Source organism: Panthera uncia, assembly GCF_023721935.1.
Source record: "Panthera uncia isolate 11264 chromosome B3 unlocalized genomic scaffold, Puncia_PCG_1.0 HiC_scaffold_1, whole genome shotgun sequence".
In the NCBI taxonomy this organism is placed as follows: Eukaryota; Metazoa; Chordata; class Mammalia; order Carnivora; family Felidae; genus Panthera; species Panthera uncia.
In genome coordinates, this window is record NW_026057582.1 from 30,817,380 (window position 1) to 31,105,737 (window position 288,358).

At 47.2% G+C, this 288,358-nt stretch overlaps 4 protein-coding genes and 2 long non-coding RNA genes across 9 annotated transcripts in view; 4 read left to right on the top strand and 2 right to left on the bottom strand.

Annotated features, from left to right (window-relative positions):
- Positions 1-16,467: 16,467 nt before the first annotated feature.
- SMOC1 (SPARC related modular calcium binding 1) lies at positions 16,468-170,711 on the bottom strand. Of its 2 annotated transcripts, none has more exons than XM_049612560.1 (12): positions 170,328-170,711; positions 97,669-97,834; positions 96,392-96,504; positions 67,241-67,340; positions 65,043-65,090; positions 50,716-50,772; positions 48,650-48,730; positions 33,067-33,259; positions 32,416-32,498; positions 32,133-32,238; positions 22,807-23,051; positions 16,468-16,812 (listed from the first exon to the last, which is right to left on the bottom strand). In XM_049612560.1, exons 1-12 carry the CDS (start codon positions 170,424-170,426, stop codon positions 16,799-16,801), a joined length of 1,305 nt encoding a protein of 434 aa, XP_049468517.1. In that variant the 5' UTR covers positions 170,427-170,711; the 3' UTR covers positions 16,468-16,798. The 2 variants fall into 2 exon arrangements, with proteins under 2 accessions (XP_049468517.1, XP_049468516.1); XM_049612559.1 differs by having other exon boundaries at positions 16,468-16,815.
- A 58,229-nt stretch (positions 170,712-228,940) lies between these two features.
- Positions 228,941-248,463, top strand: SLC10A1 (solute carrier family 10 member 1). Its single transcript, XM_049612568.1, has 5 exons — positions 228,941-229,296; positions 238,035-238,245; positions 244,087-244,265; positions 245,826-246,022; positions 247,957-248,463. The coding sequence occupies exons 1-5, from the start codon at positions 228,941-228,943 to the stop codon at positions 248,061-248,063; spliced, it is 1,050 nt and encodes a 349-aa protein (XP_049468525.1). The 3' UTR covers positions 248,064-248,463.
- A 2,695-nt stretch (positions 248,464-251,158) lies between these two features.
- On the bottom strand, positions 251,159-256,134 carry SRSF5 (serine and arginine rich splicing factor 5). Of its 2 annotated transcripts, XM_049612566.1 has the most exons (8): positions 255,161-256,134; positions 254,917-255,061; positions 254,543-254,613; positions 254,318-254,416; positions 253,945-254,014; positions 252,630-252,703; positions 252,066-252,176; positions 251,159-251,978 (listed from the first exon to the last, which is right to left on the bottom strand). In XM_049612566.1, the coding sequence occupies exons 2-8, from the start codon at positions 255,040-255,042 to the stop codon at positions 251,711-251,713; spliced, it is 819 nt and encodes a 272-aa protein (XP_049468523.1). In that variant the 5' UTR covers positions 255,043-255,061; positions 255,161-256,134; the 3' UTR covers positions 251,159-251,710. The 2 variants fall into 2 exon arrangements, with proteins under 2 accessions (XP_049468523.1, XP_049468524.1); XM_049612567.1 differs by having other exon boundaries at positions 251,159-251,975; positions 254,917-256,134.
- On the top strand, positions 255,627-278,671 carry LOC125909398 (uncharacterized). 2 transcript variants are annotated; one of them, XR_007453678.1, is made up of 4 exons: positions 255,627-255,712; positions 259,352-259,416; positions 265,877-265,929; positions 278,481-278,671. It is a non-coding gene; the product is annotated as an uncharacterized LOC125909398 (long non-coding RNA). The 2 variants fall into 2 exon arrangements; XR_007453679.1 differs by lacking the exon at positions 278,481-278,671 and adding an exon at positions 273,624-275,492.
- Positions 278,672-280,013: 1,342 nt separating this feature from the next.
- Positions 280,014-280,999, top strand: LOC125909399 (uncharacterized). The gene is made up of 2 exons (XR_007453680.1): positions 280,014-280,222; positions 280,761-280,999. It is a non-coding gene; the product is annotated as an uncharacterized LOC125909399 (long non-coding RNA).
- A 4,897-nt stretch (positions 281,000-285,896) lies between these two features.
- Positions 285,897-288,358, top strand: part of LOC125910297 (60S ribosomal protein L31-like) — a 5,051-nt gene continuing 2,589 nt past the window's right edge. The window contains exon 1 of the mRNA XM_049614081.1: positions 285,897-286,345. Within this exon, the coding sequence (XP_049470038.1) occupies positions 285,919-286,345 (427 nt within the window). The 5' untranslated portion in view covers positions 285,897-285,918. The remainder of the gene's footprint in view (positions 286,346-288,358) is intronic.

Below are 288,358 nucleotides of genomic sequence, written 5' to 3' on the forward strand. Positions count from 1 at the left end.
GCCAGGGTGGAGCCCAACATGGGGCTTGAACTCATTACCCTGGGATCAAGACCTGAGCTGAGATCGAGAGTCAGATACTTAACCAACAGAGCCATCCAGGCATAGTATCAACGGCCAAAAGCAATCTGACCAATGTGTATGTGAAGTTTCATGGTTTACAAAAAGTATCTTATATACATGTGTTTCAGCTGGATAAGAACCACAGAGGTAGATATTATTCTCATTTTATCAATGAAGTTCTGAGTGGCTGATTGCCAGGAGTACATAGATCATCGAAGCAGGACACAAACACAAGTCTTCTGATTCCAAATCTAAGCTCTTCCCAGAATATCATGGCCTTTGATGACGAACACCAGAACAGAGAACAAGACCCCCAGGAGGCTGATCTAGCCAGGGAGGTAGTCCCTTGGAAGCAGCCAGGGTCTGGAGGGAAGGCAAAAGAAATCAGCCAGCAACTGGCCCTCTTATTCTCCTTCAGTTCCCTTCTCCTCCCTTTTGTCTCCATCCTTGCTGATCAAGGACCTTCCTCTAGAGGCAGCTGAATGGACTGATGTTCCAGTAGGAGCCAAACTGGTAGAAATTTCCAAAGGGGAAATTACACCATGGTAAAGTGATTTGGATCGAGGAGTCTAATTACAATTAATGATGGAGAGTTACCAGGCCCCAGAGAAGGGGTGACTCAAAAAACATCTTGGGAAAGAGTACCCCAAAGAGATTCCTGGAAAACTGCCCTAGTAGGTAAATCATGTGATACTTAATGACATTTTCAGAAGACTACAAGGGAATCAAACTGTCTTATAAGAAATGAGATTAGCTTTTACTCATAAACTCAAAGGGAATTCATCATTCTTTCTTTTTTTTTTTTTTTAAGTTTACTTATTTATTTTGAGTGAGACAGAGAGAAAGAGTGGGGGAAAGGCAGGGAGAGAATCCCAAGCACTGTCAGTGCAGAGCCTGATGTGGAGCTTGAACCCATGAACCGTGGGATTATGACCTGAGCCGAAGTCAAGAGTCAGACACGTAACCGACTGAGCCACCCAGGTGCCCCTCATCATTCTTTCTTAAATATCTGGAAAGGAGGTGACCCAAGGGAAACTATTCTGGTGCCTCAAAATCCTCAGATTCTGATTTCTAGTCTTAGTCCTTTTTGCTGTATCTCAGGTTCATCCTGATATCCACATCAGTGGAGCTGGTTGTCACTCTGTTTCTCCCCAGTCCCCTTTATTAGAATTGCATATTACATGAATGGCGTTGCTTCTCTACATTGTGTGATAACTATTCACTCTTCTGCTATGATCAACACCTCTGGCTTGGATCCTCATTCAATCAAATTTTTCTTTCCATGACCATAGGATAGCAGCTAAAACCTGGTAGCCAGGAAGCTTGACACGTTTGGTCAACAAAGCGGGGTATTTTTTGGGAATAATTATTAATGTTTTGAAATTAAAACGTTTTGTGTAAAAACGCGGACTTTGGCTTCTTTGGCCATACTACATGGGCATTATGGGTGACTGAGCCTGGGTGGCTCAGTCAGTTAAGCCTCTGACTTTGGCTCAGGTCATGATCTTGTGGTTCGTGAGTTCAAGCTCTGTGAGACAGCTCAGAGCCAGGAGCCTGCTTTGGATTCTGTGTCTCCCTCTCTCTCTGCCCCTTCCTTGCTCGTGCTCTCACTTTCTCTCTCAAAAATAAATAAACATTAAAAATTTTTAAAAAAAATACTACATGGGCATTATCATGTGGAAATCCAATGGAACTGATAAGCGGCCACCCCATGTAGACAGGGTTTGTGCTGTCAGATCACTAGAGACCCTCCCAGCCAACCTCTATCATTCACATGACCCACCTGGCCCCTGTAAGTATTTGTACATGTGACACCTGCTATGGGGTCAAGGCTTGAGGTGTCTGCCTTTTGGCTTTTCACATGTTGGTGCTACAGGTTCTACCATTTTTACACTTGTGGGATTTTAAACAAGTGACTTTAACCTCCTTGTGCCTCAGTTTCCTCAATACAAATGTACAATTGTTGCAAAGGTTAAATGAACCATTGTTTTTAAGGCAAATACCATAGTGCCTAGTACCTGGCAGGCACCCTGGCGATGTTCCTTTCACTTTATTTGTGGTAAAATACTTTATAATTTGTGTCAAGTTCTGAAATGTTTGAGAGGTCTGGCAGTGCTCCAGGGAGGTAGGTGGATGGCCTCAGACCAAGGCCACCATGCCATCCCTCCATGTGTCGGGCCAGGCCGGCTCCATGGAGATGGAGAAAAACTCCATAGTCTTGCTTCTGTGGAAGGAGCAAGCCTGTATGGGACACAGAAGTTAAGATTTGGAGGGACGACCAATGGGCACCAGGACCCCCAAGTCAGGGATGCCCCTTGGCACGGTGGAAAAGTGAGACCCCTATGTTTGATATCAAAGAAAGAGTGATACGTAATAAATAAGGTGGATAATGGTGGACAGAAATACCGTTGGGCTTACAGAAGGAGGTGAAGCCTTGAGAGAATCTAAATAGTCTCTCCAAGGTCATCCCACAAGTAGCAGAGTTGGATTTAACGTCTAGGTCTACCAGATTCCAAAGTAGCCACTCATTATCTTCACATGCACCTGTTGGGTATGTAAGACAAGCATTATTTATTTCATGGTATTTATTAATGCAGAAAGTGAAAAGCATAAATAGGATGACTTATTCTCATTTTCCAAGGACTTTCCTGGGTTCTTTCACTGACATTCCCGTGTCCTAGGAAACCCTGAGTCCTGGGAAACTGGAATGGTCGGTCACCCTAAAATATTACAACCATCTTACATGGTGAGAGTACGGTACCATGGCTATCGGTGAGTGGTAGTCTCTATGCATACACCTCCTACTGTGTAACGCTGTCATCTTTTACCAGCCATTCCATGGGACCCCAGCCAGCACCTCAGCTGTCAGGGTGGCTCCAACCTTCATTCCCACAAAATCTGAATTCTTGGTACGTTGCTCCCGTTTTTTATTGACCAGGTCTTTCAGGCAAGGGACATCCCTAGTGAACCCCCAGGTTCCAAACATAGTCCTTCTTTTTCTCATTGTGTAGCAGGAATACAGTTTCTTCCAAGTAATTAGGATAATCCCCCCACCCAATTCAGTGATCTTCTTCTCTGCTTATTGGTTTATTGGCATAAAGTGCCTTGAATGATTAGGAGACAGATTCAGCTTTTAAGTCGTGAGAACCGTAAGTGTTCCCTGGTGGAAGCATTTCTCCCTTGGGCATTAGGGCCTCCAAACCTACTGAGCCCAAGGTTGTAGGAACAAAAAGCAGAACTCTTCAAGGGCTTAATTAGTCATAATCATGAAAAGGATCACCCCGTCTCTACCCCTTGGTCTCCAGACCTATGCATCCTGTCTAAGGGGCAGTCAGCACTATATGCTGATCTCTCAAGTATAAGTGCATTCAGTAGGAGAGCAACTCAACAAGGTATTATCTCTTAGCTGGTACTGTATTTGAGCATCAATCAGGCCATTCCAGTATTATGTCAAGCTAGCTGCCTTTGAGTAATGGGTAATGTGCCAAGACTAGTGCCTCTGATCAGAGGTGATATTGTGAAAGATCTCTTGCAATGGATAAGGCATTCTGAAGTCCATGAATGGCGATGTTAGCAGGAACTCTATGGGCAACCCCACACCCAGAATTTGTGTCCATCGCCTGTGAAAACTAACTACTACCTCCTCTATGATGGGAATGATCCAATGTAATCAACCTCATACCAAGTAACTAGTTGATTGGGGAGATAGTACCATATCAAGGGCTTATCAGTTGCTATTAGCAGGTCTAATTCATCCATGGATGCGCCAGATGAAACTCAGTGAGGGGACCCATGTAACTGAACTCAAGCATAGCTTCCATCCCTATTGCCAAGGCCATTTTATATTTTTTTTAATTTTTTTAAATTTTTTTAACGTTTATTTTATTTTTGAGACAGAGAGAGACAGAGCATGAACGGGGGAGGGTCAGAGAGAGGGAGACACAGAATCTGAAACAGGCTCCAGGCTCTGAGCTGTCAGCACAGAGCCCGACGCGGGGCTTGAACTCACGGACCGCGAGATCATGACCTGAGCCGAAGTCGGCAGCTCAACCGACTGAGCCACCCAGGCGCCCCAGCCAAGGCCATTTTATACACGGGTCCACTGAACAAGCATCAGAGTGACTAGGAAAAAGGCCAACTAAGATCCACAGCATGAGTCAGCTTGTCCACTTGATTATATGGAGCCTCCACTACCCTGATTGTTCTCAGGATGGCATTCATGCAGAACACCGGTATCTTCACACTATGGGTCTCATTTAAGAGGTCCATACATACATACCTTCCCCGAACTTTCTTATCACCAGTTAATTTTCTTCCAAAGTGTCAGTATCCAGTCACCCATTCTCCATTGCATATGAGTCAGTGTAGATCCACAGTTCAGGCCAAAGTGGAAAATCACATATACTGCCTGATGTTCTGTCCCCTGGGAGGATTTCCATTGACTAGAGTCTTTGAAGGCTGCCCAAGTGGGGCTAGAGCATGGCGCTGTTCACTTCTGGCTTGTGCTGGCACACTGTGCAGATCCACTCCCAAACTGGTTGTGTGCTTTTTCCGTGTTAACTGGTGGTGGGGACTTCTCTATGAAACTATAGTGTGGTTGAAGCATAGGCACCACGGCTGCAGGTACAGGTGCCACAGGAGTCTAAGTCATCTGTTTTTGCAGCTTACTGGTGCCTTCTTGACCTGACTGGCCTGGGTTCAAGATTTGTACCTTCCATTTTATAATGGAATTCTGCCTTGCAAGTCTAATTTTATAGTTTTTGGGGTAAGGCACCGGTTCTTCCTGAGTAATGTAAGCCACGTGTCGCTTGGTTTCTTCCCCATTCATGTCCTTAAGAGAACTAATGATATTGAGCACATACTTGACACAGTGACTTGGGCTTGGTCTGTATCTCTGTCCTTCCAGTGCCTACAGGAGAGAAGGGACTGGTTTAGAGTTTTCTGGGTGTACTTCTACTTGCCCTTGTGCACATTCACAGCTTTTAATTTGTCTTTTCCCCCTATGTATGATGTGTAAGGTCATACAAAGAATCAGGTGACTCCACGCCTTTTATAATCACTGTTGTTACCCTGGTGACTAGGTGTTAGAACCACTTGATCTCCCAACACTTTGCCCTCCATCTTATGCCATGCTGCCTTCAGTGATATTTCGTTATCACGATGCCACCATCTACCATGAACTACTCGTGTCCCATTTGCCCTCATCAGGGAAGTTTTCCTTGGGCTGCTCACACATGACCAACCCAAACCAGAGTCCCATTGTATGAGTTTGCTTCCTGGGACCACTTCTTCTGTCAATTCTGTATCAGTCAGAATCCAATAGAAGCAAATGGAACATTGAAATTGGGGTAGTCCAACGGTGGACAGGGTTGGAAATCCAGGGCCAACAGCAGTGGAGATGTCACCATCGCTTGGTACAAGTTTCAGAGGTGAAGAGGTTTTGGGACCTGAGAAGGAGAGTCATGTAGACACGCCTCTGAGAGGGGAGCAGTTTCAGTTGAAAAACACAACCAGCCCAAGGCAGCCTCACTGGAAGAGCCAGGAGAATAATTGCCCTGTCCTCCTTCCCCTCCCACTTCCCAGCCGTTTCCTGCTGGACTCCTGGCATCCAGAGGGCACAGGAGCTCCATTGACACAGTTCATACAAGCCAGCCTCCCGTGGCAGAGCAGACAGCAGGTAGAGAAAGGGAAAGAATGGACCTGGAGAGTCAGGCAGGCGATTTCTGGCACACCATATGGAGTTGTTGCAATGATTTTATGAGAGAACAAACCTAGCAAAGTGCCTGACATATAGTAAGCACTCACAAGTGCAAACATTGAGGAGGCCCAGACAGGTGATGCTAACTGCTCAAGGACACACGACTAGGTCATAGCAAGGCAAGGTGGAGACTCCATACTTGATGCTGTCTTCGCTGCCCCTTCCCGCCCTGATAGTCCATGTGGCTCTGCTACTGACATTAAGTTGTCCCTTCACCCTTAGTTTCTCCTCAAGGAGTTATCTCCCTATAATACAGCTTTTCGCAATGGGATGCACATTTCATCACGCTATTTCTACCTTATTTCATTGCCTCGGCGAATATATCTCATTAACCTCCTTCCTGAACATCTCGGGTTTTAGATACCGACATGATGCACCGCTCAACATCGTAGTAGACATTCTCCTTTTGCCACGGTTAATGGATTTTTCTGTTCATAGATGTCATACCCCTCTTTCGATACCAAAGTAAGTGCTATCAAGAATACTAAATTAAGCGTCACAAGAAATGGGTTATAATTCTGGCTCTGCCACAAGCTAGGTGCCTGATCTGGAGAAGGCCCCTTCACTTACGGGGGGTCTTGCATTTTTCATGTATAAGCCATAAAGCAGGTGACTTCCTAGGTTCCTCCCAGCACCAAAGTTCACTGATGATGCAGAGGAAGAGGGGGAGGAGGATGGCTCACAGAATGAGCCCCGGCTTTGTACCAGGCACTGGGCGCAGTACTTTACCCTCATTGTCTCACTGAGCCAGCGTGACCACCAGGTGAGAAAGGACCATTATCCTCATTTTTACAAATGAGGAAACTGAGACTCAGGGCAGACTAGTGATGTACCCAGAGTCACCCAAATACCTTTTAGCAGCACCAGAATGTGTACTGGAATCCATCTGATACTAGAAGCCAAACCCTAAACCAATGGTTCTCAAAGTACAGCTCCAGATAAGCAACAAAAGCATCACCTGGGAATTTATTATAAATGCAAATTCTCAGGCTCCACCTTAACTCCAGACTACTGGGGATGGGTCCCAGCAAACTGTGGTGGTTAACAAGCCTTCCATGAGTCGGATGCATGTTCAAAGGTGGAGTCCACTGTTCCAGTCATTATGTCTACTGTTCCCCCGCCATCAATCTCATCATATGCATCTCATTACATGCTCAAATATGCAGCTAGCAATATTGCTCTGTAAATACAGCCTCAGTGTCTTTCTATTCATGTATCCAATTTTACCACTAAATGTGCCAATTGCATAATTCTTCCTACATAAAGATCTCAGTATCTCTCATACTCCCTTTATTTTTCTTAAGTTTATTTACCTTGAGAAAGAGAGAGAGGGTGGAAGGGCTACAGAGAAGGAGAGAGAATCCCAAGCAGGCTTCACACAAATGAGCACAGAGCCCGACATGGGGCTCGATGTGGGGCTTGATGCGGGCAGGACTCACTGCAGGGCTCCAACTGACAAACCGTGAGATCATGACCCGAGCCCAATTTGATGCTTAACCAACTGAGCCACTCCGGTGCTCCTTTCATACACCCTTTAAATGCTTTCCTACAACTGCCGTCATCCAGGTTTGGAAGATATTCTAAGCCTCAAGTTGGTGGCTCCTGTCTAGCAGAAGGAGCAGACATGAGAATTGATTATTTCCTGATAGGGATATGTGCTAGGATGGATATAGGAAGCAGCAGCATTAGATTCTAAAGCAGTATGTTACGAACAAAGAAGTTGGGGATTTTTTCCAAACAGAAGTGATGCTTGGATAGAGTTTCAAACATTAGCAAGAAGAATAGTTACTGTTATTGAGGAGATATTTTTGGTTTAATCTTGGTTCATTTCAAAAAAATCAAACAAAAGAGAAAATCATTTCACCAACTCAAAGATTTTAGCTAGCTGCCCCCTGCCATGATAACTGAGAAAGGACCTTAAAACAGAGACTCCAGTTTTAACTATCTTCCCCCTGAAAGCTCAAGATTATAGCTGAGGTTAGAACAGGGTGGTTTGGGGTCATTCAGGAAAAGCACCGAGATTCAGATGGGGCGGACCAAGTTTTGAAGGACCAGGCATCGTTAACCATAAAGACAGATGAGGGCATTCATTCCAGGCAGGTTAATAATGCTGTAGGGAGACGCGATTGAGAGCAGAGAGTGGTTTATTATTTGTGAAGATCTGCTCTCATATTATGGCAGGGTGACCTTGACTGTGTCACCTAAGGTACTTAAGACTTGTATTTTTCACTTGGTTACATGCTTAAGATACTGTTCTTTAGAGTTTGGGAGGGACTAAAATACATAACTGCTCTAATTTATGCATCACCCTGCATCGTAGATTCACGATTATTATGTTGTTGACATTGCAGTTGTTTAGAAGAAATGGGAAAGCGTTGAGTAGTAGGTGGCCCAGAGCACTGTCACTTACATGACTTACAGAGTGTGTGGATGTGCACCGGAGCTGCATGTCAATATCACAGTAATGAGATTGTATATTTTGCAGGAAAAGTGTGCGTGGGAGGAGTGGCTGAAGAAGAGGACCAGACCGAAGAGTTTAGTTTCTTGGGCTAAACTGAGGCAACTGGATTTATCCCAGAAGCTATTTGTTAGTCTGCTCTGGTGACCATAACTCAATACCACAGGCAGGTGGCTTAAACAACAGAAACTTATTTTCTCACAGTTCTGGAAGCTAGATGTTCATGGTCAAGGTACCATCAGGGTTGGTTTCTGGTTTGGCCTCTTCCTGGCTTGCAAATGGCCACTTTCTCACTTTGTCTAAGTGGCTTTTTCTCTACACAGAGACATTCTCTGGGGTCTCCTCCTCCTCCTCCTCCTCCTCCTTCTTAATTGAGAGAGCACATGCCCACAAGCAGAGGGGAATGGGGGAGGGCAAAGGGGGAGAGACGGAGAGAATCTCAAGCAGGCTTCATGCTCAGCATGGAACCCGACACGGGGCTCAATTTCACAACTGTGAGATCATGACCTGAGCCCGAAATCAAGAGTTGGATGCTTGGGGCGCCTGGGTGGCTCAGTCGGTTAAGCGTCCGACTTCAGTTCAGGTCGTGATCTCATGGCCAGTGAGTTCGAGCCCCACATCCGGCACTATGCTGACAGCTCAGACCCTGGGGCCTGGAGGCTGCTTCGAATTCTGTGTCTCCCTCTCTCTCTGCCCCTTCCCCGCTCATGCTCTGTCTCTGTCTCTCAAAAATGAATAAAGGTTAAAAAAAAAAAAGAGTTGGATGCTTAACCAATTGAGCCACCCAGGTGCCCCTCTTCCTCTTCTTACAAGGACACCAGTCCTATTGGATCAGAGTCGCACCTTTCTGACCTCATTTACCTTAATTACCTCCTTTAAGGGCCCATCTTCAAATACAGTCACATTGGAAGTTAAGGCTTCAATACTTGAATGTTTGGGGACACGATTTGGTGTCTACCCCCCCCCCCCCCACTGAGGGACTCTAAAAAGGTGAGTAACATGATCTGATTTGCCTTTCACTTAACTCAGTCCCAGAGGTGGGGAGTGGCTAGAGTCCAGAGGCCACTCACAGCTATGGACTCCTGCAGGAAGCAGATGGAATGGTGGCAGTGTGGGAAGGAGGGCACAGAGACTTAGTGGGGGGACGATTTACAGGACATGGTGACTGAAGAGACAGGGAAAGAAGGGCAGTGAAAGGAGGAGGCACAGAGGGCTCTAGGGTTCCAGGCTTAGGGAGGGACTGTGTCCAGCACCAGTGAGAGGTGGGTAGGGATGATGTGTCCAGTTTTAGGCATATTGAGTTTTGGGGGGCTGTGGGGCACCCAAGGGGAGGTGTCCAGGAGCCTGGACTCTGCAGACACCCGGGCCGGAGTCTGAGACAGGGGCAATCTCAGTAGCAGATTTCAAGCGCAGTCACAACTCTCCTGAGCATCTATTCCGGACTGAAAATAGCCCACACACGGCCCTGCAAGCCTTCTAGTCACAAATGTGAAAACCTCAAACACCAACAGCCTAGCGGGGGCAACACCTTAGCCTATTTCTAGTTTGTTTTTCCAGTTGGAAGTGCCTCGTTCCTCCCACCCCTCTTCCTCCACCCCCACCCTGCCTTTCATCCCCCCTCCCAGGCTTTTCTCCTGGGGCCAGCCTGCCAGCCTCTCTCGGCCCCTCCTCTGACTACTCCCTGCCTTTCTTCTGTACATCTTTACCTCTTGTTCTGTCTGCATCTTATCTCCTCCCTAAGCATGCACATCTCCTGTCTTCATTTTCTTCTTCCTTCCCTGCTAACGGGCCCCTTAATGTGGATCCCCTCCAAGGGAACCTACTCAAAGCCACCCCAGTTGTTGAGGGGCACCAACCCCTCTTGTCTCTGTCGGCCCTCAGCCTGTCTGGACCCCTCCCCTCTCGGTGGGTGCCTCCCCCGCCCCTGAAACACATGAGCCTTGGATGCAAGACCAGCTTACTTGTGCAATGGAGCACGGAGCCCGGCCAGAAGGAATCCAGGTCTGTGAAGGTGAAGGGAGCTACCCAAAGCCAAAGGTGGGGGGTGCAGTGGCTAAAGCAGATGAGAAGCTGATCTTCTGACTCTCAGCCCAGAACTCATCCTGAGGCGCCTGGGAATTAACACCACAGGTGTCTAGGACCGCGCAGACCCCTACTCTCTCACCTCAGTGGGGCATTCGCTGCTGCCCTGGGGCCCTCTTCATCATCTGCTGATGCCCCATCGCCGCCCCCTCCAGGATAATGCTGCAAAGCTTTCCCGCCCTCCTGCAGCCAGCCTGTAGTCCTGCTCTGCTCTCCGGCTGTGCGGCATCCTGGTCCCCACCGGGCCTGTCCCACGCCCAGTTGAGGGTTTTGAAGGGACTTGTGTTCTGGGAGGTCAGCTCAACCATCCTGGAGTCCACTCAGCCCAGCACTGCTCTACCTGGGTCTCCAGAAAGCAGAGTTCCTGTCTCTAACAGGAAGGAGGTCTGCCTAAAGGAAACAATCGCTGAACACTGGGCAGCGGGGAGCCTGGAAAAACTGAAAAGACTGGGGCTCCCTCTTGCAGTTACAGGTCACATCTCTAAAAGGACTCCCCTTAAAGAGATCCAACTGCTTCCACTGTGTCAGCATCGCAGGGGTCACTTGTGGGAATGTTGGCCATGTTTTTACACAGCCCAGAGGGCAGTGTGAGGAGTGAAGATGAGTGGGTCCCCAGGGGTCCTAGCTGGCCTCGGGGTGGACGCCCTAAAGGACTGTCTGGGACAGCAGGCCCACTAGTGGTCACTGATGATGGGAGCCCGGAGGTCCCTGGTCCTGGGGTTGGAGCTACTGGGGGATTCTCTCTGGGATCTTCTCTTGCATCTATCCCTCAACCCACAATAACAAGACTTTGATGAGGGACATCTCTATTTCCCCAGAATTACTGATTAGGGTCCAAACTAGGAAGAAAGATGCTAAGTATCCCATACCCTAAAGAGCGACAGCTGGGGCCTGACACCCTCCCCAAAGGGAGCATAACACTTGAAATAGCTCTGCACATGGCCACCATCCCCCATTCCAACCCATACAAGGTTGGGGAAGAGCAAGGAGGGAGCGGGCCAGGAATCACTACATTGCTTCTTCTCCTCTCCGTGAAGCTGAAGAAGCTGGGAGACTCAGAGAGAACTGCTTCCGGAGATTTAGGCCAGTGACACCTCATTTTGCAACTGGACGTCTGTGATGCAACAGAATTGCTGACCAGCCTCCCCAACCTGCTGCAGCCAGGCAGGGGGGAGGTGGGAGAGAGGCAGGGGAGAGGTGGGAGAGACGCAGGGGGGAGGTGGGAGAGAGGCAGAGCCAAGACGGGAGGCACTGAGGATGCCCCCCGCACCCGCGCAATGATGTGTGCGTTTCTCAAGGGTGAATGGACACCCCAGAAGGGAGCCAGGCACGCGCCGTATCACAGATACAAAACCAAAGGCAGGCTCCTTAGAACGAAGTGGGTGTGGGGAAGTACAGAAGAGGTCAAGTCTGGGCTGAATTTCCCACAGAAAGGCCCTACGTGGTGGGGAGGCCCCACTCTAGGAGCTGCCTTGGGCCCCTTACGAGAGCCAGCATTGGGGCACCTACCACATGGCCGTCCATGCTAATCTGTGAGGACTCCACAGTGAACAGAGGGGAACGTGACTGTTGTCATGGTTTCTGCTCCCTCCACGGCCCCATCACTCGGAAGAGCGGAGTCATGAGAAGGCAGAGGAGGGGTTGTCTCAGAGCCTGAGCGTAGCCCCCGATCTCCTCCCAGAAGTCAGGGTGCCCGCTCAAGAGTGTGCCAGGGCGGGGGCGGGGGGGGGGAGAAGGATCTAGATCAAGCCGGAGATTGAAGTTTGTAATGGGCAGAACTGGGCTTATAAAGAAGCGAAGTAACCAGGAGGTTCCCAGAAGGGAAGGCACATTCGTACTAAACCATAAATGTGATCTATCAGAGCAGGGGACACAAAATGCATAAAATGAGCCTGAGTGGCTCAGTCAGTTGAGCATCTGACTCTTGATTTCAGCTCAGGTCATGATCCCAGGGCCGTGGGATCGAGCCTCACGTTGGGCTCCCAGCTGAGCAGGGGGCCTGCTTGTGATTCTCTCTCTCTCTCCCTCTCTCTCTCTCTCTCTCTCCCTCTCTCCCTCTGTCCATCTCCCCCACTCCCACACTCGCTATCTCTCTAAAATTAAAAAAAAGAAAAAGTCCTTTTCTTCTTGGATAATGTAGGAATTGCAAATGTTTAATCAACATAGAAAAGAAAACACAAAGATAATCTACATTGTGAAACTCACCAGGTTGTTCACTAAATGTTTCTAATTCTACTCTGGGCACTTACCAGGAAGCACGGACATAGTGGCAGGCGTATAACCAAGGTCATGACCCTTCTCTGTATCAATTCATGGAAGTCACACAAAGGGGACCAGTGACCCAGGCCGTAGGGGTGAGGGCTTGATTTGGTGGCACTGCACGAAAAAGGTCAAGTTTCATGTCCCCGCCTGAACAATCGAAAAAGAGGCAAGTGCCACAGGGCAGACGATGGGAGTGCCCCAAAGGTCTTCAACCCCACTGGTGGCTTTATGTGGGTCATTCGGGAACTTGGGAGTAAAAGGCCAGATGATCAGTCTGGCTTTTTCTGGGTTTTTTTTGTATAAGGCGGTGTGTGCTGCCAGCTTCCCATCCCCCCCTGGACCCCCAGAGAACCAAGGGTGGGTACCCATCCAGAGGCCGAGCACAGGCCCACATCCCGACTGAAAATGTCCTCAACCCTTCCCTCCCTGTAGAGGCTAGGCATGGCTCAGGAGCCTCTTGGTGAAGGAAGAAACAGGATGGATCCGTCTTTTCCTTGACTGCTACTGGTGATGGCCCTCCTGTCCTCGGAGAGAACAGAGGAAGGCCGAATGGGGCTGCAGGCTGGCCCTGCACTCAGCTGTGAGCTCGGGCCCGTCCTCTCCCACGCCACGCTGGGCATCTCTGCTGGAGGCTAGGTCTGCCCCAGGTCTCCCACTGACGTCCTGCGTGGCCCAATGCCCCCCTTCTTTCTCTCCCCCCAATCCCTGAAGCATATGATAGGCCTCTGCAAACCAGTAGGCTTTTAACGTGACTCTAAACTGCTCAGAGAGGGGCGCCTGGGTGGCTTCGTCGGTTGCACATTCAACTTCGGCTCAGGTCGTGATCTTGAGGCTCGTGAGTTCAAGCCCCGCGTCGGGCTCTGTGCTGACAGCTCAGAGCCTGGAGCCTGCTTCAGATTCTGTGTCTCCCTCTCTCTCTGCCCCTCCCCTGCTCACTCTCTCTCTCTCTCCCCCTCAAAATTAAATAAACATTTAAAAAAATTTTTAAAAAGTTGTTTTTAACTGCTCAGAGAAAAACTGCACTCGTAGCTGAATGCAAGCACCTGGGGTCTGAGCTGGACGGGAGGGGAGAGAGGTGGCTATTCTAGCTCCTCGAGGAAGGGAGGCGGCAGTGGGCAGAAAAATCTGAGGGTGGGTGCCACCAGTAAGTCACTGGACTCCTGAGTCTGAATCCTGTGAAATGGGGAGAAAGACACACGCGTCACCGGGCTGTGGCATTAGGTATAGCAGGGCCTGTAGACACAGGGAGCTCTGGAGCCTGGAGCGAGCCTGGAGACACAGTGTCAGCACTAAACCTGTGTGACAACATTGAAGGGCTTAGACCCTTTCCCAGAACACTTAGCTGCAGAGAGGGTTAGGGGAGAATTTTCGAGAGGAATTGTCCTCTGTTCGCCTACGAAGGACAAAGGGATGGGGTGTGGCAAAAGAAACCTTGGGGAGTTTCTCAGAGGGTGGTGGGGAAACCATTTCTAGGCACAGCGGTGCACGGGGAGAGGGGGCGAAAGAGAGATACCAGTAACATCGGAGAAAATCTAAAGCCTCACCTTGGCCGCCAGTCCCCACCCTGAAGCCCTCCAGCAATGTGAACCAGACTAGCAGCCTCTGCCTGAATATGTACCCCCATCAGATTGGGGCAGAGACAGCATGAACCCCTTTGGGGGGGGCTGCACCCTGTCCACAGCTGCTTCCCACCTGGGGTCTTAAGATGGGGATTATGGCCGAGGTGCCCACCTCCACCAGCCTGAAGCCACAGGGCAGGTTTCCCCCCCGAGCCTTGCCCCCGAAGCACTGCCAGCAATGTTCACTATGTTCCAGTGAGGGTTTGTGGGGGCAGCTGCCTGAGGAGGTAAGAGGGAGCACCGCAGAGATCACAAAATGGTAGGCGAGGGCCAAAGGGACTGGTCAACGTCCTCACGGCAAAGCGTGGGGGCACCTCGTAGCCACTCGAGGGTTCCCTTCTAGTCTGACAACTCGGACTTCCTAGGATCAGAGCGAGGGCACCTGGACCAGGGAAAACACCAAACTTTTAAGAGAAAGCAATCTTCCCATCAGAATAAGCCCCCCAAAGAAAGAGGCAATGGCTACGAAGGTTTACTCATTTTTATTTTTTTATAAAACCAGCTACAAACAGTCTCCTTCCCTCCTCACAAACGAAAGCCACACAACACAGCCTACACGCGTGTGAGAGAGAAGATGGCAGGGTTGGGTGGGTGGGTTATGAATTTCCACAGGGAGGCACCCCCTCTGTGTTTTCATGCTTCCTCCGGGCCTGGGAAAGGGGCTGGGGCATTGAGGAAGGTCGATCTAGCTCCAGCACACCAAGTCATCTGGTCCAGGCCAAGGGGGATGGGGGGGGGGGTTCCCTTTCCTCCCTACCATGTTGGGATGGGGCCTCCAGTCACCCCTGAGATACCTTCTAGGATTTTCTCCATGATAGCAAGAACCTTCTCTAGCCCGAGGCCCCACCAGAGCATGTCTTGAGAAGGTGCACTCCCCGCTCTGGGCCCTCGCTGAGCACGGCCTCGAGTGGGCCAGTGCTTACGATGCCAATGCCTTCCAGACCCAAAATGGGGTACACAGTCCGCCGAGGTGGGCGCACTTATGGGAATGCTGGCTGGGATATGAGAGGGGCAATCCAACAGGGGCATCAGTCTTGGGCTACCTGCCTTCCTTCGAGGCCACCATGGCCGCTCATGGGAAGAGAGGCTAAATGTCAACTTGTTGCCCTCTGACAGCTGTCTGAATGGGCGCAGCCACCAGGCCAGAGGAAGGCTGGACAGCCCACAATGGAATCCCAGTAAAATGTCTGCAGAAAGCTAGGCCTCATTTCCTCCTAGCTGGGCTATTATCCCTGCACTTCTACAAGAGGCAGAGGCAGGAGGCCCGAGATTAGTTTTGCTCTGGAATTGGCCTTGAGCCTGGGAGCCCTTAGAAGAGCTTGAGAAACAGGAAGAACTTCAGTATTGGGTTAAAAACCAAATAAACCATTGAGTTTACCAACAAGGTGGCTCGCTGGGCTCCCCCCTCCAGCTTGTGGTAACCACTGAGGACAGGATGGCAGGGGAGATAGAGAATGGATGGGAAGCCCCAGTCTGACCTCGCTGCTGAGAGTCTGTCTTGGGAAGCCTCACTCGTGCATTTGCAGGAGGCTGGCACTGCACTCATCAGTGTGGGCCTTCTGTCCTCTTCCCTCCACTGCTTAAAATTGTCAATCGACTAAATAGAAGGCCCCACTGTGTGTCTTTTTCTTCTTTGCCTCCCCTCTCCTGCTTTACAGAGTAGATGCTGAACGTGGGTGAAAATGTTTCAAGTGGCTTCATGCAAATGGTCTGAGGGTCATTTGCTCGGTGGGTCATGAGGATACTGGTGTGCCCACGGATGGATTCTGGGCCACCCGACGGTCTGGAGAGCAGGAACATGTGACAGGGGGGAATTGACGCCAGTGCTGGCTACTGCCTGCCCTCCAGGGGCAACTCCCACCTGCCCCCCAGCCCAACCTCCCTTGAGAAGGCCAGCCTCCCAGTGACTTGCCAGATCTGACAGCTAAATCAAGGGGCAGTGCCCTCCTCCCACCAGAAAAGACCCCATGGAGTCTACAATATGATCACAGGGCTCCCATCTACATGCACACAGGGGTCGGTCTCCGGCGTGGCTGGGGATGCAGTTCTGGGTTCTAGAAAGCCGGGCCGTGTGTCCGGAGCCCCACAGCAAGAGCAGGGAAGGGGGTGGAATAAACAAACAGCAATGCCAACACCTGTACAAAAGAACTATACAATTTACATATATATTTATGTACAGTATATAAATCTCTTTCTTCTCAGTCCCAGCAACACCTTCCCCCCCCACCCCAAAAAAACCCCTCAAAGTTGTCAGTAGCAGATCCAAAAACGTACAATAAGAGAGAGAATAAACAGTCTTTTTCCCTTTCCTTTTCCCACTGTGGTATTAGATATTGGTATTTTAAAATGAAACCAAAAAGAAAACACGCAAATGGGGGTTGTCAAAAGTGCAAACACGGTGGGCACCACTTATGTTACATGGGATGTGGCTGGGCCGGGGCGGGCGGGGAAGGGGGAGGGGGGGCGTGGCGGAATCGGTGAAGGTTAGGTGGGTCGGATGGTCTGGATGGTCCGTCCTGACTCCCTGGTCTCTCCACCTGCCCATTGGTTTTCCACTCCTTAGACGAGGCGTCCTACTGGGAAAGGGAATAAGCAAGGAGTTAGAGGTAGGTTTACAAGGAACCCAACGACACGCATCAACTACTCCCAACCTGGGAGTGGCAGCGGTGGGCTTACAGGTGGGGACAGCAGGACCCTTGTAGTGCTAACCAATCCTTCTCTTCGTTCTTGGCACAAAAAAAAAAAAAAAAAAAAAAAAAAGAAGAAAGAAAATGGGAGCCAAAGTTACTTGGCCGATTCCTCTACTCCTGCCGTACTACAACGCTGCATTTAGGGGGTCCGTGGCGGGGACCCCAAAAAGAAGACAACTTCCTGAATCGGTTTGGACCTGCTCATTTTTCCTGGGGGAAGCTGCCAACACTACCACCTGCAACAAACAGGAACATACGACACTCAAGTGGCCTTGGCCCCGAGAACTGGTGGAGCTTCCTTTCTACCCGGGTGCCTGTCTCCTGCAACCCCCTGAATGAGGAATGGACTCGAGAAAGAGCCAGAGGTTGTGTGGCCATGCCTCCTGCTCTGGGGGTGTTGGTGGCCCTCTTCTGCCCGGGTGAACCCGCCGCTGGCCAGCACCTTTAAACAGAGTCCCTTTTCCAAAAGGCCAGGCCCTCGTTGGGGTATCTCTCTGAAATCCCCTCAACTATTAGCTAAGAGGGCTTTGGTGCTGAGGGACATCGGCATAAGCTTCTTGGGTCCTGGTTCTCCAGGTCACAGAACATCAGGGTGGAGAGAATCTTGGCCGTAACCATGTGGTCCAGCCTCATCATCTAGAAACTGAGGCTTGCAGCAACTGAGGGACTTAGCCAAGGCCCAAGCCTCCCCCTGCTAACGCCCACTCTGCCCCACTGGGGGCTTATGGATCTTGGAGGCTTCTGCAGGGCCCAGGGCTCCTCGAGGAGGAGTGGGAGCTGAGAGGCGGATGCACCAAGAACTGGGCCAGCTCTGCATGACCCCTGGAGGCCGCGTGACTTTGTGCATGTACCTCAACGCCACTGGGTCAGTCTACAGACTGGGAATCGGGGCCACAGCTGTGCTGTCTCCGCTCTGCCTCTGACAGGATCGCCTTGAGGGCTGACTGAATTCATGAAGTGGAGAAAGGGCTTTGAAGAGCATGAAGTGCTGAGGGGACCTGCGCCCACCCAGCCGGTCACGTGAACCCACAGCTCAATGCTCCCGCCCCCGGTTTTGCTAACATTCCTAAGCCCTGAGAAAGTGACACAACCCAGGGTGGGGTGGGGTAGATGCTGGTATGTCTGATTTGACAGGTGAGGAAACCAGCCTGGAGAGGGAGTGGCGGGCCCAGGGCAGGCAGGTGGGCAGTGACGGGATCCGGCCTGGCTCTGAATCCCATCGCTCATCCACTCTGCCCAGCAGTGGCCTCTCTCAGCGGTGAGCAGAAAGATTCCCACAGAGAAGGAGGGCCCTCTAATCATGCCGCCCACCGAGCTGAGAAGTGCAGGGCCCCTGGTGTCCAGGCCTGGCTTGTGGAGGCTCCCGGCACTAATGCTTTGCTTACATCACATGGCTTACTCCTTGGGGCAATTTTATACGATTGTTATAAAATGACCACGTTGTCTCCATCATTTGACGGCGGAGCTGTGGCTCGGAGACGACACAGCTTTTACGTGGTGAAGCAATCTCGGACCTGGCTACCTTCTCCCAGGGTCTTGCTTTGAACCACCGAGGAGGGCAGGGGACAGAAAAAGCCTGAACCCAGGGCAGGCGGCATCCTTGGGCAATTCCAAGGGAGGGCTGGGATTTTTTCACCAACGGAGGAACTAGTCTCCACGCTGCCTGTACTGACACAGGGCGGGGACGATAATCCTGATGAAGATGTTTTACAAACTGAGGAAATGTGGTCCCTCGGACCCAAAGCCACACTCATCCCTAAACTTCGTGCACTCCCCCAGCCCCCGGGAGCCCCCCACCTAGCCTGCAAGCCTCTCTCGGCCCACCAGAGGGCACCGCATGACATCAGATGACCAATGCAGGGGCTCATTCCCCACATGCCTTCGGCCCAAGCAACTTTTCTGGGGCTCTCCGGAGCAGAGCGACCCAGGGACGCTGCCTTCAGCCCCTGGGTGTGCTCCTCCAATACTAGCAATTTCTTTTGCACGTTCACTACAAACCAGGTCACTGGGCTAAGTTCCTCACGTGCACCATCTTGTTAAACCTTCGCACCCAAACTAGGAGGTAGATGCTATCATCTCCATTTTGCAGATGAGGACACTGAGGCTCAGAGGTTCCAGAGCTAGCAAGCGGCAGGGCTGGGATTAAAAGCTAGGTCAGGCTGCCCTCAGAGCCTCTGCTCTCACCCCCAGCTCCCGCCCCCACCTCCCTGATGCCTCTCACTAATGCTCCCTTCTCCTGCAGGCACTGTCTGCTTGGAAGCTACGGGTTCTCCCGCCCTGAGTTCGAAGGCGGTGCCCCGGGCCCAGCAGCCTCTACTCCTGCTCATGTCACCCCCAGCTGGGCCTGCTCCCCCGCTTTCCCGGACTCACCGCTGGTCTTGTCTCCCTTGGCCTTCCTCAGGCAAGCAAAACTGGCCTGCTCACACAAAGGACCACCTTCAAACACTCTGGGGTCCTTCTCATGGAGGGGACAGCATTCTGGCCTGGGAATCCTGAGGCTGGGTCCAAATGCCAGCAATGATGCCACCCCACATGGGCCCTCTGACCTCGAGCAAAGTGCTATTCCTCTCTAGGCTCGTCTAGACTCCTCGACTGCAAAATGGGTTGAGGACGCACACACACAGAGACCTGCTTACATTCGTACGCAGACACACACACACACACACACACACACAGAGGGACACATGTACGGACATGCATACATGCATGCACACGCACAGACCATGTACACACATAGGGAGACAGGCACACACTCAGACATGCACACAGACACCTGCACACACACACACACACACACACACACAGACATGCTCGCAGGGACACTCACGGACATGCCTATGCATGACACACGCAGAGACACGCACGCGGACACAGGCACCCCAGCCATACTTTCAACCAGGCAGTGATTCAGGGGTCAGCGGCGGCCACAGAGCTCTCGGGCCTCTCTGTCTCACTTCCGGGGTGGGGAGCTCAGGGGGAGGGTCGAAGGTGTTGGGTGAGGAAGGATGGCAGCTGCACTCTAGGGGCCTCCCTGGGCACAGCTGTGAAGGTAACTTGAAACTAAAGCCTGTTCTCAGCTGAGTCCGGCTTGAGGAGGAGCAGTGCTCCCTAAATACCACAATCCAGGTGACAGTTTTCCTGGGTGCTTCCCTCAGGTCCCGTGTATCGGCCGGGGATGGCAGACACCTGGGGCCTGGCAAGGCTTCAGAGAAAGGCTAGGAAGCCCCTCTCCGCTCTGTGGCCAAGAGGTCACCACACTCTGCCTCCCCTTGGCATCTGTGTGCTGGGTAGACCAGAGGGGACTGAGGGCAGAGTCATTACAGATCCCTGTGGGGCCATCCCTCCTCGATCCTTACATGCCCCTAGGTGGGCCTCGGGTCTACGCTAACGCTGGGTGGTCTCTTTCCAAGACTGGTCCTCTGCCTATGCTCCAAAAAATGGGCACAAACCCCACAGGTGTCAAAGCGTGATGTCACCACAGGGGGCAAGCCCCTCGTTCATTCATTCATTCATTCACTCGTCCGACAAGGATCTGATGGCACCGTGCACCGTGCTGGGGGTAGAACTGAGGTGACTCAACCCAGGGCTCCATGGGGGAATCAGAAAAGTCAGCTGCAACACAGTGTGAGAAGTGCTGCTGACCGAGGCAATAATCTTAAGAAGAACAGTAATGTGGAACTTCGATTCAGTTCCTTCATTGTCTCGGGCACCGTGATAAGTGTTTTCACTCACTGTCCCACTGAGTCAGCACAACAGTCCTTTGAGGTAGATACCGTGGTTGTTCCCATTTTACAGATGAAGAAACTAAACTCCAGAGTGGTGGAGTAATTTGTATTTGGTGAAGCAGCCAGTCTGTGGCAGAGGCGGGGTTTGAGCCAGGACATTGCACTGTGTCCTGGGGACCCAGAGTACTATGGGAACACAGAGAGGCGTCCTCAATCAGACAGGAGTGCCCAGAGCCATGAGCTCACTCACCCAGGGTCACACACCCCAGAATGTGGGCCAGAACCAGCTACGGAGGGGGCAGGTCCTGAGACAGGATGAATTACTTGGCAGTAATTCATCCACTTCCTGTGCTATCCTTTGGGTTCACCGAGGGTTATGAGCCAGAAGAAGCCCTTAAGTTTTCTCCCTGGGCAATCTCAGCTTTTTTCAAAGCTTCCATTTCAAGCAAATCGGTGTCACCCAGGTTGGCATCTTCAGCCCCGACCCTTCGCCTGCACTTAGAGAACCACTGGTCCTTGAGATGCATCCAACTTGACACGTTCAATCCATACCGGTTGTCTTCTCCATCCCCCTATGCCTGCTCTGTTTGTCCTTCCATGTTGCCCAACTCGGTGAACAGACCCGCCCTCCAGTTGCCCAAAGCAACCTCCATCCCTATATCCACTCGGTCACCAGAACTGCGGCTCTATGTTTCTCAAAACCACTCACTTCCCTTCACTCCCACTGTGCTTTCATTAACTCAAGCCTCTGTCGCCTCCTGCCACAGCTTCCTGGGGGGACCTTGCCTCGCTCGTGTGCTATCTTTTTTTCCCACACTGCAGCCAGAATGCATTTTTGAAGCAAAAACCCATCCTATCATTTCTTGGACTGAACCCCTTCCATGGTTCTCTGCTGCCCTTATGAAGTTGAGACTCTCCCCTTACCTCCTGTCACCCCCCAGCTCCTGCCACCTTTAAGTACGCATTTCAGTCCCACTAACATCTTTCAGTTCCTCTAGAACCGTTCCTCACCGCTACATCTTCACTCTAGGCTGTAGCTTAGAACACTTCTCCCTCTGCTGACCCCTTGCCTCGGCCATCTCCTACCCATTCCGCAGGTATCGGTTTAGATCAGGGGCTGGCAAACTCATCTGTAAAGAACTAGGTAGTAGATACTTTAGGCTCTGCAGGCCGTGTACAATCTATCATTTATTCCTCTTTTTTGAAAATGACGTCCCTTGAGAAATATAAAAACTATCCTTAGCTCACAAGCCATGCAAAAATAGGCCAGCGACTAGATTGAGCCTGTGGCCCATGGCTGGTTTAGACATCGCTTCCTTCACAAAGTTTTCCGAGGCTGTCTGCCCCTGAGCTAATTTAAGTGCCCCTACACATGTTCCTACAACATTCTGCACTTGTTCTATCATGACAGAGATGATTAGGTTTCCACCAGAAAACCTAATTCACGTTCTCCTCCTCTTCCGGGGCGCTCCCAGACTTCCCTACTATTGGGTGTGGTCTGGTGGCAGTTCCAGCCACTACGGGGTATGAGAGGTAACGTGTGTCACTTCCTGGACTGGAGCATAACCTCCCCACCCCCCCCATGAGCACTGTTCCATGCTTTACTCCATCTGGTTTACTGAGAATGGAAACAACCGCCATGGTGACCTTGGAAGCCACCTAATAAAGAAGGAAGAGTCATTCTTAGCCAAGATAGATCTCAGAGTGACTGCACAGTACAGTCTCCATTCCTGTTCCTCCCCTTGCACGCACAGGCACGCGCACACACACACACACACACGCATGCACACACCATGACCTGGAATCATGCTGAAGTATTACAAAGGCAAGATGAACAAATTTCTCCTGTGTTGGGCCACTACATGTGTGGGTCTGTCTGCTTGTCACTGCAGCCTGGCCTCTCCTAATACCCTCTCCTAGCGCTTACCACAATGCACATAAATGCTTTAAGATCTATGTCCTCGGTAGGCTGTGGAAGGACAGGGACCTTATCTGTCAACTGTACCAGGCATCCAGCATAAAGCGTAACACACTCTTCATAAGCAGTTGAATAAATGAGTACCTGGGATCTCGTCTATCGAAGGAGCCCGTGGTCCCTGTGCCTGGGTGGGGCACGTACTGGAAGGCCAGGAACACCCGAGTGAGCACTCACCTTCTTTGCTAACACCCAGGCAGCCCTTCAGCTCAGGCAGTGAGATGACCTTGTCCTTGTTCAGGTCACAGTAGTCAGTGAAACGCCGGGCACACTTCTTGGGCTTGGCTTTCTTCTTCACGTAACGCTTGAAGGGCTTCATCTCCCGCTTGTTAATGTCATTGCTGCTGTTGCTGTCCAACTGGCTGAAGTACCAGTGCACCACTCGCTCCTCCAGCGTGTGGCTGGGATCTGGTTCTGAAAACCTGGGCCACAGGCAGACACCCCCCACCCCCACCCCAGACAGCACCACTCAGGATCCTGCAGGAACCAATGGCCCCACTGCACGTCTCTCCCACGTGGGCAATGCCAGAGTGGTCGTGCTGAGCTGCCAGCAGTCAGGTAGCGAAGGCTCTTTCAAGCCAAAGACCTCCCAGCCCCACTCAGCCTGCAGCAGAATCAAGCCAGCCTCTCCAGCTAGACTCTCGAGACCGGATAATTTATTTCTCAGGGGTCCCCGAGTGGGTCACCCTTCTTACGTGAACCTTCCTCACCCTCTACCACAGGCAGGAATGTTCTTGCATAAGATGGGGGCTCAAGATATATTGAATGGATTTCATTCACCTGAGTAAACCACAGCTGGGATCCACGTTGTCCTCCTGGCCTAGGGTTCATCGCCAGACAAGCTGTGGTTCACATGTGAACGTGAACGTGTACGCTCACTCAATCAACGTGACTACGGGAAAGGGCGATCTGAGCACGCACACACGCCCAGCACCAGGCCAGGTCCCGGGAGGCATTGCCCCGGGCCTCAAACTGCTCAATGTCTTGGTAAGACTGAGCCAAATACGTGAGATCAGCCAGTGACAATTCAGCGTGAAGTTCCCAGGGCCCGTCACTGTCGGGCAACAAGTGCAGTAGGAATCGAGAGAAGAAGACAATTGTGATGGACACAAACAGAGCAAGTCTAAAACTGGCGAGTCCCAGACCTACTAGGGGTGAGTCTCTCCATGGAGAGGTTGTAAGTCTGGAGGTCTGGGATGGACCTAGGAAACCACATGTATGCTAGAACCCCGGGGGATTGTGCTTAAAAGTACCAGACTATAGCAACCAAGAAGGCTTCCTCGTGTCAAGGTGCACAGTAGTGACCACGTCTAACACAGCCCACGTATGCACAGTACTGCATCTGGCAAGAAGAAACTATATCTTGCAAGAAAAATATTCACGGCACTTGCCAACACCTTGGGGTTCTTCTCTGGGGTTTGCCAAGTTTTCCAGAAGGGAGGGGACCATCTCTGACCCCACCCCTATGAACGAGCCAGCAAACTCTTTCCCTTTCCCATCCCCAAGTGCCCTCGATGTTTAGGGAAAAAGAAGTTTCATTACCAAAAAAAAGCCAGCATCCCTGCTAAATGCCCATTCCTAATTAAGTGGATTGCAGTCTTGGGCAGCCCCCCTCCCTCCCCCCAGGCACCCTGGGCTGATTCCAAGGCAGTACAGTTGGTGGATCTGCCAGCAGGATGTCTTCTGGACAGGTTTAATGCAGGGAGTACCTGGGCAAGGTGTGAGGGACCATCAGCCCCTGGTTCTTTGGGAATCTGCCTGGTCTGTCATGGAAAGCAGGCTCAGAAGGTCCTTCAAACAGGAATGGAGTTATTTGTCGTAGAGCTCAGATTTTTGTTTCTGCCAGTACGTGGTATTTTGGCGTGTCAGAGCTCCCTCTATTTCACCCGTAACATTCACTCTCAAGCCTGCAGGGTATACCAGGTGAGCAGCAGAAAATTCTCTATCAAGATGCTTGTGGCACAGGAGGGAGGGTGGTCAGCTCCCTCTCTGAGCACCCTGCCTACCTGTGTTTCCCTGAACGCGAGGGAGGGCGTGGGCTGCAGAGGACAGCCAGGAAGAGCCCCAAGGGAGGTACTCCAGTGGGGACTCTCCCTTTGGACCCCTCCTGCCAGAGGCCATAAGAGCCCCATGGCGGCAAAGGCAGATCTTTCTCTAACCTTTAGGCTCAGCATAGCGTCATGTCTACCTAGAGGCTGGAATAATAAAGCCTCAGTCGCTGAGCTGGGAAGGGATGAGGTCATCCCGCCCAGCCGCCCTGCCAGCAGAGGCCCACTGCCTCCGACACGTGTTGCTGGGGCTCCAGCCTGTCCGGTTCTCAGCAGCTCCACCAATGGAGCTCCCGCACCGTCCTTTGGGCTGGTGTTCTTCTGACTTTACAACCTCTGGGAGTTTCTTCCCATGCAGAGAGACCATCACTTGGCTTTGCTCCCTTTTCCTTCCTTTCCTTCTGACTCTCCCTCCCTCCCCTGTCTCCTTTTGTCCGCTTGGTCCTGCCCTCCTCACTCCCAGCAGCGTCTCACAGCCATGACCACTGGCCTGACCTGGCCCTGGAGACTCCCAGGATACTTCCTTCTCCCGGGAGAAGTCTTCTGAGGCCCCTCCGAGTGGTGCTTCTTCTCTGCCGCACCCTCAGCCTGTCCAGGTCCTGCCTCTTCCCCCTTCCTCCCCCTTCCTCTGCCCTCCACGTAGGGCTCCCTGCTTCTGAACTCTGACTTCCAGAAACCCACCGTCCCACCTCCACTCCTGACAACAGAGCCCAGCTCTACCTGTGACGCTGGCAGCACTAGGGGCCTACTTTGGAACCCAATACTTAGCGCAGGCCAAGCTCTAAGTACATTTAAAGCAAGAATTTCTTAGCCTTGAGGGCTCATGGACCCTTCTGAGAACCTAAACAAAGCTATAGTCTTCTCTGGAAAAGCGCACAGGCACATAGCACTGTGCTGACTTCCAGGGTTTAATGGACTCCCTAAACCTCATCCAAGCTCATGGACTCAGGTAAAGAACGCTTGATCTACAGGGAAGGATCTCCAGCCCTGGCCCCAGAACACTGTTTAACCATGAGCCTTCTGGAAGAAGATGGGGTGAGAAAAAGGACGGTAGCTAGAGGGGTTTAGGGATAGTTTCCATGTTTCCAACAAAACATAATAAAAAACTGCAGAAGGCATTCAGCTTAAAACTCTGAAAATCAGGTTCTGAGTTTGCAACAATCTTAAGTCTCTGCCATACTTCATACAAGATCAAGTCAGGATTGAGCTGTGTCAGGAGTCCAGGTTTAGTCACACCAGCAGCAGGCACGCATGTGCAAAAGAGCCAAGAGGCCTCGGTTGGCTCAGGAGAAGCTGAGATTTTCCCAGGGGAGTGCCCGATGGGCGGGGCCAAAGGGCCTCCCGCAGAATTTCCAGGAATCTCTCAAGCAGTTTTATTAGAGCCCTTTCCATCACAGTGAGACTCCCCAAAACTTACCCCTGCCCTCAAAGCCATACCCCCCCTGATCCCTCCAGCTCCTGCGGCCTTCTAGAAGTATCCTTTAAAAACACTGGGAACTTGCCCTCCCAGCTCTAGGCTTCCTTCCGCTGGCATCAGACCTCCAACCTTTCTCTCACATGTGTACACACAACCCCTGCTGGAGACTGGGACTGTTGGGATTCAAATCTGCTCATCAGGCAAGGGCTGGGGACCCTACATCAGAGGGTGCAACGGTTCCTTAAATGACCTAACAGCGCTGGTCCATGCCATGGGCCTCCCTACAGGTGAGGTTCCACTCTACTAAAAGGGCTCACTGGGTGTGTAGAGTTATCCAAGTGTCCCTGGAGATGGTGTGGCAGGTCACACCCAAATGATAATGAATTCTAGATTTTGGAAAAACAAATCCAAAGACTGGTGTCCGCTCTGTCTCTGGGCTGTTTTGGTGGCTGTCCTGTTGACTTTGACCTCCAGGGATGACGAAACACACTAGAGCTGGGTGCCTCCCTGGCCACACTGACTGTTCTCCCAAATTCAGAGGTGACAGGTGCTGCCCTTCTCCTGCAACACTTTCAGTTTTGCTTCTGCATCCTCACTCTGCCAGGCCTTGGCTGCAATGCACAGCTGGAGAGCCAGCCCATTTGCCACAAGAAAACTTGCTTTGGCCAGGATCTTGGGCCTTGTTCTGCTGTCCCAAGCAGTTTTAAAGAAGGTGAGGCGGGACGGCCTGGAAGCACTGGCCAAGCCAAGCAGACGAACGGAGCCCCATCTGGAGTGGGGTCCGAGCCCTGCCAGCTGTGCAGGGGGGTGGGGCTGGGAAACGCCGAGTCAGCCATATTCCACACTTTGCCTTACAAGGCCATCAACAAGTAACCACGCGAGGCAGGAAGGAGGAAGCCACAGTACAGATGGTCTCTCCGTGGGGGACCGCATGAGGGGCCAGAAGGCTCACGCAGCCCATCCCACCTCCCCGGAAAGTTCACGTTCTCTGGGGCGAGATGGAAAAAGGAGAGGGCTCCCCTGCTTGAGAAGACTGCCAGCTGGGATCTCAGAACTTTTCCTTTGGGTCTGATGAATGCTAATGGGTGCCATGGGAGGGCTGGTCTCAGGAGGAGCTCACCTCCTAGAGCCCTGGAAGGAAGGAGCATGAGGATAATTCAATCATCCTGCAAACTTTCATTGAGAACTGCTGTCCTCAAATGATACTTACAGGCTGCCCCTCCCATGTACTAACCACGGATGTTTCTATGGACACCCTATTCTACTTTGCCTATTCTTAGATTTGGGCAGGACCGCTCCCCCCCCCGCCCCCCACAAAATGAGGCTGGAAGCCCAGAAAAGGAAGCAGACATCTCCCTCTATGCCATGTCCGATCACTAATAAGTCTTCAAATCTGATTACTTTCAATGCTAAAGCTTCAGAAAACCATCCCTTCCCTCATAGCTGTAGTGGGGCTCCCCCTCTCCTATCGCTCGGATGATGGCTAGAATGCTCCCAGCCCATCTTGCTCTCTTCCCATCCAGCTTCCCCATGGCCTTCGGGATGATTCTTCAAAAATGCTCATGGGGCACCTGGGTGGCTCAGTCGGTTAAGCGTCTGACTTTGGCTCAGGTCATAACCTCACCATTTGTGAGTTTGAGCCCCATGTCAGGCTCTGTGCTGACAGCTCAGAGCCTGGAGCCTGCTTCAGATTCTGCGTCTCCCTCTCTCTCTGCCCTTCCCCCACTTGTACTCTCTCTCTCTCTCAAAAATAAATAAACATTAAAAAAAAAAAAAAAGCTCACCTAATCATGGGTATCGTCCTGCACTTGGCGTGAATCACAAGGCCTGGCATGATCTGGTCTCTGCCCCAATCCACAGCCCCACCTTCTGCCTGCCTCCCAGGTTTAAGGCACATTTCTTACAACTCCTTGCACAGGCCCTGCCTCATTACGCCGAGGGCCTCTTTGCCCTGGTCCATCTAGGTTGGGGCATTACCCCTTTGTCCATGAAGATGTAACTCAGGTGAAGTATCTATCATCTCATATATAAAGCCTTCCCTCACGTGCCCTCCTGCCCCTGAAGCCCCCCAGCACTCTCTCTGCCTCTATTACCCCACTGACCTCATAGTGCAATCCTGTGATTCTATACCCCTTCTCTCAATCAGATCGGAAGCCCCTCCAGGCAGCGACCATGACTTCGTCCCCGGAACCCGACCCAGAGCTTATACCAGGGAAGGATAGAAATGTAAGAGTTGGTGCGAAGCCAGAATCTGTAGGCCTGACAGGTGTTAGGTTGCAGGGGGGGGAGACATGACTTCTTTGTCCCTTCTTCCCACTGGCCCCAGCTGATGTCCAGCTTTAATTGCCAGACCCTGAGAGGATGTAGGAGGGATCAGATGTGCCTTCCCTGACTTTAGTCTTCCGTGCCTACGATCCCAATTCTGCCCGAATTCAGAGCAGAGGCCAAAACCCAGCCTGGATTCCTGAATTCTCTTCAACAGCCCTACTCTAGCTGTGCTCCCCAGGCTCCAGCTGCCCCATGCCTTTGCTCTTTTATCATAGAAGAGTGCCTGGCCAGGGTCTCTCCACATGGGGTCCCAAGTCTCTTGGGCCCATCCAGGGTGCTGTAGGGACAAAGAAGGACCGGGGTGAATTTGATGGCTAGATTTGGCCTCTTGGTCTTTCAGTAGTTGGTGAGCCCTCTGATGTGCGGGGTAAGGATCAAGAGGCCTTATCAAGACATGTCTCTCTGTATCACATAGGGATCTATCCATCTATCTACCCATCCTTCTAGCTGTTTATTCATTCAGCAAATATTTATTGCACCTCTCCTATGTGCCAAGGATTATTTTGAGTTCTAGGAACACAGCAGGGAAGAAGACAGATAATGCTCCTTCTCCTTAGAACTTAAATTTTCATTAAGTAGGGTAAGCCAGACAATAAATAAACAAGCCAGCAAAATACCAGCTAGGGTAAGTGCCTGGCTGAGAAATTAAAAAGAGGTGTGGCAACAGAGGGTGACTGGCAGCCCCTTTAGATGGGTTGGTTGCTAAGAAGTTGACATTTAAATGGACAGTCGGGACCAATCACAGGAGGATGGGGCCTCATATTCCAGGCTGCAGCAGCAGCTGGCATGGAGGTCCTGGGGCAGGCAGGAACCTGGAGGGTTCTTCAAGGCCTGTTTGAGGGACTGAGAAGGACCAGCAGCTGGGACATGGCCAGTGAGACCCTCCTTGCAGGGCCAGTTCAGGTGGGAGCTACAGCTTAAAACCTGGAGAACCTGCTACCCCTGGCCGTGGCCTCCTCATGTAAATGCTGCTCTTTCTTCCTGCATTCCCCAATTCCTGCCAGACCCCCTGGCCCCCAACTCTCCTCCCGGATTTCTAAACTATGTCTTGGTTCATGTGGTGTGTCTTTTGATTACAAGTCCAGCCTCCAGGTAACACAGTTACCAAATGCATTTCAAACTTTTCATTCTCATCAACACCAAACCCAGTTTTGGCATAATATGAGCTTAACATGAAAAATGTGTTTAGGAAAGAATCCTTTTTTAATCTTCTCCCCACTCTAAATTACACCTAAAAAAGAGGGTTTTTAAAAAGAAAAAGAAAAATCTCTTCCCTAAGGATACGTTGGTATTAAAAACTGGTATTAAAAACATTGTAAACTTCTTAGTTTTTATTTTCTGTAAAGATCCCTGCAACCTGTGATTTGAAGGCAAGGCATCAGTCCTGATGTTGCCTGGCCAGGGGGACCTACCTGTGCTTTTGACCTCCATGGACCCCTCACCCACTGGCCCAGGACCCAGCCGGATCTGGTACTTTCCTGGCACCCTCAGTCTGCCTGGGGCCGAGGCAAGGCCATGCTCGGAAGCTGGGCTGGGCTCCCAAGGAAGCAAGTGGGACAAATTTGAAGTCTTGTCTTCTCAGGAGTGCGGAGAAAGCACCAGGCAGGCTCCCTAAGTGGCTGGTCAGAGCCAGCAGCCCCAGGTGGTTGTGGATGGGAAACACTCAGACCTGGAAGTTTTAAGCCCATGTCCCTCCTGTTTACTTTTTCCATTTTCTTCTTCTTCTTTTTTTTTTAATGTTTATTTGTTTTTGAGAGAGAGAGAAACAGAGCGTGAGCATGGGAGGGGCAGAGAGGGAGGGAGACACAGAATCTGAAGCAGGCTCCAGGCTCTGAGCTGTCAGCACAGAGCCTGACACGGGGCTCGAACTCACAAAGCACGAGATGATGACTTGAGCTGAAGTCGGACGCTTAACCGACTGAGCCACCCAGGTGCCTCTCCATTTTCTTCTAATAAATATCTCATCCCAATTTTTGCATGAAACGACAGGCATTTTTCATATTCTGAGCATGAGTAACAAAGGCAATAAATACTGAATATGCTTCCACAAACTCCCCTGCCCCCTCTTCTTGGAGAAATGGATACAGTCCTCTCTATTTTAAATGCCCAGTCGCTGAGCACCGTCGACTGCCTCCAAGCTGTTCCCATCTCCCAGCCTATCAGACCCTGTCTCCATCTTCTCAGACTCAGTGCTGTGACCTCCTGGGGAGGCCTGATGTCATCCACAGGGTGTGCAAACCCAGAAACCAGCCTGAGAGCTCACATGGGGCTGCTGAGAGGAAGTGCACCAGACCAGCACCTTCCAAGAGTGGCAACCAGGAGGCAACCTCTGCGTTCACTTGGACGTGACCTAAAACTGGGTCTTCCGGACAGCCACCCTCGCCTGCCACAGGATGCAGCACCCCTGAGCTTGCGGTCCTGTTTCCCTACGCTAGACACATACCCTGTGCTCCTGCGGATCGCCGGCAAGGCGGCTATGCAGGGGCCTCTCCCCAGGCCTGGAGCCTGGACCTGCCACCGTGGTGGCACTCCTTGCCTTGCTGATGACGGCTCTGTCTCTGGGAAGATGCGGAGGAACTGGGCCTCAGAGCTCAGAGACAGGTGCCCGTCCCTGCCAACATGGGTACTTCCTCCACTGCTGTAGGAGCCCGACGCCCCCCTCCCCAACACACACCCCTTCTGTGCCTCCCCTCTGGCTTCCTGGTCCCTGGCCGTCTCTTCTGTCTCATCTGTCGCTGCTGCTCTCCTCTCCTCCTCACCCCCTCCAGCCCAGCCCAGCCATACTGGACGATGGGTGTGCCCTTTCTTGGAGCCACAGTGTTCTTTCCCTTTTCCTGGGGTGGTTTTCCTTCTTTCACTGGCTAAGTCCTACTTGTCTTTCAAAACTCAGCTCAGCTATCACCTCCTCCAGGAAGCCTTTCTGATTCCTCCGGACTGAGTTAGCAGACCCTTTTCTGTTCTTCCACCTTATTCTGGCACTGACCACGCAATTTGCAAGTGTTTGCTACAGCCCAGTATCCCCACTAAGCTGCATACTTTGCGGACATGAACATGCCTCACATCCCTGGGTTCCTAGTCCTTAGACCAGCTTCAACAGGTGCTAAATGTGTGGATGGGTGGATGGATACATGCGTGCGTGTGTGCTCCCACCACTGACCTAATGGGCCCAACTAGTGAGGTCTGGGATGCTGGTCACTGGGGAGTGTGTGCATTTGAGCCTCATGTCAGGACTGCCTCAGCCAGCGTATCAGCTGCTGAATTAAGTTGGATTTGGATATGGCAATGTCCAATCCCACTGCCCAGAGCCCTTGGGGTTCTCAGGAAGCCAAAAAAGGCACATGATTCCTGCCTTCTTAGAAGAGAAGAAAAATCACCAAGTGCTGTGTACTCCCTCCCTGCCCTCACTGCCCGGTTACATGCCCCTCCCCCTTCCTGCTAGTCAGGACTCTCACCCCAGTGCATCCACTCCTGAGGCTAAGGCGCTGGAAGTCTCTAGACATCCCTAAACTTGCCTGTAATCAGGTAACTAAAAGGCAGAGAAAAGCAATTCCTAAAGAACAGGGAGGGGAGAGGGTGGGAAGACTTTTGGCAGAAGGCAGGACCAGTCCTTGCCCTACCCAACCCGTAGCCCCTCTCCCAGCCTCCTGAAGCATCCGGAAAGTCAGGCACCCACATCCCCGGCTGGGCCTGCATCCCGCTCACGTTCTCACCTCCCACCTCCAGTAGGCGCTGCTGAGTTAATGGCCTGCACCATGTCGGTGGTGAGGGCATCCAGGAGGCTGGTGATAAATTCCATTTTCTTCCCTTCTGGACACCCTGAAAGATAAAGTGAGATTTGAGGGCAGATCCCAGGGCCGCTGTGATGCCCCCCCCCCCCCCCCCGGCTCCATCCTACAGAAGGGGAAGCCAGAGGAGGGAGCTGCTTCTGCACCACGGGAGTTGGAAGAACAGAAAGAGGTGACGGGACCAGCAAGGGGCAGCCTCTCCTCCCACCTGGCAGCTCCCTGTCCTTGAAGGGATCGTCCACCTCTGCACTCTTGGCCCTGGCGTCGCTCTCACAGCTGGGCATCACGTAGCTGGGAGGAGAGAGACACGGGGGCGGGTAAGGAGGGGCTGGGAACTGGAGCCACTGCCAGCCGCAGCCACCCTGTTGTCACTAAGCCTAGAACTCCCAGGGCCAGCAGCAGAATGGCGCCTGTGCTGTCCAGCAGCCACCCGGCAATCCCAGTACCAATGTTTCCAGAGGCGTGTTCAGGCATGGCATGGCAACCACTCAAGCAGAGCGGCGCCTCAGTCACCTGAGGTCTGCACGCAGGATCTTTGGGATCTGCAGAACCTAGGGACTTGGGGCGATAACCTTCTCGCCGGTAAACTGGAGTTCGGAGAGGTTACCTCCTTTTTCGAGGTCACCCAGCGAAGAAGGGACAGAATTGTTACCAGAATCCGGGACCCAGGTCTTTCTACCAGGACCGAATCTGCCCAGGAGCAGAAATGTTCTCCTCGTGCCTTGATTCCCGCCGGGCCGGGCCGGTAAAGGAGGGAAACACAAGCCTAGCCTAACAGGGAGCTGGGTCTCCTACCCCAGGGTCTCCCTAGGGGCAGGATGGGCTTGGGGGCGGGGGGCGGGGGGCAGAGAGGGCTTACCGTGTGGAGGTCCCGGGCAGTGGGCGCCCTGTGTCGACTAACACACACCAGCAGTAGCCAGTGGACTGGTGGCACTGCACTGGCTTGTAGAGGCCCCCGGGGGCGCACTCAGGGATGACGATGCCCTCCCGGGGATTCTGCCTGGCCTCTTCCAGGGCACTCTGCCTCTCCTGGTCACACGAATGGACCTTCTCTGCAAGAGAAGATGCAGCCTTTGGGGGCTCTCCCTCCCGTGGCTTCTCACCACTGCTTTTGGGGTAAGGATCCAGCCCGGCCCCCAAGGAACTGATGGCTGGTGAATCACCACGGAGAGTTGTGGCTCCCACACCGGCCCACGGTGGCAGGGGCTGGCTGCAGCCTCTCCACAGCCAGGGCTCATCAGCATTCACACCCAGTAGGTTCTACCGCGGCGCAACCAGCCGGCCCTGGACGGCAGGGCTGTTCCTCATCCGAATGGCAGTTTGCCCCCCGGGGGTGGAATTTCCCCGACTGTTTTCAGAGTGGCTCCTGCTGATGCACTGTCTCCTGGCTCCTGGAGGTGCAGGAGCCTGGCCCCTGGGAGCTGACAAGCTGACGCAGGAACGCCTGTGTGTGCGGACGCTCTCCCGAGCCCAGACACAGCAGGACAGCGCCCCGGCCGCCAGCCTCGGAGAAGCGATGCTCAGTGCCCAAGAGGAGCAGAGACAGGGCCCATCCCCACTCCTTCCCAGGCTCCAACAGGAGGCCTGAGCCGATGACACAACACTGCCCCATCCAGCAGGAGAGAGAAACGCCCACAGGAAGCGTCTGCCCTCAGTAGCCTCGGGCAATGCTCGAAGGCGGCCTTACAGCCAAACCCGGAGTCCCAGAACCAGGCCCAGGCTGTGTGCAGTGCCCCTCGCCAGGCAAGGCCGGCTTGGGGGAGGCCTCAGCCCCACAAGGCCCCTGGCCTGAAAATCCCACCTAACGGTCTACCTGCCTGACTTCCCTTTCCTGTTGTGTTGTTGCTGCTGTGTTTTCTTTTGTCTTTTAATTATTAAAAATAAATAGCACTGGGTTTCCTTTCTTGGTATAAAGAAAATTTTGAAAAACCCATGATCCCACCAAAGGTAAACACTACCTTTCCTAGACCTTTTCTTTTGCACATACAACATGAAAATACATATGCACACACCTACTTCGTTGTTTGGGTTTTTTTTTTTTTTTTTTTTTACAATAAAAGAGATCACATCATAAACAAGTACTATTATTTCCTCTTGTCTATTTATTTACTTTATTATTTCTTTAACGAACACGAGTCTATAACTTTCCTCTTGAAGATGACAAGAATGGTCTTGAGCGACCCATGAAGTTTCACAGTGTATTATAAAAATACCATTCTTAGAGGGGCCATGGAGTGGCTCAGTCGCTTGGGTGACTCACTCTTGATATCTGCTCCGGTCATGATCTCATCGTTCTTGGGTTCAAGCCCTGCACCGGGCTCCACGCTGATGGCGTGGAGCCTGCTTGGGATTCTCTCCCTCTGCCCCTCCCTCACTCGTGCGCATGTGCTCTCTCTCTCTCTCTCTCTAAATAAATAAACATTTAAAAAAATTAAAAAAATACCATTCTTAGAGCCAGGAAGTAGGTACCAGCAACCTGGAGATTCATGCTGCTCAGTGAACAGCACAAATGGTCAAATTAACAGCAACTCAACTCTAAAGGAGTCAAACCTCTGAATTAATGGCTCTGTGAACAATCGACAAATGAGCAGTACAGATGCTTGAACGAAGCAGGTGGACACAGAGATGCGAAGCAGCCCAAAGCAGTCTTCGAGAAAAGTCACACAACAGGGAAAAGATTCTTTGTCTCACTCCTAGGAGAAACGCTGAAAAGCAATAGCCTACTGAGTCTCATTGCAGGGAGAGGGGGATGTTTCCTTAGGGGCATAAAAATATCTAAGGGTCAGGAGGCAGCTATGCTGAGCACATTCATTATTAAACTATAACTCTGATTTTGGAGAATGAAAAAGAATACTACTGTTTTCATAATGTAAACACACACACACACACACACACACACACACAACTAAACAGGATCTCCTCGGCTGGAGGAACAGAAGTTTAAAACAGTTGACAGACTTTAGACTAGGGATTCTAAACCTGATTAGAACTACCACCAGGACAGCCTCTAGAGGCAGCTTAAGTAAGAGACATAAACTGATTGGTTTATCATGGACATAAAACTGGCTTGAAGACCCAGATTTTTGGCTTTGGCCCTGGCTGGGATGGAGCCATGGCCCCTTTTAGGGATTACACAAGAGTTTCTCAATACCTCCCCCAACCCCAATTTGGTTACCTTATTTCCCGACCTCATATTTCATGCCACGGGAAAGGCGACAGAGAAGCAAAAACCAAAGAAAAACAGCTTTTTTACTGGCACCACGTTCGTGTAACAACCTCTGACAGAGGCTTTAAATTAAGGTCCTCCGAGCCAACATTCTAAAGCCATAAATCAGATGGAAAGGGAGAGGTGCAAAGAGAGTGGGGGGCAGAGCGAATGATAACCTGACTTCACACCGTCGGGGATCCTGGAACTGCAGAAATGTGGAGAGAAGCCATCTAAGAAGGTGGGACCCCGTGGTTTGGGGGCCGTCGGCAGACTTCTGGAAGCCCCTGAAGGCTGTTCTGAAGTGTTTCCAGCCGGTTCCCATAGAGGCTGCACTGAGTGGTATGGAGAATAGAAACCATACAAGTGATGAAGCTCGCTAATTTGGAAAAAACAGGGACGAGCGTGGAATTAGAGAGAAGGCCAAATGTAGGGTTTATTGCTTGTTTGCTTATTACTTTATGACAGGCCCTGAAAATTCCAGATGCTCCTCTAAGAAAAAGACAGGAGAGGTTTATAATAAATCACTAACCCTCTGTGAAGAGTACCCAGGGAATTTGTCTTCCAACAGAGAGAAAATCTCCCTTAAAACCATCTTTATGCTAACAGTCAAAGCAAATATTCATTGAGTATATGTGCCAGGTGACAAGACAGCTTGCTTAATCTCCTGTGTGAGGTGGGCACCATTATTTTATGCCCATTTTGTAGACAAAGATGCTGAGCTTTGGAGGGATTCATGAATTTTCCCAAGTGCGCTCAGCCAGAGGGAAGAGAGCTGGGACCCCAGTCAAGGGCTTCTGACAGTCAAGCCTGTGTCTTGCGAAATTTTATACAGAGGTTACTGCCTCTAATCGGTTACCCTGGGAGAAAAATGCATTTCTTTTTAGTGTGAACCTCTTCCGGGTCAGTCACTTTGCAGACTACCCCAAATCTGCTGCATTTAAAACCAAGTGTGTAAAATCACATCCTTGCACATGGACACAGCACAGCCTCTTCTGAACCTCTGATTGTTCTCGGCCTAAATACACTGCACATCTTGCACCCGAGGATTTTTGCCCACTTTGCTCTGGAACTGAAAACTTAAAGCCAAATTGGCCACTCGCCTGTCATCACAGAACAGCAAAATGAATACTAAGAGCTCGCACTCTATCTGAGTGTTCAGCATGTGCCAAGCTTGATACTGGGCACTTGACTTGTATTAACTCACTTCAAACTCATCACAAACCTGAAGACAGGGGTCACTATGACCCTCACCGAGCAGAAAAGGACCCAGGAACACAGGCGGACTGCATGGTTTCCTCAAGGTCATCCAACTGGAAAATGGCAGAGCTGGGGATCCAGCCCAGGGAGTCTGCCCCCGGGGCTATGCTGTCCACTCTTCTTCAATACCATCTCTCACTGCCACATGCTCATCTAATTTTTATTCTAACTCATATTTTTATTTTCCTTGGTGCGGCAGATGGTTAGAAAATGGTTCCAGTGAATCGCACCTCTCTGTATCTGTGCCCTCTTGCAGACCCCTCCACGCTGACTGATTTGCTTTGACGAATGGAAAGGGTAGGGGTGACAGTGTGTGACTTCCAGGCCTAGGCCTTAAGGGGCCTTGCAGTTTCAACTTTCACCTTCCTGGAAGCTGCCCTGAGGCTACCATGTAAGGAAGCCAGTCCAGCCCACCGGAGGATGAAAAGCATATGAAAGAAAACAGGACTGACGCAGTCCCCAGCCAGCACCAACTGCCAGATGTGTGACCTTGATCATCGAGGCCGCTCCCGCCCCATGGACCCTCCAGCTGGATGAGTCCAGGAGTGCGTTCAGACAGAGCCAGTCAAGGAACCACCCAGCCAATGCACAGAAACAATCCAGCATCTATTGCTGGAACACCCAGTGTAGAAGTACGTCACACCCTTCAGCCGATCGATCACTATTAGATCGATCAATTGATTATTCTTCCAGTCAGTGCTTTTCCAGCAGTCATGAAAATATGAATCAGTAGGTACCAAGGGACATAAACTCATTCTGTGTCTGAGGACCCAGAAACCAGCCCCATCCTTAGGGCCACTGGCACCCTCTGCCCTTTTGGGTTACCTCCCAAATGAACCTTAAAATTCATCACTCTCAGTCTTCCCAGGCACCAAGAAGTCACCTTGCAGTAATGTAAGGCAAAGGGTCTACTTCAAGGATCTCTTCTTGACCCTCGGTTCAGAGAGGGAGCTCCCCAGAAGGAAACGCCCCCTGCCCTAGAACATTCCGTCTCTGCTTAACGAAGTTCAGGGAAGGATGACAACATCACAAGTTCTGGCCTGATGGTGATGAGAAGGACCAGGTCCATCGGCAAACACTTGCAAGGCGTAATCAGCAGCACAGAGGAGCAGTCAGGGCTGTCCAGGGGACACGCGGATACATGACACATTGTCACACAGTCACGTGCCCCACCCCTACAATCCTACCCCAGGAGGGTACGGAGGAGAGATGAGAGCCAGGTCACTCCCCACCCGGAGATGGGTGCTCTGAGTCTCACAAACCTCTGACTGCCTGAGAGAAGAAATACAACAGAACGGTATCCCGTGGAAGAAATGAGGACACGGTCAGGCCCTTGTCACCAGAAAACACACAGCCCTCTCTGTCACCATGTATACTCGCACCACAGCAAAGCAGGCCTGAAGCAGGGAGGGAGAGGCAGGGAGGGGTAGAGGAGAGGGAAAGACTAGGCTGAACCAGACAAACCTAAACTCTGTCTGCAGGCCCAGGGCATGGGTTCTTTGTGTCCAGCCAAGACAGGATAAGCATGGAGAACCGCTCTGTCTGCTTCGGCTGGCCCCTGCCCCTGTGCTTCTCAATTACTCGTGGTAATGAGGAGCAAAGGAGAGTGTGGACAACCTAAATCCTCGGCTAATCCCCAGTCCTGATTTTAGCCCAGAGTTTATCCTTTTGTCCTGGGAACTTTTTCTCCCTTATCATTTTTTTTTTCTTTTTTTCTTCTTTACTTTTTTCCTTTTTAAACAAAAATGGCCAACAAACATAAACATTAGAAGATTCAAGTTTCAGGTCCTTGGGCTGGGCTTTCTCTCCGGTTGCTGCCTTCCAGAAGAGGAGCTGCTAAAGAAAGAGACAGACAGCAAAGCTAAGACACTGGGTAACCTGAGTCAGCAGGGATCCGTGAGCCAGTCACATCGTGGACTCTTTGGAGAAAGAGCAGGGGTGACGGAGGCAGTGGGAAGAAGGCAGTGATCGGGGCAGGTCAGTAGCATTCAGGGTTCTACAGAGTCACGGAACCAAGAACAGACCTACATCTACATCTGTATCTGTATCCGGATATCTAGATCTGTCTACATTTAGAGCCACCTATCTATATATGTGTGTATATTCATCCATATATAGATATAGATAGATGTAGATATAGAGAGAGAAAGCGGAAGAGGCAGAGAGATATTTATTTTAAAGCATTGGCTCACACGATCATGGGGACCTGGCAAGTGTGAAATCCGCAGGGCAGGCTAGAAATTCAAGTAGGAGTAATGGTACAATCTTGAGTCCAAAATCAATAGGTCAGGCCAGGAGGCTGGAAACTCAGGCAGGATGTCTATGCTACAGTCTGGAGGCAAAATCCTTTGTTCAGGAAATCTCAGTTTTTGCTTTTAAGACCTTCAACTGATTGGATGAGGCCCACCCATGTTATGGAGGGTCATCTGCTTTACTTAAAGTCAACTGATTGCAAATGTTCATCTCATCTAAAAAATAACTTTGCAGCAACATCCACACGAGTGTAGGAACTAGTCTACTAGTGTAGAAACTGGGCACTGCGGCCTAGTCACGTTCACCTACAAAATGAACCATCATGAGGTCCATATGAAAAATGAGAGTAAGAAAAAACCCCCAATCTTACAGCAAACCACACCGAGAAGGGCCATGGGCCATAGAAATGTGCACTGGGAAGGTGCCTTGATGAACGATGCAGTATTCGTGGAGAAAGAACCAGAAGCTCTCCTCCCAGGGGAGGTGCAGTTGCTAATTAAGGGCAGCTGCTCAGGCCATCCTGACGGAGGAAGCTGATGGAGTGGAGGGCAGTGTCCTGGGAGAGGACGGGGCTCCTGGAGTCTCAGACCTAACGTGGGATCCTGAGTGACCCACGAGATGAGGGCTCACAGAGAGGATGCAGAGGAGGTCAGGGGCCCCCGTGGACACAGTTTCTCCCAACGTCGTACTGGCTGTGTGCCGGCACCATGTCACGCTATGGAGAGGTCAGAAAAGTTCTGGAAGACATAGCAAGAAGGAAGAACCAGTCCTGAGATCTTAACCTATCCTTACCCCAGGCATTCCTCCATTCCTGGAACTTTCCCTGAGGGCCCCAAGCTTGAGCGCAGTCTCCCTGTGCTGAGTCTAGGACTGAGGATGCCTCCCGTAGCCCTTACCCTTGGGGCTGTGACTTGCCAGCTCTGTACGTTCCCGAGAGCGAGGCCTAATGGCAGCCTTTCTCCCCCCTTCCTCATCCCCACCCCCGGCCCCCAGCTCCTCCTTCGTAGCAGAGCCATGGAGTCTCCATTTAAAGGACACATAAAGAGGATTTCGTCCAGGAGCCCCCGTACTGCTGGAATCCCTGCAATGCACTCTCCAGCCGCGGAATTCTGCTCCAGCCTGACATTGCAGAGACGGGGCCACCCATTGTTGAGTAAATGCCAAACGGTGGGGATGAGACCACAGAGGCTGAGAAGAGAATGCCTGTCCCCTTGACTCATCCTGGAAAATGCTACACTCAACCCTCAGACTATCAAGCATTGGATTTTCTTGGGGGGGAGCAAATCAGCAAGAGGTTACCCGCCTGGAAAGTGAGAGGAACTTATTTATGCTTCGCTGCGAAAGGAACCGTCCCACCAGGCCAAGAACATTAAGGAAAACACTAGCGTGGTGTCGCCTGCAATTATCCTGAAACCCCTTCAAACACCGCACGCCCACCTAGCCTCTTATCAAAAATGAATGAAATGCTGAACGATAACCCAAAATAACAAACCGTGCTGTGAAAAACAACCTTTCCTCAATCACAACATGAAATTCCAGAGGCGGAAGAAATCGCGTGGCTCCTGCCTCGGGCTTCTCTGAGTCAGTGTGTGAGGGTGGGAGTCGCGTGCGCTGCCGAGGAGGGGACCGCAGACACGAGAGGAGGGGCAGGTGGGCCCAGGTCCGAAGGCACTGACCTTCCTGGTGTTGAAGGGCCAGAGATGTGGTCTCCGGGGAAGGAGATGCCGCTGGAGCCCATACTCCTCAGGAGAGATTTATGGAACGTCATGGAACAGGCCCTTTTTTGTTGACTCGGCCACACAGCGTTTTAGCACCTATGGTTTCAAGCCAACTATGTGAAGAAGTTATTTTTCTTACTTGTAGACTTCGCACTTTTTCACAGGAAGGGCCAAGCAGCCCCCGGGGGACCAGTCTTCCAAGCATCGTGTGCTGGGCTGGCTCCACCCTTCCACCGTGGACCCTTGCATCACACCCCACACTGACCTGCCATGTGGCCATCGCCAGTTCCCGAGTCTGAGTCATCCAGGGACCTAAGCACCCTCTGGAGGGGAGGGGGACGCGCAGAACTATCACCCAGGGCTCCCGTCAGAACAGAGGACAGACCAGAGGCCTAGAAAAGGCCTCTCCCAGAGGAGAGGCCCAGGCGAGAAGCAGCAGTCACTGACAAACAGAATTGAGTCAAACCCCTAAAACCGTGTTCAGGTGTGTATCAAGTAGAGGTGGGAGTGGGGAGAACAGAAACCAAATAGGCACAAATTTAAAATAGTCACCTCTTCCACTGGAATGGGTGCCCCCATCTCTTTAATCTAAAGGCCATTTTCCCCATGGAGTGGGCGGCCAAAGGAAGTAAAAATGATATCATCACCCAATCTTAACCTGCAGAGGGACTTTGGACCCCTTCTCTGGAGGAGGGCACCCCTTCTGAGGGACTCACTGGCCAAGAGATGCTCTTCAGCTCTGGCCCATTAGAAGTGACGGTGGCATTAATCCTCAGCGGGACAGCCGTTCCCAAATGCCAGAGGGAACACAGGGCAGTCAGAGGAGCCAGTGTGGGGACACCCGGGCTTCTTGGCAAGGCTGAAAATGAGAGCAAGGGCCTAGAACTCCCATCCTGCCCACGTCACCAGGGCCTGGCACGTAGAAGGCTCCGTCGCCATTTCATGGGAGTCAACAACGGCTGTAACAGATGCAGTGCAGCATGGTGGCCAAGGGCATGGGCTCTGGGGTCAGATGGACCAGCCTCTACCACGTGTTATCTCTGTGACCTTGGGCAGTTTCCTTCAGCTCTCTAAGTCCCAGCTTCCTTACCTGGGAAAATAGGGTAACGATAGCGATCTCACAGGGTCACTGTGAGGCTGTGATGAAATAGTGTATGTCAAGCATCTCACCTGGTCCCAGAGTCAGCTGATAAATGACCTAAGGTCTTAGCTGGTGTAAGGGAGCAGTGTCCTCAGACAATGTGGAGGGAACCTGGGCTTCCTGACCCATCCTCGTGAATAACTAGTCTCTGCAGTTAGCCTTCAGGGATGGATCAAGGGTGGGTAGTGGGCACAGTCTTCCCCAATGCAGGCAATAAAGGGGCACGCTGGCTGTAGGCAAACTAAAAAATATAATAATAGAACTAAGAATCAGTCTGCCTTTTATGATCGCCATCCCAGCAACTCAAAACAGTATCAGTGACGGAACATTTCCCTCCACTGGAGTGGAGGGCACCACTGCCCCCCTCCCTCTGGGACCCCATCGCTTGACAGTCGGCTCCTTCCTTAGACACCCCTTGTATTTCTTCCCCTTAGCACCAGGCAGAGGCCTTGGCACACAGCAGTTGTTGACGGGCCTGTGACCCTGAACAAGGCCCTCAACCAGCCTGAGCTCCTTTCTGTCATTTAAGATGAAGCGGGGGGTGGGGCGCCTGGGTGGCTCAGTCAGTGAAGTGGTTGACTTTGTCTCAGGTCATGATCTCACGGTTCATGAGTTCGAGCCCCACACTGGGCTCTGTGCTGACAGCTCAGAGCCTGGAGCCTGCTTTGGATTCTTTCTCTGTCCCTTCCCCATTCACATTCTGTCTCTCTCTCTCTCTCTCTCTCTCTCAAAAATAAATAAACATTAAAAAGTAATAATAAAAAGATATGCTCTCTTGGCCCACAATTTTATAATTAGGCAACATCGGGTGCAGGTCCCCACAGCTCAGCTGCCTGATCAACATTCAGTCTCCCATGTCCCAGTGAACCCAAGCACCAGGAAGGGGTTAAGTGAGAGGCACCCAGTGAACCCAAGCACCAGGAAGGGGTTAAGTGAGGAGCACTGTTGGGGCTTTCAGGTTCTCCTTTGCACCACTCAGCCCCCTCAGGGCCACGCTGCATTGCCTGACCTGCTGTGGCTCAGAGGCCCCATCTCCAGAACAAAAGCAACCGTGCCCGTCCCACATGCCTGACACTGGCTGAGGGCACCTACTCACGCGGGTGTTTGCAGTAGGCTCTGTAAATAGGGCGTGTTGCTGGGATGAAATGTCGTGGGTGAGGACGTGTAAGGGAAAATTATAAACCAGCCAGCCTGTCTAAATAATTTCTCTCTGTGGAACCCAAAATGGCCAGGCATGGCTCACCATTGTCGGAAGCAGTGACCTCTGCCTTCCCACGCAGAAGAAACTGAGGAGTGGAGGAAAACAAGATATAAATTCTATGGAAGATATTTCTTCGAGGATGGATTGTCCCAATATAGCATATAGGCACTTTTTTTTTTTTTTTTTAACTTTTCCCCCAAAGCATCACTGACTCATATCCCTTCAAATTTTAGAAAAGGCCCCATCTCTACTGCCTCATGCCATTCCGGGAGCTCATATGACCCTTCCACCAAAAAGAATGTGAAATGCTTCCCAGTGGTTTTGCAATGACATGTACTGAGAAGGGGCAAGCTGTCTTCTTTCTAGTTTTGCTCAGTAACATCATTGACCTTGATCTGACAAGCTCTGTCCTTTAAGGGCAAGAGCTAGCAAATCAAACTTCAGGCAAGACAGGAAGGAGGGAGCCCACGCCGGGGGGGGGGGGGGGGTTGGGGAGTGGTGATGGGAGAGATAGCTTTTGTCAAATAAAGTATCATAACTTCACCCTTCATCTCCCAAAACACTAATGCATGAGTGTGCTTATAAGATATGTACCCTGACTTCTTCCAAAGCCATTTTACAAATAAACACAGACTGAGGATCCTCAGACAGGGAAGAGATGGTATTTGACTTCTAGTAAACTGGAAGGAGCCAATTACAATACCTCAGCAGGACCTCTGGGTTCAGGTTTTCAGCAGCAGAGGCCAAAAGGAAAACGCTGGGGCGCATGGTTTTGCTATCAACACCAAAAAGCATACAGACTCACCTGCAGAAAAAACCTTTGCTGTTCGAGCAAGTCCCAGATAGATGCTGGTCATACTTCTGCCCAGCACCCCTCTGTCTGAAGCAGATGTGGGGGGTGAGGGAACAAGACAGGGAAAGCTAATTTGAAAACAGGGCAATAATATACTGTGGGGCTGGGCTCTCTAGGGCCTGCAAACGTGTTTATGGCTCCTCTCTGCAAAGGGAAAGCTTGAGAAAGGCCTTCGTTGCTATGGAGAGAGCCATAGGGATGACCACCCTTCCCTGTCCCCAGCTCCCTTCTACTGGCCGTGAGTGGCCAAGACACCTGCAGAAGATAGACGGGCAGACATCCAGGAGGCCAGTTATAGAAATAAACATCAAGGGTTTGTTTTTATATAGATACTTTAAATGCTCACAAGCCCAGACCCGTCCTCGGCTGCTAACGTTAGCGGATTACTCATTCTTCCTTCCAATCACGTCATGTGCAAGGTTCCAGGTGGCTGTGGGGTATTTGCTCACAACGGCTACCGCTGGTTTCCCTGAGAGCTGTTTGTTTTTCCAGGCCTCAGGTCATTACATCACCCCGCGGTTTCTGGGCAGGCCAAGAGTGCTGGTTTGGGGGGGTGGGGGATCCGGCCGGGAGGTGCAATTGCCTCAGTGACCCCACATCCCAGTCACAGCAGCTGTCCCGGCAGGAGCTTCCTGGCGAGGAAGGACCAATCCCAAATGCAGCCAAGGGAACCACAGCAGGCCCAGAGGAGCAACGCTCTGACACTGACACCGACAGGTAAGGGTCAGGGGGCTGCAAACCCCTTACCTGCGACATGGATGGTGAGTTAGGCAAACGCTCCCATGTAGGAGGAGACGGGGTTGTTTTCATGACAAAACTTACAAGAAACGCATTTCCACCCTGTGTCCCCGCTGACAGCTCTGTCTCCCGGAGACAGTTTCCACAAGCCACTGCCTTCGGGGACACCCGGAAGGAAGCTGTGCGGGACAAAGAGGCAAGGGAGGAAAAGCGAGTCCTTCTGGATTTCACCCACAGTGCCAGGTTCTAGGGCCTTCCTGAAATCCCAGATGAGATCGTGAAAGAAGTTAACTAGGAAAGGTGGCAATAAAGGAACGAAACAGACGGATAAGGAAGAAGGGAAGTCAAATGACTCCACCAGTGGCCCCGAGAGCGATCTAGCCACGTAGGGGCAGAGGGAAAGGGCCTGTGTGCCTTGAGGGCATTGCTATGCTGCTCCAAGAGAAGAGTTAAGGCTCACACGACCATACGTCCTGAGAGTATTTTCCCAGGCCAGAAAGCACAGAATTTTGTCATACTGGGGGGTGGGGGTGGGGGGTAGGGGGGGGTGGAAATCAAGAGGGAGAGAGACTTTTGTAAATCACAGCTGTACGACAGTGTCTGCACCCAGTAAAATTAGAAGCCGTGGGATATGGCGTATGGGACGGAGAATGAGACAGCCTAGTTTTCGTCATTTCGTTAATCTCTCCGCTCTCTCCTATAAAAATGCAGATGACTATAAAGACTTTTAAGTTCTAGTTATATCAAGAAATGCCTTAGTAGCTAGCCTCTGATACCAAAAACTCCGCAAGAGTTCATATTTTCTTACAAAAGCAGAACAGAGTCTCTGGCCAACACTCATAGGTGGGAAGACACCTGCTCTCAGGTTCTAGGGCGTCGGCTGGCCAGGTACGTCGTCCTCCTGAAAGTGGGAGAGCTCCTGGTGCAGCGGAGACAAGGATCCGAGAGAGAAGTCTGAAGAGGCAAACCCATCAACGCCGAGGCTGCCAAGTACTCAACAGGCGACACTGACCATGGTGAACACAAGACAAAGCCTTAAAAACAAGGATCGACACCTCCAGGAGGAGAGAAGGAGACAGGATAAGTCTGCAGGCGTATGTGTCATGTTATTGCAAAGCTTCAGCTGCCCCGTGGAACCTTTCCAACATCAACAGTCCCCAGGCCAGAAAACAAACCTGGCGTCACAGGGTCTGAGTGTGAAAGACGGATGTTTGGGGTGTAGAGGGAACTGGGATGGCCTTCTTGCCTCCGAGAGCGAGTGGGAAGAGCTCTCACCTAGACTGGCTTCTGAGGCCCACTTCACCCTCCCCAGAGGTGGGGGCTGAAGCTCACCTAACCCAGAATCTTCTGGCAAACTCTGACGGGAAACCTGCCTCGGGGGCTTGACCCAGAGGCTCCAGTCCATAGCAGAGCCAGCCCCCCAGACATGAGTTATCATTAAGGTAGATCTGACTTCTCATCAAACCAAATGGAATAGCATGACGGGTGGCTAGCAGAGAAGCCATTATTTTTTAAATCATTCATGACACACCTACTATGTGCTAGGCATTTCATATATTGTTGAATCCTCAGAAAAACCCTGCAAGGCGCTAATAACTTTGTTTCACGTACGAACTTTCTCGAGGTCACTTAGCTCTCACGGGAAGCTAGCACTGGAAGCCAGGTCTATGCTATCCCATTTATTTACATATTGTCTATGGCCGTTTTTGTGCTGTGACAGTAGAGTTGAATAGGTGACAGACTGTCTGGCCTGCAAAACCTAAAATGTTTACTATCTGGCTGACCCTTTACAGGAAGCAATTTGCTGGCCTTTGGCATATAGGAATGAAATAGAAGCATTTGGATGGGAATGTGTGCCTGGGGGTGTCTTTTTTGTGGTTTTTGGTCCCTCTCATAGACCAGGCAGAAGGAAGGGCCATGCCTCCTGAGATGTTTCCCAGCATGCCCAGGGAAGCCTGACTCAGCCCAGGAGCTCTGGGCAGCTTACGTAGCCCTGCCCAACCCCTACCCCCCCCAACACGAACCTTTGCCAAGCGTTAACATTCTGTTCTAGTGCACGCTCTCACAAATGAGAGGTCTGACTTTTGTGGGCAAGGGTAGGGGCTCATTTGTACGTAGAAGGTGGTAAACCTTGTAATGGCAACAGCACGGGCTTTGGTATCGGACAAACCTACAGACCTGGCCTGGGCTGAGTCAGGCTTCCCTGGGCACGCTGGGAAGCATCTCAGGAGGCATGGCCCTTCCTTCTGCCTGGTCTATGAGAGGGGCCAAAAACCACAAAAAAGACACCCCCAGGCACACATTCGCATCCAAATGCTTCTATTTCATTCCCATATGCCAAAGGCCAGCAAACTGCTTCCTGTCACTTCCAGTGAGGTACCACAGGCACCAAAACCACCTCTCTTTGACTTATATTTGCCTGACAGCAAGAGGGGAGGCGGGAAAAGGTTCTGCAAAGAAGCTTTTGCTTACAATGACAGTCACAAATTCTTTCCTGATTGAGATTCTCGCGGTAAGAGCAGTATCATTAATATTTCCATTGTTCCCTACCTACCATGATGATGAGAATAACAAAGATAGGTACTTACCGTTTATCCTGCACTTACTATCACTTAGCCAGGCACTGGTTAAGTTCCACACAGACAGTAACTCAGCTAACCTTTAACCACAGTCCCCTGAGGGAAAGATCATAATCCCAGATGAGAACTGAGGCTCAGGGGGGGATTATGTGCCTTGACTGGGTCACTCACTAAGTGTCGGAGCCAGGAAGCGAATGCAGGTTTTGCCGATTCCAACGTCTATGCTTTAACCATGGCACGATTGTGTCAAAGACTCTGGCCCACAGGATTCACAAGGTCTTCTTCCCACCCCACCATCCCATACCTCCATCTTTGATAAAAAAAGGGAACCAGAGGGGCGCCTGGGTGGCTCAGTAGGTTGAGCGTCCGACTTCGGCTCAGGTCATGACCTGTGCTTACAGCTCAGGGCCTGGAGCCTGCTTCGGATTCTGTATCTCCGTCTCTCTCTGCCCCTAACCCATTAGCATTCTGTCTCTGTCTCCCTCAAAAATAAATAAAACATTAAAAAAAATTAAAAAAAAAAAAGGGAACCAAACACATGCAGCCCAAGTCACAGAGAAAATCAACCAATGCTGTACGGATCTACCTCATGGGCTAACTCACTTCCTGCACTCAAGTTTCCCCACTCCCACCTTTAGGACAAAGCTGGCATACAGATAAACCTAAAGGGGGCCAATGAGAGCCCACTCATTAATTGATGGTCTTGTAAAACTCTGCCCATCAGTTCAAAGGGCTGTGTCTTTTGTTTATAGACCTTGATATCCATAAGGAAAAAATGATATGGCTGAAATGAAATTCACTAACCAGGCATAAATTATGCAGAGGGGCATTTCTCACAATGAGGTCTTAGGCTAAAAGAAGGATGATTTCCCCATGATAGAGATACAGATTGGGTTTGTTAATACATTTTCCTGTTGGTGGACTTCTGGTCTTTACTGATGGTAGATGAACTTTATTGCTTTTGTCTTCATTGATGATCAATGAACTCTACAAGTGAGTCCTACAAATCTAATCACCCTTCAAAAATTATCACCTTTCCACAAGGGGTTCAGCCAGCACCAAAACTTGACCACTCATAAGACCCTCAAAAGATCATATCAGAAAATACATGACTGTAAGCAGCCATTTTGAGCCTTAAAAAACGCACAGAAGCAAGTCTCTTATGGCTTGAAGTCCAACTTTTCCATGCCAGGCCATTTTTAAAAATTCTCTGCCTGGCATATAAAGAGCCACTTGAAAGTATTAAAACATGTAGTCAAAAGATTTTTTTGCTAAAAGGATCAAATACTCATGAAAGATGATCCCTGACATACTAACTGAAGAAAATTAAAGTTGGAGGGGATTAACTCATCTAATCTCATTTTATAGCTGTAGAAATTGAAGATAAGACAGGTTAAAGGACTTGCCGAAGCCCACACAACAGGTAGTTGTGGAGTAACCACAGGGCAACCACAGGCGAATCGGCATGTATACAATCCCAGGCAGATCATTTACCTGAATTTCTTACATTGGTGTTGTTCAGTTTGGAGTCCTTGATTACCAAGTGCTTAATCCATAGAGTGGGGGCCGTAATTTCTGAAAAAAAAAAAAAAAAAAAAAGAAGAAGAAGAAGAAGGGAGAAAATAAAGTCTGGGCAAAGGGAGTAGATAACTTGTAGTGCAGCCCCCAGACTTCAGGAGCTTTTTCTGAAGTCTGGGGCATCAAGGCTTGGAGCTTTCTCCCTCATTCCACATCCACTTTGTCCCAATGCCCTCTCCCTTCTCAGTAAGGAAGCTCCTCTACCCGCCAGCTCATAGGAGCCAACGAGGGCCTCCCATACTCAGAGGCAGAGTGGTCTAGGTCCAGAGGCGCTGAGCCGCTCCATCCAGGAATAAAAATATTATCCCAGGAGGTGAGGAGCATGGGCCCAGCCAAGTCTCTCTCAGCTGCTTCCCTGGAAGAAGATTTAAAGGGGATAAATCAACAAACGAATGCCAAACAAACCACAGAGACCATTTTGGAGGAAACGGCTGAGCCACAACAGATTTCAGCTTGCTGAGACTCTGTTCCACATGGGAAGGAAAGTGATGAGTCCAACGTGTGCATCAATACCTTTCCTAATGGATTCTCACTGAACAGAGGCTGAATCCCTCCATCCAGAGAGCTTGGGGAACCTCTAGGGCCTTCAGGGCTTGGGTTGCTCAGTGGACAAGTGGTATGGGAATCAGGAGAACCCTGATCAACTTTAGAGTCATGAAGTCTTCAGTGGGATTGTTGGGGCGATCTCCCAAGGTGACACCGTCTCCACCTCCCACCTGATCCCCCAGGATCCCAGACCTGCCAATAATCCAGGAGATTTGTGGATCACAGAAACATCTGAATTTCTAGGCATGAACACACGTATGTTCCACTAAATGACCAGTTGTAAAGGACAGCTCACATTCAATCCTATCTAGAGCTAAGCCTGTGCTAGAGACATCCCTAGCCACAGTACCAACCAATGGCATAATTTCTTTTTACTCCTGTCTCCCTGTCCAGTCTCGTGATTTAGGCCTGGATACACTCAGCCGAAAGCTGCTCAGAGGTCGCTGCATGTTGCACTCAGAGTCAAACCTCATTGTCAGACTTTCTAGAAATTGCACTCTGCCAAGCTTCCTGCTCTTCTTCATGGGAACTTGGAGTACACAGCAAAGCATCCTGAAGAATGCAGGCCAGGAACAACCCAAGCTCAAAGAGAGGCCAGCCTTCTGCACTCCATGCCCCACCTGTCATTCCTCATACCTCCAGGGACATCCAGCCTCTATCTTGCTACCAGCCACACTATTTCTCTTGCCCTAGAATTCTCCTCTTACAAATGTCTTGACTCAGCTCTCACGGTCCAACTTAGCTAAACCAGGTCCACTAACCAATCCCTTTCCCCCTACTTTCCTACAATACCCCATCCCCACCATATGCTCCCCTCCCCACTACCCCAACTACAATGCCCTGATTCTTCCCATCTCCTTTCAAGATCCAGTCCACGTTCCATCTCTTGACACAGTCTTTTCCCAGACCATGGTGATCTCTTTCTCCCTTAAATGTCCATTATAATAAAAACTGAGACCATGTAATTTAACACATAAAGTTCTCTGATAGTTGCCATTGTCTTGAGAGCAAAGGCTTCATCTCATCTAATCCTCCATTGTCCCCCACAGGCCTAGCACAACGCTGGGCACAGAGAAGGAACTTGTAAGTGTCGGTTCATCTACTGAAGGGACAGTGCTGGCCTGTCTTTCTCAGCCATGGCTCCTTGGTCTTGGCAGCTCAAAGGGTCCATCCAGGCTGTGTTATTGTTGGACATCAGCAGCCAGGCAGGAAGCCTGGCTAGAACAGAGGACCTTTCCAGAAGTAGAGAGTGTACCAGTTCCTGGGAGGATTTGCATTTTTTAAAAGGTTAAAACAACCCAGACTAAACTGGGAAAAATTGAAATTAAAAAAGAAAAAACTAATAATAAAGCTTACACAAACATCCAAAGAAAGGATGTTCCTCAAATCTAAACACGGGTGGGAGAATTAGAGTCGTAAGTAATAAAAGAGCTTACCATCTCCATCGAATACTGGCTGAGTCTCCATCGTGGGTGTCGGCTTAGACCCGTCATCTGAATTGAGGGTTAAAAAGAATCGAAAAGAGACTACCATTATTGAGGTAAATACTATCTACTCTCCAGCACTGTTGAATGGTTGGGGTTTGCACATGGCCCGGCCAAGTCCCAGTGAAGAGACCAAAGAGAAAGGAAAGATAGAAAGCAAGAACAGGAAGGAAAAAAGAACCACAGAGACACGCCAAGAGTAAGACAAACCCAGCTGTGTGTTCACCATTCCAGGGGAGGGACAAAAGGGAGCTCAACTGTCATGGCTTTGGAGGGCCCTCCCTCACTAACCTGCATGTACCAGCATGATGACTCTGTCAGCCCTGGTCCTCCCCGCAGGAAAACTGAGGTGGGGGGCAGGCATCTTCCCCAGCAGCCCTGGGTTTTGCCCAGGCAGGTTAGGATAAGGTTAGCATACTTGGTGGCATAAAATTCTGGTGTCCCGAGTTCCGTCCTGCCCTCTTATGAAAGGTACCAGCATAGTACTTAGTGGCCCTCGTTGAAGAGCTTCAGGAAAACACCAGACCGTGGTGCTACTCCCTCTTGAACACCTAGCTATTTCTCTAGCTTCACCTAAAAGGGAAGAGAAGGGCAGGAGGGCCCATCCTGTCTCCAGGATGCCAAAGTGAAAAGAATCAGGAACCCTTAGAACATTTTTTTAACTGTGAAACATCATGCTCTCCAATTCCCATTGAGGTGGGGGCAAACAAAATGGAAGGGGATGTGGGAAACTGCACCCTGGATTTGTTCTGAAATTTGTACCAGAGATGATGGGAGCAGGAGGTGCCCAGTAACAAACCCTAATCTACATCATTCCAGCAACATTGGCAGCTCCCTGAGGGGCAAGACCCTCTGCGGGTCAGGAGCGAGTGTAGACTTTACCCACCTTTCAGGACTCTTGAGTTTTTTTCATCAAGAACCCCAACCTTAGTGTCGGGCAGTGTCTCTCAACTTCTTTTCATTATTGCCCACCTAGACCTTCTCTCTCTCTTTTTTTTTTTTAATCATCTACCTAATGAACTATCAATAACATAGGTACACTGTGTTTCTGTTGATGTGGTGTATGTATAGCTGTGCTTTCTATGTAAAAAGAGCAAAGAGTTCTTTTTCCTCCTGCCGCCCCCAATCCATTTTCACCTGCTTGGTATCTCTGCCCCCATTGAGAATGCATAGATGAGAGATTTCTCTGTGTTCTCCCTGGGCGGGGGTGGGGGAAGAAGAACCCCAGGGTCTCAGGCAGTGTGACGATTACACCATCCCCCAGAAATCTTTTACAACCGAACACTCTATTCTCCAAGCATCGACTATTTTGTTGTCATTTTATTCAATCAGTCATTTATTTCTATTTGCTTGCTTGTTTTGCCAATGGCTCTTATTTTTAAGCTTTCGGTTTTGTTTGTTTATTTTAGCAGAAGAATAATTCACATGCAGTATTGTATTCGTTTCAAGCATACAGCCTACAGTAAGGCTAGTGACCATCTGTCACCACACCAAGTTGTTACACTATTATTGACTATATTCCCTATGCACATTACATCCCCGTATCTTATTTGTTTTATAACCAGAAGGTGGTACCTCTTAATCCCCTTCACCTATTTCATTAACTATGGAGAATGCAAGTTCTCAGATAGTCTCTGAGACGCCAGTCAGATCACCCATAATAACAACCCTCCACCATTTGGAGCTCCCGAGACCTTTGGCCGACTTCCCTGCATCTTATCAAGGAGGAAGGAAGAACACAGAGTTCTGATCCCTTTCTTGCACCAACACCCCACCCTTGGGATCTTAAGACTGGAGAGCTATAGAGACCCTAATCGTGGCTGGAGGCTGAGGCCAGCAATCCGACAGTTGTGTGACACCTGACCCTGCTATTATTCCCCTGTGCTGACACCAAGACCCCACTCCGACAGGGGCCAAGGCGATCCCCAACTATGTGACAATCATTCCAGGGAATGAGATATAGCAGAGGGAGAGGAGTTAACTAGCTGGACATCTTATTTGCCTCACACTGGAGTCCTGAACAGGCATCTTTTGATGCAAAACTGTGGAAGTTTGATCTGGAAGTCATTGAGGGAGAATAAACACAGAGCAGCACCACACAATGTCATTTTGTTTAATAGCATCACTTCCCCTGACTCTATTAACACCTCTTTCCATTGAATTCAATGAGCCACTGAATGAAGTCTTTTGGCAGCTGCAATGCACATTTGGTTGCTCCTGCCGGATGCAGAGTTCACAGTCTAAATAGCCTAGTGTGGTGTGCTCAGCCTCTCCACACCGGGTGGCTTCACTTTAGAAGTCTTAAGGGCAACAAAGGGAAAGTGAGAAATCAAACATTCCCAGGAGGACAACGGTGAGAACCCAAGTGAAAAGTGGTTCATGCAGCATTTTCATATTCAACTAAAATCCTCCCGTATTCCAAGAGCTGTAACTCTCTCTGGAGCAGGATAAGAGAAAACATTCTGCTTATTTCGCCCATCATCCAGATGAGAGTCTGGGACTGCCCATCTGGTGTAGCAATCAGCAGAGGTCTGTTGCTCAAGGAGAGGAAGAAGTGTTTCCAGTCTCCCGGGGGAAGTTCTGCACTTCTGCAGGCCAAGGACCTCCGCGATTACCCAGATGCAGGCCCAGAGCCCACATCGCATGAAGCCACGTGCAGGGAGTGGATCTTCCTGCAGCGTAGGGTCACCAAGGGTGAAGAGATACAGCTGTGCTGCCACAATGGAGGCCCTAGATGGAAATCTTTATGAAGTGAGAAAAGACAAAGTGCCCTGCTGCCAGGAGAGCCACCTGTGAAACTCAGCTGCCCAAAGGCTGAGAAGCCAAGCCAAAGCCAACAGGACCCTCTGACCATCATCTCCGGGCACCTGGGCACCTGGCTTCCAACCCAGCAAACAAACGCACCCTTCTACCAAACATAGGTCCAAGGCCTGGGTCCAAGGTCCACATCAGTGCTGCTTCCTGGCAAGCCTTGGGACAATACCAGGTCCCACACTGGGCCCCGGGGAGAGGGAAAAGCTTCCACTCAATTCCCCAGTCTCTAGTGGGGTCACACTCCAGATTCTGGCTTTACATCCCATAAACTGAAAACTGAACCCTGCACTTTTCTTCTCTGGGCAGGGATATCCTCTTCTAAAAATGAAGTATGCCTGCCTTCCCAGTCTCAGGATACTGTGCAGGAGTAAGGACTTTAAAGGCCTTCGGACACTAAGTATGAGCAAGGACTTTAAAGGTATAAATACCACGAGAATAAACCATTTTATCCAGCCACTTACTTTTAAAATCGGATTTACAAAATTAAAATCCTATCAAAGTTTTTAATTAAAAAAAATAAAGTAAACCTTACAACTCAGTTAGAAGATAACAGCCTAATTTTAAAGTGGACAAAATATTTTAATAACATTTCACCAAAGAAGATGCATGGACAGCTAATGGATACATGAAAAGATGCTCAACGTCACTAGTTGTCAGGAAAATGCAGATTAAGACCACAATGAGGTGCTACTATGAACCTGCTAGAATAGCTAAAATTTTAAAAAATAGGAAATACCAAGCGTTGGCAAGGATGCGGAGAAACTGAAACCTTTGTTCATTGCTGTGGAGTAGCCATGTCGGAGAACGGTTTGGCAATTTCTTTTTTTTTTTTTTTTAATTTTTTAAAAATGTTTAAAAAACATTAGACACAGAATCTGAAGCAGGCTCCAGGCTCTGAGCCATTAGCACAGAGCCCGATGCAGGGCTCGAACTCATGAACCATGAGATCATGACCTGAGCCAAAGTCAGACGCTTAACAGACTAAGCCACCCAGGTGCCCCTGTTTTTGCAATTTCTTTAAAATGTTAAACATAAACTTATCATTCACCAGACATTCCACTCTTGAGAAGCCAACCAAGAGAAAGAAAAACAGGTCCACTCAGAGGCATGTATGCCAATATCCATAGCAGCATTATGTGTATAGCCTCAAACTGGAAACAATCCAAATGTTTGTCGACTGGCGAACACATAAACAAATGGTGATATATCCAGATGATGGAATATTACTCAGCAATGAGAAAGAATGAATTACTAATACGTGTGACAATATAAACCTCAAAAGCATTATACTGAATGAAAGAAACCATAGCCATGTGCAAATACTACCTATTGTATGATTCCACTTCTATGAAATGCCTAGTAAAGATAAGCCCATAGAGATAGACAGCAGCTGTGTAGTTGCCTAGGACTGGAGGAGGCAGTGGGTTATAACTATAAATGGGTACAAGGTTTCTTTTTGGAACGATGGAAATGTTCACCAGTAACGGCTGCACAACGCTCTGTGCTAAATCCAGTGAACTGGACGTTTATGATGGGTAAATTTTATGGCATGTAATTATGCTTCAATAAAGCTGTTAAAACAAAAGAGGAGGTAGTGCTATTATTTCAGTGATTCTTAATCTGGGTGGAGACCCTCCCATGTACTTTAAAGAAAAACGTATCTGAAATCTCAGTTTACATATATGCACAGGACGATGTGATGCCTGATGCTCATTGTCGGTGGTTCTTTTGGACCTCAAATAGTAAGACTTTAGTTCTCTTTAATACCACAATACTCTTCAAAAAAAAGAAGAAAAAAACAAAGAAAAAAAAAAAAAAAAGCCAATTCAAAGATTATCACTTTTCTTCCAGGCAAAAAAAAAAAAAAAAAAAAAAAGTAAGTTTGGAAACACAAAAAAAGTAAAAAAATAGAACAATTAAAAAAAACAAGGCAAGCTTACACGAATGAATGAATGAATGAATGAATGAGGCAAACTTGACAGAACATCTCAAGGATAACGTCAAGATCAGCAATAATGGTACCACATTTTGCAACACTCGAGTTTTTGGCAGGTGGCTTTCCTCATCTGTTCTCACCACTGGCCAGCACAGAGGAAGCCACCAGGCAGATAAAAAGAGATCGAGTCTTGGGGATAGAAAGTGATGTGCTCAAGCCCCAAGGGAGTGAGCAGCAGTGGAAATGGCCCAGCCCCAGGGCCCTGGCAATTTCTTCAACCCCCAGCCATGCCTCGGCCTCGAGGTGTGGCCCCAGAGAGTTACAGCCCCACACGGGCTCTGCAAGACTGTCCAGACAGTGGGTTTGTGTGACAGCACGATTCCTTGCCCTGCGAGAAGGCCTGGCCCACGCACAGACAGCTGGAAGTCACTTCGACCCCCGATGACACCGTTCAAAGCCTCCTCTGTTTGGCTTTTTGATTCCTGATTGACACTCGCTGGCAAGTGGAGATAAATGCGGGCTGAGGACAATGTTGATCCGCTCTGACTATTCTCAGCGAAAGACTTTTCAGAATAACAAACAAAACAAAACAAAAACTCAAAAACATTGGTGTGCTTAAGGGATTGAATAGAGCCCAAGAGGTCCAAGGAAGCAGGGCCGTGCCTTTCAAGGCGCTGGCAAGTCCATTGAGGAGTTAATTGTTTGGGTGTACAATGAGTTTATTCTGACCACATACAAAGAGCTTTCTCTTCCAGGTCCTTCAAAAGCAAATGTGTCAAAGGGGCCAGAGGAGGAATCTGTATTAATGGCATCTCTTGGGGTCTCTGAGACTGAGGAGCCTTGGAGAATGAAGAAAAAAGAAATCACCACCCCCCTCCTGAGATTCGGAAGGTCTCTCAGTGATCCCAAGTCCCCCTTGGATTCTTGGGCTCTGCCCAAACCATGTCCATCACGGGTCACGCTCCCTCTTGAATTCTTTTTAGGCTGCCATTGGTCATCTTTTCCAAAGACACAGAGATAAACTTCAGCCTGCTGGAAGTACTGGAAGGTTCGCGCTTTTGAAGGGACCACATTTACACCAGAGCCACCAACCCCTTCAGTGTGTGACTCAGAGACCTTGTGTAGAAGTTGAAATGATGTAATCTGGGCATCACAGGGAGACAACAGTGCCTGTTTGCGAAAGTCCTGTAAGGCACTGGCCCAAATCATACCAGGAGGAGGATGGAATTTTAGTCAACCTCAACATTTCCTAAGAGGCAGGTCCCATGACCACAAGGCTCAGAAATGTACTGTGAGCTTTCCTAATCCTGACCTTTGAGAACAGAGGTTATCTGGGCCCTTCAGGTCCTTTCCAGAGCAAGAGATCAATGTTTTGCATTCCATCTACCCACCTGCACACTCCCTCCCAAAAGAAGTAAAAATAAGCTTAAAGTGGTCTTTTTGCAAACAATTCCCTAAGTCCTCAAGCTCCACATTCCCATGAATAAGAGTAAAAACATGATGCTGGTGGAAAAAATAGACCAGACATGGAAGAAGAAGAGGAGAAAAAGGAAGAGGGAGTGGAGCAGGGAGACGGGGGAGAAGGAACCACCAGTGGCAAAGTCAGTTCAGAGCTGGGTGCACAAAGAGAACTGTGCTGATTTTTTTAACTCTTTATTTTGAAATGATGATGGGTTCCCAGGAAACTGCAGAAATAATACAGTACACTTCACCCAGTTTCCCCAGGGGTAACATATTTATAGTTAACATAAATATATAGGTAACCTGAAATTATATAGGTAACCTCATTATTGTACAATATCAGAGTCAGGGCATTGATACTGGTGAAATCCACAGAGCTTATTCACACTCCACCAGTTTTACACGTACTCATTTGTGTATATGTGTGTGTGTGTGGGGGGGGGTGTAATTCTATGCAATTTTATCCATGTGCAGATTCGTGTAACCACCATCAATAAAATACAGAACGAGTTCATCACCACCAAGATCTCCCTTTATAATCACACTTCCCTTCGTGCACCCCATCTCTCAACTCCTGGCAACCACTAATCCTTTCTCTGTCTCTATAATTTTGTCCTTTCTAGAATGTTCTCCAAATGGAATCATGCAGTATATGACCTTTGGAAATCAGCTTCTCTCACTTCGCATAATGCCCTTGAGATCCATCCAAGCCATAGTTGTGCATACCGACGGTTTATTTCCTCCTATGGCTGAGTCGTATTTCCTCCTATGGCTGAGTCGTACAGGCGCCATTGTGTTTCACCCACTGAAGGATGCCTGCGTTGTTTCCCTCTTTGATTACTACAGGTAAAGCTGCCGTGATCGCCCCCGCACAGGTTTTTGTGTACGCGCAAGTTCTCTTTTCTCTGGAATAAATGCTCACGAGTGCAATTGCCAGACTATATGGTAAATGGATGTTTAGTTCTTTACTTTGTAAAGAAACTTCCAAAGTATTTTCCAGAGTGGCTGTATCATTTTGCGTTCTTACCAATAATGCATGAAGGACCCAGTCTCACCACAGCCTTTGGTACTGTCACTATTTTTTATTTTAGCTTTTCTAACAGGTGCACCGTGATACCGTATCATGATCTTACTTTGCATTTCTTTTTGGTTAATGATGTTGAGCATCTTTTTTGTGTGTTTATTTGCTCCCTGCATAGATGCTCTGGTGAAATGTCTATTCGTGTATTTTGTTGAGTTTCTGAGAGTTCTTTACGTGTCCTAAATAGAAGTCCTATGTCATATATGTGGTTTGTAAGTATTTCCTCCCAGTCTGTACTTTTTTTTTGTTCTCTTAACAAGATCTTTCAGAGCAAGTTCTTAATCCCAATTAGGTCCAATTTGTCAATTTCTTAGATCATGTGTTAGTTGTTCTAAGACACAAAAGCTCTAGGTTCACCTAGCTGTGATTTCTTCTAAAAGTTTTAAGAGTTTTTACATTTTACATTTTGGTCCGAGGTCCATTTTGAGTTAATTTTTGTATAAGTTGTGAGGTTTGGGGTTTTCTGTTTTTGCCTATGGATGTCCAGTCACGGTGGTGCCTTCTACCTTGGAACTACTTGTACACCTTAGTCATGTCAGTTGGCCATAGAAGTGCAGGCCTGGGGTCTTTGCTCTGTTCCATTCATCTCTGTGTCTATCCCTTGGCCAAGGCCACACTGTCCTGATTACTACAGCAGTATAAGTCTTAATCAGAGTACCAGGACGTCAACTTTGTGACATTCTGGAAAAGGCAAAATTATGGAGACAGTAAAAAGATCAGGGGTTGCCAGGGGTGGGGAGTGGGGGTGAAAAGGCATATACAGGCAGAGCACAGAGGATTTTTAGAAGAGTGAAGCAACTCTGATACTATAACGGTGGATATATGTCATTATACATTTGTCCATTCCCATAGAAAGTAAAACACCAAGAGTGACCCCTAATGCAAACTATGGACTTTGGGTGATAATGATGTGTCAGTGAAGATTCACTAATTGTAACAAATGTGCCACTCTGGTGCAGATGTTGATAATGGGGGAGGCTGTGCCTTTATCGGGACAGGGGCTATATGGGAAATCTGTGTACTTTCCTCTTAATTTTGCCGTGAACCTAAAAGCGCTCAAAAAAAAAAAGTCATTTTTAAAATAGGAAATGAAACAAACATATCTAAAAGGGGAGAGGTCAGAGCATTTGTTCAGAAGAACACAGGGAAGTATGAGTTGGAAATTCATAACGGGACATGGGGGAGTAAAGCACTGAAGATCTCTTTGTTTAAAAAAAATCAGATAGAATGGTCCCTCCCACGTAATTTTTCGTTTCAAGATTGTTTTACCTCTTCTAGCTCCGTTGCCTTTCCGTAGAAACTTTACAACAAGCTGCTTTTGAATCTCAGTTTTCTTTCAGCAGTCACAAAATTGGGAGAGGAGGACCTGAGAGCCGCCCCTCCCCTGGGAGCTCCATGGCGCTCAGAGCTGGCGATAAGTGGTTCAGACGTGGTCCTGAGGCCTTTGCACCCACTGGCTGAAATCCCTGCCTCTGTCCAGGTTACTGGGTCACGCCTGGAACTGAACTCACTCAGTCAAGGGACAGTGTAGTCTCGATGGCCTGACAATTTCTGAGCCTTCACCTGCACTCCGGGGGGTCCCACAAAGGCACCAGACAGAGGGATCAAGAACTTGTGAGTGGGCCCATGCCCAGGCAGCCTCCTCCGAGGGCCTTTCCTGAGAGGCTCTGGCCATGGGAACTACCAACCAGGGCTGCTTGAAGGGGTCACCTGCTTTGCCTCCCTGCCCAGGTGACAGCTTCCCAGCATCTAGACGTCTGTGCTCCCTGGGAGGCTTTCCCTCCATCTGAAGATAACCTCTGTAAGAAGAGGCTAAGAACCATTAGAATGGTTCCACAGGGTAAGGCCAGGACTCTCATCATGTTACTTGTCACTGGGTCCTCAGTGACTGCAACAAGCCTGACACTTAGGAAGCTCTCAATAAATATCTGTTGAATAAAAGAATAAGAAGCCAAGTAGATACACCGAAGGTTACTAGTAACACCAGGGACTCATAAGGATCTATGACTAGGAGGCTTTTCCAGATGCCTAAACCCCATTTCCTCTCCGGTCCTCGGAAGTGGGGATATGGCAGGGATTCAAACTCTTTGTTTAGTAGCCTCCACACATAGCTTTCTTTCAGAGACCCCAGAATAGGGACTGAGATGGAGGGCCGGGATTGAGTGCCATGAGCCAATCGGGGGGTGGGGCAAGAAAGAGATACAGCACACGCATGAGCACTCAAACACACCCAGGCACACCCCTCTGCAACCGAACCCCACAAAGCCGGTACACGGAAGTGCCGGGCTTGGTCAGGGCTGCTCGGGACACCAGCAAACAGCGGCAACACACATGCAGAGAGCAAAAAACCGCCTCTCGCGGGCCTGGAGCTGCTGAGGCACAGTTCTGTTTCATCAGGCACCGTATGAGAGATAATGCTTCTCCCTGGGGAAATCTGATGTGAGCAGAGGCCCGACCCCTAGAGGTCAGCAGCTGCCCGTCTCCAATCAAATCCAGCCCCAGACGGTGGGCAGTCAGACTTTTGCCATCTGATGGCAATGCCGACAGCTCGACTACTGACCCAGCCTCTCCTTCAGTGCTGGGGGAAGAGAAAAGAGAGGTAGCTGGGAAGAGGTTAAAGTCATCTGAGCAGGAACGATGCTCCGCTTGGGGAATGTTCTGAGACAGCCAGCCTCGCACACCTCAGCTAGGCTCAGGGCAGCGAGGTGAACCTCCTTTAGGTGTGCCGACCACAGGAGGGCCGAGGCTGGAGGCCACACAGTCCCCTTTGTCTGGGGACTGCCAGACCCTGCCCTAAGCACATCCCTCAGCCCTGAATGAGAGCTCTGCTTCATCCACCACCGCAGCGATAGGTCCTCTAAGCCGGCACCAACCTGTAGACCAGGCTCCGTGAAAGATTCTAAACACTGAGATGCAGAGAGGGACCCACGACAAATAACTGTGACTCACTGTTTACTGAGAGCACACAGTATGGAGCAGCTCAGGGGGGATAACAAGTCTCCACAAATTAAAGGTGGGTTGGGTTTTGGGAGTACTGCCCCTCTCCAACACTGGCTTGACAAGTACAGAAGTCTGTGCAGAAAATGCAGGCAGAGCCTGCTAATGTTTTCATTTTTCTCTCACTTTCCTTAAACAGCTAAATCCTAGACCTCTTACAAGTAGGAAATACTCAAACTGCAGAAAACTCCTGACGGCCCTCAACTTTCACTCGCTGTGTACAGAAGCACCAGCCCGGGATCTCCGTGATCCTGGGTGCACAGAAGAAAGCTCCCAGAGAACTGGCAGAAAGAATTTTACAAATGCTCTCCAGCCCTCACCCCCTAGAGGCTGAGAACTCCCCTCCTGCACCTCACAAGCAATCAAGCCCAGGACCAGTCCCTGACTCCGTATTCAGCAATCCTGGAAGCTCCCCAAATCGTCCACTTTCATTAGCATCAAGACCCCAGAAAGAGGCACCTTGGGAAAATCTGCAAGCCTTGGTTGGCCGGGAAAATCTGCAAGCCTTGGTTGGCCGGGAAAATCTGCTCTGGGTAAATTCATGATCTCTAAACGCATTTTGCCTCCCAGCCTCTGCCCAGCTGTCCTTCGACCTGCTTCGGTTGAATCCAAAAATTTATCTCTACCTCAGCTTCTGCGGCCTCCAACTGTTTTAGCAGCAGATCGTCAGAGCTCAAGGGCGGCCTTCTTGCTCTCTTCTGATAGTCCTCTGAAGCACCAATAACACACATGTGGAGGCACGTGTGCCCCCCCAGCTCCCCCTGCCCCCCCCCCCCCCGCATCACTCTTCAAGGGCAAGGACCAAAGGAGAAGAAGGGGAGGGGAGCCAAGATGGGAGTGCCCCAGATCAATGGATATTTGAAACTCAAACACATGGCCCGGGACCTACACCGCACGTGTTAATTACCACACATGTGCCCATAAAGGGGTCCGTGAAACACAAGGGGCCCAAAGAACAGAGCGAGGAAAGGACATTCCAAGGGATTAAGTAAATAGTCTGAAGTTCTGACCCTCCTCCCCTCCCAGAGCACGTGCATCTGGGTAAGATAACAGCGCCTCCCTCCCTCCTTCCCCCACTTCTCCCCTCGGGCCTCACACCTGTGGACCCAGGAGCCGCAACCCAGGCCTCCTGTCTGGGCCAGCCGCCTGTGACCCGCTACCGCCCGGCCTCTCTCCCTCCTCCCTACCTCCTGTTATCTCTCTGAGCCTCCTCCCCCAGCCTCCTCTGCTCGGCCTTCTCCTCCTCTCCTCCGCAGGACTAATTCCTGGCTGGCAACCAGACCTTCCTTCTTTGCACAATACACCTTTTCATTCCTTCCAGGCAGAGGGAACCGATCCCTCCGAGCCCTGTCGGCAGAGCGGGCTCCAAAAGGCAAGAGGGCGGGAGAGGAAAGGCTGGGCCTGCGCCTCTCCCCTCAACCCCCGCTCCCCCCTGCCACCCCCCACCACTCTCACACCCAGATCCGGGGCCTGGCTTGTACCCCTCACTCTGCACAAGGGCCCAGGCCTCGCATCTCTGCAGCAGGCCTCAGGGCTGTGAGCTCCAGCTCCCGGGAGATGCCGTCTAGGAGACCCCACGTGTGGGCACCAGCTCAGACAAGGGGCCTTTGTGTCTTCCCACCTGCTGCCCTTCGGAGCACATTCCATTCTTAAGTGGCAGCCGAGAGAGGGACCTCAGCGGCCGACACAGGATATTACAAATGCCCTCTCGCACCCTGTCCCCCTTCAAACCCCAGCTTCCTGGACAGGTGTGGCTTCAGGTGGCCCTTCCTACAGGTGGCCTGAGCCTGCTTTTCTCTGCACGGCCTACGACAGACAAAGAGGAGAGGGTTAGCACCTATGTAGGTCCTCCAAAGTAGAAGGAAGGAGAGGCTATGGGCAAAAGTCAAGTCTCCAGGGACGAGTGAGTCCTAGCATCCCCCACTGGGCTTCTGCACCACAGAGGAAGCCTCCGCAGAGCCATCTGGGAGGCAGGAACCCATCTGGAGTAGGGGAACGAAATGCTGGAAACTGAGCAACTTGTCTCTGAGAGGAGGCGTCAGACTCTACCCCTATTCCTTGCACCATCCCTGGAGGAATCAGGGTGCCCTGCCCTCTTCCAGCTGGATCACCAGGAGGCCGCAATGACCACCGGTCTGTTTCTTTTGTTGTCCATTGGGTGCAAAGCCACATCAACCTGGAAAGTACTTCTCTGTGCGGTTTAAGAACTAAAATCCCATCGTCTGCCTTTCTCAGTGTGGGGGCTTCATGCAGCCTCACGCCCTCAGTTCTCTCTGGTGGGGAAAATCTGGGTGGTATGTTTTGCACGATTGCCAAGCGTTTTTTCTACTACCACAACCTCATGCCCCGGGATAGAGGCGATGTTCCTGAAGTCTTTAGTTGCAACAAGCAAAATTGAAGGCAGCTCCCCTTTCCAACTCCAGCAAACTATAGACGGGCACGTGCCATTCACAGGGTTGAGGAGTTCAGGTCTTTGCAGGAAGAATGATTCACGCCCTTCTCCCACCTTCCCACCCAAAAGGGAACCACCAACACACACGGCTACCTCTCCCTGTCCTGGGAGAGACCTAGAAAGGCATTTGCTCCCTTCTTTTTACCCACTTACTCATTCCTGCTTGCGGGAAGGCCCATTAGTCCACGTTTTCTAGTGGTATCACTATGCTCCGCTTCCGTGACTTCTCGGAGCACCTGCACTGGGGGGCAGCAGGCTCTCCAGATTCTCGTTTCCTGCAATCGGGCAGGGTGACTTTGCCTCTTCTTCCCACCCCCATGGAATAAGGATTCGGGGTGGGGGGCCAGGGTCTCGCCTCAGTCTCCTCGTGACAGCACGTGCAGGACAAGCCCAGGGAACCTCACACTGATCCTCTGTAGGCCCGGCTCTCCACGTGGGCATTTACAAACATGAAATTCCCGAGGCCCAGATTCGGATGCAATCATCCCCCGTCTGGATTTTACCCAAGAGCCCGAAATGGAGGTTCTAGAGTGCCTGCGCACACAGTGAAATTGATACTTGTTCTGCATGCCGCTACAAGCTGTGTGTGCGTGTGCGTGTGTGCGTGTGTGTGTGTGTGGTCCTGAAGGTAACCGGTGGTGGAGCTTAGTGTCCTCCACGCTGGAAATTATGGTCCGCATATCCCAGGGACCTGTTCCTCATGTCGGCGGCTCCACTAAATAGCACTCAGACAAATGCCTTAATTGAGGTTAGCCACATAATTTGTAGGGCCCAGTGCAAAATGAATATGCAAGGCCCTTTGTTCAAAAGGCGGGAACACCGTGCCATTAAGGGCACTAAACTATAAAGTTTTATCCTCTCTTCCATGGCGTCTCTCTTGACTTGTCGTGGTGTTTTACATTTTTCTATTTGATGTTGTTCTGGGGAAAGCGTACTGCGTGCATCACAAAAACCATAGGCCAACAGGGTCACGCGGATGTGCACGTGCAGGCTTCACTGTCCCGCTGGACTTAACAAGACACAAGTTTAAAGACAGGATGATTGGGAATCCCAAGACAACGGCTGCCCAGGTGGCAAGCCCGTGCAGCCAGGCTAGTCTTAGCGAAGAAAATCCAGATGGGCTGGAACAATGAATTATTAAGGAGAGTCGGGGAAGGGAAAAAATGTTCAACCGACTTTCCAAAGCAAGAGGGTCGGGGCAGACTTGGACATGCCTGCCTTCATCGTCTTTTTTGGCGTAATGCCGGCTACGCGGTAGCTGATGGACTGAACTGCCCAGGAACCAAGATTCTCAGGGGCCCTGCCAGCTCTGTATGCCGTACTCACTCCCATCCCTCAGAACGTCTGCGAGCTTGGTCCCCACCACGGTACGAGCCTTACTTACCTCCGGTGCTTCTAGGAGGAAGCCCAGAATAAGAATGGAGGTTTTCTGTGGGGGGACTTTTAGCTTACACCCAGGCTCCTTCCATCTTGTCTAGAACTCTCCTTGGACTGGCTTTAGAAGCAAACATTTGGATAGAGCATAAAACTCTACTCACCTTTCCTTCCTGAGTTACCCTGGCTCAAGGGCTTGTCGGTGACTGAACCTTGGGTAAAAGGGAAACAAAAACATAGACATTCAGAATGCATTGTGGTTGTTGGTTTCTTTCAAAGAGCTGGCAAAGCCTCATGTTATGAGCGTGTGGTTGGTTATGTATATACATACATTGCATACACGTCTAGGGACATCATATACAAAGCTAGCACATACATACATGTCAAGTGGGGTTTGTTTAACATCAATGTCACTGATATCACAGTACCGGTGAGGTGAACCATGATTTCCAGGCAACAGCCGTGACCAGATTTTTTATAAAACTCCACATCTACATAACTCCCTGGTGAGTAACGTTCCGATAACTGCCCCTCACCTTCGCTCCCCATCTCCCCCAGTTCCCACCACCTCCATGTTCTGAGCCATGTCCACTTAGTAGGGCCAACTGAAAAGAAACCCCTCTTACTGCAAATGCAATGATTCACATCCCTTGCTGGTTAGGGCAGGAAATCGGCGATTTTCCATCTGCATTAAGTAGAAAATTGTTGGCCCAATTGTACTGAATGGGCCAAAATAGTCTGAGGCATGGAAACAATTTTCTAGACGCGGCCTATTCCTCGAGGAGGGGGTGGTGTGTGTGTGTTTGGCCGAACGCTTCGCCCTGCATGTGCTAGGATGCCACGTGCACCCATCCCGTGGTCCTGACCCTGTGGCACCTGTCTTCCTCATGGAACCCACAACATGCAGGGCAGGGGCAGCTCACCCACATGAGGGCATATGCAGAGAGGTCCCACCACCAGGAGAAACAAAGAATCCCTATTTTCTCACTCCATATCATACCCCTTCTCCATATACTAGTTTTGTGAGAATTCAATTATATTCCCCTGCGTGGCCTGTTTCTGGTGCATTTGTTTGCTTTAAATGAAACTTTCCAGGTCATTTGCAAGGAGGGCTCATTCCTGCCCTGCCCCACACCAACCCCAATTAAGGTTTCCAGTTTCCATGTAAACCACAAATAAAGTAAACTTTCCATTTTGGCCTGCAAATCTTGGTTTCCTAATGTAGATGCTCACTGCCCTTTCTTACCGCTCCCTTTATATAGCAGGGCCAGTAGAAAAATGAATACGTTTTATGAAAACAGAAAAACGTTAGGATGGCAGGACTGCTAACCCTTGGAGTTTCCCATAGGTTTTAGGAAAATGTTTTATAATTTGCTTGCACTTAAAAATTAAAAATAAGTAAATAAATAAAATCTTATACACAGAGATACGAAGAAATATGAAGCAGCTTGTGGCTGGACAGGCTTTCTTGAATGAGGACTGAGCCACATAGTGAATTAAGGGAGTGACTCCCAAGTCCCCTACTATCTGAATGGAAGTGGAAAGTGTGGAGCTTATATAAATCCAAAACGCACAACCCCACGAGGCTGACCTGAGAGCAAAATTTCTCTATGCTTATAGAGTTTGAAATAGAAAGGAACTTAATTATGCTATGGGCTTATGTAATGGGTCACTAGAAAGCAATGATTCCCTAGCTTGTCTAGTCACCAAAACCACCTGAGAAGCTTCTCGAACATGTGGACTCCAGGTCTCATTCCAGACCTACTGGATCAGACTATACGGGGAGGAGCCTCGACACCTGGGCTCTTTAATTCCCCAGGCACTGCCGATGACAGCCAGAATTGAGGGCCACTGTCATGAAAGTTTTCCATTACTCTACATTACATTTGTCGGGGGGGGGGGGGGGGAGGGACAAATATATGGCATCATGCCACCACTCTCCTCTCGTGTGCCCATGACAGACATCACTAGTTGATCATTCAGCCTCTGATGCTGAACTCCCATACGGTCTTAAAATCTATCTCAATAAAGTGCTCCTGAGGCCACCAGCAAGCAGAGCACCCAAGCTAAAAAATTTATATGCCATTCTCGAGGGGTCACAGCTGATGCTTGGGAAGAGAGCACTGAACCAGAAACCTAAACTCAAAATAAAGAAATACATACACATGGGCCTATACGGACCCCATCATCCAGCTGACTGCAGAGCAGTGTGTTCGAATGGAATCCTCCCTGACCTGGAAGAGGGCTCCTAACCACCACCCCTCTTTCAACCAGTTTTCAAAGGTTCCCCCGCGAGAGGCAGGAGACCAGCTAAGGGTCTCTCTCCAGCTCTTTTCTTTCTTCCCGCCCCTCCCTACGGTACCTGAACATACAGGAGTTTTATTCTGCACAGAAGAGCCACTGATGGGCTTCCCATCTGGGGTGACACACCAGCAGTACCCTGTGTAAGTATGGCACTGCACCTGTTCGGGGAAGCGGGGAGGGGAAGAGAACCGTAAGTCTGGCGTCGCCATATCAGCAGTCATCTCCCACCCCTTCCAAGGCGTTGCCACCGTGGCAGAGGAGCTCTTTCCTCCTCTCACCCAGCCTCTGTCCCCACTGTCTATCGCAGGTGGGTCAGTCGGCCAACAACACGGATTATGCGTCTTCTGTGTAATTCCCAGGCACAACCACACAACCTACCTATTTCTTTCTCATGACTTTGAACGATGAATAGCCTATCTCATACCCAGATATATCCACTTCGTCCTCCCTGTGATGGTTCTCAACAAGACCTGCACATTTTCCCCCCGGAGCACTGGCATACAGCCCCATCCACTCGTAAACAATTCTGGCTGGTGAGCTAATTTGGCAAGTGCAAGCTGGAAATTCACCGCTGCAGGCTGATAAGGACTCTTCTTTAACAGGCATCGACAAGTAGTGAGCTCTTCTTCTTTTTCTAGCTTTTCCCAGCATCCGTTCGTTCATATAGTCAGCCTGCCTACTGATGGGGTGGCTCGTCACTAGCAGTTGCCCGCTAGATGACGGGGTTAAGGTAAGAACAAAGCCACTTCCACCTGCAGGTTCTAGAGGCCCCGCTGTAACACTGGGCGATCCACCTCAAGCCTCCATAATCAGGCCCACCCTCTCTAGGAATAGCAAATAAAAATGAGGCTTTTGCTTCATTCAGGGTGACTTTTCTCTCTCTTGCAACAGCCGTCACTCCGTCCATTTCCTCCCACCCCACCCCGCCATCCTCTTTCCCATCCGTTTCCCAACACGGAGCTCCTCTACACAAATCAGGGCATCACCCCCCTGGCTGAAAACCACTTGGTGATTTGCCATTGGATTCAGGATGGAGATTAAGCTCATTTGTGTGGAGCTCAAGGTCCCCCAAGATCTGCCCCCTGCCTATCCCTGCGACCTCATTTTACACCCATGTCTCCACAAGTGCCCTCCACTGGAACCACAGCAAACCCTTTGAAGCCGGCAAACGCCTCACAGGATTTCATGATTCTGAACATTTGTCTGCTCCGACTAGTCAGTGGTCCAGAATACCATTCCCCAAACCATCCCCACCCCCTCCTAGCCCCTTTGTATTCCCACCCTCTTCACGATGCACCTTCTCCGCCGAGTGGTCCCCGACTCCCCGCCTTCTCTCCTCTGATCCTCCATACACCCTGGCTCCTTAAATTAGGAGCCCTTATCTCCCCCTCAAGACTGTGACCTTCCTAAGGCAAGGGATTGCATGCTGGTTATTTCTATCTCCTAAGCATCTAGCATAATGTAGGCATCTGATGAGTTGAATAAATGCTTGAATTATCATATGGCCCCGTTCTTGGTCCCCATCAGTTCTAAAAAGGTAGCAGCAATTTAAACCGCCCCACCACTTTAAACGTAGACCTCAATGACACAATGGGTGCCAACTGCAAAGATATTAACATGTGAAAAAAGTGCCTCTGGGGATCAAGGGCATAATTGGAATCAAGGATGGACAGTAATAGCATACACATTGACTGGGGAAGCAGAGAGGGTTTACACGGAAGACAGATCCGATGGCCCGGGTGAGAAAGGCAGAAAACCACGGAATGGCTTCGGCTCTTGTGTGTGTACCAAAAGCTGTAGTTGTCCCCAAGACCGGTTGTCTGGCTACGGGCCTACCCACAGAAATCAGGGTAAGACCAAGACGGAGGACGTACCAGTATGATGACTGTGTATCAATGAGGCGCTCACCTTGACTGCCCACGTAGAGAAACTACACTCAGTGCCTGTACTCCAGTGCCATTTTCCACTCCCATTTCATCTCGTGGAGCTATCCATAAACTCCATGGCTGTGGTTGCTGCCCTAGATGCTCACCCCCCGATCAATATCTTGGGTCGAGTCAGTGCTACCCTCTGAGAAAGCGAAGGATGGGATAGGAGAAACCCATTCCTGGGTTTGCATCCGGGTCCGGCCAGTTACAGATGAGGCACGTGACTTAGCTCTTTGAGCCCCATTTATGAAATGGGGATAACGTTGCCAAGCCTGGAGGGCTCTGGCAAACAAAACAGACAGTGTGAGTCCAGTCCTGGCACGGGAGATGGCTGGATACAAGGTGGCTGCAGGGATGATTGCTCTCAGCTGTGTCAGAAACACCTGGCAAGCCGGCCTCCTCTGGGGCCAGAGCTCCCTTAGTAACCTCCAGAGGCTTGGGTGGGAAACCCTGCTGGAGACTTGGGAGTTTACCCCTCCAGACTCTGTCAGCCCTGCAGGGGACAGTTCCTAGATGATTCCTTGCCCGCGGCAGCATTTTAATGGAGCCTGGCTGGCTGCTTTCTCCTCCCTGGCCAATAATCACCTGTGGAGAAACCAGTCCCCAGGGCTGGGCGGCCACACTGACTCACTCCAAGGCCCCACGGTTCCCCTGGCCGTGGCCGGCCTCCCTCTCTCTCTGCGAGGACCCTGTCGCCAAAGTCCAACACTGGAAGTCGTGCCTCTGGCCAAGTGCTGCCTGCCGGGGCTGGATGCTGTGGTCACGCAGGCCCAGGCCGTGGAGAATGGCTGGATAAAAGCCCCCTCCTTCCGGGCATGCAGAGTCCCAGCCAGAGCTACTGAGGAGCGAATGAAATGCGTGAGTAGGAGGCTAAACCCAACGCTTTGTTTCAGGGGATATAATCTGACCTCTGGGCTGAAGCAGGTCCCCAGGGCCACACGCCCACTGAGTGTGCCCATTGTATCCCTACCGGCATGGGGACGCTGCCTTCCAGCCCCCAGCCAGGCCCACAGGCCCAAACACAGACCCTTTTTCCTCAGGGCCCTCAGCATTTTCCTCAGACCGGGCTCCGGGAATAGACTCCAGATTACAAAATCCTCAGGTTGGGAGGTGCTGCTGAGTCCCAGAGCACTGGACTTGAACAAGGAATTATTGTCACACTCCTCTGAGGCCTGGGGCACGCAGCAACGGGCGCTCGGAGGAGCCGAGCGAGATCTCGGGCTGCCGGAACTCAGGAGGCGACCAGCAAGGTCACCTCCCTTTGCTCAAGGAGCCCCAAGCTATTCGTCCGTGAGTCTTCATCGAGGGACTGCTTGTGGGTTGTCCTGGGGAGTTTTCAAGATGTCTTCTTGAGGAAAAAGAAGTTACAGGGAGACAGAAAGCATGGGTCATGGAGTCAGGCGGTAGCCCACCAGCTCCACCACGGAAGCTAACCACTTCTCTTTCCAACCCTCTGCGGCCTGGGTACGTCTCTTCATCAAACCAAGCCTCAGACTGCCCGTGGCTACTTATAAACCGGAGACCATTGTACTTACCTCACTTGGTGGTTGCGAGAATTAAATTAGAAAATGTAAATAAAGCACTGAGCTCACATGGTAAGTGCCCAGCGAAGCTTAGCGACTTATTTTTATTATCATCGTGTTATTTTTCACCAAACTATCTGTACACTCAAAAAGGGCCCAGCTAGGGGCGCCTGGGTGGCTCAGTTGGTTAAGTGTCCGACTTCGGCTCAGGTCACGATCTCGTGGTCTGTGAGTTCGAGCCCCGCGTCGGGCTCTGTGCTGACAGCTCAGAGCCTGGGGTCTGCTTCGGATTCTGTGTCTCCCTCTCTCTCTGCCCCTCCCCCGTTCATGCTCTGTCTCTCTCTGTCTCAAAAATAAATAAACGTTAAAAAAACAATTTAAAAAAAAGGGCACAGCCAGATTCTCTGACGGAAACCAAAGAACATCCTAGTCTGACCAGTCCCAGGGGGAAGAGGTAGTTTAAAGTCAGCAAAAAGTTTGAGAAAGTTTTAGTGGGAGAAGGGAAATTCTGTTTTCATATAGGAACAGTTCAATTAGTCTCAGAGGAGAGAAGTACAACTTCCTGCAGAAAAGCAACCAGGCTGTAAATTCTGTGGAATTGATGGCTTATATACACACAATCAACATGTAAATTCTACTTAGTATGGCTTCCTCCCTTGAAAACTTAAAGCTTTAAGTTAATAGGTCATCCCCTTTGTTCCAACTCCCCCCACCCCAGCCTCAAATTAATCAACTCTCATACTTAATTTATGGGAAAATCCGGGGCCAAGAGGAATTGAAAAGGTGATTAGCTACTTCTAATATCTCCCTACGCAGGTTTCAAAGCTCGGGGTTGTTCCAGGCCCAATGGTATTGATAACAAACCATGGGATTTGCTCCTATTCCACTCTGGAGCATCCTGGGAGAGCTGAAATATTAATTGATGGGTCTTCCCTCAGAGACACAAAGTGTTTGTACATCAACCTAAGTGAGGCTACTCACTGCTTAACTATACTGTTGAATGTAACTGACATACTTAATATAGGCTTTTATACACCGAGGATACTGTACATGAACTTCACAGTAACCACAAACCCAAAACCTATAACTGATACACAAAAAATAAAGAGAAAAAAAGCCAAACAGAACACCACAGAAACTCATCAATCACAAAGAAAGAGAGCAAAAGAGTAAGAAAGGAACAGAGAAGAACAAGAAAACAATCAACAAAATGTCAATAAATACATACCTATCAATGATTATTTTAAATGTAAATGGCCTAAATGCTCTAATCGAAAGACACAGAGTGGTGGAATGGGTTAAAAAAATACAAAACCCATATAAATGCTGCCTATAAGAGACTCATCTCAGACCTAAAGACACATATAGACTGAAAGTGAGGGGACAGAAAAATATTTACCACGCAAATGGGAGTGAAAAAAGAAGCCAGGGTAGCAATATTAATATCAGACAAAATAGACTTTAGAACGAAGACTATCACAAGAGACAAAGAAGGACATTACATAATGATAAAGAGATTAATACAAGAAGATAGAACAACGGCAAATATGTATGCACCCAACACTAGAGCATCTAAATACATAAAGCAAATATTAATGGACATAAAGAGAGAAATTGATGGTAATATAATAATAGTAGGGGACTTTAACTAATCTCACTTGCATCAGTGGATACATCATCCAGGCAGAAAAATCACTAAAGGTACTTTAAAACAGTGTGTTTTAGGTAAGCAAATTTCATCTCTGACTCATATACTTAAATATTTTTGGCAAGAGGCCCTTTGCATAAACAGTCCAATGGTATATTTCAGGTCAACCTCTGTCTAAATTAAGACAAATGTGAAATTATTTTAAGCCTGTTAGTCTTCAACATTAGCCCAACTCCTGGACATCTGGAAGAATGTGGGAGGCTAGCACGCTCAACAAATGCATTTGAGTAACTGAGGAGTACAGAGGAGCAAAGCGAATCCCGGCTCACAGGACAAAGCAGACAGGGGACTGAAGGCAAGGACAGCAGTGGGAAAAACAAAGGAGACTAACAGACTACACACATAGACAACTATCACCCACTGCCGCCATGCCCAAAATGGAAAACACCACTTCAGCTTTACGGGGGCTCCTCACTCACCACCGATGATCTATGCATGATCTCACTGGGGCGTCAGGGTTACCCTGTGTGCCAATCCTTTATAGGAGAGGCACACAAAGCAGAAGTTATTTGTTCAAATGTCGCAGCTAGTTCTTAACAGCACAAGAATCTGGAGCCCTGGCTCCCAACTGTCATAAAATTTCAGAATTGAGAGAGCTGGAAAAAAAGGAAAATCTTAATGATCACCAGTGTAACCCAAACATTTCACAGAGGAGGAAACAGGTCCAGAGACAGAGAGGTGGCATGATTGCGGCACCTAGTCCCAGCAGCTGGCAGTCCCCCAGACCTGGAAGGGAGAAGGAGAAAGACGTGACTCCTTGTGCTGGCATCTGAGGGAACTGACAGGGTCTCTTTGTGCCTTGTAATTCTCTGGCATTTGGAACTCTTTTGGGGAAAGAGGAGAGGGAGATGGGATACATATTCAAATCAAGGAGGTGGCCGCAAGAGTCTCTTGCTTCAGCTTCAGTGAGAGGCTGTCTCGGGAGTGGGTTGGGTGACAGCACGGGGGCCTCTGCTGCACCCCATTGGCTGGCCTGCTTGCCTCTGGCTGTTCTTGGGGGGCTTCTGACAGGGGTGGGACCTCACGTCCCGGAGCAGCTTCTCTGTTGTTGGACTTTGCTCTCCTTGCTACCAAGGGCCCCCAGCTGTCACCCAAACGGTCCACGCCAGTCTCCCCTGCACACGTCCACCTGCTTCTTACTCCTGCCTCTCTGATACAGTCCTGAATACCACCGGTGTTCTATGGGGTGTGACGAGCAATTATTGGGGATGCAGGGGTTCTCTAGCCAAATAATTGTGGAAATACTGGGTTGAATAAAATTAGAAGATTTCTTGACTGCACCACTTCTCAGAGTCTTACGTCAAATGATGATGATTTAGCTCTAAGAGGAAGATGTCGTTGGCTGCAATTCCTAAACTTATTTAACTGGAGGACCCTCCCTCGATTTCGAGTGGGGAGCATTTCGTGGCACTAGCGTTCTCTGAAACACGCTTTCAGAACAAGGCAATGTAATGAGGTGCAAGGCCTTGCTGTGTTTCCTTGCTTTTCCCAGTCCGACTTGCTTCCAGCCCAGTGTCAGGTTCTCATTTTAGCTCAATCTTCCCTGAAATGATTTCCCTCCGGCAACCCCCCGCCTCCCCCCCCCCACCACCACCTTTTTTGTAACGCTTTCTCCAGCTCTCTATCTGCGAAGAAATCCATCTTGAATTGCCTCGGACCTTCACTGACAGCTGGGATCCCCTCCAAGGCACAGCACCTTCCCACCCCGTCGCTTCATTTCCCCCCTTTCTTTGTGCCTCGTTTGTGAACTAGAAAATGTGAGCCATATGCAAAGGGACAGGCTTGATCCGGCATTCTTAGTAGCAACTCCCAAACTTGTCACGAGATGACTACTATCATGTACACGAACATTTCCCGGTGGGGGCAAAAAAATGAAACTAAAAGCAGAAGGCATGTGGATATTTGTCTAACTCTTTTGGCAGTGGGAGTACGAGACTTTTTTTTTTTTTTCCCCCTTCCTTGTCTGCCAGTTGCTCCAAATCAGTTAGCAGGTTCTCTGGATTAAGTTAATGCACAGTGAAAGTTAAGCATCGTGCTATTGGTCCGACTGATAACTTTGTTTCAGGGCAGGATTTCCAGCTGCCCCACTTTCCTTTTGTCCGCATCCTCTATAGGACCTCTGAGAAGCTGTGTTTCTCCATGGGCGCCACGGGCCCTGGCTGAAAGAATGAGTCCCCAGGCCATCTGAGACCACCACGTGTTCCCCTAGAACATCTCTCTCCATCAGAAGCTGCAGGAGAACATTGTTTATTGGGTGTGCATTAGAGCACCTGGAGGACTTATAAAACAAACTGGCTGGACCCCACCCACAGAGTTTCTGGATTCATTAGGTCTGGGGTCAGCTGGGGAATCTGCATTTCTAACAAATTCCCCGGCGTTCCGGCCGCCAGTCCAGGAACCACAGTTCAAGAGCCACTGATTGAAAGGAAACTTCTCCCACCCCACCCTTTCTGGCATTTATCATTAAATGCTCAAGAAACAAGTACTTTTCTAGGTGGGAATTTGGGAACGAGGAGCCCTATGACCATACTTCTCTCCAAAGTTTTTATGTTCCAGTTGTTTTGACGACATGTGGTCTTTTAATTCATGGATCTAGTGATTGCAGCATTAAATTGTCTGGGTGATTTCACACATGGAAGAGAGTTTGATTGCAGTGAGAAGAAAGAGGGAAGAGGGAAGGGATGGTATAATTCTTTCAGTCTGGCTAGCATGAGCTGTTCTTTCCTCAGTTTGGAAAAGCTTATCCCACAAGCGTCCCCCTCCTCTTTAGTCAGGTTTGGCTCAGAAGGAACAAGATGCAGAAGGAAAAACATGGCTTTGGAGTCAAAATGACCTGGGTTTAAATACCAAACTCTGCCAAAAGCTGTGTGACTCTGGGAAAGTCACTTAACTTCTCTGAGCCTCTCTATGACACAGGGCTAAGGGCTCCCACCTTGAAGGTTATTGAGAAGACAAAGTGAGACAAGATATATAAAGCATCTAAAATGGTGTAGGGAGTAGTTTGTGCTCAGCACCGCTGATTTTGTCTTTTTCCCCTTCCCTTTGCAGGGAGGATGGGGTCAGAGCTTCAAGGTTCTGCTCTTCTTTGGGGCTCTCTCTTACCTTATGCCAGGTTAGGGAAGACAGTATGTTGGGGAATGAGGGATTTTCCTTTTAGAGTATTTACATCATCCTCCAGAGTTTAAAGGTGGGGGGGGGGGATGCAGGGAAGGAAGATAACCTTTCAATTTTAAATACTGCTAAATATGGGAGTCTTTGTTGACTATGGTTTCTATGTGTTGTTCATGTAACAGAGCTGCCAGCATGATATTTGTTAGAAGTGGTGTGTTTAGAATGAGAGACGGAGCCATTCATTCCTGGGCTATTTACATCCACATCTGAAATACCGTGTCCGGTTTTGGGAAGGACACTCTGTAAGAGGGACCTTGGCAAATTGAATCCCGAGGAAAGAGAGACATAAATCCCCATTATATAGGAATGACTGATAGAACTAAGGACTTCTGCCAGGGCAAAAAGAAATATTTGTTGGCTAAAAGACAGAATTTCACAAGGACTTAATGGTGTCTGTCTTCAAATCTTTCTGTGGAGCGTGAGATTTCTGTGGGTTCAGCGAGTCCTATAGCTAGAGCAGGGGTCATCTGTTGCAAATTATAGCTCTCCCGTCAATGTAGAGAAGGACTTTCCAAATAAATTGTCCCGAAATGCATTATGTATGTTGTCTTTGGTGGTAATAAGCTTCCTGTCTCTGGTGGCAATCAAGCAGAAGGTAGGTGACTGGGTCTTGAGCCCTGGATTGAGACAGGGTAGGGAGAGGAAGGAGAAGATGAACTAGATACTTGTGAGGTTTCCTTTGACCCAAAAGTTCCGTGATTCTACAACCTTGCTCCAAATTGAACTTTCGCTGCGTAGGAGTAAGGTGAAAATCTATAAACTAGTACCTACTTAGCAGTTAAGACTACTCCTCCAAATATATGGCACATATTTTTTGTATTTTTCAAAAAGCTTAAACACCATCCCCTCAGCATACACATAAGGGATGTTTTAAAAACCTGAGTATTAGAACTTCAGGGATCCGAAGAACTTTATTTTCTCCATTCCCTCTGTTTGGTGCCTAGAATAGCCCAGGCTTGGTGAACACCAAGTATGTCACCTCTCGTTTACTCGCTTTTATTTCCATTTGGGGGAAACTATCAAAGATGCTTTCTTTCTTTTTTTAAACTTTTATTTCAGTATAGTTGACTCACATATACTGTTTTGCTTGAAAAAGAAAATATACAATAATAAAGCCCCACAGGGATTGGAGCTTTATTCAGAGCAGAAGGGTGAAAATCTGGCCAGCGGAGGGCTGAGGGCGGGCTGAGGGCGGGCTGAGGGCGGGCTGAGGGCGGGAGGGGGTGGGGACGGGGGCGGGGACGGGGGCGGGGCGGGCTAGCTGAGGATTGCTGAGGCGCTGGTGGGCGGGGCGAGGTGGGGCAGGACGGGGGCAGGAAGAGGGCGGGACAAAGGTGGCCGGCTGGAGTGGACCTCTTCCTTGCTACCGACCGCAGCTGACTTCACTTTTAATGAAACTTTTCTGTCTCCATATCTCCCTCTCGTGTTCTTATTTATCACCTTTCCCTACTATGATGAAAAAAAAATATCCCACCCCTTAAATTTTGTAGAAAAGCTTAGTTGACTGACCCGCAGGTCACCTCCTGGCTTGTGGTGTGTGTCCACAGTGGAGTGGCAATGGCCCTAGATGGGCATGTGTTCATGGCCCTGCCTGAAAGCTTCCTTAATAAGTGTTTGCGATAGGCCAACTTGTGCCTTCCCCCCACCCCCCCACCCCGGATTGAACATTACCTAGTGTCTTACAAAATCCAAAGGTGTAGAGGTCACCTCCCAGAGGCCATCAGTTGAACCTCCCTCCCAGGGCAGTAGCACTCTATCCCCTCACCAAGAGCACCCCTGCTGGGTGCCCATTCAGTCCCCAGGATGGGAAGGTAAGTTCTCTTTGAGTCAGACATTCCATTGGTGGATTGCTCTACTTGTAAAAGCTTCTTCCCTATTTTGAGTCAGAATCTGATTCACTATAGATTTTACTCAGTGATCCTGGGTCAGCTCTGTGGCACTATTCAGTAAAGCTTATTGTGGTCCACAAAGGTGTGAAGACAGTTCTCTGTATTGCTTTGGTCATCCCTCTTCCCCCATCTGTTGGTTCTTCTCATGTGCAAACCAAACATGTCTGGCTCCTTTGAGTATTCCTCATGTGACATAATTTCCCGACCTTACTCACCTGAGTCACCCTGCCTAACCTGCAGTTAGGCAACATCACTTTAAAAGATGGCAATGTCCTTTAGAGAGGCAGTAGACAGCAGTGGTTAGGACCAAGTGCTGAAGCCAGGCTGTTTGGGTCTGAATCCTGACTCTACACTTGCAAGCTGTGTGACCTGGGCAAGCGTACGGGGTCTGGGTGCTCCCAGCTGGGCATCTGAGCTCCCCGTGGTCCCTGGTGAGTCCGACCCTCCATCTGTCTACCACAGAAATCAAAGGTGCAAGAGGGGGTATACTTGGGAAGAAGGGGAGGATAGAGGCCTGCTCCTCTAGCCTTCCTGCTGCCTGTGGGAAAAGTGAGGCTCAGAGATGGGGGGCTTCAATCACCCTCTCCTTCTCTTTCTAAGTGCCTGGGCTTGAGCTATGAAGCAGTCTGGATGTTCCTTTTTAGCTCTCCCTCCTCCCCATCCTCCCATTACAGAACTGTGCTTCCTGAAGTCACCCCTGCAGGCCTGAGTTGTGAGACTAGCTTGCAAAGCAAACGATGCCAGCCAATCTGGGAGAGGATGCTAGGTGGCCATTCAGCATTGAAGAGGAGGACAGAGCAGTGGTTGGGCAGGCGAGTCCTCACAGAACACAATGGATAGATACAGTGTTCGAGCATAAAGCAGGCTCCATCCACCCACATTGCCCTGCACTCATTGAAAAGAGGAGAGCATTGGCTCCAACCGTGTATGAGCGAGTAGATGAGCCACTTGCTAGACAAGTCCTTCCTGCACCTGGAAGGATCAGGCCCTGTCCTTACCATCTTTACAAAAGTAAAAATTCACTTTCACGGTACCAGCGGGTACAGGATTTGTTCTTAGGTGATGACAGTGTCCTGGCATTACGATGTGAAGGTGACTGCACAACCCCGTGAATGCTAAAAGCCACCGAACTGTGCACTTGAAAGAATAAATGTTATGGAATGTGAATTACATCTCAAGAAAGCTGTTATTTTAAAGAACAAAACCAGGTGGCCAGCCCACAGGTCACAGTTTGCCGACCTCTGAAATAGCTCAACTAGTTCTCCCATTTTAGAGTTGAGCAAACCGATACCTAAAGAGGGAGAAAACTAACATTTGCCTAAGAGCAATTATGTGCTAACTCATGGGCACTTTCATGTAAACTTTCACATGCAACGTCTGGTTGTTTGGAACAAAAGCAATGCCATGAAAAACACACGTAAAACAAGGAATAAGATGCCGTTGGCACAGTAGATGTTCAAATTATAACAATAATACTATGGTTATTGAGTATTTACCCAAAAAGAAAAAAGAAAAGCAACAACTTGACCAACAGTGGGTCTATTTACCATTATGCCATTTATACATAAAGGTGGGCTTGACTTTTTTTAACAGTGTAACTGCTTTAAAAAAAAGAGAAAGAAAAAAGAGAAGTTGGCATTGTACACGCTATAGGAGGCTTAGGAAGCCTAGAGCAAGCCACCATCCACTAAAACATACAGAACTGGCTTTGTTTGGGGGCTTCCAAAGGAGCCATTTATGGCTAGAGAAGCTCAGAACACTCGAGCTTATGGAAGCAGGCAGGGTTTCAGTACTTTACCTAGAGAGGCCTCTGCACTGAGCCGAGACCCACATGATCGCTCTAGGTAACATAGTTCCACACGAAGACAAAACGACATAGCTTCTAGAGTCAACAAAGACAAGACAAGCCCTTCCCCCATGACAATGCTTAGCACTCCAGCCCTGCCGATGTTCAATCACCAGGGTCAGCAGACCATCAATCCCTTCCATACGCGCTGGGGACCTGGAAGAAGAGGGCCCAGGTGGTAAACCTGGGTGCTTCCAGGTCAAGCCAGTCACACAGTGCAGGCCTGCAGGGGTGACTTCAGGAATGGTAGTTCTGCATGATGGGGGCGGGGAGGAGGAGGAACTAAAAACGAACACTCACACCTGCTTCATAGCTCGGCCCAGGCACTTAGGGAATAATTTGTAGTTCCCGAAGTTGCAGGAAATCTAACGGTAAGACAAGGGGAGCACAGAATGTTTTATTTGCACTTCCAACTTCAAAACAAAGCATCATCAAAAAAAAAAAAAATTACAGCTCCCCAGGCCCCTCAAGTCCAAAAAAAAAAAAAAAAATGACCTCAGGAAATAAAAAAGCATGTATATGTGTGCATTCGTGTGGGGAGTAGTGATTAGAACAAGGAAAAGTGAGAAAAGTGTTAGTGCCAGATAAAGCTTTATCAAGGAAGACTGTTCCTGGAACACGGAATCAAAGATGGGAAACAGAAAATATTTTTTCACATAGAAATAACATTACAGGGGCACCAGGGTGGCTCAGTGGGTTAGGCGCCTGACTCATGATTTCGGCTCTGGTCATGATCTCACTGTTCATGAGACTCAGCCCTGCGTCAGGCTCTGGGCTGACAACGTGGAGCCTACTTGGGATTCTCCACCCCTCTCTCTCTCTCTCTGCTCCTACCCCTCTTTAAATAAATAAAAACATTTAAGAAAGAAATAACATTACAAATGGTGTTTTATATTCCATGATATTCTTAGAACTACAAATCCATCTACACAAAAAAATTTAAATGGCTTGGGAATATATTTGATAACAACCACAAATTAACCATGCTGTGCTCAACACTATGGAAGGCAATCTGGTCGTATGTATCAGATGCCTTAAAAAGTCCATGTCCTTCCAGGGTGCCTAGGTGGCTCGGTCAGTTAACTGGCTTCAGTTCAGGTCATGATCTCGCAGTTTGTGGGTTCGAGCCCCACGTCAGGCTCTGTGCTGACAGCTCAATGCCTGGAGCCTGCTTTGGATTCTGTGTCTCCCTCTTGCTCTGCTCCTCCCCTGCTCATGTCTCTCTCTCTCTCTCTCTCTCTCTCTCTCTCAAAAATAAACATTAAAAAAAATTTTTTTTTTAAATCCATGTCCTTTTGACCCAATATTCAGCTTCTGGAAATTGAATCCCTGAATTTCCAGGATTCATGGTACAGTCATACACTGGAATGCAATGCAGCCATTAACAATGAGGTAGACAGGAGGTGTCCGAGATGGTGATGTAGGAAGAACCTGAACTCACCATGACCTCCTGTCATGGCACGTATGGATCTCTAGCTGCAAACGGATCGTTTTTCTCTGAAAAAGACCTGAAAACTAGATGAACTGCTCCTCTACAACAAAGGATAAAAGGACCACATCAAGGGGCGCCTGGCTGGCTCCGTCGGTTGAGCGTCCGATTTCAGCCCAGGTCCTGATCTCACAGTTCGTGAGTTTGAGCCCCATGTCAGGCTCTCTGCTGTCAGTATGAAGCCCACTTCAGATCCTCTGTCCCTCTCTCTCTCTATCTCTCTGCACCTTCCCCGCTAGCACGTGCTCTCTTTCTCAAAAATAAACATTGAAAAAAAAAAACAAAAACAAGAACCACATCCAAATGGGTTGGAGAAGCAGAGACATCTCAGCATTTCTCTGAGAACCCTGGGATCTACATCAGAGATGAGCCCCCCAAAACACCTGTCTTAGAAAACCAAGGGGCTGATACCCAAGGTACCCAAAATGCTATCGGAAACTGAGATTCCCCCTTTTTTTTTTTTATTTTTTTTAAAACGTTTATTTATTTTTGAGACAGAGAGAGAGCATGAACGGGGGAGGGGCAGAGAGAGAGGGAGACACAGGATCGGAAGCAGGCTCCAGGCTCTGAGCCATCAGCCCAGAGCCCGACGCGGGGCTGGGACTTGCAGACCTCGAGATCGTGACCTGAGCTGAAGTCGGACGCTTAACCGACTGAGCCACCCCGGCGCCCCTGAGATTCCCCTTTTAAGAGTCCCACGTGCAGTCTCACTCATGCCAAGGATCCAGCGCAAAAGCAATTTGCAAAGCACCTCGACTGTATGTAAAGGAGACTCACTTGCTGGTCTGGGGCATCTGCTGGAGGGGTAGGTGACAGTTGGGGCTCTCTCTAGAGACAGAAGTGCTAGCAGATGCTATTTGGGTACTCTCCACCTACCCTGCTACTGCAGGCAGGGCTGTGCAGACACAGCACCTCCCCCTGCCTGCACTGTCCCATTGCCTTGCTGAGGCCAGAGAGCACAGGCAGGTGTCGCACTATCCTGCTCTCTGGCTGGGGTGGACGAGCACGAACAGTCATGGCATTCTCTCACTCCTTTCCTAAAGTCAGCAGCACAGGTGGTCGTGACACTCTACCATACCCCAACTGGGGCTGGGAAGTTAAGTGGTCATGGATTTCTCCAGCACCCAATCTGGAGCCAGCATGCCCAGCGCAGACAAGGCCCTCTCCAGTCCCATGGCTGAAGCTCTCAGTTGAGGCATTATCCTACTCCATTTCTGAAGTCAGAGAGCGTGCCCTGACCCCTATACTCTCCAGCTGCCCTGCTAAAACCAGTGCACACAAACCACACAGGGGATACCCCTTGTTTGCCTGGCCCCAGTGGCCCAGGGGGCTGGCTTTCCTGAGCTCCCAGGGACTATAACAGACAGTTATAAATTCTCAGACAGTTCTTGGCAGGCCAACACCTTATCCAGGACTGCAAAGACTGCAGACTGAAACACATACCCAGTCTTCCTGTGAAAAAGGCCTATTTACTTATCCTGGAGCTTCAGCCTGAGGGACAAGCTTCAGGTTTCCCATATATCTAGAGGCTACTAAGGCACTCCTAGGAAACATAACCAGGGAGACACCATTCTTGTGAAACTCTAGGGCTTGCTACATCTTGAGAAGACCTCCCAGAAAGAAGTTTGTACACTCGTCTGGAGCCCCAATTTTTGCAACTGCCACCCAGGGAACACCTCCAGATATCCTGACCTAGAGGTTGAAAGGTATTATGACTGCAGCCCCAAGAACCACACACACACACACACACACACACACACACACACACGCACATATATATGTTCTTTAAAAGCTGCTGCCTGAGAATCTGGCTTCCAGTCAGCCTGAAACCGGTGCTAAATGAGATTCTTTCCCTCGTAACATTGACAGGTCTTGGCATACCTTCAGCAACAGGGGCATACCAGGAATAAATCAGGCTATTTAAATAATCACAAAGGTTTAAGAGACAACCAAGAACTCGGGCAAAGTTGAGCTATCAGGTTCATCATCTACACAAGGCCACTGCCTCAAGACTGGGAGAGGTGGCTGTTTTGCTTAATGCATTGAAACAAACACAGAGAGTCAACCAAAATAAGGAACCAGAACTATGTTTCAAATGAAAGAACAAGACAAAACCTCAGAAAAAGACCTCTGTAATTATACAGAGCTAAGTATTCAAATTGGTAAAGAACTCAAATGATCATAAAGATGCTCACTGACCTTGGGAGAAGAATGGAGGAACCCAGTGAGAACTTTAACAAAGATAGAAAATATTTTTAAAGTGCCAAACAGAAGTCACAGTACAGTGCCAAAGAATACAAAAACTGAGCTGAAAAATACACTACAGGGGTTCAACAGCAAGCTGGATGAAGCAGAAGAATGGATCAGCGAGTTGGAAGACAAAGCACTGGAACTTATCCAGACAGAGCAGCAAAAAGAAAAAAGCATTTTAAAAATGAAGATAACTTAAGAGACATATGGGACAACATCAGGCAGAATGACATTCATATTATAGGAGTCCCAGAAGGAGAAGAGAAAAAGAAGAAAAGAAGAGCAGAAAACTTATTTGCTGACAACTTTTTGACCTGGGGGAGGGGGGTGGTGGGGGAGACATCCAGGTCAAGGAATCCCAGAGAGTTCCAAATGAAATGAACCCAAAGAGATACATGCCAAGGCACATTATAATTAAAATGTCACAAATTAAAGAGAGAATCTTGAAAGCAGCAAGAGAAAAGCAACTTGTTATATACAAAGGAAACCCCAAAAGGCTATAAGCAGATTTTCAGCAACTTCCAACCACAAATACTCTACCTGGCAAGATTATCATTCAGAAGTGAAGAAGAGACAAAGTTTCCCAGATAAACAAAAGCCAAAAGAATTCATCACCATGAAGCCAGCGTTATAAGAAATGTTAAAGAGACTTCTCTAAGTTGAAAATAAATGGCACTAATTAACAACAAAAAAAAATGCAAAAGTAAAAAGTCTCACTAGAAAAGGTAAATATACAGTAAAGCAGTGGATAAGTCACTAATAAAGCTAGTATGAAGGTTAAAAGGCAAAAGTAGCAGAATTAACTAAAACTACATTAGTTATAAGATATATAAAATGAAAGAAGGTAAAGTGTAATGTCAAAAATGTAAAACCTTGGGGGACGGTGTACTAAAAATATAGTTTTGGAATGTATTCAAATTCAAGTTGCTATCAGTCTAAAATAGACTGTTACATACATACATAGAATGCATATGTAAACCTTGGGGTAACCACAAAGCAAAACTTATACACAAAAGAAAATGAGAAAGGAATTTAAACATAATACTAAAGACATCATACCACAATGGAAGAGAGAAAAAGGGGCAGAGAGAAACTACAAAAACAGCCAGAAAACAATTAACAAAATGGCAATAATTACATACTTATCAATAAGTACTTTAAATGTAAATAAACTAAATTCTCCAATCAAAAGACATAGAGTGGTTGAGTGGATTAAAAAAAACACACAACAATAAGACCCATCTATATGCTGCCCACATATAAGAGACTCACTTCAGAAGTAAGGACACACACACACACACACACACACACACACACACACAGTGAAGGGATGGAAAAATACCTTCCATGCAAATAGAAACAAAGAGAAAGCTGGCGTAGCAATACTTAGATCCAACAAAAGACTTTAAAATAAACACTGAAATAAAAGTCAAAGAAAGGCATTACATAATGATAAAGAGATTAACCCAGCAAAAAGATGCAACATTTATAAATATTTTTGTACCCAACATAGAAGCACCAAAATATATAAAGCAAATATTAACAGACATAAAGGGGGAAATCAACAGCAATATAAGAATAGCAGCTTACATCAATGAGCAGATCATCTAGGCAAAAAATTAATAAGGAAACGATGGTCATAAATGACATATAAGACCATATGGACTTCATAGATATATACATAACAGTCTATCCAAAAGCAGCAGAAAACACATTCTTCTCAAGTGCACATAGAACATTCCACAGGATAAATCACATGTTAGGCCACAAAACAAATCTCAATAAATAGAAGAAAATTAAAATTATTTCAAGCATCTTTTCTGACCACAATGGTATGAAACTAAGAATCAATTACAAGAGGAAAACTGGAAAAACCACAAATACTTGGAGGTTAAACAACATGCTACTGAACAACTACCAAGTCACAGAAAAAAACCAAAGAAGAAAAAAAACTTAGATACAAATTAAAACAGAAAAATAACATAGCAAAATCTATGGATGAAGCTAGAGTGGCTCTGAGAGAGAAGTTCATAACAATTCAGGTCTACCTGAAGGAACAAGAAAAATCTCAAATGAATAATCTAACTTTACACTTGAATGACTAGAAAAAGAAGAACAAAGCCCAAAGGTAGCAGAAGAAGATTAGAGCAGAAATAAATAGAATAGAGAATAAAAAGACAATAGATAAGATCAGTGAAACCAAGAACTGGTTCTTTGAAAAAAATAAATAAAATTGACAAACCTTCAGCTGGACTCACCAAGAAAAAAAGAGAAAGAACTCAAATAAATAAAATAAAAAAATGAAAGAGAAGTTACAACAGATACCACAGAAATACAAAGGATTATAAGAGACTACTATGAACAACTGCATACCAACAAATTGAACAAACCAGAAGAAAGGGATAAATCCCTAACAACATACAATCTTCTAAAGTTGAATCAAGAAGAAATAGAATGTCTGAACAGACTGATCACTTAGTAAGGATACTGAATCAGTAAGCAAAATCCTCGCAACAAGCAAAAGTCCAGGGCCAGATGGCTTCACTGACAAATTCTACTAAACATTCAAAAAGATTCAATACCTATCCTTCTTAAACTCTTCCAAAAAGATGAAGAGGAGGGAACACTCTCAAACTCATTTCATGAGGCCAGCATCACTGTGATACCAAAACCAGACAAGGACAACAACAGAAGAAAAGTGAAGGCCAATATCCCTGAAGAACATAGAGGCAAAACTCCTCAACAAAGTATCGGGAAACCAAATTCAACAATACATTAAAGGATTGGGAAGAGCCAACATGCAGAGCAGCATGGAAGTTTTTTGTGTCTCGCATCCATGAAATACAGCCAGACCAATGCTAAACCACCCTGCACACCTAGAAAACTGACCTGAGGATTAACACAACAATCTGCACAACCTGAACCACAGAATTCAGCAGGTAGGCAGTGTGGAGAGGTGAACCTGGGGAGAGAGAAGCCACAGAGGGCAGGGAGCCGCTTTTGGGTGCGGAGAGAGAATGGACACAGGGGGCAGGGGGGAGAATACGAGAAAAGCACCCTCCCCAAAAGCAGCTGGAGAGAAAGTGGAAAATTGGAAACAGCCACAGGGACTGAACTAAAAAGGGAGAAATGAGAAAGGAGAGGGTTTAAATTCCATTAAGACTGTAAACAGGGGGAGCGTGGTCTGCAACTCTGTAGCTCAACACCTGGTGGTGCTCTGGTGGGAAGGGCGAATCCCCAGGAGCAGAGTGAGGTCCGGGAGGTTCTCAGACCACATGGGGAGAAGTGGTTCCACTGCCAGAAGGACACTTGGTAGAGGCTGTGAGGCCACCTGGGCCCAGCAGACCCCAGAGAACGGCCACATTTGCTGGTGCTGGAACAAGGTCGTTGGGGGTGAAGCCTGGTGCCAGATGTGTGTTGTGATTTTCCATAATCCCTAAGGTGCTGCTGCTACACTGTCTCACGAAGTTTTACTGGGGCAGGCTGGCACCTGGCCACAATCTCTGAGCACCGGCAGCAGCACGGTCCTGCAAGCATTCCTGGGTGCGGCCAGCACCTGGTCACTGCTCCGTGAAACCCTCTGCAGAGGGGCAGAAGTGGGGGGCCAGGGAAGGCAGCTGCATCTGAGACAAAACTTGGGAGGAAGGCGCTGCCTGGGGCTCGGCCACGGACAGTGTGGAAGCGGGGAGTGGACAGAAGCCAAAGATGAAGGACGGGTGCATGACTGCTGATCAGGGAGAACAGAGTTCCGATACTAGAGACTGGGTAGCTGGGTGACGCCATTTTCACCACTCCCCAGCATGTGCATACACGCCTACAAGTGCCACAACAATCCACCCCAGTAAGCTAAGCAGCCCCATCTAGTGGAGAACAGAGCCATTACACTAACCCCCACCTAACTGGGCCAACCTCACTCTTCAAGAACACAAGTCTCACCGCTGCTTAGTTTATGGACTATAAAGCGCTTCATAGTTTGACTTCTAGGGGAAAACGAAGTAATTTTAGTAGTATTTCAGTCTGTTAGCTGGTCCAACTATTCAATTTTCTTTTTTTTTCTCTTTTTCGTTTCTTCTCTGTTTCTTGATACAGAAAGAGAAAAATTCATTTTTATTTTCAATTTTTATTAACAATATTTTTAATTTTTTTCTGCTATATTTTTTTAAAATTTTTTAATGTTTATTTATTTTTGAGACAGAGAGAGAGACAGAGCGCAAGTGGGGGAGGGGCAGAGAGAGAGGAAGACACAGAATCCGAAACAGGCTCCAGGCTCTGAGCTGTCAGCACAGAGCCCGATGCGGGGCTTGAACCCACAAACTGTGAGATCATGACCTGAGCCGAAGTCAGATGCTTAACCGACTGAGCCACCCAGGTGCTCCTGTACTATATTTTTTACTTTTGTGTAAATTTTTTCAAATTCTATTTTACTTCCATCATTTCACTTTAGTCTACTTCAGTGTATTCATTTTTTCAAATTTTCAAACAATTTCCTTTTTTTCCCTCTTTTTCCCCTTTTTTCTCTAATCTATCAAGCCACTTTCAACACCCAGACCAAAACACACCTACGATCAAGCATCATTTATTCGATTTTGTGTATGTGTGTGTGTTTAATTTTTTAATTTTAATAGTTTTTTAATTTTAATTTTTTCTACCTCATTAATTCCTTTTCTCCCTTCAAAATGACAAAATGAAGAATTCACCCCAAAAGAAAGAGCAGGAAGACACGCCAGCCAGGGACTTAACCAACACAGATACCAGCAAGATATCTGAACCAGAATTTAGAATCACAATAATAAGAATACTAGCTGGAGCCAAAAATGGATTAGAATCGCTTTCTGCACAGATAAAAGAAGTAGAAGCCAGTCAGGATGAAATAAAAAATGCTATAACTGAGCTGCAATCTTGAATGGATGCTGTGGCAGCCAGGATGGATGATACAGAACAGAGAATCAGTGATATGGAGGACAAACTTATGGAGAATAATGAAACAGAGAAGAAGAGGGAGATTAAGGCAAAAGAGCACGATTTAAGTATTAGAGAAATCAGTGACTCATTAAAAAGGAACAACATCAGAATCATAGGGGTCCCAGAAGAGGAAGAGAGAGAAATAGGGGTAGAAGGGTTATGTGAGCAAATCATAGCAGAAAACTTTCCTAACCTGGGGAAAGACACAGACATCAAAATCCAGGAAGCACAGAGGACTCCCATTAGATTCAACAAAAACCGACCATCAACAAGGCATATCATACACAAATTCACAAAATACTCACGCAAGGAGAGAATCATGAAAGCAGCAAGGGACAAGAAGTCCTTGACCTACAAGGGAAGACAGATCAAGTTTGCAGCAGACCTATCTACAGAAACTTGGCAAGCCAGAAAGGAGTGGCAGGATATAGTCAATGTGCTGAATCAGAAAAATATGCAGCCAAGAATTCTTTATCCAGCAAGGCTGTCATTCAAAATAAAAGGAGAGATAAAAAGTTTCCCAGACAAACACAAATTAAAGGAGTTTGTGACCACTAAACCAGCCCTGCAAGAAATTTTAAGGGGGACACTCTGAGGGGAGAAAAGATGAAAAAATACATACATACATACCAAAAGCAACAAAGATTAGAAAGGACCAGAGAACAACACATTAAAGGATCATACACCATGATCAAGTGGGATTTATTCCAGGGATGCAAGGATAGTTCAATATCCACAAATCAATCAAAGTGATAGAGCACATCAACAAAATGAAAGATAAAAATGATATGATCATCTTAACAGATATAGAAAAGGTATTTGAAAAAATTCAACATCCATTTATGATTAAAACTTCTCAACAAAGTGGATATAGACTGAATGTACCTCCACATAATAAAGACCATATATGACAAACTCAATGCTAATATTATTCTCAATAATGAAAAGCTAAAAGCTTTTCCTCTAAGATAAGGAGCCTTATCTTCCCCCATTTTTATTCAACATAGTATTGGAAATCCTAGCCACAATAATTAGGCAAAGAAAAGAAAGAAAGGCCATTTAAATAGGAAAAGAAGTAAAACTTGCAGTATTTGCAGATGACATGATACTATATATAGAAAACCTTAAAGCTTCCACCAAAAGGTGTTAGAATAAGCGAGTTCTGTAAAGTTGAAGGACATAAGATTAATATACAAAAATCTGTTGTGTTTCTATGCAGTAATAACAAAATATTAGAAAGAGAAATCAAGAAAACAATCCTATTTACAATTGCATCAAAAAGAAAATATATATTTACAAATAAATTTAACCAAGGAGGTGAAAGACCTATACACTGAAAACTGTTAAGACATTAGAGAAAGAAATTAAGAAAGACACAAATAAGTGCAAAGATATTTTGTGCTCACGGATTGTAAGAATTAATATTGCTTAAATGTCCACACTACCCAAAGCAATCTACAGATCCAATGCAATCCCTTTCAAAATTCCAATGGCATTTTCAACAGAACTAGAACAAATAACTATAAAATTTGTATGGAACCTACAAGCCCCTGAATAGCCAAAGTAATCTGGTGAAAGAACAAAGTCAGAGGTACCATACTTCCAGATTTCAAACTATACTACAAAGCTATAGTAATCAAAACAGTATGGTATTGGCATTCAAACAGACACATACACCAATGGACCAGAATCGAGAGCCCAGAAATTAACCCATGCCTGTATGGTCAGTTCATATACGACAAAGGAGGCAAGAATATACAAAGAGGAAAGGACAGTCTTCAATAAATAGTATTGGAAAAATTGGACAGCCACATGCAAAAGAATGAAACTGGACCACTATTTTACACCATATACCAAAATAAACTCAAAATGGGTTAAATTTTGAATGTAAGACCTGAAACCATAAAAATCCTAGAAGAAAACATAAGCAATAAGCTCCTTGACATAAGTCTTATTAGCAATGTTTCATTTTGGGTTTTTTTGGTTTTTTATTGGTTTGTTTTTGTTTTTTGTTTTGTTTTGGATCTGACCCCAAAGGCAAGAGAAACAAAAGCAAAAAGAGACAAATGGGACTATATCAAACTAAAAAGCTTCTGCACAAAGAAGGAAACCATCAAGCAAATGAAAAGGCAACCTATATATTCAATAAGAGGTTAATATCCAAATATATAAAGAACTCATGCAACTTAACAAAAAACACAATCCAATTTAGAAATGAACAAAGGATCTGAATAGACATTTTTACAAAGAAGACATACAGATGGCCAACAGGCACATGAAAAGATATTCAATATCACTAATTGTCAGGAAAATGAAAATCAAAACCACGGTGAGATAGCATTCAGAATGGCTGGTATAAAAAAGACAAGAAATAAATATAGAGTGGAGAAAAGGGAACCTTTATACTCTATTGGTGGGAATGTATATTGGTGCACCACTATAGAAATAATATGGAGGTTCCTAAAAAAAAATTAAAAATAGAACTACCATATAATCCAATAATTCCACTTCTGGGTATTATCTAAATAAAATGAAAATATTAATTCAAAAAGATATAAGAACCCCTATGTTCACTGCAGAATTATTTACAATAGCCAAGATATGAAGACAATCTAAGGGTCCAACAACAGATGAATGGACAAAGAAAACATGGGGTGTGTGTGTGTGTGTGTGTGTGTGTGCGTGTGCACAATGGAATACTATTCAGCCATAAAAAAGGATTAAATCTTGCCATTTGTGACAACATGGATGAACCTTGACAGTATTATGCTAAGTGAAATAAGTCAGACAGTGAAAGACAAATACGGCATGATTTCGTTTATATGTAGACTCTAAAAAGCAAAACAAACAAACAAAACAAAACCGAGATACAGAGAACAGACTGTGGTTCCAAGGGGAGAGGGGTTGGCAGGTGTGAAATAGATCAAGGGAACAAGAAGTATAAACTTCCAGTTATAAAATAAATAAGTCATGAGGATGTAATGTAGAGCATAAGGGATATCACCAATATTATATTAAATTTGTATGGGGATGGATGGTAACTAGACTTATTGAGATGATCATTTCACAATGTGTACAAAAGTTGAATCATTATGTTGTACACCTGAAACTAATATAATATGGTAATGGTACGTCAATTACACTTCAATAACATTTTTTTACATTAGGTAGATTTATATGTAATTAACCTGGAAGTAAGTCCACAATGTAATTAGCTTAAGAAAATATTATTAAAAGATATATGATATCACACCATTTTTGTCCTAAATAATGATAATCCTGCACAAAGGAAAAAAACTGGAGGGTTAGAGAATTAATTGTTGCTCTTTCATGGAGATGAGATCATTGGCTCTACTTTTTTACCTTATGTCCTTGTGCATTATCAGAATTCTTCTCTTACAAAGTAGGTGTAACTTTTCTATTTAGAACAAAATGAAAATATTTCTATTTTAAATTATTTGATTAATGAAGTTCCTAGCATACCCACATACACCCACTACATGAAATGAGCCTCTGTAACACATCATTTTATTAGATGCAGAGTATGGCAGCCGTGAATTGCATATAAATTATGTCTAATTTATTTACGTAATTCTCTATTATTGGATATTTACATTGTTTGCAAATGTTTGCTACTATAAGCAGAACTTAGATAAAATTCCTTGTGGCTACGGATTTGCACAGAGTTTTAATTGTTTCCTTAGAATAAATTCCTAGAAGTGGAAGTATAGGCACAAGATGTGGCCACAACCAAGGACTTTTGACCCATTTTGCAAAACTATCCCACAAACTGCCAATGCCAATGCCAATTTACTTTCCAAACTGCAAAGTGGGGGTAGTTTTTTCCCTTTAGCAATTCTCAATAGTTAATAGTAGTCAAGCCTGAATATTACCATCTTTTCTCCAATTTTTAACAATTTGGTCAGCAAAATGACATTTTTTTTAAATGTGTATTTCTTTCCTTACTAAGGAAAGTGACAGGACTCATATTCACTCATTGGCTCTTTGTTACTACTGTGTGGCTGCTGGTTGGTTATCTCTTGTCTGCTTTTCTGCTAGGATCTCCTTCCTTCTGGTGTGTAAGAATTCTTTATATATTAGCCCTTTGTCATTAAGGCTAATATATGTCATGTGTGTTTTAGTACTGGTTAAGGTTTTATGTTCAGAAATTTTAATTGGTATTTATTTTCTCAACAATAAAATGTGCTCAGAATTCCAAATTACTGACTTGTAAATGGGCGTTTGAAATATAACCAGTTGTACATGTATGGCCTTGTATACTAGCTACTTTATTATTGGTTCTCGTATCTTTTCTGCACATAAGCTCCTTGAAGGCACAAGTCGTGACATTTCTTAAACCCTCCATGCCAACCAGCACACGGTGCACAACACAGAGGAACTCCAAAATGTTTGAGATGAAAAACACCGTGTCTGGGATGTGCTTTGAAGCAATCCAGTTTGGGACGTGAGATGAAAACGAGGCAGAAATGAAACAGAATCGGCCACATGTTCATTATTGTTGAAGCTGGGTGACAGATACATGGAGTTCATTATACTATTATTTCTTTTTTGTATATTTGAAGATTTCTATAACCAAAAGGATTTTTTCTTTCTTTTTCCCTTTCTTTCTTTCTTTCTTTCTTTCTTTCTTTCTTTCTTTCTCTCTTTCTTTCTTTCTTTCTTCCTTTTTCCCCCCATTATCGATTGATCACCAGCATCACAGTGGGGACTTCTGGAATAACAATGGTGATGAAAATGAATTACATACGCATCAAGGCCACTTTTATAGCATAAAAAAGTCAAAAGCACAGGCCTTGAAATTAGGTAGCCCTGGGTACAAATCCTTTCTAGTGCAGTGACCTTGAACCAGTTATTCAACCTCTTTGAAATTTAGTTTTCTTTTATAAATAAGGGTATTAGTAACTACCTCAAAGGGTTCCAGTGAAGATTAATGGGTGTAAAACCCAGTGCCTAGCACCAAGTAACACTCAGTAGAGTAGATCATTATTACTCAGTGATGCACAAGCCTGACAAACTCCAGCCAACATTTCCTGGTGGTGCTAATCCAATCCCCTTCCACTATGGGCCGGGCTTTCAGTTCATCAGTTTGGGCATCAGACAACTGCTTGGCAGAGGACTTGGCAGAACAGATGTCAGGAATTTCGTTCCTGACGCCCAGAAGAGAAAACAGATAAGGCTGCAGGAAAGGACAAAGCACTTAACTCCCAGCCTTACTCAGCAGGTCACCAGAGAGCCTTAACTCCACATTCCGATGATGCAATCAAGAACAAGAGTGATGAAGTCCTTCCAACAGCAGGTCATTCAAAACCTTGACCAAACACTATCATCACCTGGGGAGCTTAAAATGTTTGGGGTCCCACTCCTAGCATTTGGGGGGCAGACTCGGTATCAAGGTTTTTAAAAGGCACATGTGACCTAATGTGCACCACCCTGCTGTGTTAAGTTGGGGTGGGGGCTGGGGGGCACACAAAGAGGACAGGGAAACAAGGAAGAGAACAGAGACCTCTGCGTCCCACATGAACCCCATTAAAACCAACCAACTCATGTGGTCCCAAGCTGTGTCCCATGCCAAACAAATCCAGTCCCATTAGGGTCCCCTTGCTCCCTCCATAAGCCTCAAGAGCGTGATACTGCGTTACAATTCACAGGGCCAAGATACGGTAATAACATCGTGATGTGCGCATATCAATATTCTAAAGAATATTAAAGCAGCACAGCTGGTCGCTGGATTTGGGTCTTAACAAAACAAAACAAGACAAAAGTCCAGCTAAGTGACAGCAGAGGCTGGGGGAGGGAGAAAGCATTTTGTCTCGCAGCCCTTGGGCAGCCTGTCGATGCAACTGAAGCACATTCAAAGAGGCAGCCTCATTTTGTGAAGTTGTTGCAGCGTCTTTGATCAAGGGAAAGAGCACATCCATTTCAATCACTGTAATGAGGACAGGCCGGCGGGCCGGCTGTCTGGCTGCCCGGCTGCCCACCGGGGCGAGCCAGCCTCGAGCCTGGAGACACATGGCAGTGCTTAGCGTGTCAAACAAATGAAGGGGTTCTCGACTGTCTCTCCAACCTCTGCTGAACTTCAGAGGCCCTCTCTTTTAGCAATTCTGCCCTGACTAATCTGGAAGTTCCTTTCCGGCAAACACCACCTGGCCTGCCCTGGCCTCGCCAAAAGAAAAGCTGGCCAGCAGCTGTGTGTCGCGAGGCAGAGGACACTTCAGAACCAGGAGGGCAGGGGTCAACCTTCTCATAAGCAACACACTGGGGATTACACAATCCTAGAGAAAGGGGGAAATGACGGCCATCCACTCCGCCTCCTCCCTATGACCTCTACCCCCATCCCGGCCCCAAAGTGGCAGAGGGAGGTCTGATGATCTCCCCTGCACGTGAATTCCCAGGAGTGCAGTTTCAAATACGTACGCAAATGTCACCTGCGTTCTTTTCACCAGAAGACAGAAAAAAATAAAACACTGATGAGGGGGGAGGCTCAACAAAAGGCTTCATGTTCCTTAAGGGACGTCACCCGTAACACCTCGGGGAGGCGTGAGTAGAACCAGAGTAGATATGGGAGCAATGATGACGAACGTGCAAGATGCTTAAATAGCATTTGTGTGTTCCCAGTGTCGTGCACACGGTAACATATTTAACCCTCACCCCGGCCCTATGAGGGAAGCTATAGCAACTCTCATTAAGAACGGTAGTCACCGTAGTAACATGTAATAATACGTACAGTGTAATTATTATGGTTATATAGGATAATAACGGAGATCATAATCCCCGTTGCTCACAGAAGGACACTGAAGCCCAGAGATGCTCAGTGACTCGCCTGACGTGGGGGGGTGGGCATCACACCCGGGCGGTGTGGCTCCAGGGCCCACGCTCGAACCACAGCATGAGACCGCCTCCCTGCACTCCCCACCTCAGTCTCCCTGGCAGCTGCCAGTTTAGAGGGCACCAGAACACGGAGGACCAGGAGGACATGGGCGCTAGCAGGGTCTGAGTGTGAATCCCGGCTCTGCCACTCCTTGTCCCTATAAATGGGGACACCAACACCCACCTCACAGGCCTGCGGTGAGGCTTACGTGAGAAAATGAACAAGGGCGCCTCTCACAGGGTCGGCAGCCAAGGTCTAGCGGTTCTCAATCCTGGCCAATCTAGCGGCTCTCAATCCTGGCCAAATGTGTGAACTGGCTACGAACTTTAAGAAATACGATGCCTAGGGGCGCGTGGGGTGGCTCAGTCAGTTAAGTGTCGGACTCTTGGTTTCTGCCCAGGTCATGATCTCACGTTTCGTGAGTTCAAGCCCCACGTCTGCGCTGACAGCTAGGAGCCTGCTTGAGATCCTCTCTCTCCCTCTCTCTATGTCCCTCCCCTGCTCACGTGCACACTTTCTAAATAAATAAACAAACTTAAAAAATATGATGCCCAAACCCTTCCCCAACACCCGTCCACGCTTCCCAACAAGCGTCAGTCTGAAATCAGCAAGCCCCAGGCCCAGCCCTGAAAAGAAACACAAAACCCATGAAACCAAAGGCCAGGCTACACCCTTTGCCCCCTTGATTCAGAATTACAGAGAAGCTTTGAAACCTCTGAAGCCTCTGCTTCCAGCCCTAAGGTAGTGGGACTCCCCCAAATGGGGCCCTATTCCACAAAGGGAGAAGCAGGCACCACGATCACCCCAACCATGTGGCTGACTCACCCTCGTCCAGCGAACTTCCCTACTTTCACCCTGACAACACCTTCATCCAGCTGCCTCCCACCCCCCCACCGAGACGACATCCCCCATCTAGCCTCAAAGCTTTGTAAAGGGGCATCCTATTGTCCCCATGCTGCCTGTTTGTGCCAACGTCACTATTACACAAAGCAGTAGCCAGAAGACAATGCAGGATGAGAGGTGGGACTGCCTGAAAAGAAATGTTAAAATCTGGGTGCGTGCATGTGCACACACGCGTGCACACGCTCGCACTCACACCAAGAATCGTGGGACAATGGGTACTCAGAGGGAGCACTGCTTCGTTCAAGGACTGGGGGTAGGAAGAAGGGGAGTGCAGAAGGGGTAGAAATAAACAGTGATGGGATTACCAGGGGTTGCCCATGGAAACTGGCTGGGATAAGAAAAATAATCAGTCAGCATTTGACAGAAGAGAAAAATGGAGACAGCCAGCAGGGAGCATGGGGACCAAGCAATACCAGTTTCCTGGCTCAGACTTCCATGCCCCTTTTTCAGGACCCACTGCCAGCTGGCAAAAGGTGGCATGGAGAGCCCAGGAGGGGGAATGCAGGCACCAGAAGGTAGTACCAGAAGGTGTCAAAGAGCCCTCAGCTGTTTCCCAGAAAGCAAAGGCTCTGAGGGGCCCTCCCACTCTCAAGCGCCTCCCCTTGGCCTCAGTCCAGGAAATCGGGCTGAGAGACTTGGCCAAGGCTTCACCTGGGTAAAAGAGCCATCCTCGCTGCACTCCGGGACAAACACCGCCTCCTGGGGCTTCTTGGCTTGCTCTAGGGCCTGCGCTCGCTCCAGGCGACACTTGCTCTGGCCAGCGTCTATAAGAGGAGAGGAGGAGCACATTTCATATTTCACCCGGATCCGCACTGGAGCCATGGGACAAAATGGCTGCCCAGTACTAGGAATGCTGAGAGAAAACCTCTCTGCCTGTGGGTGAGCCCACAATACCACCAACTGGATTTTCTAACAACACAAAGGCAGTGGCTAATAAGTGCTGCTCGGCCTCATCGTCCCCTTAATGTTGACCTTAGAAAAGCCAGGGAGGCATATTTATACCAGATTCTGCTTATTTTTTTCTCCCAAGTACCTTTAGCCACACCCACCTCCAACCAGGGGAAATTTTTTTTCACTGGGCTTATTAAAAAACTTGCAAGCCCAAGGGGTCTCAAAGATGTTTTATGGTTTAAGAATTGCAAGCACTTTCTTTGGAACACCAAAAGCTCTAGGGCAGCCTGCTCAGTCTTATGCCATTTCCGACAACAGCTCGACACAGCGCAGCCCAGAGCCGATTAAATCACAAACTCCAATCCCCACAGGGCCTAGGAAAGTGATATAAATTAGGGGACTGAACTGGGTGTGCAAAGAACGGCACTCAGCTTGGAGACACCACAGGGAGTGCTGGGGACTGTGGCAAAGTGGAGAACGGGCTCCCCTTTAGAGGAGGAAGCTGCTACTCAGATCTAACCATGTGTTTCCCTGTGGGAGGGAACACAGACCTAACATTACCAGGGCTTCCAATTATTTATGAGAAGTACCAAAATCCAGATTTTTATGTTGAATCTCTCAATTTTGAAATGTTGTCTCAAATGTTTTTAATATTTTTAAACACACGAGCAGCCCAAACAAAACCCATCTGTTGGCCAGCCATTTGGAATCCCTACTCAGGAGCCAACAATAACGTCTTGCCATTTTAAGCATCTCCATTTACAAAAACGAAAAATACGAATAAATGGCACCAGCCAGAGAGCAGCACGTCTCTCTAAGCCCTAGCCTGGTGGCAGTGTTGGAAGGACAGAAAAGTACTCATTCCTTCAGGTAGGCCAGTTCTCCTTCCCATGTTCCCTGGTGGGAGGGCGGAGGGTTAGTGGCAAACAAAATGAACAGATGCATTCTGAGTTTCCCATGAAACTTCAAGCACAGCACGAAGGGAGCCATGCGGCCCGGGAGCCTCGTTGCGGCTGGGCGAATGTGCCCATACTCACCTTTGCATCTACCTCGATGTACCACACCCAGGGTCGGGTCTCTGCACTTGGCTCGCTGGTACTCACACATGGACTCGTAGGACCTGCCATCGGAGGCACAGATGGGTTTGGGCTGGGTCCTGGAGCAGTGGAGGTTGCACTGCGGGTCACGGTCACTTATGAGGAACTAGGTTGGAGAAAAGTGAAAGAGTACAGAGGTTACGTTTGCAAGAAAAGCAGGGGTGAGCCCATGTCTTACAATACTGCCTCGCCTTGGGGCGCAGGTCCAGAATAAACCCAAAGTCAATAACCCCTAGAAGTGGAAGGGAACTCAGCCGCCACGAAGTCTAACCAAGGAAAGCATCTTGTGCTAAGTCATTCACAGGCAGGATCTCATTAATCCTCACAACAGCCCTATGAAATAGGAACTATTTATTTTGCAGATAAAGAAAATCAAGCCAGAAAGAGGGAACTTGTCCAACGTTACACAGCTAGAAGTGACGGATTTGAACCTAGATCGGTCAGAAGTCAAATCAAAGCTTTCGCCACCGGGATATTCAGCCTCTCCATCTTTGCATGTAGTCACATGACCCCTGTTTGGGTACTTCCCCAAATCAGCAACTCACTAGCAATCTCTGCATCCCAGCTTTGGGGAGTTTCATTGATTAGAGAGTAGTACTGAGACCCAACTCCATCCCCCTTCAACTTCTGACCATTGTTCTCTGGCAGAGGTAAGTGATTTTCTCTGAGAAAAGGATTTCCTGATTTAAAAAGATAACAATCGGATTGGGAAATACTGAGTTAAACAGGTTTCCTTGCTGCAGGACTGCTCGACATCTTTGATATATTCTTATACATTGTGATAGCAGCAAATTGTGTGCTACTCTTCCTGTTGAGCTAATTCCCTCCCTTGAATCTGGGCCAGCCTCAGTAATTTGACCAATAAAATGCTGTGGAAATGATGTTTGGGGCCTTTTGAGCAAGGTCATAGGAAGCTTTACAGTTTCCTCCCAGGCCTCTGACAACACTCACTCTGAAGGAACTAAGTACATAAGAAGCCAAAGAGCCCTGAGACTGCCATGCTATGAGGAAGCCCAAGCTAGCATGTGACAAAACCAGGTGCAGAGAGAAATGCCCAACCAACCCAGGCACAGAGATATGTGAGTGAAGAAGCTGTTAGATGAGTCCACCCCCCACTATCATCTGATTGCATAAAAATAATAAAAATAAATAAAAATAATCGCATGAGACACCCCAAGTGAGAACCACCCAGCTGATCCCAGTCAATCCATGGAACTGTAAGGGATGATAATAAACTGATGTATTAGGCCATTAGATTTTGTGGTAGCTTGTTACACAGCAATAGATAACCAGGTCAAGGGGCATGCAGAATGATGCATCTCCCATTTACCTGACCGTGAACCCTTTTTTTAGTGAATCCCTGTTAGCAAGTATAGGATACAGCTGGAAAACAGTAATTGGATCACAGAATCCGTGAGCTTCTGTTGCATAACCCATGATTAGGCTGCAGGGGCTGCATCCACTCTTATCTACCCCTAAAGAGCAGAGCTCTAAGCCCACTCAAGGCTCTTTATCAGTACAATTGACAGAATGCATATTCCACAATAATGCATGGTAAGGTCGTGAGCACACATCTGGCCACTGGTGATACTGGAGTGACTGAATAATCACACCAAACTCAGAGGATCTAGGGAGGGTGTGAATACAACCCCTGTTTCCGATGTATCTTCAGGCCCTTTGTGCAAAGCAAATAAATGAGAGTTTGACCCTTTTCCAGAACAGCAGAGGGAGTCCGCAGGCAGTACCTCTCCCTTCAAGGGAGCACCAGGAAAACATACCCCACCCCGGCCAAATTCCAGGAGAGTCCAAGCCTGTCTTCTAGGGCACGCACTGTCCCCCAAATGCGAGACCGGTTCCTCCTGCGATCCTGACCTCCTGCCTGAATGCTGGCTGGTCAGCACAGGGAGAGAACAGCTGAGGGCTGAAACCATGCAGCCCTCCTCAGGATGGACAGTGCAACTTGCCTTCCCTGCAGACCCTCTGGGCTCCCACACACACGGGTTCAACCTGAATCCTGCCCAAGCCCAAAAGGAAATGTCCTGATAGCATCTCATAGTAGAGTCTAGTGCTCTGGGAGGGAAACCAATAATATAGAGAACCATATCCAGAGGAAGCCCACTGCCTCCCAGGCTGCCACACAGAGGAGAGAGTTTGAGCTGACAGGATAGTGGAAAGGGGTAGTGCCGTCCACACCTCAACCCTGCATGAGATCCTTGGCCTCACTGCCCTCAGGTTCACCCTGTTTGAAACCCTTGAGTGGTGTCCTATTGCCCCTCAGGACCTTCACACAGTCTCACAGGCCTGGCAGAATCTGACCTTGGGGGCCTCCTCCCCGGCCTCAGCTCTTACCTCTTCGTCCTCACCTCGCCCACCGCTGGTCAGGCACACTGGCCTGCTTTCCGTTTCCCAAATGAGCTTCATTTGCTCCTACTTCCAGGCCTTTGGACACACTGTGCCTTCTCCCTTCCCTCCCACCCCTACTTCAGATTTCAGCTCACATCATCTCTTTTAGGAGGCTTTCCCTGACTCTCACAGATGAGCACGGGTCTCCTAGAATAACTTCTCACACGTCACTTTTCCTTCCCGGCACTGAATACAGTTTGTGACGATGAACTGTGTGAGTTGATTAACAATGGAATCCCCAACTCCGAATCCCGCAAAGACAAGGAGAATGTCTATTTGGCTTGTGAATACATCCCCAGCATTGAGCACAAGGCCGGGGCACTCAGGCATCTGAGGGGTGAATGTGTCCCTGTAGCAGCATCTCCCACGTGCTATTACCTCAAAAGCGACTGGTGTAATGTGACAGGTCTGGCCTTGAAGGCTCCTGCCATAACCCCAGGGGATCACTGGGCCACTCCCGCACCCCCATGCCCTGAGCTTTCCCCTCTGTGCCAACCCCACATTCTATGGTGGCTGAGGTGGTCCACAAATTCCTGCCCCAGCTCCACCTCAGAACTTAAGCTGGCTCTGAGATTGAAAGGTGGGTCTTTTCTCTCCTACCCCACCCAGGCCCGTCTGCCACTACAACTGTCTCTGCCTAAAGCGACTGTGCACCATGGAAAACTTGGACCCCAAAGGTCTAGCTGAATGAGGCAGGTTTGGGAAGCCCTGGCCACAGGCTCCTGGATGGACACAGGACACAGGTGGCTGCAACCCACAAAGCCGGTCTCAAAACATCTCTCTTCCTCCCTCTGGATGGATGGCTCTCCCAGACCCATGCCTAACCTGTCCGCAGCCTAGAAATGCAGCCAGACCTGGCTCTGTAATTCTGCCTGGTGAGCAGCCGGCACCTGGGCCGAGGGTGGGATCGGTGTCCTCACATCCAGGCTTCTCCAGGCCAACCAGTGACCCCGAGACCGTCTGAGAGCAGGCCATGGCTCTGCTGTTATCACCACCACCTCATCTGTGGACCCACGTGCTACTTACCTGCAGTGTGGCCTGCCTTTAAGACCTACTTGGTTAGGTTAATTTGCCACGGGAATCAGCAGGATCCAAGGAAAAACATGCCCTTTCTTTCTCAGGATCGGACAAGGACAGAACTATCTGTATCTCCTAAAGCCTGGGAAAACCCAGGAACTCATCCTTGGTCACAAAGGGATTTGGTAGCCAGACCTTAACTCTGAAGATCGGTAACAATAGGAACTAATAATTAGGTATCACTTCCACTGTGTTCGCTAATTTAATCTTTACAATAAGCCTATGATAGGCAGAGTAAGCTACAAACCTAATGTTACAGATGAGGAGACCAAAGCCCAGGTAACTCTTCTAAGCACAGGGTGTGAGTGTTGGAAGTGACACCCACAGCCTGGCTCGAAGCCGTGCTTCCAACTACACCAAAACCGCCCTTCTTTATTACAGGGCAAGTCTGCAAACAGAAGGTCCGCCCCTCCTGCACAACTGGATTCCCAAAGTCAAAAGCCATTTACCAAAAGCCTACTGTGTGCCAGCCACCAACCGCTAAAGACCCAGACAAGACAGGACTGCCTGGGAGAAGAGCCTCACAGGGCTCGTGTTCACCTTAAAAAGCAGGCATCGAAAGAGACAAAGTTCCTTTTCAAACCCAAGGAGATTGCCCTGTTCTCTCTTCCTCAGCTCACGGGAGAGGAGAGCTGTGGGCGTCACTGTGGCATTGAACTGCAAGCCATAAATTTGGTTTGGAAATGGCTTGCTCTGGGCCAACAGAGACGCTACGACAGCTGTGCCAGAGACAAGCTTAATGACTAGGGGAACATTCTGTCTGAAAACAGGTTAAAGAGCTTCAGAGGAAGCCCCACCCACCCCCAACACACGGAGATCCTTCCCACCTCCACAAGGGCTCCCCAAAGGTTCCATCTAGAAATTACTGGCCCCTGAGGCCAAGTAAAAAAGTTCCGAGACAGCACGGGGCCATTGCTAAAAGACTGTCTTGCCCCGTCTGTGGTGTCTCATTTTCACCTGTTTTAGGAACTGTGTGTATTTGTGGTTGTTTAAAAAAAAAAAAAAAGGCAATGAGTTCTATAAAATGGACTTTTAATAGGATGACTATGCCCTAATATGATCACCCAAACCTCCACGGCCTGAGGGGATTACTTTAGGTCCACAGACACTGTTTATTGAGCCATCCATTCATCTACTTTTGTCCTCAATAAGCCAGCACTATGAGCCCAGCACTGCATGAGGCATGGCAAACAGAACATAACCAACATAGTCCCACCCCCCAGTGAGCTTACACTTTAGGGTGGAGACAACAAGCAAGCAGACAGTGGCCATACAGCAAGGGAACAGGATGCTGCAGGGCCTCGAGAGGATTTAGTCCTAGGGACTCTGCAAGGCTAAAAGCCACACAGTCCAACAGAACTGTCTGCAATGACAAACGAGTTCTATATCTGTGCTGTCCAACACAGTGGCCACACACCACATGTGGCTATTAAGCCCTAAAATGTAGCTAATGCAACTGAGGAACTGAATTTTTAGTTGCATTTAATTTTAGTTAAATTTGCATAGCCGCGTGTGGCTAGGGGCTACCATATTCACGAGCACAGTTACAGAGGTGGAGGCGTGGGGGGAGGGGACAAAGACATTCATCCTTGCTGGAGTTTCTCCTAGTTGAGCCAAGCTAAGACTCACTGGACCATGGGAAAAACGAAGCAGATCATTTCTGCATTTTGAAACTGGACATGAAATCAGTTCATTACTTATTGGTCAACAGCAGGACTGCCTAGGAGTTCATCAATCTACCTGAGGTCACAAAGTTGGCTTTTTCCTCTCTTCTGCAGGAGTTAGGGGTTCAGGCTACAAGTGCCCAGCACCGGCCTATGGCCTGGGTCAGTTCTCTCAACACAGAGACCAAACTCAGTCTGAGTCACCCTGTTGTACCTGAACCTCTGAGCCACAGACATCTGCTGTAGGCTCAAAAGCCGCCATGGTTGAAGGAAGTTTTTGGTATTGGGTTGGGGGCTGGGGGAGGGCAAGCTGTCTCCCCAGCTAGACAAAGCCTGGACTATTTCCTTCTGGGGGGGGGGGATAGTATTTCCATAAAAATCCTCACATACATTCCCTTCCTTCTTCCTAACCAAAAGACAACAAAAACAAAACAATTATGCTAAATATGATTGCATAATACGGAAACCAAACAAAAGGGGCCAGGACAATTGTGAGTTTGCAATCATCTGCTACTCCCACCCTCTCTCTCCTTGGGGAGTGAATGATTCCAAAGCAAACACACAGCAGTTTATGTTTTGCTCACATTTGTAAAGTAGGACAAGCACTTGAAATACATATAAACAACCCATCCTTCCTAGTGGAAAAGTAAGCTACCGGCTGGGGACTGTCGTCTCCAGAGAAGAGATGGAGGTGGATGAAGTTAGTGTCAGACTAACAATCCCTTCTGTCCGAAATGCACACAGGCTCCAGCAGAGTAGAATGCAAACCCTTTTGCACTGGGAGACCACTCCAATGCCACAAGCTGTGTTAGGTTTGACTGACTTCCAAGTTTCCATGACAATACAGGGAACAACAGAGGCAGCCTAAGGTTCCATCTAGGAGGAGATGTTCGAGTCTGTAGAATATGGAATTGGTTTTGCAGTCTTCACTTCCACCTGTACCACGCTGATTTAACCAGCATCTGAAATTCTTAATCGGCATTTTTCTGGTAACACGCGTATCTCTCTACTTTTCCCAGCTATAGAAGAGGGGGCAGGAGCCATTCTAAACAGCCGGGGCAGCGCCCCAGCCACTGTGCCTAGAAATGGGAAGGCCACAATTTGGAGTAGCAAGTGGCTTTCCCCTTTATGAGATCAGAGCCAAAACTCACAGGCCAAACTCAACTGATGTGAGGTTTTCTTTAGTAAACTTCTGCATAACACGGCTCCAGCTACTCACTTTTGATATTTTTGCTTCGCTTAGCTGTTCCTGCAAAGCGAACCGTCCCCGAACTTAGTGACTTTAAATAACTGATCATTTCTCTCGAGTCCATGGCTTGGCTGGGCTCAGCTGGGAGATTCTTCTGCTCCGCGAGGTGTCAGCTGAGGTGACACATTTGGCTACCTTCAGTTGGGAGCTTGGCTGGGGCTGGAACATCCACTGTGGCTTTACTCACTGGTGCCTCCGTTGGAGCGTCTGAAAAAAACTATGGTGCTGGCTGGGCCTCTCTCTCCAGCAGGCTTTTCTCGCTTATCCATAATGACTTCCTTCAGTCCTTTACCTCCTGCCTAGATGTTTGACCCTGCCACCAAAGTTTTCTCCCCACTCAAGTTCAAATTCCATACTGCGCTGAGCTCGTCATCCCAGAGAGCAAATGTTTTCATGTTTTAAACACCACCAGTAGCTCCTTGGAGCTCTTGCTGCATTGTGCTCAGATTTCCATCAAAACCCTCAGCACACCGCATCATCATTCGTGTGTTTATATGTTTGTGAAGGACTGTGTCCTGTGTCTCTTTACATACACGGGGCCTAACACTGCCCGATCTAAAGCAGTGTTCAGTAACAAACCTTACCTAAAACATATCCCGGATAAGAAGCTCCCCCTTTTTTTTTTATCACTTACTGTGAAAAGAGATCTTTGTCCAACCACCGCCAAAAGCTTAAAATTCTCAAATGCATAGAGTAATGTAAGCTGTTTGTTCTTGTCTTTCCTTTGAAGGAACATCTATTAGATAAGGAAAGCTGTACATTAAACACAGGATTTTTCCCCTTGAATTAAAGGAAAAGGAGTCACAAAGACATTGAAGGGGATGTACCGGAGTGGCTGAGACAGGACCCATATACCCACGGCAGATATCATCATTAAGCAGCCAAGCAACTCATTCCCGGTGAGGCTGCCCCTGCAGGAATCCTTCTCACACAGCCCTCCCCCAGCCTTCCTACGACCCTGCAGATAAGTTATCCCTTCCCTAAGTTAGCCAGTAATCTGAGGGGCCCAGGGTTGCTGAGCCCGAAGTGAGTATGTGTCAAGGTAGAAAACTCTGATAATGGTATCAATGAGTCCTTTATAAGTCAGATTTTTGGCACCCTGAATTCACTTTTCCACAGAATGAAGATTGTAAGTAATGGTGAGTTTCCCGGCCCAAACTGCAAACGCTTACTTGGAAGGACTGGGTAGGGGAATGATCCCTACCTGTGTGCCTGCTCTGTCGGTATTGGTATCATAGTACAGGTCCCTCCCCTCCGCGCCCCCAGCTGCATAGGAATGGTTAGCCCCCACTGCACTGTTCCTTCCTCAGGACTTGCTGGCCCTTCCCCTGGACTGGGCCCCAACCTCATACCTCCCATCCATCCTTCCAATTTCAGCGCAGATGCTGCTTCTTTGGGGCACTGACTTCCCAAGTCAATCAGGACCCCTGTGACGAGTCTCCTTAACAGCCTCTGCTTTCCACTGTGCTCTGTGTCACAACTGCAATTAAGTCACCAGCAGTTTAATTGTATGTTCCTTGCCCAGGAACCGAGATTTGGGTGCCACGCCGCTGGATCCCCAGTTCCCAGCAGGGGCCTTGCCCCAAGAGGGCACTCGATAAGTACTTATGTTGGAATAAATGAGGAGGAGGCCGAGGCCCCGCTGGGTCAGGCTAGTTAAGTGGCGGGCACTCTTTCTGTCTGCCTCTAAAAGGCCAGACTCCTTCTGCTACACCACACTGCCTCCTTTGGCACAGGGTACAGCACTGAGCCCAAGGGCTGGCTTGGGGTAGAGGGGGCTCTGTTGATAGCTCTGGCAGGGTCTCCGGCCTTGGCTCCTCGGTGGCAGGAGAGGAGAAGGGTCTACAGGCAAAGCGAGCTTTCCCAAGGGAGGGATGTTCTCCTGTCACGTTTGTGACTCAAAGTCCAGCTCGAGTTTTTAGAACCCAGGCACCACAGAGCATTTCCGGGAGGTAACTCTGCCATTGAAAAAAGGCAAAAAAGCCACTCCTGGAGCCAGTGCCTGGAACAAAGAGTAGAGAACCACATTCCAGATGCCGAGCCGTAGCTCAGCCTCTTACTCTCCGGCCAGGGACTGTCCACCTCTTGTCACTTGCTTCACCATCTGCAAAGCCGGGCTTTGGTCTTTTCCCCCGGGGCCTGCGTCTTTGGGAACAAAGAGCAATTTCACATTAAAATGTCACTCACCCACCCACTATCTAATCCATCATCTGCATGGAAAGTCCACATCCCTATTTCTGCCAGCTCGCTCTCACCCTTCCTTGACCTCACGACCACTGCATTTACACAGGTGCAACGGAGGGTCTCGATCTGGCGGCTGCGGGGTGGGGCGAGAGAAGATGGAGGAGAGGAGATAAGGGAGGTCAAAGGGAAGGGGAGGTCTGCAGCCACGGTGGTGTCTGCTCTTCTTCTACACGCTTCCACCGCGGGGCCTGACAACAGCATGCCCCCCGATTAAAGGGCTTTTCACGCTGCTGAGGGAAAGCAGACATCCCCCTCCAGCTGTTCGGCAGCTGGAACCACTTCTGTTGTTTTAGCCAGGAGAGGCCTGACCTTTGTCACCCCACTCCCACCCCCTCCCCAAGGGAGGAATTTAGTGGTCACCCCACCCCATCCACCCAGCTTCCCTCCTCCCTGTGCCCCCCACCGCTATGGGTATGACCGGTCAGGACCCAGGGGAGAAGGCTGTCCCAGGCCAGGTGCCACAGTGGGGGACAGGAAGGGAGGGAGGGTCAGTAGGTTGGACAAAGCATCTGGGACCCTGGGTCCAAAGAGGCACTGACAAGGTAGGCACTAACAAGAGGTAGGACTGACTCAGATGCTTCCAGTTCACACAGACCCATCCACACCCCGCTACGTGCCCCCTGCTCATCTATGAGAAAGGCAGGGCAGATAAAGTGTGGGTTAGGGTCCACATTATCAAATTCCAAAATAGGAAGCGTGATTCTAAGTGAAAGGAACCAGACTCAAAAAGCCACATACTGCATGACTCCATGTATATGACATTCGGAAAGAGGCAAAGCTGTTCGGATATCAGTGATTGCCAGGGATTGGAAGGAGGCAGAGAAGCATGAGAGAATGGGGGTGGGCGGAATATTCTCTATCTTGGTTATGTTGGTGGTCATACAACTACATAAACATTAGAGACCATAAAGGTGTCCACCTAATAAGGGCAATTTCTACTATACGTACATCATACCTCAATAACCAAAAATAACCCTAAAACTAAAGAAAAATAATGCCAAAGCATGTTTGTTTTGAATGGCACATCAGACCTCCCAGAGGCAGTCGAAGAGGTTTCTGGAGATTTCTTTGCCCACTCCCTCAATTACCAGGCATTGCTCCGTGCATTGAGGGTTATAAAAAAAAAAAAAAAAAGCAAGAACAAAGGCCCTGCCCCCCTAAAGCTGAGCTGGTTGCAAACACTGGCATGCACACAGCTAACTCCATAGGGATTGCATTTGCAACAGCAGCGACCAGGAAGCAAAGACTAAGTCACAGACAAAAGGGAGGCATGTTTGAAAATGGGATGCCAAGAAGTCTGAGATGTGGTGTGGCTAACTCTAAAGAAGAGAGAGGGGAAAAGAGGAGAGGGGAGAAAAGAAAGAATAAAGAGGCATCCATTCAGCAAAGAACTGCTGAGCGCCTGTTCTGCCCCCAGACTAGGCTGAGTGCTGAGGACAGACCAGCTGCCCCCTTGTTCTAGGGGGTCAGAGGAAGAGGTCCATTCAGACTAGAAGGATCCAGGAGGATTTCTCAGAGAAGGGGCCATTAAGGGGATTGTAAAGAATTTCCATAAGCAGGAAGGGATGTCACAAGGGCATCTTAAGCAACAGTGATGGGTACACGGAAATAAAGAAGCAAACTCATTTTAAAAAACAGATTAGAGGGGCACCTGGGTGGCTCAGTCAGTTGAGCATCCAACTCTTGGTTTTGGCTCAGGTCGTGATCTCACGGTCTGTGAGTTCAAGCTCACTGCACAGAGCCTGCTTCGGATCCCCTGTGTCCTTCTTTCTGGCTCTCTCCCACTCGCTCTCTCTCAAAAATAAATTTAAAATAATTAATAATAATAATAATAATAGTAAATTAGAAATGACCATTTATGGGAGAAATAAGGCTCTTGGGCCAGGTTGGGAGGGTCTTGAAAATTCCCAGTTGTCTTTTTTTTTTTTTTTTTTTTTTTTTTTTTTTTAAGAATTGGAAGCCAGTGAAGGAAGTAAAAGGCAAGGTCAGACAAATCCCTGGTAGGGGTATGAAAGACCACAGAGACTGATCGGGAAGTTATGGTAGCTACATGCAGCAAGAAGGGAAAAAGGGGGGCATACTGGGGCCAAGGAAGTGGCCGGGGAAGGCTACTGGATGAGCTAAGAGCATCAGGAACCAAACAGCTGTCTGTAGAGAGTAGGCGTGCTTGCTGCCCAGGGGGGATGGTCTGTGGACTCTGTCACAGCCCTGTTGACTCCCACAGGCGATGAAGGGACACGTGGGGTGCCACAGGCATGCATGTTGGCAAGGAAGAAGAAATGGAGAATGAGTGGAGATAAAAATATCTTTTTGAATGAGTGGAATCCTTACAGCTTAAAAACCGTTTCGTTTTCAGCCCTCCCTGGTCACAAACAGGGAATCAGCCTTTCAATCAGAGGCAAACAGCATTGATTTTTATTTCCTGCCTGCACTCCTCATCACTAAATACTAGCCAGTGAACTTATGAAGTGAGGGCGTGGAGAGTCACCTGCCTATCTGCCCCCCATCTCTGCCACCAGCATAAATAAAAACTCCGTCACTCCAAATAAACACAGCACTCTCCAGGACCCAGGACCCACATTTTTTTCACTTCTCTCAGCCCACAAGCACTGGGGAAAAAATAAGTAAAGGTTAAGTTGATGGCCAATAAGGAGCAACAAAATGGTCTTGTATTTGGACTGTACCCAAGAGATGGTGGGTTACAGACAGAACCCAGACTTGGATGCAAAGCCAAGAGCACAGGGAAGGAGCTCTTAAGTGCCTGCTTGGGTCTAGATGCCCAGCCCTTCAATCAAAGAGACACACACATCTGGTAGTAAGGATCTGCTAAATTAGCACTATCTCTCCACCTGGCAACAGCAATGGATTCTGCCAGGGGCAGTGGCTCCTTACAAGGTTATCCTAAACATTCTTACAGGCTCCGTCCAGTGACATGCTCCAAGTTTTCACTGGGTGTTACTAAGAATGGACTAACACGTCACTGAACATCCTGGCTAGTGGCAGTGGGAACCAGACAAGGCTGCACACCCTGGCCCCGCCCCCCCCATATTCTGTCCCACTGTCACTAGCAGCATTTTATGTGATATGTTACATGTGTTTTACAACGGGGAGCGGGGGGGGGGGGTAATGAGTGAGGAGATTGGTCAGGATCAGAGCTACCAACTATGGGGCTGGGGGTTAGCTGGGGTCAGTCCCGATATAGCTGGGTGCTGGGCAGTGACTGAGCCCCTCTGGTTGGAAGGACAAGGTCCCAAAACAGAATTGTTTTCACAAAAGACTTGAAGGGATTCTGGGCAAAGTGGGAGGTGAAGAATCTGAAAAGGCTGTTCAAGAGACTCGAGAACACTCTGAGAGATTCTAGGCATGCACAGAGCTACTTGAGGGCCTAGGTGACAAAGAGACACAGAAATGAGGCAGGTCTTTCCCCCACTTCGGCATGAAACCCAGCCCTGCTCTGGCAACTGAATCAACAGCTTTGGCCGCAGCTGGAGAGAGTTCCATTGGCACAGATACTGGTGTTCTCATGGTGGGAACTGCCAGCAATGAGGTTCCTTTGGGCAAAGGGGAAAATCATGACCAGTTTGTGGAAATATTTAAAGCACCCCAATGCTGCTTGAGTAGATGAGGGTCTTGAAGTCATTGCAATTTGAGAGTAAAGGTAAATGTGGCACCATTTTGTAATCACAGGCAGAAGACGTTTGGAAATACCAGTTGTAGGAATAGACGCTAACGGGAGTGAAGTCTACTTAGCAGGCTGTGGGAGTCAAAACAAGCAGCCCCAAGCTTAGGAAGAATTTGTGAAGGCCAAATGAAAATCTGGAGATCAATTTTCCAAAACAGCGACACTGCATATGATCGTCAGGCTCCCAGGCTGGTCAACAAAATGCCTCAGTAGCTCATAATATGGCTGAAATAAAGCTAACAACACTTGGCCCAGAGTAGGCTGGAGAGTTTTGAGGTAGGTGGGAGTTGGATAGTCTCCCCAAAAAAAGAGCTAGTCAACTGAACCTGTTCGTGACTGAGGTATGAGTATATCCACAGTGTGGATGCCTGTACACGCGTGTGTGCACATGCACAAACACTTAGAAGGATCTTCAGCGGGGTGCATAATCACTAGCTTTTGTTCAAGGGTCTAGGGTCAAGCACGTTGAAGAAGAGAGCTGCTAACTAAGTTACTTGAAAACGCAACAGCACTGGAAGTCTATTTCCCTCTCTTGGTGGATTTACCCTGCACTCTCAGATGTAACAATATGTTCCCCAAAGAGGTGAATTGAGACCCTATTTAGTGAGCCCTCATACCATCCACAGAAGTCATGATCAGACACTCCTAGTCCCTCCTACAACAGGCCAGTTGTGCCAAGTGAGCCCCCCCTCACACAGAGTGCTCCCTGCCCCCACCCCTCACCCCAACAGCCCCCCTCTAGCCACCTGGGTGGTGAAGAAGCCTACGAGCCTCCTTCAGGACTAACCCGCTTCACCTGAAAGACAGACTTTTGTGTTGGCCAAGTCTCCTCTCTCATCCAGCCACTGGGCCGCCTTTAACCCTCTCAAGCCCACCAATTGGGATTCCTGGTGCTGCTACTATTAGTTTTCTGACCTTAGGAGATATTTGTCCACTCACATTTGTCACAGTGAATCCTGTGACTCTTACCACTGACTGCTCCCATTATCAGCACAAAGCGCCCCAAACCAGCCCCACCACGGCCCACCCAAGATAAAAGACTTCCACACTAAGTCTAAACATGGTGGGAGGAAGAGGCAGGAGTATTACACCCTGGGAACTACTTCATGGCTCCATAATAACTAAATGGAGAAACCGGTGCACTTCCAAGGTCATGGGATTATCACAAAGAAAAATGTCATCGTAATGCCGGTCTCATTTGGTCAAGATACGGTGGCATTTGTATAGGCTCATCTTCGTATCCACAGACACAGTGGAGCAATTTATACCGACAAGGGAGATAACAGAGGATGAAGCACTTTATCCACAGCACTTGAGGAAATCCACTCCCTCCCAGCACTAAGCCCTGGGGATGAAAGCTGAGCAAGTACAGACTGAAACAAACAGAAGAGGAAATCCCAGGCTTGCTATGTCATCGAATTATGCTGGGCTGTGTGTGCTTCCACTGTGTGTGTCCTTTTATTGCTGTTTCCACAGTCATCTTGAGATCCTGCTATACTGGTTCTGGGCACCAGATCACCAAGCACACCTACACACACACACACACACACACGCATGCGCGTGTGCTCAGACATAGGCGTGTGCATGCACACACACACACACACACACACACACACACAGCCCGCAAAGTCACTTACAGACAAAAGGGAAGAAGAAATAGTTTGGCCCACGTGGGATTCCCATGCGCCATGTAAAACCTGGTGCTGTCAGACCATCTTGGGCTGAAAATCCCCACTGTGTCACTCAGACAAAGATTAATTGCTGCTGTCCAGAGCCCAGGCTCACATCTTACTTCACACAAGTGTGAGGCTGTTCTGGGCAGGAGAGAAATCCTGTTGACCCAAACCGGGCCAAGGAAAAGTAAATAGAACCATGTCAAATTCTACAGGCAGGAATGGAAGATTAGTGGAAAACCAAAGCAAGCCCACTCCTAAGGGAGAGAGAGAATGGTTCTTCGTTTTCCAACCCTTCTGGTTTCTAGGCACAGAGAAAGTCTTTCTTTTAAGAATAAAGCCTGTATTTGACTTTGGAGGATCTTTTTCTTTTAGTCCAGACATTCATAATATTTCCCTCAAACACCAGGTCAGACAACACGATGGAGAGGACATCTACCTTTGCAACAAGCAGCTTGTGTCTGGTAAGCAAGCCTGTGGAAACGACATAGCAGAGGGCAGGCTGAATCTACCTGGGAGGGCCTCAGGATGCACCAAGCAAGCCTGCACATCCCTAAGGATTGGGACTTCTCGGGCTTTCTGACGTGATGTGTGATATCCAATGCCCACAAAGACTCAGCACCGAAGACTTTTAATCCAGCCTCCAAAGGAGTTCTCAAGACTTTTTATTAGCCAAGGAAATGTTCACAATATAAAGTTCAGTAAAACCAAAACAGAATATCAAATATATACGTGTATAGATAGCTAGATATAGATAATAGACATGTGAATATATACACACATACGCATACACATGCATACATATAATACATACATGTGCACATATATACATATGTATATCTTCCGCTCCAGGAAGAGGCAACGAAAGATAGAAGGAAATACACCAAAACGTTAATAGTGGCTATCTCTAAATGGTAGAAACACAAATAGGCTTGTTTTTTTTCTTTGTACTTTTTATTTTCCAAGTTTCCTGTTAGGAGATTGGGGATGGAGCACACACAAAAATCCAGATAGATGGATCTAGACCTGCCCCTTAAGCACAGCTGCCCCCGAAGCTCTACCGTGAACTCTGGTGTTCCCTCAGGCTCATGAAAGCCTGACAGCCACAGGCCCACACGAGGCTAGGGATTGCGAGAAGCTTGCCTCCGTATGAAGTGGGAGGACAAGGTTCTTTCCTCTTGGCTTCTTTCTCTCCCAGAGTCTGATCAGGTTTCCTGTTCTTCTGTATCACACACACAGCTCCCATAAGCAGGCACAGAACTTTCCAGAGGGTGTCATGCTGGGCCCAGATGACCCTTCGGCAGCATCCATCCAGGCAACAGCCTGGTCACCAGGTGGTCTCCCTCAGTGGTTCAGGTTGCACAGCAGGCAGTCCAGCCTTCTCTACAGAAGGAACTCTGAATCTCACAGGTCAGGTCAGAATGAACTCCCATCTTCCAGTCCCAAGCAGCGCTGTGACAGGAATCTGCCAGCAGCATCCAGCAGCCTTTGAAAGGCACACGTGCACCTGCACCAACCATCACAATGCAGGGTGATGAAGGGTGGTGACTGTGCTGTCATCTGGGCGTATGGGAGAGGAATGAAAAATCACATGGCTAAAAATAAGGCTTTGCAGAACGAGCAGCTCCAGCACCAGGTGTACAAGAGGGAAGCAGAGGGCTCTCTGCTCTCCCATCATGCCTGAAAACTGCCTTTAGAACAAAAATGTCCTTGCATTTACTTCCTTGCAAAACAAACCAAAACCTATAAGGCAGTTTTGCAACCTTCTCCCCAACCTGCTGCATTCATTCATTGGACAGAAATTTATTAACCCCTCTATGGGCCAGGCATGGCGCTGGGCACCGGGCACACTGCGTGGAACATACTGGCCCAGTCCCCACCCTCACGGGGTGTGCTGAGTCTCTACAATCCCGAAGTTCCTATTTCACATACAGATGCCGTCCTTCGAAGCCCTTGGTGCCATCAGGTTACAGTCAGGACCCAGGCACAGACTTCAAGGATGGGGTCAGCCAAAGTAGGATATGCCACCCACATGTGGCCAACTCTTTGCAGAAGGTTCTTCTGGGTCTGAATCACAACACAACTGCCCCCCCCCAAAGATAATGCTATTCTTCAGCTGATCTAGCAAAACAGATTGACCCTAAGGAGAACCCAGAGGCTTTTCTGGAAGAGGGACTCGTGAGGCCCTCAGACCAACTCCGGATGCTGCTCAAGCTAGCCAGGGCACTCAGGCTGTGTCAAGATCCAGGGATGACTGTTTCCCAGCCTGGCCTCCAAGAGGATAGGGCTAAGGGTAATGTGCTGGAATGCCTGGTGTTGTACAAGAAACTATCCTTGTAGGGAAAACAGAAGAAGACAATTTCTAAACTGCATTCTTTTACCTCAATAGATATATCCTCCTAAGCCCTGATGCATTTTATTTATTTTTTTAAATTCTCTTTAGTGTTTATTTATTTTTGAGAGACAGAGAGAAATAGAGCACGAGCGAGGGAGGGGCAGACGCAGAGAGGGAGACACAGAATCCAAAGCAGCCTCCAGGCTCTGAGCTGTCAGCACAGAGCCCGATGCGGGGCTCAAACCCACAAACCGTGAGATAATGACCTGAGCCAAAGTTGGTGCTTAACCAACTGAGCCACCCAGGCGCCCAGCCCTGATGCATTTTAAAGCATGTTGGAAGAAGAGGCTTAAAGTAGAAGTTTTTTGCTTCAAATAGATTCTCCATGCCAGATCTAAATCTGTTAGAGTCTCGGCATCCACCAAAAAACTGCCTAAAAACAATATACTTTTTAGCACAGAAATTCCAAGAAAGAAGAGTGTATTTATATAACCTAGACTAGAAAACACGTAATTGCACAGCTACAATTTCAAAGCCCTCAGAGCAAAAGTAAGAGGGGAAGAGGCCATAGCAGAAATAAATTTAGGGGCGAATCCTCATCTATTGTAGGACTTGTGAGTGCCAGGTACAGTGCTGGACATCTTACACAAATTACTGTCATCAGTCCTAACAATGACCCAAGAGGTAATGTTTTCCATTCCACTTTGCAGATGAGCAAACTGGAGCTCAGAGAAGTTAAGCGATAGCTCCAGGCCACACAGTCAGAATCCAAGCCCAGACTTATGACTCCACAATATCACAGGCCAAAGCACCGTGTGAGGACCCACAACCATTCCCTGATCTAACTTTGGGCTACATAAAGACTCAGAATTTTATTTAATTTTAATTTTTAATTTTTAAAAGTTTTATTTATTTTGAGAGACACAGAAATAGCATGAGTGGGGGCGGGGCAGAGAGAGATGGGAGAGAGAGAATCCCAAGCAGGCTCCCTGTTGCCAGCCCGGAGCCTGCTATGGGTCTCAAACTCACGAAACCAGGAGTCGGAGGCTTAACCAACTGAGCCACTCAGGCACCCCAATTTTTTTTAAGTTTATTTATTTATTTGGGGAAAGAGAACACAAGCAGGGGAGGATCAGAGAGAGAGAGAGAGAGAGACACACACACACACACACACACACACACACACACACACAATCCCAAGCAGGCTCCAAGCTGTCAGCCTGATGCGGGGCTCGATCTCATGAACTATGGGATCATGACCTGAGCCGATATCAAGAGTTAAACACTCAGGACACCTGGGTGGCTCAATCGGTTAAGCGTCTGACTCTTGATTTCACCTCATGAGTTCCTGGTTTGTAGGTACGAGCCCCACATCAGGCTCTGTGCTGACAGCTTGAAGCCTGCTGGGGATTCTCTCTCTCCCTCTCTCTCTGCCCCTCCCTTGCTCACGTTCTCTTTCTCTTTGTCAAAATAAATAAACTTAAAAAAAAATTTAAAGCGTCAAACATTCAACTGACTGAGCCACCCAGGCACCTCAACACTCAGAATTTTAAAAATTCACTCTGACATGGTTATGTCCTTGCACAACTGAGTCAAGAAAATACAGACTCCTACCACCCAGCCACCACATTCTCACCTTCTCCTGACCACCCCCTTAAAAAAAAATGGTACGAGAGGGCAGTGGGGCAGAGTGGGGAGAAACAAAGAGTCTGGATCCTTCACAGGCCATAGCACCTGGTCCCCAGCAGCAACATTCCCAGGACCCAACACTTCCAGCCCCCGTAGTCCAGTCCTACCCCGTCTCCTCATCTCACCTGGCTGGGAGCTGCTCTCAGCAGGTAAAAATATCAGGCACAGAGTTCAGAGTCCATGCCATTCTATTTCTGATGGGGGGGGTGGGGGGGGAGGGCAGTCCTCATTTATGAGCTGGGGGGAAGATGTATACCAGACTCGCTCACTACCCCAACTATCAGGCAGCTGTGATTTTTTTTTTTTTTTTTTTTTTAGCGTTTATTTATTTTTGAGACAGAGAGAGACAAAGCATGAACGGGGGAGGGTCAGAGAGAGGGAGACACAGAATCTGAAACAGGCTCCAGGCTCTGAGCTGTTAGCACAGAGCCCGACACGGGGCTCGAACTCATGGACCGCGAGATCATGACCTGGGCCGAAGTCGGCCGCTTAACCGACTGAGCCACCCAGGCGCCCCTGTGATGTTTTTTATTAGAAACCAAATCTGAGCCTTTCACAGGACACAGTAAAGGTGTTGTTTGGAAAGTCACCTGTACCTGGCAGAAAATGCATGTGTAGCACGCCTATGCCATGTGGAGTACAGACTGGATAGACAGACCTGGGATCCCATCCCTGAACTGTGGGCCTCATCCAAGATACTTACCTCTATGAATCTCTGTTTCCTCATCTGTGAAGACAAGGAAATAGAGCGGTTCCCATCAAAGGTTGATCTGGGGGCGCCTGAGTGGCTCAGTCGGTTAAGCATCCGACTTCAGCTCAGGTCATGATCTTATGGTTTGTGGGTTCATGCCCCAGATCAGGCTCTGTGCCGACGGCTCAGAGCTTGGAGCCTGCTTCGGATTCTGTGTTTCCCTCCCTCTCTCTGCCCCTCCCCTGCTCACACTCTGCCTCTCTCTCTCTCTCTCTCTCTCTCAAAATAAATAAATGTTAAAAAAATTTTTAAACAGTACAACTGTTCCTAACTATACTCAAAAAGTCTTTTACTTGTCTTATGGAGATGGCCACAACAAATGTTTTTAATGAGAAAATAATGTGATCACAACTCCACCATCGCCATCTGAATCTCACAAGAAGTAAATACGACCTCTTTAAACACTTTATTTTAGACCTCATTCTTTCCAGGAAGGGCCACTAGCCTGAATTAATGAATAAAATAAAAACTTTATCTTAAGGATGCATTTCTCAATAAAACTATGCTCTTTTTTTTTTTTTTCCTGTCTATGCCTTTCTATGGGCAAAACCCAGAGGATCCTATCAATTTCAACCTTCTGCTTTGCATACTGCAGTATGCAAACCCTACACATAGTAAAAGTGTGGTTTGGTTTAATGTAAGAGTTCTGTGTCTTCAAGAAGTCTGAAAAGTGCGACCCAAGGCTGGTCTCATCTTGTGCCTCTTATCTCACAATTGCTCGAACTCCTTGCAGGATGACAGAAGGAGAACCGGTGTCCCCGTCCCCTCAAAGCTTTTGGTCCTGACAGGGCACCTAGGCTCCCTCCCTCCTTCCCATCACCACTCCTGTGGTCACCAGGAGACAGCCAGCGGCGTCCCTCCCTCGTCCAGCACAGGAGGTCCCAAAGCAAAAGGGCCGCCCTTGAATAACGACAGCGGTGGGCCACTGAATGCCCCAATCTGGGCCATCGAGAGCAGGAAGAAAGAGGCACCTGTACGCACAATGCTAGTACACATACATATGTACATATGTATGTACGTACACCTACTTAAGCATCTGAAGCCCCAACGGCACCAAAAGTCCTGGCTCCCACTGCCCCCTTCCTCCTGACTCGTTTCTGGCTGCCTTTTTCTCACCTCTGTTGCTCCTTTCACTCGGTGCCCCCCCCCCACCGGACCCCCGGGGAGACAGGGGGCACGGGGGCTGGGAGCAGCCTGGCGGTGGTCTGGGAGTGCCCTCCGCAGAGGCGCCCGAACAGCAGAGGAAGAGCATCACCTGTGTCTCAGCTATAGTCCCATGTCGCAGGGGCGCAGTAGACTGCACAATATACATCCACGTTTACTACAAAACCAGGGTCCCACCGCCTCCCCCAGTGAGCAAGCCCTTCTGGAAGCTGTGCCCGCTCAGGCACTGTGCCCATGGCTCCACACATCTCTGGCAACCCAGAGCAGCCTTCCCCGAGGGCTGCTTGTGTTTGGGAGAACACGGGGCAGTGGCGATGGGGGGTGGGGGGGGGTGGTGTTTCCATTCTTCTGAGCACGCCAGCCCCAGGTACCCAAGTGTGCTCCTGGCGGCTGCCGATGAACGCCTCAGCTTGCAGGTAACAGGGTGGCAAAGTCACTCTTCGGCTGGGGACTCCTGGGACAGGTGAGCGGCTCCGTGGCTCTGGCCCTGACGAGGCTGGCGTCCCCTCCTCCTTGCATGCCTCCTGCTTCCCTTCTCGTTCCACACCTTGAATCCAGTTCAGCTATGGCCACAGGATGGCTGGGCAGCAAGCGGGAAGAGTGCAGAAAGCCCCGAGCCAGTGATGAGAATCAGAAGTAGAAGGGTGGATTGCAGCCAAAAATCTGGAGTCCGTAAAGGAGGCTAAAACGAGGGTGGCCATTCGTTTCTTTCCTGCCCCACGTTTCTCTCTGCTCTGCCCCCCCCCCCCCCTTGATGGCTGCCACAAACTCCCACCACACACCTACCAGCGTTACTCAGGGGAATTTTCTCTTATTTTCACAGACAGGACAAGACCTAGTACTGCTGCAGCCTTCCTTGGTCGTCCTTTCTAAACAGCTAACTGCTCTCTAAAAATCTTCCCTTTAGGCTCATCTAAGTCCCTCCTGCTGCAATTTAAGCTTATTTCCTTTTGATCGATTCAGCAGTTATTTCTTGAGAACCCATCGGAGGCCTGACCCAGGGCTGCAAAAACAATGCAATCTGGCTCCTTCCTTCCAGAAGCCGATGCTCTGGTTGAAGAGAAAAGATTGACGCGTAAGAAGAGGCTGCCCCGGCCTGCCTCACTGACTAACTGTCAAAAGCAGTGACGGCAGGCGGGGCATAGGGTCTGGGAGAAGGATGAGTTGAGGCGGTGGGGGACCCTGCAGAAGGCGTAGCACCTGGCTCCTTGAAGGGTAAATGCTGTTTGTGCTCACGGCTGAGAGGAGGAAGGGAGAGCACTTTGAGCAGTGGACCGCGCATGTGCAGGGAACCAGGCACAGACCAGCTTGGCTGCAGCAGAAGGTCCGAGTGAGGACGGAGTGGGGTGCCTCTTTCCTTCGGGCCAGAAGGACCCCTTGGAGGCCCCGGGTAGGGAAGTCACTTCATAAAACTGGTATTTTCAGCTAGTTAATCTGGCCGCGGCAGGGAGAAGGGACGGGAGGGAAAGAGAGTCAGTGCAGAGTGGACAGTTAAGAGGCACTGGCAGAAATCCAGGCATGAGGTGTTGACAGGGGCCTGGGCTACCCAGTGGCAGTGGGGCTGGAAAGTAAGAATCAATATGGGAGGTGGTTCAGAGGAAGGTTCTGGAAATGGCTGTCACCATCCTCGGGTTCCCGCCTACTTCAGTAAATGCGATGTAATTAGGTCACCTCCCGCATTCCCTGCTCCAGGCCAAGCACCGCTTCCGCTTCCGGTGCGGGGAGGGGGAGTGGGGGGGGATGAGCGTCCTTGTCAGGGAGTGAGCTTCAGAAGTGCTCTCTGGCCAGGCCGGCTCCTCTCGGGAGAGTCTCTCCAGGTCCTCCCGGAGAGGGACCTTTCCCGAGCCCCAGTCCTGGAGGCTAGCAGCTCTGACTCTTGTGTCCCGGGGGGTGGGGGGCCCTCCTCAGACCCCTGAGCCTCCAAACCCCACCCAGGGCCCCGGCTGCTGGCTCCTACCCAAGAGGGTTGGGAAGTGGCTGGGTGATGTTACTCTGCACCCTGTCGGCTGCCAAAGGGAAAAAAAAAAATCCTTCCCCAAAGCCACACTTTGGTTCAGGCAATTTAAACAGATGTTCCACAAAAGACTCCACCTCCCCCGCCCCTCGCCCCAAGCACAGACCCATCGACCCTCTGAACCGCGTCTGGCGCAAAGCCAGCAAGCAAAGCAAGTGCCACGCGGACCTCCTGAGGGATGTGGCCCAGCAGCTGACTCCCGGGACCGACCATGGAGTCACTCCCGTGACCTGGCTGGAGATGTGCAGAGACGGGGAGGGCACCATCAGGGGTGTTGGTCGGCAGGGGCTGGAACAGGGTCGAGGCAGAGGATGGAACGGAGCCAGGGGTGACCCAGAAGCAAGGCAGCAGAAGCACGTGTGCATGTTGCAGCCCAGTCTCCAAGGTGGACCTGGGGGTCAGGCTGTGAAGCCCCCCTGGCCTGCCCCCCGACCTCCTGAGGGGGAAGACCACTGTGGGCCCCTGGCGTGTTGTGCACCAGAGCTCACTTGAACCTCCAGAAAAGAGACTATCGCCAGCTTGGTCCAGACACCACAAAGAGGTTTCCCTGAAGCAAGGCTTCTCTCCTCCTTTGCCAGCCTGACACCCATGGGCCTGCCTCTTTCCATGGCCACACCGACGAACAAGCCCCATGGAGTCTGGCCAAACTCCCAGTTACTGCTAACAAGTCCCACCTGTGTTTAAGCCAGGCCCGAGAAGGTCTTTGTTGACTTGTACTTTTCCCCTAGAGATCACGTAGCTGTCTCTCTGTCCCCCTCTCTGGGGGCTCAGATTCCTAAAGAAGGCTCCAACGTTCAGTACCCTTTGTCCCGGGATTAACTTTCAAATGGCTTCCAGAACATCTCTCTCAAACACTCATCCCAACATCCTGGAAGGCACTCAATTTCTTCAGGCATTTCTGTGGCCAATATAGCACAGTATTGAAGAGCGTGACCTTTAGAATCAGACCAGGATTTCCAATCCCAGCTCCAGCACTTGCCTGCTGTGTGACCTCAGGGCAGTCATTTAACCTCTCTGAGCCTCAGCTTCTTCATCTATAAAATAAGAATGCCATTCCACGACTTGTCATGAGGACTAGTGCGGTGATGCTCATAAAGCACTTAGCACAGTGCCTGCTACACCATCAACACTAGACGAAGGGCGGCCATCTTTATTAGGACCACTCCAAAATTGGATAGGGGCAAAAGAAGCCGTAGGGAATGGAAGAGAAAGACTTCAACACGTGGAATGGCTCCAGCTTCCTCTTCCTCCTCTAACCGGTCAGCCCAGAGCCCCCAGGGACCTTGGAGGTGGCAGACACTGGCCTCAACTCTTCCTGTGCAACTTGTGAGCTTGTCTCTCCCGGGGAGGCTCCAGTCCTGCAAACACATCTTCCTTCGGAGAGATCCGGGCCCTCCAGGGAGAGTGCAGACAGATTTCCAGATGGTCATTTCCTCTCCAGAAAGGCATCTGTCTTTGTCATACATCCCGGCACCTACACCACCTTTCACTTGGGGCGTTTAAGAGGCACACTTTGCTGACCCTCCTTGGTGAATTTATGATAAAGGTGGAAACTGAGAACAGATATAAGCATAGGAAGTAGGTGTATGTATGTGTAAATACACATACAGACGTATCTATGTGTGTATGCATATATGTGTGTTTTTATATAATGTGTGTGTATATATATATATATATATATATATATATATGCATGACTTAACCCTTTGGGCTCTGAAGATATGTAATATGAGTAACTCTACCCCGATGAGCACATTAGTTGGACAAAATAGATGAACGTAGATTTTCTCCCAAATTGTTGTTAGGTAGTTCCTAACACTCTGAAATACAGGTCCCAGGAAGCCGATAAAGGGCCCACTGAAGAGGACCCCACAAAGTAGGGCACCTAGGAAACCCAGGGCACACAGCCACACTACATGCACCAATGACCAGAAAGATCCAGACCTGGAGCCATGCTGGAGTTTGCAAATCCAGCTACAAAGCTGTCTGGGCTGGGCCGGACCCTCACCCCTGGCTGGATCTGGCGCTGGCCTCAAACACACTGAGCCTGCATAAACAAACAGGATTACGCTGACCCAAGCTACGAGGAGACTGCATTTTTGCTTTCTGAAAAAGTTGCGATTTGCCAAGAAAAACCATCTCTGATGCAGACGAGGAAAATGTTGAAATAAATCAGAGCTGCGCATGGGCACGGCACAGCGGAGGAAGCCTGCCTGCTTCCTGGAGGAGGAGGAAGCGGACTCTAGGTCAGCCCGACCTCCTGTTTCCCAGACTGGGTGCCAACTGCGGACACTCGGACGCGTCGTCCTCCAGGCCTCGGGCAAGTGTCTTCTCCAGTCTGGGCCTCAGGTCTGAAGCTTCCTGGGTTTACTCGAGGCATCCCTTCTCTTCTGGCAGGAATCCTACTACATCAAACCCCGCGGCTCTCCTTGTCCAGTTCCCGGTCACCTTCACTTCCCCATACTGACCCCTGCCTTCTGTTTATTCCACTTCTCGTCTCCTCAAGTTACAGGACACCCCCGGCCAAGGTGGCTTGGAGGTCCTGCTGGGTGATCGGTCCCACCAAACCCTTGGTTCACAGGTGAGCGAGGAAGGGGGGACCGGGCCCATCCAGCCTCCCTCCAGAAAACCAGAGCAGTGGTTGGAGAAGTGGCCTCACCCCCATGCAATCCTGCACCCCTTCTGAGGTTTTCTGGCGGGGGAGAGAGGTTTCCTCTTACCCATGTCACTGAGCTCAGCTCCCTATCCTGCCAGCCCCTTCACATTCTCAAGCAATCGCAAAGCCCTTCCTGTCTGGCGTTGGTGGGTCCCAGCACACACGCGGCAAATGCTCAGATGTCAGTGACCTCCAAAACCAAGCCCCGGGGCCTGGACCTCGTGAAGCCAGCCTGGATGTGTAATACTGAAACAACTGGAAGCTGGCCAACACTTACAAAACACATTCTGCATATATTATCTCCACTGGTCATGCGAAATAAGCACACAGGCTCCATCCCTAGCTCTTGTTTGCGGCCTTGGCCGTGCTGTTTGACTCCTCTGTGCCTCCATTCCCACAGCTGTGGGATGGCCACAACAGAACCACCCCAGGAGGATGTCATAAGCAAAGTGAAGACTTGTAAAGAAAGCAGAATCATGGCCGCCACAGACTGAGGCCTCAGTAAATGTTGGCCATTATTGTTGTCGTCATCTTAACCGCATTCTGGCTCCCGCAGCAACATGCGAGCCATCCTGGGCACATTGACCAAGGTTCAGAGAGGTCAAGCAACGTCCTCGAGGTCACCACACAAAGGAGTGCTAGAACACGGCTTTAAATGAGATCTTCTTACTCCAACGTACTTTCCACCATTCAACATCCAGGAATGGTTATTTGGTACCTATGTGTCATTCTGCCCGAGGACTGCCGACCGTGAGCAGGGCAAGTGTGGTCCCCAACTATGCCCCAGTGAGGAACAGAAAGTATAAAGAGAGGAAGCTGGTCTGGGAGCGATCTGACAGGACTGGTCAGAGTGCTGGCTGCAGGACAAAAGCAGGGTTCAGCTGTCTCCGAAGGAAGGGCCATTTGATCCTCTGCAGAGCCTCGAGGGCTGGAGGCCACAAGAGGGAGATACAACAGGAGAAGGAATCCAAATCTCTCCTGCATCCGCTGCCCGGCCCCTAGAGCCCTATTTTTTCCACTTTCCCTTCCCTATGCTCTCAAAGTTATCAAGCCCATCACCTGACCTGAAGCTTGAAGCAGGGAGGATGGCTCCGTCCTCCCTGGCACAAAATCAAACACTAAGATTCAACCTAGCTATCCCTTGGGGAGTGATTGGTCCTGATATCGAGGCCGTTCCTTCCGAAACTTCTCAGAACACAATGCGGAGGCCTGAATGGCTTGCCTTCATTATGCCCCAAGAATCTCCCACCGGGGAAAATCCTGCTTCTTGTTCTTCACACAAAGTTGTCATCCAGGAGAACGTAGTTCATTTGTGTTTGTTCCCTAGCCGTGCGATGCCCAGGCTTCATCAGGGCTTTGGTTAATACCAAGCCAGGAGGTGGAAAAACATGTAAAAGACTGTGATATTAACCAGCTCCGCAGGCCTCCATGCCAGAGGGTTCCTGAGACGAGCCTCTCATGGAGCCCTAACACGTTCCCAGGGAGGTGAGTCTTCCTTTGGGAAGAGCCAGCACACCACTCCGGGGTATGCTCAGATTTTTCCAGAATTTGTCTGTCTTTCCTGGTGGTCTGAGGTATAAGCAGGAAACAGGGTTTCCTTTCCTGCTTTGCTTATTTTCATAAGAAGAAAGTTGGAGAAAGGACAACGTCTAACCTACAATGGAAGATTCCGGAGAACTGGCAGGCCTCAAGTCTCTTCATTCACTTCTCCTAGGGTTCAGTCACTTAGTCCACAGATATCTGAGCCTACTATGTGCCCGGCACTGTTCTTGGTACTGGTGAGACAGCAGTGAGCCCCTGCTCTCACAGGCTTTACATCTCACACACAAACAAAAGGACAAACCATTTATGGACAGTAATTTATGTTCAGAAGGAAACAGAACAAGGTGATGGCACAGCAAATGACTGGATCATATGGTCAAAGAAAGACTAGACAGTTGGGGGTGGGGTAACACTTGAGCACAGACCTGAATGTCAAGAATGTGCTACCCACACAAAATCCAGGGAGGATCATGGCTCCTCCACTCAAGAACCTTCCAGTCGAGGGGTGCCCGGGTGGCTCAGTCAAACATCTGACTTCGGCTCAGGTCATGATCTCACAGTTTGTGGGTTCGAGCCCCACATCGGGCCCTGGGCTGATAGCTCAGAGCCTGGAGCCTGCTTCAGATGTTTTAGCTTCATAGTAAGGATGTTTTCACTTACTAAGTGAAAGAAGCCAATCTGAAAAGGCTACATACTATATGACTCCAACTATATGCTATTCTGGAAAAGGCAACACTGAGGAGATAGTAAAAAGATCAGTGATTGCCAGTGACTGCAGAAGAGGGATGAATAGGCAGATCACAGAGGATTTGGGGGGCAGCGAAAACACGTGATACTACAATTGCCGATTCACGCCATTAACCATTTGTCCAAACCCATAGGATATACAACACCAAAAGTGAACCCTAACGTAAACTATGGACTTTGGGTGATTACAATGGGTCATTATGGGTTCACCAGTTGTAATAAATGTGCCACTCTGGCAGGGGGAGGCTGACAATGAGGGAGGCTGTGCATGTGTGGGGGCAGGGACTATATGGGAAATTTCTGTAGCTTCCTTTTCATTTTTCTGTGAACGTAAAACTGCTCTAAAAAAATAATAATAATAAAGTCCTTAGGAAAAAAAAAAAAAAAGATTCACCCAGGCGTGCTTTCTGAAGAGGGTAAGAAAAGAGGCAGGGAAATTGATTTTGAGGTTACTGATGCTATCCAGGCCCAAGATATGGGGGTAGCAGTTTAAAGTAAGATTGTATACATGGAGAGAGAGAAGACAGTACGGATGGGATATGGTCTGGAGGCAGACTCCACAGGATTTGCTGATGTTCCAGATGTGGGTGGTTAAGGGGGGAAAAAATGGACCAAGAATGATCTCTAGATTTTTGGCTTGAGCAAATGGGTGAGTGGTAGTGCCATTGACTGGGATAAGAAAGTCTGGGTAGGACTCAATTTGCAAGGAAAGAACAATTTAAGGCTTATTAGGTTGTAGATGTTTACAAGGTATCAAGAGTAGCTGCTAGTGATGCCCCACTTAGATCCCGTCTTCTGGCTGGTGCATCCATTGCCCATTTGCTGAAAGTACAGAAATGCCTTAGGAAGGCAGCTGTTCCACCAGGAGACACCAGGGAGGTTATGTGCCTGCCTTCCCCACCCCCCACCCCCACCCAGGTGATCAGGCCAAGGCCAGACATTACCTGGCACCACATAGTTTGTTTTCCCCAGCTTTACTGAAATATAATTGAAAAATAAAAGTTGTATATGTTTAGGGGGTACAACATGATGTTTTGATATATGTATATACTGTGAAATGATTACTACAATCAAGCTAATAAGGTAACCTCACATATTATCTTTTTTTTTTTTTTGCATGGTGAGAACACTTAAGACTTACTCTTAGCAACTTTCAAGTATACGGTACATTATTAACTATAGTCACCACGCTGTACATTAGATCCCCATAAAGTTTATTTTCCTCTTCTAACTGGAAGTTCATACCTTTTAGCCAACATCTCCCCATCCCCACCCCCAGCCTCTGGCAACCACCATTCTATGAGTTTGATTTCTTTAGATTCCATGTATAAGGGAGTGGATCGTATCTTGCTAGCCAGTTCCCCTGCCCTATCCTGCTTCCCTCACTCTCTTTCCCCTCAGAGCATGCTCTCAGTAAATCTCATGCACCAGAATCCCTGTTTCAGGCTCTGTCTGCAACTCTTAAGACAACCCTTCAACGGGGCGCCTGGGTGGCTTAGTCGGTTAAGCGTCCGACTTCAGCTGGGGTCATGCTCTCGCCGTTTGTGAGTTCGAGCCCCGCATCAGGCTCTGTGCCGACAGCTCGGAGCCTGGAGCCTGCTTTGGATTCTGTGTCTCCTTCTCTCTGTGTCCCTCTCCCACATGTGCTCTGTCTCTCTCTATCAAAAATAAATAAATGTAAAAAAAAAAAAAAAAAAAAAAAGACAACCCTTCAATGAAGATGTCCAAGAGGCAGCTGCCATAGGAGTCTAGAGGTAAGGGCTAGAGATGTAAATGAGGGTCACCAGGACACGGATTTAAACCCATCTAGGGGAAAGGGTACAGCTCCAGACAGAAAGTCCAGGAAGGCATGGGGCAATGCCATACGAAGAGGGGGACCTCCTTCCAGTCCACAGCAAGTTACCCCTTGCACATCCATTGCCCACCCCCCCAACCAACACCTCCTGTGCCTGGCTTTCAGAACCAATGAGAGGAAACACACCTCCTAGAAATCATTTTGCTGCATTTACTCAAACATATATTGAGTCCTACTGTGAACCAGGCAGTGAGCTGGCATGGAAGGTGTATGGTGAGGACCTGCCCCAGGAGCTCACCTGAGGGAGGAGTCAACAGGTGAATGAGGTTCAGTGTGGCAACCGACTCAAGGCAGGAAGTTCCAGTCAAGTTCTGTTGGCTTTCAGTTGTCTCATCTGCTCCCTCCCCTCCCCTCCTCTGCCCATCTGCAGCCTTGCCCCCCCCCCAAAAAAAAAATACAATGAGGGCTCTATCCCCATGAGCTGATATGAGGTTAAGCAGGCTTCCCGAACTTTAAGGTGCATATGAATCACCTGGGATCTTGTTAACATGCAGATTCTCATGCAGTGGGTCGGCGGGGGGTGGGGGGGGGGGGGGGGGGGTGGTGCCCGGATGCTGCATTCCTAGCAAGCCCCTAGCGATGCCAACGATGCTGGCTGGCAGACCACACCACACTTCAAGCATCAAGGGCATAAAGAACACATTTCACCCAACAGCGATGGCCAAGGGCAACAGCAGGAGGTCAACTCGAGGCATGACTTTCCCCAGGAAAGCCAGTTCCTGTGGCAGGAAGGGTTCAGAGAACCCTGGGCCTCATGCCAGCCTTTCTGCCTGAGCATATAATGATGCACAGAACCTTTCAGCCTAAAGCATGACGGGAAGGGTAAAAGAAGCAGGTAGCAACATTCACCACTGTTTACTGAGCTTGCCAACTTTATGCCAGCCACTGTGCAAAGGACATTACTCGGGTCTTTCTACCCACACAACGTGCGGTATTCGCACTTCTATCGTATACCAGCAAGAAAGCGCCAGAGGCTTTGTTACTAGCCCAGGACGACACAGCCAGGCAATGCCACTCTAAAGCCTGGCTCTGTACCATGACAGACGAGCTGCCTCTCCAATGAGCCAATTGAGTATAAAGCCCGGTGGCTCTGCCTGATTCTGCAACAGATCGCTGCGGGTCCTCCAAGGTTGTGGCTGATAGGAGCAGCGTGCCCAGGTGGGCATCCCATGACCACAGCCAGCCAAATTCCTCCGGAACACCCCGGGGTCCTGGGGCAGACACGGATATCACCCCCACCGTGAGGCCTAGCCTGCTATTTCTGGTTGCCACTGCAAAGCACTGCGGGCTTCAAGACCCTTGGAGCCATTTTATAAAAGGAAAGAAACACATGAGAAGCACCGTTTCGTGGTCCGGCTGGATGATGCAGTGAGACCACGCAAGTTAGGGCCCCAGCCCAGCCCCAGGGAATGCTCTTTCGTAGCACACAGAAAACTGCTAAGGTTGTCCTGGGGTTTGCCAGGCGTCTCCCTCCCCAGAATACAAAGCCCTACATGATATGGGATTTCATTCACCCTCCTTACAGGCTAGTTGAGAGAGGTGAAGGGGGCTGCCACTGTCACAGTCTGGGAGCCCCCGAGGACAGGGGACAGAGCCTGTTCACCTCTGAGGCCTTGGGCCGGAGCGCCCAGGGACTCGGGGCCTGACACATCAGGGTGTGCAGTAAATGTTGGCTAAATGAACTGATGTCTCCCGCTCTACTGGGAAAGTTGGCCCAGAACAGAGGACTCATCACTCTAAATTCTGCAGTGAGTAAGTGGAAATGAAAACCAGCGCAGGCTGTGAGCCTCACGTCCTAATGGCCTGCCCTGGGACGGGTCAGGCATCCTCTGCAAGGCATGAGGGCCGGTTGGGCCAGCCTGCGAGATCTTGCCCATGATGGAATGACCAAGGCAGAAGTCTGCAGGGCTGGGGCTGCTCAGGCAAGCTCACTCCCTCCTAATCCTGCCCCTGGCCTCCCCAGGCTGTGACTCAGGCAGGAGGCAGAGCTCAAGAGGCATCCTGCCAGCCCTGCGGCAGGAAGCTGGTATGAGAAAGGATAGTTCGTGGCCCTTCCGGGCAACCAAGTGTGGGCCCTCGCCCCCAAGGAATTTAGACCCTCACAGGAGCCTGGGTATATCAAACACCATAAATAACCCAGGGCTCAGGAGCATACAGCAGGGCTCCCCATGTAAATGGTGACTGTGAATTGGCTTGAAGAACGGGGAGAATTTTGGGGCGCCTGGGTGGCTCAGTCAGTTAACCATCTGACTTTGGCTCAGGTCATGATCTCATGGTTCGTGGTTTGAGCCCCACAAGAGGCTATTTGCTGACAGTTCAGAGCCTGGAGCCTGCTTCTGTCTCTGTGTCTCCCTCTCTCTCTGCCCCTCCCCAGCTTGCGCTCTGTCTCTGTCTCTCAAAAATGAATAAACGCTAAAAAATTAAAAAAAAAAAAAGAATGGGGAGAATTTGGGGGCACCTGAGTGACTCAGTCAGTTAAGCGCCTGGCTCTTGACTTTGGCTCAGGTCATGATTTCACAGTTCATGAGTTCAAGCCCCACATCAGGCTCCATGCTGACAGTGCGGAGCCTGCTTGGGATTCTCTCTCTCCCTCTCTCTCTTCCCCTCCCGGGCTCGTGCTCTCTTTCTCTCTCAAAATAAATAAATAAACTTAAAAAAAAAAAAAAAGAATGGGGAGAATTTCAACCGCTCACCTCCAGCCACCAAGCCTATCCCTGTCTGTCCCATCCATGCCCTCTGGCTAGAATGCCTCCCTTCCCTCCACCCACGCAAGTCCTCCTCCTGCCCCTCCACACCCCACTGGAGCATCGCACCCTCAGGGAAGCCCTCACTGCCCACCCCCCCGACCTTCCAGGTGGGTCACAGCGGCAGGGCCAAGCAGTGCCCACGCTGAAGCTGGATTTTATCTGTGCGATTGTCTGCCCCTCCCCGCAGATCGAAGATCTACGAGAGCACTGGCCATGTCCATTTTGCTCTCATCATTGTATCCTCACCTGGCTGTGTCTGGTTCACAGCTGGATGAATAGTGCAACGGACCTGGGAGGACAGAGCAATGGCATTTGGGGCGGGGCGCATCGTGTGCACGTGGCAGGAGGCTGTCGCGATGTCTCAGCACAGGAATTAGGACTGTGAGTCCCAGTCCCAGCAACAGCCTTTCATCAATAATGATGTTGATGTGCTGCCTGCTCCCAGGGAGGGCTCCCATAGCTCATCTGCACCTGTCTAATCTGCATATCCATAAAACCGACAGCCAGGTGGGTGGCAAGTACAGAGCCAGCAACCACACTCACCGTATCCAGAATCAGCACATCAGGGTTCATTCATTCACAAAGAGTCGATCGTGGCAAAGCCCTGGAGAAGCCAATCCCACAAAGAGCTTCCCACGACAGCATATAAGGGCCCAGGGGCCTTCACAGCTCACAGTCCTTCTGCCTGCGGGTCCAGTCCCCACTAAAGGCTCTGGGCTTCGCTCTGAGGGCGTCCCTTAAACCGAATCCACTCCATGCCAACAGCCTTGGCAGCCACCAAGGAAAGAGACCGAGTCCACCCATACCTCCCGGGAGACTAGGGATGTGGCAGAAAGCCACCTTGACGGTAAAGATAGGATGTGGGGTGTGTGTGCGTGTGTGTGTGTGTGTGTGCACGCACATGCACACATGTGTGCACATGCACACGGTAGTTATCTTAATAGGATGATTTCTCACAGATGGTTATACTACTTCTATATTGGATGATACTTCTTTTTTTTTTTTTAACATTTTATTTATTTTTGAGACAGAGAGAGACAGAGCATGAACGGGGGAGGGGCAGAGAGAGAGGGAGACACAGAATCTGAAACAGGCTCCAGGCTCTGAGCCGTCAGCCCAGAGCCCGACGCGGGGCTCGAACTCACGGACCGTGAGATCGTGACCTGAACTGAAGTCGGACACTTAACCGACTGGGCCACCCAGGTGCCCGGATACTTCTACAAACCTATATTGAATAACTGTGTAATAAAAACACACGTTTTGAAGAATCTACTTCTGCCAGGTTTCCGCTGACTTTGCCAAAGCCAGGAGCGTGAACAAAGCAGGTCTCCCTGCAGGTCTCAGGCGTACCCGATCCCGAGTTCAGCTTTGACAACGATGAGGGAAGAGGATCCCATCTGCGGTCATGGTCAGAGTTGCAAGCCCAGCTGTAAATTCACAAGCCAAGTGATCTTGGGCTTAGGTCACATTTAATATGTTTCCTCTGCATGTCCAGGAAATGTAAATAATCACAGGTATATTAGGATATTGCATGTGCCTTGCACCTTCTAGGTCTCAGTAAACAGTAATAGTAATAATTCCTGTGGTAAAAATAAAAATCATTATTTTTTAAAGTACAGAAAGCTGAGGCTCCTGGGTGGCTCAGTCAGTTAAGTGTCTGACTCTCGATTTTGGCTCAGGTCATGATCTCTCGGTTCTTGGGATCGAGCCCTGCATGGGCTCTGTGCTGACAGGGCATAGCCTGCTTGGGATTCTCTCTCTCTCTGTCTCTCTCTCTGCCCCTCCCCTCTCACTTGTGTGCTCTATCTCTCTCTCTTTCTCTCAAACAAATAAATAAACATTAGGGGGAAAAGTACAGAAGGCAAAGATCCAGGGTCTGTGTGGGAAATAACTTGCCTCTTGGGTGGGACATACGCTGGACAAGGAGACACGATGCTAGGGAGGCAGAGTCCAGATCGGACAAGGGGGCAGGAAGGGCTGCACCAGGCAGATGGGTGCCATTCTTCACCCTCCACAGGAAACACCCAGGTTTCTAAGCATCCTCTCTGTCCCAGAATGGGAGACGGTTGCTTAGTCCAGCTCTTCCCATAGGCCCGACCTGGCTGTAAGAGGCAACAACAGAGTTTCCCAATGGGAAATCAGCCCCATGGGAAAGAAGGTTCTATCCCCTTCTACAAAAAATAACCCTAAATCAGCACTTAGGCACTCCATCCCGGGGGTGTGTGCCCCGAGAAGCAACAGCAAAGAAAATCTATGCCTTAATCTCCAGAGAAGCAGGAATCAGAGACCCCCACAACACCACTGCTGATTCACATTGCCAGAAAGAGGATGTGTCCTCACCCTTGTATCATTTGCTTGGGTGTGTTCGATGTCCTGAGAATCGCCTGAAGCACTCCAAAATCTACAAGTTCAAAAAGGACAGAGAATCTTCGTTCTAAGCTCAATGTCCTGTGGTTTCTGCCAGATGGGCAGCTATGAAAACCATCATCTCTCATCATCATCATAATAATGGTAATGATGGCACACATTTTTTTCTTATTGCCTGGTATTATTCTAGGTGTTTTAATACATTAATTCATTTAACCCTCAAAACAGTCCTGTGAAAATAGATTTTTAAATAGGTATTTTTAAATAGATTTTAGAGAAGAAGAAACTGAGGCACAGGGAAGTTCTGTGACTTGGCCAAGGTCGCCACCTGGTAAGTGATGGTGCCAGGAATGGAATCCAGCCCATCTGACCCTAGGGTTCATGGTCAAAATCACATCATATAGGGAGAAAGGGGGGGGGGGTGGTGAAGCAAGGTGTTATTTTTTAAAGAAGACACTGCATATTTGCTCCCCTTCTGACTTCTGCTGTGTTCCTTCAACATCTAACATTCATTAATTGAGTGGCTACCATGTGCTTAGAAATTGTCTTTGGAATCATTCCTAACGGCTCTTTGGAAAAGACACACGAGTTCACTGACCTCCAGCATCCTGCTCAGTAGATTTTCTTCATATAGACACCAAAAAACACTATTTGCTATTAAAAAAAAAAAAAAAGCTTAAGAGAGTGTAAGTTTGAAGAATCTGTTTTAAAAAACTATTTTTACTGTTTCTTTTTTTGAGAGAGAGCATGTGCAAGTGGGAGAGGGGCAGAGAGAGAGAGGAAGAGAGAGACTCCCAAGCAGGCTCCACACTGCCAGCACAGCAGGGCCAGATGCGGGGCTCGATCCCACAACCATGAAATCATGACCTGAGCTGCAATCAAGAGTCGGACGCTTAAGTGACTGAGCCACCCAGGCGCCCCTAAAACCATTTTTTCAACGGCCAACTGATGCATCCCAAGTCCAAATGTTAACACGCTGCAGCCTGCCAACGAGTTGCGCCGTGCTCCCAAATACACTGCCATGTGCTCCCAAGGTGCTTGCACAACACCCAGGAACAAAACTTCTCCCAGGCCATCTCTGTGTGTCTATTTAAATGTTTGCTTTCTAAATATGCCATTCGTTGATTAATGAAGAAGCTGCGGCTTTATGTATTTTGTTTTGCTTTTTAAAATTCAGGCTGCACATGTCTGTTCTTGTCAAATTCTAGAATCAAGTAGTGTTCCCTACAGCAGCACGTGTAAACCACATTCAAATGCTCAGGCACATACTCAGCAACTACTGTCATCATGCATCAATTGTTTAAGAGCCCATGAATGTGTAACTTATTGCATCATAGTAACAGCCCATTAGTAACAGTTTAAGACATTATAAATCTGGACCCTTCTTCCCTGATGGCCTGTGTGTGCTCCCGCACTCATGCAATAAGAAACAACCAGTTGTTAAGTGCTGCTAATAATTCCACTTTGAAATAAAAATATCTGACTATCCTTCCTTTAAAATTTCTGGGTCAGTTCAACTCATGAGTATTCTGCTATCGCAATGTAAATCAGGACTTTCTCAACACTTCACAGGAAAGACAACTAAACAAGACTACTATTGGATGAATTCTAATATCGTTGATATCTGTCCTACAAACGTAGGTTTCTTCTTTTTTTTTTTTTTCATGTTTATTTATTTTTGACAGAGAGAGAGAAAGACAGAGCATGAGTGGGGGAGGAATAGAGAGATAAGGAGACACAGAATCCAAAGCGGGCTCCAGGCTCTGAGCTATCAGCACAGAGCCTGATGCAGGGCTCAAACTCACAGACGGTGAGATCATGACCTGAGCTGAAGTCGGACGCTTAACTGACTAAGCCACCCAGGCACCCTGCTATCCTACTTTTCAATGATTAATAAATCAGGTATGCTTATTTTTTTTTAAGTTTATTTATTTTTGAGAGAGACAGAGTGTGAGCGGGGGAGGGGCAGAGAGGGAGAGAGACACAGAATCCGAAGCAGGCTCCAGGCTCTGAGCTGTCAGCACAGAGCCCGATGCGGGACTCGAACCCACGAACCGTGAGATTGTGACGAGCTGAAGTCGGATGCTTAAATGACTCAGCCACCCAGGCGCCCCTAAACTGAGGCTCCTTCTAAATGTGTCTGGGAAAAGCATTATTGTGATTTTTTAAAGTTTAAAAAAAAAAACAACTAAACATGGAGGGAATTGGATGAAGGTGGCCAAAAAGTACAAGCTTCCAGATACAAAACAACTAAGTCCTGGAGACGTGACGTGAACATGACAGCCAAAGCTGACACTGCTGCTTGGAGCGCTTGAGAGTTGCTAAAGGAAGAGATCCCCAAAGTTCTCATCACAAAGGAAAAAAGAAACATTTTTTGTATCAATATGAGGTGATGGATGTTAACTAAACGTTACTGCGCTGATGGTTCCGCAATATATAGAACTCAAACCATTATGGCTGTACAACTTAAACTTCACGGTGCTGTATGTCAGTTTTATCTCAATCAAACCGGGGGTTACAATAAAGTTTAAGTTTAAGTTAGAACATTCCATACAAAGGGAAGGGCAGGTGTAAAGGCCCCGAGGAGGGACTGTACCTGGAGTGCTCAGGGAACAGTAAGGAAGCCAGAGCAGCTGGACCAAAGAGGCAGCATCAGGAGGTCAGATCAGAGAGGCAGCAGAGGAAGGCATCACAGGGGCCTTTGGAAGCCACTGTGAGATGACAAGCACGTACAGGCGACCCTTCCCGAGAGCTTTGCTGTCAGAGGCAGCAGAGAAATGGGGTGGCGAGAAGGATACGTGGGAGAACTTATAGCAGTTTTGACACCAAGGGAATGATGGGGGGTGAATAGTGATACAGAATGCAGGGAGGCGGTTGTGAAAGGAATGTCCTCAAGGAGGCGGGAAGAGATGAGGTCTGGTGCAAAAGTAGAGGGTTTGGTTCGGCAGCTCATCTGCAGGGACAGGGGGACAGAGTCCTGAGGCCACAAACGAGTAGGTTCAGAGATACCGGGCGGCAGCCTGAGGAAATGCTCCTCTCTTGCCTCTGGCTTCTCGATGAAAGGGGATGAAGGCTGTGAGCCAAGTGCAAGGAGGGAGAAAGACGTGCTGGGGGTTGAGAGGAGTGTAGACCAGTCTCCTGGTGAGAGAAACAGAGCAGGACTGCCAGGTGGCACTAGGGACACACGGGAACGAACTGCCGGTGAGAACAGTCAGGACGGTCTCATTAGTGAGCATTCCAGCTGGAAACAGGGTAGGGCTCACAGGTGGGCAGAGACACCCTAGTCACCGGGCCGGTTGAGAGGGAGCCCCCTCTAATGATGGCAACGACTTCACCAGACCCGGCGGCTCTGTTTTGTTTGGTTTCCTCCTTCTGGTATCTCTCACGTCTGACTGGCTGTTTAAGAGCACTTCCCATCTCTCAATGAATAGAAGAGACAAGTGACAAGCAAGTCTGACTACTCTTTGGGTGTCTTCGTTGTCCCAGGGGTCAGGGAGCTACGTCTGGCCCAGCTCCCTGTTTCTGTCATCGAAAGCTGTACTTAACTTTGTAACAGAGCCATGCCCGTCCGTGCACATCTCGTCCGTAGCGCCTTTTACACCACCGTGGCGGAGTTGAGTTAGTAGAGACCCTATGGCCCCCAAGCCTAAAACATTTGCTATCCTTTGCAAACATTTGCTGGTCCTTTACCAAAAAAAAAAAAAAAAAGTTTGCCTACCCCTGATTTACAGCCACCTTCTCAATTTACAGCCACGCTTCTCAATCCTTACTGTGCATCAAACACCTCCAGAACTTGTTAAAACCGGACTGCCGGGCCTAACACTGAGAGTTTCTGATTCAGTGGGTCTGAGGTAGGGCCCAAATTTACATTTCTAACAACTTTCTAGGTGGTACTGATGCTGCTGGTCCAGGGACCACACGTGGAGAACCACTGGCTTAGAGGAAGCCCCAAACATGTCAACATTGGCCTATTGTGCTCACATCGGGAGGGTCCTATTCATGACTCTGCAGTGAACTGAGCTTTCCTGTTCTAATTCTAGGTCCAAACGCATAAACGGATATTCAAAGAAAGCATACACAACTCGAAAAAATTCTCTGGACCCTACAACCCAGCAATTGCACTAGTAGGTACTTATCCAAGGGATACAGGTGTGCTGTTTCGAAGGGACACGTGCACCCCCATGTTTGTAGCAGCACCATCAACAATAGCCAAAGTATGGAAAGAGCCCAAATGTCCATCCACGGATGAATGGATAAAGAAGATGTGGTATATATACATACACACACACACACACACACACACACACACACACACACACAATGGGGTATTACTCGGCAATCAAAAAGAATGAAATCTTGCCATTTGCAACTATGTGGATGGACCTGGAGGGTATAATGCTAAGTGAAATTAGTCAGAAAAAGACAAATATTATATGACTTCACTCATATGAGGACTTTAAGAGACAAAACAGATGAACATAAGGGAAGGTAAGCAAAAATAATATAAAAACAGGGAAGGGGACAAAACAGAGGAGACGCATAAATATGGAGAACAAACAGAGGGTTAATGGAGGGGGTGTGGGAGGGGGGAATGGGCTAAATGGGTAAGGGGCACTAAGGAATCTACTCCTGAAATCACTGTTGCACTATATGCTAACTAACTTGGATGTGAATTTTAAAAATAAATAAAATTAAAAATTAAAAAAAAATTCTCTAAACAGGCGAGGGAGTAGCCAAAGAGATAACAAACCCCATGTCATCCCTACGTCTCTTCAACCTGAGTGACGCTATATTCAATTAGCTTACTAGCCGCTGTAAAAAGGGAAACCTCTTTTCCCTGCTCCAGAAGGGCATCCGAAGTCCCACACTCAGAACAAAATTAGGTCAACAAACTTTCTACCATTGTGCCAAGTCTGGGTGTGTTTCATTAAAATCTATTCTATCCCTCCAGCTACATCAGGCTGGCAGGTAATCAGGGCCTTCTCCAGACACCCATGTGCTCCAAGTAGGGTTACCAGCTTTAACAAAGAAAAATAAAGAATGCCTAGTTAGTATGAATTTCAGATAAGCAGTGAACATATTTTTAATATAAGTATATCCCAGGGCGCCTAGGTGGCTCATTAAGTTAAGCGTCCAACTCTTGGTTTCAGCTCATCACGATCTCTCAGTTTATGGGTCCGAGCCCCACGTCAGGCTCCACGCTGAGGGTGCGGAGCCTGCTTGAGATTCTCACTCTCTCCTTCTCTCTCTGCTCCTCCCCTGCTGGTGAGCTCTCTCTCTCTCAAAAAAAATAAATAAATAAAAATAAACAAACAAAACAAAACAAACAAAAGCAGGTATATCCCATGCACTATTAGGGACATACTCATACTAAAAATGAACAAAAAACATTGTTTATCTGAAATTCAAAGTTAATAGGTGTCCTATGTTTCATTTGGCCGCCCTAACTCTATGTTCTGCAAAGCATCCAGTCTTCTTTCACTTTATTTGGTCTTCCTAGAAAGCTGGCAAAAGGTACATAATTTTCATGTATAGGTAAATAAAACGTTGGATACACAAGTACAAGCTACCATGTTCCTGCCCTGGGGTTGGGGGGAGGGAGATACAGTCTCATAGAAAGGAAAGATACAGAAACTATTTTGTTACACAGCAAGCCTACCCTCCACGTACACAATCCAGGTGCCAGAGGCTTTGAAGCCACACACAGCTGTCTGCCCCTGCCCTAGCTAGCCTTCAGCTATCCCTTGGGTTTGTTTGCCTCTCCCTTCATCGTCAAACTGTCAGTGATCAGTATCCCCACAGGCAAGCCGTTGGCCGTCCCTCCTCCGATTTTCTCAGGCTTCCAATTCGAGGCTTCCAATTTCCAAATGAGCAAAAGTAAAGGACTCGTTCAAACTGTGTTTTAACTGAAAATAAACAGGCCCCAGGTGAAAGTCTGGATATTTCTCCTAGACAGAAAGTAGTTCCCAGGTCTGAAGGATACAGATCAATGAGGGCTGAGCAGGGATACAACGAGGAAGGTGAAGACATAAATGCATGTTCGTGAGGCATGGGGAAAAGCTGAAAGAGCCATTCTCCATTCCCCATTCCCTCTCTCCTGCCTGGAAGGTACTGTGATAGCCAGAGCTCTACAAACTATCTGTGACCTTGGGAAAGGAAGCCACCACTGAAGGATGGTGGCATAGAAAGACACAAGAAGCTCGGTCCCTCATGCTTTTAAAACCACCATGCGTCTAGAATTCCTTCGCACGAGAGAATAAACCCAGACATAATTAAACCTCGCCTATAGTTGAGTACCTGTAATCGTAGCCAGACACCATTTCTAAATGCTGCAGGCTCAGGGTATATGAAAATAGGGAAAGCCAAAACAAGGTTACCAAAATTGTGTTACATTTTAAGTATATACACTTCACAAGTTGGGGGGGGGGGCAGGGTTTCCCACATACGAAAATATAATTTAATACCATTGTGCTATTTGCTTTTTTCAATCCTGAAAATTGTGGCTGTATATGTAACCTCATTTGGAAACAAGGTGCAAAACGTTGACATAGAAATGCAAGTTAAAACCACAACAAGATGCCACATACCTATGCTAAAAATAAACACACACACACACACACACACACACACACACACACACACACTATCCAGCGCTGGTGAGGATATAGAGCAGCTAGAACCTCACACACTTGATGAAGGGAATGCAAAATGGTCCAGCCACTCTGGAAAAGAACTGGGCAATTTCTCATAGTTAGGTGTTCACTCACTCATGATCCAACAATCCCACTCCTAGAAATGAAAACTCATGTTTACGCAGAAACCTGCACATGGATGTTTCCAGCTGCTTTATTCATAATCTCTAAACACTGAAAACAACCCATACTCTGCAACAAAAAGGAATAAATAATTGATACGTGCAGTAACACGAATGAACCTCCGATGTACTACAACACAGGAAAGAAGCCACACTCAAAAGACCACGTAATTCCACTTACACAACGTTCTGGAAAAGGCAAAACTATAAGGACAGAAAAAAGACCAGTGTTTGTCAGGAGTTCAAGAAGGGTGGGTCAGTTCAAAGGAGCAACGCAGGGGGCACCTAGGTGGCTCATTGGGTTGAGTGCCCAGGACTCCTGACTCTTGATTTCAGCTGGGGTCATAATCTCATGGTGCATGGGTTCGAGCCCCACATCGGGCTCGTCGCTGACACTGAGGAGCCTGCTTGGGATTCTCTCTCTCTGTCCCTCCCTTCAAGTGCGTGCACACACACGCACACACACACACACACACACACACTCTCTCTCTCTCTATGAATAATAAATAAATAAGTAAAACTTTTAAAAAAAGGAGCAACACAAGAGAATTTGGGGGGGTGACAGAACTGTTCTGTATCTCCACCGTGGTGATTTACAACTCCATGCATTTGGCAAATCTTATAGAACTGCACACCAGAAAGAGTAAGCATTTCATCTACTCTATGTAAACTGAAAAATAAATTTTTAAAAAGTTTAAATGAGTGCCCCTCGGGAAAATAGTCCCGGGCCGCACGGCTTTCCTGGAATGCCCCCCCTGGGCCCCAGTCTCCGTGTCTGCCCCAATCTATTCTCCCCCCACCCCCTGAGACCAGACACCGTCTGGACTTCCCTCCAGAATCCAATGCAGTGGTAGGCAGAGAAGACTCTCCATCCGAATCCTGAACACGTTTTAACACCAGCCACTAACTGGCACCCCTGAAATGCAGAACAATAGCCATACTGTATGCAGCTCCATACCGGCCACTGCATAAACATTAGCAACAAGTTCCATGGTGACTCCCTGCCACTGGCCTTTGCAGCTGCCCAACTCGTGGGGCTTGAGGACCCGCCCAGGGTAACACAGAGTCTGGATACAGCTCCACGCGTCGGTCTTCAACCTATAGTTCAGAAGAGTCTCGGTCCTCGGAAACTCCCTGGTAATAATACAGACCACAGGCCCCTACCCACCAAAGTTCCCAGTTTCAGGCTTCCTATTAGTCATCCCTGATGACCTCCCAGAGGACACTCTGCCCTGAAGCCGTGAATGTCCAGGGTTAATCCCTGAGAGTCAGGCCATGGAAAATCCATCTTTTCAGGGGGGATTCTGACCGGGGGCGCGTTTGACTTGACACCTCCCCAGCGTAAACACAGTCTGTCTCTCTTGACCTTATGCAACTACTCTGCCTGGTTTATTAAACAAACTGAGAATCCAAGGCTTATAGCAATAGGAGTATTTTTGTTGACAAAAAAAATCTTTCAAACATAAATCATTTAAGGCACCCTCCACGTTAGCTGGCATGAAATAAACAGAGCCTGTCTTGTGGGCAGAAGGTGCCAGAGAAGCTTTGCCAGCTTTAAGCCTCCCGCTTGGCCATCACAAACTCCACCCTAATGCTTCAAATATAGTAAAAACCTTCAGAAAGGTTTCTTCCCAACGATTTCTTTTCACTCACCTGTGCTGGGTAACCTGAACCCATAACGTGCTATTAATGCACCATCGTGTACTGGAAGGCATAGGACTTGGTAACTAGACAGACTTGGATACAAATCCAGTCCCTTCCTAGGGGCCCTGAGCACTTTTCTTAAATTCTCAGTTTGCTTGCCTATAAGTGGGGGTAATAACTGGTCCCCTTTGTAGGACTGTTAGCTGAAATAAATGAGAGTCTATGTAAAACACCTGAATGGGACTTACTCCTACAGCACGCCCAACCCATTTAAGCCCCCCTTCCCCAGAGGTAATCTGCTCTATCTGGAGTTACCCCACATCAGCCCTAAAAACACAGCTAAAAACAGAGCAGACGCAAATGATCAGACAGCAGGAAGAAGCCATCTGCTCCAAGTTGGGAAACCTGGTTCAAAGAAGTGACTGATTTGTGAGTGAAGAAAAGAAATCTGGTCTCCAATTGTGTCACTTGGACTAGTAACCCAGTGGCTCCCTCCCCAGGGAGTGAGACCAAGAATCCACTGCTCTCTCACTCACACTATCCTTATTCACACCCAGCTGGAATTCTTTTTGGCCCAAGAATCAATGAAAAACAAATTAAATGGCCAACATCCATCAGAATACAGATTTTTTTTTAAAAGTGTTTTAACGGCTCCCACCTCCTAGGGTGCTCTTGGAAAATGCCCTGACATTTTCTGGAAACTTTTTACACAGCAGAACTTAAAACCCAAGATTGTTTTCCAATGGAAAATAGCTCCTCACAAAAATAAGGACTGAACATTCATTAAAGATACAGTCACAATTTTGAAAAGCTTTTACATAAATCCTTGCCAGAAATCATGTTTCCCCAATGCTACACCCTGAACTAGAAGCTGTCTCCCTCCACAGCCAAACTTTCCATCACCCAGATACTGCAGTGGGAACTCTGTACGTCAGAATTTGATGTATCAGTCCATAAAGTCAAAGTGAAGTCTGTCAGAGGATTTGTATTTGCTTAGAGACGCTTACCACAGGCAGGGAGGAACATCAGCCAATCTCTGCTATCAGATGTAGTTTATTACACATTCGGGCTGTAAGGCAATATGTCATACACTAGTTAAAGTAAAATTACATACTGCATAGAGTAAATGCATACTATGATTCGGAACACAGGGAACTCACATATTTATGATGAAATGCTGGCTGCTGCCATTACCAATAGATGGTTATTCAGCAACTTGATGCAGTGTTGGGTGCTGGGAATACAGAGATGGAAAATAAGTTTCTGTCTGCTGAGTTATTTTGATGCAGCTGGTAATATGGGGTTCCCGCCCTCAAGGAGCCCACAATCTAGTAGGCAAAAAGATAAATGGCCAGTGAGCAAACCAATCCATCACCATAGAGGGCTTTAGGAGACAGGAGTATAAAGTGCGGGGGACAGAGAGGAAGAGGAGAGGGACATTTCAAAGAAACAAGCTAGAAAGAAGAATTCCCCCAAATAAAATTCTCCCCACCCCAAATAAATAAATAAATAAATAAATAAATACACACACACACACACACACACACACACACACACACACCAATAGGATTAACAGTCACAGGATAAGGAAAGAGAAGGAACATAGAAAAACAACTTCCCTGTGCTGTTTCAGCCCAGCTGCCCCAACTCCTAACTGTATCTGAGCAGGTTACCACAATACACCAAAATGGTCTCCTACTTCACCTCCAACACTAACAGAAGACCATCTCAGGGCACTGCAAAGGTAGCAGGGCACCCAAAGAACCCAAGGCACTGTTGGAATTAGAGAAGCATCCAACATATGCGTATTTTTCAAAGAAAGGGGACAGAGGCCAGATGAAAAAGAGGACAGAATGGATGCTGAGGCTCAGGCCCTCACCGTCCTGGCTAGCAGATTCTCAGGGCTGTAGCTGTGTTCTTTCCTTTTCTGTGTTTAAATGCAGACGGTCCTGCAGTCAGAGTCTGTCTTGTTCCTGCCACCCTCTGACCAGCAGCCATCAGGAAGGTACGGCGTGGCTGCATTCAAGGGGGTGAAACATCAGCAAAGTTAAGCTGACAGCTAGGCCTTACCTTCTTGCTATAGATAACTGAGCAACACTATTGGCCAGCTTTCACATTTGAAATGAACAGACAGATTCAGTGGTTGCTTCATTTTTACTAATTGTATTTACACACACAAGAAATGCATGCTCCTTTTAAACAAGGAAAGTGGAAAGTCTCCTCATTAATCCCACTACTTTCTTATACCACACACAAAAATAAATTCAAAATGGATGAAAGGCCTAAGTGTGAGACAGGAAACCATCAAAATCCTAGAGAAGAAAACAGGCAGCAACCTCTTTGACCTTGGCCGCGGCAACCTCTTACTAGACATGTCTCCAGAGGCACGGGAAATAAAAGCAAAATGATCTATTGGGACCTCATCAAGATAAAAAGCTTCTGCATAGCAAAGGAAACAGTCAACAAAACTAAAAGGCAACCAATGGAATGGTTGAAGATATTTCCAAAAGACATCAGATAAAGGGTTAGTATACAAAATCCATAGAGAACTTACCAAACTCAACACCCAAAAAACAAATAAATCCACTGAAGAAATGGGTAAAAGACATGAATAGACACTATCCAAAGAAGACATCCAAATGGCCAACAGACACAGAAAAGATGCTCAACATCACTCATCATCAGGGAAACACAAATCAAAACCACAATGAGATACCACCTCCCACCCGTCAGAATAGCTAAAATTAACAACTCTGGAAACAACAGATGTTGGCGGAGATGTGGAGAAAGGGGAACCCTTTCGCACTGTTGGTGGGAATGCAAATTGGTGCAGCCACTCCGGAAAACAGTGTGGAGGTTCCAAAAATAATTAACAAGAGAACTACCCTACGACCAGCAATTGCACTACTAGGTATTTATCCAAAGGATCCAAAAATGCTGATTCAAAGGGGCACACACACCCCAAGGTTTATAGCAGCGCTATCGACAATAGCCAAATTATGGAAAGAGCCCAAGTGTCCATCGATTGATGAATGGATAAAGAAGATGTGGTATACACATGCGTACACACACACACACACACACACACAATGGAGTATCATTCGGCAATCAAAAAGAATGAAATCTTGCCATTTGCAACAATGTGTGTGGAACTAGAGCATACTATGCCAAGGAAATAAGACAGTCAGAGAAAGACCAAATATCAAATGATTTCACTCACGGGTGGAATTTAAGAAACACAACAGATGAACATAGGGGAGGGGAAGTAAAAATAAGGTAAAAACGCAGAGGGAGGCAAACCATAAGAGACTCTTAAATACAGAGAAAAAACTGAGGGTTGCTGGAGGGGAGGTGGCTGGCAGGATGGCCTAAGTGGGTGATGGGCATCTAGGAGGGCACTTGTTGGGATGAGCACTGGGTGTTATATGAAAGTGATGAATCACTGGGTTCTACTCCTGAAACCAATACTACACTCTATTTTAACTAATTTGAATTCAAATAAACAAATTTAAAAAAAAAAGAAAGAAAGAAAGAAAGAAAGAAAGAAATCAGCCACCATGGGAATATTTACACCACGGGAACTGGCAAACACTGACCAAAAAAAAAAAAAAAAAAAAGTCTCCATAATCCCCCACCCAGAGGAAAAGAAACAATTAACTTTTTAATGTGTACTTTTTCCGTATTTATCATTTACAAAAAGGACTCTATAATACAACAAACAGTGTTTTAAACTCCTTTTTTTCCCCATACTAAATCCATTGGGAATTATCTATGTCACAAACACAAGACCATTTTTATAGATTGTGGCATAGATCTGTGCCATAACTTACTCACCTACTTTCTTTGAAAAAAAAATGTTTTAATGTTTATTTTTGAGAGAGAGAGAGAGAGAGAGAGACAGAGCGCAAGCAAGGGAGGGGCAGAGAGAGAAGGAGACAGAATCCAAAGCAGACTCCAGGCTCTGAGCTGTCAGCACAGAGCCTGACACAGGGCTCAGACTCACGAGTCGTGAGATCATGACATAAGCCTAAGTCGGACGCTTAACCGACTGAGCCACCCAGGTAACCCTGGATGCCTACTGTTTTGTGTAGCTCTGAAGGGAGATCTAGGACCAATGGGTAGAAGTCTTAGAAAGGTAGAATTACATTTAATAATCAATCACTTATGCACTTAAGAAAATAGGCCTTCAGTTAAGGATGTTATAGAAATAATTTCTTAATCACGGTAGAAGCAAAAAAGATATGCAAGATTTCTTCTGATAGATTTCACCTTTTATAGACAGTGAAGTTACCTAAGTTTTGCTATCAAAACAATAACACAATTCCTCAATAGTAAGACATTAAATGGAATAGTACTGCTTCCTATGGCGGTCAATCCCTGAATTCTAAGCCAATGTCTATTCCACCAAGTACCTCACGACAGCCACCAAAGTAGAAGCAATTATGATTCCCAGCCTCAGAAACTATCTCCACCACCACCCATCCAACCTCCTTCCCTCTTCACCAAAGGTTGTTCAAGACCATTTCTTCACAAGGGCCGTTGTTCTCATCCAACCCCTCCTGTCTCCTTTAAGACCTTCCTCCAATTCTGCATCTCTAACCTCTTGCTCCTCTCAGTAAGGAGTCATCCTACCATCTTCCAAAGAAAATTCTTTGATCCTGCATCTCCATCTAATTCTTACCCTTCCTGTCCCATGCTTCACGGGCAAGCTTGTTGAAAAGGTGGCGTGCGCTTCCTTTTCACTTTTCTCCTCCGTGGCCATCCGACTTGGGCCTTCACGATGCACTGAAAGTGCTCCTGCTGAAGTGGCCAGTGGTCTCCTGGTGGCCAAACCCGCTGGACACCTCCTATGTGTTAGCCATCTGGACCTCTTCCAGGTTTCTCTTTCCCTCTCCCGTAGCTTCCAACTTCTCTGACTCTTCCTTGTTGTCCCTGTCCCACACCTATCACTGTGCAGCATACTGTGCCACGCCATTGTCAGTTTGGGTTACTACCACAAAAATACCAGACTGCTGTCTGTTAAGCACACATCTATTTCTCACAGTTCTGGAGGCTGGCAAGTCCAAGATGAAGGTGCTAGCAGATTCGGTGTCCGGTGAGAACCTGCTTCCTGGCTCACAGACAACCATCTTCTCACTGTGTCCTCACATGGCAGAAGGGGAGAGAGAGTTCACCAGGGTCTCTGTTATAAGGCACTGATCCCATTCATGTGGGCCCCGCCTTCATCACCTAATCACTTCCCAAAGGCCCCAGCTCCTAATACCATCACAGTAGAGATTAGGATTTCAACATATGAATTTACTGGGAGACACAAACTCAGGCCATAACATCCTAAAAGTTGGTAACTCTTTGTCAGGCTCACAGATTCTGTGGGTCAGGATTTCAGAAAGGGTACAGTGGGGATGGCCTTTCTGTGCTTCATGAGGAACTCAAAGGCTGTGGGTGAATTGACAGCTGGGGCCAGGGAAAACCTGGAAGCGTCCTCATTCACATGTCTGGCAGTTGACACTGGTTGCCATTGGGGACTTCAGCTAGCCGAAACATCTATACATAGCTTCTCCCCGTGGCCTTGGTTCTTCAAAACATGGCAACCTCAGGTTTTCCGGGCTCCAGAGGGGAATGCCCTAAGGGAACTAGTGGAAGCTGCATTTTTTTTTTTAATTACCTAACCTTGAAAGTCACCCAACATCACCTCTACTGGAGTCACAAGTGTGCCCAGATCACAGGAAAGGGACGTAGACCCTCCCTTCTCTAGGAGGCACGGCATTGGCGCTGTAGGATAGAGGGTATTGTTACGGTCATCTTTGGAAAATGCAGACTGCCACCGTTCTCTTCCATGGCTTTTCTTCTATGCCCAACTTAATGGAAACACCATCCAGAAATTGATCACACATTTTCCCTGGACCACGTTATTCACACCCACGACTTTAACACTCCTCTACACATTGGTAGCCGCTCAGTCTACAGCTGATCTAGAAGCTGTCCCGATAGCTTCACCTGGGTTTCTCAAGATGCCTCAAATTCAACAAGTCGGAAACACTCCTTCCTTGTCCTGCCCCAGGTCTGCTTCTTTTCCTGTATGCCCCACGTGGTTTGTGGCACCACCTAATTTCTGGAATCTAAGTAAGAAAACAAATGGGCACCCTCGATTTCTCCCTGTCTTTCACCCACATCCAATTGGCCACCAATTCCTAGCACCGCTGCCCTCTTTAGTCCTTCATCTCTCCCACAGTCATGACAACAACCTTAACTCGGATCCTCGTTATCCCTAGATGGACTTTTGTAATTAGTTCATAAGTGGCCCCGCACCTCCAGGCTTGCACCCCTACAACTCTTCACTGCCTGGACTTTTATGTCACGCCCCTGCTTAGGGTCCCCCAACAATGCCCTACGATCCATAGTACAAAGTCCAACTCCTTAGCAGATAGAGGCATCGTCCCTCAAGATTGGCTGCCACCTCTCTGTCCAGCCTCCCTCCTTCCCAATCACCCCACCTCACAGCATACTGAACTTCCTGCAATCTCTAGAACATACCACTCTCTCATACCTCCATACCCTTGCCTGGAAATTCCTCTCCAGTCCCTGCCTTGGAAAGTCCCACTCAGTGTTAAATACCTAGATCAAGTGGGACTTCTTTGATGCTGCTCCCAGAAGAATTTTAGCCGTTCTTTCCTACATGTTGCCATAGCACCCCTTCTCACCATTATCATATTTTTATTACATACCTTATCACATGATGCTGTAATTTGTTTATATCATCACCATCCTTTTTTAATATTTATTTATTTTTTGAGAGAGAGAGCACAAGCAGTGGAGGGGCAGAGAGAGAGGCGAACAGAGGATCTGAAGCAGGCTCTGTGCTGACAGCAGTGAGCCAATGTGGGGCTTGAACTCCTGAACCATGAGATCATGACTCATGAGTCGGACGCTCAACTGACTGAGCCACCCAGGCATCCCTATATCATCACCATTCTGATCATCGAGATTATATGCATCATATTTGAAAGGCAACAAACAGATACACTATCAGAAAAATTCTCTTTGTTAGAGACAACCCATTACAACCTTGATTCCAAACCAAACAATGCATGATTCCTTCCAGTGTTAACTATGAACTAAAGGGAGAAGGAAAAAAAATATGTTCTGTGACACTCTGCCTTCAACAAGAAAGACAGTGTTGAAGGCCACTGCTAAATGTGGGCTGTCCACACTGCCTGCTAGGCACTCCCCATGACTTCCCTCCCAGAATGGGCACCACAAGCCCACGAAGTAGGATTATTACCTCCCACTGTACCTGTAAGGAAGCCAAACTCAGATGACGAAGTGATTGCACAGGGCCCTCGGCCAGCAGGTATAAGAGGCAGCCTTTGAACCTACATATGTCCAACTCTAGGGACTATGCTATTTCACTGCCTCTAGGTTGTTCCTTAGTCTCAAATCACTGATGCTTCATATCGCCTAAGCATTTTAAGGACAGACCAGAACCCCAGAAGTCACGTGTGAGAGTCCATAAAAAGGAACTACAACTTCAAGAAGTCATCTTGGAGACAACTTCCTCCAACGAGGTGGAGGAATGTCAAGTGTCAAGTCACATAAGTGACCAGTAAAGACAAGTTGTCGGACGGTCTCCCCGCCCTTGCATGTGCTGGAGAAAGCCACCTCTTTGGGCACAGTGGTACTATCATTCAGATAAGTTATACAACCATGAGCAAGAAATGGCTTCCACCGAGTGAGCTCACATGTGCACATCCGACAAGTGAAGACACAGGTGGAGGCTGCTGTTCTCACTGCCCCCGTGGCACAGGTAGGAAGAAGTTCCACAAAGGTGTACTTCCGCTAAGGCTCGGTATATTACATAAGTGTATCGGTCAGAACTGTTGCAAAGCAGTCTCTGTTGCAAATGACAGAAAATAAAATCAAACTGACTTAAGCCAAAAGAGGAGTGTATCAGCTACGCATCGGTGCATAACAAGCTGCTCCAAACTTTAGTGGCTTAAAATACCAACTTCTGATGCTGTGGACAGACTGAGAGTTTCCTCTGCTGGCTTCTCCCGGGCTCATTCGTGCAGCTACATTCAGCAGGAAGGTCAATTAGGCTGGAAGGTCCAAAATGGTCTCAAGGGCATGTTAGGCAATTGGCACTCATGATTGGTGCTTCAGCTCTCCTATCCATGGCCCCTTGTCCTCTAGGAGACTGACTTTCTTACATGGTGGCCTTGGGACAGAGGCCCAAAGGGGTGAAGGCATAAGCTTCAAGTCTCCTTGGGGCCCAGTGTCCAGAAATCAGTGTTGCTCCCACCAATTTCCATGAGGCAAAGCAAGTCACAGGCCAGCCCAAGTTCAAGAGATGGGGAAACAGACTCCACCCCTTGATGAAAGGAGTCACAAAGAAACTGTGGCCATATTGAATCTATCACAGGAAGTTACTGGCACATGTAATGGCAGATACGAACGAGTGTCAGTATAGCTACATTCAGATGCTCACAATATATTATCAGAAACCAGTCTCTTTCCTCGCTCACCTTTGTGAGCTTTTCATTCCTAGTGACCAAGGGACCGCCAACCACCACGGCCCTACCTCCTCACAGTGTCCCAACCCCAGACATTCTCCTCCCTAGGAGTTGCACTTCAGAGTCCCAAACCTGAATTCATTGGCCCAGCTTGGGTCACCGGAGCATCCCTGACCTGAGAGAAAGCACACACTGATTGACTAAGCCCAGGTCACACACCCACCCTGCGACTGGGAAGTGGGATCAGTCCACCTAAGTTATGGGGACTGAGAGGGAGGGAGCATTTCCCCTAAAGAAAGTAGAGGTTTTATTACCGGAAAAGAGAGAATAGATATTAGGCAGACCAAAACAACAGATGTTTACTATAATAGGCTTCTCAGGATGGTGACGGGGCAAAGAACCACTACAGAATGCATTGAATTTCTCACTCCCAACGCATCACACAACTTTGCCAGCTGACAAGCCCCAGCTTCCCGGCGGGGTGGTACATGACCACTGAACAGTTTGTTGTGCATTTGAAAAACAAAGAATTAGGACAAAGCCTTTTGCAATGAGCACTTGCACAATTCTTCCATCTGGCCACAGCTATCCTTTCTCCGACATTTGTCACGTTGGCCCTGAAGACACCCCTCCCTGATAGGAATCACAATGCTTTGTCTTCTAACTTAGTGGTTTTTCTAGATCAGATGCAAACAATTTCCTTCCTGCCTCCTACAGCCCTCTCAAAGGCCAACTCATCAATGAATAAATGGCCGAGAGAATGAATCACAACGTCCCTGCCTAGAGCTGTGCTCACATCCAAAGCCCCCAGCTACAGGAGAGACAGAGATGGTTAATGGAGCAATCCAACTAGCAATCCAGCTCTTTGGAAGCTCTTGGACTCCAACGTACTAATTTGCATTGTAGCGCTCATTTTCTTCTCACCGGATATTTCCTGAGTATGGGACAGGGGGCTGGGGAAAGAAATTTCATTTTAAATTTCATCTCATGGTACAGCAGGTTCACATGGCCCTAAAGACTTGGTCTTCCATGGAATTGGACATCACCCTTTTAGAACTGCAGCTACCCAGTTACAATGCTCAACTTCTTGTCAGTACACAAATGGCTCTAACCCCAAAACGAGATGCTTTTCTACCCTCAAATATGAGCAAAACATCTGGGAAAGAAGAGGCCAGAGGCTTCAAGAGGCTCCCTTCCTTCCAAGGGAGCTTGTCTTGATATATGTAAGTAGCCATTAGTGAAAGTAAGTGGAATTTGAATCCATTTACGTTCTTTAAAGTCACAGTTCGCATAGGCCCTGGGTCCAGGCCTTGCCTGATAGATTTTATTCCCTTCTATAATTTTAGCCTAAAGAAGTCCCAAACTAGAGTATGCATGAGGATCACCTGCAGTACTTTTTAGAAATGTACATTCCTGGACCCTGCAACATCTCAGGTGAGCTACGGACTATTCTTTAGGAAATAGACTCTTTGAGAAATATTCTCTTTGAGGATGTAACAAGATTCTTAACCACTGGGTCTCGGCTCCTCAGAGAAGAAGCCAAGATTTTGTTACTGACACCCAGTTACAGGCTGACGTGGCTGAAGTTTCCATGAACTGGACCAGGCCATTGTGGTATGTGGTCATTAGCCCAGGAAGCATGGTGAGCACAGGGACAGACAAGCACTCTTCACTGGGATGTGTAACTCATGTTAGCACTGGGGAGCACCCGGTTATTGGTTTTTTCACAATTAACATGAAGAAAGAGCCTTTGGGTGTTGGGGAGAGGCAAGAACAATGTAGCAGGGTCTCAATGATTATCAAAGAAAAATCTCCCGTGCTTCCAGCAGGGAGCACAGCCATTATGAAATAGCCAGAGCATTCAGTTCTTTTTGACAAGGCCTACCATCAAAAGAAACCATTTAATCAGAGCCTAACTTATTGGGGTTTTATCAGAGCCTAATCAACCTGAGTTGGGAAAATAAATACCCAACTCCAGCCTGCTCTAGCCATCCTACCCCATCTAATGGGAGGAAAACACTGAGACACACATATGAAGTTCACAGTCCAGAAGTCCAGGCTCACTAAAAGACAGATCTAATCATAGGACAACACAATGTTTCCCAACTCCCTACACCTGACCACAACTTCACTGAAGGTCTGTTTATCACAGTTCTTTTTATGCAATACATCATGTCTGGTTTCAATAAAAAAAATTACAAGGCTTGCTAAAAAGCAAAAAACATAATTTGTAGAGACAGAGCTACCATCAGAACCAAATTCAGATAATGAAAGAGATGTCTGAATTAGGATATCAGTAATTGTAAAGCACTATGATTAATATTCTAAGGGCTCTAAGGGAAAAAGTAGACAACACGCAAGAACAGACGGGTAATGTGAGCAGAGAGGTGGAAATTCTAAAGAAGAATCTACAAGAAATACTACAGGTCAAAAACACGGTAACAGAAATGAAGAATGCCTTTTTTAGTTATTATTGAAGTATAACTGACATACAATGTGATATTGGTTTAGACATACATCAAAACATGACTTTGGTGGGCTCATTAGTAGACAAGACACAGGTGAGGAAACAATCTCTAAACGTGAGGATGTATCAACAGAAACTTCCAAAACTGCGAGGGCGCCTGGGTGGCTCAGTTGAGCGTCCGACTTCAGCATAGGTCATGATCTTGCGGTAATGAGTTCAAAGCCCTGCATCGCGCTCTGTGCTGACAGCTCAGAGACTGGAGCCTCCTTCAGATTCTGTGTCTCCCACTCTATCTGCCTCTCCCCCGTTCATTCTCTCTCTCTCTCTCTCTCTCTCTCTCTCTCTCTCAGAAAATAAACAGAAAGAAAGAAAGAAAGAAAGAAAGAAAGAAAGAAAAAGAGAGAGAGAGAATGAGAGAGAGAGAGAGAAACCTCCAGAACAGAAAAGCAAAGAGAAAAAAGGACAGGGGAAAAAGAAACAGAATATCCAATGACTATAGGACAAGTACAAAAGGTGTAACATACATGTAGCAGGATTACAGGAAGGAGAGAAAAGACAGAAAGGATCAGAAGAAATATTTGAAGCAGTAATAACTGAGAATTTTCCCCAAATTAATGTCAGATATCAAACCACAGAAAGTTCAGAGAATAGCAAACAGGATAAATGCAAAAAAAACTACACCGTGGCATGTCATATTCAAACTGCAGAAAATCAAAAATAAAGAAAAATTCTCAAAAGAAGCCGGGGGGGGGGGGGAACCCTTAACTATAAAATGGCAAAAATAAGAATTGCATTGGGGTTCTCCTTGGAAACCACGCAAGCAAGAAGATAGCATAGTGAAATATTTAAAGTGTTGTTAAGAGGGAAAAATCCATCAGCCTAGAATTCTGTATCCTGAAAAATTATCCTTCAAAAGTAAAGAAGTAAAGACTCCCAGACAAAAAAAAAACTAAGGGAATTTGTTGCCAGCAGACAAGCCTTATAAGAAACGTTAAAAGAAGTTCTCCAGGGAAAAGAACGAGGATATAGGTCAGAAACTCAGACATTAAAGAAGGAAAAAATTTTTTTCAGGGTGCCTGGGTGGCTCAGTCAGTTGAACATCTGACTCTTGATTTCAGCTCACATCATGATCCCAGGCTGGTGAGATTGAGCCCCCACATCGGGCTCAACACTGAGCGTGGAGTCCGCTTAAGATTCTCTCTCTTTCTGCTTCTGCCCCTCTACCCCACTCACACGCACTCTCTCTCTTAAAAAAAAAAAAAAAAAAATTAATAAATTAAAAACTAAAAAAGGAAAACTTTTTTTTCTTACTCTTAATTGATCTAACATGTAACTTTGTTCAAAACAATAACAGCAATGTATTCAATGATTATACCTTATGTATAAGTGAGATGAATTACATCAATGACACAAAAGCCAGGATTGAAGAATTAGGGATATTTTGTTATTTTAAAGCACTGACCCTGCCCATGAAGCAGTAGAATGAAACTTAAAAGTGGATTTTGGGATTGGGAAAACGGGACAGGTACATGCAAAAGAATAAAACTGGACCACTATTTTACAGCACACCTACAAAGAAACTCAAAATGAATTAAAGACCCAAATGTACGACCTGAAACCATAAAACTCCTCGAAGAAAATGTAGGCAGCAATTTCTTTGACATTGGCTCTAGAAAAAAATTTTCTAAATATGTCTCCTCAGGCAAGGGAAACAAAAATAAAAATAAACTATTGGAACTACATCAAAATAAAAAGATTTTCACAGCAAAGGAAACCATCAACAAAATGGAAAGGCAGCCTACAAAATGGAAGATATCTGAAAATGATATATCCGATAAGGGGTTAGTATCCAAAATATGTAAAGAACTTAAACAACTGAACACCAAGAAAATAAACAATCTGATTAAAAATGGGCAGAGGGCCTGAATAGACATTATGCCAAAGAAGACATACAAATGGCCAACCAAAGCATGAAAAGATGCTCAACATCACTTATCACAGGGAAATGCAAACCAAAACCACGATGAGATATCACCTTACACCTGTCAGAATGACTAGAATCAAAAAGACAAGAAATAACAAGTGTTGGCGAGGATGTGGAGAAAAAGAAACCCTGCGTACTGTTGGTGGGAATGTAAAATGATGCAGTCCCTGTGAAAACAGTATGGAGTTTCCTCAAAACAATTAAAAATAGAATTACCATACGATCCAGCAATTTCACTAATGGTTATTTACCCAAAGAAAATGAAAACACTAATTCAAAAATATGCACCCCTGTGTTTACTGCAGCATTATTTATAATAGCCAGCATATGGAAGCAACCCAAGTGTCCATCAACAGATGATTGGATAAAGATGATGTGGTATATATATAATATATATATGGAATATTATTCAGCCATAAACAAGAGTGAAATCTTGCCATCTGCAACAACTTGGATGGACCTTGAGAGTATTACGCTAAGTGAAATAAGTCAGACAGAGAAAGACAAATACCATATGATTTCACTCATGTGTGGAATTTAAGAAACAAAACAAATGAACAAAGAAGAAAAGAGTCAAACAAACAACAAAAGGACTCTTAAACACAGGGAAAGAACTGGTGGTTGCCAGAAGGGGGAGGCAGGCGGGGGAGGGTGAAATAGATAAAGTGGATTAAGAGGTACGAACTTCCAGGGGTGCCTGGGTGGCTCCATCGGTTGAGTGTCCGACTTCAGCTCAGGTCATGATCTCACAGTCCGTGAGTTCGAGCCCCACGTCGGGCTCTGTGCTGACAGCTCGGAGCTCAGAGCCTGGAGCCTGCTACGGATTCTGTGTTTCCCTCTCTCTCTGCCCCTCCCCTGCTCATGCTCTGTCTCTCTCTGTCTCAAAAATAAATAAAAACATTAAAAAGAATTGGAGAGGTACAAACTTCCAGTTACAAAATAAATAATTCATGGCAATGAAAAGTACAACACAGGGAATGCAGTCAAGAAATAATATTGTAATAAGGTTGTTTGGTGACAGATGGGACTATACTTACTATGGGGAGCACTGAGTAATGTATAGGATTGTTGATTCATGTTGTACACCTGAAACTAATATAATAGTGAAGTTTAATTATACTGGAATTTTAAAAATAAATAAGCAAACATGTTTTGTAAAAAAAAAAAAAAAAGAAAGAAAGTGAACTTGAATTCATTGCCAATGTATATTGCAAACTCTAAGGCAACTACTAAAAAAAGTTAAAAAAAAAAAAGAAGTATAATTGATAGGCTAAAAAATGAATGAAAAAAGAATCACAGAAAATACTCAATTACAAGCACGAAGGTAGAAAAAGAGTGGAAGACAAAAATAGGAACCCAAAATAGGAAGAAGGAATAGAAAACTAAACAAATATAGTAGATACTGACCCAACTATACCAGTAATCACTTTAAATGTCAATGGTCCAAATATATCAATTTAAGCTATTTAGAAGGGAGGGTCATCTGGGTGGCTTAGTCTGTTGAGCATGTGACTCTTGATTTCAGCTCAGGTCGTGATCCCACACTGAGTGTGGAGCCCACTTGAGATTCTTTCTCTCTCCCCCATGCCCCTCTCCTCCACTCATGCACGCGCTCGCTCTCTCTCTTTCTCTAAAATAATATAAAAAAAAAATAATTACATAAATTAAACTATTTAGAAGGGAGAAAAAGTGTATGCCAATGGCCTAAGCCACCTTATCTGGAACTATCCCTCCAGGAAGCCATGCTGACAGCCAGGAGTTTTCCTTTCTGAAATGCTATTCTAAAAGCAGCCTGGGGGATCGGGTTTGGGCCCACCCACAGGCCCTGCTGGGATTGGCTTTCCAACTCAGGCCAAGGGAAAAGGCTGGCCCAGAAATAGAGGAAGAGGAGCTCCAGAGAAATCTGGCACCGCTCCTCTGGATCCTGGGGGCAGTGGCTCAGGGACCCAATCTGGAAACATCCTGGGCAGTCACCAGCCTGACCCCTGAGCCCAGAAGGTACAAGAAGGGCACAGAGGCATGGCCCTCCAGTTGTCTCCTAACAGCAAGACTGCCTCCCACGGTCTTAGAGAAAATAGGAAAGGTGATCAGGCTCACTCATGCTTCCTTCAGATGCTAAACCCAGGAAAACAACCTCCCATCCAGAGAAAGAGAAAATGAAGGAAGACTTTAGGAAGCAGAGTGTGTCCAGTTGCCGGCAGGAGAAGAAACGGTCACAGAGCAAACTAGTTTCATTTTAAACAAAAGATAATAGAACCACAGATTTGAAATCTTCCACATATTGATGGGCTTTATGGCTTTCATTCCAAGGAGGAAAGCTAAGGGAAACAAAACAATTTGGGGTCCTTCTATGAATCTCTCACACTTTCCCATTACAGCCATTATTTTTACGAATACTTAACATCTCCTGAGCATCCGCCATTATTTCATTTAAGCTCCACAATGACCCAACGAGGCAGATAAAATCTTCAGTTTACAGCTGAGGGAGCTGAAGGTCGGAGCTTACTCTGCCCAAGCATACACGGCAAGAAAGCACTGGGCCTTGGACTTAATCCAGGTCTCTTTGGCCCCAAAGCGCTGTGCTATGCTGCCTTCTCGATGGGCAAGAAAGCTCCCAACAACTCATGGGATGGTCACGGCTCGGACTTCTCTCGCCACCTAGCAACGATATGGGCGATGCATTTCATTCTCAAGGTAGATGTAGCTCGAGGGAAAGAAAAGTTAGAAGCTGGGAATCAGCAGTACATGGAGCCCGGGCTGTGGGCCCCATCTTTCAGTAGGCCTCTATCTTGATGGAGAGAATTTATAACAACATACCAACACAAGTGAGGACGTGATCCTCAAAGCCAAAGAGAAGTCAAGTCAGGTAATGAAGCATCCGGTCTTCCATTCACCCCATACCTTCAGGTCGCCTGGGCCAGTGCAGCCCCAGATCTGCCCTAAGGTTTTCTGAAGTCACTGCCCAAGAGGCAAGGAGAACGTGTCCATCGAAGTGTCTAGGCACCTTCAAACCCTCTTCAACAAATACAAAGGATTTCCACTTCAACCCTCAAACTGGATATTGATTTTAAAAAGGCCTCCCAGGAAAATATTGTGCCAACCATGAAACATGCTTCCTATACTCCAGACCATTTGCCCTTTAACTCCGTCCATGTCTGCACTGACTGCATTGCTATTAACAAGCATTAAGAGTCTTACACCAAGCTCAACCTTTACTTCTTCACATTATATCACTGGTTACTTGTTCTGTCGGCTCTGCTGCACATTCCTACCTAAAACTTTCAGCATTTGCTGAAACCAGGAATGCATCTCTTTCAGGGGCTGAGAACCCAGAGCCCTATGAACTGGAAGATATGATAACGCCAACAGTCAGATGGCAAGAATGGTGAAGTTGCCACCTGTCCTGAGTTTGGGGCCACATGTTAATCGGTGAGCTGGCCAGAGGCAACTCAGAAATACAATCCTCTACTGGCATTCAAACTATCTCCTCCCCTTGGCTGGACCTTTGCCACTTTCCCAAGTTCTCCAGGGCATCTTTAAATGCAAAAGTCACAGAGCAAGAAGGCAGGGATCTGGGTTCTGGCTCTGGCTCTGCCACACTGGTTGGCTGTGTGGGCTGAGGACAGGTCTCACCCCATGCATAAAAGCAAGGTGTCCCTGAGACTTCTTCCCACTGTAGGACTCAGCCATCAAGCTTACCTCATTTGGGGGGCCTTCTGGAATCCTCTTCATTTGGCCTATTTATCCTACCCTGGAAGTGTCCAAATTTTTCCTACGTTCCCTTTTTCCTATCAGCTCCTAATCTCAGAACATCTGTGCCCGTAGTCATTTAATCTCCCTATAATAGAGGAAGGAACTGATCCCAGTATAATAGGAGAGCTCCCCGTTTGCTGGGCTGTGACCATCAGTGCCCAGCACACTTCTCACCACACATCCTACCCCATCACTCTGTTGGTTCCAAATGCTACAAATCCCAAAGTGGACACTGTGCTTGCTGCCCTCACATCCCCCTCACTCCCCCACTTGTGCAGTCATGTGGTCAGGGGGACGGAAGAGGAAAAACCTGAACCCCAGCTCCAGAAATGGGTATACTGTCTCCTACCCTTCCACAGTAACCGCCCTAAGGAACCTAGACCTAAGTCACGCACAGCATGGCAATCTCCCGGCAGAAGGGACTGGTGAAAAGAATGGGCATTCGATCCAAATTAGATGGATAAGCTAACAGCAAAAATTTTCTAACATCATCTAGGAATGAAGGTTGTCCCTTTTGTGAAAGGGCTACTTGAGGTCAATTCTCTCTTCTGTAGTCTAAAAAGTAGGATGTTTAGATAAGAAGTGTAGAATCATTGCAGCAATTCTGCTACCATGAAAATCTAGGCTTGAAATTAAACAGACAACACAAAAGGCAGAGGGGAGAAACAAAGACAACACAAAAGGCAGAGGGGAACGTCTGACAGCATTAATAAGCTGCTGAACCAAACCAATCCTGAAACCCACCTTGGACCTTCATTGGGTAAGCCAGTTCAAAACGTAGTTATCAGTTCTTTTAAACTCCTAACTGATGTGTACATACCGATGATCATACACAAAGCTGATCTACAATTACACTTTAAAGACACTAGAGAGTAAAACCAGCTCATGCTCTTACTGCTTCTGCTAGAAACCAGGAAGATTCTCCTTCCTAGACCACCGACCAAGAACTCAGGGCAGAGTATCCCTCTCAGGGCTCTGCAGTCACACACAGCCTCCCTGTCAGGTCAGTGCTGAAAAGAGAACATTGGCACCTAAGCCGCTTTCTCTGTAGGCAACACCAGACCCAAGAGAGATCGCAATGCCACACAAAACTTAGAAGCCTTTTTCAGCTTAACCTGTTATTTGTCTAAAAACCAGTGATAACTCAGGGCACCTGGGTGGCTCAGTCGGTTAAGCGTCTGACTCTTGGATTTCGGCTCAGGTCATGATCTCAAGTTTGTGAGTTTGATCCCCATGTCGGGCTCTGGGCTGACAGTGCAGAGCCTGCTTGGGATTCTCTTTCTCTCCCTCTCTCTCTGCCCCTCCCCCTCTCACTCTCTCTGTCTCTGTCTCAAAATACGTAAATAAACATTTTTTAAAAATCAGTGACAACTCGGGGCAACTGGGCGGCTCAGTCAGTTGAGCGTCCGACTTCGGCTCAGGTCATGATCTCACAGTTTGTGAGTTGGGGCCCCATGTTGGGCTCTGTGCTGACAGCTCGGAGCCTGGAGCCTGCTTTGGATTCTGTGTCCCCCTCTCTCTCTGCTCTTCCCCCACTCGTGCTCTGTCTCTCTCTCTCCTTCAAAAATAAACACTTAAAATTTTTTTTAAAAAATCAGTGACAACTCCTAATAAATTAATGGATCCCCCGAATGATACTAATATCACAGATGTTTATATGCCTCCTGATGGAAGTGCACACCAACTCCTATGAAGTATAAGTGCCAAAAAATATATCAAATCTGTACCTGATCAAGTCTCTAGATCTACCTATCACAGGACAAGAAATATAAGGGATAGAGGAACACGTTACACAGCACTATGGGAATGCAGTCAATAAAATCTAGTATAGAAAACCCCAGAACAACCTATTGATTCAAAACTAAATTACAAATTAAAAGGAGACAGAGGGGAAACTCACAGATTAAAAGAGATTTACGATACAGATTAACCAATATGTGGACCTTCTTTGGATCTTGATGCAAACAAATACAAAACCATATCTAAGAGATAATCAGGGAGATTTGAATGTTGATTGGATTATATTATACAGGTTTCCCCTGCTATCTCAAAGTAGAGCCTTCCTATGAAACATCTCATAACAGAAAAGGAAAAAAGTGGAGAAGCAATTACTAGTAATTTATGTGGAAAAGTTCTTCAGCATTCCCAGACCCAAAAAATAACCTCTCAGGCTTTTCTGATACCTTAGGACACATCATGCTAACGGATGCACAGAATAAACTGAGATAAAGCAAGATGCTCACAGACAGAGTTCAAAGCTCTGGTGGCTTGATGCCGAGATGCTGAGTGTGGTTGCCGGGGAAGGAGCTGCACCCTGCCTCTAGAAGGGTTGGCTGCAAAACAAACGCTAAACGCTACTTTTGCTTTTTGCCTTCTTTTTGTGAGGACAAAAATCCTCCTGGGATTTCTGTCGGTTAGCAAAAACCGGTACCACTGCAAGTCTTTCAAAAAGCAAAGTGGCCGAATGCCCACTGTCCAAATATGGGAAATACCTGTATTAAGCAATTAGTATTCTTTGGTTGTGATACGGTATTGTGGGTAGGTTTCTTTTAACATCTTTGTCTTTTACAGATAGATTTGAAAATATTTATAGATGATAAAAATATAACGTCTGGACTTGCAAAATAATCTGAACAGGAGCCTGGGGGATGGGTGGAAGAAACGAGATTGGCCAGGAGTCGTGCGTTATTGAATCCGTGTGTACATTCCATGGGATTCGTTATACTACTCTCTCCTCTTTGTGTATATTTGAAAGTCTTCATAATAAGGGAAAGTTTTTTTAAATGAATGGAACAAATCCAAAGATGAAGGAGAGTCCAAAGTCTTTGCCAAAACCCTGCTGTCTTTTCCAGGATAGTCTGCTTACCCAAAGTAACACTTTTTATATAAATTTCCCCAAGTAATTACCTTGGATAAAATACTTTCAGATGACACATCTTCTTTCCAAATATTATAGGGAATTTCTGAAATATGAATGCTCTTTCCATAGGGTTACATAAAGAAGTTTAGTTCACAGAAAATACTATATAAAGCCCTATCAAATATTAAATCGATGACCAGTGTGATGGATTTCACACTGCTTGTGCATCTTTAGAAACTTATTCACCTTAATTTCTACAATCTTAGCAGTGGAAGACCTTTCTCATCCTGATCCCAAAGATGATAGAAACCATAAAGATGTAAAATTTAGTAGATTGAAACCACAGTCTTACCACAATGAAAGGCATTTGCCAGACATGACAGAAAAACAGATTAATATCCTTAGACTTAAAAAACAAACAAACAAAAAATCTCTTCCAAGTCAGCCAGTGAGGCAGGGAAAAAAATTACCACTGTTGTTTTTAAAATTAGCAAAAGATCTGGACAGATGATTCCCAAAAGAAAAGAACTTAATGTAGGATTGCCAGATAACAATGCAAGATACCCAATTAAATTTGAATTTCAGATGAACGACAAACAATTCCAGGGGCACCTGGGTGGCTTAGTCAGTTAAGCATCTGACTCTTGGTTTCGGCTCAGGTCATGATCTCATGGTTTGTGAGTTCAAGTCCCACATCAGGTTCTGTGGTGTTGGCATGGAGCTTGCTTGGAATTCTCTCTCTCTCTCTTTCTCTCTCCCTTTCTCTTTCTCCCTCTCTCTCTGCCCCTTGTGCACACATGTGTATGCTCTCTCTCTCTCTTTCAAAAATAAATAAACATTTAAAAACAAACAATTCCAGGTAAATAATAAGTTTTTATTTGGGCCATACTTACACTAAAACATTATTTGTTATTTATCTGAATGCAAATTTCTATAATTTATATTATTTTACATTATATTATTCAATTCCATTATTCAAATTTATGCAATTTACAATTTAGGTAATCCTATATTAGTATTTTTATTTGTCAACTCTGGCAGCCCTAAGCTAATGACCAGTAAATTTGAGAAAATGATCAACCTCATTTCTAATCATCCAGGGACAGCAAGGACAACAGGCAGAACAGCAGGAAGCACCAGCAGGAAGAAGGAACCACATAGGCACCAGGCCCTGGGCTGTGGGGAGGCGTGGCCTCAGGGCCCCGGGAGGGCAGGAGGGAGGTGGCCAGCAACGCAAGGAGGCAGGGGAGGCTGTATGCTTGGTTCAATGTCCCCGAACATGTTCTTCAGGGGAAAGGAAAAGTGTGATCAGCACCCTGGAACAGAGGACCCCTTAGAGAAGCATCACTTTTATTATTTGCTCTTAAAACTTTGTTGTGATGTATCCAAATACATTTTTATCTTTTCTGGAAAACGTTATTATGTATCATGTAATGCATACAAAACAGAATTTAAAAACCCATGTACTTCCCTCCTACTTTAAAAATGGAAAACACTGGGGCACCTGGGTGGCTCAGCCAGTTAAACATCCAACTTCGGTTAAACATCCAACTTCGGCTCAGGCCATGAACTCATGGGTTCGTGAGTTTGAGCCCTGCATTGGGCTCTGTGCTGACAGCTCAGAGCTTGGAGCCTGCTTCGGATTCTGTGTCTCCCTCTCTCTCTGTTCCTCCCCTACTCGCACTCTGGTGCTCTCTCTCTCTCTCTCTCTCAAAATAAAGATTAAAAACAAATTAAAAAAATTAAAAAAAAGGAAAACATTAACAATTCAACGGGTGCCTTCCATGTCCTCTCCAATGTGTCACTCACCCTCCTGGCCTCACGCCTAAGTAATCACTAACCTGAGCTTCAAAGTTACCATTGCCCTTAATTTTCTCATGCGTTTTTTACATAGGCATGCACTCCTAAACAATGTATCATTTTTGCATGCTTTGTCCTTTATATAAATAGCATAATGCATGTGTTCTTGTACATTTTGCCTTTTTTCACTCAACATTTTGATGATGAAATCGATCCACAATAATGAGCATAGATCAGCCATTTTTGGTACTGTGTAGTATTCTACCCCTTGTATATACCATAATTCTAGTCTCCTGTTGATGGGCATTTAGTTGGTTTCCAATTTTTTTATTGTTGCCAAACAACGCTGCTATGAACATCCTTACACATGGGTCTTGGTATATATTTAAGCACATTTCTCTAGGGCATACATTAGAGTCAAATTAAAAGGCCAGTGCTGCGAAGTGATCGTGCAAATTTATATTCCCACCAGCAGCAATAAGTACATTTTATACTTATGTCCTGCTAAGGTTAATTGGAAACTCTCCTTTAAAGCAGACTGAGTTCAAAGCCTGCTGAAAATGAATAGGAGGCCTGGCCTTAGTAGTTACGAAACCTGAAAATCAGCCCCAAATGAGCACAGACTGACTGTCAGATGTATACTGAATCCAAGGGGATTTGGGCTGCATTGAGACAGGTTTGGAACTTTTTTAAAATCACGCATGTTTTCATCTTTATTATTGTCCTCTAAGATTAAAAAATGCTCATTATAAACAAAACTAGTTAAATAATTCCTAAAACACATCTCATAGAAATGTAACATCTCTATGATGGTCACCGTTAGCCACATGACTTACAATCTACGTGATTTTTTTATTAATTTTTTTTAAACATTTATTTATTTTTGAGAAAGAGAGAGACAGAGCATGAACGGGGGAGGGGCAGAGAGAGAGGGAGACACAGAATCTGAAGCAGGCTCCAGGCTCTGAGCCATCAGCCCAGAGCCCGACGCGGGGCTCGAACTCACGGATCGTGAGATCATGACCTGAGCCAAAGTCGGACGCTTAACTGACTGAGCCACCCAGGCACCCCTTATGTGATTTTTTTATACACAAACCAACTTTTTTTTTTTTTTTTGCACAAACAGGATCAAATATTCTGATTTGCAGTTTACTTTTTCTACTGTTCAATATATCTTTTTGGGGAAAGAAACAATCTACATTTATCGAAAATTCTACTATTCAATGAACATTTACCAAGCACGTGTTCTTGGGCAGGATGGAGTCTATAAAGAAAATTAAACAACTCCACCATTAAGAGACTCCCACTCTAAAAGGAAAGAAACTAATACCCGTGGATCGTTGTAAGGGGACCCTGTTTATCAAGCACCTTGTGTAAGCCAGGCAGTGTATTTGACCCTTAATGAATGCGGTAAGCAGAAACATGGCCCCCCAAAGATGCCCATGTCCTAGGCTTAATAATGATATGTTACATGGCAAAGAGCAATCAAGATTGCTAATCAGCTAACCTTAAGATAAGGAGAACATCTGGACTCTCCCAGGGACCCAGTGCAATCAATTGTAAGAGTCCTTGGGTGGGGAGGAGGGAAGCAGAAGAGTCACAACCAGAGAAATGGAAGCATGGAAAAGACTTGGTCATCTATTGTCGGATTTGAAGATAGAAGGGGCTATGAGCCAAGGAATGCAGGCACTTTCCAGAAGCTGGAAAAGGCAATAAAATGAATTCTCTCCCCTACAGCCTCCAGAAAGAACTCAGCTCTGCTGCCTTTTTAGCCCATTGAGGCCCACGTCAGACTTCCGAGCTCCAGAAATGAGTGTTACTTAAGCCAACGTCTGTGGTATTTGTGACATCCCACTAGCATCCTCCCTGCCCCCCTGGACATAGATGCTATGGCCTCCACAGGACAAATCAGGAAACTGAGGACCCAGGAAGTTAAATTACTAGCTCGGGATCACAGTGGCAGAGCCAGAGTCAAACTTGGGTCTGTCTACCTTCAAAGCCCGCCCTGAGGCTGCCGCACCACCTTCCTGCCTGTGGCCGGCTGCAACACAAGGCAGATGGGGACACGCACTGCCCCTGGGGAAAGCAAAGTGCAGGGTGCATACAGAACTCTGCTTGGGGCCAGCCTGGGAGGGCTGTGTGGAGCCCTTTGAGCCTTTCAAACGACAGGCAGAATTTTGACAGACAGAGATGGGAAGGAAAGGAAAGGTTAGGAAATGCAATGGAGCTCGGTGAGGCCGCACTTTGGGACACGTGGTAGTATCCAGCAGGACGCAAGGCTGGGCACGATGGCTAGAGACCCATACGCTTCCTGCAGGATAGCCACTAGCCATCTGTGGCTAGGAACATTAAAATTTAAATTAACTGATACCAAGTTAATTAAAAGTTCAGTTCCTCAGTTGTGCTAACCACATTTAAAACTTCAACGGGGGCGCCTGGGTGGCTCAGTCGGTTAAGCGTCCGACTTCAGCTCAGGTCACGATCTCGCGGTCCGTGGGTTCGCGCCCCGTGTCGGGCTCTGGGCTGATGGCTCAGAGCCTGGAGCCTGCTTCCGATTCTGTGTCTCCCTCTCTCTCTGCTCCTCCCCCGTTCATGCTCTGTCTCTCTCTGTCTCAAAAATAAACGTTAAAAAAAAAATTTAAAACTTCAACAGCCACATGTGTCTAATATTGGACAGTGTGGATACAGAACATTACCATCCTGGCAAAAAGGTCTACTGGGCAGGGCTGCTGACAGTGGGAAGTCCTTGTGTCCGAGCTGGTCAGTGGCACTGTGCCCCTGAGGGAACGATTCGTGGGCTGCCACAACACTCTCCACCTCACCCCTCGACTTACTCTCTATCTTATTTTGTGCCCTCTCCCCAGAAGCTCTGCAGACTTCTTCAAGAACAGATACACAATAAACATCCACAAACCTACTTAAAACTCCCAGCACTGCCCTAGAGATGCTTATCTGGTCCTAAAAATAAACTATTCTGGGAAGTAGGTCCAGTTTTTCTCCACTGTCAATACTTGAAAAAAAAAAAAAAAAAAGAACACTCAGCCCTTTTCTGAATCAGATCCATGCTGCCCTGTGAAATGGTTTTTAAGGAGGAGGGACAGAGCCGCTCACATGTATGGTGTATTTGTCAGATTACAAAGCACCTGACACATTGCCTGCCCAACCCCCCCAACTTCATTCAGTACTGTCCTCCCCAATCAGGGGAGGGGCTGTACCGAAGCTCCAGCTTCCCCCCCCCCCCCCCCCCCCCCCGCCCCAGGGGCCTTTCCTGGTCCACAGAGGCTGCCCCATTCTGGTTCCCAAAAAAAGGAGGCTGAAATCTACATCTGGGAAGTACGCAGGGCTCCACACCTAACAAGCTTAGATTTCTGCCAAAGGTAAGATTATTTTGTGATCTAGCAATTGAGTTTAGAATGATGTCAGATGCAAAGGGAAATCCAATTAATTGCCATAATGACCTATGTTGCTTTGGGGTCTTTATGGGGCTGTTGGGAGTGTTCTTGGAGATCCGATTTTCCTATCCCCTCGGCGACTCTGGATGCGTGCAGAGCATGTATGTACAATGCTAACCCTGTTTGGCAGGCCTCGCAAGCAGCTCTGATCGATTTCTCATCCGCAACTCAACCCTTGTCCTCTCCCAAACAGCCCCGCAGTGACAAACGAGGAAGGAGGGAGACTCCACACGGACATTCCCTCCCCTCCAACAACCACCACCCCCCCACCCCCACCCCGCCAGCAATGCCAGGAACTTGGCTGCTTAAACAATAGATCTCTATGTGGTCGGGAGAGAAAGGGTGCCCTGTACCTGCTAAGCAGGGCCATGCCCCCCCTCCCCCAGCCTCTGCCAGGGGGGTGAGGGAGGAGGCCAGAATGCAGACAGGCATCAAACCAGAAACACACCTCCCCAGCCCCCCACTGGCAAGTAAGGCTTCTGACCCAAGCATCAGCTAGTGAACTTTTCTCCTCTGCGGGGCTGAGGACTTAAGATGTACAGGGGTGATCCCCCCTGAGCAAGGGAGAGGGAAGACTGCCCACTGCCGACTCAGCCTTACAAATGAGCCCTTTGGCCAGCTGATGGAGATGTTGATGCCAGGGTCTGGGCCTGCTCTGGGTCTAACCGGCCAAAAATTGAAACGAAAGCCAATAATCACTCCCCAGTGTGGTATTTTAGGTAGGGCCATGCACATCTGGAGTGATGGGGGCGGAGGGGGGGGGGTGCGGAACAGAAGGAGGCAAGATAGGAGTTCCTAGTCTGGGAACTTTTTGTTTGTTTGTCTGATCACAGGTGCCAAGAATTGAATGAATCATAAAGTTTGGTTCATGACACTCAGCACTGGTCTACACAGGGACCACTTTCATATTTCATTTAATCAGCCACTCCTCTTTACTAATGGACAAATACCTTCAAACCCATCCTTCCCTCCCCCTAAAGGTAGCCTACTGACACTAACTTACACTCACTGTGTGGTTTCCCCGGCCATACGGTTTCCAACCCCTTGCCCCCCCCTAACTTCACCCGGAGCCCCATGTCCAGCATTGCCTTGCTTTTCTTTTCATAGAGCAGTATTGTAGCTCTAAGTATTCTAAGAGATTTTTTTTCCTTGAATTTTAGCTCTTTTTGAGCTTACGAAACATAACATGCTCCATCTTTTGGTATATTTTACTTTACTTTCATATTCCCAAGGTTCGTCCATATTTTTGTACATCACTGTTGCTCATTTGTTTTGCCTTAGCATAATTCTCCACCATGTGCGGGCATCAGTTCATCTGTCCTCCAACTCATGGGCATCTGGGCTCTTTCCAGGCTTATAGTGTTATAAAGAAGGTTGCAAATGTCCCCTTCTGGACACGAGTTTCTCTTGGGCATATGTACCTAGGAGTGGAATTGCTGGGCCCTAAGAAATGGGAATTTCAACCCTGGGAGATAATGAGATAATATCAAAATGCTTTCCACTTGATAACATTTCCTATAGTTTCTAAGATGATTATTTCCTCTTCCTGTCCTTCTCAATTTGGTTTCTTTAAATTTCCCATGTCAGCTCTATCAAAATGTTTCTGTCATGTTCTTTGCCTACCACATGAGTAGCATCTTGGATAAATCCTCCAGGTGGGAAAGAAAGGTTCCTGTCAGGCACACAAGTAATAAGAAGGGTGTCTACACAGACACAAGGACCCACCCCGGTCCAGACACCGAGACAGACTAGTCAAATGGAAGGGAATGGTCTAGAAGCTGCTTCACATTTGGCAAATGCAAGATAGAAAAGAGAATGAGGGTGGAGCCAAAGCCCCCATCCAAGTTTGTTTGCTCAGTCTCTCCTCCCCCAAACCTCCCATATCCACCACACTTACTAATTTTTAAACAAAGCACAAAAGCCTACAAATGGGGGGAAATCATTTGTGAAGTAACCAATTTCAGGTTTCAATGAGAGCAAGGCAAAAGTTGGTTCACCCAAGTGAACCAGATACAGGAGTCGGTCGAAGGTAAGAGTGACCAATTCTCACCAAAAGGCGGTCTGCGGTAAAGTGCCTGAAGAGTCACGCAGGAGTCAGGTGTTGAAGGTCAAAACAAGCCAGCGAGGGCAGAGAGAACAAATAATATACATAAAACAACTAAGAAATCAAATTCCTTGCTCAGGCTTCTGGACCTTCCCATTTTTTTTCCTATTTTCAAACTTCTTAAATCTTCTCCCTGCCTCCGGTCATGCTAAGCGCTAAGAAAGTGGAACCCGTAGAATGCTGTTTAACATGCATTATCTGAATGTATTTGTTTTTTCCATCAACACCACCAGAGCCCATCCCCACCAGGCACTTGGCCCTGTGCTGAGCTCTGGGGATGCACCGGCAGAGAAGATGGGCCCGGTTCCCGCCCTCACCCAACTCCTGGTCTTCCAGGGCAGACAGAGGCTTAGACAAAGACAGGCAGTTGACTTGGCCTGACCATCAGCCAGACTCTCTCAGCCTGGGAGAGCCCCTCCCCCATCCCATCCTGCCCTGAAACATTTTCAGTAAATTGTACAGGATTAAAGAAATGGCTGCCTCCTTGGTAATTAAAAGGATCCTGACCAGCGTCCCAGGTAGCCAAGGGGCTGCTCAGAAGTCAGAGACCAAAAAATCAGGTGCTTCCTACATAATAGCCTCCAATCTGATACTTGATAGCTGTAGGTTTCCAGAGTCAAACAAATGTCAGGAATTTTATGAAGGCAGGAAGCACATAAGGGAACAAGGATTGGGGTCTAGGCCTCGAGGGAGCTCAATTAGTGAGCCAGATAAAGTTAAACCCAAAGGGCATGCTCTCGGTTTCCTAGAAAGCCAGCTGGAAAAGATGCCAATCCTTAAGCCTCTGTCACTCAAAAGATTAACAGAAGAGACCCAGGGGTGCCCAAGGGAATACTGCAACAAGCCAGATGTTTCTGCTCCTCCTGTGATACTGCCACTAGCAACCAGAGCCACACCTCTCAGGCCACCGAGAAGCCACAGAGGGGAGCTGGCGACTTTGGGGCTAGGTTGAAACTCAAAGACATCACCCTTTAGCGATTCGGACACCAAGAAATGCTATCAGCATGTTCTTACAGACTCCCCTGCTGCCTCTGGGCTCAGTGTTGTCTCACTGAGCCATCTCCTCCTCTAACAGGAAGGGCACCACGAGCAGGAGAGCACTCCCTGAGCACTCCCTGAGCACTCCCTGCAGCTGCTCCGTGGCAGGGAAAGCACGCCACCTGTAAATCCATAAAAAACTGGGATTTGGTTTCCAGAACTACATATGCACCACGAGTGTTTCAAGCCAGCCATTGAGCTTCCCCGAGACTCACTTGCAAAAAGGGCACTAAAAAGACTCACCTTCTTGTTCTTACAAGCGTAAGCCATCATGGAAGGTGCCAGCCCCATCGTTCCTAAATGACAGCTCTTATTGTTGCCCATAAATGTACCCAAGTAACCACACGATCAAAACAACAGCTTCCCCTTGGTACTTTCTAAACGTGTGTGTGTGTGTGTGTGTGTGTGTGTGTGTGTGTGTGTGTGAGAGAGAGAGAGAGAGAGAGAAAGAGAGAGAGGGAGAAAGAGACAGAGAATGCAGCTGGGATACACACATAAGCCTATTTACAGTTCTTGCTTTGTTTCATCATGCCTATCAAATTCATAAACTAAAGAAGCTGGAGGGAAACCTAACCAATGTCCCTATTTTCCCCTGAAGTCCCTAGCTTTCCCCTAAAAGTTGCTTCCTCCAATTTCAGAAGGCAGTTCTAGAAGGAAAGCCATATGGCTTGAGATGCTAGACATGCCCAGCAGCAAACCAGCCCCCCACCATTTGTCTCCGGGCCTCTCATGTGGGCGGGCATCCAGATTTCAGTCGGGGCGCTCTGCTCTGCGTCTCTGTCTTGACTGTTCCTAATTATTGGAGGGAACGCTGTGGCTCTCCTGACCTCGGAGTTTAAGAGCTGCGAGCCCTAATATCAAACCAAGCAGCTTCATTTAAAAGGCATCCTCATCTGCATCCATAAAAGTCCCTCCCGGAGCCCTTACTTGCCCCAGCTTCGGGAATGCCTGCTGTCGAGGATTTATGACACGCCCTGGATCTAATCTGCCGCACCTTAACTGCTGCTGTTGCACATCTGGTCATAAAAGCAAGGGCCGGCCCAACACGGGGACAAACACTTTTCTTTCCTAAGTGGCTGCAAATCTGATCTCACAGTGATAGCTTGGCTCCCCACCTCAGCAAGCCAGCATCTGGGCAGTCATTAAAGCTTGTCAACCTTTGCAAGGCTTTTTTTCCTCCACACACGACAGCTATAAAGATGATTCTCATACAGCAAGAGTTACGAATAAAGAACCTGCAATCTGAACAGGTGGGAAGGGGGTTAGGCCCAGAGATATCCAGGAAAGCACGCGCTGGTCAAGGAGCCAACCTTGTTTTCACAAAGATCCCGGCTACTTGCACACGGACACTCAGGCTACCCGTGGAAGCAAGCAGCTATCCTGAGAGACCGCCCTGACATACACTGCTTTTTGGCCAGAGATCCCCTGGATTAAGTTTGATCAAATGAGCCGCCGGGTTTAATAGTACATTTTTTAAGGCAACGGAATCCATCATTAGACCAACTGGGGGGAGAGGGGGGCAGTAATCGAGGCCAGCAATGAACACAATGCGGTCAGTTCCAGGAGATTCTACAATGCCCTGGGCAGCCTGTCCTGTGCACAGAATTGGCACGTTTCGTTCAGAGACTCCAATCAGACCAAGGTTCAACAAGTAGTTCAACCTCCCAGCCTCGCAGCCAGGGGAAGAGACTCTCGAACACTGCGCGGCTCCTCTCCACAGCCGCCCCCCCACCCCGCCCCCCGCGCCTCCACCCCTCCTCCCGGGCTGTGCCCAGCAGGAGGGAACATTAAAATTATCTGCTGTGGGTTTTACGAGCAGCGATCGCTTTTTAAAACAACAACAACACAAGGTCCTTGTGTGGCTCTCGGGTAACCTAAAACTCTGCAGGCAGAGCTGCCCCCCCCCCCCCCGCCGCCTGCCAAGAACGCCAGCGCTCTGGGACCCGGACCGGGCGCAGCTTGAGACCACAGGGCAGCCGACTGGAGCAGAGAGCGAGCCTCTTTCGGACGCAGGAGGCACCCGCTCGGAGCAAAATGCCCTGGGAGAAGAGACCGGGAAAGAAAACCCACGAGTGACAGTTCGGGGGGAGGCGGGAGGCAGAGTCGGCGCTGCAAGGAAGGATGGGGGTGGGGGAGAACGGGAGAAATTTTTATTTCAGCAACTTCTCCCAGAAGCCCGCGATGACTAGGTGGTAGGTGCGGGGGGGGGGGGGCGGGGGCGATACCTCTTCCCCCCTCCCCCAGCCCCAAGCGTTGTGGGCCAGGGACCTCAGTCTCCCTCCGCAGGTGGGCGCGCGGCCGGGGGCGCACTTACCCTGGGGCCCGTGGTGCGGTGGCCGCGAGCCGGGGACAGCTGCACCAACACGAGCAGCAAGTGGGGCGTGAGCAGACGGGCGCAGCGCGCGGGCAGCATGGTGCCAGCCGGGCCGGGCAGCCGGCTGCGGGCGGGGGGCGCGGGCTCCGCGGGGCGCACGGCCGCGCCTGCCTTCCTGCCTTCCTTCCCTCGGGGGCCCTTGCGGCGGCGGGCGGCGGGGCGGCGGGGCGGCGGGGCTGGCGGGGCTGCGCTCAGAGCGCGCGGTCATGAACCGCCCGGGAGGGGAGCTGGAGCGCGAGCGTGTGCCCTGCGCGCAGCGCTCGCTCGCTCGGCTCGGCCGGGCCGCGGCGGCAGCAGGTTGGACGCCAGAGCGCGGGCCATGGGAATTCCCGTTATAAACCCCCGGGAGGGGCGGGGCGGAGCCCGGCGGCCCTGATTGACGGGCCGAGGGGCCCGTAGCCGCCGTCCCTTTGGCAGGTGAAAGCCAATGAGAGAGCGGGAAAAGGGGCGGCTTGCGGTCAACCCCACTGAGGAGCGACACCCGCTTGCCGTGCCAGAGTCGGCTCCCGGAGAGGCTGGGAGGGAGAGGAACTTTCTCTCGGCCCTTCTGTCTGAGGCAGCCTCGGAGAGCTCCGGCAGCCCCAACTCCCAGCATGCCCACCCGGCTAAAAATCGTGCCTTAAGCACGTGTAGTTTTCATCATAAGCCCGCGAGTTGTCACAACAGGGCTGTAAAATAAGCATGAAAAATACTCCTAGCCCCCCTTTTCTGATGAGGATACTAGGGCGCAGAGGAGCTGAGAAATCTGCTTCCCCACCGCATCAACACCAAGAACAACCGAGAAGGTGGCCCACGCAGGCCAGGCTGTGACTTGCGTTGGGAGTGGGGAATGGGTGCATTCATTTGTTTCAGAGAAGCTTCGAGGGGGTGACACCCCAAGTCCTACAGCATTTTCCCCCAGAGAAGTGTCGAGGATATAAGGTGAAGTGGGTCCTAGGCATCTGCCCGCTGGGGAGGGCCCCTGTGGGTATGGGGTAATGCCCACCTGTGGCCCTGTGGTGGCTCCAGGCCTCCTGGCTCCCCGCCTTGGACTGGAGGGCCAAGGGGCAGCCACTCTGTGGCCTAGGAGTCCTGAAGGAGGAAGTCAGAGGAGGGCTCTTCTGTGGGGGAGCAGAAGAAAAAAATATCGACGGGGAGGGGTCTGTGGGTGCAAAGACCCCACGGCTGGGTCAGAGTGGGGAGAGGAGACCTCTCCTGGGTGCCCAGCCCACTTGGAGATAATAGCACAACACAGGGTCCAGTGGATGTTGGCAGGCTCTCCCCAGGGTGGTCCCCAAAGGGCCATCTTGGGAACAGTTCCAGCTGCTTCACACCAGCTCCTCGAATGGAGCCTGATGATCCACTACCCTCAACCCAAGAGAACCCCGGTTTCTCTTTTTGTGCGGAGTACAACCCTTAGTGTTTACTTCCATTGGTATAGACCACTCCGTTCACGAGGAGGGAATCTTTTCTCTAACCAGACGGGAAGCGGCTCCAACAGAGCTTAATTCCTCCTCCCTGTCTGCGCCTAGAGGTCCTAACAAGAGTCAGCTCTGCTCCCTTACACCTTCTCTCCCGGACTGTGTGAACATGCTTCCTGTCCAGCCCCTGCGTTCAGTTTTGCCCATTCCCCTTGCCTGGCCCCATCCAGCCTCCACCCTGCATCCTTCCAAAGAGCAAACCTGAATATACCACTCCCTACTTAATAGACTTACACTCTCCCCAGTGCCCTCAGATAAAACAGCCCAGATTGGATGCTGGAACTGTAATGGAGTGCTCGTGGTTCTCCAAACAAAAGTGAAGAACATCTCTAAGAGAATTGCCTGTCTTCCTCTGCTGAGAAATGACACAGTGGTCAGACAGGCTTTCCGACAGGATGGGTTCAAATCCTGGGTCTGCCACCTAGTGGCATAACCTTGCACAAGTCAGTTTCCTTGTCTGGGGTGCAGTCTTCCCCTCTGTAAAATGGGAATGAAAATAGTCCCTACTTCATGAGTTGCCGGGATCTAAGGAGATGGTTAAGTGAGAAATAGCGCATCTAGCGTAAGAAGAGGGCAAGACAAATGCCTCATCTCACTTTATCCTCAGAATGATCCTGTGAGATAGATCCAACTTTACAGGTGAGTAAATTGATACGCCACGAGATTGTGACTTTCTTCCCTCATTTGGCTGCTAAATTCCATCCACGATTCAAGGCCAGGTGTTCAGATTCTAATCCTGTCTCTGTCATGTGGTGACTACAGTGTCCAGTCTCAAATGCCATAGGGCTCGGTGTTCCCTGTGTGCACACTGGGAATTTCTTGAGCGATCTGCAAAGGACCTGACACTTTTGAGCTTCGCTGAGCTTCTGGGGAAGAGCCTGGAAACAGCCTCTGTGACCTGGCATCCTGGGGATTGGCCCCAGCTGCACTTGTGACATTTGTCCAGTACTGCTGTGCCTCATGCAGCCCTTATATCAATTTCCGTGTGCCCCATGTATTTGCCCAGCAGGGGTCGGCAGGGTGGAAATGTTATCTTTGGGCTCAGCGGCCCGACAGGTTTGTTCTGACTCTACCACCTGGCCTTGTGCGCACCATCGAGCTGGTCAACTTCTTTCCGTTGCTGGAATTATTGAGAAATCTGTTGGAGTAAGTAAATACGCCTGCAATGGCCCCCAGTATCTGGCAGCACAATGCACCCAGGGAAAAGGCATTGCAATCGTCCTTTTCATCCATAACACCACATGCTGCTTTCCAGCCAGAAAGCCTATTTCCAAGCGGTTGCTGGTCCAAAAGTCTACATTTTCTGGATTTCAACCATGTAGCTCAGTTTAAAATATGAGCAACTGCTTTCCAGTTACTTTGCTCAGCAAGTATTTTCTTTCCCTCCGGTTGGCATGCAGGCCCTGTCGTAACCATGGCCATCATTCAAATGATGCATTTTCTTCTCCCGACTCCTCCCAACCCCAGAGAAGGTTAGAAATTCCAGAGAACTACTAGTCCCAAACAGCGTCTCTCTGCCAGGCTCAATCTTCTGATCCAAGCAAAAAGTGAAATTGACAAGTTCCTTCTTTCCCTGGAGGCCAGGCTTATGGTCCAAAAATAAATCTAGCTATTCTGGCATCTGGTCTGTCCAGTTTCAGCCATACCCCTTGCCCCTGGGACTTCTATTTGCAAGGGGATATTTCAGTAGAAGAAAAATAATACTTTATATCTCATATTGAAGCCCGAGGGCCTCAAATATTTAGTACTAGCTACAGATGCCTATCAAGTCTATCTGTGTTTCTGTATAATCCAGAGGAGTCTTGCCTTGCCTCATTTCCATTTACTTTAACAAGCAGTTTGGTGCCTCTCCTCCTGTGCCCCTGTACCATGCTCATTATTATGAGGAATCTTTGGACGCACGCCCTGCCCTCTGAGAAATTACAATCTAATTTAAAACACAAAGCAGACAGATACTTGGAAACAGATATTTAAAAGCAATGTGTTTGGGGGACCTAGCGGGCAGGGAAGGCCTCATGGAGAAGGTAGGTCTTGAACGGGGCTTTGGAGAAAAGTGCTTCTGTAATATAAATATACCTTGATTTATATTTGCTTCCCTTGTGGCAACAGCTACCAACAGGAAAAGGTGAGTTGTGTCCGAGGTCTTGGGCTCTTTTCACATACACTGCTGCACCGAGAAACCTGGGACACCAAGAATCTTGGGTTTAAAGAAAGAAAGGTAAATACGTGAGGTGATGGATATGTTTAATTAAGCTGATGGGAAAAAACCTTCACAATGTATACATATAACAAATCATCATGTCGTACCCTTCCAATATCTTATAATTTTATTTGCCAATTATACCTCAATGAAGCTGGAGAAACAGACATGTCAAAAAGAATTGAGTGACTTAAACAATTTGGAAGCTTACTTATCTCTTTCATACACAAACTCCCTTCAAAGTCGAGGGTAGCTCCCTCTAACCCAGGTTTCTTCTAGCATCCCTGTCATTCTTAATAAGCAGCTTCTGCCTCAAAGTCCAAGATGGCTGCATAAGCTCTAGCGATCACACCTCTTTTCTAGTCAGCGGGGAGGAAAATGGGTAAAAGAAGAGAATGCCCCTCTCACATTTTATTGTATCCAAATGACCACATCTAGCTACCAAAAAAAAAAAAAAAAAAAAAAAGGTAATCTTAATTTGAGGTGGGCGCAGCTGTCCGGCTAAAACTCAGGGTTTATGTGACCAAGGAAGAATCCAGGAGACAGTTAACAGGGGCTATCATCATTGTGATACCTGGAGTTGCCAACCAAAAGAACCATGAACAATGCAAGAGAGTTCAGAGTGTTCAGTTGTGTGCCTTTCCTCTACCTCTGCATGTCCGACTCTGTCATGACGAAAAATATTAATAGGCTTAGGGCCAGACACATAGGCTCTTTTAAAATATAGTTGATGAATAGTATTGTGCTAACACAATGATTTGATATATGTATGTACATAAAATGATTACCATAATAAGTTAACATCCATGTCCTCAAAGAGTTACCTTTCTTTTTTATGTTAAGAACTTTATTTCTTTTTTTAATGAAAATTTTAGTTAGTCAATATACAGTGCAATTTTGGTTTCAGGAGTAGAATTCAGCGATTCATCACTTACATGTAACACCCGGGGCTCATCACAAGTGCCCTCCTTAATACCCATCACCCATCTAGCCCATCCCCCACCCACTCCCTCTGTCAACGCATAGTTTGTTTTCTATCATTAAGAGTCTTTTGTGGTTTATTTCCATCTCTTCTCTTTTTTCCCCCTTCCCATATGTTCATCTGTTTTGTTTCTTAAATTCCACACATATGAGTAAAATCATACGGTATTTGTCTTCCTCTGATTGACTTATTTCGCTTAGCATAATACATTCTAGCTCCATCCACGTCATTGCACACGATTTCATTCCTTTTGATGGCTGAGTAATATTCCACCGTGTGTATGTATACCACATCTTCTTTATCCATCAGTCGATGAACGTTTGGGCTCTCTCCATAGTTTGGCTATTGATAAGAACCTTTAGGATCTATTCTGTTAGCAACTTTCGATACAGCATTATTAGCTCTCATTATGCAGATGAGGAGCTGAGGCTTAACCACAAAGGTTAACCTTACCAAAGATGGCCCTTACATTTTACATGCACATCAAAAGTTTTGGCATCCTCTTAAATCTGTTAGTCCTAAGAGTCGGAAGTACATGCTATATTCACACATGCTATTTTGTGTATTAGTGAAGGTTTATTTCCACATGTATGAGTTTTCCCCACTCACCTACTTTATCTTTCATTTGCCTGTTTTATTGGTCTGTATTTTTTACACTGGAACCCATGAGGCAAGGAGCCTTTGTAATGTCTTCAAACCCATAACCGCCATGCTTCGGTACTCCAGAGAAAGCATTGTTACAAGGACCCTGTTTAGACTGGGGTTTAAGACTCCATTGCAAATCATCACCGTTTAGTCCTAATCTATTGACAGAAACAATCCAGTCAATCAGACAAATGTTATTGCTTTCATACAGTGTGCCAAACGCTGCACTAGGCTCTGGGTATACGGTGAGAACAAAGAGAGAGAATGACTGTTCTCACGGAGCTTACAGTTTAGTAGGAAGACAGACATTAAGCAACTGATTATCAACAATCAATTCACTAATTCCAGTGTCCACAGTATGGCAAAGATGTACAGGGTATTTGGGGAGTTATAAAAAAGAGTGTCTAACTCATGCTGGAGGGTCAACTTTCCTGAGAAAAGTTGAGATCTAAAGGATGTCCAGTTTCAGCTGGACAAAGAGAAGGGGAAGAACATACCGGGCATAGTGAACAGCATGTGCAAAGGCACCAAGGCAGGAGAAAATGTGGAACTAAATTTACAACTAACTGGATCGTTCTTTTTTTTTAAAGTATGCTCTGCATCCAGTGTGGAGCCCAAAGAGGAGCTTGACTTCACAACCCTGAGATCATGACCTGAGCTGATATCAAGAGTTGGACGCTTAACCGACTGAGCCACCCCTACGGGCTCAGGATCATTCTTACCTCTTTAATTCTCAGTAGCCCAGGAAAAATAGTTATCATCATTCACCATCTGGGGCTGATGGACTCATTTCATGTTTTTACATTTCTAAGTCATTTTACAAGTAATTTACAGAAGTATGAATAAAAGGCGAGTGTATTAGTTAACTAGTGCTACATGACAAATTACTCCCCAAACTTAGCTTAAACAACAAACATTATCTTAGAGTTGCTGTGGGTCAGGAATCTGGGAGTGGCTTAGCTGGGTGGTTCTGGCTCAGGGTCTCTCAGGAGGTTGCAGTCAGGGTTAGCCAGCTTCACAGGCATCTGACCTGTACAATCATGAAAAGTCCCATGCTTCATAGTCTATCGCCATCTTGAAATTTTTAATAATTTTTGATCAGGGAGCCCCCCATTTTCATTTTGCACTGGCCCTATAAATTATATAACCAGTTCTGGTTGTAGTCAACCTATTAGCCAGGACTATAATCATCTTAGGGCTAGAAGACCCACTTTCTAGCTCACTCTCTGTTAGCAAGCTTCTGTTCCTCACTGGCTATAGGCCAGATATGTTCCTTCTTCTCCACATGGGTCCTCACAGTGGGATATCTGGCTTCCCCCAGAGCAAGTGATCAGAACAAGAGCCCAAAATGGAAGCTGCAGTCTTTTATAACCTAGTCTCAGTAGTGACATACCATCACTTCTGCCATATTCTATGGGTCACATGGATCAACCCTGGAACAATGTGGGAAGGAACGACACAGGGGTGTGAATACCAGCAGGCAGAGATCCATGGAAGCCATCTTGGAGGCTGGCTACCACAGGTAGCTAAAAACTTTGTTAGTTGTTGTTGTTTGTTTGTTTGTTAGTTTGTTAGTTGTTGTTTCTAACTTTGTTAGAAATGTTAGTAAGAACTTAAATACGACAAAATTTTATTTCGTATTTTCCTAGTTTTAAAAGTAACACACTGAAGTGACTAAAAACTTCCATACATCAAACGTCATGAGCTTGGAACATATTCATCATGCAAACAGTGATTCCAGATTTCAAAAGTATCTCTGAATGACCTAGCTTATTATTCCTTATGGTCCTTCTTCACAAATGCAACCCTTTTGAAAGGTATGCTGCTTTTGGTGGCTCATAATTTTGTTGAAGAGAGTATGGCCATCTTCTTTGGTCCACAATTGCAAAACATTTTCATTTCCAGCTTTACAAACATAATTTGAAATCTTCATGGGGCGCCTGGGTGGCTCAGTCATTTGGGCATCCGACTTTGGCTCAGGTCATGGTCTCGTGGTCTGTGAGCTCAAGCCGGGCGTCGGGCTGTGTGCTGACAGTTCAGAGCCTGGAGCCTCCTTCAGACTCTGTGTCTCCCTCTCTCTCTGCCCCTCCCCTGCTCATGCTCTGTGTCTGTCTCTCAAGGACGAATAAACGTTCTTTTTAAAAAAAGGAAAAAATAAAGATAAAATCTTCAACCCAGTTAATATTTCCATTTCTTCGTCTATTTCCTCTTTGCACCTATACCTCTCTTCAAAGTCTATCCACTCACAAACCACCTCAAATACATGTTGGTGCGCAAAGAATCTAAATGTTTAAAGAATATTGTCAGCCTTTTTTTTATTTTTTTTATTTTTTTATTTTTGGGACAGAGAGAGACAGAGCATGAACGGGGGAGGGTCAGAGAGAGAGGGAGACACAGAATCGGAAACAGGCTCCAGGCTCTGAGCCATCAGCCCAGAGCCTGACGCGGGGCTCGAACTCACGGACCGCGAGATCGTGACCTGGCTGAAGTCGGACGCTTAACCGACTGCGCCACCCAGGCGCCCCTGTCAGCCTTTTTTTTAGCAAAACAGGAAGGTGCAGGCTCTTCTCAGTAAATATTGTATAATCAAGCCCATCTTGTTGAGTGATTAACTGAATGAAAATATATTTCCTTTTGGTCTTTAAAAAACATATTCTTAATTCATTGATAACTGAGCTGGAGAAAAATCCACCAAGATCTCATTGTCCAAAGATTCCTAGGTTAAGATTTCTCTTACATAATCAATTTCACCATCGTCATTTGCTTATATTCTGGAGTGCTAGCACCTCTTTTCATTCATGTTCTGATTTATGTAGGAACCGTGAAACCTCTTTATCAACTTCTCTTTGCCACTAACGATGGAAAAATTAAAAATCCAGAATTTTCATTTATATGCAGTGAAACTAAAAGCACATCACAAAGATAGTACCTCCTCCTGTATATCATCTTGGAAAATGATATAATACTTTAGGCAATGAATTAAGAAAACCAAAGGATGATAAAATACCAGTGATCAATGACACTGCTACCTTCTCCTTCTAGGTAATTCCGCCATTCTTCAGCTTTCTTATTTTAGTCTTTTTCAGCATAGTTGGGGATAAATGATGAGCAATGATGAAATAATTCCTAGGATGACAAAATAAATGTTTCAAGACATAGGAAAACCTGGGATTACTAAGAGCTCGTAATGTATCTTACATTTATAAGAGGGTTCCAGGGCACCCATATCATAATTGCAAGATAGAATGAGTTTTGGTCTCTATGGAAAAAAAAGTAAATTTTATCTTTGTGTTTTGGAAGACATCTGAAAAAAGACCAAAAACCAAGGAATGTCGACGCTTTGCAAAAGGTACAAGTGCTTTTTAAAATCAACTAAAATTGGATCCTATTGACCCCAGGCGGGATTGACACAACTCATCTAGGGGATTTGGGAGAAGTAGCACCCCTGAAGTGACCCAAACAGGCACTCCTCATGCCCCACCCCCATCCTTCCAGCCTAGAAGTCTCCTTGCAGATGCCTCTTCTCTCTGCCTGAGGACTTCCTCTGGCTGCAGGTGCCTGCTCATCCGATGCAGAGGGCAGCCAGAAGTGCCTTGGGAGGTAATCCCCCCAGGAGCAGCCCTCACCCAATGGAGACCCAGAATTAGTGGGCACATTCCTCAACTTCCTTACCGCCCAGCAAGACGACTCTGAGGCGTGCTCCACAGTCTCTCAGTGGGTCCCCCACAGGATTAAGTCCCAGCTGCCCACAGCAGTAGCCCTCTCGTTAATGAACCATTAGCTGGCATTTCTCCCTTCCCTGTTGCACGTCCACATTCCCTGATTGTGCTTCCTTGGATCACCTCCAAACAAACTACTCGACCAAAATTCCTTGTCTCAGACTCTGCCATTGAGAGAACCTAAGCCAGGACACGAGGTGAAACCACATCACTACAGAGCAGCCGCAGCTCCAAAAATCATTGGTAGCGCTATCCTTGCTCTACCAGAACCCGGGTGCTATCTACGCAGAACGAGAAAAGTGGGCTGATCCAAGCAACCCAAACAGCGAGGAGAGTGGCTAATGACGGCAGATTGCAGTTTAGGAGAAATGCCTTTAGAGGTCATTAGAATAAGAAGCTGTCTAAAACCATCAGAAATGCTTTATCCGTTTGACAAAAAGTTGGAATAGGCTCCCAGGGGTGGCAGATGGACAGTCTGATCTCATTTAAGAAACATCCTGGGGCAGTGGACCAGTCCTGGGCATGGAGACAGGAGACTTGGATTCCAATCCAGACCTCCGTAGCCATTCCCGCCACCACCGCCACGGAAGAGGAAAGAGGGGTATGGACCCTTCACAGAGTTGCCGTGAGGAATGAGTTAAACCATGAGTTGTAGTAGAATGCTCTGTGGTTTTCATCTTCTTTGGCAAGATAATTTGCCAGCTCCCTTGGGGTACAGGCTGGGGCAGACACTGGCCTCCAGCAGATGGCCTTATTTTGGAGAAGCCATGTGAGTCCCTTTAGTCATGTAAATGAAGGGTCAGTAGGCACCGGTGTCCTGGGAGAAAGAGTAAAACAAGCCCTTTCTTGTGCTGTGAGCTCTGCTCCTTTAGAGGAGTCTGGTCACCCGGGAGACAGAGGGATCGGTTCTACCTCTGGGCAGTGGCAGGCTGGAGTCCTCCTGGAGCTGCGGCACCCAGAGAGTGGCTGCAGGGGTGAGCTGGGATCCTGGGGCTCGGACCTGGGCGAGGCCCACTCAGTCCTGTGGCTGGGGGTGGGGGGCAGGCACCATCCCTTGAGGCATTTCAGTACCTGCAACAGCCCCAAGATCAGAGGATTCGCCCACCCCCCCCAACCCCACCCCGGCTCTGCCTCCCACCTTAGAGGATTCCTTCACCAGCTCAGCTACTGTGTCCCTTCTGTCTGGCTACTGAAAGGACGCAGGCATGTCCTGTCCATAAGCCACCTCACAGCGGTATGGGCAACCTCCCACGGTGGCATTCTGGGGACTTGACCAATGTGGGCATCTAGAACTTACCCTCTTCACCGAGGTTGGTCCTAGCTATCCTGGCATCTTGGTCACTATCAGCCACGGAGAGACATAAAAGAGGCAGATGTGAGTCCTCCATGGAAAGGTCACAAGCACCAAGGGATGCCTGATGCACAATGAGGAGAAAGGGGGGCACCGGCCCTGGAGACTTGCATCCATTTCCAGCAGGTGCAGGCCTGTGCGGCATAGCCTCGAACGTGCTCTCCACACGCCAGGCTGTACTAAGATGTGCATGCCAGCTGTCTAGCAGAACCCGTGCACCATGCCTGGGCACCGTTCCGTACATTTGTCCCCTCCCTGGACCAGTTTCCTATTGCTGCTGTAACAAATCACCACAGTGCTTAAACACAACCCAGATTTACTGTCTGTCGAGTATGGAGCTCAGAAGTGCAAAAGCAGTCTCAAGGAGCTAAAACCAAAGTCTCCTCAGGGCTGCATTCCTTCTGGAGGCTCTGGGGAAGAGTCTGCTTCCTGGCCTTTTTCCGGTGGCCGCCTGCATTCCCTGGCCTGTGGCCCCACCCTCCGTCCGGCAGTATAGCATCTTCCCATCTCTCTCTGATCCGACGCTCCCACCTCCTCTCGTGAGGCCTCCTGTGATTCCATGCAGCCCACCGGATAATCCAGAATAATCTTTCTATCTCAAGACATGTATTTAATCATATCTGCAAAGTCCCTCTTGCCATCGAAAGCAACATATTCACAGGTTTCGGGGGTTCGGATGTGGACATCTTCAGGGGTCAGTAGCCCTGAGCCTACCGCATTCCCACACACCTCATTTCCCCTCTGATCCCCTCCCACCTTTTCTTTAACTGAAGCATCACTAACTCCGGGGCTTCTGTTCACCCACCTCGGGCCCACGCCCGGGCAGCTATCCACACTGCCTCCAGACACCCGGCCCTGCAGGCTCAAAATCCCACCACCCACCTCCAATCCCCGCCACTCTCCTTCAGCTCTGCAGTCACTGCATCCGCGGAATCTGTGTTGCCATTTGATTTTCCCAAGCTGTAGTGCCATCACTCGCTAGCCTCATCACACCATTCTCCCGCCCGCAGATGCCTAGTTATCTGTATTTGCTATTTTTTCTATAATGAGCTTTGTATCCGTGGCAAGGGGAAAGTGCTATTTCAAACAGAAAAAGGAAAGATCCGGGTACCTGGGTGGCTCGGTCATTAAGCATCGACTTCAGATCAGGTCATGATTTCACAGTTCATGAGTTTGAGCCATGCATCCCGGGAGCTTGAGTCCCACTTTGGGTGAGCCCAACTTCTCTCTCTCTCTCTCTCTCCCTCACTCACTTGCACCTTCTCTCTCAAAAAAAAAAAAAAAAGAAAGAAAGAAAAGGAAAGGAAATGTCAAGAGCCAATCCAATCCCCTCTCCCTTCTCACCACACAGCTGTCCAATGTTTTCATGCCCCTCACTCCCATGGCCCCACATCAGGAACCCCCCGCCCAACTGAAATGTTCAGAATTCAGACCACATCCTCACCTAGACCACCTCCCGCAGAGGTCAACGGCGGTGATGTAACCAAACTGACAAAACTGGCCAACAAGAAGACATAAACATGAACCCAGTGGGGGTTTTTTTCCCACAAGCCCTACATATGTATGTATTTTCATGGCTAACATTTATTGAGCATTTACAACATATGAAACATTTTATAAACACAACTCATTTTGTCCTCATGACAAACTTATTGTCCCCAATATTTTCCCCGTTTTTCAGATCAGGAAACTGAATGTGGAGAGGCTAAGGCACTACCCTGGGGCTAAACAGACCCCAGTGGCAAAGTTGTTTCCAAACCCGAACGTGTCTAACCCCACAAGCCACGTTCTTCACCACTAGGCTATAAGAACTAGGCAACTAGTTGGAGCTGCTCCTGTGAGACAGTCTAAGGGCCCGGCTGGCACCCAAGGCAGGAGCCAGATGGGGTCCATGGGACCTAGGTTCAAGGTTAATGGTATGGCCCGAGGGCTCTAGCCTCTGGACAAAGCGGTACTCGGAACGATCTGGGTCTGAGAGGTAAGGCAACAGCAAACACAACCCCGTTCCCTCAGGGGCACTGCACAGAGGCACACGGGGCTTCACATCCAGCCAAAGACACCCTCCACTGCCCACAGGGGCACTGCCATTGGCCTACCCCTTCTGAATTTTGTCCTCCAACAACCTGCTGCTGCCTGGGGTCCTGTGTCTGTGCTGCTGGACAATGCTCCTCAGAAAGCCACAACTCTCTGACCATTTAGACCACAGACACTTTGAGGTCGGGACCCTTAGCTTCTATTTTTCTGGCTTCTCTATCCTCTCCCACCAGGTCAAAATTCATGCTCGATCACACTTGTTAGTTTGACCATTTAAATGGCCAGATGACATCGAGGTAAGCGACTACAGGTGAGCCAAATTGAATAAATCACTTTAAAATTAACTAGGATGAAATGCAAATTAAGAGAAATTATTTTCTATTGCTATGTTCCCGTGGGAGAAGTGTATTTTTAATAAGGCCATGTAAAAGTCCTTGGACGTACTTCATTCCGACGTCTGTGCCTTTACCAGATGTCTTGCACCATGAGACATCTGTGCGAAGACAGAACAACTTGCATTTGGATGCATGGATTAGAGGCAGAAAATACAACATCCCAGTTAAGAGTTCCAACCTGGGAGTTAGACAGGCCTTGATTCAAATTCCATCTCTGTGACTTGCTGGCTGACCACGGACAAGCCACCCGCCCTCTCTGGGCCTCAGCTTTCTCACTTGCGAGAAGCTAATTCAACGTGCCTTCCTCCTTCACACCCATTGGGATGGCTGTTATTAAAAAACAACGACAGCAAAAAATCCAAAAATAAGTGTCAAGAAGCCTGTGGAGAAATTAAACCCTGGCGCGTGCCTGGTGGGGATATAACGTGGTGTGGCTGCCGTGGAAGAGAGGTTCTGCCACATGCTGCCACATAGATAAAGCTTGAAGGCGTGACGCTAGGCGAAAGAGGCCCCACACAAAGGGCAGCTATTACAAGATCCCACTTCTATGAGGTAACTAGAGTAGTCAAATTCACAGACACGGAAAGGGGAATGCTGGTTCCCAGGAGCTGGAGGGGGCGAGGAAGGGGGAGGCGGTGCTTGATGGTTTTGGAGTTTTTGCTTGGAAAGATAGAGTTTTGGAAATAAATGATGGTGATAGTTACGCTATAGGGTGAACATACTTAATGCCGAACTGTATAACCTACAAAGAGTTAAAATGGTAATTTCTGGGGCGCCTGGGTGGCTCAGTCAGTTAAGCGTCTGACTTCAGCTCAGGTCACGATCTCGCGGTCCATGAGTTCGAGTCCCGCGTCAGGCTCTCAGCTGATGGCTCAGAGCCTGGAGCCTGTTTCGGATTCTGTGTCTCCCTCTCTCTCTGCCCCTCCCCCATTCATGCTATGTCTCTCTCTGTCTCAAAAATAAATAAACGTTAAAAAAAAATTTTTTTTAAATGGTAATTTCTATGTTGTCTGTATTTTACCACCCAAAAAAAGTGCCTTCCCGGTAGTCTCGTTGCGAGGGCTGAATGGATCAACATCATCGGCAGAGCCGCGGGCAATGCCTGGCGAAGAGCAGCGTGTTACCATCGCTGATGTCGCTATCGTTGGCTTTAGTCCTCAGAACCAGTGGCTGAGTCGTGACAAACTCAGGACCTACAAGTAGGACTGAATGAGGGAGAGGAGATGAGGAACCTCCCAGTGAGATGTGAGGGGATTCTAACCTGACAGAAAAGTAGAAGGACCACAGGGCCCAGGGAGACCCAAGTGCCCAAAGCATCCCAGGACAAAAAAAGAGAAGGACCTAGAAGAAACCAACAGAGAAAAGAATCTTCAGGGGCTCGTATGAAAGAGAGCCACAGCAGGCTTGCCAGAAAAACCACAGAGTGCCCTGTTAAAATTGGAATGTCAGATAAACGATGAATCATTTTTTTGTAGTAAGTATGTCCCAAATACCACATAACCCTGATTTATTGCATGGGACATACTTATGCTAAAAATTTATTCACTGTTGGTCTGAAATTCAAATTCAATTAGGTGTCCTGTATTTTCATTTGCCAAATCTAGCAACCCTATGCCAGAGGCATGGCTCAGCCTTCAGTCTTTATACTAAGTCGCTTTTAAGATGATTATAGATTCTAGAGTATCCTGGTAGCTAAAAATCTGGTCAGGACAACTGTTGGGGAGCAGAGGATGGGACAGGATTCTTTGCTTTGCAAATTTATTCTTTCACAGTTGAGGTCCTAGAAATAGCAAGCTCCCTTAACTGTCTTAACATAGAAATTAATTTTTAAAACTTACATTTGCAGGCCCACTTTTGAAGGAGCCCACCCAGCAAGCCACAGTCCCAAAAAGCTGTGGTTCTGGCTTCTGAGAGCCGGAGAGGGGGGTAAGCCATACTAAGGCCCACTGCAGACAGAGGTCCAGTTGATAAAAGCCAAATCGCCATCCTGCACCCAGAGGGTCTGGTCTTTCCCCCAGGCCTGGCTGAGCCCCAGCACCTCCTGCCCAGGCTGTCGTGGCCATTTGCATAAAGCGCAGTCGAAGATTCCTCTGAAAGCAGAGACCTAAAAAGGGCTTTGTCTCTGGAAAAACCAAACACGATTCTCCCGCCTCAGCCCTAAACTGATTAAAAGCTGGAGTCATTCGTTTTGTTTTGAGAAGTGCCAGGGTTTTATGCTCGAGGTACCCCCTTCCCTCCTCAGTATTTCCAGCTGCTGAGGCATATCCGTGTGACAGACCACACACCAGCAGGCCCAGCAGTGCAGAGGCCTGGCGGAGATTAAACCCCAGGCTCAAGGGAGGGCCCCCTGTGCAGGAGGGGAGCTGAGCCCTGAGAGCAGAGTTCAAGGAGAGAACCCTCCTTGCCCACCTGGATCCCCATTCACCCCAGCCATGCCTCTGGTCCTTCCCACAGTCACACAAGAGAGGGGTCAAAGGCAAGTCCACGGGAAAAGATCAGCACTGTACTGAACGTGGCCCAACATGCCTTCCGCCATCTTGACTTTCTCTTTGAACTTAACCAGATTTATTTACTCCACGTCGAACTTCACTGGGCAAGATGTCCAAGGGCAGAGGGGGAGGAGGAACCACAAGGAGACATAGTCTGGGTTTTCATCCCAGCTCCACCAGGTGATGGGGGACCCGGGGCCCTTTGCCAGAACGTGGCCATGCTTTCCAGCCGGAGGCTATAACCGGGACGAAAACCAGATAAAACGTGCGACCTGAAAGCATGTGTTTGCTCCCTTGTTTATTTTCTGTGTCACCCAGCAGAATTCATTAGCTCTGGGCTGGAGACACACTAGCTAGAACAGAGCCAGGCACCAAGCTGGGGCTCCATAAGTAGTTCTGGTCGAATGAATAAAGAACGGCAGGTGCACTGATCAAGGAAGGGAGTGCAGGGCACGAGAGCTGCCCTTCCCACCTGAGCAAACCTTATCTCTTCCCTGTGATGTTTTCTTGGGATCAGAAGGGGATCTTTCTGACTGCTCAGGGTTCCTGAGCAATTTTTCTCACACCAAGTCCTGAAGCAAATGGCAGTCAAGTACGTGGTATTGGGTGCTCGTATCTTACCCCTCTCTCCTTTGCCTTTGGAGCCGTGTAGTCATCAGCAGCGTCAAGGCAGGGCATGGGGGACACGGCAGGGGTGTCCTTTCTGAGACCCCAGCAGGGAGCCTTTGGTGACCACCCCCCTCCTTCTGACCCTAGCTGCCAAGTGCCCTACCCGTAGAATGGGGTTATGTGGGGTTAAAGGAAATGAAAACAGGGCAGAAGGTACTTGAGGGAGGAGGCCAGAGAAACAGGCCTGGGCCCTGAGTGTCCTGGAGACGGAAGAGGCTTCCCATCTCCCCACCCCCCCCCCCCCGTGGGGACTATTGGTGCTTTCCCTGCCCCTGCTTCTTCCTCCCCGCCTCCCCGTCCCCACCCCCACCCAACGCTGTAATGAAAAATTCATGTTCAAAGCTTCACATGTGATCTGATTTTCAACACTTTAATTGGATTTAATAGGAGCAGGGAGTGTAGTGCGCCCCTGGCCCTTTCTCCCCAGGGTGCTCCTCACCACCCCTTCCACTCACCCCTTCTCCTTCTCCTTCCGACTCTTCGACTCTTCGACTCTTCGGAGACTGGAGACTCACTTTGCCTCTCCTCTCCCCACTCTCTGTGCTCTCTTCCCACCCGTTACTCCCCCTCTCCCTCCCTGCCAGCTCTTCCGCTCGGGGCCCAGCACTTTCGGAGCGCCAGTTACAATTAATTTTCTCTTCCTTCCCCAACTGGTGGAAGAGCAGCCTCATCACTTACAACCCCGATGAACGGAATATTACCAAATACCTGGTGAACGAGACGTTTCTCAAGAAACTCCATTTTATCAGGTTCTAGAATATACACTACCTACTAAGAGACTTATAGGATTCACACCCACAATCTTTAATAGACGTGAATTAAGTATAATTAGTCTATTGGTTATTAGTGTGCAAGTGTTGCCATTTAAGGCCCTCCTTCTTGAGGTGACTGACATTTCCTGGACACAGTCTGGGCCTCGGCACTGCCACCCCATTTTTTTTTTTTCCACAGATACAGCTAAACTACAGAGGAAAAGAAAACAATCTAAGCTGTTTCCATGATGCATAGTAAATGGCTGGCAAGTGCCATATCTATATCCTTAGCAACAACAACAAAATCCTATACAGCTAAAAAGTTCTGGACACCGGCTTCCCAGCGCCTGTGCCTCAGGACTAGCTCCCAGGAAGACCTGGAAAACATGCCTTTAGTCCTCTGCCCTCCCTTGCTTCATCTACACAACCAGAAGAGCATGGGCGGGCTCTTAACTTTTTATATTGAATGCCTCTATCGGTAAAAACATTATAAGTATGCATCCCCACTATATATATTTACGTATCTAGTTATAATATACCCTTTTGTGCTGATACATTATGTACACAGCACATAGAATATGTTAAAGAGAAACACGAAATAACTGATATTTTTATGTTTTACTCACCACGACGGCTTCAATTGATCACTCGCTAATACTTGAAGGCAAAATATTTACTTAGGACAAGACTCTCCCTGAGAGTTGCTAGCAATTCATATTTTAAGTAGACTCCAAGAGAATCTCCGTTTGCTTTTGTCACTGATTTCTTGCCAGATCATTGTTTTCACCTTGTAATGTGGCCGGCTGAAAAGTACAACCCACAAGAAAAGTGAGAGAAGTGTCAGTTCGGCCACTGTTACTGTTTTTGCTTGAAAAACAATATTCGATCACTTTAGGGTATGTTATCAATACTATCGTTAAAACTCAGTTTTTTGCCGGAATCTTTCGGCTTCCTGATTACCTTGTGAGGGTAGGTATTAGTTAAACAGCACGGTTTATAAATTATTGTGAACAGGCACAAACAGTGCAAGGCATCACGACCCAGGTTTTGCTTAACCAGCCCCATTTCTCCTGCCGGGAGAGGTGAGGAGAGCTCCTGTTGATGTGCAGAAGGTATTCACACAGATGGAGCAAAACTGGGCTTTCCCCTAGGACCTTCTAACCAGCTATGCTTCTACAGAGAGTAAGTGACTTGACCTGGGTCACAATGCTACCACATGGCAAAACTAGAATTTGAAGGTGAGATCTAGATAATTCCAAAACCCACATTGTTTCCAACTCCCCAAAAGCGGGGGATGACTAGGGTTTCTACGTGTATCATGTGTTTCCATGTGCACATATAAATGTAATATAATCATACAATATAGTTGAGTACGGGGGGAATGGGTAGATAAATGCTGACATTTATCCCAGAAAAAGTCAGTATGGACTGACAGTTCGAGAGCCCCCAGAACAAGCAATCTCCTTCGTCCGCATCTATGAACAGCTCTTGGTGGCTGGTAAGAGAACGAGGGTGTGCCCATTTAACAACCTCCTGGGGAAACTGAAAAACAAGACTCAGATTTGTTCCTGACTCGTCTGTTGGGCCTCTTTGAAGGGATGGCCTTTACTCTGGCCTCGGACAGAAACCTGTTCCCGTTTGAATACGAATCAGATTCCTTGCCAAGGTGATAATGACCCACATACCATTTGGGGACCTTCTGCGCCAGCTGTTCAAGCTCAAGAGAATGAACTCTGTGAGAAATCCGTGGTCCTGCATCTACATGACTATGCCATTGGCAACCAGTGCAAGTTTTAGGCATAAGAGAGCAAAGGAATAAAAAGCGGCAACAGGGGGCTTGGCTTACCACCCTTGAGTGTGATTGGCTGGAGAGAGAATTTCAAAATAAAAGACCCCATTCCCTTTTGTCCCTTCTGCCCACGGTATCGCCATGCCTCCGGCAGCCCCACCCTCAGTGATGGGGGATCTCGGCCCCAAAATAATAAAGATGATGACGACCATGATGACAATGGTGCACCATTTGTCCTACATACACTTTGTGCCAAGAATTGTCCTAAACACGTCTCAAACATCTCAAATCACCCCACGGTCTTCGAGGCAGCACCCATTATTATCTTGGGATGGGGAAAGGGAGATTCAGAAGCGCTGAGCAATTATCCCAAGTTCACATTGCTATTGAGGGGTGGAGCCAAGATTTGAATCCAGAGTCATCTGGCTCCAAAGACCATGATTCTAACCTCTGCTCTAGGAACCCCAGGTCAGGACCCAAAGAGAGAAGGGCCACCCTCTTACAGTGCATTTATTATGAAGTAACTCGACCCCGCAAATATTTAGGGCCAGGTATTCTCTTCCTGTGAGGTGATCAGTCACTACCTCATCCATTCACTCAGTAAATACTAACTGAGCATCTATTATATGTCAGGCGCTATTCTAAGTGCTATGGATACAGCAGTGAACAAAACAAATGAGTTCCTATTCTCATAAAACTCAAGATGTGATCACAGAAGATAGGTAACACACAAACCAACTGATACGTTATATGTCAGGGACTGATAGCACCATAAGGAAGACAAAGCAGGTAAGGGACACAGAGAGTGGTGGGCGGGGGGTGTTGCTATTTTGGATAGGGCGCTGGAAGAAGACCACCCCAATGGGTGATGTTGGAGCAGGGATCTGAAGGAGGGAGGGGCTGAGCCCGGCAGAGATCTGCCGAGAAGTGCATTCTAGGCAGAGGGAAGAACAGAGACAAAGACCTGCAGGTGGGCGGTGAGCGCATGCCCGTTTGGCCTGCTTTCGGGTTTGCTAATTTGCGGGACTACATTATCCTTATTTTTCAGAGGCCTAGATTCAAAAAGTCCTTCTCCTAACTGGTTGAGGAAGGAAAAGGAAGCAACTCCTGTTGCTTATCTGAGCTTACTTATCCTTACAATGGCTCTGAAAAGTCAATGTATCCAATGTATCCTTTCCACTGTACCACATAGAAGTGAACACATGACTTCAGCCTGATACAATTCCTTCCTTATTGACCACTCAGAGCACCTGGAAACCAGAACTTCAGGTCTTCATCCACCATCTGACATTAGCTGAGACCCTCCTGCGTGCCAGGCTCAGGCCGGGCGCTGAGGACACAGCCAGGAGCAAGATAGACAGGGCCCCTCCTCCAAGGGTGGTTCTCACCGACCACTCAGCAGGGCCACTTCTAAGACAACAGCACTGTGTATGACACACTCTCACCCACCCCCCCAGCCCTAAGCCAGGACCCCAGAGGAATTCCCCCCATCCTAGCTCCGGCAGAGGGGAAATGAGTTCTGAGTCTCTGGTCCTCAGCCAACTTTGAGCTGGCACCTGGGGCTCAGCCTCTCCTACCTGCCCCCACTCACCCTCCACCCTGCTCGGTGAAGTCCTTCTGGGTAACAGAGAGCCAGTTTTCAGGTAGAACTCCCCAAGTCCTGTCCACTGACCGAGGTAGACTGAAGGATGTAACTAAGAACCTATTGCTTCCCGGGGAATGGAATCCGAGAGACTCCCTAGGGTGGGCCAAGCCATTAGAAGAGTCCAAGATGGGTTTGCGGATCCAGACAAAAGTCTAGCCAGTTCTCATGTGATCCAAACAATATGCCTGACAATGAGCCCACCACACCCCCTGCCTCAAAGGGAATTAAACTCCATCAAGTGTCGCCAGGAGCCCGTCTCTCAAGCTATCGCATAGCGGGACATAACTTCTAAACCCAGTGCTTCAACGAATGGATCCAGGGACAGCCAACAGATGAGACACCAGTCCGATTGGGGGGCTGTCAAAGCTTATTCAGAAATGGGCCTGTCAGCGCACTGCTTTCCTCCATCCGGAAAAACTGAACGGGGCGGTTGGAAAATCAGCCTTGGAGGGATTGGCTGAGTGGAGGAGTGTTAAATTGTAGCTGCAATCCACCTCCCCCAACCTCAAGGGCTTTGCCCTCCGTGTCAACAAATATGCAACCAATTAATGTAATTGCAGAGTTATTTATGGTGCCCAGCAAAGTGCAGCTGGGTCCTAAAAGACAAGGGTGGAAGCAGAGAAAAAAAAAAAAAAAAACAACTCATTCTCAGTGTTTGGTGTGCGGTTTTGTTGGTTAGATTTTTTTTTTTTCCTTTTCTTTCAGATGTTTTAGTCGACTTGTGGTATCCATGTGTCTGGTGGTCATGGCCCCTTCCAGTCTGTTTGCAGGTGTTCCTGCCTGGGGGGAGGAAGAGGGGGGCAAACTGGGGGGAAAGCTAAAGGTCTTCAGATTTCAAACTGTGACCCTGACATAGAAAACTTTTTTCAAGGTTCCCCACTCTGACTGCACCCCCGTCTTAATCCTCCCCATTGACCCTTTCCGTAACAACCACCACCAAAAATTGCATGTAGAGACCATTTTTTTTTTCTTTCTATAGCTCTGTTATGTGATTGTTTGGAATGACAGCTGTGTTGCCATTCAGCGCCCCACGCAAGACAGGTTTTAATTAGAGTTATTGAGGGGGTTGAATTGGCACAATTAGGGCCAGCATTAATGGGGTCTCCATGTGTTCTTTTGAACACTTTGGCCCCATTTTTTGTCCCAGGATGGGAGGGGGTTGCAGCTAACGAAGTCGGAGAGTGCAAATTATCTCAGCAAAAGGAGGGCAAGTGTGAACCACCCAGGGGAAGGGGCGCGCAGAGAAAAGAAGCGTTTACACATGGTAGAGACATACACACATGTTCACACATGCTTACTTTCACGTCTTCTATTTCTGACATGGTCCTTTCAGAAGAAAGTGGTGGCCACCAAATATGCATCATTGGGGACATAAGAGGACGCAGAGGAGATGTGATTCCTATGCCAAACTAAACTAAGTCTGTGTGTGTGAGTGCGTGGGTTGCACGTACATGTTTTACACTCACCCCAAATGCTTGTGGGCATATTAGAGAAAGAACAAGATACAAAGACAAAATTCAATGGTCAAAAGTCCTAACCCTTCATTATCTGAAATGTTGATCGCCCTTTACTATCCCCATTCCCCATTTCCTTTCTCTCCAGATGTTTATTCTTCTAACTCCTCGAAACCTTACCCTCTACGGTCTCTTGACAGGGCTCAGTCAAAAAGGAAAAGCCCCAACCCCAAGTCTCTGAGCCTCCCTCTTGTGAGCTGCAGCCCCAGGAGGGTGCTGGGGGCAAGCCTAAGGCCTGTAGGCCCTCATGTCTCTGACTTCCCTATAACCCTGACACTCTTCCCAGAGGGGCCTTTTATAAATGGCATTTCCAATAAAAAGTCAATGCAGCTGACTGGGTAGTAGGAAGGTCAGAGTTAGGAAGACAAAGGGGCGCCTGGGTGGCTTGGTCAGTTGAGCATCCGACTTCAGCTCAGGTCATGATCTCACGGTCCGTGGGTTCGAGCCCCGTGTCGGGCTCTGTGCTGACAGCTCAGAGCCTGGAGCCTGTTTCAGATTCTGTGTCTTCCTCTCTCTCTGCCCCTCCCCTGTTCATGCTCTGTTTCTCTCTGTCTCAAAAATAAATAAACGTTTAAAAAATTTTAAAAAAAGAAAAAAAAAGAATTAGGAAGACAAATATGATGCCATCCAGTTATTAATCAACTCCGTCTAATGAGAAGGAGGCAGTTGAACTGAAACAGGCCGCAGATCAGTGTGGCCCCTGAGCCTGGGGTTGGCTTCTGAGAGACCTGAGTAGCTCTGGGGACAGGGGAGTTGAGCCATTTGGTAAGTTAAAGAAGCTGCACGCCAGAGCCGGACACGGGGGGGGGGGGGGGGGGTGAGGAAGGATCACACACGCCATTCCCGGGTTGCAGCTAAAAAGGTTGTGAGGCACTTACTTACAAAAATCAGGGTAAAGCCCCTTCCCGTCACTGTGGGCCACCAGTGGCACCAGTGGCTGCAACAAGGTCCCTTTATTTCACAAGGAGGCTCAGGCTCTATTCTGTACGGGCGACATCACCTTTTCTCATTCTGCCTTCACTGGGTGCGTTCCCTCATGTTTTAGCTCTTCTAGTGGCCAAGGCTACTCTCGCTCTCTGGCAGAGTGACTGGAAGGAAGAAGGTTGGCTCCCCCTCCGTGGGACAGTCTTGGCAGAAAGAAATGGGGGAGAGCAGTTAAGGGGGCTGAGGACCACTCCAGACAGACAAATCCGCGATTCAAAATGCCTCCGGCACTCAGTGTGACTTTGGGCTCTGGGGTCCAGACAATGTGGTCTGATTAATCTGATCTGATTAATCCAACTCTGATTAATCCAACTCTTTTGCCTTCTGCCATACCCTCTACAAACCACAGGGCCAACCTTCATGAAAATCGGGATCCCACATTGCTGACCAGATGGGTTTCCCCAATTTTCATCCTCAGATGAAATACTGAGCTTAAGGAAAACCACCCCACCAGCACAGGAAGCACGTCAAGATGGCTTTGCTTTCAAATGGGTTCTCAACAGGGAGGAAGTGCCTCCCAGGGCGCATTTGGCAATGTCCGGAGATATGCTGGGTTGCCACAACTGGAAGGGGGGTAATGAGGCATCTAGAAGGTGAGGGCCATGGAGGCCGCCATTTTGCAACACGCTGGACAGCACCCCCAGCAAGAGTTCTCAAGGCCAAAATGTCAATAGTGTCCAGGTTGGGAAACCCTGCTTTAAAGCCAAATAGACTTGGGCTCAAACTCCAGTTCTGCCTGTACCTAGCTGTGCAATTTAGCAAACCCATGACCTCTCTAAACCTTGGTTTCCACACCTGTAAAAACTCACTCCTAGACAGAGCATTGCAGGGGAGCAAGAAATACCATGCTCTCCTCCCCCCGCCCAACTTAGAAAGAATGTTCTGGGCTATCTTTATGAGAAGCACTAAAAGAATGTGGCATTTGGTAATCACTAACGGGGTCTTCCAGCCCTGAAACTTTTACACTTGCAGTGGTCACCTGCCCCCTTCCCGGAGTGTACTTCTCCCTCAGAAACTGAAGGCGGGGCACCCCAGCCCTTTGGGACACACCTTCGGGACACCTTACATTCAGGGCCAACAGAGTCAACGCAACACCGGGGAGGGAGGGATTCTGCAGGCGCAGGCTGCGCTGTGGTCCCCAGCTGTGCCCCCAGCGACCGACCGACCGACGTGGGGGGGGGGGGCTCATTTCCGGTGGAAGTGGACTTGAGGAGCTCAGCCTTTTCTTTTGAACCACACGGCGGCCCAACGTCAATTAGCCTAGGCCTGAAAAATGAGAGCCCTCTCCGCTTTCCGCAGGGAGGGCAGGGCGCCCCCGGCCCGGCCCGGCCCGGGGTTGCTGCCCTGTTCCCCCTATTGTGCCGCCAACAAGAGCGTTTCATTGAAAAGAGCGGAGTGCATCTAATGCAGTTATCCGTGTCCGCCCCATCGGGCCGTGGGCTGGGGGTGAGGGCGCAGCTGCCGCAGCCTCACACGCCCACAACAAAGGACAGCGCCCGTGGAGAATGGGCTCCCCTTTGAAAGGCTCATCTGGTTTCCATTTTTGAAAGGTCCCCAATCTTCGCTTCCACCCAGCCCCCACCCACCTTCACCCCTCTCCTCCCCCCCCCTCCTCGGTGCTCTAGCTGGGCCCCTTGGAGGGGGCGCCCCACGCTCCCCCCGCGCGGCAGCTCCCCTGGAGGCGTGGGCTTCACCCCGCTTTGGGCAGCGCCTTCGGCCAGCCTGAACCACCTGGCCAGGCCTGAGCCTCAGTTTCCCCACGGTGAAAATGCCCTGGTTGGAGACCACCTCGTTGGCTTGCAGCTCCAGTGGTCCGTGAGTCACTGAACTGATTTGCAAATTATGCGGCAAGTACATAATAGTGTAATTAAGAAGTTTTGAATTGCCCTAAAATTTCACAGCCTGGAGACAACCACTACCCACGTTCCAGAGTGTATTCTTCTAGTCTTTTTCTATGTATATAAAACTGTCATTGTTGGTCGGGATCATGTCGTGTCAACAGTTTTATCTCCTGCTTTGGCTTTATCTGGAGCACTTTCCTATGTAAGTCTGAAAATATTTTTAAGCATATACACACAGTTAAGGGCTTGTATCTTAATTGACTTCACTGGTTCCCCCAGTGTCAGACATGTGTGCTGTCTTCCTGTTTGTTTGGGGTTTCTTGTTTTGGTTTGTTTTCACTCTTATAAATTACAAGGTGATTTTTTCTTTAAGAGAATCCTCCAGTGGCTTCCCCAGTTGACCCCTGGGACTAAACTATAAATCAAAGGTGCGAGGCAGGCACTTCCACCTCTTCCTAGGGCTGGCACGGAGGGGAAAGGTCATCACCGGCCTCCTCCTCCCCTCCCTGACACGTCCAGGCACCTGCAAGTTGGAAATTCACATGTGAATCATGGCCCCTGTAAATCATGGCCTCCGGCAACTTGTATAAACCTCAGTCTTCCGTGCGGTGAAGATACAATCACATCCCCTCGGAGGGCTATTGTGAGCACTGAGTGAAACAAGATCTGCACGTTATTAGCCGATGCCTGGCACTTGGCAGTCCCCCTGGTTAACTGAGGCCAAAGGCTTGGTGAATCTCAGCCCTGCCAGGCTGGTGGGGACTGGAAGGCGAGTGTGAGCAGAGCTCTCAAACCGGGCCCTCAGAGCAGAGCGTGTGGCTAGGGCACAGCTGCCTGGCTCTCCCATTTACTGTGTGACCTCAGGCAAGTTTCCTGACCCTTCCATGGCTTAGTCTCCCCACCAAAAAGTGGGGAAGTGTGAGAATTAAATGAAGTAATACGGCAAACGTCCATGACACCTCACATCTATCAGAACCGCTATCATCAAAACGATGAGATCAGTGCTTGGCAAGGCTGTAGAGAAGAGGGAGCCATCAGGTTCTGTTGGTGGGTACATAAACCGGTGCAGCCACCATGGAAAACAATATGAAAGACTCCCCAAAAACTTAAAAATAGAACTACCATATGATCCACGTCTGGATATATATCCAAAGGAAACAGAATCACTACCTCAAAAAAAGTATCTGTGTCCCATGATCATTGCAGCATTATTTACACTAGCAAAGACTTGGAAACAACCTACATGTCCACCAATGGATAAAGAAGGTAGATAGACAGATACACACACACACACACACACACACACACACACACACACTGGAACATTTTTCAGCCATAAAAAGGAAATTCCGACATCATGGATGGACTTTGAGGGCACCATGCTAAGTGAAATAAGTCAGAGAAAGGCAAATACTGTACGAGTTCGCTTATATGTGGAATCTAAAACAAAACAAAACAAAACAAAACTCCAAACTCATAGATACAGAGAACAGACTGGCGGTTGCCAGAAGCAGGCAGGAGGAGAGGGGTGCGGTTTAAAAGCTGAAAGGTGGTCAAAAGCTGAGAACTTTCACTTATAAATAAGTTCTGGGAATGTTAGGTACAGCATGGTGACTATTGTTATCGATGCTGTATTGTAGCTGTATTGAAACTTGTTAAGAGAGTAAATCTTAAAAGTTCTCAACACAGGGAAAAACTTGTCAGTATGTGGATTTGTGGTGATCATTTTGCAATCCGCACATATATCAAATCGTTACGTTGTATACCTTAGGCTATATATCACTTATATCTCAAAACGAGTGGGAAGTACATAAAATCGTGTCTGGCACACAGTAAGTGTTCAATAAATGCAACTGTCATCATTTGGACCTACCTGCCCTCCTTGTGAAGAGTAAGGCCAGCCTCCCCCAAGGACTAGTTTTCTCTTTTATCTCCCCAGATAGCCCCTTCTAGACTTTTATCAACACAGGCTCTTGCCTTCAACCTCAGGCCCAGCTCCGTCTTGAGGACCCCAAGACCCTAGAAAGCTGGGCCCCGATGAGATGCTGGTCCTCAACAAAGAGCCCAGGCCCACAGATATCCTCACAGAGTGCCTATGCCCCATCCACACCCTGGCCTCTACTTCTGGGATTTGGCCTTCCCGCCGGCTCAGAGAAGGGGACAGATTGGGAGTGAAGAGGGTGCCTTACCGTGGCCTTGAATCTCCTCTCTTGCCCTCTCAGGACTTTCTGTTCATCTGTCCAGATAAGAGTGACATCAGTACCAGCCACCGTTGACTGAGTGCCTGCTAGGTGTCAGACCCGTAGCTCATTTAATCCTCATAGAACCCTTGCAAAGTGTTATGATGGCATCCATGAACTATCAGCCCCCTGAACGATGAAGTATGAAAACAGGGCTCAGAATGGTTGAGCAGCTTGCCCAAAGTGGTGGAGCAGAGGTTGGACTCATAAGAGTCTGGCCACAAAATCCTACTCTTCCCCAAACACCACACGGCTCAAGTTCCTTCATCAGTGAGGCTGGAGCTAGAGTCCCTTGCCTGCAGTCCATGCCCTGAGGAACCTAAAAATGGGACGGCCTTTGGGCTAGGGTTGCCAGATTTAGCAAATAAAGATACAGGACCTCCAGTTAGCTTTGAATTTCAGAGAAACAATGATTTTTTTTTTTTTTTTTAGTGTAAGTATATCCCCATGCAGTACTTGGGATATACTTAGACAAAAGTCTCTCATTATTTATCTGAAGTTAGCTAGGTGTCCTATATTTTATCTGGCAGCCCTCCTTCTTATGAGCTTCCTTTACGCTCCCCAGCAGCTGGCTTAGCAGACGGGAGGCACAGTCTTGGCCTCTGGATCAAATCACAATGGTGTGATGTTATTTAATCCCTTCTCATCTCTGTGCCACTTTTAGAACCCAGAGATTACATGACTTGTCTAAGACCACAAGGCTGGAACTTGAACCACACACAGCCCCAATCTGCTGAGCCTCCTGATATTATTACAATGTTCAGCAAAGTGTTTGCCACAGCCCAAAGGAAGATCTGTGCTTTCCAGTGTAAAATTGTCACGTAAGCTGCACTGACATCAGAAACGTGTGAGATTTTCAACCAGTAATGCGACCCAAGGACTCTCTCTCTCCTCTTTTGAAATTTTTAAAGAATCTTTTGTTTACAAGTGATGGAAACCCTGATCTAAACTGACTAAGAAGGACTGGATGGCTCTTGTCACTGAAAAGTGCAGGTGACCACAGTGATGGGAGCCAACTGACAGATCTCCCCCCGATGCCCAAAGTTGGAATTTTCTGAGCAACAAAATACTGTTGGCTTATGTCCCAAGTATAAAAAAAATACACAGGAGCCCATATTTATATAAATAAATGATTGAATAAATAAATCAGTGAGAAGAGACAAATCTCCCACGCAGAAGAATTCCAAATAATTTATGTAGCTACTCTATCCTCAAAGGGAAGAAACATAAATCCCCACTCCTTAAGCATGAGCTACACATGCTGACTCCCTTCCAAAAAGTACAGTGTGGAAAGGGAGATTAAGAAGTAACTTTATGGGGCGCTGGGGTGGCTCAGTCGGTTGAGCATCCGACTCTTGATGTCGGCTCAGGTCATGATCTCACGGTCGTGAGACAGAGCCCCACGCTGGGCTCCACACTGCGCATGGAGCCTGCTTTAGATTCTCTTTTTCCCCTGCCCCTCTCCTGCTCATGCCCTCTCTTTCTCGCTTGCTCTAAAAAAAAAGAAAATTAACTTTACAATGGACAAAGCTGACCAACCCTACATCAGCTGGGTGATTAACAGTGGTAAGTCATGTCAACAGTGTGTACCTTTGATACATTGTGATGGGAAGGCGCTTTACTTCTGCAGTCTTCCGCTGAAACATATAACCGCAGTCTAATTATGAGAAAAACATTAGACAAACCCCGAGTGAGGGGCATTTTACAAAATACCTGACCAGTATTTAATAAGGGAAACTGGGTTTGGGGTCTATGGGAACTCTCTATACTATTTTCATAATTTTTCTATAAATCTAAAACTACTCTAAATGTAAAAGGTTTCCTTTAAGAAAGAAAGAAAGAAAGAAAAAGAAAGAAAGAAAGAGAAAGAAAGAAACAAGGAAATAAAAAGAAGGAAAGAAAGAAAGAGAAAGAAAGAAAGAAAGAAAGAAAGAAAGAAAGAAAGAAAGAAAGAAAGAAAAAGAAAGGAAAGAAGAGACTTCAGGCTTGGCTGCACTTGGAATTCAAATAACAGCCTCATCTTCTGACTCTGCCTTCCTTCCTATTGGCTTCGCGCTCTGTGTGACAGCAATATGGCGGCACCACCCCCACCATGATGTCCTCTCAGATTAGAGTTCAGCAAAAAGGAGCAGCCGCTCCTGTCCCAGAAGCCCGGTACATCTCTTTGTACCTTGCTGCGTCTGGCTGAGCCACAGGGTTCAATTACTGGGGCTGGAAGAAGGAGAAACCCTGACTGGCTTGGGCTGGGCTTCAGCTCTGAGTGGGGGGCTGACTGTGGAGGAGAGATGTAGGCAGCAAAAACTTGGGAGCCGTTACCTACAGGAGGTGAATGGATGTTTGAAGGTCAAAAATCATCAATGTCCAGTGTCCCCTTCTGCTCAAATGTCCCTATATGAAACGATGATGATGACTCTTCCTTTAATATCCCCACTTGCCAAAATGGTTAACTACTCTGTCTCTGTCCGTCCATTTTTTCTATCCGATTCAAGAAATCCCAACACGGAGGAACCACTGTTCAAGTCTGACCTATAGAGTTAAAGCGTCTCGGGTGAAAGAGTGGGAAAATGAATTTCTGGGCCATCCTGACCTCTTCTTTCTTAGGACTTCATCTTGAGGGCCTAAGGAACTGAGATGACAGCCTGTACCAGGGCCAGTGGAGCATAAAAGCCAGACAGCTCCCCCCAAAAGAGCCCTCCTTGGGCTGAAACAGGAAAGTGTGGGAAAGCCCAGGTTGTCATAATAATATTTAGTGATGCTTACAATGAGCCAGCAAGTATGTGCAGGGATTTCTGTGATCTTCCTAATAGTGCCGTGTGCAGCAGGTACTATTATCCCCCTCTTACAGGTGGGGAAACTAAGGCAGAGGGCACTTAAGTAAATTTGCCCAAAGTCACACAGCTGGCAGTTGATCTGATCCCAGGCTCTGGCTCCAGCACCACGATACTAGAAACCATGATTTTAAAACTAAAATGGAAGAATGGCCCCCCGATATAGATAGTTACCATGGTCCTTCCTTTGGTTGGAGAGTCACTGCCGTTTCTAACCTCATTTCTGTTGCCTGGCTTTGCAGGAGAAAAAATAATTTCTCTTTCTCTCTCTCTCTCTCAAAAAAAAAAAAAAAAAAGCAATAAAAACAAGCAGCAGGGAGATACTGAACAGGCTACCTGAAGAAAACATGGATTCAAGATTTTGAGTTCAATTCGAGTCTGTGCGTTGTTTTCCTTGGCTTATACATGAGATACTTTAATGCCAACTTGATTTTTTTCCCCCTCTTCCGAGGCCAAAGCCAGTTCGCACAACCAGTTTACCCCGCCTGCTCCCCACCTCCAGGCCGGACACCCAGCAGGTGTTTAGAAGGAGCTTGGCACTCCTGGGCAGAGCACTGCCTGCTGGGGACTCAGCCTGGCCCAGCGACCTCAGCTGAGACTAGATGTGGGGACCCTGCATGCTGACCCTCCTTCAGCAAATGCACACGGGACTCTTTGTTGGCTCTCAGTTCCTCACTATTACCAACCTTGAGTCCATGGTAACCATCAGAAGGAAAGCCATTCCAAATTCCACTCAGGCCGTCACACCCCAAAACCAACCAACCCTGAAGTCCTGGGAATTCATCTCCTCGAGGTCTCTCAATTCAGCCTTCCCCCAACTCCACTGCCTTGCCTGTCCCCACTCCTCACCTGGTTTTGTATGGCTCCTTCTTCAAACCTTCTACCAAGCCATTTTTCCACTCTCTAAGTCCTCACACTGTGGCCAGCACTGTCTAAAACCCAAAGCCCGTCGAGTACTAGAACAGGCATGGACCCCCACTGCCTACAGGATAGAGGCTGAACCCTTGGGATTTCTGAGGGCCCAAGTGAGTTCCAGGAATCATGGGAGAGACAAGAGAAATGGCAGACATTGCTTCTGTTCCCAGAGAGTCACAAAAAAACTAGGATGACAGAGAAACACAGGAAGCTGCCTGTGAGGCACACCCACAGGTTTGTATAAGCCCAGTGTTGAGCAGAGTGCCTGGCACACAGTAAGCGCTCAATAAGTAGAATCTATAATAATAATAAGCAGCATTATCATTATCACAGGATGTTATGTGCCAAACTCTAGCAGTACTTGCTCTGAGTGGACCGGGCAGATGCTAGAAGCTGGCTGTGGCCCTGCAGAGAACTCACCCCTATCCTGTGCACTAGGGGCCTCCGTTTTTACATTTGCCAGGAAATGTACCTTTGCCATTTTGCGTGGTTTTGGAAAAAAAGCTCTGGTATGCTCGGATGAAAGGTGTTGCAATGTCCGGGCTTCTCTGGGTCCGTCTCTCAGCATCTGTCCAGTTCTTCACAACTACCGCCTTCCCACCCAAATCAGGCTGGACGTTCCACGCTGCTTCAGGGGACTCCGCAGGAACATCTCTGGGCCCTCAGACCCTAGGACCCAAAGACCACGAGGAGCGGTCTCCAGCAGCCTGGAGCAGTGGACAGCAGCCCCCAGCCCTGACCCAAGTCCAACACCCTAAGCTGTTATTAAAAGTCCAGCCTTGCTTTCCAGAGAGCCAGCGGCCTGTCTGGGGGTCGGCCAGATGCAGGTGGTGCACACACACACACACACACACACGCACACACGCGCGTGCACACCCTCCACAGTTCTCCCACGCCTCGGCCCCCCCAGTCCATCTCCCGCTTCTTCCCCTCTGCGCCCGACCGCTTGCTCTGTGCCAAACTCCAACACCCTCAACGGTTTCCCAACTGCTGCCACCAATCTGGTTCTGGGGAGCAGGTCAGCAGTGAAGGAGCGGCAGCTCGTGTGAAAACAGCCCCAGCTGGCCCCAGCCGCTCACACCTGCACCCTCCATTCATCCCCACTGTTTACACATTGTCATCCGCAATTAATGCTTTCCCAGGAACTGCAGCAGGCTGATTGCCTCACCGCCACACAGGGACCCCATTCTGAGCCCTTGTGTCTGTTAAATTGAGCATGGGGCCCTGTGATTAAATTAAGGTTTGTGGCTCTGCCACTCTGGCCCCCACTCCACCCTCCTCCCCCTCATGCCTCCCCCCCCCCCCCCCATCCTCCTGCTCCTCCTTCTCTTGTCTCCCTCCCTCTCTTCCGCTTTCTCTTCCCATTCATCACGGGGGCCTCTTTGCAACCCGATGGGGGGAGGTGGGCCAGGGGGAAATGGCCTGACCCCTGGACAGGGAGGAAGAGTGGACATCTTCCATTTAAAGCAAGGATAAAAGGGATGTACGACCCCTTGTGAGAGGGGGGAGAGGAGACCGTGTGGAGCTAGAAAGAAGAGGGTGGTGTGGGGCCTTTGCTAAATTAATTAATCCAACCCTAGCACGACGGAGTGGTTAAGGGTACAGGCTCCAACGTAAGACAGACTGAATTTGGGTTCAATTCTTGGCTCTGCCGGTTTCTACCTTTGGGGTCTGATCCAAGTGTGGTGAATCTTGGCTTCTCTGAGCTGGGCAGGGGCATCAGAATGAGCAAGGAACCAGAGGGAGCCTATACCCTTGATACAATGTGAGGAGAATAGCATTTTGCCTCTGTGGTCTTCCTCCCAAAAGCCCATAAATGCAGTCTGCTCGTGAGAAAAAACATCAGGCAAATCCCAAGCGAGGGACATTCTACAAAATACCCGACCAGTTCTCAAAAACACGGGAAGTCTGAGACGCCGTCACAGCTAAGGGAAGCCTGAGGAGACGCGCTCACTACAGGTAAGGTAGTATCCTGGACCCTCCTGGAACAGAAAAAGGACACGAGGGAAAAGCTGGGGGAAGTCTGAATACAATATTGACTTTAATTAATAATAATGTATTGATGTTGGTTTAATGATTAAAACGAATGTACCATACAAATGTAGTAGGATGTTGATAACAGAGAAACCAGGATGCATAGTCTATGGGAACTCTCTGTACCACCTTTGCAATATTTCTGTAAACGTAAAACATTCTTAGAGGATAGTTTATGATTAAAAAGTGGGGGTGATGAGGCGCCTGGGTGGCTCAGTCGGTTGAGCATCCGACTTCAGCTCAGGTCATGATCTCGCAGTTTGTGAGTTCAAGCCCTGCATCAGGCTCTGTGCTGACAGCTCAGAGCGTGGAGCGTGCTTCGGATTCTGCGTCCCCCACTCTCTCTCTCTCTGCCTCTCCTCCACCTGTGCTCTCTCTCTCTCTCTCAAAAAATAAATTAAAAAAAAATTTTTTTAAGTGGGGGTAAGAGTGTAGCTTCTACGAAAATGGTGAGTGTGTAGCAGTTTTTAAACTTCTGTAAGTCCCCCCGAAACATATGGAATAACCAGCACAGCAAAGTCAAACACCCACAGAAAGCATTAGACAGGCTATCCCAAAACACCGCTAGGTAACCCCAAATTCCCCAAACTCACTGGAAATGCGGCAAGTCAATCTAAGTAAAGTAGCTAAAATGGAGAGGGGCTTTGGCGTGACCCGACTCATGTCGCACCAAGGTATGACAATGTCTGATGACGCTAGAGACGTCTGACTCCTATAAACTCTCAAAACTAACAAGCCACGGCCCCTTACCAGAGAAGGCCACACCCTGAAGGGAAAGTGCTGGAAATGTATGGACGTGGAACAGGGTTAGACAGTAATAAGAGCGAAGGACAGAAAACGTCAAAACAGGAGAGTGAGGCAGAGGAAACAGGCGTCAGAAAAATACCAGGCCATCTTTTTTTTTTTAATTTTTTCATCATTTTGCAAAAACAACCAAAGTTCTAGGGCCGAGAAGAAACTCTCCTGACTCAACCGTGTCTCCAAAAATACTCCATTCACTTAAAAAAGTAGTAACAGAAAAGGATCATTTGAACATCTAAGCAGTAAGACCAAATAAATCAGTTACAAAGGAAAGAAAATGAGGCTGTCATCAGACCTTCCAAAAGGAATTCTTTTTTTGCCAAAAATACGATGAAATAACATATTTAAGACACTCAGGAAAAGAAAATATGAGCCGTGGAGACTGTATCCAGCCAAACTGAACTTCAGGTACAAAGGCCACAGGTAAGCTTTCAGCAACATGCAAAAACTCAAGAATATTTTTTCTGTAATCCCTTCCTGAGGAATCTACAAAAAAATTAGTTTTAGAAAACAACAACAACAACAAAGTGACTGGAAAACATCTCTATGAGCACTGATGGTAAGTATCAAATATAAATTTACCTGTAAAATTAAGACTAGGTGCTGGTCATAAATGAGGCAACATAGGCTGTGATGCTTTACCTGCTCTGACAGGGTAAATAAATACAGTGTAACCACCACAAGTGGGGCAAGAAGGGAGAGTGTCTAGGGAAAGAGAAGAAGTATGCTGACTGCCTTGTAAGCGTTATCTGGGAATAAGAATATTTCGTCAAATACCGGCGGAAGAGGAGGGTTTAGGGAGAGGAGGTTACCACCTAAGTTTAACATGGTTCATATTATGGGGGCACCTGGGTGGCTCAGTCGGTTAAGCGTCCGACTTTGGCTCAGGTCATGATCTCGCCGATCCCGAGTTCAGGCCCCAAGCAGGGCTCTGTGCTGACAGCTCAGAGCCCGGAGCCTGTTTCAGATTCTGTGTCTCCCTCTCTCGATCTCTCCGCCCCTCCCCTGCTAGCTTGCTTGCTCTCTCTCTCTCTCTCTCTCAAAAATAAATAAACATTAAAAACTTAAAAAACAAACAAACGTGGTTCATATTATGGCATCAAAAGACAATCTGCCACCGCCAAAGTAGAGAGAGTGGTGCATGCATGATATAAAGGTATGAAAATAAAGATAGCTGTTAGAACGAAAGTAAAACCTTCCTACGGCTTTTGCAAGGAAAAATATGAACACACCAACAGATCACGGCATTTTTATGAACCGGCCTCGGAAGTCACATAGCACCATTTCCACCACACTCTATGGGCCATGGTAATTACAAAGGCCCACGCAGTTTCAAGCAAAGAGACTTAAGCCTCATCTCTTGATGAAGGAGAAGGTTTTAGAAGAGCACGTGGGATGGGGAATAGTGTTGCAACCACCTTTGAAAATTGCTCTCCACCACAACCATTTACTGGGTTGGGGAGACTACCGGGAGAATGCTAGTGAGAATTTCATTTCAAAAGTTTAAAAAAAGACAGGGGTGCCTGGGTGGCTCAGTTGGTTGAGCATCTATCTGACTCTTGATTTCGGCTCAGATCGTGAACTCACGGTTGGTGGGATAGAGCCCCCCTTCAGGCTCTGTGCTGATAGCGTGGGGCCTGCTTGAGATGCTCTCTCTTTCCCTCTCTCTCTCTCTCTGCCCGCCCTCCCCCTGCCCCCGCTCGCATATGCACTCTCTCTCTCTCTCTCTCAAAATAAATAAACATTTAAAATAATAGTAAAATAAAATAATAAATAAATAAGTAGGAAGACAAATGGAGGGGAAGGACAGGACACTGGCCTGCCAAGATCTCTGACAACCATACTTCCATGATATGAGGTAGTTGTGAATCTATTCCAGTTAAAATCATGATCAAGGGGTGCTTGGGTGGCTCATTTAGTTGAGTGTCCCACTCTTGATCTCAGTTCAGGTCTTGATCTCAGGGTCATGAGTTCAAGGCCCACGCTGCGCATGGAGCCTACTTTAAAAATACAAAGTAAAATCACGCTCAAAAAGGTTCCCAGAATTTTCGTTGACTTATGTGTAGGTGGCGCTCTAAGACGTAACATCAAGATGAGGGTAATATGCATCAGCGAGACCTCAGCACCTGGGTCCTGGATTCCAGTCCTCACCCTGAGGGATCATCTTGCTGCCCGCAGCTCCCTATTGCTCGATTCTACTTTAAACCTTGTTTCACTCTTATGTTCTATGACCTGCACTGTTGCTGTTGGTATTTATTTCCACACTATAGTAAGATCTTAGGCAAATTGTTGAATAGTTAATCAACACATTAAATCTTTCAGAAATTTTAATTTAAACGATCACTAAAGAACACACAATTGAGGAGCACCTGGGTGGCTCAGTCGGTTGAGCGTCTGACTTTGGCTAGGGTTATGATCTCACGGTTCTTGAGTTCGAGCCCCACGTCAGGCTCTGTGCTGACAGCTCAGAGCCTGGAGCCTGCTGCAGACTCTGTGTCTCCCTCTGTCTCTGCCCCTCCCCTGCTGGCACTCTGTTTTTCGCTCTCTCTCAAAAATAAATAAACATTAAAAACAAAAACCAAAAAGAACACACAATTGAAAGGGAGAAAAATGAGGGATGGGAGAGGTCAGGCGGGAATGTGAAACCAGCAGGTAGAAGAGCCTTCGGCATGGACTCCGAGGTTGCCTGGGGGGAGGCGGGGGCAGGACGAAAAGGAGAGTGGAACGGGCCCGTCCAGGCATCATCTAGAATGTCTTCTAGATCAGTTTCCTGCCCTCACCCACTGCTGTTTAGATGCAAGTCTATAGTACCATGGTGCTGGAACACCAGCATCAGCTACTATCTCAGTCCATTTGGGCTATTACAACAGAAATCGGTGGCTTATAAACAACAGAAGTTTATTTCTCACAGTTCTGGAGGCCGGAAGCCAAAGATCATGGCAGTTCTGGTGACGGCACTCTTCCGGGGTGTGGAGTGCCACCAGCTCATTGTATCCTCACATGGGGGAGAGCAGACATGGAAGCAGCCTCCCTTATGACTCTTAACATAAAGGTACTAATCCCATCCTAGGGGCTCCACCCTGATGACCTCATCTAATCCTAATCGCTTCCCAAAGTGACATTGAAAAGAAACAAAGAAGGGCATTTTCTATTGATAAAGCCTGTAATTCACCATGGAGCTATAATGTCATTAATATACAGCAGCCACTTTCGTAAAGAAGAAACTACAGCAAGGACAAATATGAACACACCAACAGATCATGGCATTTTTATGAACCTCTGAACACCATCACACTGGGGCATCGGGCTGCAACACTGCAATTTGGGGGGACACAAACATTCGGTCTGTAAAAGATCCCAAAGCCCAAGGCGAGGGCTCGGAGGCGTAGGGTTTCCACATACTCACCAGAAGTCACAAGGTTCCTGGCACCAGTGTGACCCACGGGGAGCTGACTCTCCATTTGTGAGCCCGCTTCACCCCACAGTTCACTCTGCCAGCAGTGACTAACCCAGTGCCTCAACCCCAGCTGTGGCTGCATGTAAGGAAAGAGAGAAGAATCCACATGACAGGGAGGTGAAGGAACAAGGAAGCTGGGTTTCTAACCCTCCCTAATGGGAGCTCATTGAAGACATAAAAGACGTTATCCTAGCGTCTTCAGTGCGGAGCACAAGTCGTGACACCCAAATCAATACACGTACGTGCACACACACACACACACACACACACACACACAGCAACCCCAGACCCAGAGATAGGCATGAGAAATAAAATAAAAAAGAAATTGACAATAACAGGAAAAACATCGCAAAGGCTCTCATGTGTTACTTGTGTTATTAATAGAATTTTTTTTAAAGAATGAAGGAAATTTGGGGCACCTGGGTGTCAGTTAACTATTCGACTCTTGATTTCAGCTGAGGTCATGATCTCACAGTTTGTGAGTTTCAGACCCGTGTCAGGCTTTGCGCCGACAATGTGGAGCCTGCTTGGGATTCTCTCTCTCTCTCTCTCTCTCTCTCTCTCTCTCTCAATCTCTCTCTCTTCCCCTTCCCCCCAATACCATGCTCTCACTCTCGCTCTCTCACAAAGTAAATAAATAAGCTTAAAAAAAAAAAGAATGAGGAAAGTTTAGCTACATTGAATTTGGAATAAATTTCAGTCTATACAAGAAATACACATATATTGGGGCGCCTGGGTGGCTCAGTCGGTTAAGCGTCCGACTTCAGCTCAGGTCACGATCTCGCGGTCCATGAGTTCGAGCCCCGCGTCGGGCTCTGTGCTGACTGCTCAGAGCCTGGAGCCCGTTTCAGATTCTGTGTCTCCCTCTCTCTCTGACCCTTCCCCGTTCATGCTCTGTCTCTCTCTGTCTCAAAAATAAAAATAAAATGTTAAAAAAAAAATTTTTTTTTTAATTAAAAAAAAAAAAAAAAGAAATACACATATATCAGGTAAATGTCCCTGAGTGTTGACAATCACAAACCAAGCTGGCTTTTGGCACCGTCGCCCTCACTCCCACCCTCCACCTTCGCCGAGCCCCCGGGGCTTCTTGGCCGGCCCTGGCAGCACGTAGCTCGACTCCAGCCGTGCGGAAGCACCAGTTATCCTTGGCAGCAAGAACCAGGCTTGTGACTGGCCAAAGGAGGTCTGAGGGTCATTTCAGCATGAACCTCTCAAACTATTTATTTTCAAGCAGGCCGAGAAGTGAGGTAGAGATGGGTCTAACACTGGGAGAAACCTTAGACCCATCTCATTTCCCTAGCTGGGTCATCCCAAAACACACATCCAGGGCTTGCCGTGCAACGTGCAGGAAATTTGAGGAGTTAGTCCTAATGGGAGAAGAAGGAGGAAGCCTCCGCTTTATCGTGGAAGTGAGGAAGGCTAGCTGCAAAGAAGGAAGGTTGGAATCTGAGTGAGAATCTGGAAAAATCCCGTGTCTGTGGGGTTTCCCACAACACAGGAGACAAGAAGACCCATAGTCTGCATTGTCACAGCACTTTTGCAACCCCTTCCACCCAGTGGCAATGTCACATGACCCGAAGGTGTGCATGGGCTTCACAGCTCCAGGTTCTAAAATTCAATTAAAAAAAAAAAAAAAAGCAAGTTCATGGGGAACAATAGCTTAATGGGCAGGAGGTTGTTTTCAGAGTGATTAAATGTTTTGGAACTAGGGGCACCTGGGTGGCTCAGTTGGTTAAACGTCTAACTTCTGCTCAAGGTCATGATCTCATGGTTTGTGGGTTTGAGCCCCACATCTGGCTCTGCACTGACAGTGTGGAGCCTGCCTGGGATTCTCTCTCTCTCTCCCCCTCCCCCACTTGCGTTCTCTCCCAAAATAAATAAATAAATCTGGAAAAAGTTTTAGAACTAGACAGGGGTGGTGGGTGCACAACATTGTAAATGTACTAAATATCACTGAATTTGTTAACTTTTAAATGGCTAATTTCAGGTTATATGAATTTTACCTCAACTTAAAAACAAATTAGATGGTTTGATGCTGTGGCTCAATAAAAATTAACACTCAAGAACCAATTACCTTGACTTAGAACAGAAATATCCAGTTAGAAAAGGAAACTGGAAAGAAAGTCCATTTTAAAGTTGCAACCAGAACTAAAATTAAATTTAACAAGAAAGGTGTGAAATCCATGCGTTTAACATTAACACACTTAATTTAAGGGCAGGACAGAAATAACTTGAATATATATGGAAAGATCTGCCGTATTCCTAGACAGGAATCCTGAAAATTATGTAGATGGTAATTCTGCCCCCAGTGTTCTATACATTAAATGCCGTCTTGCTCAAAATCACAAATTTTTTTCTGGAAGTTGACAAATTTACTATATAATTGGTTTAAAGTTTAGAGAGTAGAAAGACTAATCCCATAATCCTAAACAGCACAGATCACTTCCTCCTCGTATGTACACCTTTTTGGAAAAGCCATAGAGCACAATGACGGAGATCTCAGGCTCTGTAGTCAGAGTTGGTCCCAACTACACAACTCAAGGTCGTGTGTATGACTTAGCCATGTTCCTTAACCTTCCTACATCTCACTCATCTTTTGCATAATGGAGAAGCTAATACCTACCTCACAGATATAAGGGTTAAGTGAAGTTCTCATGTATGAGTGCTTACTCTCGTTCTTCAGGCATGGTGAATCCCAGCATTCAGGAAATGTTCACTATTACATTTATATAAATACATAATAGCATATATGTGATTGTATATATGTGACTGTAAGCTGGCTTTTTAAGCTTAATATTCTATAATGGACTTCTTTGGAAGTCAAAACGTGTATTTTTATTATCCAGTGCCTAACTCAGCACCAACATCAACTATGTGCTCAGAATGTATTTGTTACACAAATAAATAAGGAAATTGATCTTGGCTCATGTTAGGGGCGCCTGGGTGGCTCAGTTAAGTGTCCAACTCTTGGTTACGGCTCAGGTCATGATCTCACGGTTCGTGACTTCGAGCCCTGAATCGGGCTCTGTGCTGACGGTGTGGAGCCTGCTTGGGATTCTCTCTCTCCCTCTCTCTCTCTCTCTGTCCATCCCTGCTCATGCTCTCTCTCTAAATAAATAAATAAATAAATAAACGTTTAAAAAAATAAATAAATCTTGGCTCATCTTTATACGCTTACTACCCATTGCACTGGTTGCTTTTTCTTTCTTTGTTTATTTATTTATTTATTTATTTATTTATTTTTAGAGAGAGAGAGTGAGAGACCGTGCACATTCGCACAAGCAGAGGAGAGGCAGAGGGAGAGAGAGAGAATCCCAAGCAGGCTCCTTACCATCAGTGCAGAGCCCAAAGCGGGGCTTAGTCCCACAAACCAGGAGACCATGACCTGAGCCAAGATCAAAAGTCAGACCCCAACCAACCGAGTCACCCAGATGCCCCTGTAATGGTTGTTTTGGGTTCCAGCATGTGGATGCATGGAACCAGTCCCTCCACTGACAGACACGTATTACTTATAATGTACAAAAAAACTGAAAAGAACATTATAAATATCCAGTAATGGGGATTAGGGATAGACTTTGTGCTTTAAATAATTCCAAATAGGTGAAAACATTCCCACGACTTGTGACCATTTATACCTGGAGGTCCTTTCAATGTGAATATCGTGAAGACTGTCCCATTTGCGGGGTGAAGGGACCCATGATTTTGAGCTGAATACACCCTCTTTTCCAAGCACTTTTACTGGTTTGACTCCTTTCTGCTTTTCCAGGAGAAACATGGTAACTGCTTGTGAGACATAACCACCAAGTGAAAAGTAAATATGGTGAACATCTCTCTACAGAAAATGTGATTCAGGAGAAAGCCTGGAACCCTGAGAGCCTTTCTATGTTGGCAAACATGGCGATTCTGAGGTCTTCAACTGCTGTGTCAGAATGTGTGACCTGTACCCACATCTCCCATCAGCTCTGCCAGTAGCTGGGGTCTGGAGAGAGACTGCCCCGATATCTGCAAGCTGAGTCAAGATAGAAATGGAGCCCCCCCGGCCCACAGCCCATCACCCTTCTCTTCCAACACCGTCTTTCACTGGAAGGTCCTTGTTCACCCATTTGTGTCCAAACAACCCAGCTGGCATGGCCAGCTCTACCCACCTCCCTCCCACCTCAGTAGACACCCTGCGACACATTTCAGGGGCCACCCACCCTTCCATCAGCGAGGAAAACTGGCAGAAAGCCCACTCAGGCCCTGGAATATGGAATATGGTTCTGAAAGTTGGGGTTGCCAAAGGTAGGCATGTTTTCTTGGCTCTGTGGATGGCTCACTCTTAGGGAGGACAGCAGCTGGAAGAAGGCAAAACAGGACTCTTGAAAAGCCCGTGCCTAGCAGAACCCCATCTTCCTGCTCTAAGGCAGCACTAGCCTGTAGCAAGCAAAGCCCAGCCAAAGCTTCTAATACATCAGTGGTTCTCAGAGGTGATGTATTTGCCTCTCAGGGGTCATTTGGCAATGTCCGCAGACATCTTCAGTTCTCACAAGTAGGGTAGAGGGGTGCTACCAGCATCTAGTGGGTAGAGGTCAGGGATGCCACTGAACAATGGCCCCCCCACGTCCCTGCCAACAAAGAATTATCTAGTCCAAAATGTCAATAGTGCCAACGTTGAGAAACCCTATGATCCATGCATGAGTGTGGAGACCAACAGATTTAGGGTTCAGACCCTTCATCTGCCACTGAGTCATTAGGGAACCAATTATTTTCTCTCTCTGTATCTCTGTTTTCTCATCTGTAAAATGGGGTAAATGAAAACCATTTCCCAAAGGCTAGTGTGAGAAATAAAAGGAACTTGCCGTGTAAAATGCTTGGTGCAAAGTAGGTCCCCAATAAATGTCATAGGTATCCGTTCAGCGAGGAGGGAAGCAGACTTCATATTCTTAAATGCCTTTTGTGAACCTATTTGAAGCCTCTAACTTTGGAAGAGAAAAGTCAGGCCATAAAAGCAAAAGAAGCTCATATTATTTCAGAACTACTGTGGATGAAAAGTCAAGAGGAAACAGGGATTTGTAGAAAGATATTCTCAAATTATGTTAATCAACAAGAAATCTGGGGGTGCCTGGCTAGCTCAGTTGGTTAAGCGTCCGACTCCTGATTTCAGCCCACTTCTGATGTCACTGTTCCTGGGTGTAGGCCCCTCAACAGCTCTGTGCTGACAGGACAGTGCCTGTTTGGGAGAGCATGCGAGCTCTCTCTCTGTCCCTTTCTCTCTCTCAAAAATAATAATTTTTTTAAAAAATGAGTTGTATATACACAGTGCTTTATGAAGCTCTGAACTGTGAAAAACTGAATTATACTTTTGGCAGGTTTTTCTCTTTTCCAACAAAGGATTCTCCATATCAAAAACCACCCCTACACTTTCCATGGCCTCTGCACACACCCAGATTTACTCCCCTCACCCCCAACCCAGCAGTGGCCCTAGGTGTAGGGCAATCCCATCAGAGGTGACTTACTGCCATCTGGTGGTAGAACTGGTAAGGGCGGCCAGGACTTTGTCCATTGGTTTGAATCTCCCAATGATACCAGGACGTGATTTTACCACGCGCAAAGCAATCATTTATCTCACAGCATTCTATGCTGAGAATGTAAAGACCGACAAATACGCACCTCTTCCCAGAATCAGATGAGACATTTGGGTTCTTGGGCAGCTGCTGATAACTTGGGGCCCCTTCAAATCTGTTTAGTTTAAATCCTAATAAAAACAGATAGTATATAATTCCTATACTCAAATAAGTAATTTCTTACATGTGCTCATATAAAGCTTTTATCATTCACACTTAACCAAGAGATCATGTATAAGCATATACATATAAAACAATGTCCAAAAGTACTGACAAATTCTTTTTCTGACCCCAGCAGCAAAATGTTTTCAACTTTCTAATATTTCTTCTTCTCTCCTCTGTTTTTTCGTTCACGATTGTCCTAGTTGGGCTACTTTTTGAAAAGCAAATTGAAGGATTTCAAATGTAGCTAATAGATCACCCCTTCGCGATAACACTGCTATTGACTGGTTTCACAATTTCAGCTGACTTCGAATGGCTCTCGGGCTGGTAGTCTGACCTAACATTGCACAGAACAGAGTGCATTTCAGGGCACAAACATGCTCACTAGATCCAGTCTGGTGTTGCCAAGGACTGTTTTATTCCTGATTGAGAACACTGACTCAATGGAAGTGGGACCTGTTTACTTTTCCCCAGATATGAACAGAGTTGCGTGTGGAAACCTGAGTTAACTAGTACTCCATTTCCGATTCATTCCAGTCATTGTTTTGATGCGTATGGTTATCAAGAAATATTTTCTACATCTAAATAATACATACATGCATATACATATACACATATATAAGTTACAAAGAATAAGAAAATATATACGTAAGTACATATCACCCAGATCAAGAAAGAGCAATGATAGTGACTTCTGAGTCCCTGTATGCTATATCTCTCTCCCCCTACCAAGGGGACTCCAATCTGACAATGTTTTTGCATCTTGTGTGAGTCAGAGCGCCCGGTTGAAAACTACAGAAAGCAACTTCGACAGTCTTTTTTTTTTTTTTTTTTAATGTTTATTTTTGAGAGAGAGACAGACAGAGCATGAGCAGGGGAGGGACAGCGACAGAGAGGGAGACACAAAATCCGAAGCAGATTCCAGGCTACGAACTGTCAGCACAGAGCCTGACGTGGGGCTCATACCCATGAACCATGAGATCATGACCTGAGCTGAAGTCAGATGCTTAACCCACTGAGCCACCCAGGCACCCCAACTTTGATGGTCTTAAACAAAAAAGGGAATTGTTGGAAGAAGAGAGGGGTTCTCACAGAAGTCTTACGGGCCGAGGGATCAGATCAGACTTGAACTGGCAGGAACCATCTAGGCTGGGGGCTGTCGTGCCACCATAGACATTGAGTACCCCGCCCCCCTAGATAGGAACCCAGGCTTTGCATCCTTCACTCACAATAGAATTATTTTTTGAACCTGGGTCCTGTGCCCACAGCGGGCAGCAGGGTGGCTTCTGGTATAGTCAAAAACTAAAAACTGGGTGAGTTGCAGTTCTGCAGTTGAGGGCCCCAGAACTGGTCCACCCACCTGTCTCTGCTCTCATCCTCCAGAAACTTTCCATCTGGGAGGGAAGCTACACAGGGAAATGAGGAACTGAAGAGTGTAGGAAAAGTGTCCTGAGGGTTCCCAGAGACTTATTGAGCACCTTTGCTGAGTACTCACAGATGTGACAAACATTCCATGGAGGAAAAAAATATGTCCCTCCGACGAGAGCTGAGCCCCTACAGGATGGGGATACAGAGGAATCTGAAAATGCATCAAGTCATGGACAGCCTTGGATGCCTTGCTAACGATTTTGAATTTTTTTAAGTTTATTTATTTTGAGAGACAGAAAGAGAGAGACAGAGACAGAGAATCCCAAGCAGGCCCTGTGCTGACAGCACAGATGTGGGGCTCAAACTCACGAACCATGAGATCATGACCTGAGCCGAAATCAAGAGTTAGATGCTTACCTGACTGAGCCACCCGGCGCCCCTGAGATTAATTTTAATAATATATATATTATGTAACCAAACATAGTCAAAGTAGTACCACTTCAACATGTAATAAATATTTTTTAATTATCAATGCGGTATTTTATTTTTGGAGTAAGTCTTCAGATTTCAGCATGTATTTTTACCCTTTTCCGGTACTCACATTTCCAGTACTCACATCCAATATGGAAGCCACTAGCCACATTTCCAGCACTCACGGCCAGCATGTGGCTAGCGGCTTCCCTATTGGACACCCCAGGGAGAGTCTAAGCAACCTTTGGATCTAGTGTGGATTATTTTAATAGGCTTCCTGCTTCCACTCTTGGTCTCCTGAAGGCATTTTCCACAAATGCCTGTCAGATCACATCACTTCCCTTTTTAAAGCCCTCCATGATTTCCCACCATTCTAAGGATGAAGTCAAGGATTCTGTCCATGTCCAACAAGCACCAGCAGGGTCTAGCCACAGGTGCTCTCTCTCTCTTCATCACCTACTCCTGGCTCCCTCCCTTGACTGCTTCCACTACCTGACCATCCTTGCTGCTCTCCAACAACCCCCCAGCCCGGAGCCTCCCTACAGGCTATTCCCTCTGCTCAGGACACTCATCCCCATCATGATCTATCCATATGCCCTGTTTCCGTTTCCCAAACCCAGCTAGACACATGCCCTTTGGGCAGCCGGAGTCTCAGAGAGGAGGAGTTCACCAACTTTGGACCCTCTGTGCCCAGATGTGCCATCCTGCCACCAGCCACAGCAGGGGGCTCTAGATCTGTGGATTTCCCCAGGGAAATCCCCAGTACAAGTCCCCTCTGTCCTCAGAGCCCCCAGATTTATTCAGGTGACTGTCCCCAACCTGGAGTTGTGATCCTGAGCGAGATAGTGGGGCAGGGTGCCAGCCCTTCCTGAGGGACTTTACTTCCCTCAGATTCTCTTCCCTTCCTTTGGTCGTGAAAGCGATCAAGACTCTTCTCTCTGTTTTGAGAGAAGAAAAGCTGAGTATCCACATGCTCTGTTCTCTCTGCATTTCTGAAATCCTCCCGTAAAGGCATAAGAACTCACCAGCCAGGCAGACAAGGGACCAGAGGATGCAGGACAGTTGGGTTTAGGGATGGGGAAGATTAACATTCAGCATTATCATCCTGCCACTTATTAAAAAGGTATTTCTATTAAAAGATATTTGCCGGGGCGCCTGTGTAGCTCAGTTGGTTAAGCGTCAGACTTTGGTTCAGGTCATGATCTCACGGTTTGTGAGTTCAAGCCCCGCGTCGGGCTCTGTGCTGGCAGCTCAGAGCCTGGAGCCTGCTTCGGATTCTGTGTCTCCTCCTCTCTCTCTGTCCTTCCCATGCTCATGCTCTGTCTCTGTCTCTCAATAATAAATAAGCGTTAAAAAAAATTAAAAAAAAAAAAGATATTTGCCATACTGTGAGAAGTAAGCCCCCTGGCCCAAAGGAGGGACACGAACATCTGGAGCACAGTGAAGCGAGGCTTTGATCAACGTTCTTGCAAGAGCCGGTGTCTGACGGGCAGGCACACTCGGGGCAGTTACAGCAGACAATTTATCTCCTAGCGGGCAAGTCTCTCCCCTGCTTCCTCATCGGCTGAGTACTACAGAGGTTACAGCCTTACCCGGAAGTGCCTATGCCCATGTAAGGCAAAAAGTATTCTGACTGGAACAAATGTCCATTCCTTGAGGTGACGCAGAGACTTCAGTTCTTTGGTGCATGCTCATTGCAAAGCCTGGGGAAAAAAAAGCCCGTGAAATGGAGAGGGGAAGAAGAACCAGGAAGTGAAGTGTCTAAGGGTTTGGGATTCCACTGTGGTGGTGGGGAGGAAGGGCTCAAACACATTTCCAATAGGTTGTAAACCTATTGTTAGCCAGACAGCACAGCTTTTATTCGGTATTTCTGAAAATGAATCATCTCCCTTACTTCTCACAATACCTCAATAACAAAAATAAAAGACCAGCGCTAAAATGATCCATAATATGATGTCACATGTGTTACAAATTCCCCTCTCGATGCACAGCCCATGATTGCCCCGTGAGGTGAATGTAAGGGCAGCCCCGGAGCCTTCTGGGCCTTTAATCCTGAACTGCACTTGGCGCTGACTTAGTGTGGGTTCCCGTAGGATTGCCCGTGGGCACACCTGTGGGGCCACAGGGCTCCAGCCTGCCCACCAGCCACATGGACGACAGACACAAATGGAGGCCCAGGGACAGCAGGAGGGGCTGGGCAGAGAGGCGCACATGTTCCTACACTGGCGGTCTCCACCAGGTTATTGCTCACCCAAGCTCACCTGTGCATTTGCTTCCTGCAGGTGTTATACGGGCCGAGTCTTGTAACCCCTCTTGACTAAATTCTAATTAGCATTGTGGAGTCTTAGAAGCACCTCCAGAGTCTTGGGTCCTCTACGAACCCAGATGGAAACCGCTTTTAAAATATTAACCATGCTTAAAGACACGAATAGACACTTCTCCAAAGAAGACATCCAGATGGCCAACCAACACATAAAAAAAATGCTCCACATCACTCATAATCAGGGAACTACGAATCAAAACCACAATGAGATACCACCTCACACCTGTCAGAATGGCTCACATTAACAACTCAGGCAACAACAGATGTTGGCAAGGATGCGGAGAAAGGGATCTCTTTTGCACTGTTGCTGGGAATGCAGACTGGTGCAGCCACTCTGGAAAATAGTATGAAGGTTCCTCAAAAAACTAAAAATAGAACTACCCTACGACCCAGCAATTGCACTACTAGGCATTTATCCATGGGATACAGGGGTGCTGTTTCAAAGGGACACATGCACCCCCGTGTTTATAGCAGCACTATCAACAATGGCCAAAGTATGGAAAGAACCCAAATGTCCATTGATGGATAAATGGATAAAGAAGATGTGGTAAATACATACAATGGAATATTAGTCAGCGATCAAAAAGAATGAAATCTTGCCATTTGCAACTACGTGGATGGAACTGGAGGGTATTATGCTAAGTGAAATTAGCCAGTCAGAGAAAGACAAAAATCATATGACTTCACTCATATGAGAGCTTTAAGAGACAAAACAGATGAACATAAGGGAAGGGAAACAAAAATAATATAAAAACAGGGAGGGGGACAAAACAGAAGAGACTTATAAATATAGAGAACAAACTGAGGGTTACTAAAGAGGTGATGGGAGGGGGGATGGACTACATGGGTAAGGGGCACCAAGGAATCTACTCCTGAAATCATTGTTTTACTATATGCTAACTAATTTGGGTGTAAATTAAAAAAATTTTTTTTAATGCAATAAAATATTAACCATACTTATCTCTAGGTGGTGAGATTTTTGTTTTCTTCTTTGTGCTTATCTTCATTTTCTTCCTACTCTAAAATACACCTGTGTGACTTGTGTAATTTTGTTGAAGCCAAAAAGAAATCGATGCTATAAAGGACTCCTGACCCTATGAGTCTTGCAGCTGTCTGCCCTCCGGGACTTTAGTCTCGCATGCACTTTGCTCTCTCCTGGCCATGGAATATTTGCTCACATTTACAAGCAGGTGAGAAATGCTTAAGGGGTGAGGCTTACCCCCACTCCAGCAGTCTCTTATTTTCCAGGCTGAGTTGTAGAGAAACCATAAGGAGTGTGGCAATAACCACTGCCTGAGTGATTCCGGAGGATAATTGAAGAACTTCTTCAGGAAAGGTTGGGAGACCCTGGGAGCTATCTCCCCAGCTCTGAGTGCTAGCTCACCATTATCAGGTCGGCCAATCATGGCCCGCCAAAGGCCCAATGCCCTCTGCCCACACCACATCCGCTCAGCATCCAACTGACCTATCAGCTCTCAGAGACAGGCCAAGGTCTCTGTTATCAGTCTCACGGGGACCACCTGCAAACCTGCTGAGCCCTCCAGCTATGCACTATTCCATTCAGACATTGACAAATGTGTCCTATGGAACAGAAAGAGTCCAGAAGGACTCCTGGGGCGGGGTTACCGTCCCTGGCCCCAGGAAGCTCCAGCCAATGTGCCAATGCCCACTTGTTATCCTATGTTTTAGCACATTTTGTATTTATTGTGTATTTATTGTGAATTTATAGTGCATTTAGTGTGGGAAAGAGAGTGTTTGTCATCCTTGCTGATTTAGTAGCGAGAACACTGGATGGTCCCATTTTGCTTTAATCTCAACAAACACGTAACAGACAATGCTTAGGATTGTGTGAGCTCCTTTCATTCATCCCCCCTTTGCTAACCTATATCCTTCCAAGTCGTCTTAACCCTAGAGTCTCAGGTTATGTTGATTATTGATGTTTGAGTCCCCTGAGAAAGTCATCTCTGCTTGAACCTCTTCCACCCCCCCCCCCCAGCCCCAGTGACAGGCACTTTCAAGATCCTTCATTTCCTTTTTTAGACAGTGAGAGGTTAAGTTTTCCCTGTGTGACATTAGATACAGATTCATTTTCCCAACTCTGCAGTCTCCAAACCCAAAATATTCTGCCATCTAAAGCTTGTTTTGTGGTTCCTTTCACAGCAAATTCTATTCTGAACTGGTGAAGCTATTTACGGTTTTTACTTACCCCATTGTATGATCCACGGCAGAAACACTGGAAATATTGGGAATATCAATACCCCAACTGGGATATCACCACTCAACTGGGACGTCACCTAATCTGCAGTATATGCACTATATAACTTTGAAAAGTCATGGCAGGTTTTGGATAAGAAATTATGAAGCCGAATCTGCTTCTTTAAATACAACATTTGGTTCTCTATATCCCAATTTATTTTTTCTAGATGGTCTATAACTGACTGAGAGGCATGCATTCAAGTCTCCTACTACTTGCTGGCTTCTTTGTTTTTAACTTCTATCTCCTACAATTGTAGCTTCATGAATATCGGGCTTTGTTACTTGGGACATATGCATAATCATTGTCTTTGATGTGAATTGCATCTTTGAGCAAACAAAGTACTTCTCTTTATCTTCACCTTATATGGTGCTAAGATTACAACCTGTGCTTTGTTTTTTTTGTATTTGCCTCCTGTATCTTTGTACGTAGGCTCCTTGTCCACCTTTCAGGAAATGCTTCGTCTTAGATGGGTCATTTGGCTACAGGATAAAGGCAGGTCTTGCCTAGGGGACAGTCTGAATCCTTTTTTATCATAGGAGAGTTAACTCTGTTTCAACATTTATTGATATGTCATGAGTTAGCCTTACTTCTTTCATGTCAATATCATATAATACTTTATGGTTTTTAAAAAGCTTTCACCGAGGTCTGTTGTCTTCGTTGCCGTAACTCCTCTCAAATTTCAGGTTTTTATTTTTGCTCCAGTTTTTCCTTTTATAACGACAGGTTCAAATAATGCCTCCAGGTCTCTATTATTTAATAATTACCTTACTATATAAACCATGAAAAAATAAGCACATTTCTCTTCTTCCTTTCCTCTCCTCTTCTGCCCCATTTTAGCCCCTCATATCCTTCTCAGAGGCGGTCTGGTTTGGTTTGGATTTTAGTTTTGGTCAGTTTTGAGGAATGTCTTTTGACTCTCCGCTCTTGCAGATGTAGCAATCAGGAAACGGAGTCTACCTCTCACCTACTTTCCACCCCCGCAGGCATCATGACTCTTTGTCCGCAAAAACATCAGCCTGCATTTCCTAAAATGAGAACATTGTTCGACATAACCTCAATGCTAGTTTAACAATGATTCCGTAATATCATCTAACATCATGTAATATCGGTTTCGTGATTTATATGTCAGAACACACCATTATTATCCTTTTCAGTCACTGTGAATGTGTAGGATAAGGTTAGCCTTTGTCCACAGGAAATATGTTCAAAGCTGGCTGCCAATCTTCCTTCCAGAATCTCCCCAATTATCCCTGAGTTGGCTGACATTCATCCCCAAGAAAGGTTCATAGAATCGGGGCACCTGCATGGCTCAGTTCATTGGGCGTTCAACTTCGGCTCAGGTCATGATCTCACGGTTCACGAGTTCAAGCCCCAGGTCGGGCTCTGTGCTGACAGTGCAGAGCCTGCTTGGGATTCTGTCTCTCCTCCTCTCTCTGCCCCACCCTGTTTGTGCTCTCTCTCTCTCTCTCAAATAAATAAACTTAAAAAAAAAAAAAGAAAGTTCATAGAATCAATATTCTCTGAATTTTTTCATGTTCAAGACTATCTGTAATCTTTATAGTTGAAGGGTAATTTGGTTGGATATAAAACCCTTTGGTAACACTTTCTTCCCCCTTGCGAGCATCCACAGACTCTCCTCAGAGATTCACTGGTTGTTATCATTGTGCCGAATCTGCTTTGGCTCTCTCTATATGTTATGCCCAGAATTCGTGATCCCCAAAGACCGCCAGGGAGCCGAGTCCGATGTAAAAGCAAAAGAGCCTTTATTCGAGCTAGCTCGAGCTCAATCCCCTACCTGCACCGACGCAGCGGTGAGATACCGGGGAGAGAGAGCGAGTTTCAAAAGGACAAAGGTTTTATTGGGGCCTAGGGGCAGTTGGTGAGGTAATGGCTGTGGCCTCAGCTGATTGGCTGGGGAAGGGTCCGAGTCCTGTTAGGCAGGTGAGCGGGAGGTTACTCAAGGGGAGGAGGCGTGGTCAAGGTGAAGGACACAGAACAAGATGGAGTCGGCTGGCGTAGGCCCGCCTTTTCACTATACACACACACACAATACGCACATTTTTCCAAACCACTTCAGAATAAGCCGCAGGCATCATGACACTTTATCTGCAAAAACGTCAGCCTGCATTTCCTAAAATGAGGACATTCTTCTACATAACCACAATATGAGTTTAACAATAATTCCATTATATCACCTAATATATAGTCCATATTAAAATTTCCTCAATTATCCCCTAAAACGTTCTCACATATTTTTAAAGCAGTATCCAATCATACATTGCATTTGGTTGTTATGTCTCTTTATTCTCTTTTAATGTAGAACAGCCCCCCAACTTTTGTTGTACTTACTTTTTCAAAAACACATCCATAGTCTAGTGCCCCGTTGTCTAGATTTGTCTTGTTTGTTCTTTATATTTCATTTGTTTTGTAACACTTATATTTTCAATAAACTACCAGCTAGGTCTAAAGATTTAACATTCATAATAAACGTATTTGGCTCTAATTATTTCATATTCATTTCATATTACATTCCATCAGGAGGCATATGGTATCAGGTTGTCTCATTATTAGTAATCCACAGTTTGATCACTTGGTTAAGGTGGGTAACTACCAACCTTCCCCAAAGTAAAGGTACATATCTTCCCTCTATAACTACTAATTAATCTGTATGGTGATATTTTGTCACCATATGAACATCTCGTTCCCCAATTACCTTTTCCTCAAAGGCTTCAGCATCTATCGAGAATTCTTACCTGAATCAACTGTTATGTTAAGGATTCCAGAATTGTGACTCAAAACAATTATTTGTGTTCTTGTGTTTCTATTTTGTGGTTTTCTTTCATAGAAGCAATGATTAGATTCCCTTTTCAGAATTCAACAGCACAATGTTTGCAGGGGCGCTCGGGTGGCTCAGTCGGTTAAGCATCTGACTTCAGCTCAGGTCACGATCTTGTGGTTCATGAATTTGAGCCCTGTGTCAGGCTCTCTGCTGTCGGCATAGTACCCGCTTCTGATCCTCTGTCCGCCTCTCTCTCTGCCCCTCCCCTGCTCTCTCTCTCTCAAAAATAAGTAAACACTAAAAAGATTTTTTTAAGCAAAGAGCACGTTCGGATAGCTTTCATCTGCTCTATGGCAGGGTTTTCCTGATGAGTATTCTTCAGTTGTTGAAATTTTTGCTACTTTTTTCCTCTTTTCTTTTATAGTGGATTTAATTTGTTGCTGTGTATGACTCGTCATTGAACGGGCTCATTATCTGCTTGAGGCTCCTGCGGAGGCGGCCAGGGTAGCCTTCCAGACGGGCTGGCTTTCCCCACCACCAGCAGCTACAGACACAGGCGGCTTTCTAGAATTGCTGTTCACCCATACGCTGCTTCGTATAGTCTTCTGTGATCCCGATTCCCCTTGTCCCTCGAATCTGAGACATCTAACAAGTTGCCTGCTAAATAGACTGTGGTGAAAATGACATCATGGGGCTTCCACACTGGGTCGTAAGACACCCTGTTGCTTGGACTCAGGCCACTCGAAGCAATTGCTCCGACGGAAGGCAGCTCCCCTGTTAAGAAGGCAGGCTAGGCTGAGACCACCAAGCTCTGAGGAGACCCGGCCTGGCCACATGGAAGGAGAGGGCCGAGGCAAACTGAGGCAGCGAGCGTGTGAGTGAAGAAGGCTCAGGTGGCTCACCCTTGGCCACCCTCTGGTAACAGCTGTACACGGGACCCCAAGCAAACACTGCCAGTTGAGACTGCCGTCCCAGAATTGTGAAAGACCGTAAGTTGGTGTGTTAAGGCACTAAGTTGGGAGGTGGTTGGTTACGCAGTAATGGAGAATGTGAACGTCCACTTCGACCGGTTAAAGGAACCTAACCGGGATCTAAAATGTCTTCTGCGGTCACCCCTGTTCACCCAATTCCCCTAACTGCTGTTACAAAGAAGGGATACCACTCTGGCACTGGAAATTGCCTTCTTCACGTTCAGGGGGCACAGATAGTTCTGGAACTTTCTCACATCTGTCTCCTTTGAGCCTTCCTGTTTGTCACTCTTCGTCCCTCTTCCCTTCACATTCTCCTCTGTGACTTCTGCCTGCTGTCGGGCACCTGGGTGGCCTTTTCACGTATTTTGGAGTCTGCAAATTGTATTTGTCCCCTACTTTCATTAAAAAATATTGTCTGGGGGGCGCCTGGGTGGCTCAGTCAGAAGTGCATGCAACCCTTGATCTCAAGCCCCAGGATGGGCGTAGAAATTACTTAAATAAATGAATAAATGAAAACTTAGGAAAACAAACAAAAATATCGTCTGCGGGGTTTTCCCTCCTTTTTTTTTTGTTGTTGCTTTTGAATGATTTCCAAGAAAAGAGAGGGAAATGCTGATTTCTAAAACCACTTTCATACCGTAAGTCACTACTGCATTTTTAATGGCTACGCTCTTTCAAATGCATCATCACAATCCGTTACTAAAAGACACTAAGGTTGTTTCTGATATTTCACTGCTCCAAGCAATGCTGCAGTGAAAATCCTTTACCTATATCCTTTGTGCACTCAAACAAATGTTTCTGTAGGATAATTTTCTACAAGTCAGATTTTGGGGCCAAGGGCAATGGCTGATTGAAGGGTTTTGATGCCACATCAGAATATGGGGAAATGGCTCCGTTTTGCTAAGAGCTGAGCTACAGTGCCCCTTAAGGAAATTCACTGGGCTCCCCCTACCCCTGTGAAATTGTTCTGATGCTGTGCTGCTTGCTGTATCTGGCCTGTGAAAGAACTGGTCCAGTCCCGTTTGGAAAATCTATGCCATCACAAGAGCTCTTCCCTTCAAAGCTTTGAGACCTCAGAAAGCAAGGCAACAAAAAGCAGAGGTGCAACGAGGAACATGACAGCACAACACAGCACAGCAGTTAGGGGCACATAGCCAGACTGCCATTGTGAAAAACAAGCCCACTGACCCAAAGGAGGGACGTGGAGACTCGGAGCACAGTGAAGCGAGGCTTTCTTTAATCAACGTTCTTGTCTGACGGACAGGCACACTCTGGGCAGTTACAGCAGACAATTTATCTCCTAGCGGGCAAGTCCCTCCCCTGCTTCCTCATTGGCTGAGTACTACAGAGGTTACAGCCTTACCCGGAAGTGCCTATGCCCATGTAAGGCAAAAACTACTCTGATTAGAACAAAAAGTAGTCTAAGGTGACACAGAGACTTTCAGTCCCTCTTTTGTTCTTTGGCGCATGCTTCTTGCAAAGCCCATGAAAATAAGCCCACAAAGGGAGAGGGGAAGATCCAGGAAGTGAAGTGTCTAAAGGTTTGGGACTCCATTGAGGGGGTGAGGGGTGTTCATACATATTTCCAGTAGGATGGAAACCTGCTGTTAACTAGACAGCACAGCTTTTACTGTAACAGCAAATACTTGGTGCCCAGAAAGAGACAAGTAACACGCACTTGAGGAATCAAGAACGACCGTTTATTTCGCACCAGTGCCGGCCCAGCAGTCACCTCCAAAGACTGAGCCCTGAGCCCTGGTGTCCGCCTCTTTCTATGGGTGGGATTGCAGGGGCTTGAGGGAAGAAAAAAGAAAGAAAGAAAAAGGTGGGGGCATTTATTGGTTGTGCTATGTGGGCAGCAGCGGATGCAGGAGGCAAACAAGATTACAGAAGCCAAAAGCATGCAACAGGAGTATCTGGCCTGGGACCTCTGGCTGGCCCCTTTTATCTGCTTTTACCAGCTTTCCTTCTCGTTATTTGGTATTTCTGAAAAACGAATCATCTCCCTTACTTCTCACGCTATGAACACTCAGACTCTCAATCCTGGGTGGGCACACGCATCCCACTCACAGCAATGCAAACTGGGCTGATTGCTTAACCTCTCTGAGCCTGACTTTCCTAATCCATGAAAGGGTAGTGACAGTACCTCACATGCACAGTGACTTCTGGCTATCATTAATGTAACACAAAAAATCCTTCTGTCCCCCAAATTTTATGGCATCAGCATAGGTTCAAAGAAGACATGGAGAAAAGGTTGTCAGTTTCCTAAACGAGATTTTTTTCCTTTTCCGTGCAAAGCCACTTTGCTGGGGGCAAACAGACTAGATGAGAGGGGGTGGGTGAAGAGCGGGGAGGGAGGGCATAGCCAGGGCAAGAAAGTGTGTTTTCCCAAAGGGAAAAGTCCACAGTAGGAGGTAGAACCTCGGGTTTCTGAGAAGAGGTGAGGAGCTGGTGAATTAGTGTCCAGTTTACAGTGTTAAGGGGAGCTCTTGTTCTTTCTATGTGCACAACCTGATCAATAGATACATGTCCAGACTCTGGGTTGCTTTTAACAGATCTTTTAACAGATACTGATTGATTATGCCTCACCCTCCTTGGACATCAGACAACTGTGTAAAAAATAATATCTTTTTTTTGGGGGGGGGGGCGCTTCAGTGTCCCAAGTATGGTTGCACATGTTAAAAAAAAAGAATATTGGGTGCTTAGGTGGCTTAGTCAGTTAAGCGTCTGACTTCAGCTCAGGACATGATCTCCTGGTTTGTGAGTTCGAGCCCCACGTTGGGCTCTACACTGACAGTGCAGAGCCTGCCTGGGATTCTTGCTCTGTCTCTCTCTCTCTTTCTCTCTCTCCCTCTCAAAATAAATAAACTTTAAAAATGTTTGGAAGATCTAGGGGTGCCTGGGTGGCTCAGTCGGTTAAGCGTCCGACTTCAGCTCAGGTCACGATCTCGCGGTGGTCCGTGAATTCGAGCCCTGCGACGGGCTCTGGGCTGATGGCTCAGAGCCTGGAGCCTGCTTCCGATTCTGTCTCCCTCTCTCTGCCCCTCCCCCGTTCATGTCTGTCTCTCTCTGTCTCAAAAATAAATAAACGTTAAAAATGTTTGGAATATCTAATTGGGTTTATTAAGTGATTCTCTACTTGCTCCATGTAGCAAGCAGAGAACTTGTATAAAATGGAAGGTTTTTATTGGAAGGAGGTGAGGCAGGAAAGTTATTAGCAAAAGAAAAGAAAGGATTGTTTCAGGCAAGATTACGTTTCCCTCAGGGAAAGGGCACTGGGATCTTATTATGCAGATATCTTCCTTTTCCTTTAGGGGCTATGGGGAGATGTAGAAGGCCAGTGTGACAGATTACCTCATTGATGCTTACCAGAAAATTCCTGACTGATCATTTAAGACTACATTTCTGGGGGAGGTTGAAAACTGCAATTAGGTTAGGTAGGAAGTCCCGCTTTGGTGACTTGGCCTGGCCCAAGTGACATTTTGGGCCTGTGGTTTTCTTTTTATTACTCAGGATGTCTATGTGGGTGATAATCCTAGTCTTGTGCAGTGCACAGCCTGCACAACTGCACATTGAACTCCTGCATGAACTCAACCTTCTAGTGCTTCTCCTTTGCGTTGTTACCACCCATGGTCCCATATGGACTATAAAGTCCCTGAGGAAAGGAACATAGAGTTTTTTATACTCATACAGTACCTGGCATTTAGTTGATGATCAATCATTCTCCCCTAGTACTCTGTTAGGGGGCCTCTTCCGATCAGCTCCAGGGAGAGAAAGCACCGTCTTTCGGGCTGCTCCTGACCCTCCAGGTACACCCAATCCAAGTTGCACACACACACCCCATCAGCCTCCAGTACCCAACATTATGCCTGCCCTCCCCTTGAGACCAGATTAACTCGAACACCAGGAAATCGTTACTATCAGAGACTCACAGAGGGAAAGGGGCTTTGTAGCTGGGGCGCAGGGGTGCAAAAGCACCCGGCTCCAGGGGTCCCACACAGGCCAGGTTTGGCCACTGGCCACTGACAAAACCCAAAGGCTTTACCACCACCACGAGTGGTGGTAAAACAAGAAAGGAATTTCAGCAAGGCCAGCGCTGGGAAGACAGTGCACTGGCATCTCAAAACTGTCTCCAAAGGGCCAAAAATACTTTCAGGTTTCTATAGGAAAACGTTGGGCGAGGCCCGAAGGGTAGATGCAGGATAATCAGGTCAGTCATTGCCTTGGGGTCAGTTATACAGGGGCTTGCTGGCTCTAGGCAGCCCTTTATCGCTCTCAAGGGGGGTAGTTTCAAAGGGGGTGGTTTCAATTCCCTTCAGGGGATGTTTGGCCCTCAGGGTCTTTTGTCTGAGTTAAGAGATAGCTTGAAAAGAAGAACTTGATCAGTTAGAAAGTTTGAGGTCAGAATGGAGGTAGTTGAAGTTCTCATTCAGCCTCACGGTTCTGTGGCCCAGGGTCGCGGTATTCAGCGCCTCTCAACCCCAGGAAGCAGTTTTCTCACGCAGGTGGTGGGAAAGGTGTGGATCTGGTCACCTAGCCTTTGTCTATGCAGGATTCCAGAGGCCCCAGGGGCCATTGTTGGAGAGAGCTCATTTTTAGGTGGCTCCTCATTCCAAACCCAAATCTGCCCCCCGCCCCCCAGCCTCCAGCCCTTCACACCCTGGTCCCTGGTCTGCCCTCTGCAGTCCCACACAAAAAGCCTAATCTCCTCTTTCAGTAAAAAAGAAACTACGAGACCCCCTCCCCCCCCCCCCCCCCCCCCCCCCGTGGGTTCCAACCCAGAAGAGGTGATTGTTCTTCAGAGGACTGCTCCTTTGTCCCACACCTGCGCTAGGATGGGGGAGGAAGGCTCAGGAGGCGCCTGAGGTGTTGGCCTCAGGTGCTTGCCTCTTTCTACATCCGGGCCCAGAGCCTGGCTCCCAGCCAGAGACACACAGGCACAGAGCAACAGTAGAGCGGTCCGGAAATCAAAAAGGAAAGCCTGTGCATTCCTGCTTCCTTCTCAGCAAGTTGCCCAAGCAACGAGGCCACTGAGGCTGCTGGCTGGGACATCGGAGCACAAACAAATCTCCTCAGCCAGGATTCCCTGAGAGCTGCCTTTTAGGAAAAAAGCCCCCCAGGCTTCTTGAGAGCCCCTCACCATCCCAGCAGGCTCTGCCCCCTCGCACCTGTTCTGTCCGGGTTTGGGAATAAGATACGGGCTTCCCCGGGCACCTGTCAGCTTCCAGGAGAAGATCCAGGGACTTATCTCCTTCTGGAAGCCAGCAGCACACCTGCCCCTACCTTGTCCCACAGCGCCTTGAGATAGGCTACCTATGTCCGGGAAGGAAATGCAACACCCAACAGTCTCACTACATGGGTTTGGGGGCAGATGGAGGGGACCCGCTGGGCATGGGGAGGGCGTCTTCCCCGAATGAGGATCGAGGCATCAGAGACTGAACAGAGAACAAGAAGGGCCTGGCCTGGATCAGTGCTGGCCGTGGACGGGTCTCCAGAGACGGAATGCTTGTGGCACATGCTCGGTGGGCAGTGAAGGACAGAAATGGCCCTCTTGTCCCAGAGGCAGCCAAGTGTTAAAGGGGGGGGGGGGGTGTGAGTGACATCCAGGAAGGGTGCAGAGGTACAGAAGCTGGAAGAAGCAGGGAAGGCCAGGCAGATAAGGCTCTGGGTTCTCTCCCCTTTGGGGCCACAGCCAGAGGACAGAACAGCCAGTTGCATAATCCTTCTATTTGCCCAGAGCCACATTTTGTCCTGAAGCTTGCTGCCCTGGGAGGTGACAGAAGAAGGCACCCAGCAAAGACTGGGCAGGGAAGGGAGTCGGCAGCGAACGAGGGGTGTGCCGGGTGCCCCTGGCCTTCCGCCGCCACACAGGAGAATGGAGCCCTACAATGTGACTGCCACGCTCAACTTCACCCTCCCACCCAACTTCGGCAAGCGCCCCACCGACAAGGCACTGAGCGTCATCCTGGTGTTCCTGCTCCTTATCATCATGCTCTCGCTGGGCTGCACCATGGAGTTCAGCAAGATCAAGGCTCACTTCTGGAAGCCTAAGGGGCTGGCCATCGCCCTGATAGCACAGTACGGCATCATGCCCCTCACCGCCTTTGCACTGGGCAAGGTCTTCCAGCTCAACAACACTGAGGCGCTGGCCATCCTTGTCTGCGGCTGCTCACCCGGGGGGACCCTGTCCAACATCTTCAGTCTGGCCATGAAGGGGGACATGAACCTCAGGTAGGACTGGAGGTGAGGAGGGAGCAGGCTGGGCATGGGAGCTGCATTGGAGATGTCAGAGTGTAGGGGGAAAGCTGGGCTAAAGCCAGGATGGGGCGTGAGCGGGGACCAGGTGGATGCTAGGGCAGGGGGTGGTGGGCATTGTCGTCCAGAGTCTATGCAGGGCTGGAGGTAGGATCTGGGGTAGACCTTGGCTTAAACACCAAGTCAAAGGGGCCCACCTGGTCCAGGGGCCTCCTGAAGACTCCCTCACAGGTGGCCCACAAGGACTGTCTTGAAGGAGTAGTGATTTAAATCCGAGGGGCCTCTGGGAAACTCACTTACCATGGTGGGCAAGTGGTCTGCCTTGAGACGAGTGGTCCAAAAGGGAGTGCAGATGGTCCAAGCCACCCTGGAACCACAGAGCACTTCCAATCCCTGCAGAATAGGCAAGACGTTCCAAAGATCCTTCCAACTATCCAGGCAGTGAGGGGTTCTTTTAACTTTCCCTGTGGGCCCAGCGGGCACAGGAACACATCTGTGCAAACACACAACCAGGCAGATCCTCGAGTTTCCCAACACTGGCACAGGCCATGCTGGGCCACACCTCAGCCCAACTGGGAGGGAAAACACCAGCAGTGTCCTCTCACCCAAAGCATCCGAGCAGAAGTTGGCAAAGGCTCATTTCCGCAGGGGCCGGCTGAACACCTGTCCTTCCAAACAGGTGGGACTCTGATCTAGAACACCTGCCAGAATGAGGCCATTTCAGTCCGGGGCTCCAGCCCCAGCAGCAGCCCACGCTGGCTGAGGGAAACTCATCAGCGAAAGCTCTTGCCTTTCTGTGAGGCTCAGTCCCCAGCCTGCCTCCTCTGACGTTCAGTCCTCAGTGGAGACCTTCTTCCATCCATGCCTGTGTTGGCCAGCACCCTACCAACTCCAGTAAGCAAACCAGACAACTAAGGAAACCCCACCTGTGATGTAGAGCGAGACCACCGCTCTTTAAATGAAAAAAAACAAGAGTGAGCTGGTCCTTCCTGGGACCCACCACCCGAGATCTGGCCTCTCCACCCACGAGACTCAGCCCTCAGGGAGGTAGCTGATGGGAAGAGAGGCACAAAGAGGGGACTTGGCTCGTACGGTCTTCCCTGGGAACACGTTCAATGTTCAACTACCTGTGAGGAAATTCTTCCCTCCGTCTGATCCGAGTCCTTCCTGCTGCACAGCAAACCGTCAGTCTTCAGTCTGCCCTTTGGACGCGGCTCATTGCAGCCTCCGTGTCCTGAGAAATCCAGACTGTATCTTAATTCCGGTGCAGAAGGGGTGCAGGAAGTCGGGGGTCAGGGAAGGGGTATTCTCAGGGCTCTGTGAACCTGCAGAAATGGCAGAGCAAGGAAGGACCATGTAAAGAACAAGGAGACGTTTTTAAGTGTAAGTGACCAGATGTCCCAGCCTCATCAGCCAATGGGTGCCAGTGAGGTCTCTCCAGTTAGGCCTGCATTTCTGAGGTTCGAGACCCCCCCGGCCCAGCCTCAGTGACTCAGGAACGTGAGCCTTCATGCTCGCCTGCTCAGCCTCCCTGTCTGGGCCCGTGGGGACTCTCACTTCTACCAAGACTCCACAAAGACAATGTTGGGATGGCCACCTCCTGCCGTATCGTCCCTGCAAACAGACAAACCTCCCACGCACCTTAAACCATGCCTTAGAGCCCAGTGGTGCAATATGTATCTCATCATCTACCTTCACGGCTGCCAGACTTTAAATTACAATTGGAGTTCATCTGGGACAACATGTTACATGTATTAGACTGAAATGATACCGATAATAAAAAACAGCCAGGCACTGCTCCAAGCACTTTCCATGAAATCCTCATACAGCATCCCATGAGGAGGTGCTGTAAATAGTCCCATTTTAAAGATGAGGAAATTGAGGGGCGCCTGCGTGGCTCACTCAGTTGAGCATCTGACTTTGGCTCAGGTCGTGATCTCACGGTTCACGGGTTCAAGCCCCACGTCGGGCTCTGTGCTGACAGCTCGGAGCCTGGAGCCTGCTTCGGATTCTGTGTCTCCCTCTCTTTCTGCCTCTCCCCTGCTCATGCTCTGTCTCTCTCTCTTTCTCAAAAATGAATAAACATTAAATAATAATAATAATAAATAAAGATGAGGAAACTGAGCCTAAGAAAGGTTAATACATTTGTCCAAGGTCTGGGAGAGTCCAGATCCTGCACTTTTACTCAAATACCTTCATGGGGTGCCTGGGTGGCTCAGCCGGTTGAGTGTCCAACTCTTGATTTCCACTCAGGTCATGATCAGGTGGTGGGATCGAGCCCTGTGTCAGAATCCGTGTTGAGCATGGAGCCTACTTGGGATTCTCTGTCTGTCTGTCTGTCTGTCTCTCATCTCTCTCCCTCTGCCCCTCCCCCTGCTCACTCTCTCTAAAATAAATTTTTTTTAATAAAAAAAGGATTTTTTAAAAATCCTTTCAGGGCCCGGCATGTGTATAGATGAGCCAAGTGGCAGATGGGCCCCCTAAGCAGGGCAGATGCCACACGTCTGCTGTGGGTGTTCTGTGGGAGCCACTGTGACCGATTCAAGAGAAGGCATTTTTAAGTGAATCTCCATTTTTAAGTGAAATCTCCAAATTTTTCAATATCGGCAACTCATTAAAAAATTTTAAAACACCGTGCAAGCCAAAAAAACGTGTGTTCAGGAGCCAGCTGTAGCTCAAAGGCTGCCAGTACGAGACCTCTCTTTAAGTACAAAACGATAATATTTGCCACTGAGAGTTGGGGTGGGGGCGGTTAAGACTCCCATGGCATTTTATAGACGAGGAGCCGAAGTCCAGAGACCTGCCAGAGGTTTCCCAGAATTGGGGGGGAAAGTGTACAGATGTCCAAAAGCAGGGCGTGCGCAGTGCTCTGAGAACTTAAGCAGGAAGGAGGAGTAAGGAACTCCACGTGCCCCTTTCCCTCTGGCCCTCCGTCCCCCGAGGGACAACCAGGTCCATGATGTGCCTACGGACCAGGCTCCAGTCTCCGAAATGGAGCCTGGTCAAGTCACCTCCCCTCCCTGTCTCTCAGGGTAAACTGAGGATCGCGACAGTCATAGACACCAGCAAGGTAGGAGGTGCACCCGGCACCTGCACAGCAGTCCCTTGGGGCCTGGTTTCCAAGGCACACCCCGAGGCACACCGCGTCCCAGAGCAAATTCCAGAACTCCTGACACACCAAGCCAAAGTAAGCATGACTCCTCTGCTCAAGGACATCAAAACAAGCACACTAGTTGTGCGTGGCTCTTCTCCTCAGAAGAGATCAATAGTAGCCCTGTAGCCCCTGTGCGCCCCTCCCCAATCCCGTGCCCCCTACCCACCCCGAGGGAGCACAGACCCTTTTATTCTATTGCTGCAGGCAGTACTTGTATATATCCATAGGCAAGATACATTGTTGTCCTTGTACGTTCTTAAAATTTGTATAAACAGTACCATACTGCCCTTATCATTTGCCAGCTTGCTTTTTTGAGATGTAGGCATATGAATAAAATAGCTACTTTGTGCCTCTGGACTGCAGTGTCCTTTGCTTGAATGTATCTGTTCTAGTGGCAGACGTTTCGGGGGATTTCTCGTTCTGCTGCTGTGAACAGTCTTGTACCCTATGCCCCTGCACTGCCATGTGAGAGTGTATATAATAAAAACAGCACTTCTAGGTCGTAGGGTTCACACATCCACAAATGAGTCTCCAGAGTAGTCATTCCGGGTCACACTTTCCCGAGCAGTGTAGATAGATCCTTCTTCCTCCTTGTCTTCGCTGTACTCGGAGTTGTCAGACTCTGATAGTTTTCGCCACCTGGTAAGAGTGAAATGGGTCACAGCAGTGTTAAATGTGATCTCAAGAGAGGCTTAGCACATTGTCATAGGTTTATTGACCATTTGGCGGAAGACTGGTTCACCATTGGTCTTCCAGAAATAAGTCTTTGCCTATTTCTCTAATGAACTGTTGTGTTTTTCTCTTTGATTTGTAGTTATTTGTTGTTTTGACGCGTTGCAGTGGTCTACTCACAGTTTGGGGCTGGCCTTTATATTTTGATAATGATGTCTCATAACACAGAGTGCTTATTTTAATTTAGTTGAATTTACCAATATTTTTTCTTAGTTTGTGTTTGGTGGGGGGTCCTTTAGGAAATCATTTACTACACTCAAGGTCATGAAGATATTCCCCTACGTTTTCTTTGACAAGTTTCAAAGTTATGCTTTTCACATGGAGATTTGAAATCAACCTAGTGCTTATTTTTACGTATGGTGTGATCTAGTTTTATCTTTTCCATATGAATAGAGAAAATTCCCAGTACCACTGAGTGAATTTTTCTCCAGTAAGTTGTACTGCCATCTCTCACATAGATAACATTCACAAATGTGCATGGGTTTGTGTCTGGGATGTCTCCTCTATTGGTCTATGTGGCTCTTTGCATGGGCACCAAATTTTCTTAATTACAATGACTTTATAAGTCTCACTATTTGAAAGGCAAATCCCCACACCATGTTCTTCCTGAAAATTATGTTAGCTATTGTTGGCCCTTAACTCTTCACTTGAATTTGGGGATTAGTTCTCGAGTCTACAAAAATATTTCTGGACTGTTGATTAAATTCATAGATAAATTTAGAGGCCATCTTTATAATATTGGGTCTTCCCATCCATGAAAATGATAGAGCTTTTCTTTTTATTTGGACTTTATTTTATACCTTTCTATGGAGTTTTATAATTTCTTCTATAAAGATCTTGCATATCTCTTTTAGATTTATTTCTAAACATTTTATATTTGTTTCTTTTTTTTTTCTTAATTTTATTTATTTTGAGAAAGAGACAGAGAATGAGCAGGGGACAGACAGAGAAAGAGAGAGAGAGAATCCTAAGCAGCCTCTGCAGATCCCGACGTGGGGCTTGAACTCACCAACAGTGAGATCATGACTGAGCTGAAGCCCAAGAGTCGGATGCTTAACTGACTGAGCCACCCAGGCGCCTCCTTCATATTGTTAATGTTTTTTAGAAACTCATGGATTCTCTTCCTTACTAGTTATGAATTCACTTGGATTTCCTCTGTTGACAGTCCAATCATTGGCATGTAATGAAAGTCTGGTTTCTTTTTTTCCCATCCCATACAGTTTCTATTTCTTGTTTTGCTGTGCTAGCAAAGACATATATAGGATGATTTACAATAACTGTGATGGTAATAGATATCATTTGCTTTATCTTTCTTCTTAGAGGAAACTTTTTTTTTTAATGTTTAGTTTTGAGAGACCAAGAGACTGTGAGCAGGGCAAGTGCAGCAAGGAGAAGGGGACAGAATCCCAGGTTGGTTCCACCCTGACAGCAAAGAGCCCTATGTGGGGCTGGAACCCATGAATCAGGAGACCATGACTTGAGCCAAGGTCAGATGCTTAACCAACCGAGTCACCCAGGCGCGCCCTAAGAGGAAACTTTCTAATTTTTCACCATGAAGTTTACTGTTTGCTGTACTTTTTGATAGATACCCTTTTCAGGTTAAGGAATTCTATTCTGTTGCTAGTGTGCTAATTTTTGTAATGCATGAGCATTGACTTTTGTTGAATGACAATTTTCTGTATCTATCAAATGATACCATTTTTACTTTAATGTGATAATACAGTGATATAGGTCAGTGGATTTAGTCTAATGTTAACCCACTCTTACACTGCTGGGACAAACCCATCTTATTTTTTGTATTATTTTATAAAAGCATTGCTAATCTGCTAATAATGTATTTATGACTTTTCCTTCTTTGTTCACGAGAACGGCCCCTAACTTTCCTTCCTCATGATATCCTTTTGCAGCTTTGGTTCTAAAATTACACTATTCATATACAATAAATTGGGGCATACAATTTACAATACAAAAGGTTTCCCCCTTTTATTGTCTGTATAGTAGTGAGACCATCTGTACTTTGAACATCTGGCCGAGCTCTGCTATAAAATCATATACATCATGTGGGGTTTGGAGGGTAGGTTTTCACTTCCTTCATATCCTTCAGCAATACTAAGGTTTCAGCTTCATTTTGAATTCGTTTTTGTAGTTTATATTTCCCAGGAAATTGTCCATTCAATCTAAACTGAAAAATGAAAGTACAAAACTGGCCTCAGTTTCTTCTAGAACTCTCTAAAATCTTTAATGTGTCTGCAGTTATGTTCCCTTTTTCATTCCTAATACAATCAATCGTGCCTTCTCCCTTTTTCCTGGGTTGGCATGCCAGAGGAGTCTTTTCTTGGACTTGGCAGAGAAACTACTCTTGGTTTAATTGATCCTCTCATTGTATGTAATTTTTGTACATCATTTCTTTCCTCTATTTTCATGAGTTTCCTTTGTTTTTCTCTAAGTTTCTGGGTAAGATATTTAGCTCGTTTTTACTCTTCTGCTTTCCCTATATAAACATTTAAGGCTCTAAACATTTTCCTCTAAGAATTATTTTAGCTGCTCCCCAGATTTAATTATTTTTTATTGAGCTATAATTCATATACTGCGAAGTTCACTCTCTTAGGGTGTATCATCCAATAGTTTTCCGTGTGCTCACAAGGCTGTACAACTGTCACCACTATCTACTTCCAGAACATTTAAACATCCCCAAAAGAAACCAGTTAGCAGTCACTACACATTCCTCTCTCACCTGAGCCCCTGGCAACCACTAACCTATTTCATGTCTATCAATTTTATATAAGTGGAATCACACACTATGCGGTCTTTTATGTTTCTCCTTCCTCCACGTAGCACACTGTTGTCAAGGTTCACCCATGTGGTAACACGTAGCAGTACTTAACACATTGCTTTTTGTGGCTGAACAATATTCAGTTGTATGGATACACCGTATTTTGCTTATCCGTTCTTCATTTGACATTTTTACTGTTTTCCACTTCTTGGCTGTTATGAATAATGCTTCTATGAACATTAGTATACAAGTCTTTGTGTCAACATACGTAACAACGTATGTTTTGATTCTCTTGAGTATGTATCTAGTAGAATTGCTGGGTCGTTCTGTAACTGTCCCATCAACAACACAGGAAGATTCCTGCTTCTTCACATCCTCACCAAACTTATTATCCATCATTTTTATTGTAGCCATACTATTGGGTGTGGTGATCTCCTCATGATTTTGATTTATATTTCTCTAATGACTAATGATGTGGAGCATCTTTTCATGTGCTTATTTGCTTATTTGCCATTGGTATATCTTCCTGGATAGTGTCCTTTGAAACACAAACATTTTTAATTCTGAAGAAGTTAAATATATCTATTTTTTTCTTTGGTTGTTTGTGCTTTAGGTGTCATTTAAAAAAAATTTTTTTTTTAAGTTTATAGAAAGGGACAGGGATAGCGTGAGTGTGGTAGGGGCAGAGAGAGAGGGAGACCGGGAATCCCAAGCAGGCTCCGCACTGTCAGCACAGAGTCTGACGTGATGTTCGAATTCATGAAACCGTGAGATCGTGACCCGAGCCAAAATCAAGAGTCGGACACTTACGACTGAGCCAGCCATGTGCCCCTCATTTCTACGAATTATTGTGTAATCCAAGGTCAGCTCCCATGTGTTTTAAAACATGTGTGGCATCATTATGCTTTTCCAAATATTTTTTCCATTATGATTTTATATTTGACATGTGAGATAATTAGATCTTTTCTTTTCCAACAGTTCTTTTATTATGGATATCTCGGTTTCAACTCTCCTTTATAAGCATAAGACCTCAGTTCTGGTCCCTCCCTTGGGCAATAAAACCTAAGCCTCCAGATTCCCAAACACCCCCCTCCCTCCCCACTCCATGTGGTGCAGCTCCAGCCTGACTTCACCCACCAACTCCTTTGCATTCTGTCTCTGGTACCTGGAAACTTCCCTAATTTTCCTACAAGCTCAAATATGTGTTCATAGGTGTTTTAGATGTCCACAGAGGAAGGATTTTCCCATTATTAAGTTCTCAGCATTTTTTCAGGGTCTCTCCTCACCTCTGATGTCTTTTTTTTTTAAAGTTTTATTTAAGTAATCTCTACACCCCACATGGGGCTCCAATTCATGACCCCAAGATCTAGAGTCATATGCTTTTCTGACCGAGCCAGCCACATGCCTTGCTCTGACATCTTATTCCTAATGATGATACCTCTACCTGTTGCTGTTCTTGGTGGCTACATTCTGGCCCCGTTGACCTAGGCCATGCTTGATGTTCAGTTAAGCTATAGTTCACCTCTGTGGAAACAAATTAGTGCAGATAGTTAGGGCTGTGGGAGGGGAAACACACACTTAGTGGGGATTTCCTGGGCTCTTGCCAAGCCCTCATGACTAACATGCCCGCAAGAATGGAAACCAGAGTCGTATATTGTCACACGAATATCTGCAAATCCAACAATGTTCCCTAGCAGCTTCATTCTTTCGGGTGGCCTTTCTGGAAGGCCTCTCCCTGTACAGGGTCCTGTGACCAACATGTACTGGATTCCAAATAGAAATGGTAATAGTACAATTAGGATACAAATTAGAGCTGAGAAGATATATTATGACTCAGGCTTTGGAACTCACACTCTATCATAAAGATAAAGCAGAAAGTAACAAACATGAGACTATCAACCTGTAGCCTGTATCTCTTAAGCCTACTGGGAAAAGGAAAGGAATTAATGTATGTAAAGTGCTTAGCACGGTGCCTGGCACGTAGCAGGCACTCAACAAATAGTCTATATTAACGGGTGCTGTCTCTTTGTACTCTCCCCTGCTTCTCCCACCCAGTATCGTGATGACCACCTGCTCCACCTTCTGTGCCCTGGGCATGATGCCCCTCCTCCTGTATGTCTACTCCAGGGGGATCTATGCCGGGGATCTGAAGGACAAGGTACCTTATGGAGGCCTTGTGATATCACTAATCCTGGTTCTCATTCCCTGTGCCACTGGGATCTTCCTCAATGCCAAACGGCCACAATATGTACCCTATGTCAAGAAGGTAAGAACCTGGGGCCCCGTGCAGGGAACAAGAGCACCACCATCATCTCAATGTATGGCTTGAACAGTCATTTGGGCTTTTTCTGTGTCCGTTTCCTTCCTCGTTGGAGAATGCAAAGGGTCTAGTATTGGTACACTTACCTCGTGGGCTGGTAATGTACATGAGAATCCTTTGGAAAAGTTAGGAGGAAAATTGTAACACATTTCATAACACGATCATCAGACATCATTATTTTAATAACCAAAAGGCTTGTGTGATGCACCGCCCAGATGCTAAGTTTTATGCTACACACTCTGATGGCTTCATTGCCATCAAGGAGTCGGGTACTAGCAGAAAGTGGAGGAACACACGAGGAAGATCACATACAGCACACGGGCAGGTGGGTGTGGTTGGATGTAAGAAGGTGGGGTTAGTGAGGAGCAGGGAGTCTAGAAAGGCTTCCTGGAGGGGACAGGCTTGGAAAGGGTAGGATGTGGGTCAGCCTGGGGAGAAGCCTGGATAGAGGACACTCGGGGGGAACGAGGGCAAACTTGGCTGACTTTACGAGAAGCCACAGGAGAGCCCAGGGCAACAGGTGGTGTATGTGCTTGTAGCATTTCAGGTGTGGGGTGGGAGGGAGAGAGGGGTAGGGCCCCAGAGGGCTGGGGGTGGAGGGGCACTGTGGTCACACTCAGGAAATCATGCCACTGCCTTGCCCTCGGAAGAATTACAGACTCTTGGAGCGTCACCTTGGTCCCTCTACCAACTTTGTGACCCTGGAGCTCAGTCCCAGTCAGTCTCCCCTCCAGCTCACTGCTCACCCCCCAGAGCCCCAGCTCATCCTGGTACTCCTGACACTCCGAGAGCCTGCTTTTGTCTCTGCCCTGGGTCGATGCCTTGGGCCAACCTACAGGGCATGCTGCCTGGAAGCCCAAGGCTTGGCGGCAGTTTGGGGTTTGGAACAAAGAAGCTGCAAGTCAGGTTCTCAGGACTTTTCAGTTTTCACACTACCAGGATAGTTCTGCCCTTGTCCTGGCACAGTCCCCATACAGTGGCCACAGCGCTCCTTCCCACCCCGTTGGAAGACCCGGAAAGGTCATTCCTCCTCCTTTCCGAGTTCGAACACCCCACCTCAGCTCTGGATGGCATCATCCATCCCCCCTACTCTCTCTCGCTTCTCAGAGATGTCCTTTCATCGATTATGGCCCCCAACCTCCAAAGCCTCCCCCAACTTCACTCTCATTTCTTAAGTCTCTGCATGTTTTTTCACAATTGGTGTTGACACAGGTTCACTGCTCTCCAATCTTAAAAAAACAAAGCAATCCCTACAGGGCTCCAACACTTCCCTTTCCTCCCCTACCTACACTTCAGGAAACATCCCTCCAGCACACCTTCCCCCCCACCACTCCCGCCAGGGCTGCTCTCACTGGTAGCAGGCTCTCAAGTTAGTCTCAGCTACTTGAATCCCTCTTCTCTCCTCCTTGGTCTCCCATCCATTCAGTGTCTCGATGACCACCTGTTCTTTCTTCACCAAACCCAACAGACATTTCTCATCCATCCTTAACGTTTTAGCAACTTTTGGCATGGTTGACCACCGCTTCCCTCTCAGAAGCCTCCTCCCTCAGCTGGGCGCTCCTGCTTTCCTCTCATCTTTCTGGCACATCTCTTTGTACTCCCTGATGAGTTCCTCTGGTAAAAGTTACTTCTCTGCCTTCGCCCAAGCTTTCTTTTCTTGCCAAATTTCCCAAAGCCCAGGGTCTCTCCACCATAGATCTGGTCCTTCTCAATGACCATCTACAAGCTGATGACTTCCAGAATATCATCTTCAGCCCTCAACCTCTTCCAACTGCAGGATCCACCCACCCACCCATCCATCATTTAAGCAGGCTTCACACCTAGCAGAGTGCAACATGGGGCTTGAAATCACAACACCGAGTTGGAGACCTGAGCTGAGATCAAGAGTTGCATGCTTAACCAACTGAGCCACCTACCCACGTGCCCCCAGGATCCATTTATTAACTGTCAAATCTTTCTACCTGAATGTCTCATGCATTTAAAACTCAGTATGTCTTTTTTGTTTAAAGTTATTTAAATTCCACTTAGTTAACATATAGTGTGATACTAGCTTCAGGAGTAGAATTTAGTGATCCATCAGTTCCATATAATACCCGGTGCTCATCACAAGTGCCCTCCCTAATACGCATCACCTACTTAGCCCATACCCTGCCCACCTCCCCTCCAGCAACCCTCATCTTGTTCTCTATAGTTATGGTTTGCCTCTCTCTTTTCCCCTTATGTTCATCTGTTTTGTTTCTTAAATTCCACGAGTGGAATCATGTCTTTTTTTTTTTTCTTATTTTCTAATCACATTACACTGTAGTTCCATCCACACCATTGTAAATGGCAAGATTTCATTCTTTTTTATGGCTGAGTAGTATTGTGTATGTGTGTGTGTGTGTGTGTGTATCACAATTTCTCTACCCATTCATCAGTTGATGGACATTTGAGCTCTTCCCATAATTTGGCTATTATTTATTTTTATTTTTAAAAATTTGTAATTTATAATCTGGCTATTGTTGATAGTGCTGCTATAAACATCAGGTGCATGTGCCCCTTCAAATCAGTTTTGTATCCTTTGGGTAAATACCTAGTAGTGCAATTGGTGGGTCCTAGGGTAGCTCTATTTTGAGCTTTTTGAGGAACCTCTGTACTGTTCTCCAGAGTGGCTGCACCAGTTTGCATTCCTGCCAACAGTGTAAGAGGGTTCCCTTTCTCCACATCTTTGCCAACATCCGTTGTTTCCTGAGTTAATTTTAGCCATTCTGACAGGTGTAAGGTGATATCTTATTGTAGTTTTGATTTGTATTTCCCTGATGAGTGATGAACATCTTTTCATGTGTCTGTTGGCCATCTGTATATCTTCTTTGGAAAAATGTCTATTTGTGTCTTCTGCCCATTTCTTCACTGGATTATTTGGTTTTTGGGTGTGGAGTTTGAGAAGTTCTTTATAGATTTTGGATACTAATCCTTTATCAGTTATGTCATTTTGCAAATCTCTTCTTTTAGTTTTGTTGTTTCCTTCACTGTGCAAAAGGTTTTTAGCTTGTAGAAGTCATAACAAATGAAAGGTGGTTCAAGATGGTGGCACAGAAAATTCTTGCAGTCACTTCCCACAGACACACCAGACACTTATATATGGTCAGTATGTCTTAAATTAAAGCCATCTCCTCCCCGTTATTATCTCAAAGAATGGCATTCCATGTGCCCAGCTGCCTAAGCCACAAAACCATTTGGTCTTTTTCAATGTCCTCTCCATTCCGTCACATTCACCTGAAGAGGTGATTGGCTTTTCTGCTTTCTGTCGCTCACTTGGATCCATCTATTCCTCTCCACCTGTGACAACACTACCATCACTTGGGCCACTATCCTCTCTCACAACTGAAACGGCCTTTGAACCTGGCTCCTCGATCAGGTTCAACCTGAGGATGGAGACGGAAAGAACAAACTCCGTCACGTCTCTCCACTGCTTCAAACACCTCCCTGGTTCCATACTCTCTGCAGGATAAACTTTCAATCCCCTTATGTAGCCTCCCGGCTCTTCTTGATTTGCTAAAGCCAACCACCCACCCCACCCCCCCTCAAGTGTTAGCTCTTTTCTCTTTGCACATGTCCTTCCCTCTGCCTGGACCACTCCCCACATTAGCAGGGGAAGAAAAACCCAGAAATGTTTGTGTCTATCACTTAATTTTATTCAAGATAGTTTGTGGAGGTACAGGAATACTAAAAAGAAAAAAAATGTGAAGTGACCTCTGATAATCATTTAATCCAACTCTGTTCTTCCTCATCTTATAGGTGAAGAAGCCAAGGACCATAGTTAATCACAACTAATATAAGAATATATCTCCTTCTTAACTCAGAATAATTTAAAATATTTTTAATATTTATTTTTGAGAGAGGGAGATGGACAGAGAAACAGAGCATGAGCGGGGAGGGGCAGAGAGGGAGACACAGAATCCGGAGTAGGCTCCAGGCTCCAAGCTGTCAGCACAGAGCCTGATGCGGGGCTCAAACCACAAACTGCGAGATCCATGATCTGAGCCAAGTCAGACCGTTAGCCAACTGAGCCACCCAGGCGCCCCCTAGAGACTTTCAAATCAAAATCACCCAATTTCTAACTGGCTCTGGCAAAAGGTATCTGCTTGTAAACACATTACCCAGTGGGAGGTCACATGTAGATAATGCCAAGATACAATTTCTTGGATGCTCTATTTGGAACGGCAATTCAAGTAATACTTTAACTCACCTAGGCAAGGGCTTATTCGAGTCCATGTGGTTAGGTCGATGAACCTCAGCATGACCTGGTCGACAAGCCACTTTTACAAGCCATCCACCTCCCTTAAATAAGGGAGTTACTCGCTGTTTGAGTGACTCAGCCAGTCCACCTATGCTTTTCCCGTAGCTGCTGCTACTGGTGAACTGCCTCACGGCGTCTGCCAACCTGTGGCTTACACTGCTGCCAGGGTGCTGTGTCTTTTAACACTTGCCTCTGCTCCTGCTTCCCTCGCTGTAGTTCCACAAACTCCCTCAACGAGAGGATCTGATTTGTTCGGTCATTCAGCAAGCTGTGGAGGCCACCTTTGTGGGAAGCACAAGCCAGGTCATCTCCTGGGTCACCGGCAAGCTGATTTGATTGGCTGCCCACGAAATGGACATTCAGCACATGGCTTCAGTTAAGTCAGGTGGTACAAAAAAACGCAGTGACCTATGAAGAAGCAACTACCTATGGCCTCCGGTCTCAGCGGCAGGTTGTGGACAAACGGCAAGACTGAAGTTTTTCAACTCTGTACCTCTCTCTACAGAAGGGGCACACCAATAGGGAGATATTAGCTCAGACAAGATGCTCTCCAAAGCCTTCAATCTTGACAATACATAGACCTCAGAAGGGAAATGCCTCAGAGTTCTCCCTCACACCCTTCCTTGGTACTCATGTGGCCTCAACAGTTCCCAATCTAAGCACTTTCCAACGTGGGACAGGACAACCAGGAAAAACCCTTCCTGGCAGCGAGGGACAAAGCCACTTTAGTGGATAAACGGACTCTTGATCAGCGATGTTTCTGAAGAAAGATCTTGATCGAAAGGGAGCAATGTGGGGTGTCTGGGTGGCTCAGTCGGTTAAGCCTCGGACTCTGGCAGGTTATGATCTCACGGTTCGGGAGTTTGAGCCCCCCATCGTTGTCAGCAAGGAGCCTGCTTTGGATTCTCCCCCCCCCCCCCCCCTTGCTCTGTGCCTTCCCCATGCACATGCTCACTCAAAATATACTTAAAAAGGGGGGGAAGAAACGTGCAAAGAAAATCTCATATGAAATGGAGCCTGGAAGTCTTGAAGGGAAAGCTCTCATACACTACCACTGGCCTAATGGAAAGCTTACTTTACATTCCCCAGCACGAGGAAGTATTTCTCCTTCCCAGCAATAGCCCAGCCAAGGAGAACTGCATGAAACAGACCCTCTCGGCTTCTTTTCCTCTCTAAAAGCAAGTCCCTGTCCCGTGTACTCAGGACTTGCCTATGGTTCGCCTTGGCTTGCTTGTCCCAAACTGAACTTCCTCTATTTCCAAATAAACTCATTTTGCTGGTAAACATCTGGCTTTAAGTCAACAGTAACAAGAATGTTAATTATTAGGTCTCTGTCCTCCAAGAAGCTTCCTAGCTACTGATTAGGAATTCCAAATAGATGGGAGATAAAAGGTTTTTTTGCACTCCCTTGGTTTCCACCTCTGATATCCACCACCTATGCTCCGTCACTCTGCTCCTCCCCATCCCCCACCACCCTAATTGCCTTTTCTTCCTGTCTTCATTTACAGGGAGGGACCATCACCATGCTTTTGTTAAGTGTGGCCATCATAGCGCTCTCGGTCATCAATGTGGGCAAGAGTATCATGTTTGTCATGACCCCACAGTTGCTGGCCACCTCCTCCCTGATGCCTTTCATCGGCTTCCTGTTGGGCTACATCCTCTCTGCTCTCTTCCGCCTCAATGGACGGTAAGTATTATTTTAGACCTCTGTGTTCCATCGGCCTCATTCTTGTCCTGGTCTCTCAGGAAAAGGAGACCCAAAACCTAGGAGGCATTTTCCTGGCAGTATGTGCAAATGCACCCACTGAACCAGGAACCCTGGACTCGGAGACATATTGGAGAGAAGGTATCGAATGGCTTAGGAACAAGAGCATCTAATACCCCAAAGAGCTCATGACAAAGTGCTCCCTCCAGAGCCTAGGCTCCACCTCCTGCTGAAATCTGGTAGGTAACAACACTGGAGCAGTTCCATGCCATCGTGGTAAGTGTTAATATTCCTCCTTCCCCACTTTTCCGCCCTTTCTGCCTAGGCTTCAGTCTTGACAAGGACACCACTGGGTGACAGCTCTGCTAAGTGACCCTAAGAGTTTTAGTGGTTGTGGACCTCTGCTGAGTCTAACCCAATTTCACAAACTCAGGGGCTACTTGCAGGGACAGTCGGCCTGACAATCTGGTGTGGGATAAAGAAACCCTGTCTAGAGTAGCACATTTCAGGAACTTTGCCTCTTGTCAGCCCTAGACAAATGCTGCTGGAGTCTGAACATTAGTAGCACTCTAGTACACCCCCCCCCCAAAAAAAAACCACTGCCTTAAAAATACAACTTATAAAGTTACCCATTTTAAAAAACATACTAATAAAAAAATTACTATAGAACATACGTAGCATGTGGTTATACAGTTGAGTCAAAAGGCTGTCAATGACTTACTGTACATTAAGAGTGACAGGTAATAAATGGCCACACAATCAAGGGCCATCACAGTAGTCTCCCCCTAATAAATGTGTTTTCAGAATTTCTGGTAAGACACTGACCACAACTCCATGAATTCAGTATGTATTCATTAGATGTAAACATCCCATCCCGCCTCCCCTTTTTAATGTTTGTTTTAAGAGAGCAAGAGGGACAGGAGGGGCAGGAGAGAGAATCCCAAGCAGGCTCCTCGCTGTGAGCACAGAGCCCATGCAGGGCTTGATCCCACGAACCGAGAGTTCATGACGTGAGCCAAAATCAAGAGTCAGATGCTTAACAGACTGAGCCACCCAGGTGCCCGTTCTTTAGTCCATAAAACGAAAGCAAAACCATGAATATGTTCAAAGATATTGGGGCTGAACCAAGTTTGGTTTTTAATCATTAAGTGTTTTGGACTCAAACATACCCAAACCAGAAACTAGGGAACTGGACAAGGGGCCCAAGCATTTCAGATCATCTTCTGTATGTTCACACTGCAACTGCCCTGTGTGTAAACCCAACATACAAGCCAATGAATGATAGTGGCTCACATCTTCCCTTCATCCCTCATCAGCCATTCTCCAAATTTTAATCTGGTAGTCCTGCAGAAGCAAGTGGTGAAACCCCCAAGCTGCTCAAAAATTCTCACGAAAACTCCCGGCCACAAAACTACTAGTCACCACTGACTTCCATATTCATTCAATGGGTCTTGGGTGATTTGGGAGGGAGAAGGGCCAGTGTCGCACCCTCCTGTCCCTTCTGAGGGCATGTAAGGTTGCTTTGTTTTGAACCTAACACAGGTGCAGGCGCACTGTCAGCATGGAAACTGGATGCCAAAACGTTCAACTTTGTTCTACCATTCTCAATGTGACGTTCCCCCCTCAAGTCATTGGGCCACTTTTCTTCTTCCCTCTCCTCTACATGATTTTCCAGCTTGGAGAAGGGGTTCTTCTCATCTCCATCTTTCGTTGCTATGAGAAAATCAAGCCTTCCAAAGGTGAGTACTGAATCCTTCTCCTTTGAGTTCTCCCATATCCGACCTGATCCTTTCCAGCAAGTGAGTCTCTGGCACGGACCTTTGCAAGGGGCTTCAACTCCTATCAAGTCACTAGGAACCAGGTAGCACCAAGAAGTACAAAGGGACTTCAAAGAGCCAAGGCTCTTATAACTCCACTCCATCTCTGCCTTCTAGCTAGGAGAATCAACTGTGGACAGACTTTGCACTTCTGGGAGTAAGGCAAAGGGGAGGCCATGGAAGACTCAGGATGAAGAAATGGTCTTGGATATTAAATAGCTATGAGGTGTTAGTTGTGTGAAATGCCCCTATTCACAATCTGGAAAATGCAGTGTTTCCTAGGACTAGGTTCTCCGGTCCTAGAACCAGGTCAGACCACAGTACCACTGGTACTCCTTTATGAAGAAAAACATATTGAAGCAATGCAATCGAATTAGCCAAAATCCAAAAAAAGACTCCCAACTCTGGTTACACAGTAAATAAAACTTAAATATGAGCTTATTAAATAGCTATCACAATAGTTTAATTGATACTTTAAAACCTGATCACTATTGAATTACTTTCTAAACAGCACCTCCTCTAAGATGCTCAGAGCATTTTGCATTCTCTTTAAACTATAATAAACCTCCAGGAAACCCACTAAGTCCCTTCCTTTAAGTGGATCGTTATTGTCTTTTTTTTTTTTCAAGTCAGGAAACTTTATTTGGAATGACATTTTCAGTATTTTATAATTCTAAACGTATTATATTCATATTATAAAGTATATTCTTAACCACTCAAATCCTTCATTTCCCATGAACTTGAGGGCTCCTTCAAGATGTTTTCTACACCCTGGGGATAGACTTAGACCATAGGAGACAATTTCCCCTGGTGATTATCTTCTGGTAGTAAAAGCAAACAAACAATTAGCATATAACCGTATCAAGCAGCCAAAAAGAAACCAGTAAGTAGCTGAGCATACTTCAGAACTTTGTTCAAAACTACAGTGTTGTGGAAAAGAATCCCCTCTAATGCTCACCTGAAAGTGACTCAAATCTGTTGCCCCTGAAGTCTGAAATCTCCACCCTCTTGCAAAAGCAGTGAGAAGTGGAATTTTCTAAACTAACCAACCATGTTCCCAAGTTTGCAGGGCTACAACACACTTAAGACCCTCTTCAGAGCCAGTGCACTGTAAGGGCTGATGTGGCTGTGCTGAGGGGGGAGATGCACAACTTTTCATGCTTCTGAGCCCTGTATCTACTACAAAAATGGGGACAAGATAGGTGAATCCCGACTCCTATGACCACGACTCCTCACCACCTCCATACAGGCAGAAAGAGGGCTAGGCCAAATACAATGAGGGGGCCATGGAAATTCCACACTTAGAAGACCTCTTAAAGCTATCTTCTCCCTGCGCTTCCTTGCAGAACGCAAGTCCGTTCTGCTGAACGTAAACTCTCCCACTGCACTGTCTGTACCAAGAAGTTGGAGAGGAAGTGATTTAAGAGTCAATAATTTATTAGATTGATTGGTAGTATTACCATTAGGAACGTTCAAGGGAAAGCAAAATTAAGTCATGGGAGGGAGCACCTGGGTGGCTCAGTCAGTTAAGTGTCCGATTCTTGATTTTGGCTCAGGTCATGATCTCTAGATTTTTGAGTTTGAGGCCCCCATCAGGCTGTGTGTGGATAGTGCAGAGCCTGCTTGGAATCCTCTCTCCGCCCTTCCCCTGCTCATGCTCTCAAAATAAACAAAACTTAAAAAAAAAAATTAAAGTAATGGAAGGATGCATGGTAAAAGAGATGGGGGTGGGGGGGAACCACACAAAAACATATAGAATACAACTTAACCCCTAGGATGTGCTGTTTTCCACTGAATAAGCTTTTTTATTAACAGTTACTCTCCTTCCCCACCCTTGACCCTCTTCAACTTTCCAGATAAAACAAAAATGACCTACACAGCTGCTCCAACTGAAGACACGATTCCAGGAGCTCTAGGAAATGGCACCCACAAAGGGGAGGAATGCTCCCCTTGCACAGCCTAGCTCCCCCAGGGGACTGGATTCTGGTCAGAGGATATTTCAGAAAGCCAGTGTGATAGAGTAAAAAGATGAAAGGAACACCAGAAATGAGAGTCTTTCTCCAGCACTGCCAGCAGAAACTATCAGAACTGACAAACCTCGCCTGGTGGGAGGACACAGAGGGAGTCTACCTGAAGAGCCTCGCCTAGCCCCAGCTTAAAAGTTGATACCTATTTAAAAAATAAAGACTTGTGCGGTGCCTGGGTGGCTCAGTCAGTGAAGTATCCAACTCTTAATGCTAGCTCAGGTCATGATCTCATGGTTTGGGAGTTCAAGTCTGGCATTAGGCGCCATGCTGTCAGTACAGAGCCCGCATGGGATTCTCTCTGTGGCACCCCCTCTCAAAAAAATTAAAAAACTAAAAAATAAATAAAAGAATTCTTCAATGACAGTCCTATGAAGGCAAAAACCAAAACTGCCTTTTGCCCCTGCATCTCCGAAGTGTTCCATAGGCATACGAAAGGCACTCAATTTCTCAACTAGGCAACAAATAGGAACTTTTACCTAAAATCAAATATCCAAATCCTGTTCCAACTTTTGTGACAGAAGAGGGAAATAAATGCTCAGTGCTCCCAGATTTAAACTTCAGAAGTCCTTTCTAACCTTGAAATTTCTCATTCCTTCCCTTTTGAAACCCTATTTGGGGATGGGTTAAAGCTCCTAAAAACACCAACGTGATACTACATGTACAAAAAACAGACACAGAATGCAAATGCAATTAAACAAGACTGGCTCAAAATCTCACTCGTAATGAAATGAACAGACATTTCTGGAGAATACCGTCGTAAGTAGAGGGGGAAAGCCAGGAAACAAGAAAACACAACCAACAAAAATGTCCACTAATCTAAAAGTCTAGCCCATCAATTCATGAGCTATCAGTGGTTTTCCTATTATATCCCCTCAAAACTCAGAGAGCTGCAAGCTACTGCAAAAGGGGTGGTTTCTCCATTTAAATGACATTTCTAAAATTTCAAATTTCCTATGAAATGTTTTACATAATGCTCATATACAATCATTAGATTCATGAACATCTCATCCTTGCAAATAGCAGACCGTGCCTAATTAAGATTTTTCATGCCATTCAGTATAAGTTCAACTGACTGTAAACCCAAGTTAATTTTAAGGCAGCGTCTGGCCAATGTCCAAGACCACCAGTACTCCCAATACCACAGTAAGTTTAAGAATCACCAGTTTGGGTCACTAACATGCTCTTAATCTGTGAAAAGGTCTACGCACCTACCACTTTTACATATTCTCTTAAACTTAACTGTTCAAATGATTTTGTCTACCACCCAGCCGACATCACCTGCTAGGAAACTTGGTTAAGCAGAACAGTTTTTTCATGAAAGGAAGGCTGGGCTTGGGACCTACTACCCTCAAATTGTCCTTTTAAAGGACTAGATTTTGAGGACGAGATAAAAGGAACATATAAAGAGAAAAGTTAACACATGTCCCACAAACTCTGGCCCTAAATTTGCTTAGAATAACACACTCCTCTATTTCTCAGGTCTTGGATCTGGGAATTCAGGTTTATTTGCTGGTTCAAATTAACTCCCAGTCACCTCCCATTTGCTCAAAGGGCCTTATATTTTATTGCTTCACCGTGTAACAAATGTTTGTTAATATTAAAATGGTAAGCCACGGATATCATTTACTGAAAAACTATCAGAATAGAGTCAACTGGTAAAATATCAAGAAGTATCTACACCATACTACCCAGTTATTATCTATCATACCTAAAACAAAAAAATTGTCTCTTTCCATTTGACATTAACTTCTGGCGGACTTGCAGCCTTCCAAAGCAACCCAATAAAAGAACCTGGGGCGCCTGGCTGGCTCAGCTGGTGGAACACACGACGTGACCTCGTTCAGAGTTCAAGCCCCACGTTGGGTGCAAACATTGCTTATAAAATCTTTAAAAAAAAAAAGGAAAAAAAAAAAAACCTAGGTTCCACTGCTTTCCACATGCCTCCACCTCAGTAAACAAACAAGCATACTAAACTCTCCCTAAAATCCATCTCATTCATGGTAGAAGGTTCGGCTTCCCCATTTTCTGGCCTCAATTTCTAGTCTGGGGTACAAGAAGCAAATGTATACCAAAAACCTTTCAAACCTGTCCCCCCAAATGGAGTCCCACTACCCAATGCCCACACTTTTGGTTGGAAAGCCAACTGGTTCTTCCAACTGTTTTCCTCAGAAAACCCCTGCAAGGCTAAGGCAGATTTGTCTACACTAAGAAAACGTGGTGCTTGGGTTCTGGGGAACTGGACTCCAATGCCCATACTAGTTCACCACTTACTTGCTCTTCTTTGGCCCCAATTTCGCTCCTAGAAGATGCGTTCTTGTATGTAGGAAGTAACTGAGATTCAAGAACACACAGGGAAGACAACTGTCAGAGTATCTGGCTACTACGTGTCACTCACTGTTACCATTTATCTAACTCAGCACTCCTGCATGGGACCAAGATAATCTAAGTAGTCTCTAGAGAGTCCTAGAAGAGACTATTAACAGCGCTCATCATCTACACATATAGGCTCCCAGAACAAAAACGGGTGTAGAACCTTCAGCAGTTTTCTCTAGTAAACTGTTTTCCCCTTAACATACGGTCACACCCACGTCACAGCATTGAAAGCAAGAAACACGAAACCTCTTAAAGCACTCTTGTACGTGGAGTTAAAATAAGCTGTGATCACCTCTGACCTTCAAAATTACATACAACACATAAAAACAATTTTTATAATTTCCTTCCCAAATTATCGTTCTCTTGGCTACGGAAGCCTGAACAACCTGATGTCAATACAATACAGTAATAAAGAGAAAGAGCATGGAAGGTCACACACAGGAAACCAAAACAACAGTTACCATTATTTTGAACAGTTCACAGTCTTCTCTGCCCCAGTTTTGACTAGCCCTGAAATGGCAAGATTTAAATTTTCAAAAAATTTAAAAAACCCACCACACCAAACTCCAGGATTCTCTATAAAGGCATTTTAAATGTGCTGAATGTAGATGGGGAGGGAGGAGTAAACCGCATTCGTCCTTCAGACAGACAGACAAAAGCAGTTTTATAATCTTTTATTATCAATAACAAACAGCTGCTTTAACGTGTCGTCAGGCAGCTGTTAAAGGGTGGGTGGGAGGACACCCTTGACCCTAACAAGGAAAACTCAAGCCTTTATGTACAAGCAAATTTAGAGCTCTTTTAAGTGTCCAAAGCTATTAATTAGTTTAATTGAGGCATTAAACTAATTCTGAATTAACATATTTGAATAACCAAGAACTAAAATGTTCAAATCTTTTCTAGTACAAAAAAATTAAATTTGCTTTAGTTATAAAAGAGCTCTCTCAATATACACAAACTATACACTTCAGACATTCACAAAAATGTGAGCAGAAGGCTTATCAAAAGACATTTAATACAATTAGTTTTCAACAACCCCTTGGTGGTCCACATCTACAAAGATATCCAGCCCAACCCAACCCCCCTCCAAATCCCACCCCCAACCCCCCCACAGAAAAGCACATACTTACCAGAATTTTTAGCAAGTATGGTTTGGGAATTTTTGTGTGTGTGTTTTTAAAAAAGGCCCCCAGGGCAAGTTATTTACAGTTTAATTGCCACTGTCAACTGATCTGGACCTTGACCGGGATCGGGACCTGGACCTCTGGCGATCCACAGATGCTGGAGACTTAGATCTACTTGAAGAACCACGTTTCTGGCTCTTTTCAGGCACAGGAGACCTACTAACAGAACGGGACTTGCTCCGGCTCCGGCTCCGGCTCCTGGACCGGCTGTAAGACTTGCGACTCCGGGAACGAGATCGGCTACGAGACCTAGAGGAACTCCTGGTTCGGGAACGAGACCTGCTTCGTGACCTACTAGGAAGGGAGGAAAAATACAACATAAGAAGCAGTCCCTACGAACCTATTAACTAAAACTTTGTCTTAAAAATGTTAAAGAGATACCTGTGCCTTTTGCTGCCTTCGATTAATTTGATTTTTCTCCCATTTATTTCCTTTCCAGAAAGTTTTTCAATAGCATTCTTTAAATCACCATAAGAGGCAAATTCTACCACCCTACAATTAAAAAAACAAACAAAAAAAAGCCCTTTATAAAGGTACATACATGTTATAGCCTAGTCTCACACTACACACAGCAAACTAAAATACCTTCTCTGTGCACCTTTGGTTAATACTACATTGTCTGAGATCTTAATGGAGAACAGCATTGCAACAAGGTTTCTCAACCTTTCCAAACAACTGAAATTGTTAATTCTCAGTTGTGGAAGGCTTTCCTATGCACCATCAGATGTTTAGCAGCATCCCTGGCCTCTACCCAGGTGCCAGTAGTGACCTCAACCAGTTACAACCACCAAAACTGTTGTCCAGTGCTCCCTACTGAGCAAACTCCTCCTGGATTGAGAACCACTGCACTACAGCATGTCCAAATTTTATGTTCTCTAAAAAAAATCCCCAGTAAAATTTTCAGTATGTTTTAAAAGGCGGTTATGATCTCCAATACACACTCACCCTTCATTTAATTTAGGTCGATGTGCATCCGCAAAGGTTACTTCCCCAGCTTGTCTCATGAAATCTTTGAGATCCTTAACACAAGACAATCGTGTCAAGCAAAGAAAAGGCGACGTGACACACAAACAACCACATGGTATAAAAAACAAGACTACTGGAAGAGAAGATGTTAGATAAAGTACAAACATGGCATTTACCACACTTGTATTCTATCAGAATTGAAAAATTATCTAGGTCAGGGCACGAAATAAGCAAAAAAGCATATTGCTTTTAAGCAAAATGCTAGAGGAAATTCAGATCTTAACATTAAAGTAGTATTAGTCTATACTGAGCTCAATACATAAGAAAAAAAGCAAAACAAAAAACAAAACAAAAAGAAACAAAAAGAAACAGTACATATTTTAAAAGTAAAGACTAAAGTAGAAATTTTATATTAAAAAAACAAAACAGAACATTTACAAGACACCAGTTATTTTGTGCCCCATATGTCATTAAAAAAGTTTACTTTACCTTTATTATTATTTCCCTAGGCTAGTCAAGCAGCAAACCGTTAATCGGTCGGAGAAACCTTCATGACATATGCCCGACTGGCTCTTCGCCACCCACTTGAAGGACACTACCCAATCGATGGAAGCCTTTAATCGCACAGCCCTCCCTATTAGCAGACTACAGGCGGATGCAGACATGTTCTACTCTTGTGCAGTTACCAAGGAACACTTTACTGCGATCAGGATTCCAACGACCACCTAATTTCGTATCTTTCAACTCTTTTCGACCAGGACCTCTTATTCGGAAGCGTTACAGGAAGACCGCTCTCAACTTAGGGATCAGATCACGTTATCAAGGCTCTGGGATCGCTGCAACCTGGCACTTCAAGTTTAAGTGCACCGATTACGTCTAGACCGGCAAACACAGATCTAGAGGTGGCCAATTGATCACTGTAGGAGCTGACTGGCAAAGTCAACCAGGCCCAACCAAGAGTGACCAAGACAACGATTAGGATAACCCACAGGCACTCCTCGTCATAAGGCCAACGACACAGATAGGCTGGCAAATAAAGGGTTTAATATTTGGTTAAAATTGATTTTAATAAACAAGAAAATATATCCTCAAAACATTAAACATTTGATCACTAATTATTAAAGTTTGAAATATCCCCCAATTACATTTAATTAAAATTTTAAAATTACAATTAAATCCATTTTAAAATTAATTAAAGATAAAATTACTTTTAATAAAACATAATAAAACATTAACTGCCCATTAATTCTTAAAAAGCCACATTAAAATAGCTCAAAACTGTATTTCAACAAACCTGCCAGCTGACTCTTGAAGATAAATTTTCAACTATAAGCCGATTTTCTGTTCTTACAGGTGGAGCATTTCTGAGGAAGAAAATGAGTACTCACAATGGAAGAAATGCAGCAGTGTGTACCTACTGTGTTCGACTGTGGACAAGTTCAAGCAACAAGACAGAACAAGTCATTCAAAGGACTCCCATCAAGTTTCTATATTATTTTACAGGACTTACTACACGCACTAATCAGGAACAGTGGATTAACATATGAAAAGGAGAAACGATTACTCAGTAAGTACCAGAATCACTTATTGCTAATGGTTCTTAAACATTAAAAGCTCCTCCTGCGGTAAAGATTGTTCAAAGCAGCCATCCACCATCTATCACATACCGTCTATCATTTCGAGGTCTGCGACTACTAAAACGGTCAGAATAGCGTCCTCTACCTCTTCCACCTCGAGATCGAGCCCTAGCATGTTCAATAGTAACCCTACAGGAAGGGGGAAAAAAGACTCCGTTATCTCCACACAAGCCACAAGAGATCGACTTTGAAAAATATCCCAGCCGATCTAGTCCATCTTACGGTGCTCACTGGTTACAAAACTAACGTTCTCACCTTTCACTGCAGAGTTCTTTTCCATCAAGTTCATATACAGCATCATCTGCATCCCTGGGATCCTCAAATTCCTAAAATGTAAACATGGGGAAAAAAAAAAAAAAACAAACAGACCAACCCCCTGCTTAATGTGGCTCTAAGATATATTCTACAACATAGTAAGAGCACTGCAAACGTGTGATAGAATGACTATCTTAAAGACAGTGATCAGGAGTGGTTTCCCTCCAACCAACAGCGAGGTTATCCCTCAAGAAAATTCACTGCTCTGAGAAGATACAAAGTTTTCCAAAGATACCCTACCTGAACTCAGTAAAATCAAAACACACTGCTCATCAAAATCTTTAGCGACTTAACAGTAGTTCCAAAACACTTACCACAAAACCAAAGCCTCTTTTCAGATCAATATCTCTTATTCGTCCATACCCCTTGAAGAATCTTTCCACGTCCTTCTCCCTGGCCGCGGGATTTAGCCTCCCGATGAATACTCGACAGCCACTCATGATATCCGGCTAGTATTTCCTGTTAGAAAATGATTCGATTGAAACAATACCAGTGAATGTCAGAAGAATGCCTAGTTAAGGGGCCAAAAACATAAACGGCATAAAATAAAATGTTTACCCGGTGATGTTATAAACAAGATTGCCAAGAGTGCCTCTTATTAGGCCAGGTCCCTTGCAGACAAAATTAAAACTCGGCTCCCAACACGATCCTTCCCTGGGCCCAGACCGCAGCAACCGCAACGCCCACTGCCGCCTCTGGAACTGCGCAGCCGCACTCTCTCCCTGGCTCTTCTGGCCCCCTCCCATCTGCCGCAGTTAGGAAAGGCCGAGAAGTGCGGGCGGAGCCGACCCCGCCCTCCGCAAGGCCAGCCCAATGGTGACGGGCCGCGCGCGCGTCGCCGCCTCCCAGGAGCGTCACAGCGGGTGGAAGCCGGATTCTCGCGACGCCACCGCCGCGCCTGCGCAAACGGCGGCAGGCGGACGCCGGCAGCCACAAAATGGCGGCGGCGGAGACAGCGGTGGGGGAGAGCCGCGCGTGCCAAACGCCCTCCTCCCACCCCCTCCCACGACTCCATAGTTCCGGAGTCATTGTGCCCTCCCGCAGAAAACCCTAGCCACACCCCCGAGCAAAGGTCTCCGCCCAAACTCGGGGGGTTCGGGAAGTGAAGAGGTAAGGAGGCAGGGAGGAGCATAGACCCCTGTGTAAAAATGACCATAACCACGACCGCCCTTCCACCTTCAGTTCCCCTCAAACAGTACCCAAAGGGAGACGTGCCCCAGCGCCCACCTCGAATAAACTGCGCTCATTGGACGCCGTCCTCCGCAAAGAGAGCAGCCCTGGCCACTCACGATCTGAGCGGCCATGAAGAAGCCTCGATCCGAGAAGCCTTTCCCTCAAAGTGAGTCACTCACCTACCGGACAGGATCTTTGGCAGCTGAGAGACCAGAGAGGTCCGTAGTCTGCGACGGAGCCGTCTGCCTCCCCGCAAACCAGGACTAAACTCGTCTACGTCTTTCCAAAACTGACGCACTTAGCGGCTCCTGCGTTCCACAAAATGGAGGGCGCGCCCCTGCGTCACTTCCGGTACCGCCCCGGGGACCTCCCCACTGAATCCAGGGATGACGTCTCCGCGGAGCCGGAAGTTTACGTGCAGTAGGGACCGCTTTACGGTGACCGCGCCGGCGACCTGAATCAGCGATGGGCGGGGCCGAGGGGCGGGAATTGGCGTGGGTGTGGTCGTCAGGTGCCAGAAGCTGCACGGGGCACGGATGAAGGTGTTTGTTCCTTGAGTGGGGCTCGTCAGTGTCTCTCCAGCATTGTCATTGCTAGAGCAAATGGCACTTCTTTTTTAGCTGAATTTTTTTTTTTTTAAGATACTCCGGAGAGTACTGGGTAAAAGAAACTCACATTTTGCAAAAATATTTGGCCATCTCTGACTCCTTGCTTCCTGCAGTTTATGCTTGTACTTTGGAGGAGGCTGCTTAGTGCACAAGTGAATATCTTAACCATACCATACCACGGACGTGTGGTTTATAGTAGGAAGACTAAAGAACTGCAGTGTTTTTTAAATGGAAGTTTTTTGCATGATGAAATACTAAAATTGGGACTGCAGCTAGCAGGCCATATTGAATTGGGGTCAGAATGCAGATTTCTGCACTAGAACTGAACCGGTTGGGAGATGTTTCAAGCTACTTTTAAAGTCCAAATGGTATTTGGTTAACCCTCCCTGCTCAGGTTTCCGTAATGTAACACATAAAGTGTACCATTACTCGGAAACAGAAGAGATTGTGTTTTCAAAATGAGGGTGAAATAGCCTTAGGCATCTTTAACTCCACATTTTCCCAGCGAAGTACTCAGGTTGAGAAATTGAGGCATAAATACAATGATTGTGAAAGGTTACTTTTTTTTAATGCTTTTAGGTGGAAACGAAGGCATGCCATTTTTCAGAGTGTCCTGTATCTAGGGTTGCTGTTTGCAACTAAAGTTACACAGAGATGAAGTTAAAGAAGGAGAAGAGCTACTGACGCTTTTTCTGATCTCCCAGCCCTTAGAAACTGTAGGTTCGAATTTAGATAGTTTGTATGGGATGAGCTCCACCATTTAAACATTTGTTTATTTTAAAAAGAGCCTTGGGGGCGCCTGGGTGGCTCAGTCAGTTGAGTGTCTGACTTCAGCTCAGGTCGTAATCTCACAGCTTGTGAGTTCGAGCCCCACGTCGGGCTCTGTGCTGACAGCTGGGAGCCTGGAGCCTACTTCTGATTCTGTGCCTCCCTCTCTCTCTCTGCCCCTCCCCCGCTCACAAACGCTCACACTCGCTCACGCGCACTCTCTCTCAAAAATAAACATTAGGAAAATAAATAAATAAACATTAGGGGTGCCTGGGTGGCCCAGTCGGTTAAGCGTCTGACTTCAGCTCAGGTCATGATCTCACAGCCGGTGGGTTGGAGCCCTGCATCAGGCTCTGTGCTGACAGCTCAGAGCCTGGTGCCTTCTTCGGATTCTTTGTCTCCCCCTCTCTCTGCTCTTCCCCTCCTGTGCTCTCTCTCTCTTTCTCTCAGTAATAAATAATCATTAAAAATTTTTTTAAAAAATAAACATTAAAAAATTTTAATAAGTAAATAAATAAAAAGCCTCAGTCAGTATATAGCAAAATTGTGAACTTAGTTATCTATGGTATGGGTAATGAGGATGGATTTAAAAGAAAATAATGAGTTTGTTCAAAGGAAACACCTTTAGGGGTGCATGGGTGGTTCTTTGGGTTAAGCATCTGACCCTTGATCTCAGGGTGGTGAGTTCAAGCCCTATGTTGGGCTCTATGCTGGGCACGAAGCCTGATTAAAAGAAAATACCTTTAGCCGCTAGCCTAATAAACACTGGAATCCTGTAATGTACAAATTGTCCCAAACCAGCATTTATTTAGTTACACTTGTTTACTTTCTGCATAATTAAAAAAAAAATGGTCTTCCAGTTATTTTCTATATTTTCAGTTGAGTGTGGAAGCAATTGCTTGTGATTTCACTCACTAAATGCTATTTTTGCTGCAATAACAAAGTAATCTAGAAAAAGTTTTCTGGGAGTGAAAAACAAGAATGTTGGTGCTGTACACCATGAAAAAAGTTGCTGTCTTCAGCCCACAGCATTTGATTTTCTTCAGGACTATTTTTTTTTTCAGTAGGCATCACACCCACCATGGAGCCCAACATAGGGCTTGAACTCATAACCCTGAGATCAAGACCTGAGCTGAGATCAAGAGTCAGTTGCTTAACCGACTGAGCTACCCCAGGACTAAATTTTTTTACAAAGCCTGTGAATCTTAAAAATAAGGGGCACCTGGGTGGCTCAATCAGTTAAGCATCAGACTTTAGCTCAAGTCATGATCTCACGGTTCATGAGTTCGAGCCCCACATAGGGCTCTGTGCTGACATCTCAGAGCCTGGATCCTCTCTCTCTGCTCCTCGCACACTCATGCTGTCTCTTTCTCTCTCTCTCTCTCTCAAAAATAAATAAACATTAAAAAAAATTTTAATCTTAAAAATAAAACAGTAATTTGGCCATAAAAATGGGTTTATTCAGGAATAGTGGAGAGTTGTAATTTGGGACACAGAAGCTGCTGAAAAACCATAGGCACGTCCAACAAAGAAGAGGAACAGCATGTTTTTTGAGAAGCAGGAAGAATTTGGAATGGGTTGTTTTGAAGGCAAGTCTAAAGTTCATTAGAGAAAAGCATGGTTTCTCAGCAGCTAAGTTGCAGGGGTAGTTGTTTTCTTATAGAAGATGCAGTGTGCGTCTTTTCTGTGTGAGGGACTGTGATGATTCTTCTCGAGGTTTCTTCTGTTGGGGTCTGTAACTGACACTTCTTCCGGAAATTGCAGAGGAATGCTTTGACTCCCACTGCCTCCCTCCAGACTCTAGTGAGGTTTCCCTTCGTTAGTTTTCACAAGGCCTTTCTCGATTTGTTTAGTGCTTAAACGTTTATCATCTCCACAAAGGTAATTTTTCATTAGTGCCTAGTGACTTAATCTACTGGTTTTTTTAAATGACTTTTTGCAATATTTGTTTTTTCCATGACACTCGCCTAGTAAGTCTTCCTACCAGCTTGTTTCTTACCAGTTCCTCCAATAAACACAGTCGTCTTCCGTGAGCGTGATTACTCTGCCTCCTGTGTGATCCTACAAAATTCTGCATGTGCCCCTATAATTCCTGCATAATGATACGCCTTATTTCTGCTTTTGTTTCCCAGAAATACCTGGCACAGCAAAGATTCAGTATCTGTAGACCTGGATTTTCATTACTATTTTTTTTTTTCAGGTTGTCCTGCTCCTATATTAGTGTTTCAACCAAATGGTACGGCATCTTTTTCCTCAGACACCCAAGTAAGTAGCAAATTCTTTAGTAAAGGAATAAGAAGATGCAGAGAAATCACAGGTTTAAATAAATACAATAAAATAAAGGAAAGGAAAGGAAATAGAGTTTATTGGCCATCTCTTTTGGGGGTCTTTCAGCCTAACTATAGGATGTTTCATTCACCACGTTCCTGATCTCTAACTCAGGAGTCAGCAAATTATGGCCTCTGGGGGGTAATTCAGCCTGCCACTTGTTTTTGTATGGTCTGAGGGTGGTTTTACATTTTTAATGGTTGGGGTTGGGGGTAGGTGATCAAAAGAAGACTTCATGACACATGAAAATTAGATTCAATTCAAAGGTCAGTATCCATCAATAACGTTTTTAAGAACACAGCCAGTCCAGTTCATTTACTTAGCGTCTATATCTGTTGTCCTGCTACAAGAGCAGGGCTGAATAGTTGTAATACACACCATATGAACCACACTATCCGGCTAATATATTTACTATCCGGCTCCTTACCGAAAACATTTGCCACCCCCTGAGCTAACTGATTCTTAAACTTTAAACTGTTCTACGAATGCTCCATCCAGCTCCCTCCATCAGATAATAAAATTGTAAACAAGAACGGAGGATTCAATCTTTATTTTTAAATAGAGTTTATGGTATTCCAATTATTAAAAAACACATACACTTGGGACGCCTGGGTGGCTCAGTCAGTTGAGTGCCTGACATTGGCTCAGTCATGATCTCACAGTTTGTGGGTTCGAGCCCCACGTAGGGCTCTGTGCTGACGGCTGGGAGCCTGCATCCTGCTTCAGATTCCGTATCTGCCTCTCTCTCTGCCTCTCCTCTCCTCGTGCTCTATCTCTCAAAGATGAATAAATGTTTACAAGAAAGAGAGAGAGAAAAATACCTGTGCTCATTATCACAAAATATACAACAGGAGAAATAATTGAAAGACGAGAAGAACACTCAGAATCCCATCTCACCAAATCAACCTTGGATTATGTTTTCCTGTATTTCCTTCTCGTGTTTTCTTTCCTGGGTGTTTAATATATGTTTTATTTTCCAATTCAAAAGTAATACATCGTCATTTAAAAAAAAACCATAGATATTTTTAAAAAGATGTCAAAAGGCTATCCTTGTTTTTCAAACCCCGAAGGATAATTACTTGGCTTTTTCAATAATTTCTCTGTAGTGTTCTTCTATATATACAAATGCATTTTTAAAATATGAGTCATCTTCACATATAGAATTTGGTATCATTTGGCATGAAGATTTCTTATTCATAAAACATAATCATGGGCACTTTCCATGTTTCTTTAATATATTTATGATCAAAAGTGTATATTCAAATTTGTGGCTGTTTTTCCACTTAACATGACCCAACCACGTGACTGGGGAAAATGCTCATTCTGACCGGTAACTCTGTTTTTCTGAAAATGTCCTAAAGATCACCAGATACTTTCCAACACAAAGAAAAAGTATTGCTTCCTTGTTCCTAGCTAATTCTAAATATTTTTTGAAAGGCTTTTCTTAAATCTCTCTTGGAAATGTATGGTTTTAAAAAATGCTCCATTTTCTACTGATTCACCCCTACATCCTTGTCTGACTTCTTTCAGTTGCCACACTGTGATTTTTTTGTCGCTGTTTTCATTTTGTACATAATAACCAAAAGTCCTGTGAACCTTCTGCTTTAACCTGAGTGCTCTAACCTCAACACCAGATGCACACTAAAATCACCTGACAAGTGTTCATAATATTCCACTGCCTGGGTCTCTACTGGCAGAAATTCTAATGTAATTGGTCCGGACTAGAGTCCTAGTTAGTTAGTAAGGGCTGCAGGTGGCTCTAATACTCAACCAGGAGACCTAGAGGAATGCTGCCCGAGGTCTAGGAACTCACTTTTTGTTCTCCATAAAATCCACCTATCATCTAGTTCCATCTTTCCTCCTCCGAGGACCCATATCTCACTCGGGTTATGGCTGGAGCCCTGATTGGGACAGTCATGGGGAAGCAGATTTGGGACAGAAACGATCATAACACCAAGATAAACTTAAATTCAGAGCACCAAGCATAGCCTCCTTACCACACCTCTTAATATTGGCAGCTCCCATTTTCTGGGCTGCTATTGTGTGCCAGGCATTGTGCTAGGGACACTGCACACATCACCTCAGTCACTCCTCACACAACCCTTCATGTAGCCGTATAACATTTTAATTTTTTTTAATTTTTAATTTTTTTATAATTATTTATCTTAGAGAGAGAGAGTGCGAGCAGGGGAGGGGCAGAGAGACAGGGAGACACAGAATCCGAAGCAGGCTCCGGACTCTGAGCTGTCGGCACAGAGCCCGACGTGGGTCTTAAACCCACAAACCGTGAGATCATGACCTGAGCAGAAGTTGGACGCTCAACTCATTGAGCCATCCAGGTGCCCCGGCATATAACATTTTTTAAATGAAGAAACTGAGGCTTACAGAATCCAATGATCTCTTCTGCCGAGAACATCCCACTTTCTGATTTTCCTGCCAAGGCCCTTCTCACAAAAGCTGCAGCATGACCCTCATGTGAGGCCTCTCTGTGCATTAGGGTGGCCCCAGAAACCCCAGAAACAGGAAGCACTTCTGTGCACTTCTGGCCCACTTTGCAGGACTTTGCAGAGTCCTGACCGCCAAGACCAGAGAAGGTTGGAGTGAGGTCGAAATCAGAACAGGGAGAGCTTCTTTCTCCACACAGGGTGAACTGAAGGAGAAATAGGGCAGTCTCTTTACAAAGAAAGGGAAGAGAAGGTTAGCATAAGGACTCCTGAGAATGTTTTCTTAGGGATACAAAGTAATCCCCACTAACTCAGAATTTGCTGAACTGTTGGCGAAACTTAGCAATTCTTTCTATGTCCGCAGCGTAGTGCTTATGTGATGCCAGCCTGTGCTGTGAGTTAACACCCAGTTTAAATTCTAGCTTTTTGCCTCTGCTGGCAATTATTCTCGAACTCAATGGCTCTTTAAAAAAATCACTTGGGCACTTTTTCAAATGCAGATCGCCAGTGCCATTTTCCCAGCGAAAAGCCTGATTCAGGAACAGGAACGCAAGGCTCAGGAATCTGAATATTTAACTGGTACCCAAGTCAGGTGGTTCTGAGCTACAGTTTGCAACCACTAATCAGAACTGTATTGTGGGTCCACTGCTCCCTTTCTCGTGATCTCAGCGGCCATTCCGTGCTCTGTCTCCTCTTTGCAAGCAACCACGCCTCCTTCCTTGTTAGCAGGTGTATTAAATATCACTGTATAACAAATTACCCTAAAAGTGAATCGCTTAAACAACAAGCATTTATTCTCTCATAGTCCCTGTGATCTGAGAAATTCAGGAGTGGCTTGACCGGGTGGTTCCAGTTTAGAGTCTCTCTTGAAACTGTAGTCGAACCGTAGGCTGGGGCCACAGTCTTTTCTGAAGCCTCAACTGGAGGGGGGGGGGGGGGGGGGATCTACTTCCAAGTTCACTCCCACACCTCTTGACACACCCCAGACCCTTGCTGGCTGTCGGCTGGAGACTTAGGTTCTTTCCCAGGTGGGCCTCCCCATAGGCTGCCTGAACGTCCTCAGGACGCGGCAGCTGAGTATCCCAAGAGGGAGTGATCTGACAGCGTGCACCTCACGTGGAAGCTACAGTCTTTTTACAAACCCACCTTGGCAATGACACCCCATAGTGTATTCGTTCGCTAGGGCTGCCGTTACAAAATACCGAGAACTGGGTGGTTTACAACAAGAGAAATGGATTCGGTCACAGTTCCGGAGGCCAGATGTCCCAAACCGAAGTGTCCCCAACTCGAACTGCTCTAGAGGAGGATCCTTCCTTGCCTCTTCCCAGTGACTGGTCCTTGGTGTTCTGGCTGGTGGCAGCAGCACTCTGTCACCATGGAGTCACATGGCCTTCTTCTCCATCTTCCCCCTGTGCACATTTGTCTTTGTTTGAACTTGTGTCCAAGTTTCCCCCCGCCCTTTTTAATGTTTATTTATTTTTGAGAGAGAGAGAGAGAGAGAAAGAACTTGAGTGGGTGAGGGGCAGAGAGAGAGGGGGACACAGAATCCGAAGCAGGCTCCAGGCTCTGAGCTGTCAGCACAGAGCCAGACGCAGGGGCTAGAACTCACAAACCCCGAGACCATGACCTGAGGTGAAGTCGGACACTCAACTGACTGAGCCACCCAGGCACCCCTCCCCTTAAAACTGTTTTTCAAGAAACCCTCCTCTGAACCTCTGTCACTTGTCAACCTGCCCCATCTCACCTTTCCTAAGCCAACATGTTTCTTTACAGAGCAGGTAGTCTTTATACACGAGGTGCCACTTTCTCAAGCTTTCACCTGCAGTCAGACTCCCCCCGCCCGCCCCGTTCCCCTCCCTACCACCCCCACAACTGCCCTCGAGACATTCACCATTCACCTGATTGCAAAATCCAGTGGCCTGTTAGCAACTCTCATCCTCCGCAATGAAAGCGGTGTTCACCCTCCCCTCACTGTGCGCCAAGCATAGCACTCAGGACTTCGGATTAAGTAGCCAATTCCGTCCTCATGCAACTCACTAAAATCAATTCACACCCTCGTTTAAAAAAAAATATGTGGAACCCAAAGCTGAAAGTCACACAGCTGGAAGCGGTGGAACCCTGAACCGAACCCAGCACGCCTCTTCCAACTCTGTGGTTCCAAAGGATTTCCTTTCCAAAGTTTACCCAAAGGGGAAATCTATAACCTCATAGCATTATTAAATCAGGAGAGAACATTTCACATCACGGGTAAGTCACCCTGGCCGCATTTTAGTCTCTGTCTTACAAATGTGTGAGCTCGAATGTGCCAGTGGTTGCAGCCCTTGCAAGTAAGGACCGAAGCATCTAGGCTGTGTCACACGGGACACCCGCAGGCCAAACATGCGGGCGAAGCCCTGAGCCAATCGGCTAAGCCTACAGGAGCTGCAATCGTGTGTGCTGGAATTTCGGTCCCAACGCCTACCCTGGCAGCTCCAGAGCTGAATTACGACCTGGCGCATCCAACAATTTTTGTTGAGTGACTCTATGACTTTCAGCATGCTGCTGGACCTTTCTAAGCCGCAGTTTCCTCGTGTCCGAAATAGGTCAGTAATAGTACTTAATTCATAGGGTTGTCATGAGGATTCAGCGAGGCAGCGTGTGTAATGTATTTGATCCGGAGCCTGGTCCATTCAGCACATTTCAGCGGTAGTAAGTCATACAGTAAACAATGTCTCCTCATTCAGAAAGGACAAAAATCGTAGAGGAGGTTAGGCTGCTCTAACAGAGAGAACCAACAAGACTGAGTTGAAGACCATGGGCGTTTCTTTCTCATGTCCCCAAATCCTCTGTACGTAGAAGATAAAAGATTGCAACGTCCCAAAGACCAAACCATTCAAGGGGTTTATGAAAACCAGAGAGAACTGGACAAGAGCCCACCATTGTTTGTTGACTCCTACACCCACTCCGTCCTCCAAGCTGTCAGGAACTGGGACCAACCAATCGCCGAGCTCTTTCCATCTTTAACATCAAGGGGGAAGCCTCAAAAGTATTAACTCTCCATACCCATTTATAACAGAGCCATTGTGGCAGGGCACACAGGAGAGATCCCCCAGAGAGGGACACACCCCAACCCCTGCAAGATCAGCCCCAATACTGGAAATTATGCCTTCTCTAATGCGACAATTAGGGTCGAGACACAGGGGGCCAATCCAGTGCTGCACAATTGACATCTGCCTCTTTGACAAGTCAGCGTGCCTACTAGTGGCCAAGTTTAGCCAGAAGAAATGGATGCTTCGGCTCTAGAGCTGTAGAGGGGAATGAGAAGCTCTACCGTGTGTTTCTTCCTGATCATTGTACCTCAAGTAAACAATCTCCTACTTTAGGAGCTTGGGTACTGAGTATTTAAGTTAAATTCAATGCCCATGGCTTGGGTGTAATGTGTAATGAGCTTCCGTAGAGATCTGGTTGAATCCGCAGTGAGACACTGCAAGGAACCCAGAGCTGCAGAGACTGGGGGCCTGATGGAAAACCAGAAGCCCAGCATCTCCAGGGTTAGCACAGGAGAACTAGTGCAGCTTCTGGTAGGTCTGGGGCTTCCAGGCTATCTTGGTTAGGCTGACCCTAGTTCTTTCCTATGTTTTTTACCACCCTAATTCCTGATGAAGGCTCATGTGCTCCCAGCCAAGGACCCTCTTCAGAACAGTAGGGCATATGGTAGAAATAGTTGAGTGTTCCTCAAAGCAGAAGCATGGTGGGGCACCTGGGTGGCTCAGTCGGTTCAGTGTCCGACTTTGGCTCAGGTCATGATCTCACAGTTCGTGGGTTCGAGCCCCGCCTTGGGCTCTGTGCTGACAGCTCGGAGCCTGGAGCCTGCTTCAGATTCTGTGTCTCCCACTCTCTCTGCCCCTCCCCCACTCTCTCTCTTCTCTCTCTCTCTCTCAAAAAGTAAATAAACATTAAATTTTTTTTTTTAGGTGGAAGCATGGAAAGAAGAGGCTGGAGGTGGATGGAGATAGACGGGATTACGGTAGGCTAGCTACCATGTTAACGAGCTCAGACTTTATCCAGTGAACACTGAGTAGATGTAAGGTTTTAAGTTGACAGGGACCCCCATAGACGTGACATGGAAATTGATGAAGTCATCCAGGTTTTTGTTGAGGCCAAGATTCTAAGAACAGATTAGGAATGTATTTGCCATAACATAAATCAGTCCTGCGGATGTCACGTACGGCATGGTCACTACAGTTAATAACACGGTATCGCATACTCGAAAGTTGCTAGGAGAGCAGATTTTAAAAGTTCTCATCACAAGGAGAAAAATTTCTAACTATATGTGGTGAGCAGAGTTGTGATCATTTAGCAATATATACATATGTTAAATCATTATGTTGTACATTTGAAGCTAATATAATGTTAAATGTCAATTATATAGCAATAAAAATAAATTTTTTTAAAAAATGTATTTGCCTTGGGAGGAGGCTTCCAGTGACCAGTGAGCCCTGGAGATTCCAAGCATGAACACTATGGGGACAAGAGTTCAGGGGAAACGGGCTGACCAGTGGCTTACAATCAGGGCTGGGTTTCAGGGATATGATCGACTTGCCTGGCAATTCCGGCAGGACCCTGGTGCAATCAGTGTGTATTTTCTCTTCATTGGGTGCATTTGCAAATGTCAATGTGCCTCACACACTCTGGATTTGTCCACCAAAGAACACGTTCTTACTCTATTGCACTGAACATTTTTTTAAGCTGTTAATTTGTTCATTTATTTTGAGAGAGAGAGGCCTGACTCGGGGCTCAATCTCAAGACCATGATATCGTGACCTGAGCCGAAATCGAGAGTGGGTCGCTTAACCAACTGAGTCACCCGGGAGCCCCTCACATTTGATTTTAAATACATGCTTCTTCTGGTTATGATTATAAGGCATGTCAAGTGCATTTTTAGTGTTTTGTTCAGTAAGCCATTGGCCAACCTTGACCTAGTCTGGAATCTGGGCTGTCGTCCCCACACTTCCAAGGCATCTTGCCTTTCTCTAAATTCCATGGCATCCATGCTCTCTGTCTCTTCTAGCAGTTGTCACAGGCTGCCCTGGAACAGGATTGTTAGCGGCTAGATTATAAATTCTTTGATGTTAGAGACCCTGTTTTATAAATCTTGTATCCCTCTCAGCACGAAGACAGTCCCCCATATACAGTAGGCAGCCACACAAACCAGCCCACAGGGAACACCACCTTGTTCTTGAGGAGCGTTATGTCCTGTCCTCCTGATCAGACTCTCTGGGCAGATATGTTGCTGCTGCCTGAAGCCATCCCGTAGCCATTAGCAACTGGCTCATCGTGGCTCAACGAGGTTCTCTCTACCTTAGGAACTTTGAGTTTGGAACTGAGAGACCCAACGCTGAGGCATCTTAATGGCAGCACGCCAGAAGGAAGCTGGCTTCCCAGTCTGTGGCCGAAGCACTCAGAAAGGCTTTGGTGCTGGCTCCTCCTTAAATGAACTTGTGTCCAACCTCCTGGATCTCATGAGATCCCCAGTACTTTCCACTGATTTCCTCTTTATGCTTGAACTGGCTTCTGTAACTTGAGCACAAAATAGCCTAACACACATCTTCCGGTGCAAGCAACGAGAGGTGTGTTTATCATTAAGTACTCAGAAGCGTCGAACGAAATCCCGGGGCCAGGATGTGTCCGGGTCTAGGAAGGCATCTGGAAACAGGAAGTGGGAACTGTCAAGAACCCAGAAATACAGACTTTCTCTTTCCTTTCTCTCTCTCTCTCTCTTTCTAATTTCATTTGCTCTCTCCCTGCCGCCTGGCTTTCCCTGCCTCACGATCCATATGGCAGAAGCTGGCCACACCATGTCCCCCAGTTTTTATATCTTTTCCATCCAAAAGCAGATCTCAGGACGAGGGCGGAATCTCTTAGTCCCAATTCCAAGTTCCAGGGAGAGGGAAATCAGATTAGTCCAGTTTGGGCATGGTGTCTATTCTCATCCTGGCAGAGGAGATAAGGTCACATGGTACAAGCAGAGCTATCAGAGAGCCCGCCTCTTCGGTGAGGACGAAGTGCAAACAGGGTCATGGTGAACGAGGCTGGCCGCCTACGTGTTGGACAAATGAGCCACTCAACTTCAAAATGGCCCAGTCTGCCTTAGATCCAACTTACAACCACCCACCACCCTTCTACCCGAGCAGGCCCAACCGGCTTATCTGTCTTCCTACACCAGGCTCTGCTTTGGCAAAGATGTGTGAAACCACCTTATTTGCCTGAGTCATGCGTATTTTTTTCACTATGTCTGATGTAGGAAGATACCCTAGTAATTACCTACCGTACCTGGTGACATTCAGGAATTGTCGGAGGCCTGCTATGTGCCAAGTATCATGCAAGGATTTTTGGAGACTTAGCTCATTTGGCTTTCTCAATACCTAATGTGGGTATTGTTAACACCATTATAGGGAAGAGGAAATATGTTCCAAGAGCCCTGTTTCCCAAGTTCAATAACTATTAGCGACAGTGCGAAGATTCAAACCCAAGTTTGTCTAAACTCAAAGCCCATTTGCTCTTTCCACTGGATCAAGGTCAATTTCAGTATGGAATGGAGAGGCCAGCAGAGTGGGGCCACATCTCTTAGAAAACAGAGGATAAGGGGTGCCAGGGTGGCTCAGTTAAGTGTCCAACTTTGGCTCGGGTCACGATCTCACAGTTCACGAGTTCGAGCCCCGCGTCGGGCTCTGTGCTGACAGCTCGGAGTCTGGAGCCTGCTTCGGATTCTGTGTCTCCCTCTCTCTCTGCCTCTCCTGCACTCGTGCTCCGTCTCTGTCTCTCTCTCTCAGAAATAGACAAACATTAAAAAAAATTTTTTTTTTTTAAATGTTTATTTCTGAGACAGAGAGAGACAGAGCATGAGTGGGGGAGGGGCAGAGAGAGAGGGAGACACAGAATCTGAAACAGGCTCCAGTCTCTGAGCTGTCAGCACAGAGCCTGACGCGGGGCTGGAACTCACAGACCGTGAGATCACGACCTGAGCTGAAGTTGGTCGCTCAACCAACTGAGCCACCCAGGCGCCCCCCCCAAAAAAATTTTTTTTTAAATAAAGGAAAGAAAACAGAGGCTGAGAGGGAAACAGAGCTCTGGCTGAGGGACTGTCCCGTTGAGTCTGTTGTCCTGTTCTGCGGCTCGGGCACTGACTCCCCACAGCCCTCACTCAGCGAACTGCCTCCCCAACCCAACCTCCTCTAGGAAAATGGGGCTAACGAGGAACACAGTAATATGACACTAGCAACAAGGCCTGAGGTTCTGTGCGGTCATTTATCTTTCGAGTCTCCGAGCATTTTACGAGTATCACCTGTCCCAGGAAGGTTTAAAAGAGGCTGAATTTAGGGCAATGCCAATAATAATAATAACAGCTTACAGTTACTGAGCGTTTACTGTTCCTGACATTGTGCTGCCCAGACCTCGTGTGCATTCAACCACGTAAACCTGAAAACAAACCAGGTTTTCATCAGAGGTGACTGACACTGAGACTTTAAGAAAGTAACGTCCAAGGGGGTCACACAACCGGCAAGTGTGGAGGGACCCACGCCAGTTCTCTCAAAGAGCTCGAACTGACTCTGCCATGACAAAAAGTGCATACTGGATACGTCCCCAACGAAAACTTAGGGACACACCTAGAAATGTTTCAGAAAGCAATCTATCACACAAGAGGGAAGGCGAGGCCAAGGGAAGGCAGCCCTGGGTGTGATGGGTCACGAAGAGCACCCCGAGAGGCCAACGGTCAAGGTTATCTTTTTTTTTTAATTTTTTAAAGTCTATTTACTTATTTTTGAGGGAGAAAGAAAGAGAGAGCACACACAGGAGGGAAAGAGAGAGAGAGAGAGAGAGAGAGAGAGAGAGAATCCCAAGCAGGCTCCGTGCTGTTAGCACACAACCCCACACAGGGCTCCATCCCACGAACCATAAGAACATGACCTGAGCCGAAAGCAAGAGTGAGATGCCCAATCAACTGAGCCACCCAGGCGGCCCAAGGTTATCTTTACTTAGAGTTTGAAGCTGCATCAGCCGCTTGCCCCGCCTGCCTGTGCAGGACCACCTGGAGTATGTGAGCCCTTGGGAACACACCAAGACTTTCCAAGGGATAGCTGGGCATTAGATTCCGTTTAAGGGACCCACCTGTAATTCTAGATGCTTGTCTTAGCCAGTCTGAGCTGCGAGAACAGAATACCATAAACTGAGCGGCTCATAAACAATAAAATTTATTTCTCGCAGTTCTGGAGACGAAGTCTAAGATCGAGGCACCAAGAGATTCCTTGTCAGACGAGAGCCCACCTCCTGGTTCACAGATGAGCCAGCCATCTTCTTGCTGTGTCCTCACTTGGAGGAAGTCATGAGGGCACTGTCCGGGGTCTCCTTAATAGAGGCACTAATCCCATTACCTGATCATCTCCTAGACGTTCGACCTCCAAACATCATCTCATTGGGGGTTAGGATCTCTGCATCTGAAGGAGTGGGGGGCAGGGGCAGATACAGACATTCAATCCACAACAGCTCTCCTTGCCAATCCTTTGCTTTTAACTGAATTGGAGGAGGTTATAACCAAGTTGCCAGCCAACAACTTACTAAGTATAATTTTAATCAGTCATAAAATCATTTTTGACATATTAACTCATAAGGAATTTTACAAATTGAGTGACATTACTTTAACAAAACTGCATCCATTCCCATCTGCATAAGCAAAATTCTTAGCACTTACATATATAAATGTCTCTTTCTTGCAATGACTATTATTCATCCAAGGTTATATGGGAAAAGCAGCCTGACCCACCTCATTAAAAGATGTCTTTCCAGTAAAATTACTTTTGAAATGGAATAACTGTCAAAAATTGTAATATATTTATTGTGGTGGGAGCTGGTGATGCGGGAGATGGAAGAATTCACCCAAGGCAGAACAAAAGAGATAGAAGTTTATTGAATACATTGCAACAGAGTAGCGGGCAGGACAACCACAGAGATTCTGTCTGCCAGGAGGTGGTGGTGAGGGACTATAGCAATAGGGTAGAGTGAGGGAATATGGGATGTATGGAATTTTCCCTTTTTTTGGTAATCTTAAGAACTGTGCCTGGTTGTAAGTAGCCCACTGATTGGTGAGGGCCTAGGGCTTAATGAACCTGGCTGCATCAGCTTGGTGGCCGGTGGTTACCGTGGGCCCTTCCGCCTTGTTCAAATTTCCATCACTAGAAGCCTCTACACGCTGGGTGGTTCAGTCGGTTAAGCCTCCAACTTCGGCTAAGGTCATGATCTCACAGTTTGTGAGTTCAGGACCTGCATTGGACTCTGTGCTGACAGCTCAGAGCCTGGAGCCTGCTTTGGATTCTGTGTCTCCCTCTCTCTCTGCCCCTCCCCTGCTTGCACTCTGTCTCTGTCTCTCTCTCTCTCTCAAAAATAAAACAAAACATTAAAATTTTTTTTTAGAAAGGAAAGGAATGATACAAATTTCTGTCTTAGAAGAGCTGCTTTCCATGTTTTAAAATGATCAGGATAGGAGGGCTGCCTGACTGGCTCAGCCTGCAACTCTTGATCTCAGGGTGTAGAAATTACTTAAGTAAATAAAACTTTAAAACAAAATAAAATGATCAGGATGGGTAGCAAATTGCAATGGTATGCAGATCTCAATGGATCTATTTAAGAGTGATGTAATCGTTTCGTTTTGGAATGTCAATACTGAAAATGCACTAGAAATTCTACCCTCTGTAACTATGTCAACTGATGATGTCAACTGATGATGAAAAGTTTCCGCTGTCAACTTAAAAATGCGGGGACAAGTCCATCATTTTTCAAAGTTCCTTTTAAAAGCAAAATGCACAGTGAGATTGGAAGGCCACAGGCGGGAGCCCCGCGACACTCAACACGGGCACGTGGGGAGGTAGATCCAAAAGAGTTAAGTGTAGTGGGAGTGACCTCACCTCAGGGAGAGACTGGAGCCTGGCCTCGTGCTGAATCTTGTCCCCTGCTTCCCCATCGGGTGGCATTCTGTGACGCAGATGGCTTCTCTAAAAGGCCATTTCCCCCTCCCTCTTGTGGGGTTGCCAAGCCTATATAATCGCCTTCAGAGTCAACAGCTCTGAACCTCAGAATTAGACTCATCGAAGGGTCTGGTTAACAATGCGATTTCTGGGTCCTCCTCAGACCCATGGAATCATGTTTTCTGGGGCTGAGAAAGAAACTGTTCCCAACCCAAGCTGGCATGGCATGATGTGGTCTGGTATGAACAGCTGTTTCCTCCCAGAAAAACTTGGCATTCCTGAGAAAACACTGAGCAATTTTCTGACGGACTTTAACTGGCTTAAGAACCTTTTCTGAGAACTTCACCTAGCCTACAACAGTCTTGGGAGAAGCCTACGGAGATTTAACCAGTGCTGGGAGGTTCTAATAACCTTCAACCAGACACTCTTCAAATCTCTTGCTGTCCACAGTCTAACAATGACCATCTAACCCAGCACTGTGTGACAGAAATATAATGCCAGTGGCCAATTCTTTTAAAAAGCAAAATAAAAGTCCCTACAACCCAGCAATTGCACTACCAGGTATTTATCCATGGGATACAAGGGTGCTGTTTCGAAGGGACACATGCACCCCAACGTTTATAGCAGCACTATCAACAATGGCCAAAGTATGGAAAGAGCCCATATGTCCATCGATGGATGAATGGATAAAGAAGATGAGGTAAATACATACCATGGAATAGTACTTGGCGATCAAAAAGAATGAGATCTTGCCATTTGCCACTACGTGGATGGAACTGGAGGGTATTATGCTAAGTGAAATTAGTCAGAGAAAGACAAATATCATATGACTTCACTCATATGGGGAATTCAAGATACAAAACAGATGAACACAGGGAAGGGAAGCAAAAATAATACAAAAACAAGGAGGGGGACAAAACATAAGAGACTCTTTAATACAGAGAACAAACTGAGGGTTGCTGGGGTGGTTGGGGATTGGGGGAAGGGCTAAATGAGCAAGAGGCATTAAGGAAGACACTTGTTGGGATGAGCATTGGGTGTTATATGTAGGGGATGAACATTGGAATCTACTCCTGAAATCATTATTGCACTATATGCTAACAAATGTAAATTAAAAAATTAATTAACTCAAATAAAGCAAACTAAAATAAAAGAAGTGAAATTAATTTTCATAACAGTTTAACGCAAGAAATGCAAAATATTATCATTTCAATATGCAATCAATATAAAAATTATTAATGTGATATTTTACATATTTACTTCTTCAAAAGCTGGCATGTGTTTTGTAGTTACAGCATGTCGCTATCAGACCGGTCACATTTCAAGTGCTCAATAATCCCGTGTGGCTGTGACTCACATTGGACAGCAGAGATTTAATTAAAAAAAATTAATTTTAACATTTTACTTATTTTGGGGAGACACAGGGCGAGCAGGGGAGGGGCAGAGAGAGAAGGAGACACAGAATCCGAAGCAGGCTCCAGGCTCTGAACTGTCAGCACAGAGCCCCATGTGGGGCTTGAACTCATGAACCATATGACTCACGAGAGCATGACCTCAGCTGAAGCCAGACACTTAGCCCTCTGAGCCACCCAGGTGCCCCAGGAGAGCAGAGATTTAAATACTCTTAAGATTTCCTTTTAAAATGTCTCCACCAAGAAAGAAGTCTTTGAATTAGGTTTTTCTTTTCTTGTTTTTCTTTTAGAAAGCCTCCTCCCTGGCAGCAAGTTTAAAAAGAAACTTTGACGTGCTTGTAACTAATGCGTCTGGAAAGTTGATTTAACGAGAGGGAGGTGTTTGGAAATCTGCATTTTCACAACTGCTGCAGGTGATTCTTGTGCACACTTTGGTTTCCAGATCACTCCCCCAAGCAGTCCACACCTACTCTAGTCACAGGCGGCCAATCCTTCTCCAGCCACCTTTGCGGCAACCTGTCTGTTGGCCAAATTCTCTCCTACTCCAGAAGCAATGACTGATACAGCTGCTCAATGGAGTTCTTCTCTTGAGTTATTTTTTTTAATGTTTTTATTTGTGAGACAGAGACAGAGCGTGAGTGGAGGAGGGGCAGAGAGAGAGGGAGACACAGAAACTGAAGCAGGCTCCAGGGCTCTGAGCTGTCAGCACAGAGCCCAACGCGGGGCTTGAACTCACAGACTGTGAGATCATGACCTGAGCCAAAGTCGGACGCTCAACCGACTGAGCCACCCAGGCACCCCTTCTCTTGAGTTATTGACCTCAACAAGGGGATATTGGACTTCTGACTCCAGGCCCCGCTGCATGTCCCAGAGGTCTTGAGCATGTGCTTCATACGTGGAAAAGCTCAGTAACTGGTGGCTGCTATTTTTAGGTAGCCTGGATTTAGAACCAGGTTCTACCATTCAAAAGCCATGTGTTTCAGACACATGACGAACCTCAGGTTTTCATCTTCACTTTTTACCTTTTTTTTTTTTTTTTAAGTAGGCTTCATGCCCAGCTTGGAGCCCAAGTCGGGGCTTGAACTCACGACCCTGAGATCAAGACCTGAGCTGAGATCAAGAGTTGGATGCTTCACCTACTGAGCCACCCATCCTTTTTTTATTTTTTTAATTTTTTTAATCTTTATTTTTGAGAGAGAGAGACAGAGTGTGAGCAGGGGAGGAGCAGAGAGAGAAGGAGACACAGAATCTGAAGTAGGCTCCAGGCCCTGAGCTGTCAGCACGGAGCCTGACGTGGGGCTGGAACTCACGAACCATGAGATCATGACCTGAGCCGAAGTTGGACGCTCAGCCGACTGAGCCACCTGGGCATCCCAATGAGCCACTCATCCTTAAATATAGGGATAAAAATGCTCCTACTTCATACAGTTGGACCCATTAGGTCAAGTCCCCTGGACCATCCCTTTACCCCAAAAGGGCAGATGTTAAAGAAGCCCATATACCATGGCAAACCACGGGCATCTCAGCCAAAGAAAGTAGGACGGGATTTTCACAGAGTTTGGGGCATATGCTGAATGGTTCGGGGAACGAACGAGGGTAAGCAGGAGCAGGTCTGGACTGAGTGCCATCGTGAAGTAAGGACAGTTTGGTAGCTGAGTTTTGCAGGAATCTTTGTCCAGGAGGCAGGAGGAACAAGAGTGTTACTGGTAACAAAGTAGTAATGATTCAAAAGAGGGGTTATTGGGCCTTTGGAGCATTGGTTTAGGCTCTGTTAGAAACTTGAAGTCTGATGACCCTCAGGGCTAGGGAGTGAATTCAGAACTTTGTTTCCTCGCTATAAAAATGAAGCTAGGGGCACCTGGGTGGCTCAGTCGGTAAAGTGCCTGACTTCGGCTCACGTCATGATCTCACGGTTTCTGAGTTCGAGCCCCGTGCCGGGCTCTGTGCTGACAGCTCAGAGCTTGAAGCCTGTTTCAGATTCTGTGTCTCCCTCTCTCTCTGCTCCTCCCCCACTTGTGCTCTGTCTCTCAAAAATAAATAAATGTAAAAAAAAAAAAAATTAAAAAAAAAATGAAGCTAACTGTGGAACGTTGCATCCCGAAACCCTTCACTGGAAACTCTGCGCTTAGGCTGGAGGTCAAAGCTGCCCTGTGTTATGGTGACCTGCCTTGCTCAGAACCTTCAGGACCTTTTCTGGAAAAGATCCCAAGTAGCAAAGTTTCTCATAGTCTATGATTTTATTAAATTTTTTTTTAACGTTTATTTATTTTTGAGACAGAGAGAGACAGAGCATGAACGGGGGAGGGTCAGAGAGAGAGGGAGACACAGAATCCGAAGCAGGCTCCAGGCCCTGAGCTGTCAGCACAGAGCCCGAGGCGGGGCTCGAACTCACGGACCGCGAGATCATGACCTGAGCCGAAGTCAGACGCTCCACCGACTGAGCCACCCAGGCTCCCCAATAGTCTATGATTTTAGAGAATAAGATTTCTCAGCCCTGTGTCTTGACGTTAAATAATATCGCCATCAATTTTTATGGTTCATAGTCATAACAAGAGTTAAGTGAGATCATACATGCAAAGTGCCTGGTGCATAATAAGGGCCCAACAAATGTAGCTGCTGTTAGTATTAGGATCGGTGTTCGTATTAGCGTTAGTGTTTGCATCAGCATTATTCTTCCACGTTTCCTGTGAGACCATTCCTTTCCTTCAGCCACACAGGTTGCTGCCTATTTAAAGGGGGACAGCTTTTAACTGAAATCTTAGCCCACGCTGGATTGCTCCTTAAAGAAGCATCGCCAAGGCTCCTGGGGCAGGACTTGCCGTGTTCTAACACTGTCCACAGCAGAGGTTGTCTTTTTATGAGTGATCGCTGCTTTCTTTTTTTTTAAATTCATTTATTTGAGAGAGAGAGAGAGAGAGAGAGAGAGCAAGTGGGGGAGGGGCAGAGAGAGAGAGGGAGAGAGAGAACCCCAAGCAGGCTCCAGCAGAGCTGGAGGCAGGGCTCCGTCCTCTCACTGCACCGTGAGATCACGACCGGAACCGAAATCCAGAGTTGGAAGCTTAACCGACTGAACCACCCGGGTGCCCCGACTGCTTTCCTTTTCCGAGAATTCTGTCTTTGCCGTCAAGGTGTCGCTTCTGGACCGTGTTTTGTTTTTCATGTACAATTTGCCTAAAGGCTCCTTGGGGGAAGAGAACTTTATTTTATCAGGAGCCAAGCACACGTGTCAACCCTGCCGCACTAGATCAGAGTCACTTGCCCGGACCACTTATGTGTGCACGCACACGCGCACGTGCGCACACACGCACACAGACTATCAAAGGCTCCCCAGGTTCTGTTGGCTCTTTTGTTTCTTCTACAACACCCCCACCTGGACCCCCACCTCCACTCTCCTTCGCACCTGAGGAAACAAAGTCGTTTTCAGTGTCTTTGTCAGACGGGTTCTTCCAGCTCCATGACCTTCTTTCTCTGACGGGAGCACCTGGTTGCCCTTCTTGCTCTCAAGTGCAGTGATACTGGGGTTAATAACATAACATTTTATTTATTTTGAGTGTCTTAATTCATTTTAAACAAACTGCTTATTTTTCTACACGCATCTCATCAGAAAAAAAAAAAAAAAACTCTACAAAGAAGAAGAATCCAAATATCTCCACAAGCAGACCCCGCATATGTCACCAACGTGTTGGCATTCTTTCTGGCTTTCTCCCTACATGTGTGTTCTTTTGTCAAGTCAAAACTGGGGGCGGCCGGGTGGCTCAGTCGGCTGAGCGTCCGACTTCGGCTCAGGTCACGATCTCACGGTCCGTGAGTCCGAGCCCCACGTCGGGCTCTGTGCCGACAGCTCGGAGCCTGGAGCCTGTTTTGGGTTCTGTGTCTTCCTCTCTCTCTGACCCTCCCCGTTCATGCTCTGTCTCTCTCTGTCTCAAAAAATAAATAAACATTAGAAAAAACAAACAAACAAAAAACTAGGATCACTTTTTTTTTTAACATTTTTTAAAAAGTTTATTTATTTTGGGAGAGAGAGCACGCACAAGTGGGGGAGGGGCAGAGAGAGAGAAAGGGAGACAGAGGGAATCCCAAGCAGGATCCACTCCGTCAGCACAGAGCCCGACTCAGGGCTCACCCATGAACCTCAAGATTGTGACCTGAGCAGAAATCAAGAGTTGGACACTTAACTGACTAAGCCACCCAGGCACCCCAAAATTAGGATCACTCTGTTGGCAGGGTTATAACTTTTTTTTTTTCACTTAGCAAGAATATACCACAAACATCATACTCAAATAGATTTTGGGGTTCTTAAACATTTTTTTTTTAATGTTTATTTTTGTGAGAGAGAGAGACAGAGAGAGAGAGACAGAGTGTAAGGGTGGGGAGGGGCAGAGAAATGAGGGAGACAGAATTCGAAGCAGGCTCCAGGCTCTGAGCTGTCAGCACAGAGCCGGGTTCACGGCCTGAACTCACGAACCATGAGATCACGACCTGAGCCGAAGACAGATGCTTAACCGACTGAGCCGCCCAGGCACCCCTCAAATAGGTTTTGGCACCGTGATTTTAAGTGACTGCTTATCATTTATGAATTGGATTTGCAGTGTTCGAAGGCCTGGTAGTTTTTTCTTCCTCCTTGGGATGTTTTCTTCAAAACCAGAAATACCACCCTGAGCAGGTGAACAGTAGGTTGCAAAAGGTTTCGAAGCATGGGACAGCTGTCTTCAGTTGAGACTGCACCCCAGGGCTGCGGAGATTGACGGATACTCAAGTTCATGTGAGGTGAGCGGCCAGCTTGGACAAGGAGACTGATAAGGAGATCTAGGGCAGGACTCACTCTAGAAAAGCTGCTGTAAGGTGACAGACCCGGAGGCCGAGGTCATTGCAGAGGGGAAGCAGAGGGGGAGCCCGCTGCTCTGTGCAAACGCCTGGTCCCTTTCCTGGAGAACCGCGTGGCTGGCTTCCTCCTGCCTCTCGCTCAGGCGTTGGGTGCCCTGGCCTCTCTGTCATCAGCACTGGGCCCTCTGGGAGCAGCTGCCTACAGTGCACCTGCTAGAGGCAGGCCCTTGGTGTCCCCAGGGTGTTCCATGCTCCGAGATGGGGATGAGGTGGAGAATGTTTTCGCAGGGAGCGTTTTTGGTTAATTTGTTAATTTGTTGTAGGACAGGCCGGCAAAGGCAAAAACGCACCAACAAACAACAACAGCAAAGAAAACAAGGATTGATCATCTACACACAGAACTAAAATTTCTGGCCCTACGGGCTTTTTTGCATGTTTTTTGGTTTTGCTTCCTTCCGTTTTATTTTGCTTGTGCAGTATTTAAAAACCAAAGTAATAAATTCCTAATATTTTATCTAAAACCAAAGTTATTGGGGTGCCTGAGTGGCTCAGTCAGTTGACCGTCTGACTCTTGATTTCGGCTCAGGTGTTGATCTTATGGTTTGTAAGATTGAGCCCTGAATTGGGCTCTGCGTTGATAGTGTGGAATCTGCTTGGGATTCTCTCTCTCTCTCTCTCTCTCTCTCTCTCTCTCTCCTTCTGCCACCTCCCCCCTCAAAATAAGAAAATAAACTTTTTTAAAGTCTTTAAAAAAATGAAATAAAATAAAAGCGTCTGGAGATATGCCTTCCAACTGGTTGGCTGTGGGTACTGACCAAGTCACCACCCCCTCCAACCACTGATCATTCCTTCACCCCACTGCCCGGCCCCAGGGATTTGAGCTCAGAACCCTTGGTTATAGATCCACAGAATGTCAGGAGGCCATTTAGTCCAGAGGTTTCCAAACTGTGGGTCTCCACCTACTAGTGGCTCTTGAGATCACTTTATTTTTAATGAACTAGAATGGAAGAGTGAGCATGAGAGAAGATTCTAGGCTCTCAAAGGACACCGTAGGTACAGTGTAAGATGTATGACTACAGTGAAGGGCAGTCAAGAAGGCTCAAGAATGGCTGACCTGGCCTAGTCCTCTCATTGTACAGAGAAAGAAATTCAGGGCCAGAGAAGGTGAGTAACTGACCCAAAGTCACACAGCTGCTTGTCAGGGAGCTAGGAGGAGGAACTGTAGCTCCTGACCCCAGGCCACCAGCCTTGCCTAAGGGTTGGGACCGCTGGACCCAACTGTGGTCAAACGAGGCTCAAGACCATCCTCCTGACTTACTCGGGGGGAAAACCTCCCAGGTTCCCACCGCACCCTCCCTTAAGACAGTGTTTGTCAAAGTGGGGGACCACCTATTCCATAATCAGCCCGGATGCTCGTGAAAGATGCAGTTCTGGCCTCGGCCCCTTACTAACCTTAGGCGAACCATCTGACCTCTCTAGACCCCAGTTGCCCACCTGTAGTAGGGAATCGTGAGAGCACCGCTTTGCAGGAATGCGCAGAAGGGCTCGCGTACAATTTCCCACATAATGGTGGTGACTGTTCCCTCTTAATTCCCAAGGATGACAAGCCAGTTACTGTTTTGAACCCTGGGGGGCAGAGACGAGCCAGCCGGTCCTCCTCCTTAGGGAGCTCACAGTCTAACCAGTGACATACTGAATCCTTGCTCTTCAAACCAAGGCTCCCGCTCCTAATGATTCAATGACTGTGCCTCTTCGTTTTCCAGAACAAGAAACTATTTGTACCACAGAAAGGAACCTCTTCTGGTTGAGGGTGTTCCCTATGCGGTAGATAATAAAGCTGCCTCGGTTTCCTCATCTGTAAAACGGGCTTTCTCCATTCTCAGGGTGAGGAGAAGCGCGTATATGGGCCGTGTGCAGAGGACAGGGAAGCTCTCCGTGAAGGTGGCACTGGTGGGGACCAGAAGTCCTGGGAGCAGAACCCCACACCGGCTTTCCCTCGGGAGAAGCCCAGTGAACCTGGCTGGATCTGGCAGAGGGAGGACAGCATGGCCAATGAAACAACCGGGTGGGAAACCCGAAGGCCCCGCTCAGCCCACCTGGCCAACACCAGCAGGCAACCCCCTGCCCAGACCTGTCTCTGTCCAGAAGGGAGACGCTTCCCTGAGCCATCCCTCCTCTGAAACCTGCACCTTTGTCCTTCCTTTCCAGCTTCGACTTCCAAGCTATAGGACACAGGGAGTTAGTTCTCCTGGTGTTTCCAGGCCCCAGGTGGCAGACAACCCAGCACCTTTGCTGGGACAGCTGCAGGGAGCGTGATGGGGCGGGGGGGGGGGGGGAGGACCAGGAGGTGCCACCCCCGCCACCCACCCCTGGCACCAGCGACAAAGCCGTCCTTGTTTCCACCCTCCCGCAGGTGGCTTCAGCTACAGGCTGCCATTCGGTGAAAGGTCTCTGAGTCATGCTTTCAAACGGGAGATGCGCCCCTCTGCTTTGGCAGGCTTTCTTAATTTAATGCGTTTAAGTTTGAATAAATGTAAAGTGATTATTTCAACTAATGAATGCAAATCGTTAACTTAACCCTCACACAGTCCTGTCCTTCTTAGTCCCAGTTGGCAGAGGAGAAACCCAGGTGGCCCCCAGCAGCAGACCCAGGACATCTGACCATCAGAGCAGATCAGTGTTTAACAGCATCCTTCTCGCCACAACAAGTATTTTCCTCAAGAATCGTGGAAGGAAACAAATAATAAGAATGGCCAGAAGAGAAACATAGACAGTGAAGTTTTTCTTGTATTAAACTTCGTATATCAATTATATTGATACATAAAGCGTATTGATATATATATATTTGATTTCACTTTTTTACTCCTTATCAAATTATTATAGCAACAATGTATGATTTGTTTTTAATTTTTTTTAATGTTTATTTATTTTTGAGAGAGAGAGAGGCAGACTGCAAGCAGAGGGAGGGGCAGAGAGAGAGGAAGACACAGAATCCGAAGCAGGCTCCAGGCTCTGAGCCATCGGCACAGAGCTCGACGCGAGGCTCGAACCCACAAACGTGAGATCATGACCTGAGCTGACGTCGGTCGCTTAACCGACTGAGCCACCCAGGCACGCCAAGAATGTATGATTTGTAACAGAGAAAAACCATACACAGATCCAGTCCCCTAAGAAAACCACATGTTTATTTCTCCATCATCCACTGCCAGCCTCCAACCATATGTGCACATATCTCTACATGGCTCTAATGACAGGAAATCTTCTATTTTTATGCCTTCTTTTTGTTGCCTGCCATATTATAAGCATTTTCAACATGGCAATAAAATCTTTATAATGATGGTTCAAAGCGGCTGCATGGAACAAATTAGAAGTGTACCAAATGAACAACAGTGTGAGGGTGGTGGGGGTGATAACATAAACATAACGACTCAGTATTTTTTTGTTTCAACAACTAAAGCAATGCGTCACATTGCTCAGTAGTAGAGATATAAAATCACTTTTGTGAAATTTAAAATAAAACGTAAAGGGGCGCCTGGGTGGCTCAGTCGGTTGAGCGTCCGACTTCAGCTCAGGTCATGATCTCGCGGTCCGTGCGTTCGAGCCCCGCGTCGGGCTCTGTGCTGACAGCTCAGAGCCTGACGCCTGTTTCAGATTCTGTGTCTCCCTCTCTCTGACCCTCCCCCATTCATGCTCTGTCTCTCTCTGTCTCAAAAATAAATAAACGTTAAAAAAAATTAAAAAAAAATAAAATAAAATAAAACGTAAAAAAACATAAATATGACATTACAGAAGGAAACAATAGATGAAGTACTTTTTAATTTCTTCAACGTTTGGATACGTTTTTGCTTGTTTTGTTTTGTTTTACAAAAAGGGAAAAAACATGAAGAAATATTTCCGATTGAATGAATAAATGAGCAAGCACATGAACAGATGAACCAGTCCATTTGTTGTATCCTCTGGATTATCTCTGCTTAAAAAAAAAAAAAAGAAAGAAAGAAAAAAAAAGAAAAGTCTCATATTCTGTTACTGTAAGTTCCTGGTGCAGGCACACACACACACACGCACACACACTGTTGGATACAGACCTCTCATTTTCACGGACCACCCCCCCCCTTACGTTTATCACCGGGATATTTTCTTGCCGGAGGAGGATGAGTAGAAGTGAGCACCGAAGTATATGCTTAGTGCGCCACCCAGTGGTCGAGTTGCATTGCACGCAGTCTCTAGAGCTGAGACAGGTCACAGATGTCAGAAAGCTGTTCAAATGCTCTGAAGCAGGTGTTGTCCCTCATTACCGAATCCATTTCTAAGCTTCTAACAAATGTATGAGCCCAGATCCATTTCTAACCTCTACCAACGTTTTTATTGTAATCTGAAAGAGGACTATGTATCTGAGCAACAAACTATCCACATGGAACCAGTGAGAACAGAGCTTGGCATTAACATTAAATAAACACACCGAGAAATCAATATAACATGTGTCTGTGATAGTGCAGGGGGGCATCTTAGCATAGGGCAAGCCGCAACTGACAAAACTTCAGGGAGAAATAGGTAGGCCGACAATTGTGGTTTGAAATATTATCACCCTCCTCCATGGTCAAGCAGCATAATTAATAAGACTGAGCTATTAGATGTCTATAACCCTCATACCCGGAACAAATAAATGCACATTCTTTTTGAGAGATGCAACATTTAAAACAATATGGTAAGCTCATAAATCTACAGATTCCAAAGGATCCTTACCATTCGGACTATATTCTTTGATGACAAAGCAATAAAATTAGAAATGTATGACAAAAGAGACTTTAAAATCTAAAGACAGGCAAAAGTCTAGGAAATATTTGGGGGGGGGTAGTGGAGATAATAACTTCAATTTTTTAAGAAAAAGTTTGGTGATTGGGGCACCTGGGTGGCTCAGTCAGTTAAGCGTTCCACTTGGGCTCAGGTCATGATCTCAAGGTCCATGAGTTCGAGCCCCGTGTCGGGCTCTGTGCTGACAGCTCGGAGCCTGGACTCTCTTTCAGATTCTGTGTCTCCCTCTCTCTCTGACCCTCCCCCACTCGTGCTCTGTCTCTCTCTGTCTCAAAAATAAATAAACATTAACAAAAAAATTTTTTTTTAAAGAATAAGTTTGGTGACCTCTAAAAGAACGGAAATACAATCTCATGGTTTCCCAACTAGACAAGAAAAAAAAAATAGAGATTATAGAAAATTGGCAGCATTTTCAATCCAAATGAAAGTAGAATGAAATAAAGAGGAAGAACGTTAAAAAGATAATACAAAATGAGACAGTGGAAATAAACCCAAATGTATTAATAATTGTCAGAAAGATAAACATAATAAACTCAGATATTGAAAGAATTTATCGCATCAAAGTCCTAAAAATCCAATAAAATTCTACTTACGAAAGAGACCTACAACAAAACAAAGAAATTGGAAATAACCAAAACAAAGACCAAAAACAAAGAAATTGGAAATAAAGGGATGAAAGGGTGGCTTAGTAGCATAACAGAGACAAACCATATGGTATTTAAAAAAACCTGAATAATAGATGAAGGGGAAGAGTACATAATAAAAGAATATGCCATTAAGAAAAGAGGACATCATAAACCTTGGCAGATCGAATAACATAGCTGAGTCCCTTAAATATGCACACGGATTCTTTAACCCTCCTCCATTCAAAAGATGGAGCCTCACTCCTCCGCCTTGAAAATGGGCTGAGCTTAGCAACTCACTTCTAATGACCAGCATGTGGTGAAGTAACGGAATGTGGCCTCCGAAGCCACATCAGAAACGACCTCGCAGCTTCTGCCCTGCACATAATCGCCCGCTCTGGGGAAAGCCCGCAGCCGTGCCATGTGGACACTCCAGCAGCCCAGGAAGGTTCTGGGCAGGGAGAGAGACCACACCAAGCTGCCAACCACGGGAGTGAGCTTGGAACCAGCCCTCCAGCCCTGGGCCGCACCTGCAGAGGACAGCGGCCCCACAGAGAGACTCCAAACCGGAACCACCAAGCTAAGCCATTTCTGAATCTCAGACTCAGAAGCTGTGAGATTATATTGTTGTTTTAAGCCATTCAGTTTGGGGGGGTTACTTGCTATGCAGGAACACACAACTGATAAAATGGCCTCAAGTTGTGGAAAGCAAAAACAGCCATCGTGACAAGGAGAAATAGACAAATCCCTAAGCCTCGTGGCAGATTCTAACAGCCTCTATCATATATGGATAGATCGTGCAGAAAAAAAGTGTAAGCATGTTGGAAGATCGTAGTACTGTTAGCTCATAGTTACTGAGAACTTAGGTGCAGAGCACCATTCAAAGTATTTTTGCTTGGATATAGAAACTTGCACCAAAAAATAGAGAGCATACATAATTTCAAATATCGAAGAGCACCACAAATATCGACCAGTTATAAGATCACAAAGAAAATCTCAATGTATTTCAAATAACCTGTTGTACTAACCACTGTCTCTACTAAACACAATGCAATTAAATTAAAAAGCAACAGGGGGCCTGGGTGGCTCTGTTGGTTAAGCATCTGACTTCGGCTCAGGTCATGATCTTGAGGTTAGTGAGTTTGAGCCCCGTGTCGGGCTCTGTGCTGACAGCTTGGAGCCTGGAGCCGGCTTCGGATTCTGTGTCTCCCTCTCTCTGCCCCTCCCCGCTCACACTGTCTCTTTTTCTCTCAAAAATAAATAAACATTAAAAATTTTTTTATTAAAAAAAGTAAGAAATTTTAATTAAAAAAATAAAAAAATAAAATGGAGCAAATATGTGCAAAACACACATCGTCAAAAGACCTGTATCTACAATAGAAAATAACTCTGAAAACTTAATTAGAAAACAAAGAAAACAACCACATTTTTTAAAGGGGCAAAAACTTTGAACACTTTATCAGAGAAGATAACTGGATGGCAAAGAAGCACATGAAAAGGTGCTCAATGTCACTAGTCAACAATGGAAACAACCCAAAGGTCCTTCAACTAGTGAATGAATAAACAAACTGGTACAGCCATCTGATGGGATGCTATTTGGCAACAAAAAGGAAGGACTTATTGATACACGTAACAATGTGGATAAAATCAAATGCATTATACTAAACAGAAACCAGTCTCAAAAAGTAAGTCATATATGGTTCTATTTATATGACATTCTGAAAGTGCACTTTTTAGTTTTTGCTTTTTTTTTTTTTTTTTTGCAGAGCCCAACACAGAGCCCAACACTGGGCTTGAACTCACAAACCTGAGATCAAGAGTCCAATGCCCAACCAACTGAGCCCACCCAGGCACCCCTATATGACATTCTGTAAAAAGCAAAACTATAAAGACAGAAAATGGATCAGTGGTTACTAGGAGCTGGGGCAGGGGAGGGGTTGGCTACAAAGAAAAACAGAGGAGTTTTTGAGGAAGATGGAACATTTCTTGATCATGGCAGTACCTACATGATTTTCTTTTTTTGGCAGTTACATGATCATATGAGTGTCAAAACTAAAAACTAAAAAGGAGTGCATTTTACTGTATATAAACGATATGTTAATAAGTCTGAGTAAAATAAACAAAACTAAGGAAATAGATCTTCTGGTGATACTGCTCAAGATAAAAGACAAAGTCACACAAGTTTAAACAAATTTTAGGAATTGAGAAATATAATTACAGACCTGATTACAGATAATAAAATTTTAAAAATCAAAACACTTTACACCAACAAATTCGAAAATATATACTAAAATGGTAGCTCGCTTTCCAACCCGGGCCTGGCAGGATGGCTCCCGCAAAGAAGGATGGAGAGAAGAAGAAGGGCCGTTCTGCCATCAGCGAGGTAGTAACCAGAGACTACACCATCAACATTCACAAGCACATCCACGGAGTGGGTTTGAAGAAGCATGCCCCTCGGGCACTCAGAGAGATCCAGAAATTTGCTATGAAGGAGACGGGAACCCCAGATGTGCGCATCGACACCAGGTTCAACAAAGCTGTCTGGGCCAAAGGAACAAGGAATGTTCCATACCGTATCCATGTGCGGTTGATCAGAAAACGTAACAAGGATGAGGATTCACCAAACAAGCTCTGTACGTTGGTGACCTATGTACCTGTCACCACTTTCAAAAATCTACAGACTGGGTTTTTTTTTTTTTTAATTTTTTTTTTTTTTACATTTATTTTTGAGAAACAGAGTGAGACAAAGCGTGAACGGGGGAGGGGCAGAGAGAGGAGGAGACACAGAATCTGAAGCAGGTCCCAGGCTCTGAGCAAGCGGTCAGCACAGAGCCTGATGCGGGGCTCGAACCCACGAACTGTGAGATCATGACCTGAGCCGAAGTCGGACACTCAACCGACTGAGCCACCCAGGCGCCCCAAAAATCTACAGACTGTTAATGTGGATGAGAACTAACTGCTGATTGTCAAATAAAGGTATAAAACTGCAAAAAAATTTAAAAAAATAAATTAATTAAAAAATAAAATAAAATAAAATGGTAACTTCATAGAAAAAAAAAAAACCACCAAAATTAATAAAACAGAAAACCTAACTAAATCAACAATCATTCAGGAAATTAAACTGGTAATCAAAAGTATCTCCCATCAAAAAGACACCAGGCACATATGATTTTATATGTCAGCTTTATCCAACTGTTAAGAAACCAATAAACTCCTGGGGCGCCTGGGTGGCTCAGTCGGTTAAGCATCCGACTTCAGCTGAGGTCATGATCTCACGGTCCGTGAGTTCGAGCCCTGCGTCGGGCTCTGTGCTGACCACTCAGAGCCTGGAGCCTGTTTCGGATTCTGTGTCTCCCTCTCTCTCTGACCCTCTCCCATTCATGCTCTCTCTCTGTCTCAAAAATAAATAAACGTTAAAAAAAAAGTTTTAAAGAAACCAATAAACTCTATATCCTACAAAGTGTTTCAGAAAATTTTAAAAAGGTGAGCAAGCTATTTTGTTTTATGGGGTTAGTATAGTTTTCTGATAGTAAATAAGTACAAGAAAAATTACAGATCATTTTCACTAAGGAATATAGATGCATAAAATTTTTTAAAAACTGCTGTATTTTATTTATTTTTCTGTATACATTTTTAAAGTTATTTATGTATGTATGTATGTATGTATGTATTTATTTGTTTATTTAAGTAATCTCTATACCCAACCCAGGTTCAAACTCATGACCCCGAGAGCAAGAGTTGCATGTTCTCCCAACTAAGCCGGCCAGGCTTCCCCAAAACTGCTGTATTTTAAGGGGTGCCTGGGTGGCTCAGTCGGTCAAGCGTCCAACTTTGGCTCAGGTCAGGATCTCATGGCTCCTGGGTTCAAGCCCTACGTCTGTGCTGACAGCTCCGAGGCTTGAGTCTGCTTTGGATTCTATGCTTCTCTCTGTCTCTGCCCCTCCCCTGCTCGTGCTCTGTCTCGGTCTCAAAAATAAATAAACGTTAAAAAAAGTTAACACACACACACACTCCCACAGGCTCTTATCACAATGAAGTAGGGTTTAGCAAGGATATGAGGATAGTTTAACAGCAAACACTTCTGTCAATATTCAGCACAATGCATTATATTACCAAATTAAAGAAAAATGTGTTACCATCTTCAGAGATGCAGAAGAGGCATTTGGTAAAATTAAACATTCATTCATTTTTAACAACACTCGGCACACTAGTGATTGGAGGCATTGACTACGGTGATGCCCACAGCCAGACTGTGAGGGACACGCATAAACTAACACAGATCCAGTTTCTTGGTACTTGCTGCCATGGGGTGGCTTGCACACCCTCAGTAAAGTACTGCCAGGGGCTTGTGTGAAGTATTTTGGGTAAGTTTCAAAACAACATGGTTTTATTTTGGACTCAGTGCTGCCAGAAAGTGGGGGCAGATTTACATTTCAATTTTTTTAAGTTTATTTATTTTGAGAGAGAGAGAGAGAGGAGAGAGAGAGAGAGAGGGGAGAGAGAGAGAGAGAGAGAGAGAGAGAGAGAGAGAGAAAGCAAGCAGCGGATGGGCAGGCAGAGAGAATCCCAAGCAGGCTCTGTACTGTCAGCACAGAGCCCGATGAGAGGTCCAGTCTCACGAACTGTGAGATCACGGCCTGAGCAGAAATCAGGAGTCAGACACAAGCAACTGAGCCCCACTATATTTCCATTTTTATCGAGGAGGCTCTCTGGACCCCACCTGTCGTGACTCTCTGCCTGCTGCCATCTCTACTGGTAATTATGAC

Bases quoted from the DNA above. Each gene is read 5' to 3' on its own strand.
- SRSF5 (XM_049612566.1), bottom strand. From the start codon at position 255,042: ATGAGTGGCTGTCGAGTATTCATCGGGAGGCTAAATCCCGCGGCCAGG. The intron at 252,177-252,629 runs GTGAGTGTGTAT...TTTTAATTGTAG, and splicing joins CGACCTAAATTAAATGAAGG to GGTGGTAGAATTTGCCTCTT. The intron at 251,979-252,065 runs GTATCTCTTTAA...CTCCCTTCCTAG, and splicing joins GAAGGCAGCAAAAGGCACAG to TAGGTCACGAAGCAGGTCTC.
- SLC10A1 (XM_049612568.1), top strand. From the start codon at position 228,941: ATGGAGCCCTACAATGTGACTGCCACGCTCAACTTCACCCTCCCACCC. The intron at 238,246-244,086 runs GTAAGAACCTGG...CTTCATTTACAG, and splicing joins ATGTACCCTATGTCAAGAAG to GGAGGGACCATCACCATGCT. The intron at 244,266-245,825 runs GTAAGTATTATT...AACCTAACACAG, and splicing joins CTCTTCCGCCTCAATGGACG to GTGCAGGCGCACTGTCAGCA.
- SMOC1 (XM_049612559.1), bottom strand. From the start codon at position 170,426: ATGCTGCCCGCGCGCTGCGCCCGTCTGCTCACGCCCCACTTGCTGCTC. The intron at 67,341-96,391 runs GTGAAGCCTTGG...TTCCCCGAACAG, and splicing joins AGGATGGCTCTTTTACCCAG to GTGCAGTGCCATACTTACAC. The intron at 23,052-32,132 runs GTGAGAACGTGA...CCTGTGGCCCAG, and splicing joins GCGCCTACTGGAGGTGGGAG to GTTTTCAGAACCAGATCCCA.